General features: G+C 41.4%; 19 protein-coding genes and 1 long non-coding RNA gene across 27 annotated transcripts in view; 7 read left to right on the top strand and 13 right to left on the bottom strand.

Annotated features, from left to right (window-relative positions):
* The window catches only part of dab1a (DAB adaptor protein 1a), a 283,501-nt gene extending 268,925 nt beyond the window's left edge, over positions 1–14,576 (bottom strand). The window contains exon 1 of the mRNA XM_072439262.1: positions 14,260–14,576. The gene's annotated coding sequence lies outside the window, so the exon portion shown is untranslated. The remainder of the gene's footprint in view (positions 1–14,259) is intronic.
* Positions 14,577–59,553: 44,977 nt separating this feature from the next.
* Positions 59,554–72,233, bottom strand: oma1 (OMA1 zinc metallopeptidase). The gene is made up of 8 exons (XM_072438085.1): positions 71,593–72,233; positions 65,223–65,451; positions 64,554–64,727; positions 64,367–64,474; positions 62,745–62,873; positions 62,491–62,565; positions 62,205–62,354; positions 59,554–59,985 (listed from the first exon to the last, which is right to left on the bottom strand). Exons 1-8 carry the CDS (start codon positions 72,231–72,233, stop codon positions 59,677–59,679), a joined length of 1,815 nt encoding a protein of 604 aa, XP_072294186.1. The 3' UTR covers positions 59,554–59,676.
* A 620-nt stretch (positions 72,234–72,853) lies between these two features.
* On the bottom strand, positions 72,854–79,062 carry mysm1 (Myb-like, SWIRM and MPN domains 1). Its single transcript, XM_072439272.1, has 20 exons — positions 78,954–79,062; positions 78,715–78,787; positions 78,552–78,622; positions 78,051–78,122; positions 77,640–77,718; positions 77,463–77,561; positions 76,762–77,263; positions 76,054–76,252; positions 75,837–75,967; positions 75,499–75,602; positions 75,341–75,418; positions 75,190–75,272; positions 75,059–75,113; positions 74,916–74,966; positions 74,770–74,844; positions 74,465–74,653; positions 74,103–74,235; positions 73,894–73,999; positions 73,402–73,459; positions 72,854–73,319 (listed from the first exon to the last, which is right to left on the bottom strand). Exons 1-20 carry the CDS (start codon positions 79,007–79,009, stop codon positions 73,020–73,022), a joined length of 2,514 nt encoding a protein of 837 aa, XP_072295373.1. The 5' UTR covers positions 79,010–79,062; the 3' UTR covers positions 72,854–73,019.
* A 784-nt stretch (positions 79,063–79,846) lies between these two features.
* Positions 79,847–109,844, bottom strand: suco (SUN domain containing ossification factor). Of its 2 annotated transcripts, XM_072439253.1 has the most exons (24): positions 109,560–109,844; positions 95,197–95,332; positions 93,832–93,927; positions 93,175–93,515; positions 92,388–92,528; positions 92,033–92,186; positions 91,424–91,535; positions 91,205–91,329; positions 91,030–91,097; positions 90,847–90,954; positions 90,588–90,693; positions 89,890–89,910; positions 88,990–89,045; positions 88,752–88,834; positions 88,257–88,322; positions 87,589–87,669; positions 86,117–86,201; positions 84,777–86,024; positions 84,618–84,705; positions 84,419–84,523; positions 84,179–84,333; positions 83,215–83,306; positions 82,637–82,692; positions 79,847–82,399 (listed from the first exon to the last, which is right to left on the bottom strand). In XM_072439253.1, the coding sequence occupies exons 1-24, from the start codon at positions 109,610–109,612 to the stop codon at positions 81,854–81,856; spliced, it is 4,122 nt and encodes a 1,373-aa protein (XP_072295354.1). In that variant the 5' UTR covers positions 109,613–109,844; the 3' UTR covers positions 79,847–81,853. The 2 variants fall into 2 exon arrangements, with proteins under 2 accessions (XP_072295354.1, XP_072295353.1); XM_072439252.1 differs by lacking the exons at positions 89,890–89,910; positions 93,175–93,515; positions 93,832–93,927; positions 95,197–95,332; positions 109,560–109,844 and having other exon boundaries at positions 92,388–92,635.
* Positions 109,845–110,667: 823 nt separating this feature from the next.
* tmed5 (transmembrane p24 trafficking protein 5) lies at positions 110,668–114,073 on the top strand. Its single transcript, XM_072439034.1, has 4 exons — positions 110,668–110,976; positions 111,396–111,493; positions 111,858–112,032; positions 113,221–114,073. The coding sequence occupies exons 1-4, from the start codon at positions 110,788–110,790 to the stop codon at positions 113,437–113,439; spliced, it is 681 nt and encodes a 226-aa protein (XP_072295135.1). The 5' UTR covers positions 110,668–110,787; the 3' UTR covers positions 113,440–114,073.
* A 1,598-nt stretch (positions 114,074–115,671) lies between these two features.
* On the top strand, positions 115,672–116,715 carry pigc (phosphatidylinositol glycan anchor biosynthesis, class C). Its single transcript, XM_072438351.1, has 2 exons — positions 115,672–115,959; positions 116,031–116,715. The coding sequence occupies exons 1-2, from the start codon at positions 115,732–115,734 to the stop codon at positions 116,685–116,687; spliced, it is 885 nt and encodes a 294-aa protein (XP_072294452.1). The 5' UTR covers positions 115,672–115,731; the 3' UTR covers positions 116,688–116,715.
* Positions 116,716–117,683: 968 nt separating this feature from the next.
* On the bottom strand, positions 117,684–134,789 carry dnm3a (dynamin 3a). Of its 3 annotated transcripts, XM_072438267.1 has the most exons (21): positions 134,486–134,789; positions 133,814–134,029; positions 132,942–133,015; positions 132,598–132,747; positions 132,301–132,504; positions 132,068–132,166; positions 130,570–130,730; positions 130,355–130,497; positions 130,139–130,274; positions 129,867–130,073; positions 129,710–129,796; positions 129,558–129,628; positions 129,421–129,478; positions 129,050–129,076; positions 128,648–128,761; positions 123,004–123,113; positions 120,439–120,550; positions 119,576–119,725; positions 118,965–119,188; positions 118,562–118,714; positions 117,684–117,932 (listed from the first exon to the last, which is right to left on the bottom strand). In XM_072438267.1, the coding sequence occupies exons 2-21, from the start codon at positions 133,981–133,983 to the stop codon at positions 117,902–117,904; spliced, it is 2,481 nt and encodes an 826-aa protein (XP_072294368.1). In that variant the 5' UTR covers positions 133,984–134,029; positions 134,486–134,789; the 3' UTR covers positions 117,684–117,901. The 3 variants fall into 3 exon arrangements, with proteins under 3 accessions (XP_072294368.1, XP_072294367.1, XP_072294369.1); XM_072438266.1 differs by lacking the exon at positions 134,486–134,789 and having other exon boundaries at positions 133,814–134,060; XM_072438268.1 differs by lacking the exons at positions 129,050–129,076; positions 134,486–134,789 and having other exon boundaries at positions 133,814–134,060.
* A 1,929-nt stretch (positions 134,790–136,718) lies between these two features.
* On the bottom strand, positions 136,719–141,032 carry mettl13 (methyltransferase 13, eEF1A lysine and N-terminal methyltransferase). Of its 2 annotated transcripts, none has more exons than XM_072439256.1 (9): positions 140,781–141,032; positions 140,351–140,623; positions 139,672–140,140; positions 139,399–139,598; positions 139,056–139,245; positions 138,797–138,883; positions 138,483–138,695; positions 138,267–138,395; positions 136,719–137,043 (listed from the first exon to the last, which is right to left on the bottom strand). In XM_072439256.1, exons 1-9 carry the CDS (start codon positions 140,931–140,933, stop codon positions 136,751–136,753), a joined length of 2,007 nt encoding a protein of 668 aa, XP_072295357.1. In that variant the 5' UTR covers positions 140,934–141,032; the 3' UTR covers positions 136,719–136,750. The 2 variants fall into 2 exon arrangements, with proteins under 2 accessions (XP_072295357.1, XP_072295356.1); XM_072439255.1 differs by having other exon boundaries at positions 136,720–137,043; positions 138,797–138,955.
* Positions 141,033–141,061: 29 nt separating this feature from the next.
* Positions 141,062–142,654, top strand: itpa (inosine triphosphatase (nucleoside triphosphate pyrophosphatase)). Its single transcript, XM_072439271.1, has 9 exons — positions 141,062–141,153; positions 141,226–141,363; positions 141,533–141,590; positions 141,677–141,741; positions 141,825–141,898; positions 141,979–142,010; positions 142,080–142,192; positions 142,271–142,347; positions 142,482–142,654. The coding sequence occupies exons 2-9, from the start codon at positions 141,301–141,303 to the stop codon at positions 142,612–142,614; spliced, it is 615 nt and encodes a 204-aa protein (XP_072295372.1). The 5' UTR covers positions 141,062–141,153; positions 141,226–141,300; the 3' UTR covers positions 142,615–142,654.
* A 2,172-nt stretch (positions 142,655–144,826) lies between these two features.
* rangrf (RAN guanine nucleotide release factor) lies at positions 144,827–145,754 on the bottom strand. The gene is made up of 2 exons (XM_072438401.1): positions 145,698–145,754; positions 144,827–145,504 (listed from the first exon to the last, which is right to left on the bottom strand). Exon 2 carries the CDS (start codon positions 145,470–145,472, stop codon positions 144,888–144,890), a length of 585 nt encoding a protein of 194 aa, XP_072294502.1. The 5' UTR covers positions 145,473–145,504; positions 145,698–145,754; the 3' UTR covers positions 144,827–144,887.
* Positions 145,755–145,979: 225 nt separating this feature from the next.
* On the top strand, positions 145,980–158,127 carry vamp4 (vesicle-associated membrane protein 4). The gene is made up of 8 exons (XM_072438840.1): positions 145,980–146,163; positions 147,416–147,517; positions 150,958–151,004; positions 151,459–151,509; positions 152,712–152,812; positions 157,573–157,652; positions 157,744–157,795; positions 157,869–158,127. The coding sequence occupies exons 2-8, from the start codon at positions 147,452–147,454 to the stop codon at positions 157,892–157,894; spliced, it is 423 nt and encodes a 140-aa protein (XP_072294941.1). The 5' UTR covers positions 145,980–146,163; positions 147,416–147,451; the 3' UTR covers positions 157,895–158,127.
* Positions 158,128–163,844: 5,717 nt separating this feature from the next.
* myoc (myocilin) lies at positions 163,845–171,003 on the top strand. The gene is made up of 5 exons (XM_072438314.1): positions 163,845–164,415; positions 167,937–168,005; positions 168,207–168,299; positions 168,965–169,176; positions 170,027–171,003. The coding sequence occupies exons 1-5, from the start codon at positions 163,932–163,934 to the stop codon at positions 170,606–170,608; spliced, it is 1,440 nt and encodes a 479-aa protein (XP_072294415.1). The 5' UTR covers positions 163,845–163,931; the 3' UTR covers positions 170,609–171,003.
* An 8-nt stretch (positions 171,004–171,011) lies between these two features.
* Positions 171,012–190,181, bottom strand: prrc2c (proline-rich coiled-coil 2C). 2 transcript variants are annotated; one of them, XM_072438311.1, is made up of 34 exons: positions 189,793–190,181; positions 186,723–186,891; positions 186,247–186,421; positions 186,025–186,122; positions 185,822–185,944; positions 185,456–185,730; positions 185,304–185,386; positions 183,768–183,907; positions 183,603–183,687; positions 183,349–183,526; positions 182,629–183,232; positions 182,366–182,538; positions 181,980–182,226; positions 181,686–181,896; positions 179,148–181,610; positions 178,210–178,364; positions 177,717–177,871; positions 177,249–177,645; positions 177,072–177,157; positions 176,805–176,999; positions 176,470–176,727; positions 176,261–176,353; positions 176,084–176,185; positions 175,820–175,991; positions 175,477–175,665; positions 175,277–175,398; positions 175,024–175,202; positions 174,420–174,651; positions 174,047–174,157; positions 173,763–173,957; positions 173,586–173,686; positions 173,354–173,480; positions 172,772–173,254; positions 171,012–172,611 (listed from the first exon to the last, which is right to left on the bottom strand). In XM_072438311.1, the coding sequence occupies exons 2-34, from the start codon at positions 186,835–186,837 to the stop codon at positions 172,357–172,359; spliced, it is 8,577 nt and encodes a 2,858-aa protein (XP_072294412.1). In that variant the 5' UTR covers positions 186,838–186,891; positions 189,793–190,181; the 3' UTR covers positions 171,012–172,356. The 2 variants fall into 2 exon arrangements, with proteins under 2 accessions (XP_072294412.1, XP_072294413.1); XM_072438312.1 differs by having other exon boundaries at positions 182,366–182,535.
* A 1,413-nt stretch (positions 190,182–191,594) lies between these two features.
* On the bottom strand, positions 191,595–196,820 carry LOC140353323 (flavin-containing monooxygenase 5-like). Its single transcript, XM_072437823.1, has 9 exons — positions 196,635–196,820; positions 194,815–195,003; positions 194,500–194,665; positions 193,793–193,935; positions 193,318–193,514; positions 192,968–193,115; positions 192,671–192,878; positions 192,524–192,596; positions 191,595–192,021 (listed from the first exon to the last, which is right to left on the bottom strand). Exons 1-9 carry the CDS (start codon positions 196,764–196,766, stop codon positions 191,610–191,612), a joined length of 1,668 nt encoding a protein of 555 aa, XP_072293924.1. The 5' UTR covers positions 196,767–196,820; the 3' UTR covers positions 191,595–191,609.
* Positions 196,821–199,691: 2,871 nt separating this feature from the next.
* On the bottom strand, positions 199,692–205,398 carry LOC140354125 (flavin-containing monooxygenase 5-like). Its single transcript, XM_072439022.1, has 10 exons — positions 205,344–205,398; positions 204,679–204,811; positions 203,811–203,999; positions 203,576–203,741; positions 203,358–203,500; positions 202,940–203,136; positions 202,723–202,858; positions 201,321–201,537; positions 201,141–201,210; positions 199,692–200,134 (listed from the first exon to the last, which is right to left on the bottom strand). Exons 2-10 carry the CDS (start codon positions 204,808–204,810, stop codon positions 199,759–199,761), a joined length of 1,626 nt encoding a protein of 541 aa, XP_072295123.1. The 5' UTR covers position 204,811; positions 205,344–205,398; the 3' UTR covers positions 199,692–199,758.
* Positions 205,399–208,887: 3,489 nt separating this feature from the next.
* Positions 208,888–213,783, bottom strand: LOC140353324 (flavin-containing monooxygenase 5-like). Of its 2 annotated transcripts, XM_072437824.1 has the most exons (11): positions 213,765–213,783; positions 212,456–212,590; positions 212,186–212,374; positions 211,659–211,821; positions 211,134–211,276; positions 210,590–210,789; positions 210,229–210,459; positions 210,041–210,162; positions 209,882–209,954; positions 209,369–209,438; positions 208,888–209,185 (listed from the first exon to the last, which is right to left on the bottom strand). In XM_072437824.1, exons 2-11 carry the CDS (start codon positions 212,588–212,590, stop codon positions 208,892–208,894), a joined length of 1,620 nt encoding a protein of 539 aa, XP_072293925.1. In that variant the 5' UTR covers positions 213,765–213,783; the 3' UTR covers positions 208,888–208,891. The 2 variants fall into 2 exon arrangements, with proteins under 2 accessions (XP_072293925.1, XP_072293926.1); XM_072437825.1 differs by lacking the exon at positions 213,765–213,783 and having other exon boundaries at positions 212,456–212,632.
* Positions 213,784–215,850: 2,067 nt separating this feature from the next.
* Positions 215,851–219,203, bottom strand: LOC140353691 (flavin-containing monooxygenase 5-like). 2 transcript variants are annotated; one of them, XM_072438365.1, is made up of 9 exons: positions 218,801–219,180; positions 218,546–218,711; positions 218,038–218,180; positions 217,765–217,964; positions 217,372–217,507; positions 216,864–217,083; positions 216,724–216,796; positions 216,100–216,352; positions 215,851–216,012 (listed from the first exon to the last, which is right to left on the bottom strand). In XM_072438365.1, the coding sequence occupies exons 1-9, from the start codon at positions 219,050–219,052 to the stop codon at positions 215,866–215,868; spliced, it is 1,590 nt and encodes a 529-aa protein (XP_072294466.1). In that variant the 5' UTR covers positions 219,053–219,180; the 3' UTR covers positions 215,851–215,865. The 2 variants fall into 2 exon arrangements, with proteins under 2 accessions (XP_072294466.1, XP_072294467.1); XM_072438366.1 differs by lacking the exons at positions 215,851–216,012; positions 216,100–216,352; positions 216,724–216,796; positions 216,864–217,083; positions 217,372–217,507 and having other exon boundaries at positions 217,761–217,964; positions 218,801–218,989; positions 219,064–219,203.
* Positions 219,204–222,359: 3,156 nt separating this feature from the next.
* Positions 222,360–223,866, bottom strand: plpp6 (phospholipid phosphatase 6). Its single transcript, XM_072437826.1, has 2 exons — positions 223,254–223,866; positions 222,360–222,798 (listed from the first exon to the last, which is right to left on the bottom strand). Exons 1-2 carry the CDS (start codon positions 223,717–223,719, stop codon positions 222,431–222,433), a joined length of 834 nt encoding a protein of 277 aa, XP_072293927.1. The 5' UTR covers positions 223,720–223,866; the 3' UTR covers positions 222,360–222,430.
* A 551-nt stretch (positions 223,867–224,417) lies between these two features.
* LOC140353527 (uncharacterized) lies at positions 224,418–225,975 on the top strand. Its single transcript, XR_011925925.1, has 3 exons — positions 224,418–224,469; positions 225,170–225,294; positions 225,588–225,975. It is a non-coding gene; the product is annotated as an uncharacterized lncRNA (long non-coding RNA).
* A 3,319-nt stretch (positions 225,976–229,294) lies between these two features.
* prdx6 (peroxiredoxin 6) lies at positions 229,295–232,697 on the top strand. The gene is made up of 5 exons (XM_072439036.1): positions 229,295–229,476; positions 230,746–230,902; positions 231,587–231,730; positions 232,031–232,177; positions 232,512–232,697. The coding sequence occupies exons 1-5, from the start codon at positions 229,385–229,387 to the stop codon at positions 232,635–232,637; spliced, it is 666 nt and encodes a 221-aa protein (XP_072295137.1). The 5' UTR covers positions 229,295–229,384; the 3' UTR covers positions 232,638–232,697.
* The last annotated feature ends 52,770 nt before the right edge of the window (positions 232,698–285,467 follow it).

Raw genomic sequence — 285,467 nt, 5'->3', positions numbered from 1 at the left:
TGCTCAAGCTTCTGCATCAACCAATAACATGCACAAAAGTCTAATCCTATTGTCCTTAATACACCTAGCTCAAGATTTGGAGATGGTTCCCTGACTGCGGTCACCCTCTGCTCCTGAAAGTTTGCCCCAGCGGCATTGGAGGACCGGTCAAACGCAGAGGACACATTTTCCCCACAGGGACAATAAAGTACATATAACTTCACCTGCCCTAATGTTATTTCTGGTTTATTAATTAACATTGGACATAAGAGTATGACATTTGGTGAGCCACAATGGGGACAATGTTATTTACACAGTGTTTTCATGTAGCACCGATGAAGAGTGAGTGTGTCCAGGTGTGTTTGTGCATGAGTTACATAAACACAGCGGCAGTTCAAACGGACCAAGAGGAGGCACAGAGGAGAGTCCTTGCTGCAGGGAACAGTTCTCAACAAAAGCTCTGTCCAGCACATCAACACAGGCCACCTCCCAGGGCAAAACACACATAAATATATAAAGCGCGTTATTGTGGGAGCACATACACTGGGCAGTAACTGACAGCAATACAAATGACTAATACTGTTGATACACTTAGAAGTAAAAGTGTCATAATAATCTGTAATACAACGATTTTCTGACTTACCCGACTACATCAAAGTATTTTGAAATGTGTATGCAAACCAATTACAGACTGGAAAAGACAAATAGGTACAAAAAACAGTGTGGTAGTAGTTGAAGTAGTAGAATTAGTAGAAGAGGTATTGATGAGGTGTGTAGGTCCTGTGATGTTTAAAAAAACCTAATGAAAACGGGTGTATCCATTGGTTCGCAGTTGCTTCAATGGCTCCAACAGTAAAACGATTAATTTCTGCTTTACTAATATCTCTTATTTTTGGCATTTCGTAAAACTGCTGACTTACTACTGACCTTTTCAAAGTCTTAAAATAGGCAAACTAACCAGTTCATGTCATCACGACACCTGCTCATGTGTAGGAAACTATGAACGTGCACCCCACTTATTGCAATGAATCTACTTTGTTTTGACTGCTATATTGTGAGACAGTCTACACATCATAACCCATGCACAATTCCTGGACTTTCGCCAGTCCCACCATCCTAACTGGGTCAATCCACCATCTATTCTACTGGGGGAAGAGGAAAGGCGCACGTTTTTGCTGAAAATGGAGGAAGCCAAGACCATAAAAAAGCTAGCTCACTGGGAACAACTCTACAACTGACGAATCTAGGACAAATGCTACGAGGAACGGAGGAGGCATCACAAGAGCATAGGAGACGGTGAAAGGATAAAAAGCCCGAGCGTAGCGAATGATCTGAGGGAACGAGGTTGAGAGGAGATGGCGGTGGAGAGGACAGTGCTTTCATTAGCGAGATTGATTAGATGAACGGAGAAGCTAACAGCCTCTCTGCTCTTTAGCTAAATGCCATCTCTGGGCCTATCAGCACCCACTCCAACAACAACAAAAAATAAGGACAAAGGCAAGAGGAGCAAGGCAACAAACATAAGACTGCTTTTATAATTATGCAGTCACTTTAATATGGCGTGTATACATCTGAAAAAATACAGAGGTAGAAGTACCAATTTTCAAACACTTATAAACTGTTGGATGAGCACAGACTGTTGTTGCTGTTGTTGTTGTTGTTGTTGTTGTTGTTGTTGTTGTTGTTGTTGTTGTTGTTGTTGTTTTCAGAGGGCTCGAGCCTCAAATTGAGGATTACTCAAACATACATGAATCAATCAAAATACAACTTTGAGAAAACTAATGATGAGGAACCACTGCTGTAACAAAGTGAATATGTCCCCTTTAATTCCATAGAAAGATGAGGTGTTTTTCATAATCAGTATCGGTCCTATAGGTCCATTCAGGGCACATTGATCTTGATGAGAGGATTAGCTTACTGTGGATGCTCTAAAATAATGGAAATATCAGAAGCATCAGATGGAAAAACTGCAAGTAGTTAGTTAGTTAGTAAGACCTGTATTAAAAAACTGTCATAATAACTGATGTATAGGGCATTTGACCTGACCCAGAGTCATGTGCACGATACTAATTTCGACTGACTCTAGAACATGTACTTGCATTTCCCCCCTTCTTTACCTCAGCAGAAGCAACTATATAGTGTAATGGTTATTGATGGGTTAAAAAGGCCGTGGTAAAAGTGAAACCTGCCCTCAATTTCCTCTGAATTATAATAAAAACGCTGTGAAAGCGCACACAGCCGCTAATGACATTCACCCATCCGGAGGGCTTCTTCCTAAAATGTTGCCTTTTACATGGAAACTTAACAAGTGTGAAATTAGAAAGGTTACAAAATCATCCACACAGACGCACGCGCTAATAAAATGTGTGTCCCGGCTCAGATGTAGGAGGGAGGGAGAGCGCGGGGTCCTAATTGAAAAAGACTCAGTGGTGCGTTCCTTCCAGGAGTTTGAGTGGAGACAGCACAATAAGGTAATTAAAAAGTGCAGTGCGATATGCCGGCTTTTATCTGCACACTGTCGCATGCTGACTGATAGACATTTTACATAAACAAATCATATTTCAAGGCTTATTAACTAGATGCCAGCATGTGTTCTTGTTTGGGTTCAGTTTGAGAGAGAAAAACAAAGAAGTAAAATGTCACTAAACCGCTGCGACTGTTTGGTGGCCCCTGCATAAGTATTCTTTAATAACACTCACTCACTACAGCGTCTCTATTCATTCCAAAAGATTAAAAAGCATTCATTGTCCGTCATGTGTCTACTCATGCCTTATCTTTTGGCGTGCTGTCTGACAAAACCGTACACCGGCTTCCTGCGGGCCTTTTTCACCCATTTTGATGTGACAGGAAGAAAATGCATTTTCACAGCTGGCTGCTACGAAATAAAATCCGAAAGTGGTATATAACGCTAATGGAAATGTAATTAGGATTAGGCAATATGTATTCTGGACCCTGTAGTGTTTCCCTGTTCAATTAAACCACTTCTTTAGTGTTCACAGTGAAAGGCAAACAAACAGTAACAGTGTATAGGATAAATAGCCCTACGTGTACTCAGAGTTACTTTGGGTGCTCAAGTGTTCTTAGACCTAATTATACAACATTGATGTTTATCTCGTTTTAGCTACTGATAAAGGGATAAGGACAATTGCAGCAAACAGAGCTGTTACAATGGAGTGGACAAGGCCGGGAATCGCCCGGCTAAATGGCCCGAAAGACAGAACAGTCCTATTTCATTTCAATTGTCAAATGTTGATAAAAGCATCATGTCGACCACAACAAAAGCCAGACAACTCACTTATGCAACTCACTTATGAAATGCTAACATTATACTGGCTGAGGCTATAGATTTTGTGTTCCCTCCATACATAGGTGTTAATGTTCCGTTTGTAAGCGACATTGAGGACTTAACCATTCAAACATATTTATTTTGAATTGTTTAATGTTATGGTAACTGTGCTAGATTCATTCATGCTGAAACCCATGAATAGGGCCCTTCAAGCTCACACCGTTCCTGTTAGAATAGAAATGTATTTATCTTACTAAAACTAAATTTGTCTTCAACACGGCATATTCAGACAAACACAACCACTCCAGACAACACACACCATAAAACCAACAATATAAAATCTGATAAAACTGTGCTACTTGTACTATTTAGAACAGTTATTGCAGTGGAATGAATTACTTTTTGTAGATGTTCCTACTGGGCAGTGTGTTTCTGTATCGTTTAACTTTCCCTGATGTCAACAGAGAGAAGGAGTGATGCCGGAGGCATCCTTGGTGAGGAGGGGGTCTTTCCTCAGCGCTGAACACCTGTGCAGTTCAGAGAGGAGATTCTGAGGCCAACAGGGCCAATGGGCCAAGCAGACACAGGCTGCAGTTTTGAAGCTACTTTTACCCATCTCGCTCTTGAGACTCCTTATGCCACTTAATAGTGTATGCTCACCTGCAGAATTCTAAGTATTAAATTCTACTGCCAATGGTCATGTCATTCCGCATAAGTGTGCACCATACACAATATAAGACACCAGTGTCTCCATAATAGCATTTCCTAGTAATTATCTGTATTTCCAGCAATATTTTACACGTGTGTGGCCCCTATTTTGCAGGACACAGTTAATTATGAACCAGGTTTGACTCAGAGGGCATCTCATGTGCCAGAAGGTAGACACTGTCGAGACCAGCACTCACCTTTCCTCTCTCCCGCAATCTTCTTCACTTGGGGGAGTGCACAGTTTGCTCTATTAAATCTGTAATGAGATGCAAATGAGATGCAAATCCCTCCCAGAAGAGCGGACTGCTAGAGGGAAGCTATATCTGATCTCAGTGCCGGAGAATACCATAGTCCCGCAGAACACGACGAGGAGAGAATGTGCCTATGAGTAAGAGAGGGAAAGGCCTGGCCATTGATTGCGGCGTAGAAAAATGTTTTTGATTTATCCTGGACACAGGAGCAGAATGGGACCTTCAGTATCAGTGCATAGCAGAAAAACGCAGGGTAGAAAAAATAATACCCTCAATCTGTCCCTAGTACAGCTTCAGATAGGAGGCAGAGAGAGAGAGAAAGAGAGGGAAGAGAAAGGAGAGAGGGGAGGAGGTGAGGCGAGGAGCAAATGTAAGGAAAAAGATGGAAAAAGGCATGGAGGGGGAGCGCTGGAGTGTGATGCAGCCATGCCTGTTGACAAGAGAAAAATACACCTTTCACAGAGAAATAAAGCCTCACCTCCCTCACTGCAGCATGGGCTCTGACAGAGACTCATCGGAGACTGCTTCTCCACTGCAGCAGCAACTCCACACACTTCAGGAGATTCAAACACGACTGGCACGGTGACATATTAACAAATACAAAAAACAATGGAGAATCTGAGGGGGAAACAGTCATAGGGAGGGAAAAGTAATGCAAGCCCAAGGCAAAGTCAAGAGGATAGATTGTACCCCATGTGTTAAACTGTACACGTTTAAAAAATAGCATGTGCACTTTATTTAGTTTAATTTAGTTTATTTACCATTTGCAGTAAAAACCACAATGGAAAGTGGGGGGTTTGCAAGTTTATAATGATCTTGTGAAATGTGTACATTTGGCTCAGAAAAAAGGTTAAGCGCTGGTGATTTGACCTCTTAGTCCCAATCAGACAGCCACTAAAAACTGTGATCTGCATTTTCTCCTACAACGCCTTGTTTTTCATATTTATTGGCCTAGTTTTGAACTGATATAGCTCTGACTCCTGCTATCTGGGTATAGGATTAGATCTGGAGTAGATTACAGTATTTAGGGGCATTTTGAGAAATGATCTAAAACACTGTATTCAGCCATAGGAACTCGCTCCAAGCCTGAATAAATGAATCACAAAACACACTGGACCAAAATACCAATTACAGCAAATACAGCATACGATGACTATCTGTCCTTCACCTGGTTGTACTGCACCAGGCCACTGTCTCCCAAGAGAATGTCCTACTTTCATTACTTCTCTCGTCTATAAAAACATGACAGGAAACAAACAAAAAAATTCTGTGCATAAAACATTTAGTTTTTACTGACTTTCTGTGTTGTACAATGTTGTGACCTATGGCTATCTCTCTTTGTGTGTGCTCTTGGGGGATATAAACTGGCAATCATATAGTGCTATCTAAATCTTTAACTGGGCTTAACTTCATCATGCTTATTCCACCATAATGCACAACTTGACCCAGTTTCAAGTGTTTTTTGAAGCGTTCATCCCGATACGTGATGATCAAGTTTGCAGTAGCAATTTAAAAGTATCGATACAAACTGACCGAGACAATGGCTTGTACTGACCGGAACAGAATTAACAACACTGTGAGCTTATGATCCTGGCATTTGCTTCTAATGTCTGATGTCTGTCCAACTGTTTTCCTCAGGGCCAGTTTAAACCAAGCTGTGGTTTACAGATAAGTCCTATACATTATTTGTCTATAGACCAAGGCCATACATTGGACATCAACAGCTATACATAAACATGCCAAGACCAATTCAGCAAAATGGTGGTTTGCATGGTGGTCTTTATATCATAGTAGTCCTCTAATTTTTGATATCCTCTATACAGCATTCCTTCTGTATTTTGTAACTATTTATTTGAATATTTGTTTTGCGATAGCATAAATATGTTGTGAATGCGCACCTGTATTTCAGCACTGGCCTACTTTCCAGATGATTTACTATTATGCATCTAATGTGCTGCATTTATAATGGCCTGCTGCGCTCGGACAAATGTTGATGTGCTCGGTATGTACGGCCCGTCGCCCGCTGTGCACTGAGCCGCGGCCCAGGTTAAGTGACTTTCTCAAGGGTACAGCTCTGGGTTTGGGGGGTGCAGACACAGGGACCACTAGATCAATCGCCTCCTGACCCAAACTCACAAAGAAACCATGAACATTCGGGCCAACCACTATTAGTTTAACAAAACTTCAGCATATAAATATTTTTTTCTATCAAAGTTTCTCAGGAAAGGCGTTATTTGCACCTTATAGCTTATAAATACAATGCAATAATACATTACATTACAATAGTTATGAGTAGTTATTGTAATGTTATGGGGAGATAATGAGGACGCCTATCCGCGCCATCAATCCTTCCCACCACCACAAATTATTCACACACAGCAGATTTGTACTCGGCAAGGTCTTGCCTAAAAACACAACAACAGTTTGCTCTAGAGCCTTTGCTGCCCCACTGTGGCTCCTGCTGTTCACAGCGGGCTCCCATCCAAGTACTAATCAACTTGCTTAGCTTCAGAGATCTGAGAGCTTGGACGTTAAAGGAAGTTATGGCCACATGTAGGATGCCAACCAATGGATAAAAAGAGAGCTGGAATTATTGGTCAGAATTAAGGCAAACAAGGATAGAGAGGAGCAGAGGACTACGGAAGAGTTGCCAAAAGAAAAGGTCTACCAGGAGAAGGAAAATCAGAGGATAAAGAGAGCTGGAGTCACCCAAAGAAAATGCCTGTTTCAGGAAAGAATGAAGCTGGAAATTAAGGCATACCAAGAGAGAGTAGCAGAGAAATGCAGAGGATAGGCCAAGGAGAAAGTCTCCAGAAAGAGAGGAGGAGTAGCAAGACAAACAAAATTCCTGGTTGGAAGTAAGAAAAGGCCCAGAGAAAAGAGAAGTGACAAAAAAATAAGGCCTGTGAAGAGATAAAAGAGCAGGACATTAATGCAGAGTCTTACCAACAGAACGAGTTGTAATGGCACACCAAAGAACAAACCACTCATAAGGAGAGGACTGACATTTTTAGCAGAAAAAGCAGAAGAAAGAAAGAAAGAAAGGCTGGCTCCTACAGAAAGATGAGTTGTTTAAGAAGCTTGAGGCCACACACAAGGTTTTTGGATGAAGGTTCTAAGCTGAGCACATGAGTCTGCACAGTCCAGTCTGGCTCGGACTGTGCAAATGTGAGCCCTGTTTACGTAACATTGGACTGTATTCATTGTTCTATCATTTATAATTTGTGTTATTTATTCCCACGAAGGTTGTTTTAGTATGATTATCTCGTCCATAAGGTGATAGTAATAGTGTGTGTGTATATATATATATATATATATATATATATATATATATACACACACTTGCAGTTTAAATCTGATGTAAAACTAAACCTGGACTAGAACAGAACCAAACCAAGTCACTTGATACTTGTTGCCTTATTATGTGTTGCTAATAGTGCAATGATGAATAGAAAATTGCAGAATCAGAATCAGAAAGGGTTTGAAGCCATTGTCAATGAACAAAATTCACAAATAGGAACTTGTCTTGGTGATTCAGTGCAACATGGTACAGATGGACAGTAGCCTCCTGCCTGAGGGGAGTGGCCTCCTGCCTGAGGGGAGTGGCCTCCTGCCTGAGGGGAGTGGCTCAAATAGTCCATGTCCAGATGAGAAGGGTTGGCTGTGATCCAACCTGTTCGTCCCAGAGTCCAGGAGTTCTGGAGACGTACAGGTCCTGATCACCTTCTCAGCGCACAATGCGCTGTAGTCTCTGTACATCCTCTGCGGGGCCTTCTTGATGAGGGAGCTGATGGTGGGCTCCCACTTGAGGTCCTGGGTGATGGTGGAGCTGAGAAAGAGGAGGGAGTCCATTGTGGTGATGGGGGAGTCTGGGAGTCTGAACATTTGTCTTTTTTTATTCAATTGGTGTCATAATGTTGTGGCTGTTTAGTGATGTATATAATGAACAGTTCATAAGCAGAAAAAAAACTTTATAGATTTTATATTAAAGATGGCATTAATCTTATAGGTTATTCTGTTGGACCTTCCACACCTCCAGCTCTTCATCTTAGTTTTAATTAAAAGTATTACCATGCTAGAAGAGGGAGGTCTGCAGGGTCCACTTTGTCACTTGGCCGATCACAGACCCCCCTTTCTCACTTTCTCTTTCTCTCTCTCTGGTCCGAGGGGAGTTGCCTGGGCCCTCGGTCCTCTTTCTGCTTGAGTGAGCCTCTCTCAGACACCTGCTCTTCATTAACCACTACAGGAAAAGGTGACCACTTCAATCAGCATAGTGAGGCAGGAAATGAGCTGGATGGGCGAGAAAAGAGGGGTCCGCCACAGAGTGTCCCTGGAAGAGGCTAATGTTTGGCGACGTGCCCAGACACGGTGTTGTGTCCCTCACCTTGGCTTAAGTGAAAATCCTTCCAGGAGCATGTGTTTCCTTGCTCCTTCCACTCGACATCTCTTAACAGTAATGCAATCTGCCTTATCAATATGTTATGGATCAGGGACTTTATTATTGATCCATCAGCTCAGCCAGATTGTTACCTCTGGCACAATCCCTGGACTGCTCTTCCTTACCTCCACCTTATGACCCTACTGCCTATTTCAGCAGGATAAAGTTTACTTATACATTGAATAAGACCCATTCACAGAATAATTTGTATATTATCCATAACATACTGTAGGAGTAATATTTGTTGTCCTTTCTTTATTTGCATGTAGTTTCATCTTTTCTTCTTGATGAATAAACCAGTCATAGCTTTATACACACCTGTGTTACTGCAGAGTATAGTTTTCAGCCAGAGAAGTGCTCAGAGTTCAGGCTAGAACATTGCAACTGTAGCAGTCTGCAGCCTATAGGTTATGCAATATAGATCAGTCTCCACAAAAACAAGAAAAAGTCAGAAAAGTGTGCACAGATCAGCCAAAATATTATGACCACTGACAAGAGGACTCGGAATTATAATTTCACCTATCTTCATGAACTTATTCTGGTTGGTGAAGATATTTTAGGGCATCAAGTAATAAGTTAAATTTGGTTAAAAAATAAATTAAAGAAATTCATGCATAAAGATTTGAGCCATTTTTAGGTCAAAACACCTGAGCCTGAGCATCTTAAGTCCAGCAACCCTTCTCTTCCTAATCTACAATAATGTATGGGGGGATATGCAATCATTAAAGCTATGCTAAATTGACGTTGATGAGCTTTTAACATTGTTGCAATGATGTTTCCTCATCATTAGTTTTTTCAAAGTTGTATTTTGATTTGTTCATTCATGTTTGAGTAGTCCTGTATTGTCCTGCAATCCAAAACATGCATAATACATCAAATCGTCCAGTTATGGTCCTGACCATGTCTAGCACAAGATCTGGAGATGGGTGACCGTTCACTGTACGCTCCCGTTTTCACCTACACCGATCCTCGCCCACATCCTTGTACTTAGTTACATTTTTGTGAAATATCAAGGCTCCAAGTGATAAATGGACCCCCTGCCCCTGATGACCCCTGACGGACCACCTACCCTCACTGATGGACCCCCTGCAGTTCGACAATATGACAATGTGTTGCCACTATCATTTCTGTAGGTTTGATCAAGATGTCCATGGAAACATTTCTATTAATAACATGCTTTAAATCAATATTGTGGTTTATAATGAGCAAAATGTAACATGCTGATCTACTTATGTTGAAGTTCAATTCTAATTCCTGTAATAATTTATGGTGAGCCAATAAATGCCTTGAATGAGGTTCGATGTTCATTTGCATATCTTCCAGGCAAATGTGATATGTAATGATACAGTATATCGCCCACCTCTACAATACATAATTTACAGGTGGTCAGAATGTTATGGCTAATCACTCCAATACAAAATAATGGATAGGCAATACGCCTATCCATTAAAGCCGTATTGCCTGAACTGTAGATTTCACCTCTCCTCAGGAGAAAGTTCATCGACACGACCAAACAGCCTCACGCTCCATCACAGTAATTGATGTCCAGGTTTGTGCTGTGCTGCATATCACTTTCAGTCCTCTGGATGCCGCACGTAAAAACAGTGACTGTGCACTTTGGGGCTCGCATTATTTCTAAACTTATCTTTAGCCCAAACTTTTGTGCCACTGAGACAGGCTGTTAGTGTTTACTATAGACTGGCACAATAACAGTTAGTCAACTGAGGACTCCAGACTGCAGTTTCACAATGTACATGACCTAAAAGCTTTCTGTGGTTTACAGAAAAGGGAAAAAATTAAGTCTGCAGCAAATGTTCCTATCCACTGAATCCTGTTGACAAGTATACATTTTCATTTCTCTATTCCAGTACTGTAAAATGGGTTTGAAGTTTAATTTAGACACCCAAAAAGATCCATTTAATATAATGGAGTGATGTGTTAAAAAATACATAAACTCCATAGGAGCAAATGGAAGTGAGCACTCCAGCCGCAGACACAACAGTGACTGTGGAGAAAATGTGATTACTTCAAGTCTCTCTCTCAGGGCAACACCAAGTTATTACAGTCTTATTATTACCAAACTAATATCTTTCTCACCCTCCGTTACTTACAAAGCACTTCATACAATGCAAGTCAAGTCAGGTCAAATAAAACAGTATCACACATAAATAAGGTAAGGTAAAATAAGGTAGCTTGTAAAGAGTAGATATTAAAACGATTAGATATATTCAAACACATACTTTCTGAGGGGCGAATGAGAATAAACCTGTCCTGGAGTGGAGAGGCGGCCCATTGACCAGATTAGATTCCACCGCTTCCCTGACCAATTTAAGCATCAATCTGCAGCACCAGATCCTGATTGGCTGTGACCTTGGCCTATCACAGCGCAGCGTCTGGGAACGCTTATTCAGTGGCTCTTAATCAGACCTGGAAGATAGGGACAATATGATGGCATTAGTGAGACTTTATCTGCCTGTATCTCTGTGTTAGCGTCTTCCTCCTTGTTCCCCAATGCTGCAGGGACAAACAATGTCACTAAAGCTCAAATCTGTGCTTACTTAACCTTACCTTTGCATACACTGATCTTATTCAGCCAAAACCCATTCAAATCGGCTGTGATTTCACTGCTGATAGGGACATTTAAAAACACCAGAATAACAGATTTGTGCATATAATTTGACACCCCAAAAACTGACATTTAAGATGTTATTTAACTGAACTGTTCCACAGTATTGCAAGAAAATGGCTTGTGTCTTTCTTTTTTTAATATATATATATATAACATATGTAATACCAAACATGATGCAGGGAGTGAGATAACTACTTAACTATAGGCAAGATATCCATAGAAGAAAATAAACGTCACTGCGCAATAAGTAGCAGTCCCATTTTGTCTGTCAAATGAGGCAATTTTCACATTAAGTCCAAAGGTAATTCTTTCCATTTTACGAATGCCAATTATCATGTCGGCCCAGTCTTTGATTGCTGGTTCAGTTTGTGCCATCCAGTTTTTTGTAATGGAAATAGCCGTCTTCCCTCCGGCCAAAAGTTTCCTCCAAAGATATTCATTTAATGTGTCCATGGCAGGAGTTTTGAGGCCCAAATACCTTAATGTACAATTTATATCTTAACCCTAAGTGCCAATTTAATGTTACACAAGAAAAAAATATATAATTTGGCACATTTGGCAAGTCAACAAAACGTTCTATGATTAACAAGGTATATCAATTAAATTTGCTGTGATTTCAATATCGGTACGTTGTATGAACCATAGTAGTCCAGTCATTTTGGCCCCATTCTATACATAAATATCCCAGCGTCCCAAAGCTCGTGCCAATGATGCAGATTCCTGTTCTATGCCAGGCCGGTGTGACTGATGAGCCTGTGGTGTGATAGAGATAAATGAGGCTTCATTACAGCCATGATGGTAGCAGGAGGCAGCGCCGGCCCTTTTATTTTCTTTATTCCACATTATACTGTTTAAAGCCCAACTGTAGAAACGACAGGCCAGGCATCGATGAAATATGTGCATTTCTATGACGGGCACTGCAGAGTTTACACAAACACACTATGGCCATGTTTAAAGAAATATGTGCATTTATATTGCTCATTCACACGCACAGAGAAGCTCTCCAGACCAAACTCAATCCATACAGCGACATCCACCAGCTCCAAAGATAATGGAATTCTCTGTCAGCATCCATCAAGGAAAAGCTTTTATTCCTACGTGGATAACACACAGATAGGAGCTCACACATGTAGTACCTTCCTCTGCCCCGTGTTAGCAAACCAGGGCTACACAGATTTAAAGACGGTTACACATGAATGTCTCAATATTTGTTTGTATCCCAATAACGATATTCAGACGATATAATGTCAATCCAACAGAAATGTGTCAAAACATGTCTTTAAACAAATTCGCTGAGGTTTAACTATCAGACAAATGTGAAATGTCCGTAAAATGAATCACAAAAGTGCAGAAATATAACCTCATACCGTTAGTTGAAAGTTTTTTATTTTTAATTAAACTGTTTTTGTAGCAGTTTTAGAATAAATGTACTCTCTATAAAAAGTTTGCATATCTTCAAAGCAACATTCAACACATTGCATCACTATAATTAATACAAATATAATTAAAACAAGACAATTCTATGGCAATAATTGACAATAATACAATAGTAAATACATTTATTTGCCTAGTATCCATGTCAGTTTGAGACAAAGCTTAGGAGGAGATCAAAAAAGGATCTACTCCACACCAGTGCAGCATGTAATAAATGTAAATAACACATAAAAGCATGTTGTTTAGGTGCATTTGGCCTATTAGATGATAAAATGATTTGTACAGTCATGAATACAAAAAGCCTGTGTTCCGCTGTGCCACTGACAGCGGAGCATGTGAGGACAATGTAATTGGATTTCTCAGCTCTTGGTCTAACAGATGATATTGCGTTGTACTGTGGAGAGTACAAACTTATGAGCATTGCCACGGCACCTGTACACATTCAGATTACTCCAAACAACGAAAATCCACCACAACAAACAACCAGTTATTACAACTGCCTCTAAAACAGTGGAAGTCCTGGTTATTTCCAAACACAGCAATAACACCGCTCATATTCAGTTCATACCAGGGCCAATATTCACAGTCAATAGTCTGTGCTGTAGTGAGACTGAGGCAGGAGTAGAATTTTAACAACCACAGGCTCGGCGTCTATGGGTTGCTGAGTCACGAACTGTCCGGGATGAATTAACCCGGTGGGCTTCATTCTGAGGTTAGGGATATGTAGAAGCTCATCATGATGGACACCACACACTGAGAAGCAAACATGAAATCAATATAAAGACACACATCCTTCGGGTGCTTGAAAGAATCCAATATTTGATTTTGTTTTAGTGCAAAATTAGTTAGCGGGAACATTCCGGGCATTTGCGAGTCACACGATCTGCCAAAAATCTAGCCTGTGCAGTTAAAACAAATGTGATAGGCAGAGGAAACGTGTTAAAGACTCAAGGCCAGGAAGAGCTTGTATTGACTCCTGTTGTTGGTTTAGTCACACTGTTGGACGAGCGTGATGTACAAGTGAAAAACAATGACACCATGGATCCATTTACAGTATGATATAATAGATTACAGATGTCCCCACTCATTCCACTGACAGCTCACCTACACACACACACACACACACACACACACTCAAACCCATAAAAAACTGATGCTCCTCAAGGCTGAAGAGGCTGCAGCCTTGAGGCATCGCTCAGCCCACAGTGATTGATATTCGGATTCCAGCGCCAAACAGAGAAACACACAAACACTTCTATCATTTCATGCAGCTACTTTTAAGTTCATCCGTCACACTTTTCCTTTATCAGCATCTCTCTATCTGGCCTCCGTCAGGATGTATCCATCTAAAATGTGTCCTACTAAACTATATCTCTGGCTCATCATCTCTTTCTGTTACAGCTCAAACTATGAGCTGTATACTATATGAATTCACTAGTCAGAAGAATATCATAAGCACACCGTGTCATCTGTAGATCATTGAGAAAGTCCCACAGTGGTCCTCACAGTAACTCCTGAGTGAGAGAGTGCTGACACACACCTGATGGCTCCTGTGTCCCGCTGTGTCTCTGCGTTTTCCACAGAGGCTCGAAGGTCACTGCCGGCTCTTCCTCTTCCTCTCCTGGTCCCTCTTCCTCTCCTGTGCGCCGGGTTGTGAAGATGAGAGAATCCGTGCCCGGGCAGGAAATCCTCCGCTGCTGCCAGACACTTCAAAGTGCAGAGGGAGCAGAGCGCTGCTGGCTGACTAAGCGCTGGGCGAGGAGGAGGGAGGCTAACGTGGCTAGGCTAGGGTCTGCAGCAGCCACAGACTCACACAGTGGAGACTCAGAGATGCTAGCTCAACGCTCACCGCAGCAGAGCACGAGTCAGCAACCAGATCCCCTCCTCCTCCTGCTCTCTAACTCTGCTCGTCTCTACCTCTCCTCAGTTACCACATTATACCTTATCGCACAGCATGAGTCAACAACACTCAGCACTCACTTAGAGCATCACAGACTTAAACTTCTTCATCCAAATAATGCAAAGGGCACAGGGAAATCTTGAAAGGGAAAAGCCATAATATATTCATGAATAAATAAGTACATGAATATACCAATAACTAGTTGCACACTTAAATGAAAAATCATCGATCGTTCAATAATTTATTCACGTAAATATGATGGAGTCTTACAAATACTGTAGATTTAAAATGGTGTGCTTCTTCATATTTGCACATTTCGTAGTGGAGCTTGCTTGAATGGAAACCCTGCTCCTTGTGTTATTTTAGGCATTTATCCTCTCTAAACGTAATGCTTTGACAAAGACAGCCCCGTTCAGCCCGCCCTAACACACGGATTAGACTCTGCATAAGAGAGAGGAGAGAAATCACTGCAAAGGTAACAGTAAGAAGGGGAACGAGAAGAGCGCCACTCACTGGGAAGAAGACAACAAAGTGATTTTCAGAGCTTGTCTACATAATTTGTTGCGTCACAACCAGAGAGAGAGAAAGAAAGAAAGAGAGACATGCACTGACAGATTAGTGTGTGTTTTGTAAAATATCTTTATAATATATTTAAATAGTCCTCAGCTCTTCTCCCTGTGTAATTCTTTACTCTCTGACTTCTCTTCTCTGAACAAGGGCATTCAGTCCATCACCACTGAAAAAAATGTCATCTCCATCTCCACTCATGGCTGTTGCTATGGCCACGGCAATAAACCTCACAGAGCTACACTCTGCACTAAATGAGCCCGTTCAGATGTAGGCTCAAGTCCTCCCCATTCAAATATATGTTAAAAACAACATGAAGGTCTCAAAGTACTCTGACAAGTAGGATGTGCCATCAGACGAGGTGTGAATATGAAAAGTGCTCCGATTGTTTTAGTGCTCAAACTTATGACATGCTTTGTTAATTACAGTGTCAAAATAAATAAAGAAAAAGCAAGAAATTGAGAAGATGTTTTTTTCTATAATACAAAAATACTTAATTCTAATTGCAGTTCATACTTTTTAAGTAAATTGGCTACTTTATCACCTATAAAGATGAATCTAATTACTCACTATGTTCCACCTCTGCACATTTGAACTGCAGTCCACCACAAAATGGCTTGTTTATCTATTGGGGGCTTCAGCATTATTAAATTGAGGAAATTGATTGGTTGTGAATCTGTTTTGAGTGATATCCTGCAGATGAACTTCTCATAAAAAGCCATTTGAAGCTTATATTGAGGCCGCTGAGAATGGTCAGGGGGCCGACTGATGAGCTAACAGTGAATATAGCTATATTTTAATCCTGATTGGCCCTTCAGATACTGTTCAGTCTGCTGCTGCTGCTGTCACATGCTCATTAAGACCATCAGAGCATGTCATTGACATACACACGTATGTTCACCAAACCATATCATTAAATAGATTTAATTATATGACTTTTGTGGCTGTGAATGAAAACATGAAGTGCAAGGTGCGTCCAACTTTCAAACAAATGACTCTCGTCCCCACTTTTCTAATTAGTGCAGAGAGAGAGAGAGAGAGAGAGAGAGCGGAAAAGATTGGTATTAACCTGGGCTTAGTGCACAGTGTGTCTCAATGTGCATGTTCTCTTTCAAGTAATTATATTTCCAGGCTGCGCTGCACAGACAGGGCCAGGCCTATGTGTGTATATTGCATTGGGCTTATCAGACGTGTCCAATCCGGAGGCAGATCAGATCCAACTGTAAAAGCTCATTAATTACGGGTGGTAGCTGTGCGACTGAGAAATATGGAGAGGCAAAGGGCTGAGGGTAGAAGAGACAGAAAATCAGGGGCGCTATAGAGGAAGTCTTGCTTCAGGAATTTGACCTTGGATTGAGTGTTTTGCAGATGGTTAAGTAACATTTATCACATATCTGTAAAAAGCTGAGAGGATGGTGAGAAGACAAATTTGTCCTGAATGATAGAAAGAATGAATACTCAATTAAATTCATTGTACGCGGCCAGTTTAAGAATATTTTATAAATACTTTAAATATATAAAGATTTGGATTGTCAACAGAAGCTGGTGAATAGTGGGTCATCATAGACCATTCAACATATGAGTGAACCGATTCAATATTATTCACTATTCAAGTATCAATACTATCGATACTAGTTATTCTAGGCAAGGCAAGGCAAGGCAAGTTTATTTGTAGAGCACATTTCATACACAAGGCAATTCAAAGTGCTTCACAGCAGGAAAAATGCATTCAAATCACAAAGAAATTACAGAAATACAATAAAATTAACTAAATTAAAAATTATCAATCCAACTGATTTTCTAAACTAATAAAATCACAAACAAAAGAGAAGAGTGCAAAGAAAAAATCCTTTTAGTCATATGCGCAGCTAAACAAAACAGTTTTTAGCTTAGATTTGAACATTGTCAGAGTAGAAGCCTGTCTCACATCTTCAGGAAGACTGTTCCAGATTTTAGCTGCATAAAACTGAAACGCAGATTCCCCATGTTTTGTCCTGACTCTGGGCACCAGCAGGAGGCCGGTCCCTGAGGTCCTCAGAGTCCGAGATGGTTCATATGGCACTAACATATCCAAGATGTACTTTGGTGCTAGGCCATGGAGAGACTTGTACACAAGCAGAGCTGCTTTAAAGTCTATTCTCTGAGCCACAGGGAGCCAGTGCAGAGACCTGAGAACAGGACTAATGTGATCATACTTCCTGGTTCTAGTCAGGACCCGAGCAGCAGCGTTCTGGATGTACTGCAGCTGTTTTACAGCTCGTTTGGAGAGACCAGTGAGCAGGCCGTTACAGTAGTCTAATCTACTGGAGACAAACGCGTGGATAAGTCTCTCTAAATCTGGTTTTGACACTATATTTTTGATTTTGGCAATGTTTTTTAGATGGTAAAAAGCTGCTGATGTTATTGATTTGACGTGGCTATTAAAGTTCAAGTCTGAGTCCATTATTACCCCCAGATTTCTAATTTGGTTTGTAGGTTTTAGAGCGAGACTCTGGAGGTGACCGCTAACACTTTCTCTTTGTTTCTGTGGGCCAAAAACGATTATTTCAGTCTTGTCTGAGTTCAGCTGGAGAAAGTTGTTTTGCATCCACAAACTGATCTGTTGGATGCAGTGACAGAGTGAATCTACTGGTCCATAGTCACCTGCCGATAGTGAAACATAGATCTGAGTGTCGTCTGCATAATTGTGATAGGACACATTTTCACTGCGTATCAACTGACCCAACGGCAGCATGTAGAGGTTGAACAGAAGGGGACCCAGGACTGACCCTTGGGGCACTCCACAGGTCAGGGTCATGTGGTCTGAGACACAGCTACCAATTTCAACAAAGTACTTCCTGTCTTCCAGATAGGACCTTAACCAGTTTAGGGCAGTGCCAGTGATGCCCACCCAGTCCTCTAGTCTCTGTAAGAGGATCCCATGATCGACAGTGTCAAAAGCAGCACTCAGATCTAACAGAATTAAGACTGAGGCTTTGCCCGTGTCAGTGTTCAGGCGGATGTCATTTGTCACCTTGACAAGAGCAGTCTCAGTGCTGTGATGAGGTCTAAAACCTGACTGAAAAACATCAAATGAGTTGTTTATTAAGAGGAAATCTGTGAGCTGTTGGTAAACAACCTTTTCAAGGACTTTGCCCCAAAATGGCAGATTAGAGATGGGCCGGTAATGACTCAGTACTGCGGCATCAAGACTGCTCTTCTTTAGGAGAGGCTTTATGACCGCAGTTTTCAAAGACATTGGGAATGTTCCAGATTGAAGCGACATGTTAACTATGTGAGTGAGTGGTGCTAACAAACTGTTCAGCACAGACTTTAGAAATTTGGTGGGTAACACATCAAGGCAGCATGTAGATGAACTCAGACTGGTGATGATCTCATGGACAGTTTTGTCAGTTACTGGTGCAAAGTGAGTCAGCTCTAAGTGTCTTGGTGGTTTTAGGGTAATTCTTTGCATTGTGGGATTTATAGCATTTTTAATGCCCTGAACTTTGTCATTAAAGAATAATGCAAACTCATTACACTTGGATGTGGAAATGAGTTCTAACGGCAGCTGAGCTGGAGGGTTTGTTAATCTGTTTACTGTGGCAAACAGGACACGCGAGTTGTTACTGCAGCTTCCAATTATTTCAGAAAAATATCTTTCCCTAGTTCTACATAAGATTAGGTTGTACATATTCAGCTTTTCTTTGTAAATCTCTTTTTGAACCTGGAGCTTTGACTTGCGCCATTTCCGTTCGGCCCTGCGGCACTCCCTTTTCTGTGCCCTGACCGAATCATCATTTCTCCACGGCGCCTTCTGCTTATTTTTAACCATTTTAGCCTTTATAGGGGCGATGGTGTCCAGAACATTCAAAACACTAGATGTAACAGAGTTCAACAAATCATTTACATTAGAACATGAGACATTTTCGAAGTTTATCATTTCCATAAACAGTGCACCTGTGCCATCACTTATGTGTCTCCTCTGAACAACTGCAGGACCAACCGGAGGTTTGGGAGAAAAAGACAGGTCAAAGAAGACACAGAAATGATCAGACAGAGCAACATCGATCACATTAACATTTGAAATATTTACCCCCTTTGTAATTATGAGATCTAGAGTGTGTCCTTTGCTGTGGGTGGGGCCTCTCACATGCTGAGTAAGACTGAAGGTTTCAAGGACAGCATCAAGTTCTTTAGCGTTTCTGTCACAAATATTATCAACATGCACATTGAAATCACCTGTAATGACCAAACCATCAAAGTCTGTGCATATGACTGAAAGCATCTCAGTAAAATCATCAATAAAACTTTGGCAGTGCTGGGGAGGCTTGTATAAAACAATGAAGAGAATGGATGGAGACCGTTTTAGCTCCATTTTAAAGGATACATACTCAAATGATGAAAACACCCCAAAAGACAACCTGCGGGTAATTATTTCATCTCTAAAGACAGCACAGACTCCACCCCCTTTTTTGTTTTCTCGTGTTTCAGATTCAAACTTAAAGTTGGGTGGAGCAGATTCTATCAGAACTACATTTCCTGTGTTTTTGTCAAGCCATGTTTCAGTTAAAAACATAAAATCAAGATTATAAGAAGAAATAAAATTATTAATTAAGAGAGATTTGTTACATAAGGATCTGACATTTAGCACAGCAAGTTTCAGACTAGTTTCAGTGAGACTGGGCTTTATCTTTTCACAGGGAATATGAATCACATTTCTCAGATTGGGCCTGACTCGCATTTTGTTTTTCCATCTCTGTGATGATGTGACTACAGAAATAGCACTAGGGGGGGCTCTTTTTACATAGGGCCCCGGGTTGGTTTGATTTTTAATATGACAATAAGTCCCGGCAACGCTGAGACCCAGTGCATCCTAGCTATGGGAGATACCAGGTGAGAGACGAGGGGGGATGGGTGGTGGGGCTTTTGTTGGTGTAGTCGGCTTGTGCAGGGAAGAGTTGATAAGTATTGACATAGCCCTTGCTATATTGGGCGTGAGTGGAGCCATCTTAATGCCTGATTTGATCAGACTTTCAAAATGGCTGGGAAGGCCCATGGGTGAGAGTGGAGATGAGAAGGAGAATGAAGAATCTTTAGTGGGAGTAGATGTTGCAGGGGGAACCCAGGGCTGGTGTGAAGGCAGGGGCGATGACAGGGATGTTGTTGGGCTTGTCACAGATGGGTCCAAGGCCTTTGAAGATTGTTCCTTTGCTGGAGGCGGTGGAGGTGAATGTGGAGCAGCTGGAGCTGAATCCTTTGCTGGTGGTGGTGGAGCAGCTGCTGATGAATCCTTTGGTGGAGGCTGAGGTTGTGGTGCTTTTGATGTTGAAACATTGGCTCGGTCTCTGGCTGATGGAGCAGGAATTCTTCTCTCATTCCTCTCTTCTCTAACTATCTGCTCAGGACCCTGTCCAGGCCCAGTCCAATGCCTCAGAGCGTGGAGCAGGTTCTCTGTCAGCACCCTCACTCCACCTCTGCATAGGTGGGGGCCATTTCTCTTAAACAGGTCCTCTCGTTTCCAGAATAGATAGAAGTTCTCAATGTAGTGTAGTCCTCTCGGGGGACACTCTTTGGACAGCCATGTGTTCAGCTGAAGAAGCCGGCTAAACTTGTTTATCCTCCTGTCGATGTTTGGAAGAGGTCCACTTATGAATGGTTTGATTTCCATTTTATCAAGCACGTCGAATAACTTCAAGAAGTCTTTTTTCAAAACTTCAGTCTGTTCCCGCCGCATGTCCACTGCACCCACGTGCACAATCAGCTGTTTAGCTCCTCCATGCTTAGCCATGATATTTGGAAGGAGTGACGTTATCTCAGAAACAGTGGCGCTTGGAAAAGAATGTGTGTTTATCTTTTCATGCGTCACGTGACTTATCGCGCCGACCCCAACTAAAACAATGACCTTGGCTTGTGGCACAGATCCTTCTCGCTGTATTTTAGCCACGTCATCTTTCCTTTTTTCATTTAATTCCATCTCTGAAAGTGGTGAAAATCTGTTTGTGAGCTGTATTTTAGGTGACTTCACCTTATCTTTGTATCGTTTAGGCTTTGCTCCAAGTTTGTTCCAAGAAACAGCCTGGTCTTTCTGGTTTTTAGACAGTTTTGGAAACGACACAGAGTCACTGCGGTTTAGGTTGAAAGTAGCAGTTTTTCTTGTAAAAAGTGTGCTCTTCTTACCGTCGGTTGACACAGGAATGGTATCGTGAAGAACTTTTTCAGATTCCAAAACAAATATCCGTGTTTTCAGCTCATTAATTTCTTGTTGATATTTCCGACAGCGTTCACAGTCTTTCTCACTTCTTCTCCCGGACATGTCGCTGGCGTCAGATATGTCGTTAAAACTGGAAAAATGTTCTTAAAATCCTTGGTTTACTTGAAAAAGTCTAAAGCAAAAATGTTTGGAAGACAAAAACTGATTAAAAAGCAAAATAAATAAGGAAAGCAGCGATAGCAAGCGGAGCGAGCGAAAAAGCGTGTGCACTCTTCGGAAGCAGGGTTGTAATTTATAGTGCTTATACTGTTCTAAAAGAACAAATACTTTTTAAATCTGCATCATTAAATTAACAAACACATATCAAATCTCAGCCAAAGTACTGTTTTGGTCAACTTTTATGAACATATTTGTTGTTGTCAATAATTAGCCTATTGTAGCCTTAGTAAGTTATAATGTGTGTAAAAATAACACCCTGTAGATAGGAAATGACATACACACATAAATATCATTTATATTTGGAATCAGAATCGGTATTGGCATTGTTGGAATCAAATCAAAAGAGAAAAAGCTGGTATTGCACATTCCTACAACAAACTAAATAAAAAGCTGGTAAAGGAAACCATCATTAATTTGCAAACATATAACATAAAGCATACTTTGTGTGTCATTTTAACCCCCATAAACAAACACATTTGACTTGCCTATAGCATATTGGTATTTGAAAATGCTATGTGCAGCACATTTAGTAGCCCTTAGCAATATAAGTGTATAAATGAGCAACACTGGCCCCTCCCCCTTCTGTCCCAGCGCTTCTGCAGGGTTCGTCTGGCTGTCATTAATCTGATGGTGCTGGAGTGTACCATTACAGTGGCACACCTAAATCAATGCCTGATATGTGCTGCCCGCTCTCTCCTTCTCTTTAACTCTCTCTCCCCTTTCCACTCTCTAATTCCCCCTCTCCCATAATGCCTCAGTGCTGATCATCCACACTAGCGGAAGCCCTAATGAGCCAACAGGACTTCATAAAGGCGAGACACATATCAACATATGAGCACAAATTACTAGGACTTTCTGTCTGAACTGTGATAAATGACAAATACAAGTTGAAGTAAATATTTGCATGTGCTAATTGGTCTCATTAATGGCAGTGATGTGAGTGGGAGGAGCCACGACTTACGACTGGCCAGTCTAATTGCAGCTTTGTGATGCCCATGCACGGCCTCTCAGTGCATTGCGCTGTGGGGAATGATAAATACTTTCTTAAACACACAACACACACTTACACACAAGCACTCTTGAGTCTCCAAAGAGGCTTTCAGCTAAATTGAGTTTGGGTTTAGGGTCCTGTTTATATTAATGAGTGCACTGGCGGCTGAGGTGGGCCCAGTGCTCTGTTATTACCTGCCTGATAATGAAAGCAGTGTGACTGGAGGCTCTCACTGTAGACACAGCAGAGACGGGTCCTGGAGAGAAACAAGGGATACACGCAGCATCAAATCACCAAATTATGCAATGTGAATGCCACTTGTGAGCTTTAATGGCGAGGTTGTTTACAGGCCACATAATAGATACATGGTTTATATGAATATATTTCTAATAAGAGTTTACTAACTAAAATAAGAGCACCGTCGTAAGCTGTGGTGTCTGGTATTTTAGCTTAATTAATCAGATTCTGTTCACTGGATCAACGGTATTTGTTGTGAACCGGCACAAAGTGTCAGTGGACAAAACACAGGTTAATGCTGCATTGTAACTTGAGAGTCTGAACAGAAATAAGAAATAAGAAATAAGACTTCAAAAGAATGTGTGTCCTGCAGTATGCAGTCTTTTGTGGTGTATTGTGGTCATAACTGCCAATAGCTGACTGTTTGAAAGCCTCCGACTGCAGCAGCAGCTTTGCTCAGCATGAGCAGTGCACACTGTTGATGTGTAGTGGCTGAGCTTGTGCCCTGAGGGTATTACACAGGCCTGACCTCTCCAAGCATGTGTGCCGTCTCAGTGGTGAGCCGTTCTCTACGACTGGAGCCTCAACAAGCTTTAATAATTCAGCACTTCTTTAGCTCCAAGACAAACCCAGCTCCTCCAGCAGGGATTCAGGAGAAAGCGCTCACGTAGCTTTGATTTGAATCCAGTTTCTCACACTCCAAACGCAACACAACAGCAACACTTTTTGTGCTGGCAACTGACAACTCTGACAACTCATCATTTCACCTTCATTGAGTTTAGGGTGGTAGAAAAAACCTATTGACCTTATTCCGCCCTTTTCGCAGTTCCGGTCCAGCGGGAATTGCGTTGGTTTAAATGAAGAACGAGGGGAAAGTCTTGCCGCTAAAATATGCTATCAAGTAGATTGATTTGTATAAAATATGTAATGTTTCATGTGACCAACAAGTCAATGCACCAATTCCCTGGGCGGCCCGAAAATAGCTTTTTAGTCTGTGTAGAACTTATTTTCTCTCGAGGCCGGCAGCCCTGTTTGAACTAATACAACCAGAAGAAGGATTACGTCATATGGCTGCGCCCGGACAGGCTTTCAGAATAAGGTGAATATAGTGAGAAGAAGAAGTATTGGAACACCCTGCGATTTTGCAAGATCTTTGAACACCTGCCAATCAACAATAATCCCTGCTGTAAAAGGCCTGTTAGTCTGCCTTTAAAAAGTCCACCTCTACTCCACTTATTAATCACCTGTTTAATAAGTGTCCACCTCTTGTTCACAGCTCATGGACAAGGCCAAAGAGCTGTCAAGAGACACCAGGGACTACATTGTAGATCTCCACAAAGCTAGAAAGAGCTAAAGGAGCTGATAGTCTTTGTTGAGAAGATCTGTGTGGAGGAGTGGGCCAAAATCCCTGTTGCAGTGTGAGAAAAATATTCTTAAAAAGCATTATAGAATAATATGACAACTGAATTTGTTTTAGTTTTATTTCCTGTAACTTCTCTAATAACATGTTCTTTGAGGATTCGCAAAATAGGCCAGAAATTGATTAAATCTAAAAACGAACAACTGCAGCCCTTGTTCAGGAGTTGTTAATAGAAAATGCACATGCAGAATCTTAAGTTTGTAAGTGCTTGTGACAGTGATCAGTGCTGAAAGGCCAACAGTGTAAAACCATGTCTAATTTCACAGATGCTGAACAAATTGTCCTCAACCTAAAGTAGCCCGTGTTCGACTGTGTGTTCATCTAGAGTTCAGACAATGAGAGAAAGTCAGGGAGGCATGACCAGAGCAGCAGATGCAAGGGGAATATCTACAGTTCGCTTGTATATATCTACACACACAAATAAGAAGATACAGGGCTACACTTCACTGGGGCAGTAGAGCTCACCATTGGCAGCAGCTGTCATGTCTGATGCAAGATGACAGTTTCCATTTCAAGACATTTCCAGTCAGAGCCAAACAGAGCAGCTCGAGACAAATGAGGGTTGAACATTCAACTGGAAGAGCCAGTCACAAAGTGCCATCCCTCGCATTGTACTTCATTACAATCGTATGTGCTGTTTAGCTGTCAACATCTGAAAGAGAATTCTTGTTGTTAGACCAGTTAGCTCAGGAAAGAAACTAAATGTAAAAGACAGAAATGTAAACATTGGGGTCAAATAGCAAAAAATGTATTTAAAAAAATTCAAATTAAGAAATTAAGGCTGCACTATATTTTAAACTATCGCAATATAATTTTTGACGCAACAATTTCAGTTATGGCTAATTTAAACTGAACAAAGGAAAACCATGAATAAAATAGTTTTCCTTTTAAAAACAGTACAATACATTTCAGTCAGATGAATGACATGGTATGGAATGTATTGGTATTTATATGCAATGGTCAATATTGCATTAGCCAACATTATTTATATTATTAATCCATCAATTTCTGTTAATTATTTAATGTATATTGGATTGGGAAGAAAGCACTGACTTGCACTAGCTGGATTGGACATTTATCAATGAAATAGATACACTTCATAATATGATTTACTTTGTTATAATCAGTAAACAGCTACTATGTCTTGAGGTTGTGACAGCTGCTGCAGGTAAAAGAGGACGATGAACTACCCTTAATCACCAGACATTTGGGAGTGGCCGTTATTGGCATTGATTTGTAAATGAAATATTTCTGTGAAGAAACATAAAATATGTGAGTTCTTATTGCTTTCCACATCAGAAGAGCACACATTCAGAGCCGCTGATAAAATAAAAGTGGTGTGAAGCGTGCCCCTGTGAGCTCAAGCGAGGCAGGCTTTAACCTTATTACAAATAACAGCTCTCTGGTGGCACTGCCCGGAACCAGCACTGAGGCTCTGCTCTTTTCTGTGGGCCTTTGAAACACTGAAACAGAACTGCTCTCACTTAGATATGATTAACTAAATGGAAAACATGAAAGACTAGAGCTGTCCTGCCCGGTGTCGAGTGGTTAAGGTGTAGGTTCCACATGCAGCCGGCCGCAGTGGCGTGAGTTCGAACCCTGATTCTGACAATTTGATGCATGTCCTATGTATATCTCTAATGCCTATTCCACGCTAAGCTGTTCTGTTCTCTAATAAAGCCTTCGGGCCAAAAAAACAAGACTAGAATAAAGTTTAAAGTACAGTGAGGAGATGGAGATGAATGGAGACAGAAATATTTGAAGGGAAATTGGTGAATAGTGTTCATGATACTAACATTTCAAACTTGAATGGTAAAAATATAATGTAATGCACAATACCAATTTTGGTTATTTTTTAAATTCTATTTTATTAGGTCATGGTCCAGGTTTTGGACAATAATAGCACTTTTTTTATGATAATCTGTGCTCTTATACTAGTTATGATAAAGCCCAAGTTCAGGAAAGGTCACATTTGTGTCGTGTTAATGGGAGTTTTTCGTATGTGAACTAACACGCTAGTTTTGATACTAGTTTTAGTATCGATTAGTATGTGTGTAGGTGTCCTTCTGGAGCCAGGAGCCATTCAGAAATCGAATGGTTATTTTGGAAATAAATGGTTATTCTGATTCAAGGTGCTAAACTTTATTTTGACATGTTTATCTGTTAAAATCAGAGCAAAACAAATTTTACTCAACTATGTGGAAAAAAACTGGGTACAACTTCTTTAAGTGATATATACATATATCAATGACAAGTTATAGCATACCCATCATTGCATTTGAACATTATTTTGACTCCTACAGATTATTCTCATTGCAGCTGCAAGGTGTAAACCTTGCTTTCTTGTTATCCTCATGCGAATAGCCTTTAAAAGCAGTGGTGCATTGTCTCTCTTCGCTCCTCACTGTACAATAACAAACAGGGAGTGACAGACTGATCTTTGGAGCCTGTATCCATCGCTCCCACACCATCCATCTGCAGAGAGCAGGAACAGCCAATGAACGCTACAGTCAGATGACATTTATGGCATGAGCCGCTCGGAGTTCCTCTGCGGCTGTGCAGTGTTTAAGTGTTGAAGAAGCATCTGTAGGAGCTGAACAGAAGTGCGTGGGGGGTGAGCTTGTGTCTACTTAGATGTGACATTTTTGTGGACATGGGCGCCTCATTAAAGGTCATCTGTTAATTATCAAGGACAACTTCAGGTTGTGGGGGGGTGACAGGTCGCTGCTTGCAAAACACAAACTTTACGGAGAGGAAATTAGAGTACAGCATGATAAATGAGGATACAAGTCCCAGAGTAGAGTGGCATTTGCAACAGCACTATAGTTTAACACATAGCTGGATGTATAAAACAGATCTGCAGCTAAAGGCCACAATCAGATTGTGCACATAGGGCTAAGAGATAAAAACAGTAATATAATTTATCATAGACATTTTCACTGCTGCAGCTCATTCCACTCAGTGTCATCCAAGGTTTTATACATGATACTGATGCAATCTTTAGTTCATCCTATAGGCACTAATGTAGGAACAACTGTGTTATATTTACAATGTGAAAGTCAAGTAAAGAATGAGACCATAAATTCTTGTGTGTTTTCCTAATTCGGAAGTATTCCCACAAGAAGAATTGTTCATCCCGTTTTGTACATGGATTCCAACCTTTATCTTCTCATGGGTTTTCCGAGCTGTGGAACGTCAATACTGGCGCTGTTTAGCCTGTGTCCAATTTTGCAAACTGTATTTTAAAGTGGAGAGGACACTCAGAGTGGAACGGAACTGAAATTTCTGGGCGCCACTGGCTCTACTTTCTGATGCTAATGTAATCATATTACCACACTGCAAAGCTATTGTCATTTGCTTTTGTCAAAAGAAAAATGGAAACGCTAGCAGGCCCTAAATAATCAAACAGAAGAACAGAGTCTTAGAGGAGAATAAAAAACCTCATACGACAAAGCTAATTTCATGCAATCAACAAAGCCACTTTGTGTCAAACCTTTCCTCCTTTAAATCCTTCTTTATAACAGCTGCAGGCCACAGTCTCAGTCGCACAAACAGCCTTCACAATTTAATTTCACACTGAAGGAATTAGACAATGGACCAAAGCAACACAGAGACTTTAAAGATTTAGCTCCTCCACAAAACTATTACAGCTTGAGCTAGGACATCTACAGGGTCAATGCATCACAAAACAAATTCAGCAGTAAGCTATTTTTGGTTTGATACTCCAGAAGATGTGCTCAGTCAGGAAGTACACAACATTTAGAGTCCAGACTGGACTTGATTGACTGACAGAATTAGTAGTTAAGAGAGGAGCAGAACAGTGAAAACTGGGGTCCAGATGAAGTAACTCTCTCTCTGTTACTTGTGTTGGGTCTCCCACCCCCCAAGCGCCTCTGTGATCCATGTGCTGCAGAACGCTGAGGCAGCACAAACACAATATTTACAGATGACTCAGAAGGACCTAAGCCTGCTGCATATTTGCAGCTCCTCGTCAATCATCAGCACCACAACAGTCAGGCACATGCACACAACCATTCCAGAAAACCAAAACGCCAGACGATACCTCGCTCACATTCAAAAAGTATGAAGAAGCACATAAACACACAAATCATCTGCTCCTCTGTTCGATATCCAGTTTAACACCAAGTATCAGGCAGTGACTGTGGTTTTAAGGCTACTCTCTCATGTGGTTTGTGCATTATTCCTGCGCTGGAGGATATGTAGACACATTTCAGTCCCACTGGAATTTACCCAACAGAATTACACAAACACTGTGCAGTTAGTCCAGGTGTTAGTCCATCAAACCTTCAAGGTCAACATGCGTGTGCGAGTACAGAGGGCGACCCGCTTGGTCCTGTTTATGAGCTGCTGTTACCTGTGATATCCTGTCGTCACCTTGTCAGTCAGCCGAGGCCTCCTCACTCAACCCTTAACCTCCGCCTGCTCAAGGTTCATCAGGGTTTTTTTCTGTAACACTGTTAGGCAATAACAAATGTGATGTATTACCTTATACCTAAAGTATATTCCTGATTTAAGTAATGCATAACATTAAAATAGAAACTTCATTCAAGAGTAATCAAGGTATACTAAACTAACTAAAGGTGTAGAAAAGTGCCTGTGTAGAGGCACTTGTTTGCAAAGGCAGTGAGAAAAAGGCCCCAAAAGTTGAGCCAACTCTGGGACATTAATAATGGAGGGTGGCAGCAGGGGATAGAATGGCTCCTGCAATATTCATATGTCATATTGACTTGACTGCCAGCCACTGGGCCGTACAGCCAGCACTTATGAAGGCTCACAGATGAGTGAGGATGCATTGCTTCTCTTTATTCTGCACATCCTCATATCCTCTCATACGCCGCTGTCCTCCTACAGCCCCTCCTCACTACAGTGCCGTTGCTCTTCTTGTACCCTTTGTTTTTTTCTTAGTCCTTTCTTATCTGCTGCCATCTCTCACAAGAATTTAGCAAACCCATGGGCCAAGTTCAATTATGGACTAAATTAAAGAGATGCTTCTCAATTCCCTCCCCAGACACAAGAACACACACTGGAGGCTCATAACCACCCACAGTGAACGTGCACAAGTGAATGTAATATGTAATCAGAAAATAAAACATAACTGACAAGTATGAAACAGACTCATTAAAAAGGACATCATTCAGTCCTCTCCAGCAGCATTAACATCTGATCATTCAATCACAGTCAGATCAACATTTCTCTCATAATGGCATATGGGACCAGTTTATTTATTCATTTAGCTTTGTTTGACAGGGACAAGTATATTTCATGAGCTCATGTCACACACTTTACTTTTACATAAAAAGACACAACAACATAATACAATACAAAAGGACCAGTTTATCTCACCATTCAGTTCTACAGGATAAGAGTTCCATTGTTTGGCACATTATACAGTAAAAGCTGATTGTCCAAAAGCAAGTATTTGTAGACAACTGTGCAAATTGGATGTTAATTTCAAAAGTTAACATATTTAGATTATTCAAACTAACACAATTGTGTGACCTAATTGGTTTCTTATTCAGAATTGGTATGGCTCTATTATAAATCATTTGATGAGGCTTGACAGACGTGGTAGTGGCCTGTGACCAGGAGCAGCAGCAGAACCTTAAGTGTGAAAAGATCGTAGAGTGCATGGAACTATGAGCAGCGTGAAACTGCAGATAGTTCCTGATCAGTCTGAATATGTAGAAGTTGGCTTTGGCAACTCTTTTTTAATTGACTGTCAAATTTTAGTTGTGATTAGAGACCCAGGTATTTGATCTCTGAGACCTGCTCAATATTGTATCCATTATCTTTAGATTGAGTTGTTCACATACGGAGCTCCTAAAGGCAAATGTTGTACTTATAGAAGAAGAGGAGGAAACTTTTATAGATTTCAGTGCTTTTCCATTTATTATCTGGAAATATAGACAAGCAACTGCATGTTACATATTTCCATCCTCTCTCTCACTCACAGAGCTCACCTTCACTCAAAACATGCGAACACCTCGTGGTGGCACCAGCACAATACAGCATGTATTTTAACTTATTGTTATTATGACGTTATGAGACGATTTATGTACATAAAGTACAGTGCAAATGAATAAACAAAAAATTCTATTTCCCCACACAAAGCTGCTTTATCTGGTGGTCTAGACACAGACCTGGTTTAGTTCTGGTTTCATTCTAATTCTAGACCTGGTTTAACATGGTTTAATCCTGACATACAAATAGTGTCTGTTTCGTGTCCTGAGGAAGCTATATTTTTAAAGACAAATATTTGATCATTATAGTCAAGAGGACTACAGCCAATCTTCAGTCAATAAAAGCAGTGTTGGGATTCAGACTTTGGAAGATCTGTCTAGTTTATGTTCAAGGACGTAATACTGAAAGCCATTTTACTTGTTAATAAGGCAAAATAATAAAATTAATCAATATGAATGTGTAATCGATCAATATGAGGATAAAATTAATGTCATATTGCAAATCTCTCCCTAACACTCAGTGTTATTAATAGTAATAAGTCTAATAGTAATAAGTCCACAGAAGTGTTCCAAACAGGAGAGGACCGCCTGATGAATTAGGAGCAGAATCATCATTAGCTCCATCCATCGTTATTTTAGAGAATGTAAAACATCAAACTCGGATAAAGACTTGAAGAGTATCTAGGGTCAACTCATTACGGTGCACTGCGAGCTGCACGGCTGCCATTCAACATGATTAGGTCTGAACCCACAAGAGGACGTCCAGTCCCTTTGTTCCTCCACAGAAATCTTAGATTAGAAAGCACAGTATTAAATAAAAAGTATTTTGTATTCTCTATTTGAATGTCTGTGGCACTTGAAAGCAGGGAGAGGAGGGAGAGTCCCTGCATCTCTGAAAACAGCCTCAGGCAAATGGTAGCGAGGTGGAGATATCTTCAAAAATACAAATTATGTTTCAAATTCAATATAAGTTTCTTAAATGTCACTTCCTCTGCCCCAAAAATCCAGCAATGTTTTTTTGGGATGAAACTTATTTATTATATAAGACTTAATAACCTGTTTACCTCAGAGGTGCCTTCAAAACAGACCAATAACTACTGAACTAAACAAACGTTTTGTATATACTGTAAATCTTCTCATTAAACAAATCAAGGGGATCTCTTTGTGTATCCAGTGTGAATAACACCATCCTTTAATAAATGAAGTTCAAACCAAAATGTCAAAGTGGTGACGATGACCTCGACATCAAGTTTATTTTCACCTCACGCTCTCCTAGCTCATATCCTCTGCTTTCCCCCCTGACTCCCCCCCCTCTTCCCCCGACGACTATGCTGTCATGCTCAACACCACCCTCTCCGACTCCCTTGACTCCCTAGCCCCCTGGAAAACCTCCTCCGTCTCATACATCAACCCCGCCCCCTGGTACACCCCTGAACTCCGCACCATGAAGCAGACTGGCCGCCAACTCGAACGACTCCTCAAAAGAACCCCCCTCACCGTCCACGCCGAAGCTTTCAAATTACACATCTCCTCCTACCGTGACGCTCTCCAAGCCGCCAAATCTGCCCACCTCTCCACCCTCATCAACAGCTCCCACCGGAGCCCTCGCACCCTGTTCTCCACCGTCAACAAGCTGCTCCAGCCACCGGACATCACTCCACCCTCCTCCCCTGACCTCTGCAACTCTTTCCTCCTTGCCTTCAATGACAAAATTTCCAAAATCAACAGCTCCATGACTGCCGTCTCCATTAACTCCATCACCACCCCCACCCCTGCCCCCCCCCCCTCCCTGACCACCCACCCTTCCCTCCCCTCACCACCTTCTCCTCTGTTAACTCCTCTCATATCATAGACCTCATCACCGCTTCCAAAACCACCACCTGCTCTCTCGACCCCCTCCCAACGACTCTAACCAAGGCCTGCCTCCCTGCTCTCATCCCCCATCTCACCACCCTCTTCAACCAGTCTTTATCCCTCGGCCATGTTCCTTCCATCTACAAACTGGCCTCCATCACCCCCATCCTCAAAAAACCCACCCTAGACTCCGCCAACCTCTCCAACTACCACCCCATCTCCAACCTGCCGTTCCTCTCAAAAACGCTGGAACGCATCGTCGCCGCCCAACTTCACACCCACCTCCAGTCAAACAACCTCTATGAACCCCTCCAATCTGGCTTCTGCCCACTTCACAGCACTGAAACAGCCCTGGTCAAAGTACTCAACGATCTCCTCACCTCTGCAGACTCCGGGGCCCTCAACATCCTGTTACTACTAGACCTCAGCGCAGCCTTTGACACTATAAACCATTCCATCCTCCTACAAAGGCTGCGCCAACTGGGTGTTGAGGGCTCTGCACTCGACTGGCTCACATCCTACCTCACCAACAGGCAAGAGTTAATTTCCCTCTCCGGTCACTCATCCACCCTCTCCACAGTAACGCAGGGGGTCCCCCAGGGCTCAGTCCTCAGCCCCCTCCTCTTCATCTGCTACATCTTCCCCCTTGGTCACATCCTCCGCCAACTCAACCTGGACTTTCACTGCTACGCTGACGACACCCAGATATACCTCACCACCAAATCCACCCAAAACCCTCCCCTCAGCCACATCGAAACCTGCATCTCTACAATAAAATCATGGCTCACTCTCAACTTCCTCAAACTGAACAGTGACAAAACAGAGCTCCTCCTCATTGGCACCAAATCCACTCTCAATAAAACTGGTCCCTTTTCACTCAGCATCGACACCTCGACCATCACCCCCTCTACCCTGGTACGCAATCTCGGTGTCATCATGGACCCCACCCTCTCCTTCACTCCCCATGTCAGCCACATCGTCAAGACCTCATACTTTTACCTCCGCCGCATCGCCAAAATCCGACACTGCCTCACCCTCCCCGCTGCTGAATCCCTCATCCATGCCTTCATCTCCTCCCGCCTTGACTACTGCAACTCCCTCCTCACTGGCATCTCCTCCCATTCCCTCCACAGACTCCAAATGGTCCAAAACTCCGCTGCCCGCCTCCTCACCCACACCCGGTCCCGTGAACACATCACTCCCGTTCTCCGCTCTCTCCACTGGCTCCCCATCAAGCAGCGCATAAACTTTAAAATACTCCTCCTCACCTTCAAAGCTCTTCACCACCTTGCCCCCCCCTACCTGTCTGACCTCCTCATCTCCCACCGCCCCTCCCGAGCTCTCCGATCCTCCTCCTCTCTCACCCTGACTGCACCAACATCCCGACTCAAAACTTTTGGCGACAGAGCATTCTCCCGAACAGCACCCCGACTCTGGAACTCCCTCCCCCAACCTGTCCCACTCTCCCTCACTCACAACATTCAAATCCCGCCTAAAAACATACCTCTTCACCCAAGCCTATGACCTCCCCTACCCCTAGCCTCCTCTACCCCATTGCCTACTCTTCTACCCCCTGTTACATCCCCATCTTTTTCTCTCTACTTCTTCTGTCTTGTTCATTTTATCTGTATATTAATGTGTATTGTACGTGTTGTCCCCCCTGTCTGTAAATACCCCCCCTTTTTTTTATTATGTTCAGCGTCTTTGGGTCACTGAAAAGCGCTATATAAATAAAAGTTATTATTATTATTATTATATTCATCACAACAATAAATCAATCAGATCATGTTTGCAATCCATTTGAAGTACTCTTTTCTTTGTAGAGACATTACACTCAAAAAGTTTAAACTATTTCAATATTATATAGGCAATAAATCGGACACATTTGCATCTCAGTGAAGGGGGTTTCAGACGTTCTATTGAAAAGCGTGCTCGTGGTGATACAGTGGCGATTCAAAACAGTAGCAGTGTGACGGAGAGGGGGGTCTGTGCCATTGTGATGTAAAGGAATCTCACAACTGATGCTGGTGACTTTTCCACACGCTTTAATCCATTATCAGTGGGTTAAGTGTGCCTTTGTGTCGGCAGACATTCAAAACATTGTGGGGACTAAAATCTGTCTGCACACAATCATGGGGACCTGCCTCTCGTATGAGGACATATATCAGGTCCACATGACAAAAACCCTTTAAAAGATGTTGTTGATCTGATGTTAAAGTTACGATATGGGTTAAAATAGGTTAAGGTTATGGTTTTCGTTAAGGTTAGGCAAGTAGTAATTATGGTTATGGTCAGTATGTCTCCAGGAAATTAGTGCAAGTCAATGTTAAGTCCCCAAAAAGCATGGAAACACAACATGGTGTGTGTATGGGGGAGCGAGCCTGCTGTTGCTGTTGATAAGAGCGGAGGGCTTAGTCCCCACAGTCACGGGACACGCTCAGAGCATTAATGAACCACAGCACAGAGAGGAGCTGTTGCCAAAAAGGTCTTCATCACACCAATAGGACGACACTAGAGTGTTAGGCTGCTCAGGGATCCGTCTACATAATGTGGAAAAAGTGGGCCTTGAGCAATCTTAACAATGTGCCTGTAAATTCTATTTTGCATAATTTCAGAATAACAATCAGAAAAGTTTTATTGCCATTGCCAATGAACAGAATTCACAAAGGATCTTGCTTTGGTGATTCGGTGCAACATAAAACAATGAATGATGATAAAACAACCTATATAAAGTAAAATAAAAAGTGGCATGCATTACAGAAAAACAATTTAAATCTACTATAGGTTGGACATAAAAATAGGCTTACTATGTACACAAAATGTACAGTTAAATTTACAGATGTAGTGCAGGAAGTGAACAGTGCAGTGAGTGATTGATTGATTAAATTAGACTAAGATAAGATAGGTGTTTAAGAAGTGTTCATGAGTCCAACGGCAGAGGGAAAGAAACTGTTCTTGTGGAGGGAGGTTCTGGTCCGGATGGACCGTAGCCTCCTGCCTGAGGGGAGTGGCCTCCTGCCTGAGGGGAGTGGCCTCCTGCCCGAGGGGAGTGGCTCAAATAGTCCATGTCCAGGGTGAGATGTTTGCGTTGCACTGAACTGCCAGGACAAGTTCCTATGTCCGTGAGTTATGTTCATTGGCAAATGGCAATAAACTTTATTCTGATTCTGGACTCATGTCTCACTGTGATCCGACCTGCTCGTCCCAGAGCCCTGGAGATGTACAGGTCCTGCAGAGCGCACAATGTGCTGTAGTCTCTGTTTGTCCCTGGCTGTGGCTCCAGCGTACCACACGGTGATGGAGGAGGTGAGGATGGACTCAATCATGGTCGTGTAGAACTGCACCGCTGGCAGCTTGGCTTTCCTCAGCTGCCACAGGAAGCACATCGTCTGCGGGGCCTTCTTGATGAGGGAGCTGATGGTGGGCCCCCACTTGAGGTCCTGGGTGATGGTGGTGCAGAGGAAGCAGGATTCGTCGGTGGTGATGGGGGAGTCTGAGATGGTGAGGGGGGGCTATGGCTTTCCTGAAGTCCACAATCATCTCCACTGTCTTCTGGGTGTTGAACTCCAGGTTGTTACCGTTGCACCAGGACACCAGCCGGTCCACCTCCCTCCTGTAGATAGACTCATCCCAGAGATGAGCCCAATGAGGGTGGTGTCATCCGCAAAGTTGATCAGTTTTACGGAATCGTGGCTGGAGGTGCAGCAGTTTGTGTAGCAGCAGTTTGAAATTCCCTTGTACTTGTAAATGCTATTGCAAAGGACAATTAGAGTCTTGCCCTTAGTGGGTGTAGTAGTGCGTATGGGAGTGTCTAGAAGGTGGCTATATAACTACACTGTAATAATGTACTGTTTTAAAGTATCTCGGGGTCTAGTTCACGAGTGAAGTAAGAATGTGAGATCAATAGTTGGATGGTGCAGTGTCTGCCGTTATGTGGCTGCTGTATCGGACTTTTGTGGTGAAGAAGGAGTCGAAAGGCAAAGGTCTTGAGTTACCAGTCAATCCATGTTTCTACTCTCTCCTTTAGTCATGAGCTTTGGGTAATGACCGAAAGGACATCACGGATCACGGATAAAAGCGGGGGAAATGAGTTTCCTCCACAGGGTGGCTGAGTGCACGCTTAGAGATGAGCTCTCAGTCACATGGGAGGAGCTCAGAGTATGGTCGCTGCTCCTCTGAGCTGAGGTGGTTTGGCCGTACATTAGGGGAAGATTCATGACACGTTGGAGGGACTATATCTCTCAACTTAGAGCAGGAGGCTTAGATTGCTGCCTCTGTGCCCCAGCCCAAGTAAATGGATGGGATGGATGATTGTATAACATTTTTACACACAAACTTTTGCGAAGATTCAAAAGCTCCTCCTCTAAACTTATGGTGCGCTCGGAGCCTGAAGGTGAGTCTGGAGGAGGAGGCAACGCAGCACTTCTGTTTGGGAGGACACATCGATCACACAGACACCTCTACCTCACTGTCAGCGCACACCAAACAAAACACACTATTCCACCAAGTTTGAACCAAGAGCACATTTTACTCAAGAACCAAGGACTAGATAAGAAAGTATAATATAGTCAACACAACTGAGAGAATGTTACAACCAACATGATTTTAGGCAGGCAAAACATTAAGAACAAATTCTTAATTTCAATGATGGCCTATTTCCAGTATTTATTAATTCCAAATTCAATACAAATTACTTTAGTCCTACTTTAGAGCTTCATTCATTGCGTTGCGACATCCTGTGAGATAGAGGCCAAAAGCTTGGAGAGCTTCTCCATCGTCAGACTTGATGGTGGGCCAGTCCAGAGCTTTGTTGATGTATGCCACTGAAATCCTGTAGGCATTTCCAAAGTGCTCTTCCAAGAGTCTTTTTGCTTTGTTATACCCGCGTGTGGGTTCCATGTGTAAACAACTCCTAATCAACTCCCTTGGTTGTCCACTTGTATACTGCTCCATGTAGTACAGTCTCTAAAGAATTGGCCTTGGGTTCGAACCAGGACTCTTGATCTCTGTTCATATCGTCCTCCGATATTTGTTGAAGTTGTCCTTTAACATTGATGTTCAGGTCACAAAACTCTCCAAACAGTCTATTAAAATCTTCCATCAACTGTTTAGTTTTCTCCAAGCAAGAATCCTCTTCACTTTCCATTAATTGGCGCACCTGGTTCATTGTGCCTGTTAGCTTAGCTAACTTAGCTCTCCTGAGGCTAATAGCACGGCTAATAGCAAGATGCAGCCTTTCCTCCTGTGCTTTAGGTGTAACCTTTACAGTCCTGACACCCACCACAGAGTCTGTGTCTTCTTCTCTGCTTAACTCCGTTGTATTGTTAGCAGAGTAGCAACAGAAAAGTCTTTTATTCCTTGAGTTAGCTTGACCAGTAGCCCACTTAGCACAATGACAATGCGCTTTTTGTATTAACAAGTTCTACTTTACTCACGTTCATCACAACTTGAATTATTTCCTTTGTTCTTCCAAATGTGTCCACAAACGTCCAAGGTCCACAATGAGCTGGTTTTCTTACAAATGTGGGTGCTAAGGTCCTGAATTGCCAATGGTGTTACTCGTGCACTTGTAGATGAGCAATAACCCCACGTACTCCGGTGTAATCGTTCTGAGCATTTATTCCACAAGTTGAACAAAAATTACAGGAGAAATCCAAAGCTGGCTATTCTCAAAAACAAAACGCTACGGTAAGAAAACCATATGGCTCCTCCGTCTCTGTGTCCTTGGTTTGCGTGTGTACCTGGCCACGCCCCCTGAGCGCTGTCCCTCTTAAAGCGTCGGGAACCCAACCACACTGGCGCCGCTTATTTTGTGCCTGACCTGGGGCTAGCGGTCAAGAAGAGGTTGACAGATCGCCTTTCTGTTTTCACGTCGGAACTTATAGCGATACGGTTGGCGTTGGAATGGGCGGAATCTGCTTTGCAGTGTTGCGGCATTGTGGTGGCCTCTGACAGCCTTTCTGCATTGCAAAGCATTAAATCTGGGAAATCGGATTGCAGACAGGATGTGTTGAATGGCATCTTCTGTCTGATGCTCTCCCTGTCCAGGAAGGATGTGAGGGTTTCCTTCATTTGGGTCCCTGCGCATGTGGGGGTGGATGGTAACGAAATGGCTGATGCACTGGCTAAACGTTCCCTTCGGCGGCCATCAATTGATGTGGCGGTTGAGTTGGGCAAGTCTGAAATCAAGCCCGTTATCAAGAGTCATGTGGTCGGCCTTTGGCAGGAATTTTGGAGCCACTGTGTTACTGGACGGCATCTCTATCACATACAGGGTAGTGTGGGTCCTTGCGGGTCTATGGACAGGAACGCGTGGGAGGAAAGGGCCTTCGCCCGCATGAGGATTGGCCATACTGGACTCAATTGGTCACTGAGTAGGATAGGCAAACATCCGACCGGTCTGTGTGGTCACTGTCGGGTGCCAGAGACTGTCGAGCATGTGCTGATTTGCTGTGAGGTTTCGGAATAATGGGCGGGAGTTCAATCTGCGGAACGTTCTGGCGATCCAGTCACAGGGTTTGTGTCAGGCTGTGGTTGCTTACTTATGTAGCACAGGGCTGGGTAAACGTTTATAGAGGTGGGGGGTGTTGGAGACTGAGCCGAGGATGAGGAGCAAGAGGATGTTCTAACGCGCTTGGACTTCATGGGCCTAGAAACGCCAAAGTGATGGAAGAAGGACTTCTAAAGGATAAAACGACAAAGACGTCCCATGACCTCATGGGCTTTGTAAAACAACAAAGACGTCCCATGATCTCATGGGCTTTGTACTTCCAAAGCACCGAACGTCAAAGAGGGCGAGGAAGGTGAAGAAGAGTCTCCCTGGAATAAAGCCGGTTGGTCTCTGACACAACAACTACTCTAGTCACAAAAACACATCATGACCTCATGGGCTTTGTAACGCCAAAGCAATGGGAGGAGTACTTTTACGGACTACGACAGAGTCTGAGGACTACGAAACGTCTGAGGAATAAAGTCTGGCGGTAATGCAACACTCGGATGCCAACCGCCATAAAACAACAACAACAACAACAACAACCACACCAGGGCAGGCAAATTACCACTAATAAATGTCACAAATATAACAAATGTAATCGAATAATCTAGCCTTTCCAAACAACCAAAAATATTCATTAGTAAAACTTACACAATTTACACATCTATAACGAAATATCAAGTTTTCCAAATTAACATAAATATATAACTAAACTTGGCTCCCACAGTCGGAGTCAGGATTCGAACTCACGACACTGTGGCCGGCTGCACTTGGAGCTGTGCCTTAACCACTCATAATATTCATCATGGCACCTGCCATTGTTCACGTAAAAAGAGCATTTGAAATCAAGAGAAGCAAGTATTTTCCTTAGTATCGAAATTGATTGATATTATCGAGTTTTAAATTGTAGTATTGTGACTTGACTTTCCGCCTGAATGAAAAAGTCACCGCACGCCACTGATAATTAGTCAATTGTTTCCACCCCAGAAAGTGTACGGTAAAAGCAGAACTTTGTGGAGGGAAAAACAGACCTCTACATGCTGTCCTATTCTAATTATTAAACATCTTACCTTTTCAAACTTGTAAGAATGAGTCACGCGAGTCACTATATGACGCTTTTGGGATGAAGCTTCACCTTTGTGTGTGAAAAGTTTCTTCACTTTAGCCTCTGTGTCTTCGCCCCATCATCGCAGACTTTCTGTTTCGTTATCGCGGTCCTTGTGCTCTTTCACACAACAAAACTGCATTTCCCAGTCACATTTGTAAGTTAAAATACGTGCTCTCTCCTCTGTTGTGGTTTAGTTGCTGCAGGTTCGCTCGGAACAAGCTCCGTGTGAAACAAAAGCGCCACAGATTCATACGGATTTAATGTGTAAAATAAACGAATCACAGAGGTAATCTGCTTTTTATAATTGAATTACTTGATTTGCTTAATTAATCTTTTCAGTTCTAGTTGTACTGATCATGATAAAATGACTGAAAGAAAGGAGATTATTTATGAACTTAAAAACACTGAGCCACGTCAGAGCTACGTCAGTTATCGACATTGTTCCCTCATGTTTTTGATGAGGGAACAATGTAGTTGCTCAAAAAATGCAATTTTGCTTTATATGAGCTAGTGGTGCACCTGGACCATGGAAATTTTAGGCCGATACCAAAACCGATGTTATGGGAAAAGCTTTGGCCAATAACCGATATTAGGCCGAAATGTGTGAATATCGGACGATACCAATACTGGGCTGATATATCAGTGCACCCCTTTAAAGCGCATTAGTCCTAAACCATCTGCTGCCTGTCTGTCCGTGGTACTGGGATCTCTCCTTCACTGTGGTTCTCCTCGAGGCGGAGAAGGAGGATCAAGGACAGAGGATGCTCTGGAACATTATCCATTTGCTTAATTCTTGTCAATGTTGTTAATCTGCGAATTACTGTTTCATTTTACTTTCTGTTTGTTCTCTGGCTTTGTTAAATCAACAATTCTGGGAGGCCCATCAAAGCAACTGTCGTTGTGATGTTGGGCGCAACAAAAAAAAGTTGAATTGAATTCAAGTCAGTTGATCTAAAGCTGTGCTAGTGGCAAAAACATGTGCCAAAGAATTTGTGAGAGCTAGGAATGAGTTTGAATAATACCTACTTCCAGATTTCATTCATTCATTTTCTACCCCTTTTCCCGTTAGGGGTCGCGGGTGACTGGAGCCTATCCCAGTGACTTTGGGCCTTACTTCCTTATTTCACTGTTTGAAAAGTAGGTACCTCAGCTTTAATGTTTTCAATTTACAATTTCTACTAATTATTCCACTAATTTAGTTCAGGTTTAGGAATATTTTAGTATCGAAATTTCTTTCGACCTTAGTCCTGGGGATAGGAAGGTACATATTTTATGAGGGGGGGAAATTAAGAGATTGAGAACCACTGGTTTAGTTCAAAAACATTACTTTACATTACTTTATGTTGATAATGGCCCTCTTAACGTCAAACTTATGAAACCACTTGTGGTCCCTCACATGGTTATTGCTAAACTATATGTATTTTAATAATTGGGCAGTGAAGCCTACTTGAATCAAAATGCTTCTGTCCACAAAGGCGGTTGGAAGTTACACAAGAGATAGCAAAGGTACAGTTCCCAAATCACAGTACAGGAGCAGAAGAGTGACATCTGGTTGGAAGTGTGAGCTGTGAGCAGAAAGGAGCTGTCAGTCTGGAAGCGACACGGCACAAAACTCAGCTGTCGACTCCAGCGTTTGATAAATAGCTTCTCTTTTTCCTCTGGTTTGTCATTTTTAAAAAGGAGCAATGCTTTCAGAGAAAAAAGACAAAATGTAAAATTTTGTTTGGGGAATAATTGTATTTTATGGAATTACTGAATTGGACAAATGAGATGTCAGTAAATTGTATTTGAGACACATGAAATTTGGATGGAGATTGAGATTCACTCATTTCTGAAAGTAAATGATAAGCTCGAGTCTCCGTCAGTTAAAGAATGTGGTTGGAGTTTAGACTTTGGAGGACGAAATGTCACTTGTTTTTTGTGTTAAATGGCACTGATTAAAAGTTGGTATTCTTTATGTTCAGGAAATTAATGTTGAAAGCCACTTTTTTTTTTTTTAAATAATACAAATACAATTTAATCAATAAAGAGTTAGTTTGACAGACAGAGGGAATATATTGGACTTGTATGGGTTGTATTCTCACTACATAAATCACATAATTACGCTCAGTTCTGGATGGCAGAACTTTTGTTTTTGTTTGTTGTTGGTCCGTGGCGAGCATGTCCATGTTATACCATTTGATTAAGAGTAAAAGCCTATTTTGATTTCAGAAGAAACAAAAGGTATGTTTTTGCACTTTGAGCTGTAACATGTTTGAGGCCATAAGAACAAACTTCTTATGGCCTCAGACATGTTATACTGGACCGACTCCTGCTGCTGCTGTGTGTATCCTGCCTGTTCTCATCCATGACCCGCAGGACGTTGTCTCTTCGTTGTGGCGTTATGTGCAAAATGCTCTAAAACTCTCTTAAACTAACTCTGCTGTATCCATGCAGCGGACAGGGGAGTGTGGGCTTATTGTCCTCATTAAGTTTGTCCTGGAGCTAATCGCGTGACGCAATGCTAACATACAGCTGATGTGCTGCTGTTATTGTTTCATCTGCTTTAAACTTGTCACTATCACATTTAAAACAAAAATAAAACCCTCCTAAAATCCTTATATCTGTCATCAGACAAATTTACACCGACTTGCTTCCTAACAGTGTCTTCCAGTCCCTCATCCTGAAGACAATACAGGAAACAAACATTCTCATACCGGGACAGTTCTGTTTCTACTGGTGCACACCTGCAATAAATCAACTTCTTTGAATCAGACATTCCACTGGTCCCTGTATTGGTTAGTCAGAGGAAGCAGGCACCTTATTCCGGAGGTTGGCCTGAGCGCCTCCATCATCCTTCCGGTTGTATTAGGAAACATAGGGCTGCCGACTGCAAGAGAAAATAAGTTCTACAAAAACTAAAACCACGTTTTCAGACAGCCAAGGGAATCTGTGAAATGTTGACAGGTTGGTCACGTGAACATTGAATATTTTACACAATCAATCTACTTAATAGCATATTTTAAAGGCGACACTTTCCCCACTTAAGTGAACAGACTTCCTGCTCAACTGGAAGTGCCATTATAACGGAAGTGCCAATCTGTGGCAAAAAGCGGCAGAAGTGAATAGGGTGCTCTATGGCCCCCTGCATTCATTGGAGACCCCAACATGGATCTATTAAATTAACTGGAAAGGATATTGCCATTTTAGATGAATAAATCACCAGCAAATATGCTCATTTAAACTTGTTTAAATATACAATTGTGTAATGCAATTTTCAAATAAAGTTTCCTACTAATGCAGTTTAGGTGAGATGTGCATGAATAATACAATATACTGTAAGTAATATGTAGTATGTATTATTAGTGAGCCCTTATAATATAAAGAAAATAATTAGTAATTTTATATCTTGAATGTATCAGATTCATTGCTCGTAACAATGGCACATCTACATTATTGAGGAAAAAACAACTACCAACCCCAGAAATTCAAAATGAATAGCTTTTTTTTGGATAAAAAAGAAACAAAAGATTTTTGATATTCGGCCATCAATAAGATCTCATAACATAAGAAATCTAAAATGGACAATATTTACATAAAACCATTGTTGATTTTATAATAATTACCATAATTTTGCTGTAAAGTATTTGTTCCAAGTAGTAATTTAACTGGAAACAGTTATTATGAACTCCTTCAATCCCTGTATGAAAAATGTAGGACTCCTGTGTCGGCCAAAATATAATTTCTTCAAAGGTCTGAGGTAATAATAATGCCTTTACAGCTTGTCCAGTAGGTACATCATCTACTGTAGCTCCTCGCCCTGCCTCAGCACCGCTCAATTATTCAGCTGGGCTCAGGAACAGCTCTGTGTGCTACTTACAACACACCGAACTAGGCCAAAGAGACTCCCACTCCGCTGTGAGCTAAAAACCCCATGTATTTGGGTCTTGATCAAGGAATTTCATAAAGGCCTACAGTACAAACATGGCTGCAACAAATTGCTCATTCGCTCACCTCCTAGAGAACAAATCAATAAAGAGTTTGAATAAAACTTAAACTACATTTACTTTTCATTGGGAAATATGAATTATACCAAACAGTATTATAATTACAGTATTATAATTACAGTGTAGCGCTTTTCAATTCATTTCAATACAATTCATTTTTGTAACGCCCAAAGTCAGCAGTTGCCTTGAAGGGCGACACCACCTTCAAGGCGCTCAAAGGGCTTTACAATGCTTTGTGGGTGAAGTGTCTTGCCAAAGGACAGTATACCTGCAATACCTATTACAAATGTGAATGAATAAATTACTGTTTATTGCATCGACTTCAGATAATGAGATTTGTAAATCTGTTTTTGGTTACAAAACCAAACCCTGCTTCCTTTGCAGTTATGAAATATGTTAATAACAATAACATTTCCTTGCATTTATGCTGTGGAAGAGTAGAGATAAAGAAAAGGAAATATCAAATCAACTATAAATATTTTAACCGTTGGATGGTTGACTTTCACCAACGGTGTGTCTGGTCTCACCACAACAAAAACTCCTTGGCCACAAATAGAATAGAATCTGTCCTGCACAGATTTCTAAAGTCGATGCTAAGCGGTTTGTTAGCTCCGCTCACTCATAGTTAACATGTCGCTTCGAACTGGAAACATTGCCATGATGCCACAGCACTGAAAAATGACCAACCCATCTCTAATCTGCCATTTTTGGGCAAAGTACTTGAAAATTTGTTTTTGGTTTTGTTTCCCAGCTGCTTACTGACTTCCTCTTAATAAACAACTAATGTGATGTTTTAGACCCTAACATCAGCACTGAGACTGCTCTTGTCAAGGTGACAAGTGACATACGCCTGAACACAGACACGGGCAAAGCCTCGGACTTGATTCTGTTAGATCTGAGAGCTGCTTTGGACACTGTCGATCATGGGATCCTCTTACAGAGACTAGAGGACTGGGTGGGCATCACTGGCACTGCCCTAGATTGGTTAAAGTACTATCTGGAAGACAGGAAGTACTTTGTTGAAATTGGTATATGTGTCTCAGACCCGATAATATAATACATCCATGCTCAGACCACATGCCCCTGACCTGTGGGGTGCCCCAAGGGTCAATCCTGGGACCCCTTCTGTTCAACCTCTACATGCTGCCGTTAGGTTATCTGATACGCAGTGAAAATGTGTCCTATCACAATGATGCAGACGACACTCAGATCTATGTTTCACTATCGGCAGGTGACTATGGACCAGTAGATTCACTCTGTCACTGCATCCAACAGATCAGTTTGTGGATGCAAAACAACTTTCTCCAGCTGAACTCAGACAAGACTGAAATCATCGTTTTTGGCACAGAAAGAGAAAGTGTTAGTGTCATCTCCAGAGTCTCGCTCTAAAACCTACAAATCAAGTTAGAAATCTGGGGGTAATAATAGACTCACATTTTAATTTTAACAGCTACGTCAAATCAATAACATCAGCAGCTTTTTACCATCTAAAAACATTGCCAAAATCAAAAATATAGTGTCTAAACCAGATTTGGAGAGACTTATCCATGCGTTTGTCTCCAGTAGATTAGACTACTGTAACGGCCGCTCACTGGCCTCTCCAAACGAGTTGTAAAACAGCTGCAGTACATCCAGAACGCTGCTGCTCGGGTCCTGACTAGAACCAGGAAGTATGATCACATTAGTCCTGTTCTCAGGTCTCTGCACTGCCCCCTGTGGCTCAGAGAAGAGACTTTAAAGCAGCTCTGCTTGTGTATAAGTCTCTCCATGGCCTAGCACCAAAGTACATCTTGGATATGTTAGTGCCATATGAACCATCTCGGACTCTGAGGACCTCAGGGACCGGCCTCCTGCTGGTGCCAGAGTCAGGACTAAACATGGACCGGCCTCCTGCTGGTGCCAGAGTCAGGACTAAACATGGACCGGCCTCCTGCTGGTGCCAGAGTCAGGACTAAACATGGACCGGCCTCCTGCTGGTGCCAGAGTCAGAACTAAACATAGACCGGCCTCCTGCTGGTGCCAGAGTCAGGACTAAACATGGACCGGCCTCCTGCTGGTGCCAGAGTCAGAACTAAACATGGACCGGCCTCCTGCTGGTGCCAGAGTCAGAACTAAACATGGACCGGCCTCCTGCTGGTGCCAGAGTCAGGACTAAACATGGACCGGCCTCCTGCTGGTGCCAGAGTCAGGACTAAACATGGACCGGCCTCCTGCTGGTGCCAGAGTCAGGACTAAACATGGACCGGCCTCCTGCTGGTGCCAGAGTCAGAACTAAACATAGACCGGCCTCCTGCTGGTGTCAGAGTCAGAACTAAACATGGACCAGCCTCCTGCTGGTGCCAGAGTCAGAACTAAACATGGACCGGCCTCCTGCTGGTGCCAGAGTCAGGACTAAACATGGACCGGCCTCCTGCTGGTGCCAGAGTCAGGACTAAACATGGACCGGCCTCCTGCTGGTGCCAGAGTCAGGACTAAACATGGACCGGCCTCCTGCTGGTGCCAGAGTCAGAACTAAACATGGACCGGCCTCCTGCTGGTGCCAGAGTCAGGACTAAACATGGACCGGCCTCCTGCTGGTGCCAGAGTCAGGACTAAACATGGACCGGCCTCCTGCTGGTGCCAGAGTCAGGACTAAACATGGACCGGCCTCCTGCTGGTGCCAGAGTCAGGACTAAACATGGACCGGCCTCCTGCTGGTGCCAGAGTCAGGACTAAACATGGACCGGCCTCCTGCTGGTGCCAGAGTCAGAACTAAACATGGACCGGCCTCCTGCTGGTGCCAGAGTCAGGACTAAACATGGACCGGCCTCCTGCTGGTGCCAGAGTCAGGACTAAACATGGACCGGCCTCCTGCTGGTGCCAGAGTCAGGACTAAACATGGACCGGCCTCCTGCTGGTGCCAGAGTCAGAACTAAACATGGACCGGCCTCTTGCTGGTGCCAGAGTCAGGACTAAACATGGACCGGCCTCCTGCTGGTGCCAGAGTCAGGACTAAACATGGACCGGCCTCCTGCTGGTGCCAGAGTCAGGACTAAACATGGGGTAACAGCGTTTTAGTTTTCTGCAGCTAAAATCTGGGACAGTGTTCCTGAAGATGTGGAACAGGCCTCTACTCTTCTCTACAATCTACACAACTGATGATATTCAAATCCAGGCTAAATTGTTTATCAGTGCATATGACTGAAAAAACAGATAAAGGCGTAAAAGAGAAGAGTACAAATGAATACTCTTCTCTTTTATGCCTTCATCTGTTTTGTGATTTTAATGCATTTTTCCTGTTGTGGGAAGCACTTTGAATTGTGTTTGTGTGAAAGGTGTATAAATTGTGCTGTACAAATAAACTTGCCTTTGTGCAATGGCAGCCCAGGTTGAAAGAGTAGCTTTAGTGTATTTGCTGTACAAAGCCTAACAACAGAGACAATTGGCTCGGCGGCTTGTCAGGGTCCACGAGATACAGGCGATCCCAGTTTGTTACATTTCATAATATGTTCTCATAACAGGGTTTGTTTTGGTCCTTCTTTCAGATAACTTCCGCCAAAAGTTCACCTTTGTTCAACTCCTGCTTCAAACGAATATTTGCGGACGCATTAACGCGCCGCACTGGACACCCTGGACTTTACATGTAAACTGGATATTTGGACGCTGCAGTATGAACACAGCATTAGAGTTATGATTTTTCTTCTCCATCTTGCTTAAATTTCAACAACTAGATTAGCATACATAGTGTATATCGTTGATTGTTATTTAGGCAAACTCCCAAACTAGGGCTGGGCAAAACTAACAAAAATGACCACGTGTTTTTACATATTTCAATAACAAGATGTGTGTGTTGAGGTCTTGTTTTTGCCCATGGTATTACTCTTGGACTTTAATTGATGAGAAATAACTCCCACGGGACTCCGATGTAGTTAACAAAGTTTAATCCACAGTTTTGTAACACTTCTTATAGGAGTAATCAAAACAGCTATTCTCAAAAAATAGAAAACTACGGTAAGAAAACCATTTGGCTCTTGAATTCTGCGCTGTCTCCTGCGCCCCTTGCTTTGCTGTTCCTTGTACCCCCCTGTTCCTTGTACCCCCTGAGCCTTGTACCCCCCTGTTCCTTGTACCCCCTGAGCGCTGTCTCTCTTAAAGTGACAGTAACATATTTACATCAGTAGGCAAAAGACTACAAATACATTCTACAAATAAAACAAATGTAGTAAAATTAATTTATCTTATTCAAACAACCACATTATTTATCCGTGAAACATAAAATTACATATTTATAACAAAATATCAACATAACCTCAAGATAAATCGATGAATCGATAATTGTGATATTCAGGTCAAAATGGTGCTTTTTATGTGGTTTATATTACAATAGCATTACTTTTGCATTCAGAGAGTTTGATTTCATAACGCGGGTCACAAGCTATAGTAACATTAATGTATTAGAATGAAACGAGCGTGACGTTTCTTCTCATAATAACACTAAAATTGTATAGTGTCGTGAAATTAACCTTTAAATATTGAGCTTAAGAGTCAACATTGTATACAATATCAAAATTAAATGAACTGTAAAACCAGCCACAAAGTTTAGTGGCAATTTTAGTAGATAATGTACACATTTGCATATCTTCAAAAAAACTATTTTATATATTGAAAACCTCAACTCCAGACAACATGGACAGACTGAACATGATTTTTACTATAGAAGTCGCTGAGGCTGAGCTCAGGGAGGCAGTGCAGTTCCTCCTGCAATTGATCACTGTAAAGATAGGACTCACTGGAGCTAAACGGTTAAAGCGAAGGGGATGCGGCTGTAAAATTGCTTGTCTGTATGTCCTTTGGGGATGCAGATCGAACTGGTGTGTGTGTGTGTGTGTGTGTTTTAGAAGGAGATGGTACACCACAAAACTAAAAAACAGCAAAGCCTGTGATCATAAGCCTAATATCAACTATTTCTGTAAAAGTAACAATGATGCTATTTTAACTAGACATTTTTTTCTGCATTTTGAGTCGGATTAGCCACTTGACAGTCAATAAAATATTTGGTCTTTGTCCACTCACAGGTTTTTCTCCCAATAAGCTCAAACCAGTGTCAATACATCGCCAGTGCTTGACCTGTGATAGATATATTATGTGTTTGAAATGTTTTTGTTTATTTAATTGATCGGCTCATGTTAATGAACATACATGAAATACATGCTGTAAACAGGGAGAATTGTAGGCATGGGCTTATTTCAGTATTCACTCCCACAACACACACCAGCATATTATTGCACATGTTTTTAATGCTAAGGGAATCGTTCCGAGAACCTTCTTGCTGTGAAGCGAGAGCACTAAGCACTGGGCTAAAAGTCAACTTTGAAAACAAATATTATTGGCAGACATGCTTAAGTGTGGTCTACGTGATGTTAAGGGTTTTTAATGATAAATAACACAAGTTTACTGCATGACAAATGAGACCACCAGACAGTGGCAGTTGTTCGACTGACAATGTTTGGGTCTGTTGTTCGTGTCTTTCCTGCTGTTTTGATCAGAATCAGAATCAGAAAAGGTTTATTAATGAACATTTCGAGTGTTTTTTGAAGCTTTCTTTTACTTCTGTACGTACTTGCATTGCAACGCCAAGATTTCCCCATTGTGTGGACAAATAAAGGCTTATCTTATCTTATCTGAAATAAAAATAGGCTTACTATTTACTCTAAATCTACAGTTAAATTTACAGATGTAGTGAAGAGAGTGAACAGTGTAATAATGAGTGATTGATTCACATGGATCAATCCACACACAACCAGTCTACAGGTTATAGTAATGAAGTATACACTCATGTATAAAAACATAGGTTACTCTAAGCAGGGGCTAGGCTGGCTCTTTATGAATGTAAGAAATGTCATCTATTGAAGCCGAGTGGAGTTAAATATTCATGGTTCCTGTTAAATTTAATAGTATTCATTATAATTTTGAAACACAAAACCCATGGATATTTTGTTTATTTTGCATAATGCTGGACCTTAAATGTAAAAATGTTGTTGAGTGAAATAAATGTATGTTTAGAAAATGTTTGTTTTTTTCTCCATGAATGTGAAGAGTAAATTATGGGACCCCACAAATCGGAACCAGAGAATGAAAGGGGTTCTTTTGAGCTTTGCACATAAAAGACTGGATTTTGGTATAGGAACTGAAAATGTATTGTTTATTTATTTAAAATAAGTGTTAGGTTGACTGCACAGAATCTGCCCTTTGACCACACTCAGAAAAACTGACTAACCATTTCATCCTCATAGTTTCCTCTGCCTCAGGTCGCTCTCTCCCTTCCTCGCTCCCTTCATTAGAACGTACCCGGTGCTTGTTGAACGACAGAGAAGAAAGGCTGGTTATTCAAATTTAAATCAACACTGACACAGAAGCAGATGTAAGAAGAGAGAAGAAAGAGAGAGGAGGATGAAGGCAGCTACAACACTGTTCCAGACGTTGTTAGTATTAATGTGATTCCACTGCCAGGGATGGATCGATGCAGGCAGATGAGGGAATGTGTTAACATCCTAATCTCTAATGGCATCAGAGCAGCAGACTATAAAAGCTGAACCACTTCTTAAAGCACAATTGCACACAAGTTAAGATACATATAGATGATAAGGAAGACTGACGGACACAAGGAACTAATTGTGTGTTGAGAAGCAGATGCAGATGGCCCCGATGGCCCCGATGGCCCCGATGGCCCCGTGGACTGAGTCGTACTGGTGTTACTGGAATACTGACCGGTTCCATTTTCATTGTGAGAGCTTTTTGTGTGTAGTTTGGATAATCTCAGGTGTCTTGAGTTGGTTTTAGCTCAGCAACAGCAGGATTAAATCTTTTAGATACAAAGCGTGTATATGGCGTTTTGTGGGATTATTTTGGTTTGGGTAAAGATGTTGAAAAAATAAATTGTGGAGCCGGAAAAACAGTGAAACCCAGTAATTAAGCAATTGAGATTAGTTTTGACAGAGTTATCATACGCCAACAGCCAAGAACGCAAAGGTGCTTCATTTTCTGGAACGGGGTCCACACACTGTTTGTCTCGATTGAGATGTTATGGCTTTAATGTTCCAAAAGTATGGCCTTCTACTTATCTACGGTATTACAAGTGCTTTTGGGGGTCACCTATCCACAGATTTGACTTGTAACTGGGCCTAGTTGCATCACCTGCTTGTCTCTATGGCGATAAAAGTTTAATGCTGTAAGTACTGCATAAGTAAAAAATACCTTGATACCAGATGCTGTGGTCGTTGATGAGGACATTATCTTGACTTTCCGTGGATATTACTCTGAAACAAAAACATTTTATTAGTGCCTGTGGTAGCTATAATGATTGCACTCAGGACTTCTAAAACCACAGACAGCATTGGGTGTGCTCACATTTAAATTAAGGTGCTAATGGAAAACAGAGCTGAAGACAGTAGTAATAAATCACTGAGCGGCTGGACAGGCTGTCGTGATTGGACCTCATCTCCATTCCCATTAAAACTCTTTGGTATGCAGCGTGACAATCCTATTTCTTTTACCTATCATCCTTAAACAAAAAATAATGAGGAATCTTAATTTTACCATGAGCTCAATTTCTTTAAATTTAATCTGGACTCATTAGTAAGCCTGTAGAGCGGTCTTGTGGTGAAGACAACCTCAGAGACTTGCTTGTGTGCATGTGAGAGACAGTATCTTTAATTACCCAGGTAACACAGCCAGATGCTCCATCACTCTGGCAAAAGCAGTGATTAAAAGTAGTAAAATATTCATTTCAATCAGACACCCACATGCCACATGTATAATTAATACACAGCGGAAGGACACATAACTTCTAGCACCAGGTATTTCCGTGGATTCTCTCTATAGGCTTCAACCAGCTGCTGTTTGTGGATATTAGTCTCGTCTGTGTGACTGAAAAAGAAAGGAATTGAAAAACAGTGCGCGGGGTGGTCATAGGTCATGCAGACTGCATTCTGGGACACCCACATAGCAGATGCGCCAGGCTGCTCCGTCTCTGCCCCGACGCGCAGTGGGAGTGTTTTGTTTGGGGGATTCAGCATATCCTCCTTGTCACGTACCTTGGAGTCTACTTTTCATTTGATGTGGGAGGGATGCCTCTTTAAAGCACCTTCTTCTACTTCTCTTGAGCTTGTCAATACTCAGGAATACCTAGTCAGAGGTCTGTGCGGCAATGTGGAGTCTCTGGTGGGCGTCACGATAAACAAACTCAAAACAATGGGTGACCTAAAGGTGAATTCACAGACACAAAGTAGACGTTATATTTCTTTCGCCCAAGGCTGTTGAAAGCAAAGTAACAGACAGACAGACGCCATATCTCTATCTTTGAATAAAAAACACCCCAGGAGCGCTCTTTAAGTCTTTCTCCTTCTCTGGTCATATCCCTTGGTTCCACTTTGTCGACTCTGTATTTTTGTCACACCATTGTTTACAGAAGGCGGCTAGGAATCACACTAATGTCCAATTAAATGACTAATATATCTAAAACATGACTTTGGAAAGCTGTGATTGTAGTATAAAGTGTGCATCTCATTTATCTTCCTAGGTTCCTGTTCATTTGATTCCTCAGTTGCAAATCCCACCCACAAAGGAGAGAGGACACCAGAGGGATGTTTCCAATTGGCTCTCTTTTCTCAGTAAGCGAGATTGACAGCAGAGGAATTGAGTAATCAAGGAGGCAAGTGAACAGAAATGGGACACGACCCTGGATTAAGCTCACAGTCCCAAGTCAGGAGCGTACACTTCACCTAGTTTGTTTTATGGTTGATTTGAATAATGGTCAATAAACAACATCTAGAAAAATCCCTGGAGTATTTTTGCTCTTAAGAACATACAATGAATAGGATGTGCTCATATGTTATTTGTCACTTATATTTTTTGGTTTTCTTGTTGCTTTCTTCTGTCACAGGATCTATTGTATCACGCTCTTTACAATTACCTGTTGATGTTCATATCTCCATGGAGAAAAGGTCAAGTTACAGGTCAGATCTGCGAACAGGGGACCTCGCTCAAAGCAAGAATGCATGTTTTTGTGGACATTTTAAGAGCTAGGAATGAAATAAATGCTTGATAACTTTGATACTGTGGAACATTCAGGTCAAAGGATCAACATGACAACCATCAACAAAAGTGACATGTATATTGCACCTTTACAAACCAGTGTAGACCAATAATAACGTTTTATCACGCTCTCTTATTCATCTTTTGCACTATATTTTCACTTTCCCCTCCTCTTGTATATATAACACCTTTAACTAGTATACATTACAATATTTATATTGCATAATGGAAGTTTTTTTTCTTTTCTGAAAGCTTACAATTTACACTCTTACTTTACCTAAACTACATTGTTATTAATGTGTAGATTCTAAAAAGAAAACCAAAATTAAAAAAAAAAAAAAAAAAAAAAAGAGATCCTTTTTGGAAATACATTTATACCTTGTTACTTTAAAAATAAATACTCATATTGTATTACAATTAGAATTATTTTCTGTTATTTGGGTGTTTTCAGCTTACTGCTTGGAGGTTGAAGCTGTTAAACCATCATAATTTGGCCCTTGGAAAAACTCGCTCAAATCTCTTTTCATGTCTATTTTTAGGCTTTGGGGAAAATGTGCACCGTCCAGTTTATTCTACTCACTAACAAGAGCCAACATGAAAAGACTGTTCAACGTCAGTAGCATTAATGTCATAACTGATTTTTTATTTTCAACACATCTTATATTTTTAAACGGCATAAGTGTGAAACAAGTGATAACAGTTGGCAGCATTATATAAGCTTTATGACTGTGAATGCAGCAGGGATTCCCCGCTTTGATTTGAATATGACTACATTGGTTTAATCTCTGCTCGTACAAAATCTTAAACTTTACATCTCTCTGATCGGCTTGAAGTGACACACAAAAGTAATTCTCTCGAGTTTGACATCAGTGACTGGTTCCTAAAGCTGTTCCTGGCAGTTTAATTGGTTCGAGACGCAGTATTACACTATTATATAATGTACGTTCCTTTTGATTCTTCCTCACACGTGTCGAAAAATCTACATCTGTGTGTATATAATCCTCTTTTCTGACTCAACATTAATCTGTATACACGATCCACGTTTCTCGCAACCATTTTATCTGCTTGGCTAACACATTAAAACCATTTTTTTTGATACGCTAATGTCTTGTGTTCTCTTGAAGCTGCGCACTAGAAAAAACAACGGAACCAAGATCAACGGATTACTAATTATTCTCTTGCACAAGCTTCTTGTTCCTCCTTTTATGAATGTTGATAAGTGCTTGTGGTTTATAGGGCTTGTGTTACGGCAGTTTCCTGTAAACAATGATCAAGTAAAGAGTAACCAGGCAATAATTTGAAGCAGAAACAGAGTCTCTCGGTCTCTCTCAAAAGGTGGAAGTTTATTCACGTGCACAGTGGATAAACACCCTCTCTCTCCCTAAGACAAGTTCGTTCTGTCCCTACCTAACTTTACAATTTACAAAGTACACCTTTTATAGGTGGTAACAAACATAACATAATCACAACCCAAATCAGCTCAAAAAGAGATAGACCAGACTATCACGTCTGTGACGGTTCCAGCCATCTCTTCAGAGGTTTAATCAAAGACCATTTCCACATCGAATCTGGTCCTGACGCATTAATTGATGATTAAGAGGCGCCGGACAGTAGATATTCAGTATAATCAGGACCTCATATTCTTATCCCATCTGCACACAGGAGAACAACAAAGATATTAATTCCGTGACATGTCATGGCCTAAAACAACATTAGAATGACATGACATGACCCATTTTCTGCCATTACAATACCACTCTTTTGATTATCTTAAACCCCTGTTTAATATCATATCATCAATCAATTACCAATCAGAGAAAATATTAATCAATAATTAATAACACAACAAAAAATGAATAATAACAATAAATATAGCCGCAAGCGGCAATGATCGGCCCTCGCCACGCCGCCGCCACACCGCCGCCACGCCGCAAGAGGAGGGGGCGCTAACGCGCCCCAATTGTCCTTTTATCACGCCTACTGCTGAATCTGTGACGCTGTCACATGTTCTCCCCTTTGTTTTACCATCAAAAAGCAATTTTATTTTGAATTCTTGGCAAAATGTGCGGCTTTGCCGCACAGACACCGTGACTCTTTGAATGAAAATGTGGATAACTTTTGATGGTCCTGAAGATGAGTCTCACCAAATTTCAGGTTAATAGGGCTGACGCCCTGGGAGGAGTTTGTGAAAGTCTAAAGTGTAAACATGTTCTGGCCCCATTGGAATAACATGGGAGGTTTCGGTCATCGTTACGGCAACGCCATAACAATTATGACATGGGTCTCATTGACTTTTTTGATGGGGATGCTAAAATTGAGTTGTGTGTCAAATTTCATATAATTTCGCAAAACTAAACATTTAACCTCCATATAAAATCTGTAGGGGGCGCTGTGGCGCCAAATGAATTTATTTCACTTCAAGTAGGTTTAGGGCAAAGAGTTTAACAACTGATTCTAATTTGACGCAATTCGGACTTTATCTGCGCAAACGGCAGAAATTTTAAATATGGGAGATTTCTGAAATTTTAGTTACAGTTTGCGGCTTCGCCGCACAGAGACCGTGAGAGGTATCAATGTAATTTGGATAACTTTTGATGTCCCACTCCTCAGTAGCATTTTCACCAAATTTCAGCTTTTTAGGGCCAACGCCCTGGGAGGAGTTCGTAAAAGTACGACGTTTGGAAAAACTCCGAAGTCATGTTTAGCCATTTTTGAAGCAATATGGCCGACATTTGGTTCGGGGGACGGCGTTGCCGTAATAATATTTTTTACTTCTCTTGTCACCATCTACCTCTGCGCCAAATTTCATGATTCTACGATCAGATTTTTTTTGGGTCATTTCCCATCTCTCAATGCATTTTTGGTACATTTGGTGGCGCTGACGCGCCAATTTTTTTTATTTTAGAAAAGGGAAATAGCCAGAATGTAGAGAGGCACGATTTTTAGAGGTGTGCAAATTTTTGTGACTTTTCGTCAATGTTCACTGGGTGAAAAATAGGGGGGTTGGTCCCGAGAAGAAGAAGAAAGAAAGAAAGAAAGAATAATATTCCGATGCGAAAACAATGTTTCCCATTTTTCAAATATCATAAACTATACATTTTCGGAAAGCGCTCGCGCTTTCCTACCTCATGGTGTGGGTCCCTGGTCACTGACGGGTACTTTCGATAATTTTGAGTGGGCTCCGCCCACTTTGTGTTTTTGGCCCTCTATACAGTAATAATGTTCAATTTTTGCATTACATGCTTATATGCACGGAACATGCAAGAGATGGGGAACGTATTCGTGAGCTACTTAGCGCAAATGAGTGCTTTATATGGGGATGACGACCGCGAAGCGGTCGTCATCCCAATGTAAAGTGCTCGTTTAGTGCGAACTTTTGCACGGGCTTCGCCCGTTTACAACGGTAATGTTCCATTTTCCTACAACTAATTAGTATGCACGGGGCGTGCATGAGTGGAGGAGTGCGTTAGTGAGTGTTTGGAAGTGGGCGAGCGCTTCGCGCTCGATTTCGTGCGCACTACGTGCGCACTTTCGCAGCCGTGCTTCGCACGGCCTTACGAGATTAATAGGCCTCTCGCCAGCTTGTGGCGCTCGGGCCTAATTAGATAAATTATCAAAAAATATATATATTAATAAAAATGACCAATTTAATGATTAAAAACACTAATTAATAAAATTGAACTCTTGAAATTAGAAATAAAATAACAATCAAAATAATAATAATGATAATAATAATAAAAAATAGATAAAATTATTAATAGATAGTCTGGTCTATCTCTTTTTGAGCTGATTTGGGTTGTGATTATGTTATGTTTGTTACCACCTATAAAAGGTGTACTTTGTAAATTGTAAAGTTAGGTAGGGACAGAACGAACTTGTCTTAGGGAGAGAGAGGGTGTTTATCCACTGTGCACGTGAATAAACTTCCACCTTTTGAGAGAGACCGAGAGACTCTGTTTCTGCTTCAAGTTATTGCCTGGTTACTCTTTACTTGATCATTGTTTACAGGAAACTGCCGTAACAATTTGGCGTCACGAACAGGATATTCAGTATAATCAGGACCTCATATTCTTATCCCATCTGCACACAGGAGAACAACAAAGATATTAATTCCGTGACATGTCATGGCCTAAAACAACATTAGAATGACATGACATGACCCATTTTCTGCCATTACACTTGCTAATTGCAAAACCAGCCACGTGAAATCAAAGCAATACTTAAAACATCTGACTGTTTTTTGGAACTCTATTTCCAAATGTAAATGTATGGTAGTTGTAGAGAGTAACAGAATGTGCATGAAAGTAGAAGGATTTGCCTATAAAAGGAAGATTAAAACTTTCATCCATCAGGCACAAAATTGGGTAAACCAAAAATAAAGACAGCATTTCCAATAAACAGTGAACAAGTGAAACTAGGGATGTCATTGTTATTTGGTTCATTGATAATGGTGATAATTCTGGTCACAATAGAATAATCATAAGCACGAAAAAATGATAATTGTGATGAAAAGTCACACTACATGTAAAGTACTTTTTTATCTGGCTGTTTACGTGACAAATGAAGCCTGGGTAAATTCAGCCTGGAAGACCTAACTCCACCCATCTACGTCAAGGACACCATGGAAGGACCCCTCTCCCCAGCGCCATCATCGCACTCAAGCGGGCGCCCGCCTGTCCGTCTGTGAGAGTCAGATCCCTCACTTCACCATGGACTCTCCCAGGTTTCTGCGCTTATCCCAAAGAGGTTATGCAGTTTTTCCTGGCCAAGAAGTAGGGTGAAAGGTCAGGGGGCGTCTGCACCATGGCCCTCGCACCTGCTCCTCATCCCCAATCAACGCTCTCAAGTCACTCCTCCCCGCTCCCAATCAGCACCAGGCGGTCACATTTAAGCCCTCAGGCAGATGGCTCGGCCGCTCAAACCGTACTGCGACCCACCACCTCCCCAGCTCCTCCTCTACATTCCCCTCATCCCCTACCTTCTCTTCACATCTACCACCACCAGTCTCCAGGCTCCGGGGGGAGACATCTAATACAAATAGATCATGGAGTGCCCATGATTTCAACGTCTTCCGCCGGGGTCTGAGCGCCAAATAACTTACGAATAAAGCTTGCTAAACAGTCCATTCTCGTGGTCTCTTTGTCTCTCCAGGGTGAAATATCTTACATTTTTCATTCAGGAATCGCCACACATTAGTAAATGAAAGTGAATTAAGGATTTCACAGGTTGTTTGGTCAGAGTGTCGACAATCAAGAAGATCAATGATATCAAGTGTGAGAAGTTTCTTCTCACACTTGATATTAAGACATCTCAAGTACAAACTATACGTCCTAAGTTTCAAGGACGAGGTATATACAAACGTGGCCTTGTATAGCGTCATTTGAATACAGAGACATAAACCATCACTCCATTAGAAGTCATTACCAGACTCCTCCCTCAGGCTGTAAATACAAATGTTTTCTTAACACTTCCCGATTCTCCCTTGAAAAATTTGGCAAGCTCTAATGATGGCTATTGGCATTCCTCGCGTCGAAGGCCGTTTTGGAACCTGTAAACAACTCTGACAGCATAAACTTATATATCATCAAGTACCGTAGGCGAATACATACTGTGCTATAAGTGTGCGTCTGTGTTGCACGTAAAGGCGGTTTATCCCTCATGCGATCACAAAGAAGTTCTCTCCCCTGTTGCCGTACAACCATGAATAATGCACACTTTAATATTGCAATGTATGGAGTCGTTGCTAATTAATTCAGCATTTCCCACTTAGGTTATCTCATTAATGCGATGTCTTTGTAGTCGGTGCAGCATAACATTCTTGTGGCCTTGAATGATAAAGCTGTCTATTCCAAATATTTTCCCTGAATGCATTCTATTGCATTTTTTCTTGTTTTGAAGTTGAATATGAACAGGGTGGGTTACGACACGAGCCCCGCCAGCCATCCTTCCTTTTCCATTAAGTACAAAAGATCAGTCTAATACAAATCTGTCCCAAACTAACTAGTATCATCCCAAGTCAAACTTCACACACACATTTGAATAAAAAGGCTTCATACTTTTGATCTTTGTTGCTAAAATGGAATGTAACTTCTGATAAAGAACAATATCATTCTTACACTATTTTGTCCTATTTTTGTGTATTATTTATTTTCAGAATCTGTTGGAGAAAAAAAAGCATCTCTTCCCTGTGCCAGTCAAACACTCAGCTCTTTTTAGTTTGGTCATCAGAGGCACATTACTCCTAAAACATATGCACATACAATCGCAATGTCTTAGGGTTCATGTCTCCAGGACTCGAGTACCGTACTGATGCAAATAAATGCATCTGATCTCCTGCGATAGAACTCCGGCCTCGTGCTTCTTCTTTCAGCTTTCTGGCTTCTTCAATTGATTTATACAACAATACCAATACTTTAGATGCTTATTCAATTCATTAGGTATTCAGGTGTAAATTTTCTTTTTTAGAACCCAAACCCAAGCTTTGGACAAGTTTGGAAATGCCCCTCAATAGATTAATCACTGCTCAAAAACAAGCAACGCTCTCACTCACAAAAAGGAGACACAATGGCTATATTTTAAAGTGATAAAAACAGATGAACATTTGCCTGTGCGTACCACAAAATATCAGATGTAAGATGTATTTAAGCATTTATAGATTGTTTATTTATGGTTAGATCACTGTAGTACTTATGTGATGTACAAGTAGTCAGAGACATTTGATGAAAACACTGAAAACATTTTTAGTTTAGTTTCTTTATTTAGGCTTTTTTTCTTCTCCTTCTGAATGGAACCGGCTCCAGATCAGAAAAGGAAAAACAAAAATCTCAAAAGTCAATACAATGCATCAAAAATATTCAAAAATTCATACTATTTAAGCAGTCTTTGTGGTTCAGTAGTTCTGCAGTCAGCCAGTCCTACTTCTAAGTCTTTTCAACTGGGACACCATGATTTCCGGTGAGCACTTTCCATCTCTGCGGGAGTGAGCACTAAAGACGCAGTTGTATTGTCTACAGTTGGCCCCTTGTTTTCCTGATCAGAAGTTAAAGACGTTGTCAGTGGCGTCAGGGGCAAGAGTGTGGAAACGGGACTGTGAGACCGCCGCTTTGGCGTCACATCTGGATGGACTTTGGTTTGTTTTTTGGCATTTTCCAGCAAAAGGTGAACACTTTTGGAGAAGACCACCCGAGGGTCTGTTCCAGGTAGAATAGGACACTCACAGCTCGCCCTCAACTCAAGAGCCTAAAGAGAGTGGGAGAGACAGAGAGTACCGTAAGAGAGCAAATCTAAAAAACAACAACTTTGGAGTCTACTGCAATTAACAAGCTTAGTCCTCCAACTTTTTCAAGGAACTGTAGTAATCATGTTTTTCTTTTTCTACTTTTAGAGAATTGGTGCATCATCCATGATCTTTGATGGCATTTAAAAGCAGTGGGTGTTGAACGAGATGACGTTTACAGATGGAAAGATGAGGAGGTGGAGTGCCGTCACAGGAAGCTTGAAGCTGTGACCTTTTCCTCTGAGGTTAAAAACATCACATTATGCATCATGTCTCTATTTAGTCCCTCTCCTGTGGTGCTATGGCAGTGTGATGAGGAGACGGGAGGAAAAACAAAGTGTTTATCTGAGATTTTCAGGACACTGTGGCTGTGGCTACAACCTGCTCGGTGCAAATGCTTCAACTGCAGGTCAATACAACTCACAGGGATTGGACATAACACAGTCAACGACACGACACCTGATGGACAATTAGAGCCAGCCCCATCTGCTCGCTTTTTATGATTGGAGCCTCTGATCGCGCCGCAACAGGACAAGTCATGCTGAAGGTTATGTTTGACACTCAAATATAAGTACATTCACTCTTGGGACAGTTAGCTAGTTTAACCCTTTGGTAACATTCAAAATTAGTTACCGTTTGTCACTTCTGGGCCCTCAAGGGTCCCCACATTTAAACTGCCATAAAATTGACAGAGATGAATATCTTTACAACTGCTATACTTTTAAAACTCTGATCTATTCAGCTACTTCTACTCTATTCATACATTCATAAACTTTGTATATGTGATGCTTGATTTTTAGATTATAAGGAATTATACCATAAAAGGGTGTATCTATCTATAAAAATGTATCTATTTCTTCACTGTACTTTTATGGTAATAGCCTTGTTATGTAAAAAATATGGATTATCTACATAAAGTCTGAGTAGAGTAGAAGTAGATGAAGAGATCGGAGTTAAAAATGGGCCTTTTTTGTAGTATTCTATATTATAAAACACTTGATATTCAAATTTAGTATATCAACCTTCACAATAACATTTCTATACACTGTATTGTATACCGTTGTCCCAATACTTAAAATGTAATCTTGATTTTTATAGTAAGGAAAATACCGTACTCGATTCTTGATACTAAATTCAATACCACAATGATAAGCCACTACTACTCGCGAGATGGTTCTAAAACTGTTCAGGAAAGGTAAAATATTGTCCTGTTTATGTGATATATTTTTGTATTGATACTTCCTCAAATGAGTATCTAGATTTAGTATAGAGTAGTATCTATGTAGTATCTATACAACCTTACTTTGTAGAGTCATTTAAATTGGAATTTTTAAACATTATGCCATTGATTGTTACTGTGAAGTTTTTCAATGAATAACAATTACAAATTCATACATAAACAAGTAAAATGTTGCAAAACTGCAATACATTTGTCTCTATTTGGTAATGTGAGTCATCAAAAGATATAAAACCTTGGTTACTTCACAACTCACCTGTGTGTGTCCTCTCTCTCTCATTACTGGTGAGGAGCTTGCCCTTTATTTGGATGTCTGTCTTTAACTGTGTCTTAATTTCCTTATAGCCTAAAGACACCATTGATTTGTCTTACTACAGCAAGAGCAGAACTTCTTACATCGAGCTGCTTTTTCTCTGGTCCCAAACGCAAAGCCTTGAGGTAAATTCATTAATTCAAGCATTTGAGACCCAGTGCAGCAAAAAAATCCCTAAACTGTGCATCTTCTTTTTCCTTCCTACCCAGTGTCTTCTTCCTTTGTGCCCGCTTCCCCGTGTCTGCAGGTGCAAGCAAGTCTCTCCAGATGCTTCATTAGCTCCATTAAGATCCTTCCAACAGTTCCTACGGCTACACTCTTCCTCCTGTATAGGTACTCGGCCCACTCGGATTAAACACTATTTTCAATGACACAAGCTGAGCTGCAACGGGGTTTGATTCAATAAACATGGATAAAAATGTATTGCCATAAAATCACGCAGTCAGTGGATGGTGTAGGCTGACCAATCGGAAGAGGGATAGGTGGGAAACGTGTCTTAAATATTAAACATTAAAACGAGAGATACTGGATCACAATATGAAGATAGCCCCACAACAGCTTATTGTCACATGGATCGCAACACGATTTGCCCTACTGCCACGCCGCCCACAGTGTTAATGATCTGCCTGTACCTGGGGTATGAGACGGTCCAACTGAGTGTATCTGTTCTTGTGGGACGGGTGTGTGGACAGCCACTCGGGCAGCTCCGGTTCTCCCTGCAGCCGATCCCTCATTTCCATCTGTTGCCAAAACACTGGGCCAGCCCGCACATCTGCACATGCCTACATGGGACAGGACAAGAATGCAACAATCAGTGTAAAGACACTTTTAGGACTGTTCCTTGTATTTTATATGGCAACAACTCCACCTAGTGGCTACAAGAAAAAGGACAGCTGAGAGCTTTAATTTTAAAGATACCTTAGCAGCCAACTGAAGTCCCACTTCATCAGCTTCTGCTTCTAGTTTCCTGCTGTAGGGACGACTGAACATCAACTAAAAAACAGCAAACATATTGAAACATTACTGTATAGGGATTTGTTAATGCCTGGAATTATTGTACATCAACTCAACAAATAATACTGTTAATTAATGAATACTGAATGAATTGTTTATTCATATTTACAGCCTGAATCTCTGTGTAATACCATAGCAGCAGCCTTTGTTAACCTTACCTGTGTGAGCTTCCCCTGGGCCCAATGCCCCAACAGCGCGAGGCTATCTCTGGGACAAATGGCCCATATGGCCGTCAGTAGAATCATAGACAAGAGGTCCACCACATGTGACAGACTGGCTTGTTCTGCCTGAGCACAAAATGAAAGATGTACAATGTTTAAAAGAAAAATAACACAAAAGGTCAAGGAAGAAAGACTGACTGAAGCGTAACTACAAAAATATATGAAAAAATAAAACAGAAGTAAAAGGTTTGGGGAGGTGTGGAAAGTTTATTGATTGTTCCCATCTATTTTAGTAGAAGTTATTCTCCGTAGCAGATTTAAAGGTTTTAACGGGCAATCCAATAGAGCACACCTACTGGGTAATACACAGCACATCGATGCTCATTCACTTCTTCTAATTAAAATCTCCTTCAAGCGTTTCCTCTGAGAACATTTAAAGTCTGGATACCCACAACTTCATTTAACAGTTTTTGGAGAACAAGAAAGACTGGAGTTTCATGGCCGGGGTAAAAACAGTTCGTCTGTAGAGGATTTATAAAGAACAGAGGTGCCGTGGGCCGACCACGCCATAGGGCCACTCAGGCAAAGAATCAGTGTGTCTTTGGAGGTTGACGTGAGAGATACTTGAGCTCCGACTGATGCAACTCCACAGCAACTAATGCCACCAGACGCTCTGACAGGCTAAAGCACAGTTGATGTGCAGGTTTAGAGAGCAGATACTTCACATTTTGTTCACAAGAATATTTCAATAACTCACTATAAGTTGAAATTGGTACTGAATACTATTGCTAGAGGAAAACAACAATAAAGATAGTACAGCAGTTAGAGCTCTCATTATTTTATTTTGCACCACACGATCTGAGATGCAAACCTTTGTTCAGACTGTGAGAGAAAAATGTCATGTCTTAGCCTGATGCCATAAAGATATGGTCAACATGTGTGTAACTTCCGGGGCATGTCGATGTCTCACATGTAGGTTTGTGTGTACGTGTAGTGCCTTGAAAAGCGGGACTCATTTTTTAATTCTGGAGTCAGATCAGGAAAGGAGAGACAACTCTGTCAGGGACAATATTTTGGCTGTGCACGGCTGAAATGAAGAGTCACTTCTGAACAAGACAGCTTCGTTTTGGTTTGCCTTATTTCTCTGTCACTGTTTACAGTCATTTCCACAACAAGACAGAGTCACATGTGGTAAAGGGGGCTCTAACTGCTGTGCAGATCCTTATATTTCTGTTCTAACTTTAATTCAAATGTATGATGAAATGCAGGTTTGAGAAGTTTTTGGATGTGTGTCTTTTTCAACATTGCTACTAAATATTATTGAACACATTTTTTGAGTTTCATCTTATTCACTCATGAATATTTTAAAGAAATAAATGGTTCAACAGGGTAATTATTGTATTACACATTTTCTTACAGAATGTATATAAAAAAAACACGCCTTGGAAGGTAGATTACTGGCAGCTATTGGAGCTCATTTTAAGATGATAATGATATCAAAGACAAGTCTTTATCTATAATGCATAGTTATAAAATATAATGTATGCAAATGCTGTACTTAAGAGTTTCTAATTTGCATTGTTGCCTTCAAGCTGTAAAGTGCTTTGTGTTTGACTTACCGAGTGTCCCAGTAAAGCATGGGCCATCTCGTGTCCTAGAACAATGGTGAGCTGATGAACATCTGAAACAACGTCTAACATCCCTGTGAAGACAAACACCTTCCCATTCTGCACACACAAAAACAAAACTAAATGTGAGCTGATTATGCAAAGCCTTTGTGGTGTCAGTGCTTCTTGTTGCACTCACCGGGAGCACAAAAGCGTTGACTTTGGGGTCCTGCACCACATGGACAGTCCAGTCGACTTCAGAGACCTCGCGAATGTCCTTGTTTCTTTGTGCAATGTGCTGAATGACCCGCTCCACCACCTGGTGGTGCGGGTCAGACGCCGGCAGCATCCCATCTGCAAACTCTTCCATGTACTGACAAAGTGCATTCAGATTTAGGAGAGGTGAAAGGGTTTGGTGAATTGTAATAAAACCCAAATATCCAGATTAAACATGTCTTATGACTAATATCATTCTATTTTGTTTTCTGTAAAATTGTACAAAAAGGAACATGAAAAGTATTAATTTGTGTGTGGTGGTATAAGGTGGCAAATTAGTTAGTGCTTTGGTTTGATATCCCAACATGAAATCTGGCCATAAATTGAGCCTAAGTCAGTCTATGTAAGTGTCGCCAATCCAGGGGCAAATTCTGGACAGTGCTGAACATCGAAAATAATGGGGTTATCATCCTTATTAGACCTGTCAAAGTTGATGGTGATCACAGAATATCAAATAAAACAAATAAACATCTGATATATGGGTTTTTAGGAAACCGCTTCACTGTAGCTGTACCTCACTGTTAACTGCACTTCTTTCATCCACCCTGCTGTGTAAAACTATTTGTCCCCCGCTATCTCCTCTGTCTCTCACCTCCTGCGACAGGAAAGCTGCCAGCTCCATGTAATTCTCTTTGCTGAACACCAGGAGGCGTGTCCGTCCAGTCAGAGGTGACTCGTCCAGGTGCGTGAAGAGGAGTATGGCTATAATCACCAGAGACAGCCCGGCCCCAGCTGCCAGTCTCCAGCGCTGGCACCACATCCATTCACGCAGGAGCTGTCGCCGGTTGCCTGGAAGTGCCACCCACCATTTCCTTAAACTCCTGCACACACAGTCAGATCTATGAATATTATAACATAAAAATGCATGTCATAATTGTCAGGACTTGCTCGGAGTAAATGTTCATAGGCCATTCTATGTATCTTCTTTTTTTTTTTTTTTAAATACAAAGCATAAAATACAAAACATATCATAGAGAGGGAACAACAAAACAGGAGCATAGCCATTTGGCATAATATATAAAATTTCAAATTAACTAAGACAAATGTCTGTTGTTATTTTAGGCAAGGCAAGGCAAGGCAAGTTTATTTGTAGAGCACATTTCATACACAAGGCAATTCAAAGTGCTTCACACAGCAGGAAAAATGCATTAAAATCACAAAAAAATTACAGAAACAGAAATACAATAAAATTAACTAAATTCAAAATTATCAATCCAACTGATTGTTTAAACTAATAAAATCACAAACAAAAGAGAAGAGTGCAAAGAAAAAATCCTTTCAGTCATATGCGCAGCTAAACAAAACTGTTTTTAGCTTAGATTTGAACATTGTCAGAGTAGAAGCCTGTCTCACATCTTCAGGAAGACTGTTCCAGATTTTAGCTGCATAAAACTGAAACGCAGATTCCCCATGTTTTGTCCTGACTCTGGGCACCAGCAGGAGGCCGGTCCCTGAGGTCCTCAGAGTCCGAGATGGTTCATATGGCACTAACATATCCAAGATGTACTTTGGTGCTAGGCCATGGAGAGACTTGTACACAAGCAGAGCTGCTTTAAAGTCTATTCTCTGAGCCACAGGGAGCCAGTGCAGAGACCTGAGAACAGGACTAATGTGATCATACTTCCTGGTTCTAGTCAGAACCCGAGCAGCAGCGTTCTGGATGTACTGCAGCTGTTTTACAACTCGTTTGGAGAGGCCAGTGAGCAGGCCGTTACAGTAGTCTAATCTACTGGAGACAAACGCATGGATAAGTCTCTCTAAATCTGGTTTTGACACCATATTTTTGATTTTGGCAATGTTTTTTAGATGGTAAAAAGCTGCTGATGTTATTGATTTGACGTGGCTATTAAAGTTCAAGTCTGAGTCCATTATTACCCCCAGATTTCTAATTTGGTTTGTAGGTTTTAGAGCGAGACTCTGGAGGTGACCGCTAACACTTTCTCTTTGTTTCTGTGGGCCAAAAACGATTATTTCAGTCTTGTCTGAGTTCAGCTGGAGAAAGTTGTTTTGCATCCACAAACTGATCTGTTGGATGCAGTGACAGAGTGAATCTACTGGTCCATAGTCACCTGCCGATAGTGAAACATAGATCTGAGTGTCGTCTGCATAATTGTGATAGGACACATTTTCACTGCGTATCAACTGACCCAACGGCAGCATGTAGAGGTTGAACAGAAGGGGACCCAGGACTGACCCTTGGGGCACTCCACAGGTCAGGGTCATGTGGTCTGAGACACAGCTACCAATTTCAACAAAGTACTTCCTGTCTTCCAGATAGGACCTTAACCAGTTTAGGGCAGTGCCAGTGATGCCCACCCAGTCCTCTAGTCTCTGTAAGAGGATCCCATGATCGACAGTGTCAAAAGCAGCACTCAGATCTAACAGAATTAAGACTGAGGCTTTGCCCGTGTCAGTGTTCAGGCGGATGTCATTTGTCACCTTGACAAGAGCAGTCTCAGTGCTGTGATGAGGTCTAAAACCTGACTGAAAAACATCAAATGAGTTGTTTATTAAGAGGAAATCTGTGAGCTGTTGGTAAAAAACCTTTTCAAGGACTTTGCCCCAAAATGGCAGATTGGAGATGGGCCGGTAATGACTCAGTACTGCGGCATCAAGACTGCTCTTCTTTAGGAGAGGCTTTATGACCGCAGTTTTCAAAGACAATGGGAATGTTCCAGATTGAAGCGAAATGTTAACTATGTGAGTGAATGGTGCTAACAAACTGTTCAGCACAGACTTTAGAAATCTGGTGGGTAACACATCAAGGCAGCATGTAGATGAACTCAGACTGGTGATGATCTCATGGACAGTTTTGTCAGTTACTGGTGCAAAGTGAGTCAGCTCTAAGTGTCTTGGTGGTTTTAGGGTAATTTTTTGCATTGTGGGATTTATAGCATTTTTAATGCCCTGAACTTTGTCATTAAAGAATAATGCAAACTCATTACACTTGGATGTGGAAATGAGTTCTAACGGCAGCTGAGATGAAGGGTTTGTTAATCTGTTTACTCTGGCAAACAGGACACACGAGTTGTTACTGCAGCTTCCAATAATTTCAGAGAAATATCTTTCCCTAGTTCTACATAAGATTAGGTTGTACATGTTCAGCTTCTCTTTGTAAATCTCTTTTTGAACCTGGAGCTTTGACTTGCGCCATTTCCGTTTGGCCCTGCGGCACTCCCTTTTCTGTGCCCTGACCGAATCATTTCTCCACGGCGCCTTCTGCTTATTTTTAACCATTTTAGCCTTTATAGGGGCAATGGTGTCCAGAACGTTCAAAACACTAGATGTAACAGAGTTCAACAAATCATTTACATTAGAACATGAGACATTTTCAAAGTTTATCATTTCCATAAACAGTGCACCTGTGCCATCACTTATGTGTCTCCTCTGAACAACTGCAGGACCAACCGGAGGTTTGGGAGAAACAGACAGGTCAAAGAAGACACAGAAACGATCAGACAGAGCAACATCGATCACATTAACATTTGAAATATTTACCCCTTTTGTAATTATGAGATCTAGAGTGTGTCCTTTGCTGTGGGTGGGGCCTTTCACATGCTGAGTAAGACTGAAGGTTTCAAGGACAGCATCAAGCTCTTTAGCGTTTCTGTCACAAATATTATCAACATGCACATTGAAATCACCTGTAATGACCAAACCATCAAAGTCTGTGCATACGACTGAAAGCATCTCATTAAAATCATCAATAAAACTTTGGCAGTGCTGGGGAGGCTTGTATAAAACAATGAAGAGAATGGATGGAGACCGTTTTAGCTCCATTTTAAAGGATACATACTCAAATGATGAAAACACCCCAAAAGACAAGCTGCGGGTAATTATTTCATCTCTAAAGACAGCACAGACTCCACCCCCTTTTTTGTTTCAGATTCAAACTTAAAGTTGGGTGGAGCAGATTCTATCAGAACTACATTTCCTGTGTTTTTGTCAAGCCATGTTTCAGTTAAAAACATAAAATCAAGATTATGAGAATAAATAAAATTATTAATTAAGAGAGATTTGTTACATAAGGATCTGACATTTAGCACAGCAAGTTTCAGACTAGTTTCAGTGAGACTGGGCTTTATCTTTTCACAGGGAATATGAATCACATTTCTCAGATTGGGCCTGACTCGCATTTTGTTTTTCCATCTGTGTGTGATGATGTGACTACAGAAATAGCACTAGGGGGGGGCTCTTTTTACATAGGGCCCCGGGTTGGTTTGATTTTTAATGTGACAATAAGACCCGGCAACGCTGAGACCCAGTGCATCCTAGCTATGGGAGATACCAGGTGAAAGGCGAGGTTGGATGGGTGGTGGGGCTTTTGTAGCCAAGGAGAGTTTGGGACCAGGTGAGAGGCGAGGGGGGATGGTTGGTGGGGCTTTTGTTGGTGTAGTCGGCTTGTGCAGGGAAGAGTTGATAAGTATTGACATAGCCCTTGCTATATTGGGCGTGAGTGGAGCCATCTTAATGCCTGATTTGATCAGACTTTCAAAATGGCTGGGAAGGCCCATGGGTGAGAGTGGAGATGAGAAGGAGAATGATGAATCTTTAGTGGGAGTAGATGTTGCAGGGAGAACCCAGGGCTGGTGTGAAAGCAGGGGCGATGACAGGGATGTTGTTGGGCTTGTCACAGATGGGTCCAAGGCCTTTGAAGATTGTTCCTTTGCTGGAGGCGGTGGAGGTGAATGTGGAGCAGCTGGAGCTGAATCCTTTGCTGGTGGTGGTGGAGCAGCTGCTGATGAATCCTTTGGTGGAGGCTGAGGTTGTGGTGCTTTTGATGTTGAAACATTGGCTCGGTCTCTGGCTGATGGAGCAGGAATTCTTCTCTCATTCCTCTCTGCTCTAACTATCTGCTCAGGACCCTGTCCAGGCCCAGTCCAATGCCTCAGAGCGTGGAGCAGGTTCTCTGTCAGCACCCTCACTCCACCTCTGCATAGGTGGGGGCCATTTCTCTTAAACAGGTCCTCTCGTTTCCAGAATAGATAGAAGTTCTCAATGTAGTGTAGTCCTCTCGGGGAACACTCTTTGGACAGCCATGTGTTCAGCTGAAGAAGCCGGCTAAACTTGTTTATCCTCCTGTCGATGTTTGGAAGAGGTCCACTTATGAATGTTTTGATTTCCATTTTATCAAGCACATTGAATAACTTCAAGAAGTCTTTTTTAAAAACTTCAGTCTGTTCCCGCCGCATGTCCACTGCACCCACGTGCACAATCAGCTGTTTAGCTCCTCCATGCTTAGCCATAATATTTGGAAGGAGTGACGTTATCTCAGAGCTTATTTTAGCCCAGTTAGTGACAGTTAGTTTATTCTGTGTCATCCATTTCTTTATTATAGTTTTTCCTCAGCTGCAAAAATGACATTCCAACGGTTTCCATCAATTGATTTCATTGCAGGAGTTTTATATCCCAGATATATAGTTTCAAAGACAAATGGAATATCAATGTTGAAGATCATTTGCAGTGATTTAAACATGATGACACACTATATACAGTATAATATGCCTTATTTGTACGTACCTATAAATGTCCTGTTTCTCTAAGTTTTCCTGAAAATGCAAGGTATCGAAACTTCCCATCTTTTAGTATTTTGGTAAAACCCTTAAAACCGTTGGCAATCCAGACATTAAATCTCAGCACTGTTTGGTACAATGTTTTTTTTAGTTTGTATGTTTTGATTAGTTCTTCTAGATAAGAGACGATTTTATTCATGGATTCTGCTTCCACATGACCTAACCGTTTATGGCTGGTACGCGCACCACAGTCTGAGAAGCACTGTCACGGGTGTTTGTTTGGACCTTCAGGATGTGTTGTGTGTACTTACATGTGTGTGTACTTCCATGTGTGTGTGTGTGTGTGTGTGTGTGTGTGTATTTCCGTGTGTGTGTGTGTGTACTTCTGTGTGTGTGTGTGTACTTCTGTGTGTGTGTGTGTGTGTGTGTACGTACTTCTGTGTGTGTGTGTACTTCTGTGTGTGTGTGTGTGTACTTCTGTGTGTGTGTGTGTGTGTGTGTGTGTGTACTTCTGTGTGTGTGTGTGTGTGTGTGTGTGTGTGTGTGTACTTCTGTGTGTGTGTGTGTGTGTACTTCTGTGTGTGTGTGTGTGTACTTCCATGTGTGTGTACTTCCATGTGCGCGTACTTCCACGTGCGTGTGTACTTCCACATGTGTGTGTGTGTGTGTGTGTGTGCGTGTGTGTGTGTGTGTGTACTTCCGTGTGTGTGTGTGTGTGTGTGCACTTCCGTGTGAGTGTGTGTGTGTGTGTGTATGTGTGTGTGTACTTCCTTGTGTGTGTGTGTACTTCTGTGTGTGTGTGTGTGTGTGTGTACTTCTGTGTGTGTGTGTGTGTGTACTTCTGTGTGTGTGTGTACTTCTGTGTGTGTGTGTACTTCTGTGTGTGTGTGTGTGTGTGTGTGTGTGTGTGTACTTCCATGTGTGTGTACTTCCATGTGCGCGTACCTCCACGTGCACGTACTTCCACGTGCGCGTACTTCCACGTGCGTGTGTACTTCCATATGTGTGTGTGTGTGTGTGTGTGTGTGTACTTCTGTGTGTGTGTGTGTGTGTACTTCCATATGTGAGTGTACTTCCACGTGCGTGTGTACTTCCATATGTGTGTGTGTGTGTACTTCCATGTGTGTGTGTGTGTGTACTTCCATGTGTGTGTGTACTTCCGTGTGTGTGTGTGTGTGTACTTCCGTGTGTATGTGTGTGTGTGTGTGTGTACTTCCGTGTGTATGTGTGTGTGTGTGTGTGTGTGTACTTCCGTGTGTGTGTGTGTGTGTACTTCCGTGTGTATGTGTGTGTGTGTGTGTACTTCCGTGTGTATGTGTGTGTGTGTGTGTGTGTGTGTGTGTACTTCCGTGTGTATGTGTGTGTGTGTGTGTGTGTGTGTGTGTGTGTGTACTTCCGTGTGTATGTGTGTGTGTGTGTGTGTGGTGTGTGTGTGTGTTTGTGTGTTACCTTCCAAGTATAATGGTCAGGAGTTTCTGGAGGGGCTTGAGCACCATCCACACCAGCGGCGCGGGAAGAGCCCGATGTGGAGCCGAGCTGTGGAAGTGTCCACACCGGGACAGAGGAGCCGAGCTGTGGAAGTGTCCACACCGGGACAGAGGAGCCGAGCTGTGGAAGTGTCCACACCGGGACAGAGGAGCCGAGCTGTGGAAGTGTCCACACCGGGGAGCCGAGCTGTGGAAGTGTCCACACCGGGACAGAGGAGCCGAGCTGTGGAAGTGTCCACACCGGGACAGAGGAGCCGAGCTGTGGAAGTGTCCACACCGGGACAGAGGAGCCGAGCTGTGGAAGTGTCCACACCGGGACAGAGGAGCCGAGCTGTGGAAGTGTCCACACCGGGGAGCCGAGCTGTGGAAGTGTCCACACCGGGACAGAGGAGCCGAGCTGTGGAAGACACGGGCTGGAGGAGTCCTTCTGACAGCAGAGCTGAAGCAAACAGATCTGACATTGGTCCTTGTTGCAGTCAGTCTGTGACAGACAAGACTGTGTTGTCTCGGTAAATGGGGTTTGGAGATCTGAAAGGTTCGCTTCAGGGAAGAAGACCAAACAATACGATTGTTCTTTAGAAAAGTGCCAAGAAGCAAAGCCATTATCACGATTCACGAAACGTTTGGTAGCGGTGTAAAAAAAAACAAATTCTGGTTAAGATTTCTAAGGAAAGTCACATCATAATGTTCTTCTTCTTCTTCTTGTTGGTGTTTTATGGCGGTTGGTATCCAAGTTTTACATTACCGCCACCACTGCAGTTAGACTTTATTCTCCAGACCTGACTCTGGGTAATTCGTCTCCCCGTCCGAGTTTATTCTTGAGGCTTTCGTTGTTCCGACCACATCATGTTGTTACTACCAGCTGTCAATGTCATTGGCTCACGCAATAACGCACCGGTGTCAGGATATCCTCATAAAGACGTCATAAAAACGTCATAATTACGTCATATTCTTAAAGATCCACGCTCTCGATACATTTAGTGTTAAATGTATGAGTGTATGTCCTTTCATAATATAGTAGATCCATGAGTTCTTTAAGTTGATGTCCCGCCTCTATTAAGCTCCCCCTGGAAACACGTCTTCACTGATGGTTCCCACTTAATCTGGCAATATTATTTTCTTATGCATTATATTATTATTATTTATTACATAATTTAGTCCTTCACATGATTTACATATTTTGACAAACCTTTCACACACGTTACACAGAAGAAACACAGAAATAAATACAAAAATATTTTATTGATGTTTCGAAATAAACAATAAAATGGCAATGAACACTGCCTTGTCTAAAAACACTAGCATTGTGCTTCAAACAATACTTGAATAGTACTAGACAACAAAAACTCCGAATGCATACATTAATAAAAGTGAATAAACATGTCATTTTCACAGTAAATAGTCATGTTCGGTGGGCAGCACAGAGCCCAGGTGCAGCACTACATTCTCTTCAGCCTGGAAGTGATCTGTTTTAGCGTCCTGACTCTTGTCTTCTGACTGAGACATCTGGTCAAAGTCATCGGAGTCCAATGATTCAGATGGGACATTCAACGTTTCTCCTGCCTCTCTGTCAAATGTCTGTTGATTGGGAACAAACTCTGTCTGGAAAAGGGCCTGGATTTGCTCAAGAAAGGAGTCTCCTTCATCATCTGGCAGGGGCTCCAGGTACTTGGCCAAAGAGGACAACATCTAAAGAGAGACAATGAAACGGGAAAATAAGTGAAGCAAAAATTGAGAAGAAAGTACTTTTGTGTCACTAATTCTAACACACCTTCTCTAGACAAGTAAGATGAGAGTCTCTCCTGAAAAAGCGATTCATTTGCACGCTCCTAGAAAATAAATACAAATCTTTAAACAAAATCAGTCCACAATCAAAACAGGCCATTATTCTATTTCTGCCAGTTCCAAGCCGATATTAACGAACATCCACCTCAAAACCTTTTCAAAATGATTTGGGAAAACGACTAACATTAGAACATACTCGGTTCTCGTTCGCGACCCCCACAGCAAAATTCAATTGACACCGGTAATAATTAAAACAAGGAAAACGTGTCAAATCAGGCTCCATATTGTTTTTATAAATAGGTAATTGTAGTATTGGACCTATCATACAGTTTCAGTTAAAAAATAGATTAAATAAAGTGTCAAAAACTTCTAAATATATCTTGAGATGTGAACCACTGCATTAACATGATTTCCTGCAGTGTTCACAAGAAGAAACATAAGAACAATGCAACTGCAAAGTATACAGTGCACACTGTACCCTGGTGTTTGGGAATATTTCTGGATAATCCACTGTGCCCTTCGTAAAGTCTGATCCCAGTCTGGAATGTCTTGTGACGGTAAAAAGTCAAATTTGTAGGGCAGGTCTGAAAAAAACAACAACAACAAATGAACAGTATGGTTGGAATACACATTTACCAGTTTTGTTTTGATTTATTTGAAGTGTTGTGAATTCTGTGAAGGACATACTCTGTAAACCAGATTCATCATGAGTCGCTCTCACCAACAGGCAGGTGGTCTGAGAGTGAGGGGATGGATTTGCAGGGTCGTACGGACTTACAATCATTCCAATAAATGGAGCACCACCCCTTGAGAAATAACTCTAAAATCATAGAGAAACAGACAATATTGTACTGTAAAAACATTTGCCAACATCCTAGCTTTGTCACACCCAAAAACATTCTAACTCATTACTTTATTCTATTTCTCAGTTAGAAAATCAGGTCCATATCATAAAACTGTAGATAATTGCTTAACACTATTTACACAGTTTGTAAAATGTATGTAACTTTGTAATTTGGACAAGTTGCAACCACCGTCTATGGCTTTACCTGGAACTGGTCCTGTGTGTGTATGTCGCGCACAGAGGGGTTGGGGTGGAAGGAGGGGTGTGAGTGGTACCAGCCCACGACACTATAGCCCAGCGAAGACAAAGAGTCACAGGCCAAAGTCTGAGAGACGGGGTCCATCTCACACTGCAGGCCGGTGCTCACGCTGTTACAAGGTTCAGCCACGCAAACCTAAGAACCACCACAACCATCACACATTTAATAAACCGCATACACAAGTTAAACTGTACCAGAGTTTAGAAAGCCATATTGTTGCCATAATGCTAGTTGAGCTATTTCCCTCATACCTTTAATATCTTCTCTTCCTTGTAGTACGTTCCACCAAGAAGGCCAATGACTTCCCCTTGAGACACATGAGCGTGCTAAGAAGAACACAACCAATACTTTGAGCTTTAAAAAGAAAATATACAAATGATAAAAAGTAAAACCATACCATGTCCATAATCAGAAGTGTCTCTGCACAAACTATGATCTGGAATGGTTCCTGTAATAAAGAACAATGAAGGCACACGTTAAGTAGCCTCACTTTCTCACTATCATTACACTGGTTTAAGTGAAATATTAAAAGATACTGACCTGTACATCATCTCCAAATGATCTGCAGGGGATTAACTTGAAGGGATCAAATGGCCTGTAAAAGAATAATTTATGTACTTCAACAAAATGTACACAATTTTGAATCTGAGATAAAGGACAAGCAGACTCACCCTTTGTGTCTGGACATCTTGGGCGGTTTGGGCATGTTTTTCATCTCCTCTCTCCTCTTGGCGAGTTCCTCTGCACTTAAATGCTGATTCGACCGAAAACAAAAATGACAGTCAGTGTGAACCGAGACTTGATTTGTATTTGACAACAAACCTCATATGTCTGTCCCTCCAAGTCTTTTGCATTACACCAGTTTCCCCAAATGTCTCTCACTCGGCGTTTCCTCGTCCGCTTCATTATTAAAACAAATAAAATGTGAGTGATGAATATAGAGTACATTTGAGTCGTGTTTTGGAGCTTGAGCAGCGCACCATGTTCTGCAGCCTCTGAGCCAGCTGATAGGCCTCCAGCACGTCCTTGCCTTCTTTCTGCTTCGTCCGGTCCACAACTCGAGGACGATTATACACGGCTTGCTCTGAAAGTAGAAAGTAGGCTAGTTTATGGTTAATCAGTTAAACAGTTCGTTGCATTGATCAATTCATGAAATACACAAAAACAATAATGGTAAAATAAAGTCACAATGCAATTTGAGAACATGTACAAGGGCAAATAAACATAAACGTGTCTCTCAATTGAAAAAAGCTATATTTTCCTATAAAAGCAGCTGGTTAATGACATAAATTGTAACAGTATTAAAAAATGTACATGCCACAGTGGAAGTTAATGGCTCCTATAAGCTCCAGATACGTGTGAATTCTCCCAATGCAGTTTACATCCCCACAGTTTTTCAGCCCTGGTCGGACGGACGTCTTATTGAGATATTTGGGTTTGCTCTTGGACCTGTTACAGTATGTTAAATATGAATTATTATTATTAAGACCGGTTCAATGTAAAATTAAATGTAGAAAATAAAAGCTAGAACAAACCATTGATCCAGGATATAGTTCCTGATCTTTAAATATCGCTCTGGGGTTTTGGAAGGACGTCCCTCAAAGAACTCTGAGATAGCTTGTTTTTCATCTTCAGTGATGACCTCGGGGTCCATCTCGATTTCCTGTTCTGGAGGTTTCAGCTCTTCCTCTTCATCATCCTCTTCTTGGTTGTCTTCAAGTCCCATGTTTTTCTCTTTTGACAGAAACATTTTAATAATTCGGATATGGGCAACATAATTCAGCAAAGGTTTAAACATCTGTATAGTTTATGCACCTTTATGCCATTCAAGCCATTTTCCATATAGCAAAAAATGAAGAAATTTGATGACCAAAAATTACATAAATAGAAATACCGAGTGGAAAAAGAAAAACATAAATAAATAAATGGGGAAATACATAAATGTAAAAAATAAATACATGTGGAGATAAATTGATGTGAAAATAAATAAATGTACAAATGTAAAAACAAGCTTAATTTTGCTTTTCAATGGCCAGTATGTAGGCATAAATAAATAGATGCATGTATATAGTCACACATTTTTCTTTTTCTTTCTTTGTTTATTAATTTATTTCCAATGATGTCATTTTTTGTCCATACAGATGGTGTTAGTTATTTCAACACCTTATTTATAACACATAGTTTCTGGACATTCACAAACCTCTCTCCTTATCTACACGTATTATTTTAATAGTTGTTCTTACCTGCGTCTTCATCATATTCCTCGACCGGTGGCTCCATTCCAGAGCCAACTGACTGGTAGCATTGGTCCTCCTCATTTATTTGCCTCTCTGCCTCTGAGATTTTGGCCAACATTGGTTCATTCTGTTCACTAACATCAGGCAGATTTGTAGAAACGAAGGAGGAGCTGAATGTGGGGGCATCTGAAAACATGAGGCTACAAACAGGCTTATCTTCAGTCTCAGTTAATCTCTCAGTTATGAGGAAACCTAAATCTGCCTGGTCCAGTCTTGCATCATCTATTTGAGTTTCTGTGCTTTCCGATTTGACTGGGATGTCACTTGGTTTGTCTTCTGCAGGTTCACAGTCATCGTCTGTAATGTCTATTTCCTCGTCTTCATCTTCATAAAGCTTCTCTATCCGCACTGCATTGACCAGTGTGAATGGATGACTGGAGCTGGACTGAGGAGCCATTGGCAGCACTGGGCCAGTAGAGGGAGCTGCTGGTTTGACTTTGGATTTGGCCTAAAATGCATAAGATAAGAGTTTAATATTACAATACTTTTGCTCTGACGTTTGGTTAGAACATGGAAGCTAAAACAACAAAATGTTTCAGAACCACAAAGAATACAGGTTTAAAATGTCCCTGCAGCATTCTGTACTCATTTAAACTACTACAAACATGCAAAAGACAGAGTAAATAAAGTATAAGCAGACACATTACCTCTTGCTTCAAGTACTGACGAGCGTAACTTTTGACCTGGAGAACAGAACGGCTTCCCATGAGCTTGGCAATTTTAGTCCACTGTCGACCGTATTGAGCCTGGAGGAAAAAAGTGATAAAACATCCACAGAAAAAATGTGCTTTTATAAAGATCAGCTAAACAGTTTAAACTCATACCAGTCCTTCATCAAATAGTTTCTTTTCCTCAGCTGACCAACGAGAGGAGGACGAGACAGAGGACGCTTTGGTTGGAGACCTGAACAAGAAAAGGGAACTTAAATACTGTATTTTCCAGACTATAAGTCGCACCTTTTTTCACAGTTTTGGCCGGGATGCGACTTATATTTATACTTATACTCCGGAGCGACTTATATGTGATATTATTTGTTATTTTCACACTTGCAACCGCATTTCATACTCCAGTGCAACTTATATATGTTTTTTCTTCTCCATTATGCATTTTTTTGGCTGGTGCAACTTATACTTCGGTGCGACTTATAGTCCGGAAAATACGGGTAACCATAAGTAACAAAACTTATCAAACTTATTATTAAATCATAAAAGCTGCTTGAACATGTAATTGCTTACTTTTTTACTTTTGGCTTGTTAGACTCATTTTGCCAGAGGTTTTTAGGAATTTCCTGACCGGTCAAGTAGTATCTATGCAAGATTAAGGTTTTCCAACAGTTACATTGCTGCATCCTTAAAACGAGTAGAAATATGATCACAAATAAAGTATACAACAACAAATTAACAAACATTTGTATTATTATGTTATGTTAGGTATTTACAAAAAGTAATCTCTATCTCAATATACAGATATATTTTCAGTCAATCAGGAATATGTTAAAATGTGCCTTTAAATGTCTTGGTTTAGGTTCAAATATCAGGCAAAACAAACAAAAAAAGTGCAAAAATATCAATAACACTCAATATCAATTCATCACCAAAACAACAATTGCGAAATTATCCACGATAGAAACATCTCGTACTTCCAGTTTAGACTCTACAACATAACATTTCAAACTTTAGACTTAAATAGAAGCTGATTTAGTGCTGCAGTTGATGAAGCAGTGAGTTAAAGGATACTGTTCTTCCAGGAGCATTTTCTCTATGACTTCTCTGTTTTCTGCACTGATGGAGTTGTCCAGTTCCCAGGGCTGAAGGTGGAGGAACCAAAACACACAGTATCAGACTAAAGCTCCACCCCGCCGTCTGAGGGTAATTACAGTTTAATAACCCGATCCTTTACCAGTATCCCTGCACTGCTTTTCCATGTAGACTGCAAAAACTGCTCCTGGATGAGTCCAGCCCCGTCCATCTCACTGAAACACAGGCAAAAGCAGCTAACAAACACATCCAGGGCCAAAGAGAGTAAGAAAGACGACATCAGCTAACGCAACTTTGAACCGGAAAACTATGCACTACTGGCAGAACGAAATGTACAAGCCTAATGGGTGATATGTGCACCAGATTAAGCGTAAAATGAACCTAATGCTGCTGTCAAATGCATCTCCTTCGATGTCAACATCCGCCTCGTCCTCCATGTTGTTCTTCTGATGCTTCTACGGATGATGACTGATCACTCAACGTGGTGCTGCCCCCTACAGGCCTGAGCCGGCAGGACCGATATCAGGTTTATAGTGAACACTTTAACCTGGTATGCATGGGTTAACCTGGTATGCATAGGTTAACCTGGTATGTATAGGTGATATGCATAGGTTAACCTGGTATGCATTTATAATCTAATGGGAAGAATAAAATATATCATATAGCTCCGATGTCTTCATGTTTTCCTGTGTCCACTCTGTAATGAGTGCACTTCTCTATCATAATCTTCACATACACTGAAATTATGACTTTATTATTAGTCTAGGCTGCATTTGACAGTATGTACAAAGATGGTATTGACATAGTCACTTATTGGACATAAGTGTTGTAGACTTACATTTCTTCTGTACTTGTAGTGTTGTCTTTGATTATCTTTACAACCTTTTGTATCTTAACTCTTAATGTTCTAGTTAGATTGGTAAGATATAAACATATTTGCATATATTTTATACCTCCAACGCTAACCCATTTGTTCCTTCTTGATTTTTGATTGATATTCTAGGTTTTCATTGCAGCACTGGAATTTCCCCATTATGGCACAAATAACGATTATCTTATCTTAATTTATACTATAATACTTATAATTTATTTGATTGCTTTGACAGGAACAGCTACAAAACTAATCTAATTATAACTGTCATTCTAAACAGGCATATTAGCTTACAAACATTCACTTTCTGAATATTTAGAGGAATTGTTAAAATCATGCTTTATTACTTTGTAAATTAGAACATGGCAGGAGAAGTTACAAAGAATGAATACAAAAAACAATGTGAAAGACAACAAAAAAAGTTTTATTTAGAAATTCACAGTTTCTAATGGCACTACAGTTTATGTAGTAACTCAATCATGCTTCAAAATACTGTGCAGCTCTTGAGACTAGACAGAAATAAAAACACATACAGAAGACAGAAATCGCACTGAAAGAAATAATAGCACTTAAGTCTTTTAAAACTAAACAAAAGGCATAGGGAGTCATACAAAGTGTCAAAGAACTCCTAAAATCCATCTCCAAAAGTCTTTCAGGATGAGAATATTTTAAAGTTGTCCTTCGCTTGAACAGAAACACACGGACATACAACCACTTCTCACACATACGACTGGAGCAAACATACAAATACAAGATCATTAACATTCAAAACAAGTAAAACATTTGTATTTGTAGAACATAAAACCATGTTAATAGTGTTCCATCCCAATTAAGCTCAATCTTTCCCTTTATGTAAGAACATTAAATTTGAGGTGGGGCAGACGCATGAGTGAAAGAGAAATGGATGATAAAATCTTTTGATAAGAGTCTATGAAAAAAATGAGCCAATCCGAGAGGCTAAAAGTGTTTTTTAAAAGCACATTGGTTAAAATGTTTCAGTTACAGTAAAGTCATGCAATGGGCCTTAGCTATCACGTATAGATAATATGTTGAAGAAAAATAGAAATCCGATATAAATTGATAGGAGGCAGTCTATCAATGTATATCAATAGACTGCCTTCTATCGATAGGAAAGAAAAAGAAAATCTAGGAAGATTTTCTTTCTAAATCTAGGAAGTTCTACATTTAGAAAGAAAAAGTCGGGAACTTGGATCACATCCAACCAAACAGAGCAATCAGAAATTCCACTTTACAAAGAAAATACATTTAAAGTTATTATTTAAAGGAGTATTCCTTCTATGGCCACCTTACTGTTTAAATGAATGTTGTTGTAAGATTGCCATGAACTGGTTTGAAGACTTAAATGAGACACACGCACAGAAGAGATGCTAGCTCTAGCCCTTTCCAGACAACAAGCAGATGCACACGTACACAGCTGCAGCAGGACGATCGACTTGAACAGACTTTCACATTGTTTGAGTACCATATATTTTATACTTGCTTGAACTACTGTGGCTCTGTAGATTTAGGAGACTGGCAAGCTAGCGCCTAATTAATAGAATCTGTATTTTAAATAAATAAATAAATAACTGGTCTCTTTAAATCATCTGCAGGGTCCCAGTAGCTTTTCTGTGTAAAAAGTAAAGTGTAAACATGAAGTTATTTTGTAAGTGCAGCTATAGTGTGCAATCAAACAATCCACCCAAGCAACAATAAGAAAGTTAAAACAAAAAAGGTTTATAAATTAACCTCGTCTTCTTTCAAAGTGTTCTCAACTATACAACCTCAAAACCACTGCTGCCTCTGTATTTACAACACTGGGCTAAAGCTAAACAAGAAGTGCTAAGACATTTACACAAAGGTTGTTTTCATCATTCAGCTCTGAGAGTTGGTTTGGACAAGACTGACAGGACAGAGAGATAAGACGTGACACTGTGGTCCCATAGAACCCTGGAGCAGAGCGGTCCTGGCAACACCAAAGTGAGAGCAAGAAGAAAAAAAAGTCAGAAACACAGAAGAGTTGTTGTTATTGTTAAGCTGCATGCAACTGGTATGACACATTTAATCTAAAAAGAGCAGCCCATCACTTCTAAACCCCCATGTATGAAGGAATGACACTCCGAGCTTCTGTGGATGTCTATGTAAATGTTGCCCCACCACAGTTTCATTTCAATTCACCTTATTGTCACTGTTCCAGCTTTAAAAAGGACTAGGTAGATTAAAAGGCACATAACCAAAATGAACTGTTTGACATGTGTTGGCCAAAATTATGTTGCGCTACTACAGCCACATCCCCAGTTTGTCGAGGCAACTGTGGGAGCTGTGGGTCTTTGGTGGCAGCCAGACCTTTATCTCCCGTCTGCCAACGTACAGTGTTCATGTTTTCATCTAAAGAATGTGTTAAAAGGTCTCAGACATGTCCAGTGACAGCGGTTACTCCAATGGTCCCAACACTAATGTCCTTGTTTCCTTTCATGAGCGTCTGCAGACTGGGCAGGGAGTTGACGCCACCTGTTGGCAGTGATGGAAACGGCAGCTGTGTCTGCTTGAATTTTCGCCTTTTCAATGAGCGCTTCTCCTGTCGGGTTTTAGGGGGCTGGTGCAGAGCAAAGGGGAGGCTGTGACCATTACAGAGGCCATTAGGGGGTAGCACAGGTGAGGAAGGGGGTAGGCGGCTTATGTAGGACTCCTCTGAGTGGGTCGAGCAGCAGCTGCTGCTCTCTGACGGGCTCTCTGTAGTGGAACAGGGGGGCAGTAACAGTTCCTCCACTGAGGAGGGGGGCAGGGGCAGTGCCAGGGGAGGTGGAGGCGGAGCAGGAAGAGCAGGAGGCACCACAGGGGCAGGTAGAGCTGGGTAAAAGCCATTAGACTTGAGAACTCCATTAGTCAGAGGCGCAGGAGGATCAGTAATCAGTGTCTCCACTTTGTCCAAAGACTTGGTCTTGGCGCGCTTTTTCTGTGGAAAATTTCAATATTGAAATTAATGAAGATGTGGAAAAATATACAGAAGGGGTTCAAAATAAAAGATATGTCAAGACAGGGAATGAAGATGACGCGGCTGTTCTCTGCATCAGCAAATCTTATCAAACATTTAAACTACGTTTAGCCTTTTCTTTTTCATAGAAGTGTTAAAACACAAGGCTACACATAAAACACCAGGTAATGTTGAACAGCAGCAGTAAGAGCACTGTACCTTTTTCTCTGGAGAAAACCTTAGAGGTTCTACAATGTACAAGTCATCTGGACCTACTGGGGAGGGGAGAGAGTGGCAGGTTAATGATGAAATGGAGAACAGAATAGCGCACATGCATGAAGGGACCTTGCGAGCAGTACACTTACAGTATTTATACACGAGACAATAACAATCCACTTTTCTTTGATTACTACTTGCAAAATGTCTACTATGAGCCTGTAAAGCTGAGCTCTATTATTATGCTCCTTAGGCCCGCATGTGGTCACAAGCTGGCAATGACAGCCATTCAGTTTGAAGGACAATCTCACACACACATGCCATGCTGAGGAATAATAGACAGCAGAAGCAGGGACCTTTTTTGTGGGGGGGGTTTCCCCATAACTCTAGTGTTATTACATTAATATCACTTAAGTGTTATTATAGACATTATAGACATCCTTAAAAAACAATTAGCTAGCAAAAAGACTTAACCGGACAACTGCCACAATAAATAGAACAAACAAGTGAGCCTTAAATTATACAAAGGGTAAATACAGAAGGAAAAGTTACTGTGTAAAGGCACTGATTCAAGTTTGTACCTTCTGTTGAAGACAAGTGAAATGACTTGGAGCGGACAAGTGGACAGGCCACTCTCCGTTTTATACTCATGTCATCATATGAGGAAAAACACCTGGTTAGAAAGAACACGTATTCAGAATTTCAAACAGGTTAACAATGGAATCATATTCATATACACTATATGCCCGCCCTGTATCTGACTTTTACATCTTCTAATTTGCCTTTCACACCATGCAGTGTGTTGTTACAAAAAAAAGATACTGTATATCGCCTATGCAATCCGAGGGATTTTTAAAAAAATTGAAGTCATCAACCATCATGATAGCATAGGGTGTTTTCACCAGCGTGTATTAGATTAATATCGGTTTACTTCACTTTCAATTCACATGCACTGCACTCGCCTCAAACGCCACACCATGAGCTACGTGAGAGGCATCAGCTGACCAAAGAACTTATTTCTATGACAACCGGCCTCAAACTAAATGAGCCGCGTGGATACACAGGCACACTACCCTCAGTGCTCTACGCAGTGGACTTTTAATAAATGCATCGCGAGAAAGATGCTTGATGGTGATGGCAGAGAAAAAGGTGTTTGAGTGTTACACAGAGGTTCACCTGCTGCAAAAGGTGAGTGTCACGGTGATAGAAATATTGCCTCGTCCGACATACACTACATGAGCCAAGCACTTTTTTAATCAAATTTTCGGCTTTTGTTCTCACTGCATACTGCTCAAGGTCTGAAGCTTTCACACCACTCGGTCCATGACCACCTGCTTTATGCGCTCTTTAATAAATTGCAGACTGAGTCTGTCATGTCCACACTGTCCACTAATGGCAGTGCTATTAGTTCAAAACAACCAAAGTGAGCGGAGCTAACAGTTTAAATCTCAAAATCCGGTAATTTAAAAAGAGGATTTGATTTAAAAACATGCCACTATACTCGTTTACATGACTAGATACTTTGGCCCCTGGGGGAAAGCTCACCTCTTGGGGCTGGGGTAGTTGTTGCTCTTGGGGACGGCCACAGTGCTGGTGTTGGGACTCTGAGAGGGCGTCCTGCAGCAGTGCATACACAACAGCAGTCCCAGAAACAAACACAAAACCAGAGACACCACCAGGTAACTCTGTCGGTCTGAAACCTGAGGGCAAACACGTACATTTATTTTCGAAATAGTTCTATGAACCCACAATAGAAAACCGTTATAGCTTGTGTGTTTCCATTACCTCTCTCTGTAACTGACCGACTGTGGCGGTCAGATTGAGCATGAGTTTAGTGACATTCTCCAGTTGGCTCTGCAGAATCTGGATGGACTCCGTCTGCTTCTGGTCCTGTGGACAAAAAGCAACATGTAAGTACAAAAATATACTAGATTATGACCAAACAAATCAATGATTCAGTTTGAGGTCCGTATAAAGTACTGACCTGCTCCTCTGCGATACGAGAAGTGTTTTGCAGTTTGATGATGGTCTTATTGAAAGCTCTTTGCATTTCTTCCATCTGTTTGCGATATCTTTAAAAAAACATGAATATTAGTGAATTCATTACCCAGTAGTGGTATCTATCATATACCACAGGAGTTACCTTTGGCTAAGCTCCTCCAAGTATCTGCTGGATAAACTCATGTTCATCTCCAGAGCTTTGATCCGGTTGTTCAGCCTCATGAAGACGCTTTCTTTTTGACTGGAGCCGTGGACCGCTCCTCCATTACCACCATTATAATCTCCACCGTTCTGCAAATCTGCATAGAAGTCTGTTCCAGTCCGGTGGCCGTTCCCATTGCCCATACTGTTTAAAAGGTCATCCTCAATGGTGTGTTCGCTGTGATGCGCCTCTCCATTTTGAGTGATGGAGTCTCCATGTTCCCCGTGGCTTTGAGAAGATTGGTCTGCCTTGTCTGCAGCTGTGTTCAGGTCAGTTTGGGTTACAGGAGCTGGTAGTTCTGTGGGTGGTGATATCAGGTCCTCAGGTCGGGTGGCAGTGGGCAAAGGTTGGATTGGCTGCTCTTTCACCGAAGGAACAAAAGCCGATGAAGGTGCCTCGGACGCTATTGACTGAGGCGTAGAGTTAAGAACGGGAGTTGGGGTGACTCTGCTGGCCTGCTGCGTCTCTGGGATGGACACGGCCTGGAAGGAAGGGGTGGGGAGAGGGTCCAGGGCCGAGTCTTTGACCGGCGGCAGCACCTTGTCTTCATTGGTGGGCGTAGGGCGCGTGAGGGAGCTGTGACTGTCCGAAAAGCTCTGTGCCGGGATGGACGAGGCCCGACTCGGTTCGAGGATGAGGCTGAAATCTGTAGTGTGCGTGTTGTTGATCTCCGCTGCGAGCCCATCGTTCGTAACTTTGCTCTCTTGTGTCTCAGGCTCTGGGACAATTTCTGTGATGGGGAGGACCTCTTGTGAAGGGCTCAGGACAGGGGCGAGGACAGGGGTGTGCAGGGGAGAAGGAGAGCTTTGAGTGTGGTTTCGCCGGCGTATGCTGCGGAGTCTTTCCTTGGCCAGTCGGGACGAACACCAGCGATGCAGCAGCTCGGGCAGCGTGGCCATACAGGACAGGGAGAGGGAGGTGAACGAGGAGAAGGGGCAGTAGGCCTGGCTCTCCCACTGGTTTCGATCGGCCTCTTTCCGGCCCTCCTCCTCCCTCGTCTCCTCCTCTTCCTCAGTCTCTTCTTCCATGAGAGTCACTGTGGATCGCTGAGGCTCTTCCTCTTCTTCATCCTCAACTAGAGTCACGATCTGCCTCTCCTCCACAGGCTCCGGAGGGGTCAGTGGAGGCGTGGAGGCCTGGGTTGAATTGATCTGCTCGACGGGAGGCGCAGATTGCCCTGGCTCCAGGCTAGAAGTAAAAAAAAGATATTCAATTTTTGTTGTGAGAAAGATATTCAAGATATTCATAGTATAAACATTTAGTTGACAATTTGCACTTACATTGTAGGATGGATGCTTTCAGAAGTTTGAGAGGAAACTTCTTTACTTCCATCAGCTTCATTCTGGGCTTCTGTTGAAGCGTTAACTGAAAAATATTTTTTTCTATGTAATTATTTTTGCCACTTACACATAAAAAAACAAATGCATTTTAGATAGAGAGACCACTGTACATTTCAAATCTTGAGTAGTTGTGGGAGGTAGGTTGTAACATGATACAGAACACGCTTTCCCCGTTTTGGGATATGACCCATGTTTAGATAAGGAAAAAACTGAACCCGGTCTGATCCAGTTTGAACTGAATTATTTCCTTTAGTTTACCCCCCCTGTTCCTCTACAGTGCCTGTGAGGGAAAGAGTTTTTTTGCATCACCACCAACCACAAGACTGACTGCGCCTGCCAAGATACATAAACATGGGAGTTACATGGGAGTTTTTACATGGAACATATACATGGGATACAATACATGGGAGTTTTTATTTATTTATAGGAGATCTTCTTATACATGGGAGTTTTTATTTATTTATTTATAGATCTTCTACTGGAAGTGTTTTTCAGACTTCCTATAAGTATAACTTTGAAGGAACTACGTAGGGAATACGTATGGAGATATTGTCTTTCTAATCCCTCAGTTGTCCAGGTAGGGTCCTTGGCAAAAGAAGGTTGGATTTGGTCAACTGGTGGTGTGAAGCAGTCCCATTAAAACACTCTAAACTAACTCTTAATACTTTGGTTCAGTTGACAGAATTACGCATTCTTTTACTATGTCTCAAAATTTGAATTGAAATTCAAATACAGCAATAATCGTATTCATATTATCCTTTCCTCCGTGGAGTGACAGAACGGTTAACATCCAATCAGAAGTCATATATTGGTATTAACAAATTATGACAAATCAATCTAAATATGAGATCTGGTTGTATATTATATTGTTATTATATTATCATATCATGATACAAACTTTTCAAACTTAATTTTGATACCAAGGAAAGACCTGAGGACTTGATAACTATTTCAATACCACAAGATAGATAAAAACATAATAAAATGCTATTTTCAATGTTATCATGCGATCTTATAACCATTCAGTTAATGCCTTTCCGTTTCTTTGCGTGGCTTTTTTCAGGACAGATACCTGTTCAATTGAGTATCTAGTTCTGATACAAGTTTTAATATCGATTAAAATTATAAGTATAGACACTTTTGACACCAGAAATATTAGACATTTTTAACCTAGAATCTGCTCCTGATTTTTACTACCGTTATTTTCATGTTAGACCGATACAGGCCAGTGTTTCGCTCATGCCTTAAGGTGTGAATGTTCTATTACATTACAACAAAACCTTAGAATGTCTCACCTTGGAAAAGCGTGGATTAAAATAGATTCATAGTCATTAATTGGTTCCATCCCACAGTATACTCATTAAATAAATCATTATCACAAGAGGTTACATAAATTCACATGAAATGCATACCCTTCTCTGATCCAGCCTCAATCTCTGGCCCTCCACCAAGAACATTAGCAGCGATGTTGTTCACCATGTTTAGAATGGCATCTGTAAGACACAGAAACTCATTGACGTTGGTTTTGGCATAAATTCAGAGTTGCATGCAAATCTTTTACACGCTGCAATTAAGACTGATTTCATTTGACTGTGTGTAAAAGGATGCAGGCTGAATGCACCACAGTTCTGTTAGTTACATGGATAAAGTTCAGTTATTGTTATTTTTGTGCATGTTTGGACATTGGGGCGCAAAACAAGATGGACAATAAGTTATGTTGGTGAAATCCTGCTCTCTTTTGTTGGAGAATTCAATAGCAGAGGGAATATGTTTCTGTGTTATTATTTTAATGATCTGAGGATGATCAGTTTTGCTTTGATAAAAAAAATAAAAACAAAGTTGATGAGAAATGTGAAAGCATTTAAAAGTGACACCAATTAGGTAATAAAATAAGTCATTTTAAACCGCAAGTTACAACCAAAGGGAGCTAGAAACAACAACTGTTGTTTTGCCATATTTGTTTAAATACAAGACGAGTGTTCACAATCATCACTTTGTTGTATCATTCTTTCTATTATGCAAGGCCAAAGCAAATGATAAAGTTGTGTAAAGTGTACTCGTAACTTGCATGTGTACATACTGGTGGCTGAGCCCAAGATGTTTTTAGAAGCTTGGTCTTCTGATGGTTGATAGCCTAGAGGATAATCTGGTAAAACAAAATACACAAGGGGAAATTATGTCATTATTACTTATGCATAAAAACAACTTAATTAATTTGGAAGCATGGGGCAAAACAAAAGCACAATGTGTCGGAAATGAGGTAGAAAGAGGAAATGGCTGAGCTGGTATTTATAGTCAACCCTGGCCTCAGGCATGTGGTTACAGCAACTGTAACATGACTCCACTGGATCTGCAGGGATCTGCTTCACATGCATTGTTCTTCCAAAGACCAACGGGGGTCATTTTGGCTTTACAGTATCAGACGTTAAAACTATTTAGAATACAACTAAACCTTAAAACAAAGCCTTTAGCTAAAAACGCTTTTAAAAAGGAGATTAATATTTGTGTTCATGTATCTAGGTACAACTTCTCAACGCATGTTTACTGTGCAAAACATTGTTTCAAAGCATCTTACCATAGTCTTCATCAAGAAAATCCACCCTTTCTGAGGGATCCTGGGAATCCTCATACTCCTCCACCATGCTGGTACCAAACACGCTGAGAAAACAACAACAAAATACTATGTTACTGCTTTAAAACCAACTTGAAATGCCAATTGCAGGTAAATTAACTGAAATGACAGTGACTGTATATGAGATGATACAAAAAAATTACTTGAATAAAAAAAAAATAAAAAAAAGTCTTGAAATTACCGAAAGAGACTGAGAGGACAGAAGTGTTCAGATCCGAAATGAGAGAGAAGTTCCACCTGCAAAAAGGACAAATAATAAGTACAACATACAGTAGAATATAGGCATACATTAATTGAGAAAGTGGAAAATGCATAGAAAGACTTAGCACACACACCAAAATGCAGATGTAACATTTACATTATGTTAAACAATATTGAAAGCACCAATATTACCCCTCAAAATATTTAACCATGTGTGTACTAAATCCATGTATACAATTCAACTATGAAGAGTTTTAATTCTGTCCCAAAATAGTGTTTCCCAAAGCACAACCCACAATCCACCACATGTGAAAAAGTAGAGCCACAGATGCGAGTTTTCCCTTGGTTAATAAATTATGCATTAAATTAAGGTTCCGTAGGTCTTTCCTTCCTGCTGCTGTCAGACTTTATAACAAAAACTGTTAGTACTGAACACTCGCAATACTGACCTAACCTAATACTGATGTGCAATTCTGTCATATGTGCAATTGCTGTTGGAATTCATGTGCAATTCATGTGCAATTACTGTGAAATTCATGTGCAATCTATGTGCTGTCGTGACACATATTCATGTGCAATTACTGTGAAATTCATGTGCAATCTATGTGCTGTCGTGACACATATTCATGTGCAATTACTGTCGGGATCACATGCAATGGTATTTATTTATTTATTTATAGGAGATCTTCTACTGAAAGTGTTTTTCAGACTTCCTATAAGTGATCTGTTCTTCTGTATCTACCTCTGTATCTACCTGCGTTGCACCAATGAAATTTCCCCATGTGGGACAATAAAGGAATATCTTATCTTATCTTATCTTATCAATAAACCTTTCATTTAGATTGAGAAGAAGCCCTTTGACAGAAAGAAGAATGCTAACCTTTATGTACTTGATGAACATCTGAGTCAAGAGGAAGACAGGAGAGGGACAGGAGGCAAGAGAAAACAGAAATCAGTGAAGATCAATCATAAATGCCGTTTCGCATTTGCTTGCAGCTACAACAAAAGCTGTTATTTAAATTCTCAATTAAGGTTCAACAGTGGACTATGAAATGGAGAGATCAAAACTGGAAGACGCCAAAGACACTTAAGATGTGACTATGTATGTAGCAATTCCATAATTACACAATATATCCACACTGACTATTAATGATCGATCATTTCTAATATGATAAAAGCACAAGTGAGCAAGTCTGAAATGAATAGTGTAGAAAAGGGCAGTAACATACGAGTTCAATACATAAAGGTGAATCCACAAGGAGGACCAGAAAAGGATCTAATCTAAACAGATTAAGATATATATTGCCTGTTTTTCAAAAGAGGGCTTTGGAAATATACTTTAAATCAATGCATCGTCACAGATATAAAAAACAGATATCAAGTCACATCCATAAACGGAGTGGTTCGAGGCAGAGCTGATGTGTAACTCACCATGAAGTCATAAGTGGGTACCCATGGGCCTATAACGCCCTTAACACTGTGTTTATGAAGTGTGACGCATTAATACAAATAAAGAGCACTGTTGTTTTGAGGTCATGTCATTCCCTCTGGCCGTGTCAGTTAAAAATGAATTATTACCTTGACATATTTTGCATAAAGTTGCTCATCCAAAGGGAAACTCTGGACTGTGCGCTTGTCATGAGCGTGGAAAGTGCCGAGCTTCACCCATTTATTGGTTGGATATCTGCAAAAAGAAGAATACCGTAAACATGTTTGTTACAAAGATCTGCAGTGAAATTAAATTACTCTGTACTCATGGTTAGTGAAAGTCTTATAAAATCTTGTCTTATTTTTGCATACCAGTACATTAGATTATCCTGGTGAAGCAGTGTTTTACCTGTCACTGAGGGAAACTAGGAAATCTTTAGGGGTCGATGAGAAGAGCTCAAAGTTGGCAATGTCCAGCTGTTTGACTTGAATGGGCTCACAGAGCTCAATCACAAACCTGTAACAGTGAAGCAAAACTACATTTAAATTCTGCTCTTCAGGCCAATTCCACAGGTAATAAAGATGCACTTGCCATATTTTGGTGCTGCAGGGGTTAAGCATATACAGATCCATATTCTCTTTGAGAATAGCTGAAGTGCTCTGGAACAAAGGCATTTCAATCAGTCAAAAGCATCCTCATGAGTTCATTAACACCCTGGCATTGTATAATTACCACATTACAATCATCTCAATTAGAACTAAATTACCTTGGCCTCATTGTTGGCAGAAAGAATCTTGGCACCACACTCCACAGAGGCGTAATTATTCTTAAATTTGCTCTGGACTTTCTTCACTGGAGGACTGCTACTGGTCGAGGTGTGAAGAGACTGACCTGCAGCGAGAAGATTCAAATATATTTAAAAACATTATGGTTTCAGGTAACTGATGATTATAAAATAAAATATGTGTATCCAAACAGTGCTTACTCTTTTCCTTCTCTACCTCCATAACCTGTTTCTTCCACTCATCGAAGGTTGGGATGTCTTCTTTGGTGGGCACAGATGGATCCGTTTCCCTGGTAGTGCTGGCATCTGCAGCCTAAAACACACATGCTAAAATAGTCAGAACTGCTCAAACAAATATATGACTTTGATTAATAAAGGAATACAGTGAACCCTCGTTTATCGCGTGGGTTACGTTCCAAAACGAACGCGCGATAGGCGAAATCCGCGTAGAAAGTAGAAACCTTTATTTTTTTACAGTTATTATACAATGAAATACTCCATAAAACATTGAAGCTCATACGCGCGCTCTCACCGGCCTCTCCCGCAGCTCACACGCGCGCTCACCGGCCTCGCAAACTTCAATTTGGCAAGCGGTTTTACGTACGTGTACATATTAATCCATAACATTATTGACACACAGGTAGAGAAGACGCTGAGAGACTGTTTAGCCAATCAGAATGCAGAACACAATGCATGATGCAAATGCGCGAAGCAGCGAGACGGCGAAAAGTGAACCGCGTTATAGCGAGGGATCACTGTAGTACATTTGGCATAAATTTGCCATTTTGTAGAATGATGTAAAATGTTGACCTCCTGTTCTGTAGAGGTTTGTGAGGAGTTGGCCTCCGGGTGGTGGTCCGAGAGCTCAGTGTTGGACTCCTGCTGCTGCTGGGGCTCTGGTTCCTCTGGGCCTGGAGCAGGCTGGGCCTCCGACTCCTCATCTTCTAATCCAGATTCATCCACACTATGTACAGAAAAGGAGAGTAACTCCAGTGCAATATTACCTGATGAGCTTGCATACAAACAACAAAATTATGAAAACAAAAATTAAAAATGACAAATAATAAACAAGGCTGGTGGATGCAGTGTGAGAATAGCTGCTGCTCGGATTTACCTTTCATTTACCTCTGTACTTTGATTGACTTTTCCCGAGTTAGACACTCACCCGAGGACAGGGCTGCCAAAAGGGAGGTTTTCACAAGTTGCCAGTTCAGGGGCAATGACCCTGCACTGTGAATCAGAGAGCTCTGCAAACACAAAGCTGTCTACTGGGAGATCATCTCCTTCACTGGCAACCCGCTCTGCACTGAGGGAAAGAAAGGACATGGCATTTACCACATCTCTGTACATGGCGAAAGGCAGAGAGGGCGGGCGAGTGAGGGAGGTGAGGGAGATTGTAGATGAGAAAGAAGGAATGCGGTAAAGAGAGAAAGCCAGAGAAAGAGGGACACAGGATAGAAGGAAAAGATGAAGAAGCTTTCATTCTAGGCAAAGCTAAATGTGTCCTTTAATGTTGATTGGCATGTCCATAAATTATCAACGTCTTCTTAGTAACTGGACAAATCTTCTGGCAATCGAAAATGAAAGTCCTTGGATGATCTTCAAGGTGTTGAAATGGTCCATTGTTTCCAGGATTTGAGGTGTAAAAAGTATTCTGAATTTCCCAGTGAAACTTAGCAGGGCAAACCACCAGTTCAATGAATCCATGAAAAAATTACAAAATGTTCCATAAAACATAACAAAAATAAGCAACAAACACAGAATGAAACAAAACGATGAAAACAATTGAAAAACAGAAATGAATGGTGCAGTAATGGAAGTTGAATTGGCTTTAACCACAGGAAATGGAAAAAGTGAATTTATTTAATTTAATTTAATTTAGTTTAATGTCTGTTGGTTAAAGCCAACCTAATCACAAAACCTGCACCTGCTGATGGATTCTGAGGCCTTACCTGGGGGGTGGAGGCGGGCTGTCGGTCTCTGAGGTAGGTGGGTTTTCAGCTTCATGTGGGGGTGTGCTTTGGGCTGGGTCCGGGCCGGGGGGATCTGTGGGATCGCCGTCACTGGGACTCTCTGCAGTTGCTGGAGGTTCTAAGGGCACATGGACTGGAGCCAGGACTGGATCTGGGAAGGGGGCCTCGGGGACTTCCTGGGGCTCGTCCTGGGACACGGGCTGTGGAGCTACGTCATTCTGGAGGTCTGGGAGGGGCTCTTGCTCCGCAGCAACAGGGTGAGGGTCCAACTCCGGTTCAGGCTTGGCCTCCTCTGCCTCGGTATATATACTATTCACATTCTGGAAAGGAACCAATACCCACAAAATGTAATGAGTAATACATTGTAGCCATAATACTTTTTTGAAATGGTGCGTAACGACAGCAGTTTACTTTACTTGTGAGTTACACACCACGCGCTTACAAAAAGACACATAATCAACACCTAGAATTGTTTTAATCAGCAACTTCTGTGCACATACGAATTTTACTTTACGGAAATTATTTTAGTTACAGACATGCATTCCAGATCAGAAGAAATAAAGATAAAACCATAATAACTAGATCGATATTAAGTCAGATGGTATTCTTTGACACAGCTCTATGTTCTGCGCTCACCTCGCCTGGGGTTTCATCGTGTGCGGATGGCTCCTCTAATGCTGCTCTCTCCGTCTCCAGTCCCACTTCGTATGTTGTGTGTATTGTCCTTTCATTCTACAAATATAAAATCAGGTATAACATAATGCACTTAGGTCACATAATAGAAAAAGCTTCAGTTGTAGTTTTTTTCTACTATGGAACACGCCTGGACGAATGAGGGATTACACCGACATACTTAGGTCACATAAGATCATCATTTAACATAAATGTCACACACAAATGTATGTGAAAATGTTGGCAGCATAAAGTTTCTTGTGAGTTTGTGAGAGCCTTTTGTTTGTGGACAAAGAGTGTGTTATACACTGGTGACAGATTGCCAGGCTGGTTGAACTGCTCTGGCCGGCCTGTTTGTAGCACAAAGATTTTCCTTCTTTGGACACAAATCTCATTCATTTGTTGTTCCCCTCACATTTTTGCAAACTTAAGAGATTTCAAGCTCATTCATAAAACACCATTGACATTTTATCCAGAGCCAGTTTTATGTCTGTAGAAGCATAGTGCAATCATGCTCAATGATTTTTTTTCCCCAACGCGAGATGAGTGCAGACAAACATTGGATTTCAACCAACAGGGGAAGATAGTAATTGTCTCCACTGCAGTGGTGAGCTGGAGCCTGTTTGGATGCACTTTACCCCGTTTATCAGCAGCTGCTGTATGAATCATGGCAGTAGGTCTGTGTTTGCAGTTATCACATGAAGCGTTCACACTTATCTTACGAATGACAACAATATAATCAAATATTCTTTGTAATGGTTCTGGTGACTCATTATTTAAATACTGTGTTGAACCTCCTGCACGTCACTGACCATTCATCTTACTTTGTATGTGCTCCATGTGCAATGCCCCTCTCCATGACACTGAGGCCAAAAGTGCACCACCCATTACTCACCACTATCCTATTATAGATCTAACTCCCATGGTTCACCACGGGCAGCACGACTAATAATATTCACCAATCACCAGTAGACTGAAGCAGCAAAATTTTATATGCAAAGTGTAATATGGAAAGATTTCCACAGAACCTTATCTAGTTTTAACAAGAATGCGTGTATGTGTTATGTGTCAGTTTATTAAAATTGCAAATGGTAAAGGAGTATTCTTGCAAATAAAGTTGACTGATGGTTTCATGTGTTTTCTATATCTGCTATATCTTCTTAATTTGGAAGAAAGATGAACCATTAAAAGGCATAAAAACAACTGCAGGATTTCATGTTGGGTGCTTTTATTTATGGTGGGCTACCGTAGCCTTAATTATTGAGAACCAATATACAACCCACTTAAACTGCCATGAATAAATAACTGTATTGTATTTAGTTTGGGTACTGTGCTTGTGCTCACCTTCTGTTGTGCGAGTTCCTGCCCGTGATCCTCCTCGCGGCCGTCCGGGTCTGTGTTCCCAGCAGACTGACCCGGGTCAGACAGGCTCTGCTCCGAACAATACACATGATGACTGGGGTTCCTGCAATACAAAACCAAGGCAAGATCAGGATCATTGTCAAAAAAACATTTTTTTTAAAAATAGGCCAGGCATCTAAATTTAGTCTACACGGGATGAATGTAGAAGCAGTTATGTAATGAATAAAACAAAGAAATAGCCTATATGCATTCGATGGTGTAATAAAAGTGATGCAATGGAGTGTAGATAATGCTTAAGTTAACTATTCAACTGCTGCAAACGGACCCTCCAGCCAAGGACTAAAGGCACAAGCTTTAGAGGAGCAGTAAAAGCCCTATTATTATATGGTTAATATCAGGATGCAAAAAAGAACTGAAGCACATAGTCTTATCCAAGGTTTTATACAGGCAGAGACATTGAAAAGTGTTATTAACAGACCTACAGCAATATGAAGCAGATTTAACTGGCAACTTGTCCCAAAAAAACAACTCAAAAAACAGCAGAGTCAATGGAAACGGCAAGAGGCAGACCATCTGAATACATTTGAATTATTTATATGTGGTCCTTAAATTGTACTGTAGCTATGAATAATGCATGGTACAATGAGAAAAGGTTAAGACTCGCCCAGATAACACGCAGTTGTCTAAGTGATTATTGTCTGCAATGGAGACAGAACACCAGAAAAGAAGAGATAGCTTGATTTGGATGCGTTTTTAATCGGTTCAGGGAAAATTGAAACTAGAGCGTGGGAAGTAATCCTGAAGAACAGCAAATTTACTGAACGTGTAGTGAAATTACTTAGACATAGAAGCTCAAAAAATATATACACCGGTACACAAACATAAAGATCAAACATGGCAGTGACAGATGTGTAACAATTATGTTTTATCAAAGTCTAATGGAAGTGATTATGATTAATTTATTATATGCCAGGGGTCTGAATTAAGTCCTTATTTTAGTTTCACTCTAATTAAATGGTCAAAAATGTGTTAATTGAACATCAACAAAGGAATATTATATTTAGGAACTCACTCATATTGGGTCTGATCCAGGAACTTTTACCGGATTTTCAGAATATTGATTCAGGTAAGTCAAGGCCAACACACTGATGTCACAGGACTTTACTGGATGTTGTTGGCCCAGAATGTCTCGATATGGTCAACAATTAATTGTATAGGATAGGATATTTTTGCATTGGGAAATTAAGCACATGTATATGTTGATATGTATTGAACTGAAGAAGCTGGGTTGGTGTCTAATTGTTAATCATTATCGGCGGCAAGTTTTCAGAAGATAAATATCTGCCTCATTAAAAAACACTTGGGGTTTAAGAGCATGTTCCAACAGTTAACAAAGCCCCATTCACTCAGTGTCCCTCTTTGGCAGGACACAGAGGCCTACACTCTACTGTAGATGAAAGAGCGTAGTAAGTGTTTCCTTAAGGCCACAAAAGCAAGGACACAAGGAGCTCACATGGAGCCGGTTACTGGAAAACCCCACACTGAGGACGCTGAGGACGCTGAGGACATCACATCCCACATCTCAGCGTCCTTTAGGTGCAAAGACTCTGCAGAGATGGGTGTCATGTGATTGTGAAACCGGAGGTGTGCTTGGGCAGGACACATGGAGAGGCGTGTTGGCGCGCCGTCAGAGGAAGACACATACTCAGCATCACACTGTGCCACCATCTGTGCATGTCACCCAGCTGTCAATCAAACCTGCATTTTCAAACCACTTCAGATTGTTAGCAGCAATCCCCTATAATTCTATTTTTAGGTATATTATACATGCAAGATCATTTACTATTTTGGTATCATTAATAAAAAAAAAGAAAAAAATATTATAATGGCTGGTCATTGCAACAATAATTTCTATGTCCAAAGAGAGTTTTTGTAAGAATATTTATAAAGTTAAGAATGCCTATAGAAGAGTGTTGTTTAGACTGTTGCCGTGGACACTGACACTATATATACGCCCCTATGGTGTTAACACACTGGGATATATGCATGTTTGAGGGTGAGCAGAAGAGGACCTCTGCTAAACTTAGAGCCACAGCTTCATAGTATGTCGTGCTTCTTAAGTCTTATACGTCTCCTTTTCCATTCCAGGGCACGAGGAGCAGGTCTTGGTCATAAATCACTCAGCATTGACAAGTATCGTCACAACCCGACTAAGGTACACAAAGTGACGCAGAAGAAACATATAGGGAGCCAATTTGTGTGTGGACTGATGGCATTTTGGTTAACCGAAGAAAGATATGTGGAGGTGCTGTTACCAGTGCAATACCCGATACATTTGAGCCAAGTATAGGTCGAGCACAAACCATCGTGCCAAATGATTAACCAGGTCAATGTATAAGACAGAGTAAACACCACTAAAATCCTAACCCATTTAAACTGTAAATCATTGTCTACAAGATTTACAAGGTCTGCCATAGTGAACGATGAGTCAATTTTTGTAAAGCAAAATATATATTAAATAAGTAAAAATATGATGCAAAAGGTAAAAGAAAGCAAACGCTAAACAGATAAAAACATGTGTGGTGCAACAAACAAGTGAGGGAAAATGCAAATGTCATTTACTTCCACCCAGAGGCTTAAATACAGGTTAATGCCTTGTTCAAGCAGCAGTATGTGACTTTCACCAACATGATTCCATGACTATAGAAAGTGAATCCCATACTTATGAACATTCTCCATCTATACGTTTTATGCCTTAATGTGAATACTATAGCCTAAATAAATTTGTTTAAAGATTTAATCCGGTAAACATTTTATATCTCGATAAATGTGTTTAAATGGCAACGCTAACACGTTTAAAGTCGTCTTTCAGAAGCTCCTTAATGTTGCAACTGTGTAAAGCAGAAACTCGAGGAAATTCAGAGGAAAAAAAGGAAGAAAGCTGGAGAGCCAATCTGAGAGGAGCAGCAGAGGGGTGTGGGTTTTGACCCACATTTAAGACTCAAGTCATTACTCAACAAAAGTGATAAACACTGGCAGTACTAGGAAAAATAAGAAAAAGTTCATATGGACTAGATAAGATAAAGGTATTACATGTTTCAAAGCCAAGGCAAAGCAATAAGCATAAAGCCTGGAGTGAAATGAAGTTAGCGTGTACATCTGCTTTGCACTAAACAAGCTTTCCACCTCAGTTTAAAGCCAAGTGCAAGATGCCAAGAGAAATGTGGACAACTAGAAGTCAATTACAAAAACAAAGGGTCAAAGGAGAGAAATGTACATTGTGTTATAATTTACAAACAGACTAATTTGGTCAACAACACAGAAATAGCTGCTCAAACAAGAGGTTGAGATAACAATTTCAGATGCAAGGAGATGATCGCTATCATAGATTCAGTTTTTAAAAATACATTTTAAAAACTTATGGTCCACAACTGTTGAACCATATCATAATTTATTTGGGATTGGCTCCACAAACAACAATTATGTCTTTGATGTTGGCAGCACTTTCTGGAGCCATTTTGAAAAAAATATTTCACTTTTGTTTATGTTTACTGAGAGAGAAGACAGAACTTTGTGGCAGTGTTTATTTGATGTGAATAGGCCCAGAAATGAGAGCTATTAACCATAAACCAGTTCAAAAAACAGCCAATTCTACTTGAGAATTCTGAGCTCAGTTTAAACTATAGGCACACATGAATCTGGTGACGAAAGACATTAAGCACGTGAAAAAGAGGACTTAAATGTAAAACAGCTGAAAATAGGAAACACTTTGACGTGAAATGTATTTTGTCACGTTTTAATATCAAAAACAGGAAAGGTGGCATGCAGCGTAGTGTTGAGACTGGCACCAGGACGGATCACGCACTGTAGGCACTGAGAAATCAAAAGCTCAACAGCGGTGCCCAGAGAACACAATGAGCTGCCAGTGCACCCCGGTATGTCCTGTTGGCTTTAGCTCTGTTCAGGATCACTGGGCAACACATAAACCAGACTGCACTGTTATCACTGTACTGTAAGTGGAATATTTGTACAATGTTACCAAGCATTTTTGACCTGCTTGACCATCCCATGACGGAGCATATAACTCTACTTGGCCTAAATCAGCTCGTTAGCGTTAGTTACTACACTCCCTCACGTGCAGCTTTGGATTACTAAAGCTGCATGTGAGGAACGCTAAAGGCCTTAATCATCTTTAAGTGTGCCACTGTGTCAGACTGACTGGCCAGAGGAAAGTGGAACGCAAGTGAAGGATGCGATAAAGTAGAGCAGTCATTTTCTCATAAAATTGTCCCTGAAAATGTTCTGAGCATTTGACCCGTCCTTCATCTGGGTCAACCCGTCGTCAGAAGCAGTGCGGCCTAGATCCAGATCCTGAGCCAGGCTTGGTAAGGACTACATTAGATACTGTTTAGGTCCTAGCAGCAGATTAAAGTACATGGATTAAAGTACATTTAAAAGTAAATTATAGTTTACTTCAGCGTGGCTTCAATTTAAAACTTTAATAATAATAATTTGAAGCAGTACTTTTCTTTCTCTAGATTGTTTTTAATAATTGTAACGACATTATGAAAGTTTAGCACATTTGACTACCCTTTTTTTTAGGCAAACAGAAATGACACGGCATTATTTATGTTTACTTTACTAGCCCAAACTGCAAACACAGTGACGTCCGAGTATTTACTTTCACAGCAGTGTTAAATGGAGATAGCAGGGTTTATCTTGATTACTTTATATGTCAACAGGAAACAATTCATGTTTGATCGCTACTATGCTTGCCCTACTATGTAACTACGATTATATTACGCTATTAAAATGACCCACGTGTGGATGAGGTGGAAGTTGTGTCATTCAACACCCTCAATGTAAAATTAGGACGCAGATTGAGTGACTTCTGATGAAAAGTCGAACCAGAAGTCCAGAAGACTACAACTGAATCTTTTTCTACGATGGAACCCTCCTGGATGAATGCTGATGAAAAGTCGAACCAGAAGTCCAGAAGACTACAACTGAATCTTTTTCTACGATGGAACCCTCCTGGATGAATGAGGGATTACACCGATTTGAAACTATTGCGTTATAGTTTACACCACATTTAGGGCCTAGTACCGATTATTGCCAAGTACCTTGGTAACCTTGATACATGGATATCTGTTAAAAACCATTGTTAAAAAGTTTACAAAATTGATGTTATGTAGAGTAACAAAATGCATTGGAATTTCCTATTCACACTGTTCTCTTAAGAATATAACTGTCCTTTGAATGTGCAGCAGTCACAAATGGTTTAACTTAGCAATTTATCATGAATTGCACGTCTGTATCGATATGTGTATTGCCAAGAAGTGTGTCACGATATTGATATTTTGAAGCAAGAGTTTAAACCAAGTCACATGGAGTCGTCATCAACCTTTATGTAGAAAAAGATTCAGTTGTAGTCATCTGGACTCTGTTTTTTTCTTCTTTTTTTTTGAAAAAAAACAAAACATTTCGTCATCCGAGGGTCATTCTCAATCTGCGAATCAAGCCAACCCTAAAGTTTCCAGATGACTACAACTGAATATTTTTCTACAATGGAACACTCCGGACGAATGAGGGATTACACCAACATTAAACTTTATGAAATTTAAACAAAATATACAATGAACTGAATATCGTGGACGTAATTGAAATGTCCTTTAAAGCCTGTAGTTATGTCCGGTAAATAAACATGCATTGAACAGTTGTGGAAGTTGTGAGGCCGAGTGTGCAGACGGAGCAGCAGGAGGTGACGAGTATCTGAGCAGAGGAGCTCCACGTGGCCCGGGCCAGGGAGATGTGCCAGGACTCGTCTGTGAAACTAGGCCACTGCATCTGCCTCACACAAACACTGAAGAACACGTCAGCCTGTGAGCTGAGGGCAAGCGAGCGACGAGTTAAGAGAACGTCATGATGCATCACGTTATTTGCAACTTTTAAGCCGTACAGTAATATCATTTAGTGTTCAAACGATGGCGAAAGTAGAACTAGAGGAACGTCCGATCAAACCCACTTTCTTCAGTTTCTTTAAGAGTTCCAGGTCTTATTAGTACGTTTGTGTTTGGGTTGTTAAAAGTATCAAAATGGAGATGCTATCGAGGCCAAGACTAGTATTGAAACTCTTTCCTGTACTAATACTAAATATATAAAACAAAATGCAATAACAGGACAAAATTTGACCTTTCCTGAACAGTTTTAGAATGATCTTGAGCCTCGTTTGTTTGAAAAAAGGATTTTTAATACTATTGTTTGATATAAACTGGTATTGAGTATCGAGTCCATTCTTTAATTTCAAAATAGGGTTTGAAGTGTTAGTATTGCGACAAAATTATCTTTGCGCATGGTAAAAACACAAAAATGTCTCCCCCTGCCAGTGTTGACTTAAATCTTCAAATTTGGAGCACTGAGTGAGTGATTGACTAAACTAGACAAATATTTAACTCCTAGGAATGAAGATCAAACCAATTACCGCAGTCATGTCAGCAACAAAGTACAAAAATGTAATAAAATGTAACTCAGCAAATAACTAAAAAAGGTATTTTTGAGTTTAAAAAAAAAAAAAAAAAAAAACACAAACCTAGCACCAAAACATTTCGAAAGTGTTGATGGGGAAACTTGCTATATTTGAGTGTGCTTCCAATATCTTTCTGATCACCTGCTTACATTCAAACAGATATGATGGAAGTAGTCACAAATATAATAGAAATGTTATCCTTCTGTTCCTCTGAATCTTCCTGGTGCATCTTCAGGCCAGAACGGACCGATTCTACACACCCTAAAACCTGCACAAACACATATACTATAGTAAACAGCTTTTAAGTCACCACACAATGTTGTAAAGCCAGTTGCTGTTTGTGAAGTTGCCTCCAAGCGTGACTATAGGTTGCTTAGTGATAAGTCGAGGTTCCTGCCCCCCCCCCACACGCCTTCAAGGCTAGAGGCATTTTGAAATTGGTGACTCACGCTTTCCTTCTCTTCTGTAAACTAAAGCTGTAGAAAAATGTATGTAAACTCAGTTATAGTTCCTATACATCAGGCGTAGCTTCCAGCTTCAGGCAACTGAAATTATTCAAATAACCAAACAGGTGCTGTCAACACTTCACTGCCTTTAGCTTCTTTTTTTACAAGGTTCAAAGATTCAACTTTTATAAGCTTTCAACCACGTTATGGTTAACTGACTCAAAGTTGTATTTTGATGATTCGTGCGCGTTCGTTTGTGTAATTGTCACGACTCCTGCATTTGAGGCTCGACAACCACCATGTCCTTTCTCCATTTAGTGACTGCTGTTTTCTATTGCTGCTTGAGTTTTAGTTCTTAACTCGACAATAAAGTATATTCTCTGAAAATGTTGGTTTTCACCTGCTCTTATCCCACGTCCACTCCAATGTACTACTTACTTGCAATTATTCCAAAAATGATGGGCCATACAAAGTGTAGTTTTGAAGAGGAAGTTAATGGTTCCATTTTTATTATCAAGTTGTTTATGATCAAATAATTATGTTTGCAATGAACAAAATGTAAAATAATAAGATACAGATGTTATAATTTAATACTAGGCAACAGAAAAGCATAATAGGACACTGAGCTTTATTGTCCGTAATTCAACTAAAATGACAACACCACGGCTTAGCACACATAGAAAAGTACATCCTGGTTCTTCTGAAATGGATTAAATACCACCCGTTTGTGTTTTAAATGAGCATAAAAGTCAGTGTAGACATAACACTCCTACTCTAAATATTTAAACACACTATTTGTTCACCTATTTAGGGATGTGACGTAAGTTGTGCGTTTACAAAGCGGGCCTTCTCTCAGATATTGAAGGAACAGACACGCCTCCATTTGAAAACAGGTCACTCTCCAAACCGAGTCACCAAGAAACACTGCGGCGCCTGTGAACGCCAGTCAAGGAGAACATAACCATTTAAACTTCCAAAAGTATTCTACTGGAAAATGCTTTGGCCAAGTGGCAGGTAACTAAATGCATGTGGTTCATTTGACAATCTCCAACTTTCACCATTAAAAACACACAAGATAAATATGTTAGTCCATTTGTGGCTTTGTTTCACGGAAGTGATGTAATGTGATTGACAACCTTTATTATCACTTACAGTAACTAATCGATTTTTTTCATCCAAGTGTTGTGTCTTAAGTAGATTGTCAAATAATACCAACTAAGTAGTGATACAATGTGGTGTGACAGAGTCCTGATGTAAATTTACTTTCACACTGTGAAACAAAGATTAATAAAAGTGGTGACAACATTTGTAGAATTATTTTAAGAAATGTACGCGTGTTCCCGAATGACCAAGTGGTTTGTAGCGCACAATTCATACAGTATACAATCTGGTATCAATATGGAAACCAAAAGTTTCTATTTAGAGAATATTCTATAAAAAATAAAATAAATGTAATATATATATATATATATATATATATATATATATATATATATATATATATATGTAATATATATATATATATATATATGTAATATATATATATATATATATATATATATATATATATATATATATATATATATATATATATATATATATATATATATATATATATATATATATATATATATATATATATATATATATATATATATATATATATATTTTATATTTTTTATTAAATAATCCCACTGTTTTTGTTATATAGGGTAATTTCTGGCATGTTTTAGAGTCTGTTTAGTCTGGTCATATTTTGATAGTTGTAATAGTTAACCAGTGACGATTAGTTAATGTTCATACAATACCGTTTACTTGAGAAAAAAAATTAAAGAGCATTGATAATATTACCATGTGATATAGACCATTCAGTACTGCTACTTTCTCAAATCAGTATATAGTTTCAATTATAATTTTAATATCTGGGTATAGCCAACAATAGACACATTACATCAAAAGCAGCGCCAGTGTACAGCGTTACCCGAGTCCGACCGGGATCAAACAGGCTTTGGGTAAATGACATCATAAACAGCAGCGGGGACAATGGGTCGGACAAAAGGGGGCAAAGGACGCAGCCATCTGATATAATGTACTTTGAGAAGGGACTTGCCACTTTCTAGGTAAAGTGGGAGTGGGAGTCCATACTACAACACACGCGCACTCCTCATTGGTCAAACTACTCCTCAGGACACCATGTTCCCATGTGCTGCGAGGCGGGGAAACGTTGACTTTTACTAGAGATCGTACAGTGTAAACAGTGACGTGCTTCAACCTATAAAGACAAGGCAACAGTGACCATCAAAAAATACACTATCCAAGTTATGCTGTCATTTTTTTACCCTTTTATGTAGAAGATTCAATTAGTTAGAACATAAACAACGTAGCTATAATACAACTAATGTGGTTCAGAGTGTGTCAGAAACGAGCCCATGTAGCAACAGTACACAATGTTCTTTAGGATGTCTGTGTCGGCTATCAACAAGCTCCTGTGCATTGCCCGGCGTATGCATTTCAAAACATGAACACTGTTGCTTAGAAGTCAAACTTAATTATAACAGAGAAATACCGCCAATGTATAGATGCATGGAGCCGTTATTCGCACAAAGCAAGAAGCAGTAAGAGTGTCTGCAAAAGCTCAAGCGGAGCAGCGAAGGGGGAGGGGAGCAACATTTTCAGGAAAGCGAAATAGTGTCTTTTCTGTGCGACCGGGACAATGCAAGCAACTTTTGGATCAGCTAACATGTGCTACAACTAGTGTAACCAACAGTGATTCAAGACAAAGATGTTTTACATAATAACACCCACTGTATTTTCATATCAAGAGCTTAGCAGCGCATGAAAGCAAAAATTAAAAAAACAAAAAGTATCAAGAGCTTAGCAGCACATGAAAGCAAAAATTCAAAAACAAAAGTCAATCAACAGCATTAGAATTAACCGACACAGCTCCACACCTAGGTTAGTCATAACGATGACAATCAGCAACTGCTCCTGAGGCATTCTGGACACTTTTCAACTATCGATACAGGCCAACCACTTCCCAGAACCACATTATATAAGTGCTGCTCATGCTGTCATCACTGTCAGTAACATGGAAAATCAAAGAGGAACCAGATCCGAAACAAGTCCTACACATTGCATCCATCCATCCATCCATTTTCTACCGCTTGTTCCCTTTCGGGGTCACGGGTGACTGAAGCCTATCCCAGTGACTTCGGGCCTTAGGCGGGGTACACCCTGGACAGTGGCCAACACAGAGACATAGACATTACAGACAGTTCACGCTCACATTCATTCACTAGGGCCAATTTAGAGTCACCAATTTTGCCTGACACATGCATGTCTTTGGACGGTGGGAGGAAGCCGGAGAACCCGGAGAGAACCCACGGTAACACGGGGAGAACATGCAGACTCCACCCAGAGAGAGTTGTGATGTTGAACATCATGTGATGTTGGTCTGGTCCGGGAATCGAACCCACAATCTGGGAGGCAAGAGCGCTAACCGCCTTTGCCACCGTGCACCCCTACACATTGCAACGCTCAGGAATTTAAATCATGCTATAAGCTGCTGGAGGCAGAAGAGCAGAGTTCATACTGGGATATCCTTAATTCATATGAGAGACTGACTGAACATGCAGCAAAACAAGCAGGGAAAAATCCTGTGTGACTTTATTAAAAAGTGCAGCGTATTAAACGAGTATTCATGCAGAAAAACAACACAGCAAGTAGGTGTTTGTGTAGTATTTTGTCCGTGCGCAGAGGGCAGAAACAATGTTCTTTTGGAAGGGCTGGTCATCTCAAAGCTCACAGAAAACAAGAGCAGTCTGGAGTGATATTTTTCAGAGAACCAGGTAATAGAACTCAACAGATGACGAATGATGTAAAAAAACAAAAAATACTCACACATTTACACTTTTAAAACAGACACACAATGTCAGTCAATCTAAATCGAAGAAGCACATCTGTCGTAGGTTTGTCAAAAGCATTGAAAACCAGATACTAAAACTAGTATTGAGACAAGATTGGTCCAAAGTTGGATTGGAATTTTTAAAATGTTTATTATCATTGTGGTGTCGAATTGGGATATCAAGCATTTGCCTCAAATGTTTGAAATGTTACTATCCTGAGACCTATGGGTTAACTGAAAGAAACAGTGAATGTACACATTTTTACAAGAAGGTCAAAAGCTATGTTTATTTTATTCAGACTATGTGAAGACGCAAGTAAAATCATTTGAAAAACGACTCCAATTCTAAATACTTCTCTTCTGTACATTATGTGCTACACAGGCAACCTTTACCCTGGGTGGTACTGTGTGTCAATCAATGTATAAGTAAATATGAAGGTAAAGACATCTGTAAATCATTCACCCACTTCTATATCCATTTATCAACGTGTAGAAGTTACACGCTGGAGCCTACAACAGCTGGCACTGGGTGAGAAGTGGGCGCAGCTTCAATATATTTACTGTGTGTTGTGTTCACCCAAGGTGCACCGTGGACAGGGCGCCAGGTCAGCACAGGGCTAATGCACGGAAAAACAACCAGTGACACAGATCTGATCAAAAACATGAGAGGGGTCATAATGAGGATCTATAGAGCCCAAGGGAAAATATGTTTTGGTTGTTAAAGAGGTGGGCAGAGTGCTGTCTTCTACACAATGTAGAGACAAAATAAGATGGGTAAAAAAAATAGGACTTGAAAGAAAAGTATAAAACTTGCAGTGTAAGTTTTTGAAAAGTGCCACATGTGATTACACTTCCTCTGGGTTGCAAAAAACATCTGACTGTTACATCAATATCACCCAGCCCTACATTAAAGACGTCCAAACAGGATGGATTAATAAAATATTGCATTTAGTTAATAAGAACCATTGCACCACAAAGAAGCCTGAGCAAACCTCTGTCACATTAGCAAAACTAGGAGGAAGACTCCTCTAAAGCTGGGTCTGTAGATCTGTCGGTATCTTGAAGTGCTTGGTAAAGGTGCCAAAGAGAGTGCTCGGGATATTTAGTAGGGGAATGTTAGTAAGGCCAATGTAAACTGATGCAGAGATGGGAACAAGGAGGAAGTTCTTATGTAACAAGCCCAACATAAAGGGGACCTTTACGACATGGGCTGGACACGTACTTCTTTAAGAGTATGTGGATCCTATAGCAACTGGTCTATTAGCTGTGTGCAAAGAACAACTTTCTCATGTCTCCCATGACTTGCAGTACAGACCGATTACAAATTACCTTCTACTTGTCCGAGCAAAGCAATGTTGCACGAAAACAACTCATTACACAAAGATCAAATATACCACTGCAGCCTAAAGCAGGTCTATTCACGTCACCATCCGTTAATTAAATAATGATGACTGAGAGGTGAAAATGCCTGACTCAGCGGGCAGCAGTGAGCAACCTGCACCCGAACAGAAACATTATTGAGTTAATACGGTTTGAAGACGGTCTGCAACATAATAGAGTTGGAATTCAAAAGCTCTAGCAGGTCCATGGACAGCAGAGAAATCTTACACGTGCTAATCGGGTTACATAATAATACTAAGCTTGAGTATCAAACTAATAGGACTATAAACAAAGACATGACGAAATGCCCTTTAGTTCCTCTAAAAAGGTTGATTCAATTCTTCTGAAGATGTCACATACCAAATACTCAAACTTTTCATGATGGAATATTTTTGTCAATGAACGTAAGCCATATTTGGTTTTGATTTAATCATCTTCACAATGACTTGATTTGGATTTTCAGCATGGTTTGATGGTTTGGATTGGGATTTTTCTTTATATTTTAGAAAATCAACATCATGTAGACCAGGGGAGTCAGAACTTTTTTCACCAAGGGCCGCATTTTGACACTTAAACGGGGCAGAGGGCCACAAACAACCTGACAACGTCGAATTTGTTGAATGACAAAGTGAATCATTCAAAATTTTGCATTTGACGTAATTGCGATGAGCAATTAATTTATAGCATTAATATTAGGTTTGTATAACATCAATATGCCTGAATGTTCCCAATTTCACAGTAAAAAATACTACTTTTTGTTGTTTGGGCCAACATAGCAGGAAGCTGGAGGGCCAACAAAATTGGTCTGAGGGCCGCATTTGGCCCCCGGGCCCTAGTTTGGACATGCCTGATGTAGACCCACCACACACTCCATGAATGAATGTTTAACATGACACAAACTGAATGCAAGTTTGACGCTAACAGGATCTGGGAATGACGGGGAAAACGACAGTAATAAATAGGTTGAATATTGCTAAGATGACAATGTCACTGCATGTAAGCAAATGTAATGAGGAAAACTGAAACGCTGCTTACAATGTTTTTTAATAGTTAACACGCTCATATCTATTCCCACTGGGATGTGAAAGAGTTGGCACGAGGCAGTGAGAAGCTGACAGTAGCATACTAAAATGGCCTTGCATTTGTAATGAACTTGTTGGTGTTCCTGCATGGTCATTGTGCCTACCAAGGTTTTTAAATGCCAGAAACACACCTCTCTGCAGCCGTTACCATGGAGCAAAGCCCACTGCACCTGGCAGTTTAAAATGCAAAAAGCACAACTCATGCTGTGTTAGCAGCACTATTATTGTTAAATATTTATGGATGTTTTGGATAACACAAGAAACACTACAAATACACATTTCTATGAAACTAATATATGTTTTTACAAACGTGTACACTTTGACTTCTAGCTAGATGAAAGCAAATGCTAATAGATTTAAAATAGATATTTAAATAGACCAACAAGACTTGATATTGATTTTAAAAATATGTCTTCAAAAGGACTTTGATATTTTATCTATAATCATCAGTATAATTTAACAGCTGTTCAAGTTGTCTGAAAAGCCTCAGGAGAAGTGATGGGCTACAAACTACAACAACGTTTTCAATTAGACCCCTTTCTCTCTTGTGTTTTGTGAACAAAATGTAACACAAGATTATAAATAAATAAATAAATGAAACCCACAGCTTATGTGTAGTCAACAGCAATGTACTTGTGCCACCCACACACTGGTTAGCTTCCTTCTTCTCAACAGCTGGTTATCTTAATCAATTAGTGACTAACCAAAAGGTGGGCTCTTTAGTCCATTCAGGTTTGTACCACAAAACAATACATCAAATCGTATCTTAACCGTAAGGAACACCTCAACATGCGTGTGAATGCATTGTCTGAACCTGTTAGCTCTAGCATGCTGCTACACTGGTGAATACTGATGAGGGATGGAGGCGCGCACACGATGAGGGTTGCCTTGGTGCCATCTGAAAACGCCATTCGTTTTCTGTGTTTTAACAGCAGTGACAGGTCTGACACATCACGAGTAATCATGTCAAAGTGAAAATGTGTCACTCTTACCAGCACAGGAGAGCTACAATGAGGCACACCAGCACAACACGCAGCCTCTTCATTATCTTCCCGCGGGGACAAACATCCTCGCTCTTTGGTGATGTTCTTCTTTTCACCCCGTCACAAAACACCAGTACAGCAGTTCAGTTAGCGGAGCAGCGAGTTTGTTACAAATGTGCGAAACTCTTTTTTTGGGGGGGTAAAGCGTACACTTAAAATGTGTCAGTGTTCATTGTACGGACCCGTTGTCCGCGTCTTCCTGCTGCTTCGGTTGCTACTGCTGTTGACGGGAAGCTGGCTCTCAGTACGTTCAACCCCTGCTCACATCCGACCAATCAAATTGCGGTTTTCAGGTGAGTAAGCCAATCAGAGAAGACTTTACCGAAAGGTCTTAAAGAAAGTTCCGCCCCCTGAGGTCAAAGATGAGTTGATGACGTTCGAACGAGACGCGTCAGCTCTTTTATGACAAGTTAATGCTCAAATAACGCAATACTAGATATTAATGCGAAACCATGTGATCCTGGCGTCTGAATACAAATGTTTTGCGGAAGTATAACGTTTAAGTGGAGTAGAACAGTCTATGAGTAGCAAGAAGAATCAGAACACTGTGTACTTTTTGCCAAGGACACTAACTAACTAAAATGACCATTGGTTATTATTACCTTTATGTAGTAAAAACAAAACTATAGGTGATATGTTAAAATCCTACATGGGTAGTTAGCTTTTATATGAGTAATGAGAATAGCAAACTATTTTATGTTTATGATTCGACTTTTATGAATGAATAACTGGCGTTTTATCTACATAAATAACATGTATAAAAGGTTTTATACAGAGCGTTTTGATTAAAAACGTTCTGTAGCTCCCCCCAATATTTTCTGTTTCTCTTTACTGGCACGTTCAAAACTACATCTCCCACAAGGCATTTAGAAAAGGTCGTTTTTAAATGCCTGTACAATAATATTGAAATATTTGTTTCACCTACATTGCAATATATGCCAATAATATTATCAATACCTTACTGAACAAATAATCGTGTTTAATCAGAATATTCTTTGCTTCTGGTTTATTTACGACAGGCGGGGTCCTCCGTCCTCTGACGGTCGCTTCTGTAGTTCAATGTGAGAAGAACATTTTAGAAGAGAAGTTTGTCAAATGTGATCTGTCTGTGAATCTTTTTAGTTATTTTTTGCAGTATTTTCGGACTTTTATATACTTTTGGTCACACGTATTTACAATGGAGACATCAAGGGGCAGTTTTCATGTTTTGCTCGTGCTGTTTGTTTTAGTGTTGGAGAAGTTTGCGGCGTTGGCTGCCTTCTCACAGTCCATGGACAGTGACTTCACGATCACTCTTCCCCCTGGTCAAAAAGAGTGTTTCTTCCAGACCATGAAGAATGAAGCTTCTCTGGAAATTGAATACCAGGTGATTAATCGGTTAATTGTCAGATATGATTGAAGGGTAAAAAAAACCCACAACTTACTAGATTGTGTATGTACATTTGCATAATTATTCACATATAATAACCATTTTTCAGATGATTTTGACAAACCCTTCCTTCGATCAAAATGATGGTTTCATAGCCACAGAAATATGAATCTCTGACAGTAATATCAGTATTGAAGCTAATGCACAATAGGGAACCTGTTTAGTGAGTTATAAGTCAGGAGTATTGGATGAGTAGTACTTATAGAAAACTCACAACGCAGCTGGTATGCGTTCATCCTTTTAGAAATGTGTCATGTGTGAGAGTATTGTCTTTCAGAAGAAACATTTACAGAAATAAAAACACTTGTACAAAATACAGGGTTGACCACACCGACTTGTTCACCCACTTCTCTCAGGTGTTGGATGGGGCAGGTCTGGATGTGGATTTCTACATCACCTCACCTACAGGTCAAGTATTGTTCAACGATTACCACAAATCGGATGGAGTGCACACGTAAGTAAGTTTGATGGTGTGCTGTCCTTCTTCTTCTTCTTCTTTGGTGTTTTGTGGTGGTTGGTATCCAAGTGTTACATTACTGCCACCTACTGTATTTAGACTTTATTCTTCAGACTTCATTCTTTACACTTCACTCTTTAAGACTTCATTAGTTTTTTCCAATAATATAATAGTAATCCTTCTCCTTCTCCTGTGTTTTATGGCGGTTGGTATCCAAGTGTTACATTACCGCTGCAGTTGTACGTATTAGACGGAGGACATCGCCGTCTAATACAGAAGACTGAGGTCTAGATACTTTATTCTCTAGACCTCAATCTTCTGCTTTTAAATTGAGTCCTCCTTCTTTATGGTGTTTCTTTAGTGTTGAGACTGAGGATGGAGACTACATGTTCTGCTTTGACAACACATTCAGTGCAGTCTCTGAGAAGACTGTCTTCTTTGAACTAATCCTCGACAACATGGACAATGATGAAGATGACTGGAAGGAGTACGTCCACGGAACAGACATGCTGGACATGAAGCTGGAGGACATCATGGTGAGCTTTGCTTTTGTAGATTTACTTATTTAAAAGTATGTTTATTCATACAAATTACCCACTCTAAATACTACGAAACAGTATAATGATGCTTGACGTGACTATTTTGAAAAGTGCTTTGTCAGTGAAGTATTTCTGGGTGTGTCCACAATACAACCCATGTATTTTCAGTTTGCAATTGTTAAATCAGCCAATATCTTTCACCATTGATCAAAGACCACTGTATCGGGCTTTATGCCAATTAGAGTTGCAAAGATTAATTGTTGACCATAAAATGATACCACCAATTGTATTTTGACATCATAATCTGGACAATACCAGCAAAGACATTATTCAATAAAAATGTCAAAAAATAATATATATACGATTTCAGATTTCCTCAGTAAAACACAATATTTGTGAATATTACTCTAGATAGAAACCTTCAGAAACAATATAAATAATTGTTTGACTAGTCGACTACTGAAATAACGTTAGCTGCAGCCCTTATGTTAATCATAAATATATTTTAAAAAGGACATGCATACAAATTTTGAATTTACAACTAAAATAAAAACAAACTGTTTTGAATATATAAAAGTTACAGTTGGTCAGAGTAGTGCAAAAGTGAACCGTGCAATGAATGGTTCTTGGTTTGAATAATAGTTAAAATGGCAGGTGCTAAGTTCATAAGTCCAATGTTAGAGGGAAAGAAACTGTTCTGGTGCGGTTCTGGTGCGGATGGACCGTAGCTTCCTGCCTGAGGGGAGTGGCCTCCTGCCTGAGGGGAGTGGCCTCCTGCCTGAGGGGAGTGGCCTCCTGCCTGAGGGGAGTGGCCTCCTGCCTGAGGGGAGTGGCCTTCTGCCCTCAGGCAGGGGCTCAAATCTATCTATCAACTATATCTAATATCGCCAAACAGTGTATCATGGTTCATATGAATCAATACTATATTATTATTATTATTATTATTATTATTATTATTATTATTATTATTATTATTATTATTATTATTATTATTATTATCTATAATTATATATATACTATAATAATTATATTTTTTCAAATTGTGATCAATCCTTGTTTTTTGCCATGTTGCCCTGCCCCTCATAAACTATAATACTGCTTATTTCCTGATAATACACACATATAAAGTTGGTGGAGAGTGCTTTAAGCCTCGTTTCTTTCATAGCCTTTCCTTTTCTGTTTCAGGACACAATCAACAACGTGAAGGCTCGATTGTCCAAAAGTGTTCATATTCAGACTGTGCTGAAGGCCTTTGAGGCCCGTGACAGGAACCTCCAAGAAAGTAACTTTGAGCGAGTGAACTTTTGGTCTACAACCAATCTCATTATCATGATGATTGTATCAGCGATTCAAGTGTACCTTGTGCGCTCACTGTTTGAAGACAAAAGAAAAATTCGCACATAACGTCTTTCTTACTAGATTGCAAAAAACATACTTTGCCTCTAATATATTTAGCCTGTCATGGTTGAAAAAAGCACAAATAAGAAAAAAAAAATAGCCTATTGAACAATATTGTTGGGGATAGGGATATGCAATTCGTTTTGATGGACTGTTACAGTTGGTAAAACTGACACAAAGTTTATTATACTATTTTCAAATAACTAACTGCTGGCCAAATATTTAAATAACAGAGTTAGGTAGTCTATGGCAGGTGTAATTGTTTTCTCTCTTGTGAAGATGCCTTCAGGGTTACATCTGGAGTAGCTTCATGTCCATTAGGACTGAAGTATGAAATGAAGATGATGCCAAGTCCTGTTATGAGCCATTTTTACATTACAGCCGCCAAATTAATTAATGTAATGGCGATTGCTCTAATTTCTTTGGCTAAACTTGAGTGGACTTTGCTACTCTCATGGCTGCTAACAGGTGTCTGGTTACAGCCACCTACTATGTGAAGATGTCTGCCATACTCTCTGGTGACAACATGCTATTTCTATCATATGGATACCTGGGAGGTCATTATCACTATTACACATGTGCACTGTTCAGTTTATTACAATATGCACATGCCATTCATTGCCTTAGTATGGTTTAGTTTTTTTTATGTAATTTAAAGTGTCTTGGTCTCTCTGTTATGCCAATAATACAAAATGGTCTGCACTGCCTATCAAACAACATGAAATTTGTATTTGTATATAAAGTTGGGTGTATTTCGTGTAGTTGCTTGGTTTCATACAGACTGCTATTGACGTTTACTGGGTTTCCCGTTTGATCCCTTTTAGTCCTGGCTGAGGGCCCCTGCTGTCATTCTTTTGGACATTCTCTATTGAAATGTCACATGAGTTTGTGCATGTACTATGCAAAAGAGCATTTTTGACTGTGGTAAAGTGCAGTATTTTTGTTTAAGCCTGTTTGATCAAGAACTTTGTTGTTTTTCTAAAATTGCAGGTTTTTTTTACTACCATCTGTCATTCTGAATCATCTGCTATACTAATGTCTTTTATGAGGTCATATTTCACGAGGAAGAAAGACAGTGACCACATATTTATTCAGCTCATGTCTTGTCATGATAAATTGTGTAAATTAAATGATTAAGACTTTTCCTAAATGTGTGTAATTGAATTAACTTGTTTGTACTTGTGAACCAGGGCTTTCCTTGTTTTGAATTGAAAGGGGCTTTATAATCTTTATAACGACACACTCAAGGCCAGTCTTCTGAAGCAGAGGACGGAGGACGGGGATCTTAAGATTTTCACTATATAATCAATATTGTAATACTTACTGGCTTATTACAGGATGAGATGAACGTTTGCTGTCATTGATAACATGTGGTCTTATTTGCACTTTGCACTGTACCGTTGGTTCAGTCAGATGAATGGCCTTGGATAAGTGAAGGCAATGCTTATGTCACAGCCACAGGTGAACAATGAGTTGTAAGATGGAGGAAGAAAAGACACATTAGTGATTTCACATAAATCTTAATTTTATTTATATAATTAGAAAAGCTCTAAGGCTCCATTTATTAGATTGAAACTGATTTATTTTATCAAAATATGCCGCCAGAGGGTGCTGTGGACCAGAAAACGTGAATTCCCATTGCTCTGCTGAGGTGTACTTCCGGTATAATGTTATGATCGTGGCATTCGCGTGAATAACGAGCATGGATCTATTATATGATCGACAAAGAGCGAAACGTCCCTCCTAAGTAAGTTAAATTGCTCTGTTTTAGTGGATTGTAAATCAAACGGCATCGCTGCGTATAACATTCATTGTGTTTTCAATGAAATGGGAACATAATTTAGAAACCCGGATGTGCAACAGGCATTTTCCTACAATAGCGCTTATCTTTGATTTATTAGTTATAACCAAACCAAAATTATACAATACTAGGTAATATCAGGCCTGTTCGTAGATTTCTGCGTCCTGTTTCTTTGGGACATTTTGAGGATTTGCCAGTTACAGTAATTGATTTAACATGATCAAACTCCTTATCTTTCTCATTAGTCATTTCCTTAATACATCACGTCACAAAATCCGGGTCACTTCCGGGGGGGAAACCCACGGAGGAGACCCTGGGGAAGGCCCCTGGAATAACTGAAGGGAGGAAGTGTCTGGGGTGGGGGAAGTCTGGGAGCCCCTGCACCCGCAACCCAGTCCAGAATAAACGGGAGAAAATGGATGGTGTATGGATTGTCAGAGGAACCAGGGTGTCCTTTTAAAAGTAAATGTAAATGAGCAAACCTTCATTTTCAGGGTATGGGTCCTGACAGTGAGGCTGACCCCGCTGTGCCCTGGAGGAAGGTGCTGTGGCAGCGCCAGCCTTTTCCTGATAACTACGTGGGCCAGCGCTTTCTGGAGGAGTTACGCCGGAATGAGGGTCTGCATCAGTACCACTACTGGACTGTGGTGAAGGAGGCCAGCATCGTGGGACAGCAGCTGTCTTGTGTTGCCATTTTTATAACTCTATGGCTCTACATGGAGCAGGTAAAATTGACTGAATGTAACTGTGAAGTTAATATCAAATGTTTATTTAATGCTCCACCTGTTTACTCCAGAGTTTACTACCACCTGAGACACTCTTGTGGACAAGCCTTCTGACTGCACTGCTGGGCTATGGACTTCATCAGCTTTTAAGCACTAAACAGGAGTTGGACTGCAAGCCACGGACACATCTGGCAAATTTACAAAGTGCTACTATTTTCTTGTCTTTTACGTTTGGTTTCTCTCCAGTTCTGAAGACACTGACAGAGTCTGTAAGCACAGATACAGTCTATGCCATGTCTGCTATGATGCTATTGGCCCATCTGATGTCATTCCCCTACACCCAGCCCTCTCCTCCGGGCAGCCTCTCTCTCAATGCAGCTCTGTTTGCCTCAGTGTGTTTGGCATCCAGGCTGCCTGGAGCGCTGCATACTTTTGCCATGCTGAGCTGTGCGCTCCTGGTCTTTGCACTGTGGCCCTGTCTGTTACAGAAGATGAGGGAAAGGTCTCCTTATCACTTCACTGTGGTTTGTGTTGGAGTGTGTATAGGAGGAGTAGCAGGGTTAGGATCCCAATCCTCCTTTGGAGCAGTGCTTCTGACCATGGCCTTATCCAGTGTAACTCTGCTCTGCCCCCTTTTGCTTGTCAGACTACAGCAGCAAAAGGACAACATTACAGGACCGTGGGATGAAGCTGAAATCCATGAAGATATAAGTCAGTTTGCTCACTGACTGGATGAAGGTGTCTTTAATCTCGCTTGCATAAACAAACTGTTTTTTAACCCAAAATGTCACATACTACAGTAACGTTACTTACACTGGTTTCGTTTGTTGTTGTTTTTTTCTAAGCTGCTGATGTGCACTGCTGGGACACACGGGTATTTTGAATGTTGAATGCTAAATTATTGCGCAGTGTTTTGCATGTGAATACCAATGTGGTCTCCATTGGACCCCAGGGGATGTAAGCAGAGACATTCTCTAAATTAAATGTTTAATTTCAAATTAATTTGAATAGAATATAAGCCCCTTGTGATGAACCGTCTTATTTTCAAGGGTGTCCTCTATCATCCACCAATGATGTGTGCAGTTCAGGCCAGGGACGATGATCTCAAATCCTTACAAACCTTGGGATTGAGTAAGATTATATTTGTTTTCGTTTTTGTGACTTCAGATCAAGCAGGTTTCAGCTGTAATAAGGCCTAGCAACATTAGCAAAAATAATTATTTTGGCCAAAATTATTGCCGCTTACCATTTTTAACTATTTAGTGGTATTAATTGTTTTCTATTTCCGGTCAAGTAAAATGTTTGGAGTCTATTGTCCTAAAGTTTGAGGCACGTTTCAATGTCAATTTTGGGTCAGACGGTGGCGCCGTTTACACAACATTTACCAACAAACTAAACAAAATCTCAATTCTTAAGTTCAGTAACGCCTCAGCGCCTTTTAATAAGCTCCTAATTTTACCTCTCCATTACAGAACATACACTAACATTTTGGAGCTAAAACGTAAACGGGAACGTCATACACGTGACAACGGCTCACTTCATTCACCTCAGAATTCTTCATGATTTACTGACAAATCAGTCACAATTAACATGAACAAAGTTTATTGAACAATACATTTGTGCTCACATAAAAGGTTCCGCATATATTTACTAAGCAAGGCCTCTTACACATTAAAAAAAACAAAAAAACAACTGCAGATCTGGCATGAAAATGTAGCGCTAAATACCAGATGTTCAATATAGTAAAATATCTGTATCATAGAAACAAATTAAATTGCATATACAGACAAGTGCATCCCAACATTTATGGCTATTGATGGTAAATAAAAAAACAAAAACTTGCAGGCAGCAACTCCCACAGGACACAGAACGTGTCATGCTTCAGCTGCTTTGGACATCACAGGCCATAGGTGTCTTTGGATTTCAGCAGCAGCTCAGTGCATTAGATCTTTGGGACAGCAGGGGGTTGCCTCCTACAAAGATATCAAGATAACATATTTATTGTCACCACTAAGTAACCTAAGTACAATCTGCCACAAATGTTCCTAGTATATATTGTTATTAAGCCAACACAGGCCCGTTTGGAGTGTTTCCATAGGGTACAAATCAGTATACGGTAGATGTGGGTGGAAATGCTCAGGAATGGGGAATAATATTTGGGAAAGAACCTAAAGAACCATTGGAGAGCACAAAGGAAATGAGGCAAGGAGAGAGGGAGACACGGGCCAAAAACTGGAGACGGACCAGTGAAAGAAAGAAACATAGGGGGAGAGGGGGAAATAAAACAAACTGATGCTTGGAACAGGAGACAAGGTAGAGAGAAAAAGAGAGGGTGTAAGGGACAGAGACCGATGAAAACTTGACAGAGTGCTCAGTATGTTGTCTCTGGCTCCAAACGAAAGCTGCACAGAGAGAAAACCTCTGACTACTGAGGCTGATGGGAACGAAAGTCTATGAGAAACACATTTTCCAGCAGACCCCCACCCATCTCGAATAACTGCTCATTCTACTCTTTGTTTTGTGCAATGCGTGACTGTAGGAGATTGCATACATTGTTCCGAAGCATTTTTTAAGAGAGATTATTGGGTTATTTCAAACATACCTTGGGACACAGAAGGTAGTATGATGCAGTTGACTGAGATGGTGGTTAATTCCTTCATTCATGTGTGCTGGTGGCAGTGTTTCAGGGGCAGAAGGGAGGTGAGTACGGGAAGCAGACCTGTTCCTGCTACTTTTCTTTCTATGATGATTTGGACTGAGACAAGAAGATAACAATGAATACAATGAATGCGGCGGAGCAAACATGAAATTTAATAAAAAGTTGTATTTCAGAACATCACAAGCAAAAAATAACTATTGCAAAAAGGAATGGGGCCCTTCATGATCAATGCTGATTTACGTAATCGTCAAAATCTTACAACCAGATACCACCAGACACCACCTATTTTGTCTGCTAATAAAGGAGGCAAGTCGTGTTTAAAATGCAGAGTACTTTTTCTAGTTACCTGCTTGGAAGTGCCCAGGATGAGTTCACAGGTGGGGGCAGTGCAGTGGTGCAGGTAGCCGTGGATATCTCTCCGATCACAGACAGCGCCTCCTTCAGGGCGGTGTGTTTCTGCAGCACGTCCTCACGATGCTGCTGTTGCTCCGGTGACTCATCCATCAGAGAGGAGCTTTCTCCCAGAGCATAGAGCTGGGCCAGGAGCTCTGAGCTGATGAACCCCTTAACCTGCAGAGAGGGGGATTATAAACAGATGTGACAATTTGAACATCTTTCTTTTGATTTGGGACCACGGCTAAACTCTTGAGTGATAAATAATCTAAGAGTCAAACAAGTTATCCTGTGGACAAATGATAGGGATTTCATCAATAATAGTGTAGTAATTATAGCAAAATCAAACCATAGTAAAATGTTTAGTTTTAGAAATGAATAATGCATGAAATTACAGTTGTGAATGTAACTATGGTTCTATGAGTATAGGACCAATTTTCAATAAATTGAAAATTTATCACATTTATTGAAAATTACCGGGTTAGAGGTAATTTGGCTGTGGTAAGTCCAGAAGGACAAAAGAAATAAGGATTTTTAGCTGTTAAAAAGCCAGGAATGTCTTACTCTGTTGATTATGAAGTGCATAACAGTCTTTGGCATTAGATCCCTGATGCTTTTGTAGATGATGCTCATGTAGGAGTCAACAAGGGCAAGAATGGTTTCCACCTGGCGCTCCAACTGGGGGTCTGTGAAGTCTTCTGGTGTCCCATTCCCCTGTACGAGACAGAACGAGTTTAATACATCATGATCATCTCCATTTAGATTTAGATTAGTTCTATATTATGCATTTATGTAGGCCTTTTAAACCAGTTTTTGTATTTCATGATAGCATAGTACAGTATAACATAGTATACAACAAAGCTATTAAGTAATGATACAATCTTTGTGCTAGTGCTAAGCCCAGATAAATGAAAAGTGGCGCATGAGCAGGGCCAAACAATTGTGTGTGAATAATTGATTGAAAACGAATGGATATGTCATTGTTTTTATGATCTTGTCCTCTACTAGTGACAAAGACTAAAGTAGGGGAGCATTGCAGACATACAGGAGAGCAGAGGGAACTCAAGGGAGGCGAGGAGGAGTGGGCAAAAGAAAGAAAAGGAGGGAATGGGTGAGGGACAAGGAACTGCTGATTAGAAACAGACTACACATACACACACACATACACATATTGTAGTGACATCATGTGTGCGGAATGCAGTGCTGAAGAGCCAACGACAGCGCAAGATGCAAGGGGTGGGACTAACTTTTTACCCGGACTGGGGAAGAAAAAGGGGAAATGTGTAAAAAAAAGAAAGAACAGGTTGTGGCCTGGGTTTAGGGTTAACAAAAGTCAATAGGAGTGTACTACAAGAAGACACTGTGTAAGCTGATGTCGCTGCACATAGAGAGGTTAATCGGGTTATAATAAGGCTCAGGAAACGCACAGTGGTGATCTCCGGGTAGACTCCGGCCCGTAACAGAGAAGTCCTCCAGCTGTCCAGCTCCTCCTGAGAAACACACGCCAGCTCGAGGTGTCTGTAGTCCTTATATACATTCCTGCAACAACAGTAACATCCTTAAAAACACGGCTGGCGGTTAAGTACGGGTGATAAAGCAGAATCACACTATATTCTGGTATCTAGGAGTAAATTTAATCAGAAGAACAATAGTCAGTCAAGTCAGATTTTTGTCTTTCATTTAGCTAAATCGTAAAAATATAGATAAGCGCTTTTCCAAACGCTCTAAGTTTTACACTTTTGAGCATATTTATTCCCTTCCCATTTTCAAGTCAAACCAAAAAAAAGTATTTTGAGCTAGCCATGCCGTAGCATTGTTAAAGATGCTCATATACTGTAGATATAATGCTAAATTGTTAAACAAAGTAGAAGGATATCTGAAAAATGAAAAAAGTGAAATCTGCATTTTTATTGTCGTTTCTAAACAAATGTGTGAAGCGGTCAAATGTTAAGTCCATTTGTCCAACTTGATAAAGAACAAGACTATTATAATAGCTGTATAGAAATGTACAGCTCATAAAAAACATCCTCCAAAGAAGTTTATTTGGTCTTCTTTTGATTACATCTACATGTAATTATTCTATCAGACCAGTGTTTGTTTGTTTGTTTGTTTGTTTGTTATCATACCTTGACATGCTTTGACCGCTGGCCAGCTGTCATCATCATCATTAGAGTCACTCGATGTTGCAGTGACGTGTCTGACCTATTCTTTTGATTTCACTATTAACTAGTATACCATTTGTGGCGTGCAATGTAAAACACAGGCGAAGGCTTTGGATCAAGCTGGGGCCCATCTGTTAAACATTTTTCTTTAATCACTCCGATGTTTCGTTCCTACTTTTGTTGTTCACTTCTCACATTCATAACACGTAGCAATTAGCCTCAAATATATGTGGGGATGAGAGACACAACCGCAGTGGCCATAGGTACAACATTTCACGAGATACAATACACTTGGTAAGAGAGTTTTTTGGTTAGTATGCTTGGCTACAGTGGATGAAGCTAATGAGTTAGGGTGTGGCGGCTAACAGAGAGACTGGCCAACGATGACAATACTGCAGCGCTATTACAGGCAAATCATAGCCTATTATTTGGATATACACAAGCGGTTATAAAACACATACACTTGATTTACGACTCACATCCATTCGTCCCTCAATCTCTTTTTTAACGCCGTTTTCTGTTCTTGGCTAGATTTTAGTTTTTTTTACCCCTCCAACTCACAATGGGGGAATTTCTACACAACCCCAACTGCTTTGTATTTGAAGAGTTTCCTGAGGTTTTTGTTTACTGTCAGACAGGGACAAAACCACTGCACCGTACACACACACAGACACACACAGACACACACAGACACACACAGACACACACAGACACACACAGACACACACAGACACACACACGCACACGCACACGCACACGCACACGCACACACACGCACGCACACACACACACACACGCACGCACACACACACACACACACACACACACGCACGCACACACGCACACACACACACACGCGCACACACACACACACACACAAATACAGAAAGAGAAACAGAGAGGAAAGAGTCAGGGTGCAGGGAAAAGGGGGGACAGACTTTTGACACATTCCTGGCCAATGGCTCTGATACTTGCGCTCGTATTGCTTACTTTCTCCTCACAACCCCTCTCACTCTCCCCCCTCTTTTTGTGGTGAGTCGAGCCATTCTTTCCAAACAAGACCAGCCTCATCTCTGATCCAAGCGCTCTGGCTTTGATTAGCTGCTTAATGAGCCTGCCGTCGGTATGCTGCGGTCTATATTCAAAGACACACACGTTTTGGCCAGGAACATACATGCTCACACACATACTGCACATGTGAGTGTTTCGGAAAGGCCAAGCGGCGTGAAATGTAAAGGTTTTGCTGGTATTAGTGTTCTTTGTGTGCATCGCTCTCTCTTTTTATGTCTCTCTCTCTCTTCGTCTCTTTCTCTCTCTTCCTCTATCTCTCTCTCTCTCACACTTTCACACTCGTAAACCTTGCAAAACGAGTTCAGCACAGACCAAGCTGGAAACCAATCAACCATAGCTCCATTCCCAGGACCATCGTCGTATATTTCACCTCTTAGTGAGCAGCTATTAACATTCTGAGCTATTAACATTCTGACTAGAGCTTTCAGTTTTAGATTGAATTACTTTGACACTTAATGTGGCTGGTTTAATAGTAATAGTAGTAAAGGTAATAGTTGGGACAGTAGAATTGGAGTTGGATTAGTAATAATGGTCAAGTGCAGACAATACGGATGTACGTACTGGAAAAATGATTAACTAATATTGTATTTCTCATGTCAGTCAAAACATTTGTGATCCTTGTTTTACGGGTGGCGCAGTTAACGAAGGTCAAAACCAGGATAAATTTGAAAAAAAAAAGTTTCCTCCCATTTTCCAGCATGAGAATAATTTCAATGCCCAAGTGGCCAAACACCACTCCTTTTTCTGAGTCACACAAACCTTAGCTCTGAATTGAAGAGGGCAAAGCTGAATTTGTTCGACATGAAGCTCTTCTCAATGTTCCTGTATTTCAAATTGTCCAACGGCAGCATGTACTTTTTCTCCTTCTCCTGGAAACAAAGAAAAAGATAAAAATAAACGTTTACAGGGATACTCTTTATAAATGATGTGATCACTGAAGGCCAATACAGGTGTTTATAGGACAAAGAAACGCTGTAGGAACATTCTCACGACGGCTCTACATCTGGAGCTATATTTTGAAGCATCTGACTCAAAAAGTGAATAGCCGGCGGGAAACTACGGCACTCGAGAGAAGTGTCGAAACACTGGGGTGCACTGAAGGTCTGGAACAGTACACTTCACTTACTGGAAAAGTTCAAATACAAGTTACCTAGTATAAGACATTCTAGAAAGTATACTGAAACAGTTATTTGCACCCCATTTTTGTCCCCATTACCAGTTTTTGTAGCAGTAGATATTTGTCTTTCCAGGGTCACATTAGCCAATCATCTTTCTTCAAAAAAGAAAGTAATCCAAGGGTTACTGTTTTAGTATAATTGTACTTCTTTGAGTAGTTTTAAGACACCATACATCTGATTTGAGTAAAACAATTACAGTGTGCCAATACTTACTTGCCACTGGGAGTAAGTCTTACAAATAAGAACTTTATATTGACAATATTAAATTATTTGTGGTACGTATGTGTTTTTGTACCGTTCCTTCAAATATTATTTTGTTTGTTATGTCATTTTTGTATGATTCATGTCAGCAAAACTGTTAAATTGAATGAATAGAAATGAAGGTTTTGTGATTTATGTCATGTCTGAATGATTTTAATGCATATTTTTCTTGTTGTGAGAAGCACTTTGAATTGCCTTGTGTTCGAATTGTGCTCTTCAAATAAATTTGCCCTGCGTTCATTTTTGTGGGCTAGCCACTTTTTTTTTTTATCCACACATTTTTACAGTTACTCTACAGTTACTCTACAGTTACTCTACAGTTACTCTACCAGTTACTCTTCATTTAGCCATGTTAGAGAGAAATGCAGCCCGGATTGGTAATAGAGTAGATTTATTAGTAATACTGTCATAATGATAATGCAACTAATGCATTGGATTTATAAAGCGGTTTACAGTGCATCGGTGGTGGTAAGCTGTTATTGTAGCCACAGCTGCTCTGGGGCAGACTGATGGACGTGAGGGAATCAATCTGCGCCCTCTTACAAGACGTGTCGAGTTTTACAAACATGTTTCAGAAATGCATGTGATTTTTGTATCTAATAGTGGATTAGCTCATTAGTTCATATTTCAATTTTCTCTCAACATTAATGATCCTAAAATAAATGTGCACTGCAAAATGAATCCTGATTTAAAACATAAATCTCAAATCTATGCTCTTGATTGCCATACTACAGAAAAATCCTAATTACGTACATTTCTTTCCTATAACTATGCAGCTGCACTGCCTGTTAATGCCTGGTGATATTTTCTATGTATGTTTAATGTTTTTTTTACTCCACTCAAGTTTACATTTGGATAAATCCGTCAGTTTGGCTTATTAAACTCCCGCTAACTAGAGGGGCCAAGGCTTGTAGTCTGTCGTCACCATGGAGACTTATGAATGACAGAGAACAGTTGGACAGGGTTTGCACGGACGCAGCGCGGGCTGAAGCAGACAGCGTGGAGCTGGAAGGGAGGGAACGAGGAGGACAAAATGGAGAAAGGCCGGGCGCACATGTGAAAGTCATTACTCAGATTCTTGCCCTAACACAACATTTCTCTCAAAGTACGCTGGCCCTTCCCCCTTCATTCTTATATGTGCGTGATTTTTTCACTATAGGGCACATCAGAAGTCGGTTATGGTTCAAATGTGGAATAATCTCAGATGGAAGTCACTCATGAGGAAGAAACAATGAATTTGAAGACTATAGCATCCCCAATTTCAAGATGCATGTCGGTATTTATGGATGCTGAACGGTGTCACGCTTTGGTCTTCCCCCTACTCCCTGAACCCTACGACTCTCTGCCTTCATTCCTCTTTCCTTCTTTCCAAAGGGGCCCACTTCCTGTAATGGAGGCTGAAAAAAATGACAAACCAGGACTGGCGCTCACGCAGCAACATCTGGGATCACTTTAGACAGAAGGGGAGGAGACTCGAGAGTGTAGGGTGCCATGATGATGTAGAAATAGAAATAGAGATGGGTTAGTTAAGACAAGGAGGGAGAAGAGGGTAGAAGGAGGTGTTTTTTGATGATGGGTGAAGGTATGAAGAACATGAAGACCAGGAGACAGTGTGGAGCAGAAGAGAGGAAAAGTTGCAGACCACTCTAAAGTCGATTCCCCAAGGGTCCCATCAACCCATATATGGCTGCTAAGTTCCTCCCAAACTCTCTCTCCTTCTCTCACTCCCCTTATTTCCCTATGCCTTCCCAGAGCGAACAGTCAGAACCCTAGCTTGACCAAATGCGTAAATATGCCACGTCAAGACTGGATACTGCCTGGACAAAACCGCCATGGAGCAAACCAAGAACCGAGAAGCAGCGCTGACCTCTTCGGAAAAGACCAGAGAAATGGACGCCTGACGTGAGACCCCTGTGACACAGCCTTGTGACAGGATAGACCAAAATAACTGAGGAAAAACCTTTGCTCAACTTTCCTATCTGCTGTGATAAGAAGATCAGCTCTAAGCATCCAGAGTTGAGAAAAAGGCAAGGCGCTATCAGAAGTCCTGCTCCGTCATCCCAGTGTTCAGACTACCTGTTCAGGATCTTATTGGTGTACAGTAGTCTGCACATTGGTTAGACTGTGCACGGAAATGCTTCAATTACTTACAATAACACTAATGCTAAGGAAACTATGAAAATGTGCATGTATTGCAGGCCTTAGCTTGTTTTTGATCTGTATTATTTGCATGGCATGCATAAATGTTACCAACACTAATGTTGTCAATTAATAGAATTACATTGCATTCAGAAGTGTAGATGTGACTAGGTAACAGGACATGTACTTAATACTAAACTAATTTATACGCAAAACTAAACGACCTAAACATTTTTTTTTTTTCATGTCACATAGGCAGGTTATTTCAGCTTAGTCATAACAAGCAAACGTGTAGCTCTCTAAGACAAAGGTTTAGGATCTGGGTGTGAATCTATATAAGTATGAGATATTGTATTGTTCCAACGGTGCCAGGGTGGTCGAGGCGTATAATACATCATAGCTTGTGTAACTAAAGTGGTGTCTTCTCTTCCCGCCGGCTAATGGATTTAAGATACCTCACAGCTCACACATGCAAAGGGAGCATGTAGATTAAGCGTATAAGCAGAGGCCGTCTGTTTTTCTTCAGGGCTTTCTGGTGGAGTCATGACAGCTCAGGGGTGTAGGAATGCATGTCTGTTCAGTGTGTTAGATAGATTAAACTCTATATCTTGATATTGCTGTGTAAATGAATGAGAAATGTCATAATATGATTTGTGTTGTGGAGCTAAATATGTGTTTTCTGTTAGCAGTTAAGATGGCTGACAAAGTGATGGAGAGTGGAGTCAATGGGGGTGAGCAGAGTAGAAGGGTATGTGTGAGACTGTGGAGGAGGCAAGGGTGGGGGGGTCAAGAGGGGAGAGAGGGGGGAGGTCTGCACTGCAGAAACAGCCATGTGGGATTTCTCTGGGCAGATCTTGGAAGCTGGTGTTTGGACAAAGCCTCAGATTTTCCAGCCAGGAATGTGCACGGTCCCAGGGAGACTGCCAACCACAGAAAGGTAGAGAGAGGAGAGACGAGGAGGGGGAGGAGAGAAAGAATAGGGCAAGGCAGGAAAGATGCTACACAAAGAGTTCAAATGTCTATGGATGCCGTTTGGGTGACAACTGATGAAGGAGCCAAACCTTGGCCAGTATAAGTTTGTGGCAACGTCAATTCACCATAACCATTGAAGTACAACATGTGTGTATAATTGCAGTGATTCTTTGATGTGGTCGGAGGATATTTGCCGGTCTCCCTTTGTCTATTATTTATCACAGATGTGCTAAGTGTGTGTATATGTGTAAGCCGAATGGTAGAAACAAGGAGACAGCCATAGGAAACCTCAGTAACAGTATATGTACAGTACACATGCCTCGGGGCTGTGTCTGGGAACAGGGTGATCAAGGCGTCCAGGAGTTTATCCAAGAAGTGACCGTGTGCCTGATTGAGCGTATATTTTTCTGCACTATTTGCGGCAGTTTTGTTTACATCAGACTTCTTGTGTGTATCGCACTCTGTATACACAACGCTGTCCACTGTGTATTTCTATGCGTTTGTGCGTGAGTGTGTGTCTGTGTTTGGCTTGGGGCGACTCCAGCTGTGTCAGGGTGAGCTGCTCCAAATGCCTGAACTCCCAGTAGAGGAAGAAAAAGGGGGAGTCTGGAGCGAGGCGAATGCGAGAGAGGAGGAGAGGGGGGTGAATGGGGATACAAGGGCTCAGTTGCAAATCCAGGTGGCGGTCAAGAAAAGCAGAGAAAACACATGGCTGGCAGAAATTCAAGGTTTAAAGATGAACGTAGTGTCACATTACAACTACTTGGTATAGGTAGACAACTAACTTGCGAAATGTCTACACTACACTATATCTTAATGTTATTTTTTTTCAAAGCACACAAGTAACGTCTGCGCATGTCTTTTAGCAAACTTGAATATGTTGTTTACATTTTGAACTATGGTCATTTGAACAGTGTAATTTGTATACAGTGATTTATGTGCTTGACTTTTGTGAGCTCACTTCCTGCGCCGCGCTGTTCCCATGACATCAGAAAGACTGTTGTGGTGTGTCTGCCTGTCTACACTTGCTGTGCAGACCTTCTGCTCCTGTACAGCAGGCACAGACAGGCAGACACATGGCAGCCCCACTGACGTCACGCTACAACCACCACCACAGAACCATCAAATCACTGATCCATTTAGAACTGTACGGTCATTCATTTGTGAGTGTTTTTGTTGTTGTGTTGTAGCTTTTTTTTTTTTTTTTAATAAAGTAATCTGTTGTTTTATATTGAAAATCAAACACTTTTGCACACTATTATTGAACAAATAAAAATGAACTTTTATGAATGGAAACATGGAGACTTTATTTTAGATGTTTAACTGTATAAAAAAAATGAATAAAATGAATAAAGTTATCACTGCTATACAATTTAATAACTTAGATTTATAACTGTATGGAGTTTTTATTTAAGTTGTTTTATACTAATGCAAAATAAAACCCTTTTGTAAACATCTGCAACTGCATTTTAATGTTCTGTTATTAGGGGCTTGAACAAATAAAAATGAACTTTTATGAATGGAAACATGGATACTTTATTTTAGATGTTTAACTGTATACAAAAATTTAATAACATGAATAAAGTTATCACCGCTATACAATTTAATAACTTAGATTTATAAATGTATAGAGTTTTTATTTAAGTTGTTTTATACTAATGCAAAATAAAACCCTTTTGTAAACATCTCCAATTTAATGAAAACTTTACTGTAGATGTTTAACTGTATAAAAAATGAATATGCAAAGAATAAAGTTTTCATATTATGAGTGGTTGTCTGTGTTTTGCTGTTTACTGGTCGTTTTATTTCACCACCTTAAGTAAGATACTGTAATAAAAATGTACTTGGCTTACCTGATCATCCTTGAACCAGGACAGGCTCTCTGGAGTGAGGATGAACCAGTATTCTCTTGCACCACCTTTCATGATGCCAATGTTGTTGATGGTCATCCAACCCCTGCGAATCACCTGCAGAGGAGTCGAGGTTAGAAGGAAGGCAAGAAAACTGGCAAGAAATGCAGAGAGAAAGAGTGCAAAAAGGTTTGATAAAAAGTGTATGTAAAAGAGGATAAAGCAGCAGGAATATAGTGGTTAATGGGGTTATAGGATGAGGTGGGGAAGTAGTAGTAGTAGTAAAAGCTGGTTTTAATATTAACATCCAACAAAGAGCCATTTAGCTCGAGTGTTGCACAAAGATACAGCATGTCCAGATAAAGTGGAAGATAGGCAGAAGACTTTAAGAGATTTTTCTCCTACTATTAGACTTGAGATGGGAGTCAGAACCTGGGGAGGTAAAAGATGGATGGGAAAATGACATTTAAATATACATGGTAGTCATAATTAGTTTTTAAATTAGTCATGTTTGTATAAGTAGCAAATTTCCTATTTCATATGTTGAGTTTTATTGCTGTGTGCACATCTACGGTACTTGTATTGAGATCATGAAAAAGCATAATATAGTAAATGTAATGCATTATAGTAGATATAGTATACCAATCATATTTCTAGTTGATCATTACAAAGCAAATTAGCGAAGCATTAAACAATACATACAGATTTAAAGCATGCTTCACTCAAGACAATCAATCGCACTGTGGATGGATGGGAAGTACAACAATCAGTCCTACCTGGTTTCCTAAATTTGCAGCACTTTTATGATTCTCTTGGTTTATCATTTGTTGTGTACTGACAGAAGGGAAAAGTACATTATTAACTTTAACTGTAGTTTAACTGTAGTATTTAAGTTAAAAGCAGTTTAACCTACTAAGAAAAACCAACAAAATCTTCATGATTGGTGTTTATGTAGGAAAGTTGTGCGTCAATAAGCAGCAAAATCTGAAAAGGTAATAAAGAACATTACACAAAGTATTTCATATTAAATTACCTAAAACAAATTTGACAAGAATCGTCTGTAACCTGATCTCTGCATTTACTTTCTTGCTCCCGTATCTCAGTGTTGACAATAAACTCCGTCTCATCTCGCAGTTTAGGAAAAGAGGCAAGCTTAGGAAAAAAAGAAATTATGAGAGTGACACACAACAAAAAGACTGATGACATGTGTGTTTTAGTTTACCTTATTGATACATTGGTGTACATTGGTGATGAGCTCTTGACTGACCATATCAACAAGCTTCATACATGGCTCGTTCAGTCTGGAGATCTTCTTTTTGACAATCGCTTCAAAAGCCAGGTCAGGAGTGAACAGCCCTGTCCTGACTCCGTGGATATTTCTGATGGCGTACATGACCTCCTGACGAAGATCCCTCTCCTCAGACTCTAACTGCGAATGTGAAGAACGCTGGTAAATCTCTGAAGTGAACGTGTTGTGAAAATACAAAATCATACCTTGATCAGTTCACGTGGAAACTGTTCATGGAAGATTCTGTTAATCTTGGCCCCTCCTGATAGATATTCTGTGTTAACTTGATCACCTGAGCCCTCAATTACCTCCTCAAAGTCAACAGTCAAATGTTGAACAAGCCTGTTAATGTAGTAGCCATAGTAACTGCATAATATATTTGTAAAAAATATAACAGTACGTGTAAACAAACGCAGACTAACTGTAGCAGTGTCTTGGTCCTCTGGGTGGGGTCGTCAGGGGGATATTTCCTGTACTCTTCTGCTTCTCTGTTCAAGGACAAAAGCTGGCTATGTAAATGAGAACGGAAGGCTGGTAGTTTCTCCCGGATATGACATGTCAGTTGCTGTATTAAAAAAAATGATATTAGGCAAAATTGAATGTGCTATATATTTCAATCTCTAAAAAAAAACTCAACCTGATTGAGCGTTTTTTGCAAATACGTTGTCCCCATTCTATCAGCCATGTGACTGTAGGCCGGATGAGACTGGAAAAAGTTCTGCTCTGCCTGCAGAGCCGCCTTAATATCCTTTTTCCCATCAATGTCCTTTTGACTGCGGTTCACCACCCCAACATAACCTGAGGAGGAAGAGACAGAAGAGGAAATAAAGACATGTGCCCACAGCAATACTATGAACAACGGAAACAACTAACTTAGATAGTGCTTACCGTAGTTTTGTATGAAATTACTAATTTGTATAATTATCAACTGAGATCATAATTTGAATTTGAGTAAATTAAGTATCATCTCATTCTCAAATGTAACAGCAGCAGTATACTGTTTGTACTGTATGTATGTCTGTGCAAAACTGCAAAGCTCATGTTTCAGTGCAAGTCCCCAACTCAGAGGTATTTCAGTGGGTTTCCATGGCAAATGCATTAGCACTGTGAAGAAACACCTGGTGGACTTTACTAAGCCTGTATAAAACCAAATCTGGTTGCCAGCTTTTTTCCATTCACACATACAAAACTATGTATTTATATCATTTCTATGTTACACATTTTATTTCCAGATTAGACATGGGCAGCAAATGTCACATAAGTAGAGGTCATTCCAAAATAATCAACTTGAAACTACACTGTTTACAAAGGCTTACGTTCACAGAATTTACCCAAAAGTACATATTATTTCACAAATATAAATACATGATAACTTGATTTTTGGTAAATTCCACTTTAAACTGTCAGAAAAATGTATTCCTTCCATGAAATTTTCCCCCGACTTGGAATTCTGTTCAGTTTGGTCAGCCTCTATGTGCACAGTCAATATGTTTTAGAAAAGCGCTCAGCGCTAACTCCTAATCTAATTTGTGCAAACAAATATTTCAAGTTTTTTATAACCCCATGTCAAAGTGCCCAGGACTCACAGGGAAATACTAGATGCTTATGAAACTGTGGTTGCCAAGTGGCCCATTATCATGTGTTTTAGGTCCTATTAATCAGAAATATTGCAACAAAGATGAACAAAGCACAAACTATTTATTTGAGCCTCAAAACACGTGCCATGGACACAATATGAGGGTTTATTTGGAGCATACTTTTGGGGAAGAGGGCCATCACAAAAAAACAACAAGGAACCAACTATCAAGTATGGGATGGCATTATAATTGACATATGTAAGATGGCACAAATCAAATTCGGACGATAAATTGGACAGACTTTGGACTATATGTGCCTTAATTTTTTCTCTGGTTGTGCTCTGTTTGTTGTATTGTTATGTTCTGTTAAATTAAATAATAAAATGTTAATAAAATATGAAAAAATTTGAGTAAATTATGCATATACGGTACCTTTTTTCAAAAATTGCCACTTAACTGGAGTAAAACAATTAAAGCAACAAACCAGTATTTTTTACCAATATTACAGGTCACATCACTTCAAGAAAAGGACGTGTAAGATGTAACATTTGTACTCACCTCTGCGTAAAGGAAGCAGTCTGTTCTCTAGTATTTGCCGAGCATCTGTTCCTTTATCCATGAGGTCTAACTTTGTGATAACTCCTATTGTGCGTTGGCCTAAGAAAAGACAGAATGAGACAGAAATGGCATCACGTCTTCCCAGTTCCTGTACATTTCTGAATAAGAACATTTGGCAAGCTATTTCAATAATATACTAAATTATCACATGCTACTGGTCAAATCAGTCATACCTTTTGGGTCAACGTCTTTCGCTAGTTTCATTGCATCAGAGTTGGCCAGGTCTGTGTTGGCTGGAGTAACGGCCAGAATGAGACAGTTCTCCTTACAGATGTACTGCATGATCATGTCTCGTACTTGGTACTCAACATCTACAGGCTGGTCACCCACAGGCACCTTTGTGATGCCAGGTAGATCCACAAGGGTTAAATCCAGTACTGCAAAGCCACATGAGTTAGATGAGTTTATATGGCAATAAACGAGTTATTTCAAGTACACAATACTGTCCATTTCAGATGTATCTTGCATACCATGAGGAGAGTGGATTTGTAGTTGAATGGGTACATGAGAAATTTTCTTTTTGGTCCCAGTGATTCTCTCGGTCTCTGATTCAATCTCAGCTCGAATCTCATCAAAGTCAGTAAACCGTTTTTCTCTACAATGAAAGAATTCTCCATACTCTGAGAAAAAACAATATCAACAATATCAGTGTGTTTTATTTGTCATTATACCAATAAATATCAATCATTTTAATGGAGTTTCAAGCCACAGTTTAAGTGGAAACAGATTATGGTACTAGACAGATATGGATACATGAACATGACACTGCCATCTGGTGGCCGCTGGGGCAGATTTTACAACGTGTGGCACAAACCTGTTTCAGAGTTCAGAAGTTGTAAAACTAAAGGTCTTCGAGTGACAATTCCACATCCTCTTGGAAGAAAGTCTCTGGAAGTAGAAGCAAATGTGGCCAAATCTGTTAATATCAGAGGCAGGATCTTTGAGATCTTGGTCAATAAGTGTGACCTCATGATGAGTCACAACTTCATGGCTTCATCAGCCTTGTGTCATACATTTCCTGGGTTCATCTAGAAATTGCATGGCATCACACATACAGTCATCTTAATGCTTTGTTGATTGATCCCCTTAGGAGGAAAAAAAACAATCTCAGGAAGTTTGTTTAAGCACATCCTACTCTTACTCAAGGAGTGGGCCTCATTCTCTCCAACGAGTTACAAACACACACAGAAGAGAGGAGTTGACCAAAAATACCAAAAAGATAACTGTTGTGGCCAAAAGGCCTTGCTTCTCATCAGCTCCTCTGGTCTAATGATTACAGAGTCTCACTGTGGGCAAATGGAGACAGTGATGTCTTTACCAGCATTCTTTAAACACAGGATGAAAGTCCTTCAGGGCTGTACATACATTCAGCAAGACACACTAACATGTAATAAGGATGACAAGCAAAGGAACAATACACTCCACAATCTACAGTAGTTACATTACAAATATGTACTATGTGTGCAGGACCTTGACAACCTTCAGCAGCACCGCCTCCTGTCAGCGGCTTGTTGAGATAGTTTGTGCCCTGGGCTCTGTCACTTTCAGAAGACCATGTCATGACATGCTTGTGCAACAATCAACAATATGCTCATTTGGGACGTTTGTTCTTTTGGTTTCAATTTGACATAACCGAAAAAAAAACATGGGAATTTTTTTATTCTCTTTTGGCACGTCTCCTCTTACCTGCCCACGAGGTTCTCCAGGACTGAGCTCTTCCCCGCACTTTGCGCCCCGACCACGGCGATCTGCGGCAGATGGAGGCTGAAGTCCTGCCCCGCGCTGCCCACGGAGCTCAGGGCGCGCTGCAGCCGGTTCACCAGCGGGATGAGCTCCTCCATCCCCCGGGTTCCCATCACAACAAAGCCACCTGGGCTACACCGCTGGAGCCCGCCACCTCAGCTGAAACACATAGCAACGTCACTGGCGACTTACTACGGCGTTTGGGGGGCGAAAACACCGGCAATCCGCGTGTAGATCCATTGCAGGTCAGCGCGACATAAACTTAAGTGTCAATCAGCCGTTGTAACTGCGCCAACTGCGCTGTTCTCGTGTTTGCCCAAGTTTTGTCTTGTTTTTTTTCATTCGGAGATAAGCCGCCGACGGAAAACGCGCATAAAAAGATGTTGTAGTTGTATTGAAATAATAAATAATGCTCCTCAATTTTGACCTGAATGCATTATTTGGCTGCTGTCCTCAAACGTTTTGTCAAAGAAGAAAAGGAAAGTTTACATTGACAGCTAACGGAATGAATTTGATCGCGCATGCGCATTGGCCATCGTTAAAACCAGGGAGGGCCACTCCTCTCTCCCTTCCTGCAGAAGTAAAGACAAAGTTACAACCCAATTATAAATGTACCTTGTGTATCACACATGCAGGCAGCCCCTCCTCTGTTGCAGAAAGCTATTTAAACTGACACACATCTTGTATGGGTAGGGCCAAGCAGCAGACCTATAAACAAACGCTGCAACTGAAACTAGTCTACGATTCAACTACTGTAAATAACACTCCAGCATTCTTAAGCGGTGAGGAATAGGCACTGTGTATTCCAGGGAAGGCCAAAACAAGTGAAATAAAAGAACATCCAAGTAGTGACATCATCAACACGAAACATCAAATATGAATTAATAAATCTGCAGCATTGAGGCGGGTAAAATTGTTTTTACTTATGACTTTGTACATTACAGACAGAAAACCAATGTATCCTAAATCCTCCAAACATTTATTATTGAGTGACTGTGTTGTTGTTGTTGTTGTTGTTGTTGTTGTAGTAGTGGCGGCTGGCAGCCAACTGCAAAGCTGCATTTACCACCATCTAATTTTTTCTTTAGACTTGGTTATTTCCTGTAATTAGTCTTCTTCTTTTGTGTTTTATGACTAATAGTTAGATCTTTATTAATCTGTTTTATAACAAGTTTGTTTGTTTTCTCTTGAGTTTTTTTTTTTTAGAGATTGGCTGCCAACTGCCATTAAAAGCAACAACATTTTTATACCAACCAGTTTTTCAGCACATCTCACAGGTCGTATCTCTTGTCATATTTTCGTAATTCAAAATTCTTCTTTGGTGTTTTATGGCAATTGGTATCCAAGTGTTACCGCCACCCACTACAGTTCTAAGTCTAGACTCTCTAGACTTTCAACTTTATTCTTCTTCTGTAGTTGTTGTTCTTGTTGTTGTTGTTTTATGGTGGTTGGTATCCAAGTGTTGCATTACCGCCAGACTTTATTCCTCAGACTTGTTTTATGGTGGTTGGTATCCAAGCGTTACATTACCGCCAGCCTTTATTCCTTCGACTTTATTCCAGCTTGCCTTCTCCCACGCCACAGTATTCTTTAGACTTTACCCTATAGACTCGATTCTTCAGTTCTACTACGTTGGTGTTTCAAAGCCCACGAGTTCAAAGCACAGGAGTGTTGTTGTTCTTCTTGTAGATACTTACGGTATCCATGACTTTTTTTCCTGATCCGTCATCAAAGTTGCAATTTTCCCCCATCTCTTAAGAGTTGCGGAATGTTGGTGATTGGTGACATCATCGTGAAAGGCATGACATCATCGTCAAAGGGGAAGTCTAAAGAATCTCTATATTTCTTTATTTTTTTCAGGGTGTGGAGTGGAGCACATGCTTTGAAGACATACAACTAAAGACGTACAACTACAGTAGGCCGGTAATGAAGCACTTGGATACCAACCGCCATAAAACACCGAAGAGGAAAAAGAAAAATAAAGAAAAAAGTATAAAGTCTCAAAACTTGAAATAATAAAGTCTAAAGAATAAAGTAGATGGCGGTGAATGCACCTCTGCAGGTGGCTGCCAACCGCCATTAAAAGTTGGCAGCCAACTGAAAAGGTGCATTTACCACCACCTATTGTAGTTGCATGTCTTCAAAGTATGTGCTATACCGTTAAAAAAAAGGAAAAAAACAAGAAGGTTAGATTTGTTTTTGCTTTTAATTGCTGTTGGCAGCCAAATGAAAAGGTGCATTCACTGCCACCTACTGAAGTTGTACATCTGTACTTAAAAAAGAGAGGGAGAGAAAGTGAGAGGAGAGAGAGGAGGAGGGAGGGAAAGAGAGGGCTTCTTGCCATTGCACAGCGGCATCTGTATCAGATACAAAGTAGTGTTGGTCCATGCAGATCCATGGGCAGGAACAGGGGGAAGAGAGCCTTTGCTCGCATGAGAATGGGACACACTGGACTCTATAGGTCGCCGAGCAGGACAGGCAAACGTCCTACGGGTTTATGTAATCACTGTCAAGAACCAGAAACTGTTGAGCATGTGCTGATTTGCTGTACAGCTTATGAAAGAACTGAAATGGTTTTATGGTTTCAAAATAATAAACAGGAATTCAATCTGCTGAATCTTCTTACAATCCAGTCATGAGGATCATGTAAGGCTATGGTTGCTTACTTATAGTATATAAAAGGAAGATTATAGAGTTAGGAGTGTCTTTTTTAGTGCTACACTACAATCTTTGCCCTTTTTGTATTATGGTATCCGTTGATCTGTCCACACTCAATCCAGTAGATGATGGTTGCACCTTTGCAGTTGGCTGCCAGTCGCCATTAAAAGCAACAACAACAACATCTAGTTAATGAAGTATTTTAATTTTGATCAAATGTCTTCATACAATTGTCATCTCTTTTATTAGCTCTGAAATGTCTATATGTGGACTGCGATTGCTGCCAGTCTTGTCAGAGCCCAGTGACCTCTGCAGACTTTTACCTGCTTGGCCCATGGACTGCAGGACGTTTGCAGTGTCCGGTGACTGATTGTCCCCTTTAGAACACAGTAATACTTGATTGACTTCTCCCTCAACATCACCGGATATAATAGTGGGAAATATGCTCTTCAATCGCTCCAGTAGACTTTTCTTCAGGAGGGAGTCTCGACAAACAAGATTCAGAATAAAGACCCCTGTAAGTAAATAAGTAATCAGTCATTTGTTTTGCATTAGATAAATCATTCTTGGTGAATATAACATGCATCAATATATTAGTTTACATAGAAAATATTTAGTCACATCCCATTTTGATGTCAAGTGTGTATAAGTTTTATGGAGTATTAGGGCCACTTAGAGATAAAGGAAATTAATACATGAGGCCATTTTGAAAGGGGCACGCGATATACTAGCAACCGTTGACAGCACATTATTGTACTACGACGACTGCATCCTTTTCTACGGCATAATGAGCTACGAATACTTTGGTTCTTTAGACGACAACGGCAAACTAAGGTAAACGACAAAGCTATCACTCATTGGCCTGACAATATAATAGATCCATGTGTCTAACAACAGAGCAATGTCCTTACAGAATGCCACATAGTTTATGGAAGGATAGCCCGACTGACTGGCCTGATTTGGAATGGCCAGCGATCTACGAGTACTTGATTGAAAGCCCTGGCGTTTTCACTCGTATGTAGTAGACGTGCGGTTGTCAATTACTAGCGTGCCCCTTTCAAAATGGCGGACTCTGTTGCTACGGTACAGGTTCCCGGATGTACTGGTAATTGCCCGGATGTGCGAACGCATGTATAGGAAAGCATTTATCAGACTTTAAACAAGTAGAGAAGATGCTAAAACAAGTATCAAATTCACTTTTTATTTGCTTTCTTTCAGATCGTAGGCTGGCTAAATATGATTATGGTTGATCTGAGGAGTGCTCGTAGCATGAGGCTCAGTGTTTATATCCGCACAGCATCTACTAACCGTGTACCTACAAACTTCTCGTCACAGTCAATAGAATAGTACAATTTTCATAAACCATCTCCTTATTCATGGGTTTCAGCTTTCTGTTATAAGCAACATTTTAAGGACTACTCTGCATTTTAAAGATATTTCGTTTTAACTTGCTAGTCGCTATTGAAGGTCAAAATTCCTCATTCTGAAACCCATGCATTATACAAGGCTAAGGTCACCCACAGCTTGATCTATGCAGCCATAAATCATTCCTCCTGTAAGTATCAAAAATGAATCAATCAAACATGTGTATAAACTAAAAGATCTACTCTTTCCTTCCCTTCATGGCCCAAGTGGCTCTAATACTCGCTTTATAGATGGCAAATACACTTTTTGAAACAGATTTAATTCACATTAATTCTTTTTTTAAATGTATGATAGTGTTATAACAATACTATACCTGTTGGAGTCAGCAGGCGGCAAACCTTCTGCAGAATTGAGACCTCAACAAATGAAGCAGGAGGACAGCTAATGCCAACTGTATTGTCCTTATTATCAACATCAAACATTATGGTATCAAACAAGCGGCCTGCGGGGAAAAAAACAGTCAGTCTCTTGTCCCTTTGTTACTTGCTTGGAGACCCGATGAAAAGCTTTGTAACACTTCCCATCTCACCTTCTTTTTCGTAGGCTGTGATGCGTTCAAGGCCATCTCCAAGAGTTACAGTCAGGCGCTCGTCTGGTCTGAATCCAAACCATTCCTTTGCTACATTTAATACAGCAGGATCTAGTTCTACGACTTCAATCATGACACCGGGAACAAAGTCTCGGAGAAACTGTGGCAAGCCTCCTCCTCCAAGTCCCACCAGGAGCATTGACACCGCAGCAACTGAAAACAACACAAATGATGGACAAAAAAGTTAATAATAAACAAAACTACCATTCATGTGATACGATCTACTAATTCTGAGCGTAATAATGTTATTATACCATTTGTCTGACACGTATCAATCCCAAGCATGGAAAGACCAGCGACCATTAGTTTATGATGTTCACAGCAGAGAAAGCCTGTGTCTACTGAAAGTGAAGACGAGGGCACTGTTGAAGGAGTTGATGGCTTTACTTTCTTTTTGCCCTTTTTCTTGTTCCCTGTTGTCAAGTAAAAAAATAAATATTAAAGCTAAGTAAAGGAAATACCATGAGCTGTAATTGCATTAGAGTATAATTAAAATTGTTTGATGCAACGTACCTGCATTTGGTGATACAAGCTTGCTCTCTGACTGGATGAGGGCAGAATTGGACAAAAACACTAGCCTTCGATACAGTTCTCCATCTTCTCCTCTGACGTTCTCCACACAGAACTCTCCACTCAGCTCACTGATCCCTGTGCTGAGCACCTCACGCCAACCCAGGTCACCAGTGGCTGACAAAAACGGCACCTGAAAAGGGAAATGTATTTATAATGTTTTATTTTCTTTGGTTGAAAGAATAACACATACACATTGTGTTAACATATAGGTAACACACAGATATTGTGATAAAATATAGATAACACACACATATAAATCCTGTTAACATATAGATGCACCTACCTGATGGTTGGGGGGCATAGCAGGAGGAGCCAAGTCCATAACCATGGGTGAAAGCTCGGCCTGAACTGCCTCCATATTGGCATACTCTTGATTTCGGTGCATTGCAACAATTACCAATCGTCTGAAATTTGCACTGGCTGCCAACTGTTTATGGCCTTCTGCAGAACTATAAAGCCAAGCCGCCTCACTTCCCTGTGGTACTGAGAAAATATGAAGAGAAAGATACAGAATACATGGAGGATAGAAGTGTTAATCTAATTAATGAGAACTTACCAATAAAAATGGCAAAGTGATTGGCTTTGGGTACTCTGGCACCAGGAGCAGAGTCTTGAACAGTAAGGGTATATCTGGGAAGGCCTGTCTTAACGTGGTAAAGAGTTAGTGAGACGGCTGAACTGACATCTGTGCCTGTACGCAGCCTTTTCCTTAGTACAGAATAGGCCTGATGCGCTCTCACGGTTGACAGCAGCTCTGAAATCTGAGTGAACCGAGTCGGTGTGCCATCCTCCCCAAGACACAGCTCCAGAATGGGTACAGGCATTGGCTGACGAAACTTGGTGCAGATCAGGACGAAAACAGGCAAAGCAAAAGAGTCCTCCTCGCTCTCAGTGTCATTCTGAAGACAGTGGAGCCTTGCTGCCCAGCCGAGAGAAACAAAGTGCTCCACAGCTAACTTAATGACACTCTCCTGGGCCAGTGTGATACAGACATATCTGCCCCCAACACTCAGAACTCGGCTCATCTGTGGAAAAAAACAAGTGCCTTTATCAATTTCAAGTTAGTTAGTTGTTTAATCAACAAAGAAAATAAGAGAATATGAGAAATATTATAACGTCTCAGATAATTGCCTTGTCCTCCAAGACATTTCTCACGGATCCTTTGTATTGAAACATTTTAAAGATAATGAAATGTGGGATACAAGCTCAGCCCTGCATCTACATAAATGTTTTACCTCTGTGAGCATACTTGAAGCCAGTGCTCCCTCTTCCTCAGACGCCATGGCATCCAGGGTACCCTTGTCCAAAATAGCCTGAAAACTGCCATCCTCAAAGGGTGTTTTGGTGGCATCGATCTGCTGGAAGCTCAGGTCAGGTCTGCGCTCAGCATTTCTTTGGTTCATATGGTTTACTACTGTCTCGCTGATGTCAATGTTGATCAGGTGTTTGTAACCAACATCATACATCTGTTCACTCAGCTCCGAATTACCACATCCCACCACCAGAACCTGCACACAGATACAAAGAGGTCAATAACAAGAGTAATGCTTTGTTGACATCTGGACACATCATCTTCACAGATCATTCAAAAGAGTCTATATGACAGAGTGTAAATAGCGTTTGAAATATATGCGTGCACAAAAACAAAACAAAATAACACCCAACCTTGTCTTTCACTCTGATGTATTTGTGCAGCACGCCGCAGAGCTTGTTGTAGTCTCCATACCACTCAAACGCCTTCTCTCCTCGTTTCTTGAAAAACCTTTCCCAATATTCCGCTGAACTGAACTCGTCCGCGGTGCGAGGAAGCAGGCTCATTTTTCTTTTCCGATGTTAAAACTCAAATTATTTATAACCCTACTGAATACCACTTTCCCACATGGACCTTTCACGTTGGCTCGTCACCATGCACGTAAACCCGGATATAATTTCGGACTGTTCCGTGGGTTGGATGGATGACTTCTCTCGGGCAGGCGGGGCATCGAATTCCTGTGTTTTGTGACAATTTACGTGTACTGTTCAATCATCTGCATAGCAAGTAAGACTTTGTTTAAACGACTTCTGTCTGATTAAGTTGCACTTTAAACTTTTATCACTTTGAATACTGCAGACGGAGGCGTGCCGTGGGGTGTGCACGTGTTTTGGTCCGTCCCCGTAAATCGTCCGGGTTCGCGCAGTCTGCATCATGGCGGTCCCGGCTGGAAGGTCTGTGGTCTTCGTGACTGGAAATGCCAAGAAACTCGAGGAGGTAACGATCAAAAATATGAGTATGAAATAAATCAGCACTTTAGCCTTCGTGTCTTTTTTTCTCAAACTACATTTGTTTTAATTGAAAAGAGTGTTCTTAAGAATTGTGCTTTTTCAATGGGCTTCTTGAATGGGATTACATTTTTTCTTGTTGTTTGTATATATTTTAGGTTATTCAGATCCTCGGAAATACATTTCCTTACAAGATTATCTCAAAGAAGATTGATTGTAAGTATAAAAACCTATTACGCTCCATTCATTTAACTGTTTTAAATGTAATTTATGTCATTAACTCAATGTACAATGTCATCAAGTACCCGAATATCAAGGAGAACCAGATGAAATTTCTATTCAAAAGTGTAAGGAAGCAGCACAACAGGTAACAACTGTGCTATAACAACAGCTGACCAATACATTATTTGCCTGTATGTTTTTCATTTGATAATTGTATTTTCTCTTCAGGTTGATGGACCTGTCATAGTGGAGGACACTTGTCTGTGTTTCCGAGCTCTGGGAGGACTTCCAGGCCCTTACATGTCAGTGTGATTCAGTTTATGCATGTTTTAAGAGTATGACATTATTGTGACTATATACTAATCGTCTTATCTGCTTCCAGAAAATGGTTTCTGGATAAGCTTAAGCCTGAAGGTAATTTATTATCATCATAATGTACATAATCAAACATGACTATTCATTTTGTGTTGTGTTTTATGTTAGGCCTGTACAAACTTCTGGCTGGGTTTGAGGATAAGTCTGCATGGGCTCTTTGCACATTTGCTTTCTCTGCTGGAAAGGGCAAAGAGGTGCAGCTCTTCAGAGGAATCACAGAGGTGACTGTCTGCCTTTCTATGAATAGTATTGTCATAATGATTTTGTCTGTACATCCCATTTATTTTTCATCCATCAAGGGGCACATTGTGGAACCCAGAGGTTCCAGAGACTTTGGATGGGATCCTTGTTTCCAGCCAGAAGGATATGAGAAAACGTAAGCATTTGCATCTTGTTACATTATAACCACTAGAGGTCACCATAATATAACACATTTCTACAGTATGAAGTCTGTGCAGTTTTGATACAAATGTCCCAACATTATTTTCTGATAAATACTGACTATTGCAGATATGCCGAATTACCCAAAGCAGTCAAGAATACAATTTCCCACCGCTACAGAGCACTGGCTGCCATGTCGGACCATTTTACCCAAGTGAACAATAGCTCTCCAGAGTCTAAGAAGAAAAAGGAGGATGCTTAAACTTTTTAATAAAATATTTTTGTTTATTTACATTAATTGATTTTGTGAACTGTCGTTTTCTTTAGTATGAAACCGCATTTACAATCATTTTATGTATCCCAACTTGTTTTCCTGACACTAAAGTTGGATGTTAAATATGCCACCTAGAAAAAACATACACATTGTTTTTATCCTCAGGAGGGAAATTCTTAGCCTCATCCTTTAAAGATTTGGCTTCCCAGAGTTGACAAAGATAGAATGGAAAAATACCATAAAATTAAGAAGGTTCTGATGAGAGCAGCAGATGACTTGTGCCTTGGACATGGGATAAAGGATCTGGCAGTAGAAGAGAGGCAGTGGTCCAAAGAGAGAGGGGGAGGTTTAGGATGTTCAGCACTACACATCAGTGACAACAGGGAAGTGTGGGTAATAAATGAACCGGGAGCTGGAAGTCTCCAAGCAGGAACTATGCATACACCTGTGACGGATGGCTCCCAGATGGACTGAAAACGTTGCATCTGACACCACTGAAAGAACAGGACTTTGCTTTGACTTGCATTGAGCACTTTTGGTGTATTTTATAGAGCTTTAGTCAACAAAAGAGTCTTGGTCGACTAAAGACATGCTCTGTGCATCAATTTAGAGACTGAAAAGGGGTGTGACTAAAAAACAAAATAACTACAGCTCTAGAGCAAGATTTAAAAAAAGAAGTGTTTTTGAGTTATTCCGGCGACAGGCAAAGTGAAGTAGCTTACTTAAGGACACAGAAATAGTTTAGGACATATTTGTAATATACCCGTTGCTGCTATCACTTCTACCGCTAATACTGCCACTATTACAAATATATAACCCCATAACATGCTACAACTGCAACTCAAACTATACAGCTTCGTTTGCGTAAGTCCTGTTTCCCCATTACATGAGATTCTATACCTGTGATATTGGGTTTCATTAGCAAAAACATTTACAAAGCCATCTATTTGTTTGGTTTGTCTTCAAGAAATGGTAAGACGTGCGAAGACCGGGATTGTCATTAATCCGAACTTTTAAAGTTAACAGCATCGTTGATTGCTATGAACTTTTTTTTTACCTCTGTGTCTCTCACCCTGACTGCACCAACATCCCGACTCAAAACTTTTGGCGACAGAGCATTCTCCCGAACAGCACCCCGACTCTGGAACTCCCTCCCCCAACCTGTCCGCCACTCTCCCTCACTCACAACATTCAAATCCCGCCTCAAAACATACCTCTTCACCCAAGCCTATGACCTCCCCTACCCCTAGCCTCCTCTACCCCATTGCCTACTCTTCTACCCCCTGTTACATCCCCATCTTTTTCTCTCTACTTCTTCTGTCTTGTTCATTTTATCTGTATATTAATGTGTATTGTACGTGTTTTAATGTGGAAAACATAATCTGACAGGATGCAATGTTTTTATGGTAAACAGAAGCAATAGTATTTCTCTATTGAGTTGCTGTTATTGTTGTTTGTTTTGGGTGGATAGCGTGTTCGAAAGGCATTAAATCACAAACAGGAAAAGATATCTAACTTTATGAGATCCTAAACCAGTGTGATTACACCATAAGAAGAGGGTTTGATGTGGCTCACAGCAGACATATTATTTCCTCTAATTTGTTGAGCAAGACCTACCTGTGTTTCAAGTCTTATTACAGCCTGGAAAATCATGACAAAGTACCAGTGGCAGCATGTATTTAGAGTTAATCGTCCATTTTGTCATTTTTAACTTCAAAGTAAAAGGCATAAGGGTCATTTTCCATCGTATAAAATGGTCGCTTTAAGGAAAAGATTGAATTATGCTCAAGGCTTATAGACATTGCCTTTATACTTTAAATGAAAGCACAGATATTTTCCAGATGAGACTAATGACCTGTTATTACAAAACGTTTAACAGACACACAAAGCTGTTTTCCATTTTGAGAGGTAACACTGTCTGAAGTAATTTGACTTTTTATTCTATTTTTATTCTTTTCACTAAGTACGTATCCATTGAAAACATTACTTGAATTATAACGAGGATGTCCTAAAAATCAAAGCCTGACAAAAGCATATGATTGTTGGTTTTTCAAATATAGATCAACTTAAATCATAGGCCAAATCCCACAAAATAATTAAACTTAATTCCACATTTAATTTATAATATTTATTTGAAAATAGTCTGGGTTAACATCTTTCAATGTGTGTTTTGACTCACACTGTTGAAAATACTTTTGGCAGAATAGAATTCACCAATTGAAAACTGCCAGTGCTCTTTGATGGATAAAGTAGAGAAGGGTTCACCCAAACAGTCCCGGATCATGCAGAGTGAGTGACTGTAGCAGTGTCTGAAAGTCCTGGACAGTCCATGGCTCCGTGTGCGTCCCGGACACTGAACTGGCACTGCTGCTCTCCACGTCTATACTCTGCGGATCGTTGAACGTCACCAAAATATCTGTGGAGAACTGAGGCAGCCGGAAAAGCCCAAGGTGAATGGTCACAGTATTCCTGGCCTCTTCGTTGAATTTGGACACAGACTGGGCTCCTGTTAGCATCCAACCAGAAATGCACTGTGACAGGGACAGCTCAGATTTAGGAAGAGGGATAATGTTTGTCACTTGAAAAGCACCCGGCTCCAGAGCTTTGTTACTCCCTGCAATGTCCTCAAAGTGATACCTGGCAGCATCCTGGTCTGCCACTTGGGCCTGATACTCGAGCAGCTCCACGATGATGCTCTGGTCGGTGTGTGCGTGGGCAAACACCTCCTGGTTGTCTGGGATGTCCCTCAAGGTGCTGATGTCTGTGGAGCTGGAGGGGATGACAGTGGACAGGGCTCCTCCAAAGAGTGGATGAGGCCGAGGAGGGTTGTCTCCCACAGTCTGCATGTCCCTCAAATCAAGGAGCAAACGTGCAGTGTCTGGAAAAGACCAAAACAAAGTGCTAGCTAAGTTAGAGACATTGTTTGATATTTGACATACGATCAGCAGAAATGTAACCCTTTGTGGTATGATTGGTATGTTTGCGGAAAGTTCTGAGGATTTATTTAGTTCTTTGTCTTTAAACACACCACATAAACAGGTTGTAGTTGATAAAAAAAAAAAAAGACTTACTGTCGTATTCGGTCTTTCACGTTACAAGTTGAAACGGCGGAAGTTGTTCTTCTTCTGGTGGTTCACCCAAAACCAACCGAGGATAATAGCGCCCTCTGCAGGAGAAACAGGTTGGAACGGTTCTGAATACGCAACAATAAATACAACACGTGTATTAATAAAGCTAAAGATTTATTAACCAGTTGTTTATTTTGCATGTATTTATTGTCTGCCTTGTATACATCCTTGTCCTGTTTCTTCTTAGTAGCTGCGCCTCTCCTCCTCCAGCTGCTGTTGTGTTCATTTCCTGCTCAGCTGATCCACGGAGGAAAGAGCGCAACTACATCAGGATGTCCATCGCTTCTCAAGAGCCACACAGACATTAAACATGTCTTTTTCACCATTCACCAACTAAAACACGAAGAAAATCGGATTCAGATCCGTCTTTGTGGAGAACTACTGTAATCGGAGCATCGAGAAACAAGAGGTAGAACCATGTTAGCATCTATGCTAATTGGCAATGGATTTAGCCAATGCGAAACCTCAATGTTAGCTTCTCAGTCTTGGCCAGATTTAAACCAAGCGGCCTAATTTAACCAGCTTTGTCTTGATCTTGTCATTTTAAGTCTCAATTTGTCTTTCTTTTGTTGTGACAAATGCACTCATATGCAGTACACAATGTGGTAATAGCACCTACAATAATATCAAAGCATTCTTCAATAGACTGATCAAATTAAACAAAATTCACTAGAATGTACTTTTATTATTAAGGGTTGGTCGACGTTGAAACAGAAGAATAAAAAAAAAAAAATCGTTAGTTTGTAGAATAATGGCCTATGTCTATTAATAATATATATTCTATCTATGGGTTTCCGATTCCCGATTGAGCTGATATTAGAGAACCTTTGCCCTTTCAAAATATATCATATTTTGTATTCGTTTATTGCTATGGTAACGTTGCTAGATTTTCATCACTCTGAAACACATAGATAGATTATATATTGACTACATAAATAAAACAAACATTTAAAGAAGAATATAGTTTTTGAAATGCTAAGTCACTATATTTTTTCTTGTTGTTATTTCATTCATCCAAATCTTTTAGCTAAATCCTAAACCTTTCTTTTGTTCTTTTGCATGACACTTTGAATACATTATTACTATCATTTTTTTTTTCAAATGTATCAGTTTCTTTCTTTCTTTCTATTTCAACCTTTTTGTCCCTGCAGTTAACGAAGCCCCCAGTTTCTTGCTTGTTCCCCTTGTTTTCTGGAAGCTTCCTGACATCCGCTGGCCCCTCAAAGGCCTTTTCAGAAGCAGTGCCATTACAGGACGCTCAACTAGTGCCTGGCTCAGACCTGAACTGGACTCAATGGTATTAATTATTTCCTTTGAGCTGGACTAAACTAAATGACTCCTTATGCATAAACAGTAACATATTTTACATAATGGGCATGTTGTAATGTAATGGTTTCTTTCTCTTTTTTAATGTAATTTGGCCACACAGACTATATTACACATGGGTGTTAATTGTAAACAGAATGACTGTTGTGGAAATCTCATTGTTTTCGCGTTCCTGGCCTGGTTCTGCTTAAATCCTAATTATCCACTTCCAGCTTCTCCAATTTTAGAAATGTCAAGCTAAAAACTACCCACTCGTGCAATGTTTACTCTCAATTGTTCCATTATTCCTACCTGGCTTCAATTTTAACTCTGTTTTGTTTGTTTTTTATCTACAGAGGGAGCCAGACCGGGAGGAACAGCTCAACGAAAACATGCCCCCTAAATTTAAACGACATCTGAATGATGATGAAGTCACAGGATCGATTCGTAGTGAAAGGGTAAGACTGAATCCACTGCAAGTTCAATGTTTGCCTAAAGAGAAGTGATTGACCCAAATGATTATCTAGAATATTTTTACATTTTATATTTTCACAATATATTGTGAATGTGCTAAAATGTGTCTGTAAATGTCTTGGCAGAAATATCGCTTTATTTGGGAGATTACGCAAACTTTTATTTTTTAGCCACTATTGAGGATAAAGTCAATAATTATACGTTTTAATTTATCTCCCACCTCTACTGGAAAGCAATGTTTTCTGTTGTATAATATTAGCCTCTGCGATTCACAAGACGAGGCCCGTCAGGATTGCTTCTAAAGGGATGATGTGCTAAATCAATGTGCGATTACTGCACACTAGGAAGTGGACTTTAATGACTCGCAGTTGCTTCAGCAGAAGGTAATTTAAAGACATTAAATATTTATTATCATTTATTTAACCAAAAAAGTCCCACTGACATTTGGAAACTCATTTTCAGTCCTGGCCCAAGAGGTACCCCACTCAGACACAGGGAGAACATGCAAACTAGAGAATCCCTATCCCATTTGGGAATTGAATCCAGGATCTTTATTATGTGCTGGTATTTGTATCCATCCTCCTGAGCTGTATCCATCCACCTGAGCCGTATCCATCCACCTGAGCCGTATCCATCCACCTGAGCCGTATCCATCCACCTGAGCCGTATCCATCCACCTGAGCCGTATCCATCCTCCGGAGCCGTATCCATCCTCCTGAGCCGTATACATCCACCTGAGCCGTATCCATCCTCCTGAGCCGTATCCATCCACCTGAGCCGTATCCATCCACCTGAGCCGTATCCATCCTCCGGAGCCGTATCCATCCCCCGGAGCCGTATCCATCCCCCGGAGCCGTATCCATCCTCCGCAGTCGTATCCATCCTCCGCAGCCGTATCCGTCCTCCGCAGCCGTATCATCCTCCTGAGCGAGCCGTATCCATCCTCCTGAGCGAGCCGTATCCATCCTCCTGAGCGAGCCGTATCCATCCTCCTGAGCCGTATCCATCCTCCTGAGCCGTATCATCCTCCGGAGCTGTATCCATCTACCTGAGCCGTATCCATCCACCTGAGCCGTATCCATCCACCTGAGCCGTATCCATCCTCCTGAGCCGTATCCATCCTCCTGAGCCGTATCCATCCTCCTGAGCCGTATCCATCCGTATCCATCCTCCTGAGCCGTATCCATCCTCCTGAGCCGTATCCATCCTCCTGAGCCGTATCCATCCTCCTGTGCCGTATCCATCCTCCTGAGCCGTATCCATCCTCCTGAGCCGTATCCATCCACCTGAGCCGTATCCATCCTCCTGAGCGAGCCATATCCATCCTCCTGAGCGAGCCGTATCCATCCTCCTGAGCGAGCCGTATCCATCCTCCTGAGCCGTATCCATCCTCCTGAGCCGTATCCATCCACCTGAGCCGTATCCATCTACCTGAGCCGTATCCATCCTCCTGAGCCGTATCCATCCTCCTGAGCCGTATCCATCCACCTGAGCCGTATCCATCCCCCTTGAGCCGTATCCATCCTCCTGAGCCGTATCCATCCTCCTGAGCCGTATCCATCCGTATCCATCCTCCTGAGCCGTATCCATCCTCCTGAGCCGTATCCATCCTCCTGAGCCGTATCCATCCTCCGGAGCCGTATCCGTATCCATCCTCCTGAGCCGTATCCATCCTCCGGAGCCGTATCCATCCTCCGGAGCCGTATCCATCCTCCTGAGCCGTATCCATCCTCCTGAGTGAGCCGTATCCATCCTCCTGAGCTGTATCCATCCCCCGGAGCCGTATCCATCCCCCTGAGCCGTATCCATCCTCCTGAGCCGTATCCATCCTCCTGAGTCGTATCCATCCTCCTGAGCGAGCCGTATCCATCCTCCTGAGCGAGCCATATCCATCCTCCTGAGCCGTATCCATCCTCCTGAGCCGTATCCATCCTCCTGAGCCGTATCATCCTCCGGAGCCGTATCCATCTACCTGAGCCGTATCCATCCACCTGAGCCGTATCCATCCACCTGAGCCGTATCCATCCTCCTGAGCCGTATCCATCCTCCTGAGCCGTATCCATCCTCCTGAGCCGTATCCATCCGTATCCATCCTCCTGAGTGAGCCGTATCCATCCTCCTGAGCCGTATCCATCCTCCGGAGCCGTATCCGTATCCATCCTCCTGAGCCGTATCCGTATCCATCCTCCTGAGCCGTATCCGAATCCATCCTCCGGAGCCGTATCCATCCTCCGGAGCCGTATCCATCCTCCGGAGCCGTATCCATCCTCCTGAGCCGTATCCATCCTCCTGAGCCGTATCCATCCTCCTGAGCCGTTTCCATCCTCCTGAGCCGTATCCGTATACATCCTCCTGAGCCGTATACATCCTCCTGAGCCGTATACATCCTCCTGAGCCGTATACATCCTCCTGAGCCGTATCCTACATCTAACCATGTGTTTCCATCGTGGGCTTCTGATTGCTGTTTGTTGAATTGGGATCAAAGTGTAGCTCACGGGGAACGTTCTTAACAACCTGCACATTCTATGCCTTCAGCTTGTCCTCTCGTAATAGCTAACAGCTTTTCCCCTGTTATTGTTAAAAAGAGAGGGCCGGTAAACCACACTATATGAGGCCTTTATCATCATATGGAGACCATTCACTCTGTATCTCTGAACATGACATTTACTGAGTAGAGTGCTAACCTTATACCTGCCAGTTCAAATGCATATATAAACATACACAATATACAACATATTTTTGTGTGATCTTGTGGTGTTAAATGTTCATTAATAAGTGTTTTTAAATGGGAGAATGATACATTACTTTGGGATTTTACATTCCTGTTATTTAGAGGAAAAGAATGGTAATATCATATTCATATTACAAAAATTAACACAAACTACTGGATTAATTGGAATCATTTCTCAAACACTGGAATCATCTTTTAGCATGTGTGTCTTATCCATCATCTCTCTGGTCTCTTGGAGGTCTTGTTTAATAGTATAGGAACAGGAAAATAGTTTAAACTGCAAAATATTGGCTTAGAAACCTGTTGTTTGTTAACCAAAGCACAACACTCCAAGGACTAAACTTCCTCTGTGATTTCTGTTAAACCTTTTATGGTTAAACCAGTCTGTGACCAAAACCAGCATAAACGAGTCCAGTCTTAACTGAAAAGTCACACAAGTGGTTTTATGGCTTTTAAAGCATTTATTGGACTCATAAATGTGTTAAACTGTGGAGTTATTTGTGTTTACTGCAAATATGTCAGTGCGTTGTCCTCTCTGCGTATGTGTTGTTCAGTGTCCCGTGTTACAGCCCCATGAGCCCAGTCCAGTGGCTGCTCTGACAGTTTTCTGATGAACTGTCACTAATGTCAGTTTGTCGTGATGGAAACTTGGCCTTGTTTTTACAACTCAACCTACTCTTCGATCTTTTACAGAGGAACCTGCTTGAGGAGGACTCGGATGAGGAGGAAGATTTCTTTTTGTGAGTTTTTTTTTGTAATGTATACATAAAAAACGTACACTAAGGCTGGGCAATATAACAAACCGTGACCTAGACATATTGTGCTTATGATTTTCTGCCTTGCTGGAAACCCCTATTTACACCATTTACACTTAATTTTATTTGTGGGAATGACCTTGCAATCAGTATAAAACTCATAACTTGTATCAGTCAAACTCTAAATTGTTCTGTTTTCCCATGACTATTTTGATATATACTTTTCATAACCCACAAAATCATAATTATTTGACCCTTATTATTTTTCCTGCTTGAACCACTTGAACAAATGCCACGACGAAGACAAATCCGTCATTCCTTCTCCCGTCAATGGTCACAATGTTACTCCTAATTCATATATAAGAACAAATACTGCATATCTGTGGTGTCAGACGTAAACCGGAGTGGTTTGTTGACTCCAGTGAGATCTTTTTTCCAGGAGAGGGCCGAGCGCTCCCAGATTCGGGGCTCAAACGGACAAGTTTAAACAGTGAGTTCACACACACATTCCTCAGAAAGCTCAAAGTGGGCGGTGTGAGCCGAGAGGCTGTGTTTTGGTGGTGTTGTTATGCAATTGTGCCGTGTCGTGTTTACCAAAAGCGAGTCATTTTTGAAACTTTCTCAGGAAATCCCAAAAGCGTCTGCATGTTTTTTCCAAATTAACCTAAAGTCTGAACCGGTCAGGGAACAGAGAGGGCTGTTGTTGAAGGAAGTCTGGCAGCTCTGGCCCTTTCCACAAACAGTGTTGATTTTATTATTGTTTTTGTGAGCACATGTGACTTTTGAAGCCAGGAACAGAAGGTTCAGAGGTAAAGTATTAATCCAGTCTGGGTAACACTTAACCTCCAGTCATAAAACATTATAGGTATGCAAAAAGGAATTGGTCATGAATGAAAAAAATACTACTATAATATTGCTGACAGTGCTATATGTAGAGCTGTATTTACATGACCAGCAAAGCAACTTCAAACAAAACATAAAAACTAAACATTTATGAAACTTTATGATTGGTGTCAATTATTGTAAGTAATGCTCTGTAAGTAATGTATAACTAATGTTCAACTAAGTCTTATTAGAAAGAGGATTATTAATTTGGAGCTTGAACTAATATGAACATTATGTTTTGTTTTTCAAAATACAAAACATTAAACAACAAAAACAAGAAACAGAACAAGACAAGAGAGAATAAATTAAATATTAAAAAAATAGAAGACATAAGTCAGTTTAACTCAGCCTTTCTGATTACATTTATTTAAAGTGTCAGTTTGTGGTAGCCCTCTTCCATCCCGCTGTATTGGACAGATTTATTTAATCAATTTGATCTGAACTAAATGTTATAATGATTATTTATGTTTTTGTCCGTCTTTATTGTCATTTTAACGCATTTTGTTCTCGTCATGTATAGCACTTTGAATTACTTTGTGTATGAATTGTGTTCTACAAAGAAACTCGCCTCTCAAAACAATAGTATTACATTTCAAGACCTAATTCCTCCCATTATTCAGCCATGTGAAACAATCAATATCGTGTTGCTGGAAAATCTGACAGAAACATTCCCTTTCCTGTCGTCTGAGCCGTACTTTGGCAAAAAATACCGTATCGTAATTTTATCTGATGTGAGTTTTGTCGGACAGACCCGGGGAGGGGGCAGTCTGGGATTTATGATCATGACTGTTGATCTGGTGTCCTCAGGGTGCAGTCTCAAGTGGATGAGGTCATCGATGTGATGCAAGAGAACATCTCCAAGGTGATCGAGCGGGGCGAGCGGCTGGACGACCTGCAGGACAAATCAGGTGGGCCACAGCGGTCTTCACATGTGCCCGACACGTGTCCGTCTCTGTGCATCACAATCAAATACACAGCAGGCCACGCCACGAGCGCCATCCATCACCTGCGTTTGTCACACACACACATGGGCGGGTTTACATTTGGGGTCTGGGAAAAATGTTGATGCCCACGGTGGTTCCAAGTTCCAAGAATCTGGTCGGTCATCTTGATTGATTTTCCATTGTGTAAAAATGGTACAAAACATTGGACTCAAACAAGGACATATGAATTACTAGAAGAGTTCCCTGTATATTTTTTTTACGTTCAATTAAAACAGGAATAAAAACCTGTTCTGTGATGATTTTGATTATATAAGTCTTTTTTTTCTTTTTAGTCTTTTCTATTTCTGTTAATGTTCTCACTTTTCCGATTATGATTTATGATTCTTCTTTGTATCAAATCTAATGTACAAGCCGGTCATTTGACAGCGCAATAAATTAATTGATTGAAGAAAATGAACAGAATTTCCCTAGTTAAGATGAATTACCGGTAATGCTGTATTTGTAATTGTTTTTAAAATTGTGAATTAGCATTTATTTATTTATTTACTTACAGTTTTACATTTACAAATTTGACAGTTAAATTATATTGTGTGGCATATTTTGGAAGCTGTAACGTTTAGCTTTCTCACGACAATCTTATGTTTATGTTTTCTGTGCGTAGCAAGTGCAAATGTTTCTCACGGGACGACCAAGCATTTAAACAGAGGTGCCCACCAGTGAAGGGCCGCTCATGTCAATACTCCTGTGTCCTTTAAAGGTGTAAATGTCAAGTCCAGGTTTAGTGCTTCACCAGGTGCCTGTCTCAAACCTTTGACAGCGCTCAGACTTTTTATACCGGACAGGTGCTTAGAACATGTTCTACTTAAACTTCACACAAACCTTAAGCACATATAAGCACCTTAAGCATTTGTCTTTTAGAAGCCATAAGCGCCAGTCCTGCCTCTTGACTGTTACATAACTCTCCTCCTTATGTCCAGTCCAACCAAAGCTAATATTGGACATCTTGAATGCATCAATGTGCATGTCGGTGTATGTTTAAATCCAATACAGGTCCGTAGGATTTCAAACTTTCTCTTTCATGTGTGTGGCCGTATAAAGCTGTGATTGACGCGAGCAGTGGAGCGCCGAGCTGTTAAAGTCCTCACGCTTAACAAGCATTTTTTCATCAGCCCGCGAGCCCCTCTCTGTGTAGTAGTAGCTTTAGGTTGTTAACTGGGCACACGGGCATGAGAATAGCCACAGAAAGTCAGGCGATTAGAGGAGGAGATACAGTAGTAGCATTGTACAGGCCTAAAACTATGAGGAAAATATGTTGATTTTCACACATTCTTTTGTGTAATTTAGACTTAGCAACTTGTATTTAAAGAATATATTATTGTTTCACCATCAGGGGGAAAAAACGTCATTATTGGTTTTGAAAGTTTTGAAAATCAGATACTAATCAATACTAAAACTAGTATCAAAACTAGATACTAATTTGAACAAGTATCGATACTAACAACAACAACAACAAAAAAGCATTTTAAGAACACATACAAATATTACTGTTATTGTCTGTAGTTTTTATTTATTTATAGGAGATCTTCTACTGAAAGTGTTTTTCAGACTTCCTATAAGTGATCTGTTCTTCTGTATCTACCTCTGTATCTACCTGCGTTGCACCAATGAAATTTCCCCATGTGGGACAATAAAGGAATATCTTATCTTATCTTGTATCGAGGATATTCTTAGGATCGAAATTGAGTTTGAAATCTTAGTATCGTGACACTAATCCAGATTTACCTTTCTTTAATTCGCTTAACTTGATTGAGAGGGTCGTGATTAAAACCACACCCAAAGTAAAATCAACCCAAAGTCAGACTGAAGACTTGAGATATGGACAATTGTATTTATTTATTTGATAGAAACAGTGCATTTTAATGGCCAGACATGACACAACATGAATGTAAACACAGCAGACTGTCGCTGAAGGCTCATTTCCATCCATGCACAAGGGGGCCAACAACAAAACAAATACTTTTCTTATATCCCAAAAATACATTACACAGTCTACATCAGTGCATCAGACACATTATTGCTCAAACCATTCATTGTACAATCCTCACATTTCCCAATCCCCGTAATTGGACAGTCCACATTATTGCACACACTATTATTGCACACACTATTATTGCACACATCGGCCACATATTCAAATAATGCACTCTGTGGGGAATCACCAGGTCAGCTTTTCTGATCTTTCCTCTCTGATCATGCGTTTTCACAAAACCCATGTGCGGTCTTAGTGCCATCCATGTAAACAGAGCCTCGACAACAGTTCCCAAGCAACACCAGAAAGAAACAGTTGGGCCCGTGGGCGAGCTGTTTGGAAATGGAGACGGTGAAAGTTTTTTTCTGTTTTAAAAAAAATGCCCTTTATTCTTTATTCCCTCTTTTTGGCAACGCGCGCCGTCTGGTCATTCTCCGCCAGGAAGAGTGATCTCACCCGCAGACCGCTCAGGCCTTACATAACTCCACACATAATAATAACAACAGCACATGAGCAGCAGCGAGAACCAGTAAAAACACCAGACTAAAGCCAATCATCAGGCTATTCCTAGACCCTGTCATGAAACGTTATGGACACTCATTAACAGAGGTGTCTCTACCTTCCACTGACCGACTGGGACTGAATGGTTTTTGGAAAATGCTCTTGTGAGTTTCTTGAAGAATTACAATTGCATTTTATATTTCTAAGGTGATATACATTATGCAAACTCAATCTTAACACGCTTTTAAACTTGTTTCAACTGTGTTTCCTCATCATTAGTTTATTTTGATTGAATCGTGCATGTTTGAGTAATTTCCTGCAACTGAGGATCGAGTGCTCAGAAATAAGTACAAATATAGCCGCAAGCGGCAATGATCGGCCCTCGCCACGCCGCCGCCACACCGCCGCCACGCCGCAAGAGGAGGGGGCGCTAACGCGCCCCAATTGTCCTTTTATTACGCTAAACATAACTAAACATTTAACCTCCATATAAAATCTGTAGGGGGCGCTGTGGCGCCAAATGAATTTATTTCACTTCAAGTAGGTTTAGGGCAAAGAGTTTAACAACTGATTCTAATTTGACGCAATTCGGACTTTATCTGCGCAAACGGCAGAAATTTTAAATATGGGAGATTTCTGAAATTCTAGCTACAGTTTGCGGCTTCGCCGCTCAGAGACCGTGAGAGGTATCAATGTAATTTGGATAACTTTTCATGTCCCACTCCTCAGTAGCATTTTCACCAAATTTCAGCTTTTTAGGGCCAACGCCCTTGGAGGAGTTCGTAAAAGTACGACGTTTGGAAAAACTCCGAAGTCATGTTTAGCCATTTTTGAAGCAATATGGCCGACATTTGGTTGGGCTAACGGCGTTGCCGTAATAATATTTTTTACTTCTCTTGTCACCATCTACCTCTGCGCCAAATTTCATGATTCTACGATCATATTTTTTTTGGGTCATTTCCCATCTCTCAATGCATTTTTGGTACATTTGGTGGCGCTGACGCGCCAATTTTTTTTATTTTAGAAAAGGGAAATAGCCAGAATGTAGAGAGGCACGATTTTTAGAGGCGTGCAAATTTTTGTGACTTTTCGTCAATGTTCACTGGGTGAAAAATAGGGGGGTTGGTCCCGAGAAGAAGAAGAAAGAAAGAAAGAAAGAATAATATTCCGATGCGAAAACAATGTTTCCCATTTTTCAAATATCATAAACTATACATTTTCGGAAAGCGCTCGCGCTTTCCTACCTCATGGTGTGGGTCCCTGGTCACTGACGGGTACTTTCGATAATTTTGAGTGGGCTCCGCCCACTTTGTGTTTTTGGCCCTCTATACAGTAATAATGTTCAATTTTTGCATTACATGCTTATATGCACGGAACATGCAAGAGATGGGGAACGTATTCGTGAGCTACTTAGCGCAAATGAGTGCTTTATATGGGGATGACGACCGCTTCGCGGTCGTCATCCCAATGTAAAGTGCTCGTTTAGTGCGAACTTTTGCACGGGCTTCGCCCGTTTACAACGGTAATGTTCCATTTTCCTACAACTAATTAGTATGCACGGGGCGTGCATGAGTGGAGGAGTGCGTTAGTGAGTGTTTGGAAGTGGGCGAGCGCTTCGCGCTCGATTTCGTGCGCACTACGTGCGCACTTTCGCAGCCGTGCTTCGCACGGCCTTACGAGATTAATAGGCCTCTCGCCAGCTTGTGGCGCTCGGGCCTAATTATTAAGCTTATTTCAAGAATTCGTGAGTAAAATTCACTCAATGCACTGGCAGATGATTTCACTTATTGCAAGGACATTTTGGCCTAAAACAAGTCTATTTTTCTAGTTTTAAGATGGTGTAATTCTGCAGTGTTTCAGTTCTGCAGTTTTGAACAATGAGCCCTTTTCTTATATTAAGCTGTTTAGATCCATTTTGCTGTTTACAATGATCAAAATGTAAAAATACAGTCTCATTCATATTTCAGTTCATATTTTAAACACACCTGCTAAACTAATACAAGAATCACATGCGTCTCAGAACATTCGTGCAGAGGTATAAAATACAGCCTTAGCAGGTTTTGTTGATCATTTATTGTGCATATTTTGCTGTTTGACATTATATTAACCCGTAACTTTTGAGTTGAAATTAGACGATGCCGGTAATTTCATCTCCTTGTTTTTCTCCCCGCTCCGTGACCTGATGACGATCCAGAGAGCCTTTCAGACAACGCATCCGCTTTCAGTAGCCGAGCCAAACACCTGCACCGGAGGATGTGGTGGAGAGACACAAAGGTAGGCTGCGTGTCTGTTCAGGGGTCTAATGCCTAAACCATTCATCCAGCACGAAACAAAAGACCAATCCGATGTCCTTTTGTGTCCACAGATGAAACTTATTATTGCTTTGGTAGTGATCGGTCTGCTGTTAATCATCATAGGTGAGTATCAGGAATCAAAATCACCACGTTCTGCCAAGATTGTGACTTGTGACGTTCACCGTGTGTCTCTCAGTTCCAGTGATCCTGCGATATCGCTAGTGTCTTGTGCTAGAGGGCGCCAGCGAGCCAGTCCCCTGCCTGTGTGTCCTGAACGGGGATTACCTGAACCTTTTCTTCATTCAGATCTTACTTTTGACATTTTTGGGAGGAATGCTCTGTGGGATCCGCACTAAGGTTTTGTTTGGTTTAATATTGAGCTGCAGCCGGGGACAAAAGGGAGATTGTGGAGATTGAACACACCTCTAAGTCAAAATGAAGGAGGATTTCATTCCGTGACACAGATCGCGTGTAGGGACCTGAATGCTTTGATAAAACTAAAATGGTATCTTAATTCCTACATTAAACCCGTAAACCACTTTGCAAGCTCTGAAATAGTGTGTAAATATGTGCGCAGATTTCTGTCACACTTCATTACAACCAATTGTCCGTAGATTGATTGCAGAAGTAGCAGCAACACGCTCCAAAGGGTTTAAACAGATGAAAGAAAAAGCTGACAATCTAAACTGAACTATACCAAGTAAACAACTACACTTTTTTAACTGAACAATGAGCCAATAACATACCCAGGTATACAAGTAGCATTTTAGAAGGAATTTAAGACGCGTATTATAATGGAAACTATGTTAGGAGGTTTAGAAATCATTATATTCAGTTCTTCTTCACATTTTACAAAGTTCTCCAACTCCAGCCAACAGTTAAAACACTATTCTCATTGTCTTTACATCCTCTGCAGCCTCTCCATACTGTGAAAGGGAATTTTGTCAAGAAATGGACATTTTCCTACAAACATCTGTGTTTTTTTTTGTAAAGTTAATTTATATACCGAGGCAAGGCTACACCAAATGAGTTGTATAGATTTAGGTAACTTATTATGAGCTTCAAAATGAACTGTAATACACGATTCGTAGGCTTTGAATGTCTTTGCTGGTTTTTACTAGTTGCACTTCTCACCTTCCTCCTGTCCTTTGGCCCGGTTTGGTCACGGCTCTCGTACCTCCATGGAGTCTCCACCAAGTCGCATTACACTGTCTTCGTGCTGCATACGGTGTTCTGTTCGGGCCTTCCAGAAGCCTTTATTTTCCCGTTTAGTTTGCTTCCACGCTTCGTCCGGTCGTAGCGCCCAAGCGCGTCACCGTAGAAAAGGGTGAACTGTCCGTTGTCTGTATTAAGTTGTATGATACATGAAACATCCTCTCTTCTTTATTCTTTTAATTTATTTCAGCTGTAAATATTGATTCTGTATTATACTCTGGCATTGCATCTGAATTAAAGTGGTTTTAAAGGGCTTTGCTGTGATCTGTTTCCACTGGCTTCTGACTTGAGGGAAAGAATAGACACAACCGACAGGCAAGAAGGGGAAAGGAAGGAAAGTCACATATGGAAAATAATAATAGTTACCATGCCACCCGGGCTAAATCCTTTTATCTCAGCTTACCAGAGTGTTTTAATAGCCTTTTATTGGCACAGGTGGAGTCCCAAGTTGCCACTAAACTTGAAGGGACTGGAGTGTATGAAGTCTTACAGTTTGGACAGGCCACTCCTTTTGTCTTCACTAGATTTGAACTCACTTTGACAACCTCGCCGCGTTTTGCCTGTAGCCTCCAGTAAATTGTTCCAGACGCGGAGTTATAAATCCTCTGATCTTCTGCAGATACTGGCACAAACGGCTTTGATGATAAAGTGATGGAGGACAGTGTGGTCAGGTGAAGCATCTGTCTTATCACTTTTGATGAAAATGCTGATAACGATTGTAAAAGCCAGAAATGCTTTGGGGACGACTGAAATTCTTGGAGTGAATAAAAGTAGGAAAGTCTTAAATTAGTGGTTGTAAAAAGTCACAAATCTATCAAGAGCTTGACAGACGACATGCCTGGGTCCAGGAAGTCTGTCTACGAAAGGTATTAAGGGGAATTAACCCTTCACAATAATCACTTTATCGACTTTCAATAAATGAAGCTGCTGGATCAATATTTGTGGGGTTCAATATTCATCATGTGTACATTTTTGCACTTCTATGTTGTACAAGAAGATGACATGACATGATAATGACAAAAGTGTTTTATTCAGCTTTAGATTTGTTGAAGGTCATGTTTTTCAAGTAAATTGTGCATTTAGAAAACGGTTTACTGGGATTCTAATGCTTTAGTGTTATTGTAAAGTCATATTTCGATCTACAGGCCTAGTGCGATTGACTGACTTTCCAGAAATGCCAGCGTTCAAACTATAAACTTTTGCTGAGACACAAAGCTCTAAAACTCAGATATACATTTTAAAATTGTATTTCTAGTACACGATTAAAGAATATTAATCATTTTTTTCTCATGAGGGGAGTTCATATCTAGTACAAATGCTTCAGGATTTCTATCTTAAACCACAGAAAATAGTATTATTTGGATCAATTACTTACAATTCCTGAAATGTTCCTGATAAAACATAAAGAATGTTCCTCAGGTTAACAGCATACTTTCACACCTATTTAAAACCATTGCCCAGGTTGGCTTATTACATATTTCTCCACTTAGATCCTTTCCTTTCTGGCAGCAGAGTATGTTTTGGTCCTCCACAGACCCATGCTGCATGATTTCAGATTCCGGGCATAGCAGCTGTTATAAGAGTCACATAAAAGTGAATTCAAGCTGAAATAAAAGGAGTGGACAAGGTGGCGGCCAGCAAAAGTCCGTCTCCCTGTCTCACACACACACACAAGCGCCACACTGACCAATGACCTGTTTGGTTGATGTAACTATGGGACATCGAGAGTAGGTTTCCAGAAAATAATGGCTTTCATCATTTTGTTTACCTCCTGTAACTTTCCCAGGAGCTTAGTCTTTCCTTTCCCTCCCAGTTTTGTATGATTTAAACCTGTTTCTGCCTCACAAGCTTTATTTATTTCATGTGTTTTGCAGCCCTCTGCTCATCCTCCTCTCATCTGTAAGATATTTCAGCTCAAAGGATATGCCCAAACTACAAATATGGCAAATCAAACACATATTGGGCAATTCATCAGGCTGAGAGCCTTGTTTCCCGTAAGTGTCATGTTTTAAGGATTTTTTAGGCTACACTTGTTGATCCCCATAGGAGCTGTCAGCACAGCCCCTCTGCCCTTGGCTCTTCCTGGGGTAATGATCATGGGTCAGATGGTGTTTTAGGGGTGAGAGGAGGCTGACCTAAGAGAGAGGAGCCCAACAACAAACACAGAATACAAGAAAAACTGAAGAATGTTTAGTTTGGAAGGCACAACTCTCCTCTGTGTACTTTTGACATTTGACCATGTCTTAAAATAAGATATCCAATTTCACTTGTGTAAGACAAAACAAGGCAGGACAAGCAGCAGACTGTAATAGGTTATCATTGAGGAATTACATTTTATTTATTTTATTTTATCAGGTAGAAATAGTTTTTAAATCAGATTATTATTACAATCATAATATTGAAATAATCCAATTTGCTTGTCTCCATAAATATGTTACTGCTTTGCCTGGCAACCTGCTGCATGGGATGAAAACATGTCTTTCTCTTTGGAGGGAACAACAGAGCAAGTTACAAGTCTTATCTGCAGAAAGGCGACTCCACTCGGTGGGTTTTTCCACACTGTAACATTCCAGGAGAAGAAACAAAGGGTTTCACAGTTTTACAGCCACCGACTCACACAACCAAACAACCCACCCACAGACACAGTCACATGCACATGCACCCACATGAGTACAGATGAACCACTTGAGGAAGCACCATCAGAGGAGCAGTCTGCACCAGGACACTCAGGGGCCCAGAGGAGAGATGAGACACCAAACTTCCACCAGGGGCCCAGAGGAGAGATGAGACACCAAACTTCCAACAGGGGCCCAGAGGAGAGATGAGACACCAAACTTCCACCAGGGGCCCAGAGGAGAGATGAGACACCAAACTTCCACCAGGGGCCCAGAGGAGAGATGAGACACCAAACTTCCACCAGGGGCCCAAAGGAGAGATGAGACACCAAACCTCCACCAGGGGCCCAGAGGAGAGATGAGACACCAAACCTCCACCAGGGGCCCAGAGGAGAGATGAGACACCAAACCTCCACCAGGGGCCCAGAGGAGAGATGAGACACCAAACCTCCACCAGGGGCCCAGAGGAGAGATGAGACACCAAACTTCCACCAGGGGCCCAAAGGAGAGATGAGACACCAAACCTCCACCAGGGGCCCAGAGGAGAGATGAGACACCAAACCTCCACCAGGGGCCCAGAGGAGAGATGAGACACCAAACCTCCACCAGGGGCCCAGAGGAGAGATGAGACACCAAACCTCCACCAGGGGCCCAGAGGAGAGATGAGACACCAAACCTCCACCAGGGGCCCAGAGGAGAGATGAGACAGCAAACTTCCACCAGGGGCCCAGAGGAGAGATGAGACAGCAAACTTCCATCAGGGGCCCAGAGGAGAGATGAGACACCAAACCTCCACCAGGGGCCCAGAGGAGAGATGAGACACCAAACTTCCACCAGGGGCCCAGAGGAGAGACGAGACACCAAACCTCCACCAGGGGCCCAGAGGAGAGATGAGACACCAAACTTCCACCAGGGGCCCAGAGGAGAGACGAGACACCAAACCTCCACCAGGGGCCCATGAGCCACACCCGACCACCGCTCCTGTTACAGAGGGCTCCTCAGAGGAAACACTGAAGATCCCAACAGTGATAATGTATAAGAATTAGAATATTGATAAATAATCAAAACGTTGGGGTAGAATAAACTAGAACATAAATAAAGTAAATAAAAATGGTTACAAATTGTTCATTGTTTTATGTTGCACCGAATCACCAAGACAAGTTCCTATGTTTGTGAATTTTGTTCATTGACAATGGCAATAAACCCTTTCTGATTCTGAAAACAAATCATTTTAAATAGAATGAATAGGTTTTTAAAACGTGGTGGCAATAAAGGAATAAAGACAAAGTTTAATTAGTTTAAAATCATTATTATTATTTTAAAATTCTGGGTGATAATTAGCCCTCTTTCAGGGGTAACTGTCATCCTGAATCGTTACCCCTGAAAGAATGTATAAGTAGGTCAAATTAAATGTATGCTTGTATGCAATCAATTACAATGGAACAAATACTAAAGTGATGTGTACAATTTTCACACTTTCTGGTTCAAAGACACTTTCTATGTTGTGGTCAGCATCAAGTATCGAGACGCCCTTTGCCTTTCGTGACCTTGCGGCCTCATAAAAACCCTCTTTATCATCTGCTTGCGTCATGTTTTGGCCCCCTACCAATATGAAAGTCGATATTGGTCCTCAAGATGTAAACATATCCAACTCGAGCTTGCTTGGCCCGTCACTGCTTGCATAGCTAAACCAAAGGCCGCAATACCAGAGCATTTTTGACAGCAATGATACTAAATCAAAATTAACAATCAAGATGGAAAGGATTGTGTACGTACATCTTTCCTCTACTGATTCAAATGTGTAGTTTGCATAAAGATTTTGTTAATTCTGTGACACAGTACAACATACAATAATTGACAACATTTTTTTTTAAACACTAAGGAAGCTAATAGAATGGAAGATGGTGGATATAATGCTGTGAGAGGAGCGCTGACATGAATGATCTAAGGTTATCTTTGACATCTTTTTTAAGCCCATTATGACATAGCCTTGTATATCTTCTCCTGCTTTGGGCTGACACATTGAGGACACTGTTTGTAACATGCCTAATAAGTCAATAATACAGTGTAAACCTTTGCCAAACAAGTTATTTCTTATTATAGGAAGCGGGTGACTTGACCCCGCATGAGAATGAAAAGAAAAATGCAGCAGGTTTTTAGCTCTGCAGAAAAACCCAAAGGGACATTGAATGTTTTTGTCCTAACATGCAACAAGTCTCATCACTTTTTTCACAGTGGGACCCTCCCCGCCCACTTCCTCCCTCCTTTTCACCTCAGCCCCCTCCAGATTGTATAAATATCTGTGAGCTGGTTGGGAGAGCTCAGAGTTACAGACTTGAAGAAGTAGATGCCCAGAACATTAAAATAAAAATAATCAATAAAAAATAAGGCTAGACAGACTTTGAGAGATTTCATTTTGGCTTTGCAAGATGTTCCTTCTTGTTGTGCTGTGCGTTTGTGGTCTCTTGATGCAAAGCGAGGCGCAGGACAGAGCTGCAATGTGGAGGGGGAATGACCAAAATGGAAGATGCCAGTACACCTTCAACGTCCCGAGCCCATCCGAGACCGGATGCCCACAGAACGGAGGTCCAGAGGTGGAGGGATTAAAGGCAAGACTCAGCCTGTTGGAAGTCCTGGTAGCCCGGCTGAGCGGAGGGGAGATAGGTACCCCACCAGTGTCTCCATCCAAAGCCCAAACTGACCTTCAAGACTCTCTTAACAGGGCACTAGGTGAGAGGAACCTGCTCCGAGCCGAAAAGGAGCGCTTAGAGAGAGAACTGGAGGGACTTCAGCGCAGAGTGGAGGAGATGAGACGTGAGACGGAGAGGCTGAGGAACAAACCATGTCCTGGCCAGACCCCCGCGGTGCCACCCAGCTCCCCTGTGCAGGACAGCACCCCGAGGAGACCCGCAGGTGAAGTAACACTACCGCACCCATCGACAGCTATCACACAACAAATCTCAATGACATTTAGAGAGAATAACATTTGGGCGCCTGTCAGAATGTTGCCTGTTTTAGATGCACATGAGACCTTGGCACAGTTTATATCTTTTTAAAGGTGGAAGAGATTGAGACTTGGGAAATGCTGCTCGAAAATACACACCCAACTCGCACCCACTTGCATGGATAATTAAGGCATTAAGATACAAAAAATATATATTAAGAAATGTTACTACTTTATAATACATTAATTGACCTTAATAAACCACCAACAAGGACTTAATTCATAATGAACAAAGAATAGTTCTGGCTTAATAAGTACTTTATTAAGGCGTTAGAAGAAGAATCGTTCTTAAACTGCTTATTCTTTACAAATGAAGTATTTGTTAAGGTTTTTAAAAGAGTAGTTCCATGTACTTTACTGCACTGCCTTCCTTGTTTTTTGGCTCGTTGTTTGTCATTGTAGATTCTTGCAGACAGATTGTTGTTGCCTTTACTGAATGAGAGATTAAGGGTTAATAGGAGCATAGAAGTGATGACACAACAGACGTGCCATATGTGAAACACCATGCTGCATATACATTACTCTGCAGTGCAATTGCCCGCAAAGCATCCACGTGCAGTGTATTTCCCCTGGTGCAATTTCAAGGGGATTACTGTGTATATGTGTTGAGCTTAAGCCCATCTGTGTGTGGCTAAGGATCTGTTTTGATGGCCCCATAAGTCTGCGGTGACACACGTTTCATGTTACAGAGCTTGCTTCCTGCCTGCTTTTAGTCCTGAGAGGTCCTGCTACAGTATTTATGTGCTGGACCCTGGTTTTATTATGAGCAGTGGTTCCCTGCTGCATGGCGAGGAGGGCGCGAATACTCCGAGGAGGGTTTGAAATGCGAGCGTTCTGGAAGTGGAGGTTCCGTGCACCAGGGGATCTTTCGATGACGCCAAGCTCGGGCCACAGAAACCCCCGGGTGGGTCAGCGTTGGTCGGATTTGGGGCGGGGGCTGGAGCGGCCAAGAACACTATCCCTCCAGAGGTTAGAAGGCCAGGCAGAGTGAGAGGAGTTATGGCCCCTTAGGAGGAACTCTGGTATTCTGTTTGCAGTGGCCAAACACCCTCTGAATTAGACTGTCGACTCACAAGCCGTCCATCTCGATTACTTGTAAATCATTGAGCACTTTTTTTTCCTTTTCCAGTCTGGGGTCAGCTAATCATCTGCTTCCTGGCCTGCAATGTTTTATTCATTTGGAATATTTTATTTTGATTCATGTCTGAACAGTGACAGTTCTCAAAAGTCAGTCATTTCCTCTGTACTGTAAAGTATTATCTCCAAAGGAAAGACAAAGAGGAAAATGTCCTCACAAAAGAGCATGACTTAAGCTTTTAAATTGATGCTATGCAGCTGCTTCTCCATGTCGGTTTGGCTTGAATGATCCACAGTATGGCATTAATCCAGTCTATTTCCATGGAGACAAGTTACGGGTCAGATCTTTGGAAAGGCGAGCCCACACGCAATAAGAATGCATGTTTTTAGCAGGAAAAAAACATATGTAATTGAATAAAAATGCAAGATGAAAACGTTTAATGCCATACTGCGGAACATTCCAGGCAAAGCAATCACATCTTCATGGAGACAAGTACTAAATGTTATAGTAAAAAGTAAAATTAACAGCAAAACATTGATTGTAATGGTAGTAACCAGACTACTGATTATTAAATGTAAGAATAACGCTGCGTTCGCTCTTGAAACTTTCCGGTTGCGTTGTAAATCACACAAACAGCAACAGACATAAGGCACCTTTCCAAAATGTGGCCGGTATTCTTATATTAGAAAAACATTTTAGCGGATGCTTCCCAGATCTCTAATTTGCAAAACCGAACCAGCAATAAAAACAAAGTGAAAGCCATGTAGAGCCAGACTATAAAACTACTACAAGTTTGGCCCGAGACTGTGGAACATAACTGAGCTTAAAGAAGACGTCCTCTGCACGATTAGCCTGCTGTCGTCTGGGGAAATGATGGTCTGTCTTGTCGACTCCTGCTCGTTGGTGTTCCAGACAGAAAACCAGAACACATGCACTTTAAGAATGTGCCTGTTGTTTACCTGCAATAATGATGAATGGGTGTTTCCCACGGGAGCGAACAGAGTTAAGGTTAAGGCATTAAAAAGGTTGTAAAAACACTTTGAAAAGACTGACGTGATTTACAATGTAACAAGCAACAATAGAGGAACTATTTACTGTTGCAACCCACTTCCGACTTTTTCTTTCTCCACTTTGGCAACAAACTTCCAGCTGCAAGCATTTTGTGTTTTCTCCATCATTAGAAGTCATTATGCTCCCGTGCAGACTTCACGTGAGGCAACAAGAAGCACAATGCATGTACTGTATAGTATTGAGACACTTGTTTATGTAGCTAGTGGTAACGCTGGAAAGTTAATCAAACAACTACAGGCTTGCAAAATTTGTAATAGCAATATATGGAAATTCATTTATAACATATTAAAGGTTTAATCTGCATTCTTCCTACAAAAGTAGCAGCAACAGTATTTGAAGTAGTAGTAGTAATAGTATGATACTAACATTTTCCAACTTGTTTTCGAAGGAATAAGCTTGATAGTTGCTATGATACCGATTTATACTATGATATCAAGAAAAAAAACAAATTGTTTGTACATTCTTTGTGTCAGCAAAGGTCAAATTTGTTCTTGTTTTGTCTTTTTTTTATCGATATTTGTTCAAATCTAGTTTCAATACAAGTTTTAGTTTTAGTTAGTTTAGTTAGTGTCTTATAGATATACTTACTTATACTGTTTATACTTCAGACAACCGTAGTATTAGTAGTAGTTGTTGTAGTAATATACTATTGATCAATACTTTAATCTTTCCAATATAGATTTAAACAAAGTTTTAGAGTGTGTCATCTCAGCACCACTTTTGTCCATGTTAAGTGAACAAAAGTGTCATGAAATGTCCTCTTCATCACTTGTGTTTGACCCTAAATGTTCTATATGAGAAACTGTGGGCACTTTGCGTGACAAAGTAGAAGGAGCACTGAAGGATTTATGAAAGTGCCTTGTGAGATTCAGGGGGTTTGTGAGGGCCGGGTTGAGCCTGTGAAGAACCGAGTGGGACGGGGGTCAAATAAGTCGTGCGCGCTTCTCTTCGACCGATGCAGCGCCTCTCGGACTCTGGGGCAGCAAGGAGAAGTTTATTTCAGCCACATTCCCCTTTGTCAAGTGCCACTGTCATTAATACTGCCTGGACTCTTACAATGTCAACACGTATTCACTGAAATCCACTGTGTGCCAGACAAAATTCTTATTACAAATATTAAAAGTATACAATTTTGTGATGTTATCAGTTAAATGTAGCAGGAGATTGTTTCTAATAGTATTAACGGTTCAACAATTTATAGATTCACATTGTTCTCCATGACTATTTCAATGTGTCATTTCACAAACGAATGAATACTAATACTGTGTTATTATTTCATAGGCTTTGGCTCCATGTCCCATCTGATGACGAGGCCCAACAGACAACAGGGAGACAGCAGCAGTTTGAGAGGTGAGAAAACCACTGACAAATTGGCCTATTTTATTAAACAGCTATTATACAACAACATCTATGTCATTTGTACATTAGCAGAGTGAAAAATACAGTTACTTCACCCAAACTCCACCCTCCTCCAGATGCACCTGGAGTCACGAAGCCCAAAACTGTTCTCTAATCTGAATTTACGTAATGTTTTTTGTTGCTTTCTTCTAGATTCTGCATGGCAATATGGATCCCCCGATTTTCAAGAGCTCCAGGCCATAGTGACCGAGGTCCCTGTTCCCGGTGGCACCCAGGACGGCACTGGTCGGTAGAATTGATAGCAACCGCCTGTAAACACACGTAGTTAGAAGCAATAGATACACCATTCAAAAGAGCGGCACACATTTTTTTAAATCTGAATGACAGCCAACTCTGCTCAAGTTATGTCCATCTGCAAAGTTAGACCTCAAGACAAATACTGCTTTTAATAACGAAACATTGAAGCTACAAACTGTAAAACCAACCATTTGCATTTAACATGAACGGCTATTTATGATGCCACGTCAATATATGTCAGTTCTTTTTATTGAGGTTCTAAATCTAGTGCTACATCCTAAACGTTCAGCGAGGATGTATTTTAGGAAGTGATAAATATAAAGTGTGTCTTATCAAGTATCCTGTTAAAACAGCCTGGGATGAGTGCAGTGGCACAGCTGAGGTTTTGACAGTATTGACTTGATGCTAAGAGAGTTGTCAGGCAGAATAAAGTGATCTCCTTGTCATCAGCTTCTTCAACTGGACACGAATATCTCTATTAGAGTTATAACGAAGTAAAATCAGTGAAATGTCTGTGAACACTGAGTGACTTTGTAAATTAAATAACCTTCATGGCCTTTCATTCAGTATTTATTTAACAAAACCAAATCAAAAGTTTCATCTAATAATTGGCATCATCATCCAAAATCAATGATCTCTTCCATCATCTGCAGGTTGTGGTGACCTCGTGTCAGTGGCGGATCCTGTCACCCACAGAAAGGCCGACAACATCGCAGGGAAATATGGGGTGTGGATGCAGGACCCAGAGGCGTCGTCTCCCTACGGCCCCAACATGGTCTGGAGGATCGACACTGTGGGGTCAGAGGTCAGACAGCTCTTTGGATACGACGACATGGAGCAGCTCTCTAAAGGGTTCCCCTCAAAAGTACGTTTCACACCTGGACCTATTATTATCATGTTGCAACAATCTATAAAGGCCTTGCATCCATATTGTTCTATCTTCTGCATCATCTTTTCTCAAATCATCCATCTAATGTAATGTTCTCCTTCACAACATCAGTAAATCTCTTTTGCGCTTCTACAGCCCCTCACTCTGATATGAAGTTGGACAAAATGGCACTTTTCAAACTTTATTGGACACTCAATAAACAACTCACATTCACCAAAATACATACAATTATACTAGTGTACAAACTAGAGAGTGCACATCTCTACTTACTTACTTACTTACTATGTCACTGAATCAGGGAGATGAATGGGTTTGTTTTCCACCGAGGATCAGTTTTTTGTATCTTCCTTATGCTGTCCAAAAGATACAATATGCTTATTAGCGTAGGTGTTGTTGTCTCAAGAATTAATCTTTTACTATCCCCGTCCAAAGCCCTTAATTGTCTAAAATCCCCCAGAAGTAAGGCTTAAACTATTCTCTTTAAGGAAAAAAATTGGGGATTGTAGGCTGATTACCCGCAATGCTTAGTCTAGACACCCACGCCCACTTTGCCTATAAATAAGTGTTTCCCAAGCAGAGGTACGCAAACACTTACCAGGGAGGACAGACAGGGGATTCCCTTTGGATTTGAAAAGAACGATGCATAAAAATGTGCTAAGTAGTCATAATATAAGATAAGATAATCTTTTATTGTCCACACATAGGGAAATGTCATTGTTGCAACGCATATCAAAATACGTATAAAAAAAACAAGAAAATATACTGCAATACATTGACAATATTGGCCTACAACATAAACGTAATGCATGTTCTGTGGCTGCTGCAGGTGCTGCTGCTGCCCGACCCGGTGGAGGGGACCGGGGCCACCATGTACCGCGGCTCCCTCTATTACCAGAGGCGCAGGAGCAGGACCTTGATCCGCTACGAGCTGTCGTCGGAGAGCATCGCGGCCCGCCGTGAGCTGCCCCACGCCGGCTTCCACGGACAGTTCCCGTACTCCTGGGGCGGGTACACGGACATCGACCTGGCCGTGGACGAGCAGGGTCTGTGGGCCATCTACTCCACCAGCAAGGTCAAGGGGGCCATCGTGATCGCGCAGCTCGACCCCAACAGTCTGGAGGTGAGGAGAACCTGGGAGACCAACATCAGGAAGAACTCCGTGGCCAATGCGTTCATGATTTGCGGCAAGCTGTACACCGTGGGCAGCTACACGTCGCCGGACACCAGGGTCAACTACGTGTACGACACCGCGACCAGCCAGGGCCGAGCGGTGTCCGTCCCGTTCAAGAATAAGTATCGCTACAACAGCATGATCGACTATAATCCGGCGGAGAAGAAACTTTTGGGGTGGGACAATTTCCACCTAGTGTCGTACGACCTCAGGCTGGGGCGCGCGCCGGCCAAGTGATGGAGAAGTGGCAGTTTTGACTCTTCAAAGAGACTCTTGGGTGATTGTGGGTAGGCGCAGAAGCTGTAAATCAGGTTGAAATCGTAAATGCAAAAAGGTTCATATCTTTTCTTTCAATAGTTTGCTGTGGCAAGGTCCACACAAGTATTTGCAGAGTAATTATTTTTATACTGCCTGTGTGTGTGTGTGTGTGTTTTGCGTCCCTTTGATAAGCTACATGCTCAAATATTTAATGTTTGCCATTATGATACGATGAGTGTCTGCTGCAATGTATGCTTTTGCTGAACATGGTAAAGCGGCATTTGTGACGGGGCTATGATGTCTTTTTTGGAGTGTTTTGTACCACCTAGTGTTCACTTGTAGCACTGCTGTATAGCTTAAAAATAAACACCACAAAACTCAGTCTCAGTCGTATATCATTATTGTTTTTTTTTTATTAGTTTCTGTAACCAAACCAAGAGAATGTAAATAAGACCGTACATATTTAATACAGCGATGAAACCCCTGTACAAAGAGAAAAAAAAAATAAAGTCTCCCCTTTCCTCATCCCATCGTGGGAGGCCTCAGGGTGCATTATGTCTGCACATATCTGAAGAACCACGACCCTGACATGAGCGTTGTGGTCGGGACAGCCAGCGGAGGTGAGGCAGAGACAAAACAGCACTGATTGCTCTCATCAGCAAAACAACAAAATGCAAGTGTCCTTTAGCTTGAACGCTTCAAAAATGGAGGCTTTGCATTTCATCTTTTGTCAGCATTCTATCAGATTTGTACGCACCTCCAGGACAAGGACAGAGGAACGCACTTTACTTTTACCGTTTGAAACAATCATCTGACCGTTTTAGTCCTCTAAATAGCCCTAACTTTAGCGACGGGCACTGAAATCAGATGATAGCAGCAGTTCTGGTGCTGTACAGTTACGTGTGTGTCTGTGGCAGCAAAAATGGGTGAAAGCAGTGACACGTGTGGGATCGTAGCCCTTAAAACGGCTTGATTTAATGATCAAATCTGAAAATGCTTCAATTTAAATCTTCCAAAACGTCATCAAAAGGCTGTGGCGCCATCTCTGCGCTGCGTTAACCTTTGGCTAAATATTCAGGAGAGAGGGCTACAAGCTTTCCTGTTCATCTCAAAACACACATTATCAGGCAAGGACAAGAAAAGGCAAACGCTCGCAGGCAGACTCATCACATCCAATCACTACTGCCATTTCACAGTTCCATTCAGGTAAAACAAAAACAACTGAAAGTGATTTGATGTCTCTATCGAGTGTGCGAATAATTAAACCGTTACATGAGGCGAGTGTGGGATCGCTAAATTATGCTTCTTTAAACATTGTTCAGCTATGGAAAAACAAAACAAAAACAGTCCCATTCTTGTTAACAAAACAGGTCTATCCTAAAATATGCATGATCCTATTGTTGGGGAAAATAAAAAAAGAACAGAAATTTGAGAGCTATAAAATGTCAAACTCAGCAGCAAATCTCAAATTCTCCGTTTCCAACACTCTCCTGATCTACTCACAGTAGACTGCATAAAAAACAGCTGGAGCAGCCGTTTTAGTCTAAATATGATGGAAGTCCAATTCAATGTCCCTCCAACACTGGGTAGATTTAGGGGAAAGACAGAAGAGGAAGAGGGTTACTGATGTGCAGATGGATGCAGTTCCCCTGCTCTGCACCCCTCTCCTGGACTGATGGTAGTGTTCTCCCCTGCGCTCATGTCTTCTCCAGAGGCTGCACAGAGCTCTATTTGCCCTCCTCTGGTTTGATGGCCTGTGGTTTGATGGGCCCAGTCCGTATGGGTTTGGTGGTGGAGATGGGAGGCTTGTCTGGTTCAGGACGCTCGATCACCTGATGGTTCGGTGCAGGGACATCGACTGTGGGCTTTACCCCCTGGTCCAGGCGAGGAGGCTTGTTCACTGGAGGAGCCTTGAGCTGCTGCTGCTGCTGCTCCGAGAAGAACTTATGAGTGGACTGCAGAACCTCTGCCCTCTGCTTTGCCTGAGAGGGGACATGGAGAGAAACTTTAATTATAGAACAGGGAGAAGGCCTTTATTTCTAATAAACCTAAATGTATTGCAGATATTCAAACGTCAACAAATGAAACCTGACATTTCAGATAAGAGATCTCGAGTTCTAATTGCACGCAGAATCCGCTCACCTTTAGGTCCTGCTCAGCCTTCATTGCAGCCTGGTTTCCTCTCGGTGCCAGTGGAGGACCAAGTGGGACTCTGGGTGGGTGCTGGCTGTGCTGCGGATGCTGTTGGTGTTGTTGGTGTTGGAGATGTTGGTGCTGTTGTTGTTGGTGTTGTTGGAGCTGTGGGTGCTGTTGATGTTGGAGCTGTGGGTGCTGTTGATGTTGGAGCTGTTGGTGTTGTTGGTGCTGTGGGTGTTGTTGGTGCTGTGGGTGTTGTTGGTGCTGTGGGTGTTGATGGTGCTGTGGGTGTTGTTGGTGCTGTGGGTGTTGTTGGTGCTGTGGGTGTTGGAGCTGCGAGTGCTGAGCTCGAGGGTGAGGCATAAGACCTCCGCCAACATTTGGGGAGCCCATAGGGGGACCCATGGGAGAGCGCTGAACTCCACCCGTAAACGAGTTGGCGTGAGGAGGGCGAACAAGAGGAGAGACGATGTTCGGCTGAGACATAATCTGAAATTGGACAAGCAAATTTGAAGAACTGAAAGACTGTCCAAGAAGTGCAAACCCTGCAGTAGTGAGTCTTTTTTAAATTCAGTTCATCCGTGTTACCTGTGGATTGAACTGTCCGGGGAAGTGCGGTGTCATTCTCATTCCAGCGGAGCTCGGCTGAAACTGCTTCTGGTAGAGCATACTGTTAATCTTACTGGACTGGCTACTAGGAGACGTCGAGCTAGCCCTGCAACGTTAGATATTGAATCATGTCAAGAGCACTACCGGTATACATGAACTGCATTAATTCTCTAAGTTGCAGATTGTTTTGTTGCTAGATTTTGTCTTGTACCTGTATGGGCTGGAGGTGGGGGTCGTACTCCTGGCACTAACAGGAGGAGTCCCAGGTTTCACATCCATCCCAGTGCCAAACAGCTTGAGATCCATGTCCATCTACACCAGAAACATTGAATATTAATATGGCAGCAGATACAGGACTTTGGCCATGTGAGCAGTAGTGTGGTGGTACCTTGCTCGTCGGCGGCTGCATCATGCTGTGGTTTTGGCCCATGAGGTTCCTGTACTGCTGGGACACTGTGGGTTGTCTGTTCATGTTTGGAGGCTGAGCCTGAGGAGGAGTAGGTGGCAGCGCTAGCAGAGGCTGACCACCACCAGAACCAAAGTTTGATAAAGACAACTGAGAACCAGGCAGAGGAACAGTCACCTGCAAGAGGTGGAAGAAAGTAACTTTAAAGTAAAATGATGTGTGATGCTAACTGTTTATTAAGAGCTGAAGAACAGAAATGCACATACCTGTTGCATGGCTGAACTAGGTGACTGAGTGTTACTGTAGTAACTACTTTGGCCATGCTGCTGTACCTGCCCTGAATAAATGTTTGAATGCTGATTCAACCCTTGTCGAGCCTGAACAAAGGAATTGTATTAAGAGTTAGTCTGTATCAATGTTAAACCAATGGCTCTCAACAGGTGGCATCGGGTCCCATCTTGAAGCAACAAGTCCAAATTAAAATTTAAATCTTAATTTTTATAGTGTAGCATTTCCTCAGTTACTTTTATTCAAGCATATGAGACTATAAAGACTATATATTTAAAAAAAATACCCATTTTTTGGTTCCAACACCAGTTGAGAACCATAGTCCTAAAACAGAAGAATCCAAGCACTCACCTGCAGCAAGTGTGTGTCAATGAGCTGGGAGCCCCCCATGCCAGAGGGCTGGTTAAGCTGAGGCTCAAATAAGATGGGAATGTGTTGTGTGGAGGAGGGCTGCTGATAGGCCAAACTGGACTGAGGTTTGCCTAGGTCCTGAGCCTGTACACCGGCGTAACTGTGGAGCGAAGGCCCCGACAGCATCATGGAGGGCTGGGAGAGGCTGCTTTGCATGAACGCTTGCTGGGACCTGAGGGGGAAAACATTTGAAGTGGGCATCAGCCTACCATGTGCTGCATTCCTGTATTGATGACATGGCATTAGTGATCTGCAATAACAACAGATGTTTCTACAGATTTCCAATGTAAAATCAAAGAAGCTTTAGGTGTGGCTATGTGTTTACACACCTTTTAATAATTCAAAACAGAAATGAATTACAACGACAATATCGGTCATTATTGGACACAAAATACAATATTAGTGACTATTGAAGAAAAATAAATAAAAACATTCACACTGGACCATTTCTACGTGTTATGAGAATATATATATAAAAATAAAAATGTTGACCATCCGAAAACACAAATCATATTCACATGTCAAAGAAAAGCTGGTGTATTACCTGTACGGCTGCAGGGAGGAGCTGAACAGGTCTTGTGGCTGAGAGACCGGAGGCCCCGTGTTCAGACCGAGCTGGGCCTGGTGTGTGTGTTGGTGTGTGTGTTGATGTGTGTGTTGGTGCTGAGGTTGGCCCTGCAGCGGGGCGTAAATTGGGATGGGGATCTGCTGAACAGCTGTCGGCTACAGAACAAAGAGACCATTTTTAATATTTGAAGAGAAACGATGCAAGAATTAAAGTGACTCTGGAAAGTCACCTGTGAGAGACCGGGCTGAAACCCTTGCTGCTGCGCCAGAGACTGAGGCGCCAGCCGAGGGTGAGGCGCGCTGAACAGGTGGCTCGTGTCCATGTAAAAGGCTGGAATCTGAGCTGCAGAACCTACCAATATAGAAATATTTGACTTTATATCCATTTACCACAATTCCTGGGTTACAATACGTCCTGACATGTGCTTACCGGCTGCAGACTGGGAGACGTACACCTGTGGGGTCTGCTGCTGTTGGGGCAAAAGCGGCGGGACACAACCAAGCTGAGAGAAGCTGCTGCTTGACTGCAGCTGCTGAGGCTTCACTTTACAGATGTTGGGAGGGTCTGACGCTGTGGTGGTCTTAGTGCTCAGGGAGGAGGTGGTGTAGGTACTAGAGCCTGGAAGAGACATGAACAAGTGTCAAGATTACTTAAACTCAACATGATTTCCAGAAATGGGTATTATTTGATAGACTCCAAGTTTGTTATTTTGATTTAATCCACAGCATTGCAAGATGAGATGATATTGTGTGAATCCTGACTAAAGAATTACCTGACAATGAGGTGCTGGGTGTAACCGAAGCCACAGGAATCTGAGGGATTGAGGCTGAAGAGAAAGAAGAGTACGAGGATGCACAAGACGTAATTGGAGAGGCAGAGGAAGTGACCGGCGAGTTCTTCTCCAGACTAGGAGAGTTTTCCCAAGCTTTGCGAGCTGATTCCATCTGAGAATAAAACGGATGGTCAACGATTAAAAAGAGAAAGTAAAATTGTTTTACCAAGCAACCCAAAATAATGAAAATGCCTGTATATGTACCTTTAGTGTTAGATCAACAGTCGCAGGTGAAACTGTGCTGAGGCTTGAGCTCTGCTGCAGAGACTCTCGTCGGGGAAGAGGCAAAGAGTGAGGCAAGGCAACCTAAAAATAATAAAGACGATAAAAATCAATGGTGGTTGAGCAAAGACTAACATTAAAAGTGCAGCGATTACTTACATTAGCAACCAAACTCTCTTCCATTTTGTTTCCTCCTGTTGGAACACTGTCTGCCAACGAGGACGATGGGGTTGTGTAGTCTGTTACAGACTCCTGAAGACAAAAATTAGAGAAAGGTGAACGTTTCCTATATACACACACACCATACTAAAACAGCAATGACACTATACAAGTTAAATTGCTCTGAGGAGGCTCTTTGAACTATGTACCTTTGAATTGCTGGTGTAGTCTGCAGAGGGCACTGTGATCATGCCCTCGATGTCTCCTCCGAGCTCAGTGACAGTGGAGTCGCTGGTAGGAGGGCTGGGGTCTGTGGCTCTGCTAACTCCAGGCCCTGGAACAACCCCCTCCATCACATCCCCCTCTCCTCCACGAGCATCTTTGGCTTTTCTGTTTTTCAGGGAGCGCTCTTTACCAATGGGGCCTGGTTTGTACTCCTTGGTTTCCACAAGTTCCATTTCAGGAAGCTACAAGGAAGAACGCATCATATATTTAAGTGTTGAAAACAGGGCGCATCATCACACTATATTTTCTGCAGCAGTACCTTCTGTGTCTTGATTGGACCAGCACGAGGTTGTTTCTGTCTTTGTTCTTTGGGCGGAGGAAGCTTGTTCTCGGATCCAGACTCTAGTAAGACGGGGATGCCATCGCTGTCTGTGCTGCCCGCAGATGAAGGTGCGCCAAACTGAATGCTGTCTATTCCCAATTCAACACTAGCCTCTGCACCAGATTTCACGCCCTAAAAAATAATAATAAAAAATCGTCAATGTGTGCATCAGACCAACAACCCAATCAAGAAAAAAAACCTTACCTCTGACGCTACAGTGCCTGTGAAGGAGGTCAGGGGTTTGTTCCAGGCACTCACAGATGGGGGCTGAGGAGGGCTAATCGGACCAACTGTAACAGAACCAGCTTTTTATTAGAACAAACTCTAAATGTAATGTAATTTAAATGAATGAAATTACAAATGTTTGAATTGCACGCTTACGCTTCTTGACATCGGGGAGGACCGTAGAACCAGCTACCTTGTTCTCCCACAGTTCAGTCCCCAGAGCACTGCGAGTCTGTGCCGGGGCAGGGGGGAGGCTTTTGGAGCTGAAGTCCACATTATTCGGGGTAATGGAGGGTATAGAGGCCACAGCAGCTTCCAGGGACTGAGGTGAGGCTGCTGGTTGGGAGGGGGGCAGGAGAGGGGGAAGCTGGGGAGCCGTGATAGGCGGCTGAGGTTGGGGCTGTGTCGGAGGAGGCGCAGAGGGCTGAGAGATTTGTGGCGGTTGCTGCTGTTGCTGCTGCTGCTGTTGGGACGATTGCTTTTTGGCAAATCTGGGCGGCAGCTTGCCTCCACTTCCTCTGTTTTTCTCCCCCGAGCCTTTTTTACCCCAGTTCTGCAAACATACAGTTCTATATAAAGTCTATTTTTCAACCAACAAACCATGGCAGTTATTAATTTTCTCACCTGAGGGGTCTGCTCTTCCTTCTTCCGCTTCTCTTCGTCTTGGAGTCTTTTCTGTTGCTTGCGAGAGACTACCTCTGTAAAGCCATCATCATTTGTGCTGGACTGAAGGTCGTCTGTGGTGGTGACCTCTGGGTGGTCATCAATGATTACTACACCTGAAACATAATGCCGTTTAAGACACTGGATTCAAGACATAATTACGCTTGGTATTTAGTTATATATATTTAGTTATAACTATCACATACATTGACACTTCTGTTCATTGTAAATTGCAATATTTATCACAGTTTTTAAATTTAAAATGGCTGCAACATTTGTGAATAATCCGGAGTCTGTATTCTTCAAATAAATCCAAGTATAAGAGTTTACAACGAACAAAATGTAAAATAATGATGATTATTTATATCATGATGTCTTAATACCAGAAATAAAAATGTCTTCTTTAAGTTTAATACAGTTGCAGAAAGTGTCCCATGAGTACACGAGTACTTACTAGCATAATTGTTCAGATCAAACTGAGAAAGAGCATTCTCTTTAGGCTTCTTAGCCGCCTGTTTGGCCTCATCTTTGCGACGAGCCGACTGTTCTTTGGTGGGCCTTTGTGTCGGCCCTCCAGCCGCAGGTGCACCGCCCTCAAGGTTCTGAGGACTAAAATTAAAACACATCAGGTTTCAGAGTAATTAAAAGCACCGTGTGTGTGTGTGTGTGTGTGTGTGTGTGTGTGTGTATGTATATATACATACATATACACACACACACACATACACGCCATTGTTCAGTATTAAAAAACATGTTGAATATTTTTCCATTCATTCCTCCATTCAAGCAGATGTATTTAAAAAGCTTTTTAGGAGACACCGCCACATAAAATAAAAAAAGACTTGCGCATTGACAACACACTACATATACATAATTATATTATATTAATGATTATAAATCATTGTTTCAAGTCATCACCGCCTGTGGAAAGAAACTCCTGCAGTGGCGGGATGTCATGCTTATATAATAGCACTTCCCAGAGTTCAAATATGTCACTGGTGAGATGATCAGACGGGTCATTCATTATTGATAACGCCGGGGAAAGTCTCCATTTATAAATGCCCTCCAGGACAGCTCCACAACAACTGTTCTGGAGGTCGAGTGGACCAGTTTGTGTATAGCTCTTTTTTAATTTGACTGTGGCGTTTCCAAACAACACTGTTATGCGCACTTATGAGGACACTTTCAATAGCATAACAACGAAAATTTAAAAATCTTTTTGCCAAGAGTAAAATCTGTCAACCTACGTAAAAGGGAAACCCATAGTCGTGATTTTTTAACAATTAGGCCATTCAAGAGTTAAAACAAAAATGTACAGTTTTCAACAATTATTTATCATATCTACAGGCAGCTGTACAAAACCATGAATTCCACTGTTCTGGTAAAACTTACCCTTTTCGCCCAGGTTTGGCCCCTCCCCTCCGCTCTCCTTTAGCCCCTGGGTAACTTCGTCCGGGTTTTGCTGCCGTGTTTCCACGACGACTTGGTCGTTCAGTTGGTCTTTGACTTGAGAAGCTCCGTTTAGCAGCAGGATTAATGTCCCGCTTGGGAGTCAGTCCTCCATCATAAGAGCTTTTACTGGGAGTCATAGAGCCCTGAGGAGGTGCAGGCACTGGGGAACAGGCAGCTGTGGCTTCATTAGCAGCCTCCACAGTTCCTTTACGCTCCTCTCGCTCTCTTCTTTCGTTGAAGTCACTGCTCTCGGAGGCCGTTTCCCACTCCTCATTGGCTTGGTCGGAGGAGTTTTGGTTGGATAAGTCAGGAGATTTTGTGCCGACAGCTGTGACAGTGGAGCTGCTAATATCAGGTAAAGAGGCCTCCACAGAAGAGGGCAGATCCGTCGCTAGGCCAGCAGACGACACATCTGCATGTAGAGTGATTGGAGTCCCAGGGGCTCGGGACAGCGTTGGGGAGAGGGAGGCAGGGGCACTGCTCAGAGCATTCCCAGCAGTAGACCCTGGGGGTAAAGATACTGGAGGACTTGGGAGTGTGTCTCCGCTGCCCAAACCCCCCGCCTCCCGCTCCTTTAACCTCCGGAAGCGAGGCGGCTTGTCCTGCCTTGGGGGTCGGGCAGGCCTTGATCTGCGGGGTCTCTCTCTGCTGCTCTGAAGAACTCCATCCACATATTTCTTCCCCTCAGATTTTGGGGGGCGCCTGTCTCCTGCAGGATGGTCATATCTTGAGGAGACCTCAGCATCCTCAGGCCTGAAGGTCTCCATTGGTTTAGAGGGCCACTGAGAGGACGACTCTCGTGGGGGTCTTCGAAGAGGGGCAGAGCGAGGACCTCCACGATCTCTGGTCCCGCCCCTTCGGCTGTACAACCCCCCTCTTCCACGACGAGATGGCTCTCCTTTGGGAAGGAACCCTGGCTTAGGCCTGCCATCATCCTCCCCTCTGATCCCTCTGTCTCCCATGTGCGGGGGGCCAAAGCCAGGTTTGTGGGGCCCTGTTCGGTTGTCTCCAGGGAGGTCTCGTCTGAGGGGGCGGTTGGGTTTGGTGCTGGGCTCTCTGTCGGAGGGTCCTGTGTCACTGGCAGACTCTCGTCCTCCTTCACTTTCAGAGTCTGTGTCTGAACCTCGGCGTCGTCTGCGTTTGGGCATGACTTCCAAGTCTGAGCTTTCACTCCGTGTTTCACTCTCTTCTCTGTTACGAAAAGCAGCAGCACCTCCAACTGAGGGCAGGTCAGAGCGGACTCTGGGCTCTCTGTAAGGATATTCAGGGCGGCTCCGACCACGGCCACCTCTGTTTCGACCACTGTACGTGCCCCGATAGCTCCTGCCTCTGGCATAATACTCGCCCCGACCGCGCCCTTTAAAGTCAGGGGGAAACTCCCTGTCTCTGTCCATTTCTTTGTCTCTCTCTCTGTCCCTATCGCGATCTCTCTCACGATCTCTGTCTCGATCTCGCTCTCGCTCTTCTCGCCGATAGGAACGAGGGGGAAGATTAGACTCTTTTCTGGATGGTAATTTTGGTTCAGGATGTTTGTCATGGCTGGGTGGTTTGTCAACCTTGTCTTCCTGTGAAGAGGAGGTTGGGAGACCTGGTGAAGGCTGGGACTCTCTGCTCCTCTGAATTACAGGAATGGGCTCTTCCGCCTCAGCCGCTTCTCTCTTCACCTCGCCCTGAGTTCTGCATCCTTCTGAGACAGCGGCAGCTAAAGTAGGGGCTTTGACTGGCAGCTCTTTTTTGGACCGGTCACCTCTGTCTCCTCGGTCCCCTCTCTCATGCCGCTTCTCCCTCTCCTCCCTCTGCTCCCTCTCCTCTTTCATATCCCTCAGTACAGGTTTCTTTATAGGTCCAGATCTGCGGAGGGGCCTCTCAGTGCCTGGGCCGTCCCTGCGGCCAGGACCACTGCGCCCACCCCAGCGGAGCTCTGCCTTCTGTTTGTTCGGGGCTGGTAGAGGAAGTTTCTCTGGTTTGTGCAGTCCATCTACAGGTGGTGTCAACCTGCTGCTGGCCACTGCCTGAGGGTAGACGTCATTCTGAGGCATTTCCTCAGCCCTTTCCCCAGAGTCTTGCAGCTCCAATGATTTAGCTCCAAGAGGTAACCCTTCAAATCGGGGCTCTTCTACCTTCAGCGAATGACTAGAGCCTTGAGAAATGCTTCTCTGCAGCATAGCCTGCCCTAAAGCCTCCACCTCCTCCCCACTGGGCAATCCTGACTCTTCAAGGTTGAAGCCTGATTCCACAGGGATACCATCTAAAGGTATAGGTGCATCATCAGGACTCTGGCTGAATGCAGACAAGGCCTCGGTAGAGTCCCGGAAGAAGTTACTTTTACGAGAGTCCAAAGCACTATGGTCCTGGGGGTACAAAGTCTGCAGACCTCGATCTATATCCACACCAGAGTCCAATCTGGACAGAAAGTAACATCCAAAATCAGCAGTTTGTTCACATTTCTATGAAAATCACAATTGTTTGTGGGCTTACCTTGACTCCTTGGTGTCATCACGTCCCTTTGGAGGTGTTACAGAAGGCAGAGGCTCTGGTTGTGGATAAGGGTCAGACCCCCACACCATCCTAGAGTCTGAAGGCAAACCATGTTCACGCATGGGTCGGGACAAAGGGTCAAACGAGTCCGAGCTTGAGCTGGAATTGTCACCAGGATCTCTACGGACAATCTGTTTTGGGGCCAATCTCCCTATAAAATCAATTTAAAAAAGGTTTTAATCCAAGCTTTTCCCTCAATCAGTACAACATGTCATATCAACACCGTCTTACTACCTGCGTGAATGTTAGTTGGCATGTCCATGGGAGGGCGTCCTGACATCAGCCGAGGGTCCATGTATGACTGCATCATTAACCAACGAGGGTCAAAGCCCATAGAGGCCAGGTGCTGATGGTGAGGACCCATGGGCTGGTACATGGAGCGGTGCTGCTGCTGCTGTTGCTGTGAGGGGACACTAGAGGGAGACACTGAACCCCCACTCTGCTGCTGCTGTTGCTGCCACTGCTGCTGCTTCATCTGCTCCTTTGAGGACATTAACATAGCATTGTATACGATTTAGAGTATATTTCATTATCAATTTTTTTATTTGTTGGTGTAAAAAGCAACATTTGATATATAGCACAAAACTGAAATTAGATGAAAACATCCAGATAATATTTACCTGTTGTCTAAGGAAGCGTGGTGGTAAAGACTTCTGAAATTGTTTGGAGTAGCCTGAAGTTAGAGATGGCCTCATCGCGGCTGCAGCTTCTCCCTCCAGCTGTGGAGGTGGCACCGAGACTTCATCTGCACAAGGAGTGTCCATGTGAGGAAGAGACAGAGGAGGCTCATCTACTGGCAGACATAAAGGGAGAAATTCAGGTTAACTAAAAAGGTGCATAACATGTTAATGCCACATCAAACAAAGAATGCTGAGCTGTTCACCTCTGCTATCCTCAATACTGAAATAGTCTTGGATAGGCCCTGGTGTCTCGTCTGCTGGCATCTCCTCCACAATTGGGCCAACCTCAGTCACGATGTCTTCAGCCTCATCCTCAGGTTCCACGTCAGCAGGTCTTTGGACTGGAGAGGCAGCCAGTCGGACCAAGTGAACCTCCTCTGCATTTGGGTCGGCCCCGAGCTCAGGTTCAGTTCTCTCACGCTCCACTCTCTCTGGTATAGACGGCTGCACTGGGGTCTGAGATTGTGAATTTGGGATTGCAGGTATAGAATTAGACACAGCAGATGTTGCACTGTCCTCAAATGAGACTCCAGTGTCATCACTGGTGGACTGTGCAGGCTTGCCATCAGACTGACGCTGCTTCTCATTGAGGCGTTTTAGTTTTTCAGCACAGGCAGCAAGCCGCTGCTCTTCCATGCGTCTCTCCTCTTCCTCTCTCCTGCGCCGCGCTCGCTCCACAGCTTCAGAAACCTCCGGCTTTTTCCGTTTCTGACGCCAGGCCTCAGAGTCTTCATCCGCAACAGGTGCTGCTGCCATACCAGCTTTAATTGTACGCACAGGGGCTCCTCCAACTGAACGGCCACCCCCCTGGAGAAGAGATCAGGTCATGTTACAAAATCACTTTATTTAGGCAGTTGAGGTTCATTGTCCAAGTACAGATACACAATTAACTACATCAAAGTAGAAGCAGACATTTGTCTTACCTGGTATTCCTGTGGAGCTCCAGATTTATTGAATGAAGCCACACTGCCAGGAGCGCTGGGATCCCCACCATCAGCACAGGGGCCTTTGATGCCAGCACGTCCATCAGAGACATCCTTCCAACCCTCCTGTGAGTCTGGGTGTCGTGACCTTAGACGCTCAACCTTCCCCATCCACTCCCTAAAAGAACCACAACGGTTAGTGGAGGTTTTCATTTTTAAGAGCAGATACACAATATATGAAGAAAACAACTAACCAGTTTTCGCCTTTTTCCTTTGCTTGGTTTTCATCATCATCACTAAAGTTTAGCTTTTCGGTGTAGTCAACTTCCATTTGAGCACCTATACACCAGAAAAGGAATTGCAGACTGAGATGCTGACTGAGTTCAAATCAATGACAAATTGCATCTCCATTTAATGACCTGCCCAGCCTTCGTCAGCATCTGTATCCAAGTTGTCCAACTCCTTCAGTTCTGTGGCACTGATGATAGAAGGCCGGTCTGCTTCCTGAAGCCAGGTCTGAGTAGGCGGCGGCGGCGGGGCTCGTCCTGAACGCGATCCCCTGAAAGTTGATTTTTATTAAGATGCTCAGAATTTTTTTTATCAATTTTTTAAAATGAAAACACTGTTGTTTAGATTAGGGCTGCACAATTGGGAAAAAGTGCAATTGGAAAAAGTGCAATATGGGGGGAAGGTACGGCGACATCTATATTATTGCGATATTTTGCGCTCACTCAAAGTTATTGGGAATTTGAAAATCTGATTGTTATGTAGGCTATGCACTTATTAGCATTTGGTATAAGCTAGACTTCTATTATAATTAGTATTACCATTCATGCTTTTACGGGCTGTGCATATTATAAGCTTAAAAATTAATTTGATATGTCCACGTTGAACTGTGTTCATCTTTGTCCTTAACATTACTGGGACGGAGGATGTGCCGTAATGACATTATTGTACTTACTTACTGTACAGACAGCAATGTTTTGACATCGCTGATCTTCAAGCATTGCCTGCACTTTTTTCAGCACAAACACAGTGAAGGGAAAAGCACATCACTATGTCTAAAACTTTTGTCCCTGTGATTATTATGGCCATTCTGACATTTCTTGCATTGACGTTGCAGTGAGTGCACTGTACTTGCGTCCCTCTCTGGAAACAGTTTGTTTCTGTGGCATTTGATCCGCGTTTGCAGTGGGCTACGATCAGGCTTTTAGATAGGATTTGAAAACATGGGGTATGGGGGCCGACTAGGCGAAAAAACGAGTAGCTTCGGCATTCTCCGGACAAATAAAAAGTACTTAAAAATGTGCGGAAAGCCAATATGATCACACTCCGCCACTTGGAGCGGCGTATCGCTGCGTATTTTGAGCGCTGTGCGCCGTAATTTACGCCAGACGGCGCTCGCCGTTAAAAAGCGCAGCTTTATTTTGTAAAAGCGCCGTAAAATACGCCACAATACGCCGTTTCTAAGTGGCGGAGTGTGATCATATTGGCTTTCCATAATGTTTTGGGTAGCGGGCCGTAGCGGCCGTCCCTGCAATGCCCGTGCTCATTTTAAAATACCCCGTCCAAAATACAGGAAGACGGCCCTCTATCTAAAAGCCTGGCTACGATAACACTTGATTAGCGTGTCTTTTACAGTATTTTCTTTTGTCAAACACGCCCTCTTCTAAAGCCGTAGCATTAGTCCCATATTTCAGACATGCCATGCTTGCGGAGCAATGCGGGTCCCAAATTGTCTGCCTCGCGCTTCAAAAGTGTTGTGTTGAGTGTGTATTTGATGGCTGCAAGTTAAGGGTGCATTTGATTGATCCATAGTAAAAACAAGCCAATGCATGAAACAAATGCATGATTAATACATGAAATAATTGCAAGGTGCATATTACACACTCCAATATCGCAATGACAATCTTTTTTCAATATATTCTGCAGCCCTAGTTTCAATCGTAATTTACTTTGAGCCATCTTGAGGTGCAGAGAATCTGATGTTTCCTTGTGGAGCTCCAAACAACATCTGAGGAGGATAGGCCTGGACCATCTGACACACAAAGTGAAAATGTAATTACAGCAAAACATGAAAACAGTGAAACACTGCTCTAGGACTTACATAAGGTGGCATCATGCTTCTGAAAGCAGGGTCAAAGTGCGTTGGCATCCCAGAGGGAGGAGGCTGTCCCCCATTGAGTTTCGGCTGAGGAGGGCCCGGTGGTACTCTATCCCTTTTGTCCGATGACACATTCCGAGTAAGCTCATCAGCTTCCACAGAAGGTGTTGAGGAATCTTGGACCGCACTGCCCTCCTCTGGAGACCTGCTTTCCATCTCAGAGGGGCTGGGAGCAGTGTTCAGATTCCTCCCTCCGCCCTCACGCCAACTACCGACATCTACAGAAATATTTTAATCAAACTTTTAATTCTGAACGTTGACAAGTTTCTCTTCCACACACATTTCCTATAATACAAAAACAGTCCATACTTTGAGGTCTGAGACTGGGTCCAGGTCCATAAGGCTCTTCCTCTGAACCCTCTTTCTCAGAGTCCCCAGCAGCCTGTAAGCTCGGAAACTCCTGGTGAAAATGGCTGCTCACACGAGGAGCTCCTGTATTACAGTGAACTACATTAAAAGACAGCATTTTGTGACAATATTGCATAAACACAGCAGGCAAGATAACGACCTACCGTCTACACTCTGCTTGCTGTTAGCCCAAGAACGACTCCCCCCTGTTGGAACCTCTTGCACTGCTGGCTTGGGCGGAGGTGGAGGTGGTTCTTCTGGTCTGGAAAAGGTAAAAACAATATAAGATATATATTATGTAATATATTATGACAATATGAAATACTAGTTCTTTATCCCATTCAACTGCTCATGGTAAATGATTACAGAACTAGAGATTATTTTACCTTTCTTCGCCTGCCTCGTTTCGGGATGCCCAGCCGCTGCCGTCCTTGGGAACGATGTTGATGTTGGGGTCGTTTCCCTTGTTCTCTGCCTTCAGGCTGGGCAGGTTGGCTGGCGGGGGCATGCGCCGGCTGCTAGCAACTTTGCCCAAACTCTGGAGCCCATGTCTGGCTGCAACTAATACCAAAGAGAATAAAACGCTTAAGATATGCATGCATAAACAACATGTTTTTAATAGTGTAATATAGAAGTGCTACAGGACTTATTTTATGTATTATTTATTTTGATTCAGTGAATGATTAGTGAACTAACAACATTCAGATGCCCATTTCTTGTAAATTGATTTGCCTTTATGAGCTTAATTTATAAATTGGTGTGAAAGTAGTGGGGCACTTTGAGTAGGTAATTGACTTTTCCGAATTGTTAACAGCAAAATATTCTATAGATTTTGCACCTCTACTTGATCATTTAAACTTACCAGCAGTTTTCTGGGTTTCCAGAGATTTGCCTTTATAGGTGTTGAAGAGGCTAAGGGTTGCATACTTGGTTTTGCCATCCTTTGCCTTGGTGCTCTGCCCTGACTTCTCTGTCATGTCGCTGGAAACTCATTGAGTCTGGTCCTTTGGCCGCGCCTCCAGAACCAGCCTCTTTTGTGACACGGGAAAAACAAAAATAAGTATCATTAGTTTTTGTTAGACTAACCTGCAATTCAAATACTGCCAGACATTTAAGATTATTTCAATAACATGCAAAACACAAAATCTGGGGTGAATAATAATCAGAGACCATGGTCATAAATAAATCAGATTAGATTTAACATGTCCGTTTAATTCAACCGGAAGTAAGGGATGTCGTCAGACTGAAGAAGGAGGCCTATCAGGCCACTCTGGCTTGTAGGTCTCCTGAGGTCATTGACAGGTATCGGCAGGTCAAGCGGGCCGCAGCTCGTGCTGTCGCAGAGGCAAAAACTCGGGCCTGGGTTCGGGAGGCTATGGAGGAGGACTATCGGTCGGCCCCAAAGAAATTCTGGCAGGAGGGGGAAGCAGTGCTTCACCAACACCGTTTACGGTGCGGGTGGAGACCTGCTGACCTCGACTGGGGATGTCGTCAGACGGTGGAAGGAATACTTTGAGGACCTCCTTAATCCCACCGTCATGTCTTCCGAAGAAGAAGCAGAGACCGGGGACTCAGAGGCTCGTCCATCACCCAAGCTGAAGTCACAGAGGTTGTTCGCAAACTCCTCGTGGCAGGGCTCCGGGGTTGGATGAGAGCCGCCCTGAGTACCTTAAGTCTCTGGATGTTGTAGGACTGCCTTGGCTGACACGTCCCTGCAAACATCGCGTGGCGGTCGGGGACAGTGCCTCTGGACTGGCAGAGCGGGGTGGTGGTCCTTCTGTTAAGGGCGACCGGAGGGTGTGTTCCAACTACAGAGGGATCACACTCCTCAGCCAGCCCAGAAAGGTCTATTCCAGGTCCTGGAGAGGAGAATCCGACCGATAGTCGAACCTCGGATTCAGGAGGAGCAGAGTGGTTTTCGTCCCGGTCATGGAACACTGGACCAGCTCTATACCCTCCATCGGGTGCTCGAGGGTTCATGGGAGTTTGCCCAACCCAGTCCACATGTGCTTTGTGGATCTGGAGAAGGCTTTCGACCGTGTCCTTCGGGGCCCTCCTTTGCTCAGGGCTGTCCGGTCCCTGTATGACCGGAGCAGGAGCTGTGTTCGCATTGCCGGCAGTAAGTCAGACCTGTTTCCCAGTGCATGTTGGACTCCGCCAGGGCTGCCCTTTGTCACCAGTTCTGTTCATAGTTTTTATGGACAGAATTTCTAGGTGCAGTCAAGGTTTGGAGGGTGTCCGGTTTGGGGACCACAGGATCTCATCTTTGCTGTTTGCAGACGATGTTGTCCTGATGGCTCCATCAAATCCGGACCTGCAACATGCACTGGGATGGTTTACAGCCGAGTGTGAAGCGGCTGGGATAAGAATCAGCACCTCCTAATCTGTGGCCATGGTTCTCGACCGGAAATAGGTGGCTTGCCCTCTCCAGGTGGGTGGGGAGTCCTTGCCCCAAGTGGAGGAGTTCAAGTATCCCTGGGTCTTGTTCACGAGTGAGGGAAGGATGGAGCGTGAGATCGACAGGCGGATCGGTGCAGCGGCTGCAGTCGCTACATCGGACTGTTGCGGTAAAGGAGCCGAGTCGAAAGGCAAAGCTCTCGATTTACCGGTCGGGCTACGTTCCTACCCTCACCTATGGTCATGAGCTTTGGGTAATGACCGAAAGGACAAGCATCTGCAGTGCACAGACAATTATATTGCAATATTCTTAATTTCATATTGGCCCATAAGCAAATTACGAGATCTCATGAAGGATTTGATATGACCCAGCCCAGTAGTCATGACTTCAAGAACAAGCGCTGCTGACTATTATAACAGAGGTTTTTGAGGGGAAAATAACTTAATTACATAGAACAAAAATAGCACATGTGCAACTAAGGATGAGAAGCATATCTCTGTTTTATAACATTATATTTCAATATGAGCATCAATTGTGTGAATTAATATTTTACAAATCATTGTGAAGGTAGGCACAAGCAGGGATTCTTTACTCCGAGTCATGAGAATCAAACAAAAATGAATGAAGCTGAGCATAGTGTCCATTAAGTCACAGATACAGGGGGCAGCAGAGGTGGTCAGTCTGAGCCAGACAGATGCAGAGACTTGAGATAATTGATCAAGTATTGATCTTAGAGGGGGTCAAAGGGAGGGGCCAGATGTGACTTAAATCTTCAACAATGCATTAGTCCACTGAGCCTGACCTCAGTCATCAAACACAAATATATGACAGTTCTTTTCAATTAATTATGACAAACAAAGTAATATACCATCAGATCACAGTGTGACACAATGCAAAAAAAACAAGATGTTACAGTGAATAAACATTAAAGATTACCTATGCAACCTATGATTATGAAGACAGACTGACAGATGTTTCATGAGGAGCACAAAATGTGTCTTTTCATGCTAGATCTTTCATAGAAAGACGTTTGCAGAGTAAAAGTGAGGATATCACTTTTACTCGGCAAACCTTACACCACCAAACCACATGAACCATAGAAACACATTTTCAGCAAGTAAAGCCAAATGAGGGGCCCTTAGCACAGACACAGCGGCAGTGAATGAGCTCCGGGAGTCCGCAGACAGGCCGTCCCACTGCATGAATCAGAGCCGGCGGACTGGGAGGCTCACGCCGGCAGCGCCACAGGCCCAGCAGCTCCGAACTGTCCCAGACCGAACACAAAGCCCCGCAAAGACTAGCACAGACTACGTGACCGCTCAGCAGCCCGGTCACAAACACGTGTAAGGAACAAAACACGGGAGCATAAACGCCAGCAGATTCTGGCCGTCTGGCGCTAACAGTTTCATTTCTGTGCGGTCGCCATCATCACACTCTCAGCCCGTCAGTGGTCAGAGCGTGCTAATGCTAACGCTGCAGGGACACAACACCTGCAACAGTGAACAACTTCCATCCAGCGGCCCGGTGCACTCACCTGCCACCGCCGGGACTCTCCGTGCGCTTGTGCCGGGGCTGTGGTCCGACTTCAGTCCGTTTTGGGCCCGGTTAGCACAGAATGACTGCGTCTGGCCGGCGGATTACAAAAAGCTCGCTAGCCCGCTGTGTTAACCCAGTGCGGCTAGCGATGGTTAGCCACTTAACTCGCTACAGTGAACTACCCTTCGCGTGCACGGGTTTTGTTTAAGCCGAGCAAAGGTTGAAGCCGACGGTCTCTCTTCACCTGCACGGGGGGTGTGTGTGTGTGCGGGGCCCGGTCTGCTCTCTTCCCGGGGGTCACTGTGTCTTCGTTAGCTCGTGCCGGACCGCTTCAGTTCAGTGAGGCCCGCTCGCGCCGCGGCCTGTCGCACAATCAAAGATGGAGACTGTGTTGCCAGATATGTTCCAGATCCCCCTCAACAGCGGCCAGAGGAAGAGAGGAGACTCCAGCAGCCCCTTGTGTTTAGAAAAGTACATTACTGTGATGGTCCGCCGCCTGATTGTATCATCGCTTTGTTTGAAATGTTCCATAGTACCGCATTAAATCTTTCTTACATTTAAGCCTATATATACAAGTGTTATCATCAAATATCATTAAAAACGTGAATTCTCTGACTGGGGTCAGCTCTCCACAGATCTGAACTGTAACTTGGCCATTTGTTTTCACATGTTGTTCATAGAGAAAGATAAGTTTAATGCCATACTCTAGAACATTCTGAGGAAATCTATATGCAGAAAAGCAGGTAGCAGCATTTTCACCCAATGTCGGTGTAATCCCTCATTCGTCCAGGCGTGTTCCATAGTAGAAAAAGCTTCAGTTGTAGTCATCTGGACTCAGTTTGAAAAAATAGACGTTTCGAAAAGTCGAAACGTCTATTTTTTCAAACTGAGTCCAGATGACTACAACTGAAGCTTTTTCTACTATTGTCACCCAATAAAAATAATGGGCCTTTAATTATCATACTGGATCAGATGCCTATTTGAAACAATGTACTGATTAAAAGTTCAGCTGAATGAATAAAAAACACCTTAACATTAGCTGTTTGTGTGGTAGGTTTGGTTACAAATATTAGTAATAGTAGACTGTGTTTTGCCAACACTAACTAGCTATAATCACACTGTACATGGTGAATCTGGCAACCGTCATGATAAACAAGACATGCGTGATCAATTCTTGTTCCGGCCGTGGTCCACCGTGACTTCCGATCTGTTTCTTTGAAGTCCAAACATGTAGCGGAGCCTTTATTTGAATAATTAAGAAATCATGGCGCACACAAGTCCAATTGGCTAAAGACAGCTCCTAATTGTTTTTACTCTCTAAATTGAATTTAAACAGTCAGTGCCCATATAGATCAGGGCATATGATGCACATGATACAAAAGCCAATTGTGTGGACATTGACCTGGATTTAATTACCCTAATAAAACTTGTGTTATTTTGACTAAGATTGTTGCAATTCTGACAAAGTTCATATAATGTCATAGGCAGTAAAGGTAAAAAAAATAAGACCGTTTTGTTCAATTAAGTGTTTATTTCAGACAAGGTTTGAAAATAGTTTTACAAACTAAATCAAAGTTAATACAGCACACATGATGATGGCATTTGAAGCAAAATGCATCAGGACCGTTGACTGTAGGTAGGCTATATAGTTTGATAATATGAAAGCTTGTATCATATATGATTTGATCAGTACTTGATATATTGTAGCATGTTAGTCAGCAAAACTAGTGAATGCCTTTCTAAATGAGTTATGTATATGTTAGGGTAGACTATGCCTATGCGCTAAAACTGTGGTATGGATCAATGTCAAACACTTTATTGTCTTAATAGGAAACTTTTTATCTTGTCAGACAGTGCACTGGGATCTTGCAGCAGAGGTAACATGCTGCTCCAGTTCATATACACAGCCCATCCCAAACCACCAGCGGTCAAAATGAGGGGCCACCATGCCCTCTGTGACTCGGGGTCATTGCACGGCCTGGTCTGCATGGGCTGAATGACTCTATCCATTTGGGTCAGGATGGCTTCCCGTGCCCCTGCCCATTTCCCTGGTCCTCTCAGGCGGTACTGGTATGGAGTAACAGGACCAAACACTACTTGAGACCAGAGCCTGGGGTCAGTCAGCACCAACTTTAAGAAGTTTGGCATCGCACCAAACTGACTTGCAATTTCATCCATGTAGTCGATGTAGTCAACCTGGATCGTGTGCCGCTGACTGGCAACATACCTGCAAAATACATTTCCCACAAGCTGTAGATTTTATCACAATATTAAAAGGTGCACTGCATAACGTTTCTGGTGGGGGATCTTCTAGGTACAGGTCTCCATGGAGACCTGTAACATGGCCTGGTAGCATCGCCGGCAGGTGTCGAATCCCCACCAGAAAGGTTACACAATACCCCCTACTTAAGATTGATGTAGCCGATTTCATTTGGAATAAAGCATTGACGTGGTAAAATATGATTATTGTGAAACAGTTGACAGAATTATACACAGATACAAATTAAATTAAAATATTTTCAAAATGTTTCTAAGTTTTGTATAGTTTACTCTTAAGTATACCAATAAGTTGGTATCAGCTTAACTGCAAGTGTCACCACCAATTAGAAGGCTGTGGTTAAATCCCAGTACCAGCCGGTGCGTAAAGTGTACACTTTAAGAAACAGGCCTCATCTCTTTTAAAATCTCTTTTTGTACTTTTGTGTGTTTAGAAAAACAAAAACAAAAACCTTTTGCACATTGTATCCTCCTTGCATTTGATATCTCTTTGCATGGCAGATGTTGAAGGCAGCTTGACTAGACCTGAAGCATAATAGAACAGCTTGTAAATGTAACAGTAAACCACAATTAAAATAAACTATATAACATGATGTCACCTTTGAAAACCCGTGTGGCCCATCTGGCCTGTATCTCAGAGATGGGCATGATGGCCCCCAGCGGCTGCACTAGTCCAATGATGGCAAGCGTGGGTTTGTCCACGTTAGGTGGAAACACATACTTGAACAGAGACGCTTTATTATCAGACACTGAAACAACCTGGGACGCCAGGAATGGATAGGAGAATGTATAGCCTGTAGCAAAAACCTACAGTAGAAGAATGAGATATTTATTTGTATGAGAATACCATTAACTGTTGAATAACCACATGAGGATAAACATAAATGTGTATCTACCACAAGATCAATATTTTCCACAACACTGCCATTGTCAAACTCAACGCTGGAGCCGTGAAACCTGCGGATGTTGGGTTTGACCTGGACCATCCCCGAGAGGATGCGATTGGGCAGGTCATCATTCAAAGTGGGGTGCTGACTGAACAGCCTGAAATAGGTAATAATGTAAAGGCTAAGCATTTCACAATAAAAGCCCTTTGTTTTTGTTAGAAATGTAGACATGTTCATCAAAAACGTCCTCATCTAGGGTTATTGTTATGTTTACATCTAAGTCAAAAGGGAGGGGAGAGTGGAATCCACAATAGGATCTGAGGTTATATTAATAGAAGTGAGGAAAAAGAAGTCTCCACCTGTGTTTGGGTTTGAGGTTGTACAGACTGTGGTCAAATCTGTGGTTCAATTGTTTTTCACCCAGAGAGCAGAAAAATCCATGAGGAAGCAAGTTCCGGATAAAATTAATGACTCTGTTGAACTTCACATCTAGAGGCATGCCGTATTCTCCAACTCGATTCAAAATCCAAGCTCCCCTTCGAGTGCTCAGGTAAACCTTTCAAAACAGAGAATACGCAGCAATGTTATTTGACCTTTTAAAATAACAGCTACACAGGCATAGTTTATACACGTGTGACATTTTTAGAGTTTCACTGGTATCTGTTTCCTACAGCTGATTAGAAATGTTTTATCCAAATTAATACAATAAAACAAATATTTTATATTGAACATTTAGACATTTTACTCAGTAAACTGTAAAGAACCCTGTAATAAATAGTATTAACATCTTATGTGGCTTATATACTGTCATAATAAGTCTACAGTAATGTGTACCTGCTTTGCAAATCGGCTCAACTCTACTGCAATGTCTCCTCCAGAGTTTCCGATCCCAATCACCACAACCCTCTTATTCCTCCAATCCTCAGGGGTCTTGTAGTCTCGACTGTGGAAGTACTTTCCGGTAAAAGTCTCAACCCCTGAAAAATTAGGAGAGCAAAATATTGTAAGACACTGACGTTACACAAGGCAATAGGGGGTAAGTTACTGTACCCGTGGTGGGACATGTAGTTCTACTCATACTGGTTCTAATTCTGGATCTTTTCATTGCTCACCTCTAGCTTGAGTGATGGTCTTTACTTTTTGGATAGCCCCTTGAGACGAGTCATATAGTTTCATAAGAGGTCCAGTTCCGTTTTAGCACGTTCTAGCCAAGTTAAGCCCAGTTTTGTTTGGGCCAAGTTTGATTATTCAGATTCTACATCTGCTCTGATGAGATATTTTGTATTTTCTCTATTTTAGCCTCTACTTTGTGTTCAACTAGCTTTGCAGCAGATCCAAATATGGGTCCAAAATCATACTTGCACAATGTATTTTTGGCCAATGATTAATTGAAGTCTACATAACATTGTCCTTAAAACGGCATTAACTGTGCCAAAAGTAGTTTTAATCAAACATTATTAGCTATAATCTGAATATCTTTATGTTACTGCCATTGCTCGCTACCTTTAGGCAACAAAGACTTATTTATAGATTGATTTTACCTGGGAAGTCATGAAGAGGCAAATGGGGTTGGCAATGGTGTCCAATGCAGATCATCACGGCATCAAAAATGTGTCTCTCCTTTTTGCCTTCTTTGTTTTCAGTCTCAACATCCCATTGGCCCGAGCGAGAGAAGTCTGACCTCTGTTTTATGTGTAGCACTTTGGTCTGAATAAAGACAAGCCATTCCATATTCAATGAATTAGGCTAATGATATTGCAATACACAAAGGCATTTTGTATGATGGTGTCATTTTGTAATGCTAGAAAAGAGAAAACATTTTTTTCTTGCTTTTAAATAAAGATACTGTGCAAAACCTGGAGGCGGATGTATTTGAGCAGGTTGAAGTGGTCTGCATATTTCCGGAAGTAGTCCATGATAAGAGAGTTGTGCATGAAGTTGGGATAGTCCCCGGGAATGGGAAAGTCACTGAAACACATCATCTCTTTGGATGTGTTGATGATAACAGAGTGGTAGATGCTTGCCCTGTCCGGCTCCGGATTGTCCTGTAGTAACATGGGAAAATAAATAAATAAATACATAGATACATACATTGTTAAAAAAGAAAGACCTTCTTTAAACAGAAATGGAGGGCTAAGGTTTAATCTTCCTGTTATTTATAATGGGTTACTGAACCCCTGGAAAGGTAGAGGACATTCAGATGCTAATCAGGTACTCAGGGTGGTTGAGCCAGGGTCTCACAAAGACAAAGAGGTTTCTAATAGCCCATTAAGATTCTGAATAGGCTAGCTCGGTAGATACAAGGGGGGAGTTTCTGTTGAAACAAACAACTCTTTCTACTTCAGGAAGGCTCCTCCCAATGGGTGGGTCTTACCACAGAACAGTATTAATATCGGAGTTCTCGACCTAAATTCTGTTATTGACAATGACTCTTGGATGAGAGTCGAAACGTCTATTTTTTCAAACTGAGTCCAGATGACTACAACTGAAGCTTTTTCTACTATGGAACACGCCTGGACGAATGAGGGATTACACCGACATAGATACATACATACAAACATAATAATGCACTGGACAATAGTGACGAATAGTGCAAGAATTGGGACTTGAACCAGTGTCCTTAGAATTCAAAGGCGTGTGGTGTATCCGCTTACACAGAACATCGAGGACTGTTCTTTCTGTCACACAATCAAGTTTAACTCGTGTCATCAGCTGCAAAGTACCACATGACATACTGGGAAATAAAACCTGCAAAAGTGAAAGGCATGTTCCAAGCAGGACTTGAACCCCAGGCTTCAGTGTGCCAGGCTGCCAGCCCAATGCTCATCTCCCAGCTAGTGAAAGGCATACCAGTCGTATTCATATTCCCGGTCTAAGTTCGCAGATTGAGAATGACTCTTGGAGTCGAAACGTTTTGAAAAAATTGAGTCCAGATGACTACAACTGAATCTTTTTCTACATAAACAGCAAGCTGAAACCCATTGATAGGTTGAGATTGAGAAAACCTAAAATGGTCCAAAAACAGGTCAGAATGTGATGGGGGAATGTGCTGTTTAACTTAGATTATAGATCTGTTGACCTGATTTATTATTTTAATAGTAAAAAAGACCTATACGCATTACAGACGTGTAATGGCACTGCTTCTGGAGTACAGTGCATTGTGGTTAATGCAGTAGAAAGTAATTTTCTGTAGCTTACCAGAAATGTTGTGTAGGATATTATACGTTTGGAAGTCATACAACCTGCAAAAACCTCAACATCTCTTAAGCAATAAGATTTTTTAAAACAGTATAGTGATTTAGGCGTATTAAAAGACAATCTTCGTTTACATTGACTGACTGACACTGACACCAACAACTCAAAACTCAAATTTGGTCTTTACTTTTACAACCTGAATCTTAATCAAGTGTTTATGGTCATTTGTGAAGATGTATTGATAGGACTATTCAATGGACACCAAAAAAATTAAGATTAATCATGATACCCCCAAAATCAGTGCGGGCCTCTGATTGCGCTGGCCTCTGATTGCGCTGGCCTCTGATTGCGCTGGCCTCTGATTGCGCGGGCCTCTGATTGCGCGGGCCTCTGATTGCGCGGGCCTCTGAGCGCGGGCCTCTCAGTGCTGGCCATCTGCACCGCTCTTGCCAAAACTGTCCAAAGCTTGTGCAGAGCTCACCTTGAACCTCCACAGACCCCCGATGTCATCGCTGCTCTCGTAGCAGACCGGCTCAAGACCCTCGTCCAGGCAGCTCTTGATCGAGGCCAGTCCCGAAGCGCCCGCTCCAACGATCGCGACACGGCGTGGCATGTTTACTTCCCGTTTCCCAGTGTTTTCCAAAAGGCTGCGGGACACAGACCGCAGGAGCCCCCCTCAGCGAGGTTTAGCCTACGGTAAACAGGCTTGATTATCAGTCAGATAATAAGACAAAACTCTCTTTATGCTGTAAATGTTGCGTTTCACAAAACTTACCAGTGGCTCTGTCAAAGTGCGGCTTCGCTGCTAAAAAGTTTCCTGAGTTTCAAAGACGATGGGCGGAGTGGAACGACCCAGCGCTGATATAGTCAGGATTGAACGTTGACCCTTTGAGATATGGTGACCAGATTTTCCATTTTAAAAACTGGAACCCGGGTTGGGATAGGGGTAATGATTCAATTGTAAAATGCAAGGGTAGTTAAGGTAAGTACATTTTTGCATCAATTCACAATTCTTTCAGGGTTTATATATAAACTGAGACTAAGAATCAGTGGAACCTCTTTACTGGTAGCGGGTCTAAAAGTGCTGCAAAACAGGACAACTTGGGTTTGAATACATCTGCTGGGACATTTACCTATTTACCCGTCTATTTTCCCGGCCTTGAATCCACTGAACAGAGGAAAAGCAAACTGCAGTGTTTACGCAGTGACGTGCATTCAGGGGAGACGGTGTTTAACACATTCGCGTTTGTAAATCTGACTTTGAAAGAGTCTGTGCCTCACCTGTCCTGAACCTCACCTGTCCTGAACCTCACCTGCACTGAACCTCAGCGCGTCACGTGACCAACTGTTATTGACCTGGAAGGACCTGCACTAGAACCATGCGGGTGAGCGCGTGCGCCACATTTATGACATAAGCAATAGGAACGATGGTCAGGGAATTGACAAATCACAGTCTCGCCATTTTGCTCCGATGGTCAAAGTACATTTCACTACATGAGTAAAAGTACACACCCGGTCAAATATTACTCCAATACAACTAGCCTAAAGTAGCTCAGTCCAATTATCTCGTTAGAACAGCAGATATTGTTATTTGACCCTTCAACGCCTTGTTCCACACTAACAAATGAACAACATGGAGCCCCAGCCTATACTGTGGTACAGGGGTACAGTACAGGGGTACAGTACAGTACAGGGGGGTACAGTACAGGGGGGTACAGTACAGTACAGTACAGGGGTACAGTACAGGGGTACGGTACAGGGGTACGGTACAGGGGTACAGTACAGAACAGGGGTACGGTACAGAACAGGGGTACGGTACAGGGGTACAGTACAGTACAGGGGTACGGTACAGGGGTACAGTACAGTACAGTACAATACAGGGGTACAGTACAGGGGTACAGTACAGTACAGGGGTACGGTACAGGGGTACGGTACAGGGGTACGGTACAGGGGTACGGTACAGGGGTACAGTACGTTACAGGGGTACGGTACAGAACAGGGGTACGGTACAGGGGTACGGTACAGTACAGGCAGGGGTACAGTACGGTACAGGGGGACAGTACGGTACAGGGGTACAGTACGGTACAGGGGTACAGTATGGTACAGGGGTACGGTACAGTACAGGCAGGGGTACAGTACGGTACAGGGGGACAGTACGGTACAGGGGGACAGTACGGTACAGGGGTACAGTACGGTACAGGGGTACGGTACAGGGGTACGGTACAGTACAGGCAGGGGTACAGTACGGTACAGGGGGACAGTACGGTACAGGGGTACAGTACGGTACAGTACAGGCAGGGGTACAGTACGGTACAGGGGGACAGTACGGTACAGGGGTACGGTACAGGGGTACAGTACAGTACAGGGGTACGGTACAGGGGTACGGTACAGTACAGGCAGGGGTACAGTACGGTACAGGGGGACAGTACGGTACAGGGGTACAGTACGGTACAGGGGTACGGTACAGTACAGGGGTACAGTACGGTACAGGGGTACGGTACAGTACAGGCAGGGGTACAGTACGGTACAGGGGGACAGTACGGTACAGGGGGACAGTACGGTACAGGGGTACAGTACGGTACAGGGGTACGGTACAGGGGTACGGTACAGTACAGGCAGGGGTACAGTACGGTACAGGGGGACAGTACGGTACAGGGGTACAGTACGGTACAGGGGTACGGTACAGGGGTACGGTACAGTACAGGCAGGGGTACAGTACGGTACAGGGGGACAGTACGGTACAGGGGTACGGTACAGGGGTACAGTACAGTACAGGGGTACAGTACAAGGTTACAGCTGCATACATTTCTGAAGTGAGCATCATTAGGCTTGTATTTGGCACCGAGGTGAAACATGAAAAAATCCACAGTGGTAATGTTGCTTTTCATAAGCTGTGATGTTTCAATGCTGTTTGTTTGTTTGTTTGTTTGTTTGTTTGTTGTAACTGTTGAACTTTGCTGCCTCTTGGCCAGGATCCCTGGAAAAGAGTTTTTTTTTTAATATCAATGGGACTCTACTTGTTGAATAAAATTAAAAAGAAAAGAAAAAACGTGTACCTTTTTAGAAAGTATTATATTTATCTTTCAAAGGCAAAATCAAGTCAAAATAATAAGTACTCAACTAAAATATGACCTAAGTAAAGTATAAATCCCAATCAAGTACAGTGGGACTACTGAAGTCAATTCAATACATTTAGTTACAGAGAACCTCTGATCCTCTGTCTAATGTCTTCGCTTTATTGTTTGCTCATTTTTTAAAATATTGTATTATGGTCTGGGCAGCATAGCATCATAGACCTGACAGAGAACATGCCAGTTGATTTAGTTTTTATTTATTAATAACTGTTTATTAATCAACCCCTGTATATTGTTCCATTATTGGAGTTAAATCGCCATCTACAGGAGCTTAAGTGTAAGTGCTATCTTTACAAATACTTGGTGTTTTGTTTCTGGATTTTAAAATCTCATTTGCTGACTTTCTGATAGTTTACACTACATACTATTAGAAATGATTTAAATAGTAGCTGGAAGAGACAAAATATGAATTAAAAAAACTTTATTAAAGCATTTAGACTTTCTAGAAAGTATTGAAAAAAATAATAATAATTACACCAATGAAACGTCTGTCCAAAGTTGGGGTTTGTACAGTAAGACCCCCATTAGCACAGTTCCTGACACTATGACAGAGAACTTTATTTTGGACCAGGGTTTTCTCCCCGGCTCTGGTGCCACTCTGGTTTTGAAGGGACGCAACACGCGTTCCCATTGAGAGAGGATGGCCTGGCGTGCTCCACTCCACCGCCCTGGCCCAGTCAGGCGGTACTGGTACGAGGTGCAAGGGCCAAAGAAAACCTGCAGAGCCAGCCAGGGGTCAGTGAGGAGGAGCCTCAGGAGGTTAGGACGAGCCCCCACCTGCTCAGCCAGAGAGTCCATGTACGGGATAAAGATCACCTTCAGAGGATTGTACTGCGAGCAGGGAGACCTAGAGACAAACAGGTTACTTTATTCATTATTATCAGTTTTGATTGATTAGCTTAAAAAAAAACATGTTGCAATGTTTGAAAAGAAGGAGTTCTACCCCTAGTTCATTTTAATAAAACATTATTCTACTTACAAATCATGACCATTATCAGACAAGTATATATATATATATATATATATATATATATATATATATATATATATATATATATATATATATATATATATATATTAAATATTATAATATTATATATATATATATAATATTATAATATTATATATATATATTATAATATTATATATATATATATATAATATTATAATATTATATATATATATATATATAATATTATAATATCATGGTGGCAAAGACGGTTAGCACTCTTGCCTCCCAAGAAGGAGATCATGGGTTTGATTCTGTGACGAGTTGGCCACTGTCCAGGGTGTACCGCCTAAGGCCCAAAGTCACTGGGATAGGCTCCAGTCACCCGCGACCCCGAAAGGGAACAAGCGGTAGAAAATGAATGAACGAATAATATTGAGTTTGTTGCTATATTGATTGATCTATATATCCACATACTTTTACCACACTGCTTCTTTGTATTTATAAGCAAATAGTGGCCTCATGCCTGAGGGGAGTGGCTCAAAACGTCCATGTCGGGTCAGCTGTGATCCGACCTGCACGTCCCCTGTACTGTACCCCTGTACGGTACCCCTTTACTGTACCCCAGTACCTCTGTACTGTACCCCTGTACCCCTGTACTGCACCCCTGTACTGTACCCCTGTACTGTACCCCAGGACCCCTGTACTGTACCCCTTTACTGTACACCAGTACCTCTGTACTGTACTGTACCCCTTTACAGGCTGGGGCTCAATGTTGTTAATTTGTTAGTGTGGAGGTCCATTGAATCAACTGTGTGAGGAATGTGCTTTGTATTTTTTAAAACAAGTAACAAACTTAATACTGATTTTCAACTTTAAATTAAGAATAAATATTTGTTCTTACCTGGGCTTGATTTCTTTGTCTTTCTCAATTTGTCTTTTCATGTTTTCCTCTGAAGGTAGCTTTATGATGCCTGTAAAACACAAAGAGAATCACAATAAGGACACGAAGGGGACCATTTCTATTTATTGGCATGGTTCATAGCCGATACAGACAATATAGAAGCATTGTTATTCATCCAACCTTTGAAGACCCTTGTGGCCCAGCGCCCCTGCATCTCCGCCACGGGATTGACGGCTCCTAATGAGTTAATGAAGCCGACCACTGCCAGAGTGGGATTAGCCAGTGATGGAGGGATGATGTGCTTGTAGAGACTCCTGTCACCACTTTGATTCTGCAACTCCGGAGGCAGAAAGGGAAAGCTGAAGATGTACCCAGTGGCAAAGATGACCACATCCACCTGGAAGTACAGGCCACAGCATAAAGACTCACATTCACTCCTCAATCCGTTTAACTGTCAGTGCCAAGAGGTGAAGACCTGAGCTACAGTGAGGCTACGTGTTCATTTTGACAAGAAATGTTAATCAAATCATTCTTTTTACTTTTAGACTTAGATATAGTTTTAGTTAATGAATATGTTATGTTAATTTAGTCCACTAAATCCTTGATAATCGAACAAATGGGCCGTTTAAACACTTGCTCCTTGGACACTGAGTTTGTGTATGGTCTGGTTTGAAGCTCTGATTCAACTTGTTCCTTTCATTCATCCCTGTTTTGTTTAGTCATAGTTTTATTCATTATGATGACTTTTAGCTTTCACAGGTGTCTATTAGAATTGATTTTAAGATGTACCGATCACTTTTAGAGCACATTTTAAGTCTATTTCTAAGTAGATATAATCAGTATCATCCTTTAAATCCCCCCTTAAAACTCACTTTTATCAAATAGCCTTACTTTAACTGTTTTGAATCTAATTTGATGCATTTATTACTGCTTTCTCCCTTGCTGTGTTTTCCATATTTTGATTGTACTCTGACTGTCAATACAGAGATGTGTATCATGATCATTTTAAACAATATAATGTCACTAGAAATAGCAGAGTCTGAGGAGCTTAAAATGACTTCATCATACGACAGTTGTATTCTGACATTAAGGACACTGTGAACATGAAATTCTAACGCATTTTGTTATCGTACTTCATCAAAACTTTTAACACGGGTCTGTAGTGATATCCATGAATCAGGACGCGTATCGTATCAAGTTCCGTGTGTCGGGATTCGTATTGTTTGGTGAGCCCTACTTGACTGCATCATGTCTTTCTCTCTCATCACTTTGTAAACCTGTTTTTTTAAAAGTGCCTTATAAATAAAGATTTATTGTTACTTATTATTTTGAATTTAGTTTTACTTTGCAAAAATATGATACTGGCGAAAAACCATGCCAACATATTTCACAGGCCATGAAATTAAAAAGGAGAATAATTCAACTCTTGACTGTATTTGATACTGTTTGTACAAGGTCCACTTTATGCAGACCTGACCCATTGACACAGACAAATTAATTTATCTAAACATGGCTTTGACACACAGACATTCAGTTTATATACCTCAAGAAATGAATACACAACGTCCTAAAGCTAAACTACCTCGTGAATGATGGTGCCATCATCAAAGACGACACTAGAGCCAGAAAACTCCTTGACATTTGGTTTGATCTGAACACGTCCCGAAAGGATACGCACTGGGAGCTCGTCATTCACCACAGGGATCTGTGTGAAAAAACTTAAGACACAACATTGTTGGCATCATTTAATGAAAAGACTGCATGTAAGTGGTTGATATATGGATTAGAAAATGACTTACTTATGTTTTGGCTGGAGACCATATAAAGTGTGATCAAACTGCTGATTCAGCATCTTCTCTGTCTTCTTATTGGCCCGCGATGGAAAGACGGTCTCATAAAGCTGGTCCATACGTGAAATGGTAATGATGTCTGAGGGAATCCCCCGCGGTCCCACTCTACTCGTGATCCACGCGCCACTCCTGGTACTCAGATACACCTGTACACCCAGACAAAGTTATTCATTCATTATGTCCTCTGCCCTAAAAATATATGACAATTCATACAATCTTGTGAATAGGTGGTTAGTTTATTCATTATTATTATATATTTATGTCACTCGTTCTTACATTTTTAAAGCTTCTTTTATCGAGAAATACTAGATATGAGTGCATCCAGATATCATTTTTTGTTTGAGTAACATTATTAGCAAATTGTCACCTTTTCCGCAACCCTACTGACGTCCACGGCAATGTCACCTCCGGAATTCCCAATCCCGATCACAACAACTCTTTTCCCCTGCAAACCCTCTGCATGGCGGTATTCCCGGCTGTGGAAATATCTGCCCCCAAAATTCTCAATACCTAAAATTAAACAGACTCATTTTACTGCAGATGCCATGGCTTTGTTCAAAATGATCATTATAAAACGTCTCATACCCGGGAAGTCTTTAAGTGGAAGATGTGGCTCTGTAAAGCGCCCAGTGCAAACAATAACTGCATCAAAAACATGGGTCTCCTTCTCTCCATTTTGTTTCTCTGTGTCCACAGCCCATTGGCCCGTCAGAGCTGAATCTGGGGTCGGTCTCACTTTTTGCACCGTGGTCTGGCAAAGCAGGTAGAAAAGCATTAGAGATTGATAGTTTAACAAACAAAAATACAATAAATTCCAAACCTTGAATTGAATGTGAGGCAGGAGTTTGAAGTGGTTGGCGTACAGGCGGAGGTAGTCCAGGACCTCAGAGTGATGCATGTTATTGGGCAGTTCAGACGGAGGAGGGTAGTCACTAAAGGCCATCATCTCTTTGGAGCTGTTTATGACCACGGACTGGTAGATGTTGGCCCGGCCCGGCTCAGGCTCCTCCTGGAAATGGACAAAATTATGAATTCAGAGTCAAGAGCGGAGAAATTCTTCTATACTACCACTTCAAAAAAGCACAGAGGACGCAGAATATCATAGGAGCCCTATAGAGTTGAACAACGTTTTGAACAGCAACATTACAAGTGCTTTCAATACAGCAATACTGTATTTGATTTGAACATATTTACTTGAAATGAGAACAGTGATTGGTAATGTTTATGACATATGAATTCAATCCTATTGCCTTGTCAATGCTAGAATCTTCATTCTCACTTTGGCAATCACTAATTATTACTATACTAATAATACTTATACTATGTATTTGAAGCTTTTCAAAGAAACCTTACACACTATAAAATGTATAAAACTTTGCCACAAATGAAGAATACAAGACTGGTTAAGAAATGGGCCTATACAAAACTAAGATATAAAGATGATTATAGGATTTTTGTGACTAAATCTTGTACCTCTAGAACTCCAAACATGGGCATTAGGAGGTACACTTGAAGGACTTGAACACAAAATGACCCAAAATATAGGGGAAATCCTCAAAGTAAATATATAACAATAGTTCTGACCAAGCCAAGCACAAAGATCTGGAGATCTGCCCCCTGGCATGCAGCGACCACCACTCCTGGTGGTTTTCTTCAAACATGAACTGAAACAAACATGTACTTCTCACCTTATATCTCCAGAGCCCCCCAATGTCATGGCTGCTCTCAAAGCACGTGGGCTGCAGTCCCTCCTCCAGACAGGTTTTGACACAGCTTAGACCTGAGAGACCAGCTCCGATCACTGCCACACGCTGAACCATTCTGGACAGGAACAAGAGGACAATGCACTGAGATGGACAAAGAAGCTGCTCACTTGCTCCAAAGTAAAAGCATCCTCCTGTTTGATTAAATATGTATTTCTTCTCAACTTTTTTCTCTTAAATTAACTGGTTCTATTGCCCTTAAATAAATTACTTAATTAAAATATATTGTAAACAATGCAAGAGTTGAACAGTACATTACCACACCCACCATCCCTACTTGAATTTGCACTGGTTTAAATGCAGCATAACTGCATTAGAGATTCCTTTAAAACAAAATCAAATCAAATACTTCATACCACTGAAATAGTGTGATAGAGTCCTAATAATGAACCTAACTAAACCTGGTCATCACTTCAAGGCAAGTTTATTTGTAGAGCACATTTCATACACAAGGCAATTCAAAGTGCTTCACACAACAGGAAAAATGCATTCAAATTACAAAGAAATTACAGAAATCACAAAACAGTTTAAGAAATAAAAGAGAAACTTCATCATCACTTTCATCAGCCAGTTTTACAAAGTTTACTCACGTATATCTCAGAGCACCTTATCCTAGGTCAGAGACCCCAATAGTGAGAGCAGCAGACTCTCCACCAAATTTAATGTCTCTTGTCAAAGAGCCAGAGGCGTTTCTGGGGAGTGGCCAAGGGTGGCCCTAAAATGTGATTGGCCACCCCTAGTTCCACCCCACTTAGACACTTAGAGGGGCTGAGGCAGTATATTGAGGTATATTGAGGGTTAATAACCATTTGTTTAATTTTTACCCATGATGATGCACCAACTAAATCATTTTTTAACAAATAGCAGCTGGAGGAGAGAGAAGGGAGAACTGCATGTTCTGGGGAGTGTTGTGGCGTGACTGAGTGGGCTGGACTAACTGTATGAGGGAGGAGCACATGAGAGGAGTGTCCACCAACATTCAGTCCTTTGAAGGTTAGGAAAAATACAGATACGATTGTAACAGTCACAATAGTGGATTTAATTCTAGCTCTTTTTTTTTTTATTAATCAATCCTCACAAAATGTTTATTTGAATGATTTTGTAGAGCTACACATGCTTACACTTCATAATAAAAAAGTATGTTCATGCCTTTTTCATGCTATTGTTTTCATAAATATCAATACTGTTACAATACAATTTTATATATTATTAAATATTGTCATTGTGTGACCAAAAAAAATAATAATCTCAGTGTGTGAACCACTGGCACAAAGTCAGAAAGGTCATCTAACTCTGCTCATTCATTGTCACCTTTGCCTCATATTTTGTCATTATCGGATTCAAAGTCCGAGCACAGAACTGATTAAAAGACCTTAGCAAACCTGCTTGTGTGTAAATTTATTTTCAGATGCAAATGCAATCACCCACAGGAATGGATTTATTAGCAGATTAGCAGAAGATCCATTTGCAGCTACAAAACACAATTGCATCATACAATCATTAGATTAGAATTCTTCAATTTCTTGGTTTAAAAAAATATACAAATTTCTCATATTTTGTATCCAGTTTAAAAAAAAAAGCCTGTCTTATCAGCAGACACCACTTAAAGTGTCCAAGGAATGTGTCAAATGTCAACATTCTGCTTTTTGAGTACCGGTAGATAAATAAATAACCTGGTTTAAGCATTGCAATGCACCTTTATTCATTGTTTTATTCTATTATCATTATTTTATTATTATTATTATTATTTTTATCTTTTTATTTTTATTTATCTATTTTATTTTATTCCCCCCCATCCATTCCCTGTTAAGATAGGAGAAGAGTTTTTGTTAAGAAGAGTTTTTTTGTTTTTGTTCATAAGAGTTCTATTAAGAGTGTGTTTTTGAAACTTCCTATAATCTGTCCTTTCCTCCTGTTTCTACTGCAGTGTAACAACAAAATTTCCCCTTGTGTGGATATTAAAGGATTATCTTATCTTATTTTAGGCAGCTTTTCTGTCTTCTTTCAGAAACACATATGCTTCGTTAGCTTTTAAGGTTATTGCTGTGTTTTAAATGACATTGCAACATCCACAGGCCTAAAGCATTTCATTGAAATAGGGATTGGCAAAATGATTTAGATTTTACGTTTTTACATGCAAATGAACACAATCCAGTGAGTTTAAATGATTTTAATGCATCTTTTTAAAGCACTTTGAATTACTTTGTGTACAAATTATGCACAAATAAAATTGCCCTGCCTTACACAACTTATGTGAACTGTTTTGTGTTTTATGTTGCACCTTAACGCTGAGACAAGTTCTATGTTGGCAAACTGTATTCAATGACAATGGCAACAAACCTTCTCTGATTCTGAAACACAGCCAACACTAAGAATATAGACAAATGGTTTTATTATCTCTATCCATCTGTTTGACTGAGAATCATAGCCTCATGAAAAGGCTGCATGATTAAAATAAGGCTGATAAATACTTATACTTACTTAATACTTATAAACCTCTAAAAACAATTAAAAATTAAAGCCGCCCTAGCGGCGCGCGATGATGGCTCTCGCCACCCACGCAATTGCCTCCCTGTGACGCCTGCGCGACCGCCTTCCCGCACGACCGCCTTCCCGCACGACCGCCTTCCCGCACGACCACCTTCCCGCCCGTCCATGTTTTCTGTTGCGTTTTGTGGCATACCAAACGAAGCTCAGTAACTCACCGTTGATGATTGCATAGTGTGCGTTTCAAATAGTTGTTTGTCCTGACAAATTGCAAGATCGTGCTGCACGCAGACATGAGCAGGGAGAAAGAGCCTCGGTGACCAGGCTGCACCTCCTCCTCCCTGTACCGCTGTCATCTGTTCAGGGAGTCAAAAATGCCAGAGTTGTGGCAGAAAGAATAAAGTCGAAATAATAAAGTCTAAAGAATAAAGGCTAAAGAATAAAGTCTAAAGACTTTATACTTTATCCCCCTCCTCCCTGTACCTCCAGGAACAGAGACACGCCACTAATGCTAATGCTGATGCTAATGCTAAGACCGCGGCACAAGAGGAAATGTCCAATCAAAATAAAAGAGGAAGAGGAAGTGAAGGCATTAATTGCGCCCCTGCTGGCCAATAGTGAAAAATACACAATATCTGCGATGCACTTTTTTTCATGGCGTCTTGAGTAGAATATAACCCAATAGTTTCAAACAAATCAGACAATTTTGAGATTTTCACACAATGGGTAGGGGGCGCTATAGAGTAAATTTGTTACATGGGTATTTATTATTTCCAATCAGACCATAAAACGCATTAGTGAGTGAAATATGAGCTCCGTAGATCAAATCCATTAGGCGTGACTTGACCTTGAAAAAACAGGCTATGAAGCCTTTTGAGGGCGTTTTAATAATATCAATATCAAATTTTAAAAAAAAATCTTTATTACATTTCAATGTCTCTAGATGCAAAAAGTGTTGTTTTGAGCTCGATCGGACAAAAAACCTAGGACAAGTACGACACGAAATTTCGATTCAACATGGCTGACTTCCTGTTTATCATAGCGCGATGCTGCCAGGTGTGTTTTACTCGTCACAGGTCAGAGGTCAAAGGTCGCTCTATCACTGTCCCAAGTTTCATGTGCCTAGGCCAAAGATTAAAAAAGAAACAGTTTAAGAAACAAAGATTTTTTAAAATTTTCAAAAAATTTAAATTTTGATTAAAGTTCACCATGACCACACCCGAAGGTGTATCAACTTCAAATGTATAACATTACATTGCTCGTGGGTTTTGTGTCGTGTGGCCAAATTTGTGTGTTTTCAATGAAAATTGTACGACGAGGTGCAACAGTCAGCTCCGTGTTTGATCCAATATGGCCGACTTCCTGTACGACTTAGGGCAGGGTCATAATATATTTTTTTACATGTCCTCACATTAACTATTTTTTGGAGTGAGCGTCATATTTTTTACTGCTACTTTTTTCCCCCATTGGCCCCATGTTTTTCACGGAACCTTCACTCAAAAGCATATCTGTCTTTGTTTACTACTCAATTTTTAATTTTTTCCAGCCCCCGGATACAAATTTAATAAGTCGAATGATAATAAGAAACCAGGGGAAAACAATGACTCCTCGCATTTTATGGACTTCCATTCCATGGCACGAGCCAATTAAATCATAGCGAGGCATCTTTAATCTTGTTGTGCACAAAAGCAGCCATTAGCACACTACTTCCCATTGCTAACAGCCAGACAGGAGCCCACACTGGGGCATTAGTGTGTGGGACTGCTCTAGTGTTAAAGGGCCGGTCCACGCGCTCCCACTGTGAGAGGATAGCTTGGCGTGCCCCTGACCACTGTCCCGGACCATTCAGGCGAAACTGGTATGGAGTACAGGGACCAAAGAAGACCTTCACCCACAGGACAGGGTCTCTTAGGAGTAGACCAGCAAAGTGAGGCTTCACTCCAACCTGTTGGTGGGGACATAAATGATTGTCATGGATTTGAATTGCACTGTTTCAATTCAAATCTATAAAAAAATATTTGTATTTCTTATTCTCATCACAAATAAAAAATATTTAAATGTACATATATCACCATACAGCACTGTACCATAAGTTAAGACATTACAAGTTCAGCTGAACTGTATTCACCTTATCTGCCATAAAATCCAGATAAGGAATATAATCCACCTGTAAGTCGGCCTGGAGTGGACAAGGGTAACTGCGTCAACACAAAGCATATAGGGAGCAACACATCAGCAGATCTCATACTTATTTAATGACCTTTCATTAATTCGGAAAGTCCCACTGAGATTCAGAATGTATTTATTTATCCATCTATTCATCTATTTCTATCTATGGATCTAGAGCCTCTTGTATATGTTTTTAGTGGTAGAGGAAACCTACACAGACACAGAGAGAACATGCAAACTCCACACCCCGCCATGGAGTCGAACCCACTGTGCGGCCCAATATCATAGTAAATGAACAGAGAATAGTATTTTACGATCATGTTTTGGAAGTGGAGAAAGTACTTTAAAAATGTTCCTTGCGTAGCTGCCTAGTTACATCAAAACAAATTCAACACAACACAAATGATTTCTTTACAATGTTCACACATCAAAAGGGTTAGGGCTATATCGATTCCACACGTTAGATATTCACCTTTTCATGCTCCTCTTTCTTTCTGCCTTGATGACACTTAACATTTTGTCTTTAGGAGGAAGGTGGCCCAAACCTACAGAAACATTATAATTTATATAATTTATTTATGATATTCTATAATGTACTGTGTGTGTTATATGTGCAATATTTCCTTTTTACCTTGAAAAACTGCCGTAGCCCAGCGAGCTTGCATCTCCACCACAGGCATGATCGGCCCTTTTGTTTGGAAAAGGCCCATAACCACCAGAGTAGGTTGTTGTAAAGACGGAGGAAACAGTCTCCTGAATGCAAAAGGGTTCATTATGTTGACCATAATGGACAGGCCAACAGTTTGGCTTTGTGCTTACTTATACAGAGTCAGCGCTCCTTTGGGTCCCTGTGATAGAGACTGGGGCAAGAAGGGAAATGTTGTAATGTACCCAGTGCAAAAGATCACAATGTCAGTTTCCTCCTCTGTGTCATCCTCAAATACAGCTCTAGACTTGTTAAATCCTTTAATATTTGGCTTCATCACCACTTCCCCGAGCAGGATTCGGTAAGGGAGTTCGTCGTTAATCACTGGTCTTCTGTCAAATGCTCTAAAACAAAATATGAATGTCAAAGGGTTTAATTTAAAACAATTAGAGCTACATCCATTACTTCAAATTATGATCTTACGTGGGCCTAAACCGGGGTCTTAATAGTAATAACTTCACTCAAAGAGCTCACCTGTGTTTTGGCCTGAGCCGGTACAGGCTGTGGTCGTACTTGTGGTTCAGGGCCCGCTCCGTGATCCAGTTGAGGAGACGAGCGGGGAGCAGGCTCAATAGAGTGCTGTAAAACCTGTTAATGCCTGTCATGTCTAAAGGAAGGCCGCTGTTTGACATCCTCCCTATCACCCAGGCCCCTTTACGTGTGCTGAGGAAAGTCTGGAAAAGCCACCAGAAAGATCGTTGGCAATTACCATTAAATATCAGATCAGTGAGGCATACGACTGCGACAACCTGAGATAATATGAATCACGGATATCATTCATATAGTGCCTCAAATTCCATTTTACATACATAGAAATGGCTGCTATTGACCTTTTGCTTGAATAACAGTTGTATTCCCACCCCCAAAACGATGCTGAATATGTGTTTTTTCCATCAGGACTTTACCACTTTTCAGTTTGAATGACTTTTCTTCCTCACTCAATAGATAAAGTTGTGTTGTTGTAGCCTTTATAATGTCTGATTTGTGTATGTTTCAGTTCTACTCCATTTCATTTCACCTTTTCTGCAAATCTGCTGATCTCTGCAGCGATGTCGCCTCCCGAGTTTCCAATGCCCATCACCAGGACCCTCTTCCCTCTGAACCTCTCTGCGTCTTTGTACTCCCAGCTGTGGTAGTGCCGGCCGGTGAAGGTCTCAGAGCCTAAACAGGTCATAGTCGGTGACAGTGATGTGTTTGGACCAGACGTGGGGAGAAAATACCCCAAAACTGTGCCTGTGGAGCTGACCTGTACTGCAACTCCAAAATAAATCTACTAGTGGTGTTATACGCTAGCCTTTTTCACTCTAGTGTTCTTAAATTAAAATTGTTCAATGTGATCTCAGGCCTCCACAGACGGCGGAAGCTTTTAAAAAACAACTTCAAACATTGTTCACATACATTATTTGAATGCGGTTTAAATTCTTCTTGTAGTTCTTTTATTATTTTTGTAAACTTTAATTCATTTCATTGTCATTATTATGTGTCGTTCCACAGCCTAGATATATAGCAAAAGAGATTTACTAGGAGGACATTGTAGTTTTACCTGTAAACTCAGACATGGGCAGGTATGGCTGGGTGTAATGGCCTGAGCACACCATCACTGCATCAAAGACATGGTACTCCTCTCCGTGCTGGTTCACAGTCTCCACCTCCCACTGACCACTGACTGCAAAGTCTAGTCTCTGCACCACACGCTTCACTGTGGTCTTAAAAAACAATGTATTTACTTTGGGGAAAGTAACATGACAGATGTAATATACCACAAATTTAACATTTAAGCAAAGCTAATTTATGCAAATTTACAATAGAGCTAGATCATGGGTGTCTATGGCCAGGGGCCAAATACAATGTTTGGGCAAACAAACAATAATCTGAATAACATTGTGCATTCAAACAGAAAGTAATGTCCAAAGCCTTATTGAAAGCCAGTGTAATTTGAAATGCACCTGTCTGAATGCATTACACCACAAGTCTGTGGCCCTCTGATTCAAATATCTATTCATTCATTTTGGACACTCTTGTTCTCCAGATGTTTGCAGTCAGTTCCAGCGACAGCAGATGTGGTCCTACCTTGAAGTGTATGTATTTGAGCAGGTTGAAGTGCTGTGCGTACAGTCTGAAGTACTGCAGGAGCAGGGAGTGGTGCATGTAGTTGGGATAATGATCAGGCATGGGGAAATCACTGAAACACATCATTTCTTTGGACGTGTTCACCACCAGCGAGCGATAGATACTGGAGCGCTCAGCCTGTGGAGACTCCTGGGGGATGAACAAAAGCTCTGTTACAGTCTAGTGTTATCCCTATAATATATGCACATGTGGCAGATATGTAGCTCTAACCTTGAAGTTCCACAGCCCTCCGATGTCATCACTGCTCTCAAAGCAGACCGGCTCCAGTCCCTCCTCAACACAAATCTTGGTGCAGACCAAACCAGAGCTGCCCGCTCCAATTACCGCCACCCGCCGGACCATCATCTACCTTTTAGGACACCAGAACACACGGAATATTTTTTGTCAGTAAAACAACATGTCTTGTCTCTCTGTTGGACCTATGACCCTCTCTATGCCCTGAATCCAACTGTGGACCCGGATCCTCACTTCATCAAAATGATATTATTGCATTTGTTGTTTCTGAGAGTATGCAAAATAAACCAAAGTTATATTCTAAAGGCTGAAAAAAGAGCTGGCTAAATGTAAAAATAACAAACTCCTAAAAGGCGTTCAAAGAAATATCTCTGCACTTCTAGTTATTTTACCCGTTACTTTTGTTCCATACTTGAACCCCAACTAAGACATCTACAGGTGTGTTTAGCACATTTCTGATGGACATTGTACACAGATGGCAGAGGCATTTTGTCTGTAATCTTTTGCAGCTGTTACATCATTACATAACTTCATAACTTCATAACTTTCCTCACTGACTTTTGGATTTATAGGGTTTGTAGTTTTGTTGCTTAGCCTAATCCATAGACTTACCTTTATCAGTTTCAGTTGGTTCCAATCCCTACACTGAGGTGTTTGGTCAGACGTTATCTATTCTATGCACACAAGAGTCACATGACCCTTAAAGGAATGTGCTACAAGTTAAAGAGGTAGTAGTATCTTTTTGGGAGAAATTGTACTTTCAGAGTAGTTTTCTGATACCAAATCTTCTTCTTGAGTAACATTTTGTTTTAAGTGACAATAAGCATGTTACTTGAGTAATAGTTTTGGTAACTCCTGTGAGTAACTCCTTATCTTCAGTCATTGTTTTTTTTTTTTTTTGTGTCTATTCTTCTGGAAAATAACAGAATCTGTGCATTGTTTGTCGGATTCCATTAACTAATAAATCATATATTAAATAATGTATGTCCAGAGTGTTGCTCCATAGGCTAAAGTAGTAGTTTCTCCAAATACTTTTGTTCTCCTACTTGAGTAATCATTATGCACACTTTATTGTGAAGTAACGTTACTCTTACTTGTGCACCCGCCTAACACAGTTGGGGTCATCTTTGAGACAGAATCTACTTCAGCTGAGGAGCATTGGCTCTAAACAGGGTCACGTTGCGTCACGTTGTCGTGATGTAACCTCGTCTCAAACGCTTTGGAGACAATGGCCAAGTTGTTTTCTAATCTTCACTTTCGCAGCAGTGATTGGATTCTTAGAAACACTCTCCTGAACCAGGAAGTTGATTTGTGTGAGATGGACTTCAGCCTGTGCCTGGGCTCGAGCTCATCCTGTCTGTCACTTATGGGTCAGAGGCCGCCTAATCTATTAACGAAGCCAACATCAAAGTATTTCAAGATGACAAACCAAGAGAACTGCACACAAGGCAAAGTGGACATTTTTGGAAGTCCATTAGTATCACAAATACAGTTTTACCATAAATAAATACATTTAATTGATTACACACACTGTAAGCATTTTCTATTTTCTATTACCAGTGTGCAGACTATAAACACAATTCATTTCCATTAATTTAATAATAATCTGCTAGAAAACAAATGTATGTCTCTTAGGCTACATTTTCCCCACTTTAAGATTTTTACATGGTTAATTAAAAACAGTAGAGTTGGTCAGGTTTGATGATCAGACAAGCCAACTTATCTATATCTTCTATTTACTCAATTCAATTGGAGGTGTGTTCTTGTGTGTGCTCAGGAACGTTGAAAACGAGGTTTGTTAGAGATGGCTAAACCTGATCTGACTGTTCAAAGTTCTCCTCTGGTGAAGTGTTTGGCATAATGATGTTTTTTCTAAACCCTCTGTCGACACTTCTCACTGATTATCCATGTTCATCCAGACCAGACCAGACCAGGCCTCTCCACCTCCTGCTGGTTACATCAAACATCTCCATGGAGACGAGCAGGTGGACGCAGACCCTCCACCAGAAAAGTAACATGTTACATAGAAGTTTACAAGAGGCAGAAAGTAATAGTTCACAGGATGGAAAGTTAAGTAATTCAACAATTATTTAAACTCCATTACATTGTAACCATGCTGTTAGTGAGTTAGTGCAGCTGAACATTAGATCAATAATTGACATGACAACATCACTGCTTAATTCAAAGCTTTAGTTAAAATTTATTTAATTATGTGGACATTGACTTTGTGCTGCAAAAAATTGACTACACATGATGTTTCAAAGTGATTATTTGAGTTATGTTTAGACTTCATTTTGCTCACATGTTTATTTCTTCAAGCTTACACTGCAAGAGTTCTATAGAGATTCTCAGACATGCATTTGCAAAAATAAAGATGATTATTTGTATCAATTCCATCCAAGGACATTGCAAATACTGAAAGTTTTCTACACTTGAGTGATATCACACTCATCACAGCCCAACGGCCTGAATAACTTGATCAATTATTTTGTATGTGCCTGTCCTGTGCTGAGTACGATGAGTGAATGAGCACAGTATGAAAAAGGTTAGACTTAAATAACAGATACAGGCTGACCAGCAGAGAGCAGACTTTGCCCGCCTCAGTGGAAATTTCCATCATTCCTCCAGAGCAGTGGATTCTTCCACTGTTGTCACAAGGGTTATGTCCTTGTGGCTATATTATAAGTTGATATTTTAAGCTAAAAGATAAATCAAACTTTTTACTAAATTGTCTCACAACAGCCATAATTAACCAAACAGCTGAATAATAATATTGATTATTATTAGTCATATATGAATAATTGATCAAAATATCACTTCCCTTAATTGTAGCATGGTTTCTGTACAAACATACAATTCTTTTTTCTAAGCTATGAACTTCAACAGATACATCTAAGTTTATTGAGCTCAACGAAATACTGTAACTTCAGATTGATTTGATTCAACTTGACTCTTAGCCCAGATACTACTGAAGATGACTGTGAAATTCACGCCTGAAATAAAATGTGTTATCACCAGGGGGCGCACTCAGACAACTGTTCAAATGCACTGCAGTAAATGGAGTTACAATTGTTTTATTGCTCTAAAAATCCACAAACAAATGTATGGTTTATTATTGACATTTTCCACAGTACGAGGTCTTTCGTGCCATTAATGCTCAGAATCCTGTTAATGACATCATTCGAGTCAATAATGATAAGAAAAGATGACAAGTAATGACAAGAAGCATATTTAAAAAGCTTTAACTTGCATAAAAGTCCAAAGATTAGAGCAAGATAAACATATACAGGATGAAGATCAGTCGAGAGTTAAAATCTTTGCATATAAAACATCAACATTGTAAATCAAAGCCTACAAAACAAATGAGGCCCTTTCACAATTGTGTTTCAAAAGGTTATCGGGCGGATCTTTGAAATCAGACTGGGAATGGTGTCTGGCTTGTGGTTATGAACATAAAACACATACGCTCCCACAGCCATCGTAGCCATAGTCAGCTTCATCAGTCGCCCAGTGTAGGACACGTCCTCTTCAACCTGGATAAATAAGTACAAATGTAAGTAATGCTCGGTCAGAAATGACATGGTAACACTGGAGAAGTCTATTTAGTTGGTATTCTGGACCTGTCTTGTTTTGAGCGCTTGGTACATGCGATCAAACTGGGTGAAGATTGCCCTGCGTGCGCCGTCCCACTTCCCCGGTCCTACGAGGCGGTACTGATAGGCAGTGACAGGACCCCACAGGACACGCTTGAACAGGGCATAGTCTGTGAAGAAGAGCCACAGCAAACTAGGCCTCGCTCCGATCTCCCCGGCGAGATTGTCCATGTAGGAGACGAAATCCACGTGCAGCGGGGACAGCTTGGACACTATGTAACTGGGAAGAGGAATCATACACAACTGAAAAAAAGAGTTGGGTCTGAAGTCACAGCTCAGATGCCTCAGTTGTTGCTTGGTCTAGTGGTTCAAAAGGTCTAAAGTCTTACAATGCGTCTCTAAAATAGGCTACTTTAAGCCTCTAGACTGCATACCTGCCTCAGAGCAAGGTCTTCTTAGGTCAGATTCCTTACATTTCTGTGGGGAATCTGCATGCCCCCCCCCTCAACCTAAAAAAATCTGCATTCATTATGAATCGTCACTAGTGGCATTTATTGCTTTAGACATATATCTCAGTGATTTTGTCCATATTGTTCTACATAGAAGTCTGACCAATGTCTTTGCAATATTAGTCAAGCAAGTAGAGCTTACTTATTTTCGATGTCCTTAGTGTCTTTCTCCACAGCTCTTACCATAGCCGGGGTTGGAGGAAGCTTTTTAAGTCCTGTAAAAGCGTGAAGCATCACAGTTAGATCGATAGACACATAACTATTAAGTTCTGAGGTTTCTACCTTTAAACACTTGCGTAACCCAGCGTGCCTGCATTTCTGCCTGGGGCATGATGGCTCCCAGGGCGTGGATGAATCCGACCACAGCCAAAGTGTGGTGCTCGAGGGTCGGGGGAAACACATGCTTGTACAGACCAATGCGATGGCCGGTTCTGTACATCACTTCTCTGGGCAAATATGGGAAATCATAGTTGTAGCCCGTGGCAAAAACAATGACGTCAACCTGCAGATAAGACCACATGATTTGCTTTACTGTCTGCTAAACACACATAGTAAACAACTCATATTTTAACTTCTTATTGTAGATATTTTATCCATGGAGTAGATTACTTATGGTATTTGTGTTTAATATGGATTGTTTTAATGGTAATACTTGATTCATCACATTCACAGTTCTGCTTTATTTTAATGTTTTGTTATAATATATCAACTTTTTTGTTTCCATTTTGTGTGCTACTGTGTACATTTGATCTGTGGATTGATGCAGAAGTTTGTGTCGATCTGTAAGAACCTTTTCGACAACAGAGCCATCGCTGAATATGACGTTGGATCCAGAGATTTCTTTGACATTTGGTTTAACGACGACGGAGCCAGACAGAATCTTCAGAGGCAGGTCGTCGTTTATCACAGGAATCTGACTGAAAAGTCTAGTGGAGAGACATGGGAACAACAATAAGCTAATAAATCATAGTGACCCAAGAAGAATATGCATTTTGTGGTTAAAAGAAAGTTACTTAAGAGGTCTTCAGTGCATATTTTAATATTAATCTGGTTAAATTTGTATAAAAATTGAAAACAAATGTATGCAGTTGTCAACTAATTAGAAAAAAATATGAATGACTAGTTAACTACTAAAAATAGCTCAAAATGCATTATTTGTACTTTGACACGCAGAGAGACTCACCGATGCTTGGGTTTCAGAGCGTACATGGTGTGGTCGTACATGGCATTGAGTTTGCCCTCGCCAAGATAATTCAAGACACTCATGGGCAGCAGCTGGAAAAGGATGTGGACGAATCGAGTGTTGTATTTCATGTCGACTGGGAGTCCATTGTCCGACACCTGCCGAATGACCCATGCCCCTCGACGAGTGCTCATATACACCTGAGGAGGACGAGAAAAGGGGAATGATTTCACAATAAAATGAGTAACTTTGATTGAAAATAGACGATCGAACCTGCTTGGCAAATCTGCTCGACTCGACTGAAATATCTCCTCCAGAGTTCCCGATGCCGATCACCACCACTGTCTTCCCCGCCACGCCCTCAGGGCCTTTGTAGTCCCAGCTGTGGAAGTACTTCCCCTCAAATGTCTCAATTCCTGTTGAGTCACAATCTAATGTTTTGAATAATAATTCATGCAGTTGTTAATTCGAATGAGAATTACATTCATTCATCCCCGAGGCAAAATTATTTTCATTACAGACATGGAACCGAGCAGCAGAATAAATACATTTATCAAAATAAAAAGCTTATATCAAATATTAGAATCACAGTAAGAATATAATAAATTGGTCCTTTTAACAGATAAACCCCCACAACATAATTACACATTTCTTTTGTTGCTGTACAGTTTCTGATGAGACTGTGGTATGGAAAAAATCAATTCAAATATTTGTTGTCTATATTTTTATCATACATTATGTTCACAAATACACAACTCTATGTGGGCACTGACAGTGTTACCTGGGAAGTCTTTCAGTGGGAGATTGGGGTAAGTGTAGTGACCAGAGCAACAGATGACTGCATCCAAGACATGTCTCTCCTCTTGTCCATCTTTGGTCTCCGTGACAACTTCCCACTGTCCCGTCCTGGTGAAGTCTGATCTCTTCTTCACACTTTTCACGGTGGTCTATGATATATAACAGATCATTAATGAGTGCACTATGCAACATTAATGGCTTTTCCTTCGTTCAATAATCCTGTCGATTGCAAACTCACTTGGAATTGGACATACTGCAGTAGTTTAAAATGTTCGGCGTACATCCGGAAATAATTAAAGATCTTGGAATGGTGCATGTAGTTTGGGTAGTCAGCAGGAATTGGGAAGTCACTGTAGCACATCATTTCTTTGGAGGTATTAATGGTAAGAGAGCGGTAGATGCTGGCCCTGTTTGGCTCGGACACCTCCTGTAGACAAATATGATACACAACATACTCCAAATGCGCAGTGAAGTGGACCATGAAACTCATTCTCCACTTGCCCTGAACTTCCAGAGTCCCCCCATGTCGTCACTGCTCTCGAAACAAGTGGGCTCCAGGCCTTCGTCCAGACATTCCTTCACACTGGTCAGGCCAGACGGTCCAGCCCCGATCACCGCCACGCGCTGCACCATCATGGACCTGTAGTAGATAAACATATAATATACACACACACTTTTGTAAATGAACCCGAACAGCACCTTTGTCAGCAGAGAATCACTTGAGTAAAGCATCCCCCCCGATAGAAGTACAATAAGTAGTACATCTGTGTCTTACCTTGTTCTCTCAGTTTGAGGCTGCACAGGGAAGGCCGGGTCAGGACAGGTTTTTATAGGTCCAACCTGGAGCAATAAGGGGTGTGTATGGAAGTAATGTGACCTGAGCTCAAACAGCAGGTCACATCTTCAGGGCAGATGCATTTTGGCTTTGGTTCACTTTATATCGATCCAAACAAACTTTTGTTAGTAGTTTAATCTGTAACTCAGATTAATGTGTTATCAGATTGGATAACCTGAAAAAGCAATACGTTAACATCCAGTAGAAAAGATCCGACGTTACACAAAGCTTCTGTGAAGCATTTGAACATCATACTCTTATTTCATCCAATATTGGAGACAGATTCACTGCTGTGAGTGCAAATCTAACATCAGCCCAGATCAAGCACTGTAACTATCTAAACAAAAAGGCAGAACCACATTAGATTTAAGTAATTCCCCATTTAATGAAAAAACTACAACTACTTTCAGAACACAGCTGAATACACAGTGAACACAGTGCAATAAACTTACCAAGACAATACAACTTACATCGACAGCAGGCAGAAATAAAAACCTTTTGGTATTGAAAAATAATGCCAAAATAGGAATGTAGGAATGTCTTGATTTGAAACATTTTGGTCAAGCACAGTGATTTTTTGTCAAGCAGCTACACCCGCTCCTTCAGGTCTCAAGTGGAACGGTCAGACAGTGGCCTGGACGTTACAAACTGGGAGGCGTGGACACAAAATGACCAATTTGAGATGGACCCTTGAAATTGTAAAGCAATATGGGGAATGTGGCACAGAGTCCTAGTCAAATAAAATGGACTACTACTACAGAAAAAAAAGTTAATTTGATGGATTGTAAATTTAATATGATGGATAAATATATGGATAATATAATATATGGATAAAAGCAGTTTCTTGTAAACATATTTGTAACTCCTGTGATCGTCTGTTCTTGTCAGTGCACTTAGAGACACGGTCAGATTGTAGAGATAGACTTGAGAGATTTTAGTCGGCTAATCACTTCACAGAGCATGAGTTTAGTTGATCAACATTTTGTTTTGTGGACAACCGACCCTAAACTAAACACTGGCTCTGAAAATTATATTATATTTGAGAAGAAAAATGTAAATAATACAAAATAAATAAAATGTCCAAATAGGGAGTCACAAACTTCATCACAAACTTGGGAAAAAGTATTGACAAAATATAAACACATTGACCCACGAAAGTGACCAAACATTAGCCAAACCAGCCCTTATGACGGTTTAAAGTTCAATCTGTGAGAAATGTGTAAAGAAAAATCACCATAAAACTACAAGAGGTAAACTACTAACAGTATGTGGAGTATATTTTATACAAGGCACTCTTTATCTTACCTTGTATTTATCAAGTAAAGCAGCCATGCAAAATTAAACTGTCCACTTCCACTGCAGCTGTTTCAAACGTCATGACAGAATGAGTCAAACCAGTGCCATTTTTACAGTAGAATCAGGCTGATAAACCATATAAAATGTGTAAAAACATATTTTATCATTCTTAATTCACACCTATTCATTAAATAATTATTGTAGAATGTCCATACATGGAATCAACTTCAATTAAAAAAACTAAATTCAAAAAATAAATACAATCTTCCATCCATTCACACCACCACAATACATTAAATCATAAACTGTTAGTTTCCCATCATTCCCACATTGTAGCGTTACATGTTCTAGTTGTGTCACTGTTTGGCCTTGTAATTGTTATTTTTGCGTCAGAAACCAGTGCTGTTCCCATCAACATCCAAGATTAAAAGTGACTGGCAATCAAACAGAAAACAGGCATTAAAGTCATGTTAGGACGGATGGCACACTTAAAACTGTGGTCCAGAACAAAGGCAGAGGCTCAACTGCTAATCATCCAGTCCATGCTAAATATGCTCTGAGAACTAAGTCTTCATTTTGAAACATATATCACAACTAGAGGCGGGCAATAGTTGGAAATTTAGATATCATGAATACGGTTTCGAAGCCAAATTTGAATATTGAGTATGTAAGTTTAAATAAAGGCTTCAACCTGTCGGAGTGCCTTGGTTTTTGTGTGTGCCCTGTTTAAATCCTTGGCAGGGAAAAATAAGTTTAGATGGAGATATTTGCGTTCTATTGAAATATATTTTCCAGACGTTTCACATTTGTCTGATAATTCAACCTAAACTAATTTAAATACATGTTTTAAGATATTTGACTTATTGTCTAAATATTGTTATCGGAATAAGCCCCCCCCCCAAAAAGGAAAAAAAAAAATCATTTTTATCAATATTGCCCAGTCCTAATCACAAGTGATACTATCACATATATTCCCAGAATGATTAAACCATAAGGCCAGCTTTCTGCAGCTTCTTACGTTGAGTACATGTAGAAAACCTTGTTTTTCTACCATCGGTTTGACTTTTTGTACCGTATTTATATTTCCATTTTAAAAATGTCTTCCCTAAGCAGTGAGAGCAGCTTGTGACTGAATGATTCAGTGCAAGTTCCTTATAACTAAATATTTGATATGATTGAAAAAGTATCAAAAATGAAGTGGATTATATTGTTATTGCTAAATGCACTGAGTGTAGAAAAGATTCACAGTTTGTACTTATAACTATACAAATATTAAAATGATAGGAATGCTAATGTGTAAGTGAGTATAAAAGTGTGTGAGATGCAAGATGTTGAATCCATAACGCGCTCCATTTCTAACATTTTGCCTCATTTAGGTTTGGGTCCAAGTGAATTCTGAACACATTTAAATCCGTTTAGTGTTCATATAAAACATTTGCTGCATGCATCAGTGTTCACTATGCTCATAACAGTTACACAAGGGTTGGTCGATGTGGCAAAAACTATTTTCTTAACGCCTTGGTCATAATTAAGCTTTTATCATTCACAAAGTTCACCCTTCTCCAGAGAGTTTAGAGTTTAGGTTAGAAATCACCACAAGGCAAAGATCACAAGCTAATTTTGAATTGTGATTTTGCCCAACCCTAAATCACCACACTCCTCTTCCCCTTACTTCTTTAAACTGTTACAATCATAATTTAACCTTCCAATTGATTATACTTCCCCTCGGTGCCAATGTCAAACTATATATCCCAGCAGCCCTTGCAGCATTAGTGGTGAGAGCCACAACATTTCAATCAGGTTGTATTGGCAGTATCCCATCCAGAAGCCAAAGATCACGTCAGTCACATTATGTCTCCCCAGCATCACCCGGCTCAGACCCACAGTCCCGACCCAGAGCTGAACCAGGACCCTCAGAGGAGCGGCCAGAACTAGGTGGGCCAACAGGAACCGCCCGCACATCGCAGCTCGAGTGGCGTGGCCCGAAGGAAACGAATATCGGTCCACGGAAAATGTGGCAAACATGTCCATCCGGTTATGAGAAGGGCGACGCCGACGCACAACGGCCTTAACGATGCCCACCAAAACCAGGTCCAACAGCAAGCCTACGGAGGAACACACACCACAGAATTACAAAATCAGTCTTAATATAAAGGTTGTTTTGTTTATGCTTTTGACACACAAGAGATGGAAAACCGGTTCAAAATTGTATACTACAAAGCTCATGGAAACATGGAAGACAGTGTTAATAATGATGACAGTGTTTATGTCAAGCAGCAACAAGATTAGATCGTGGGTTTCAGTTATTTATTGTAACGTTACTGCTAAAGATGTACATTTATTTACATAGTGTGTTGTTGACTGTTGTGATGTGAGTGATGTGTGGCAGAGTTAGGAGACAGTTGTAAAGTGATGAGAGGCTGTAGAGAGCGCCCTCTAGCGGCACAGGTGTGAACCATACACTTTGCACTGGGTTGACTGTAAAAAGCCTTAAATAAGAAAACCCAATATGTTCAAAGGACAATCAAATCAAGGCTGTCCGTCTGCACAAATACTGTACCCATGAAGAGGTTGAGCATCACTTCTTGTCCCGCAGCGCTGTCGCTCTTGTACATGCAGTACACGGTACCGGCCAGCCACGGGATCCCGTGTCCAGAGATCTCGATCAGCTTCATCAGGGGCCGCGCACTGCCACAGGACGAGTCCTCACAGGCGCAGACCCCGAGCCGCTTGGACATCCACAGGTCGATGGCCAAGAGCGAGCTGAGCGCGACCCGGAGGAAGGACGGGTTCAGCCGTAAGCCGTCCTCCTCGGCCTGGCCGCTGGCGGAGCCCGTGGAGGAGCTGGAGCCCCGGCGCCGTGTGGGGCTCTCCGAGGCCCGCAGCCGGGCAGTGGTGGGGTCCGAGCCCTGCCGCTGGTGCAGACTCTTGTTCAGAGACACGAACTCAAAGCGGTCATTGGAGCCGCCGACCACCACCGGGCTGCCCCCGCTGCGACCCGGGGCTTTGCTTTTGGGAGACGGCATGGCACAGTCCCTCTGAAGCCGCTGGATATGACGCGGTGTTTCGCCTGTGATGCTCTGCGCCCTGCTGTTTCTTTACTTATATCCTGAACGTTTCACCATTCGTATCACGTCTGACTGTTCCGTAGTGAATCGCCATCTTTGCTATTCTATTCGCAAAGGATCATGGGACATTGAGTTTTATTGTTATTGACATAATAATGAGATGTAATGTATGTATTCTCTTGTGTTTATTCTAATAAACATAAGTTCTTTACAGTTTTTGTTTTGCTCAAGCAAAAATAATGTTGAAATAAAAAACGCAACATGAACTTCTTTGTTTCTGATTGGTCGTTGGAGCAGGGCGGCTCGCGCGTGGCCCCGCCTCTTTCCGGGTCCATTCATACAAATGATTTTATGGGTTTTTCTCCATGGATCTATTATATTATCTGGATAGGCTACGCCCCCTCTGCCTCTGGCTCCAAATTGAGTAGTGGCCACTTCGCAGAATGCAGCCTTTTGGTCGGACCATTTCAGGAGTTCGGCCTCTAAAATGACCAAACATGCTAAATTGTTTTTAGTCTAAAAATAAAATAGAAGGAATTTCACTCTTTAACTGTTTCTAAAATACTTAAAAAATACATTTTTAACCTTCCGGTGAACGGTGTACGCGCACCGAGCGCGCACGTGACCCTCATGAACGAGCCTCGGAAGAACATGTGACGGAAACTAAACACAAGCAGAAGAAAGTGACGAGACGAGACCACGATACACGTAAGTTGTGTTTGTATGTCATTCCTCACGTTTCACACATCGTTCCATATGAAGTGTAAATCAACGATTACACAGTTAACACAAGTTAACACGAGCTAACGTAAGCTAAAGTTTAGCTACACAAAGATGCAACAACACGTCGTGATGGCTCGTGCTTCTGCAAATAAATAACTAATTATTTATCCTACTAAATGTTCTAAGAGACAAAAGGTTAAGCACAGATCAAGGAAAACTAGAGAAAGAAGGGGAAATAAAGTGATGTTTGTATTATGTGCTATAAAAAAACTACCAATAATTCAAATATAACCTGCTGAAATGGGTCATATCTTACACATATAAATGTAAACGTATGTAAAAGTGACAGTGCTGAGACGACATTTAAGGTTTTATTACTCATTTAATAATGAAGTGTGCTGTGTTTAAACAGCAAAGCACACGCTTGTTTTCTATAGGAATATCATGGATTTACTTTCATGGAATATGTAGAGATTTAGCAAACATGTCAGCTATGTTCTAACTTCTAAGGTTTAAACTTATGCATAAGTAGATTACTTTTGGTTCCAGCTTTAAAAAATAATGTGAAAAGAGGAACTTTTGTGTTACAGAGCGAAATGTAAATCTGTCAATAACATATTCCATTTAACTCCGTTAAATATGCATAATATATCAATGTTCTAATGCGTATCTTTCTCATCTTCAGAGTGCTGACCAGTGAGTTTAGTCTGTCTGTGCTGTCCAGAGCTCTACAGGTCACTACAGGTCACTACAGGTCACTGCAGACACAGAGTGATCTCAAGTAAACTCCTGACGACTCCAAAGCAAAAGGTATTTTGATAATAACTTGTGCCTCGAATCAGTACTTTGAATTTATAAAATGTCTGTTTTGTTATGACCAAAAAAAACTAAATGATAATTGTTCTTCAAAAGAGACACTCCTGTGTCACATGTGTCTGTAAAGCAGCTTCAGGACAAACATGTGAAGTGTATGTTATGTGAATTGTATAATCTAAAACATATGAAGTGTATGTTATATGACTTGTATAAATCTAAAACATATGAAGTGTGTGTTATGTGACTTGTATAATCTAAAGCCGTGACATGTTCTGTTTGTCTCTCAGTCATACGATGGAGCTGAACGGAGGAGTTTACTGAAGTACAGAAGACTGCGTAGCCATGGAAACAAAGTCTTGTTAAATACTGAGATATTCAGTATTTAACGCAATAATGTCACATTCATGTGCATATAACTGATGTAAAAAGAGTGTTTATTTTACCATTATTATTAGTATTATTTTGTCTTACGCTAGCTGTTTTTATTTTATCTTTATCTTTATTTTCCCCCTCCATTCCTTATTAAGGTGTGAGAGGTTCTGTCTATAGGAGTTTTTGTTTATAAGAGTTCTTCTATTAAGATCGATCTATTAAGAGTGTTTTTTAAACTTCCTATAAGTTTTCTGTCCTTTTCCTCTGTATCTACTGTGTTGCAACAACAAAATTTCCTCATGTGTGGACAATAAAGGAATATTTTATCTTATTCAGTATGTTCTTTTTGACTTATACAGGTTGTTTTATCATTGTTAATATTTTTATGTTGCACTGAATCACTAAAGCAAGTTCCACTGTTTGTGAATTCTGTTCTTTGACAATTGCAATAAACCTTTTCTGATTCTATTAATGATGATGATAATAATGAACAGTACACAGACTCAAACTCCTTAATAAGGGACTCCCACATTGTAGCTTTAAAACTCATTGGAGCTTTAAAACTCAACTAAAACTGGCTAAAATCAATTTATCATTAGGCCCGAGCGCCACAAGCTGGCGAGAGGCCTATTACTATTAGTCTCGTAAGGCCGTGCAAAGCACGGCTGCGAAAGTGCGCACGTAGTGCGCACGAAATCGAGCGCGAAGCGCTCGCCCACTTCCAAACACTCACTAATGCACTCCTCCACTCATGCACGCCCTGTGCATACTAATTAGTTGTAGGAAAATGGAACATTACCGTTGTAAACGGGCGAAGCCCGTGCAAAAGTTCGCACTAAACGAGCACTTTACATTGGGATGACGACCATCCCCATATAAAGCACTCATTTGCGCTAAGTAGCTCACGAATACGTTCCCCATCTCTTGCATGTTCCGTGCATATAAGCATGTAATGCAAAAATTGAACATTATTACTGTATAGAGGGCCAAAAACACAAAGTGGGCGGAGCCCATTCAAAATTATCGAAAGTACCCGTCAGTGACCAGGGACCCACACCATGAGGTAGGAAAGCGCGAGCTGGCAAGTACAGTGAACTAGCCCATGCCGAAGGCATGGATCATGCATACTTACTCCTGCTATGACAGAAATAGTCAACAATTAGTGAATGGGCGTAGCCCATTCACTAATTGTTGATAACAGCAGCGCGAAGCGCTGCATTCCTCCAAAAACCCTCCTGGCATCGTCCCATACGCGAGAGTCCATGCCGCAGGCATGGGCCATGCTTGTATCTGCTCAAATCAATGGAAGTCTATGGGGAGTGGGCGGGGCATCCCGACGGAATAGGGAGTGACGAGCGCGTAAGCGCTCGTAATGATGATTCCACCCCATGGCGGCATCGGGAAGGCTTAGAGCTTTCAAACGATGTATCATTTGTTGTTATAGTGGAAACGGCTATATTGTTTTTGCTAAAAATATTATTATTAGGCCCGAGCGCCACAAGCTGGCGAGAGGCCTATTAATCTCATAAGGCCGTGCTTCGCGGTCGTCATCCCAATATAAAGCACTCATTTGCCCTAAGTAGCTCACAAATACGTTCCCCATCTCTTGCATGTTCCGTGCATATAAGCATGTAATGCAAAAATTGAACATTATTACTGTATAGAGGGCCAAAAACACAAAGTGGGCGGAGCCCACTCAAAATTAACGAAAGTACCCGTCAGTGACCAGGGACCCACACCATGAGGTAGGAAAGCGCGAGCGCTTTCCGAAAATGTATAGTTTATGATATTTGAAAAATGGGAAACATTGTTTTCGCATCGGAATATTATTCTTTCTTTCTTCTTCTTCTTCTCGGGACCAACCCCCCTATTTTTCACCCAGTGAACATTGACGAAAAGTCACAAAAATGTTCACACCTCTAAAAATCGTGCCTCTCTACATTCTGGCTATTTCCCTTTTCTAAAATAAAAAAAATTGGCGCGTCAGCGCCCCCAAATGTACCAAAAATGCATTGAGAGATGGGAAATGACCCAAAAAAAATCTGATCGTAGAATCATGAAATTTGGCGCAGAGGTAGATGGTGACAAGAGAAGTAAAAAATATTATTACGGCAACGCCGTCCGCCCAACCAAATGTCGGCCATATTGCTTCAAAAATGGCTAAACATGACTTCGGAGTTTTTCCAAACGTCGTACTTTTACGAACTCCTCCAAGGGCGTTGGCCCTAAAAAGCTGAAATTTGGTGAAAATGCTACTGAGGAGTGGGACATCAAAAGTTATCCAAATTACATTGATACCTCTCACGGTCTGTAGCTAGAATTTCAGAAATCTCCCATATTTAACATTTCTGCCGTTTGCGCAGATAAAGTCCGAATTGCGTCAAATTAGAATCAGTTGTTAAACTCTTTGCCCTAAACCTACTTGAAGTGAAATAAATTAATTTGGCGCCACAGCGCCCCCTACAGATTTTATATGGAGGTTAAATGTTTAGTTTTGCGAAATTATATGAAATTTGACACACAACTCAATTTTAGCATCCCCATCAAAAAAGTCAATGAGGCCCATGTCATAATTGTTATGGCGTTGCCGTAACAATGACCGAAACCTTCCATGTTATTCCAATGGGGAAATCGCCAGAACATGTTTACACTTTAGACTTTCACAAACTCCTCTTAGGGCGTCAGCCCTATTAACCTGAAATTTGGTGAGACTCATCTTCAGGGGTGGACCATCAAAAGTTATCCACATTTTTATTCTAAGAGTCACGGTTGCCAAGAATTCAAAATAAAATTGCTTTTTGATGGTAAAACAAAGGGGAGAAGATGTGACAGCGTCACAGATTCAGCAGTAGGCGTAATAAAAGGACAATTGGGGCGCGTTAGCGCCCCCTCCTCTTGCGGCGTGGCGGCGGCGTAGAGAGGGCCGATCATTGCCGCTTGCGGCTATATTTTGTAGTTATAATCAGATTTGCATTTATTGAACAAGTTCATTCATGTTCATTATTCTTATTAAATACATTAATAAACAAATGTGTTTTGTATTTATTAAAGATTGACATGATACAAAAATGACAAAAGGAAACTGAATATAATTAAATACTGCTTAACTCAATTATGTAACAGAATCGATGATTATTTTTTATATTTCTTCTCATCTGATTAAAAAAAATGCATATTGGCCAAATTATGTTATGTAAATTAATAACTGAAAAGTTAATAACAAAATTAATACCCAAACCAAAAATTACAGAAAATGATGAGGACGTTATTACACCTCTAAATTGTCATTAAACCGGACTTTTTATCTTAACACTTCTTTATAATTCTCTTAAATATCAGAGCTTTACAACATGATACATGTATATTTATAGATGGATATAACAATCCATCATTATACGTTACGTAAACAGACTCTTTCAAGCCGAATTATTCCAAAAGTCCGTGTTGACTGTTCAGTCTTTCACGCTGCTGTGACGTGCGCGCTCCCGACGCCAAAGCCTTATGGCGATGACGTCACAAAAGTGGGCGTAAATGAGACAGTGTTCAGGAAGTAATGCGGAACTAAAAAACTTTTTTGGAACCATGCGCCAATGAGCGGCTCCATAGGTTTCAATGGCGGCCATCTTGGCTTCCGGGGGCTTGGTTTTTCTCTCACGTTTTCCCTGTGAACAAGTCGCGTTGTTGCGGGTTTGTGTGCATCAGTGGAGCCAACATGCCTGGCATTCTGCTCGGAGATGTGTTTCCGAATTTTGAGGCCGACACCACCATCGGCAGAATCAAGTTCCACGACTTTCTCGGTGATTCGTAAGTGTCCACTGAAATATTACGCTTTATTAGACTTGAATGTGTTGTTATCAAATGTTTAGGGAAACAGTTGACCACAGACATATTTGCCTTAATCACATTATGCAACTGCGATATCGAGGAGCTAAAGTCTCAATATGATCAATTACCACCTGCTGTGTTCATGCACTTTTGACACTGTTACACAAGCATGACTGTAGGAGTCTGATATAGTGACATACCGAGGTATCAATTCATGTATTACACAACTTAATAAATCCCTCACACAATACACGATCATTCTTGCATATTCAGTATTGCATAGGTGATCTCAATGATATTATTTGTTAAAATGTTCAATATTGTTAAACTGTTCAAAAAAGTAACTTTTGACATCATTGGACATAACATATGCTACATCTGCTACTGGTCAAGGGTCATCTCTGCAGTGCAGGGACTCTAGCCAAAAATGACAACTGGTGTGAACAAAGTTGAATCCTGCTGAATGGGATCATTTCATTTCTTTAGAAGGCTTTTTGCATGTGGCATTTAACCTGATTTAATTTGTGTGAATAAAAAAAAACAGTAGAACTGTAAAATCTTGTGAACATTCCTCAAACTTTTGTTTTCGCTCCGTCACGGTTGCTTTCTAATCTGCAGCACAAGTGAGTCAGGCCTTCATCAGATGACACTGACTGTGGGCAGAGCTCTTTGAGAGGAGAAAATAACAACAGCAACATGAAAAAGCAGAATAACATTTATATGATCATAACAACACGGTAATATTAAAAGTGACCTATTGAACTTTTCAGGTGGAGGGCATTGTCTCCATGGAGATGCTATTGCTTTGCCTGGAATGTTCCACACTAGGGCATTAAGTGTGTCTATTTCCATGTTGTCAAGCAGGTGATGACACCTGGCCAAGTTACTGGTCAGATCTGTGGAGTTTTGTGTGTAGATATTTTGTTTTTTTGTGTGGAAAATGTAAATTCCATACTGTGGAAATCCCCAGCGATCTCAACATCTCTATGGAGAGTGAAATATAGCAACTTTATACATTAGTAATACGAGAACGGCTTCACCTCATTCCTTTTTTATTGTCTTATTTCCCCCAAGAGCACAGCTGGGTTCTCAATCTTAGTTTTGCTAAGGAGAAGTATGAACAGGATTTTCTCCCAGAAAGTAACTTTTGCATCAGAAAAGAAGTGGCAATCAGTCCAAATGAGCAACTGTTTCCTGAAATATTGAAGTTTCTATGTTTCTAATGTCTTTGATACATAACTTGTTTAGGTGGGGCGTCTTGTTCTCTCACCCGAGAGACTTCACCCCTGTGTGCACCACCGAGCTGGCCTGTGCTGCCAAAGTCTCTGATGAGTTTAAGAAACGTGGTGTCAAGATGATCGCACTCTCTCTGGACTCTGTGGAGGACCATCACAAATGGAGCAAGGTATGAGAAGAAAAAACTCTATATTTTAAATTTAAATGGACTTGTACATCATGTTTACGTAACTTCACACTGGCGTGAAGCCCACATCACAATGAGCATGAGAAGTGAAATGAGAGAGAGGCCAGGTCAAGTATTCACAGGAGATTCACTGAGAGTTACTGTAGGATCTTTGTCTGCTCTGAGCTAGTCCACTGTTTTATGGATAGAATTTTTGTCCCAGTCGAGCTGCTCGTCGACTCACACAAGATAAATCATTAGCATTCAGCAGCTGCACTCCCTGTAGCCTCTCAAAAAAAAAAAGCACAAGAACGTTGCATTTCTTTAACACTTCTACAGACTTTCTATTGGGTCAACTAATGTCTTTATGTGGAGCAACATTTATAACACCTTTTATTGCTGTACTTAACTTTAATTTGAGCTAAGGACAGGCCTTTGAACCTGCTTTAAATGTGGTTGTACTATTCTACTGGTTTGATTTGCCCTTTTGTCCTGATTTATTTGTATCGTGTTGTCTGTCCTGTTTTTCTGTTTAGATTTGATTCCTGTTTCATCTTTGTTCTCATTGGGTTAGGGCTATTTCTATGGATAGTAATGTGTTATGTTAGTGAACTGACCCCTGAAGGTAAAATGTAAAGGAGAAAAAAAACAAGTTTGACCGTGTATTCACCATGTTGTTTTCTGAAGGACGTGATGGCTTTTCACAATGGGTCAGGAAGTTCTCTGCCGTTCCCGATCATCGCTGACGACAAGAGGGAGCTGTCTGTGCTGTTGGGTATGTTGGACCCCGACGAGAGAGACGCCGACGGCATGCCTTTAACCGCTCGCTGTGTAAGCGAAAATAAAATAATAATAATATGCTTAAGTTTTACTGCCCTCAATTTTTTGAAATGGAAGATCTGAAAAAGGATACCCTAATACCACGATCAAAATGTAATAAAAAGTGTGACGTAAAACAACCCAAATAGTAATAAACTGGATGAATGATGGATCCGAAGTGCAGACAATATATTGGTACAAATGCCTGGCAGTATACAATCTAAATAAAATAAATATGATCATACACTAGTAAAATGTTTAATGTGATCTATCAAACATAGATTTATTAGACTCTAAATTTCTTCCCTCCAGGTTTTTGTCATTGGTCCTGATAAGAAGATGAAGCTGTCCATCCTTTACCCGGCCACTACAGGGAGGAACTTCGACGAGCTCCTCCGAGCGATCGACTCCCTGCAGCTCACGGCACAGAAGAAGGTGGCCACGCCCGTGGACTGGAAGGTACAGTTGAACATTATTATACATTACAAGACAATATGGTCGGGTGAATTATGGCAGCAGCAGTTTCTTATTATCACAACGATCTCAAGCTATTCAAAATAGAAGGCACACATACATATTTCAGTCATTTGCACATTGTATACTGATTCATTATATACATTTTTTATTTTATTTAATATTTTATTTGTCCTCAGTAAATCTTTGAGGTGGTGAAATGCCCAATGTTACATACTCATTTTTAATCACAGTAAAAAAAATCAATCCACCACAATCAAAGTCTGACATATTATTAAGGGCATACGTAACCTTAACCTAACAGACGTTTTCCTTTCAGCCTGGCGATAAAGTTATGGTCATTCCCACGCTCTCAGATGCCGAGGCTGCATCTCTCTTCCCCAAAGGTGTGACCACAAAGGATCTGCCCTCTGGAAAGAAATATCTGCGTTACACACAGATCTAAAAGACGGGGGAAAACTCCATCAAGAACCGTTTCATCTGCATCTGCATTATGTTTAATGTTAAACAATGATTTAACAAAAAACTAAATTGGCAAAACAAATGTCATAATTTTTCTGTACCTTGTCTTTCGAAATAAAGACACTTTTCACTTTAAATTGTGAAACTCTACTTTTATTTGTTGAGTTTTTAATTAAAGCTGTCCAGTTAAAGTGTAATCATTTCAGTTCACCGCTAGATGGCGCTGCAATGCTGTCAATGCTGACTATTGTGCTATCTATGTACTACTACTTATTACCACTAGAGGGCGCGACATGCACACAGTATACGGTACTTTATAAGTTTAGTGTCTTCTTGTGACGTGTAGGTTAAACTCATGGATGTTTGATGTTCTGTCTCTTTAGTTCCAAGTATATTCCGGCAGATTGTTTTCTGTAATCATCAATGACATGAGAGTAAGCAAACATAAAAGCATGTTCCTTCTTTAAAACATTCAAATTGGTTACCTTTTTAAAATTAGACTATATTTAGTATTATCAGTGTATGAATGTCCTTTTAAATCATGTATATCTAATAACAACTTTGAGTATTGTTCATAGAGTAGATTTGGTAATTGAAGACTTAATAAATAAATATAAAATAGTGGTCGTGACCGGCTGTTGGAGATGCAGCTTTGGGCCTCTGTGAGCAGCACGTCTCACCTGTGGACAGGGCAGAGGTGTAGGTTTGCTCTTAGAGTTATTCAAGCCCCAGAGCGGCGTGTCTGAGCTCAGTATTCGTTACACTGAGCACTGATCTCTCGCTGTGGCCTTGTGTTCACACAGGAATGTTGAGGTCAAACCCAAGAGATGGGGAATCCCTCCGACTGCAGCGCTACAAGTATGAACTCAGGCATGATTTGTATGATAAAATGAAAACCTATGCAGGGGATAATATTTCTTCAGTATTTCTCCAGTAAAACCAAAAAATCTAGATTTAGTTTTCAGTGTCACTATCTATTAAATAAATAAACAAACAAACAAACAAACAAACACGTGATGTGTTTAGACCAAGCTCTGAAATCACTCACATGTGTCTGAGCGGTTTTGTTAATGTTTCATATTTTGTGATATTCTGATCATCATGTTCACCTTCAGCTTTTCCGCCATTTGCCTCGTTCCAGAATTTGTCTTTTTTACAAACTTTTAAAATTATGAATGTGACTGATTAGACCTGCTGGTTTCTGCTCTGTTATGAGAATTATTCCTCAAAATATTACCAAAACTATAACTGATTCACACTACATCATTATAACATTTCCCTGTCACGTTTCTCTATAATCTTCATCGTGAACTGGTTGAACTTGTCCCCCACTCCCTGAAAAGCCCATACTTTTACTACATGTTTATATATTTTACGTCAAGTGTTATCCTTGTTCTCGGAGACAGAACCTCCTTTATTTTTACAGACATGCTAAACTCTGGCTTCTCTTCAAATGTGGGATGAAAATGATGTATTCAGTGGGTCACCCTTCGCCCCCCTCTCTCTTCGCTCACTCTTTCTCTCTCACCCTTCTCTGGTGCCTTTTTTGTCCTCAGGAGTCGTCCAAAATAATACAGCGTAGACACAGAAAACTGATCAAATGCATTTCTCGGATTCCACACCACAATGGGCCGTGCCACAGCATAGCATGCGACGCGCTTTGGGTGTCAGGCTCCGGCTTATTAATTGTGCTGTACTAGCCCTCCCTTCCTCCTCATCTGTCACCCATGGGTGCGCGGTTATCCAGCTCGTCCTGTCACCCTTGCCTCGCCAACACTTCAGCCGGTAATACAACACGGGGCCAGCCCAGGTCTCACGGGGAACAACACCATTATAACAGCAGCTGGGTATGAGGGCAACACAGACCACGGCGATGGGCCTATACAGCAAGAAAATGTATACTTTCTTTTATCAATGTACGCTTTTTACGAGTCATATCTTTTAGACAAGGCAGAGCAATCATTTCCCAACAGCTTATCTCCAAAATACATACAGTGCAATCTTACAAACCCCATTAAAGTACCATTAAACTATCATCAAACTACCATGCAATTATGGTACTTTACAAAGTCCACTACAGTTTTCAAGTACGGCAATATAATCTTTTCCACGTATTATATGAATAGAAACTAACTGAGCTGTTGACTTGAATTGATAAAATGGACTAAAACCTGGGACTCCACTTGGACTTCAGTGCCAGTCACTCTGGACTTGGATAATGACTTGAAAGAACTTGAAACTCAGAGGACTTGGACTTGACTGAACATGTGACACTGACTTGGGACTTGACTTGGTCCCGCCGCTATTTTAAACTACAGATTAGATTCATTGACATTACAAAACAGAACGTTACTATTCCAAAGCTACAGTATCTTGCTTTAACCATAACAGTCGTATCAAAGAAGATACGCCTCACCACATCCTCTGCAAACAAAATCAACAGAGCTCTTTATAGACTATCTCACAGGTCATCCCAGGACAAGACAATATTTATTTACTACGATTATACAAATGTAACTAGGTACTTTTCCTTGCAAACTTTTAATACATTTACAATGACATTTTGAACTTTGAGCTCAAGTTTACTTACAATTGTGTAGAAATGAAGGACGTTGATAACCTTGTAGTTAGCAGGGAAAGTGATGGTCATTGAAGTGTGTTATTTTGTCTTAAATCAACATTCTGTTAAAATATTTGTGTAACGATTACAATGAACCAGTCAAAGTGACAATTTGACTGGATATTCCTTATTTGTATGTATGTTATTCCCATAATGCGTGTCTGGTATTGACTTCATTACCTGCAGCTGCCCGTGACCCACAGGTTAACAAGCCAGAGAGCAGCACAGCCATAGCACGCACCCACACACGCACCCCCACACGCACCCGCACCCACCCACACACGCACCCACACCCGCACCCACACCCGCACACGCACCCACACACGCACCCACACCCGCACCCACACCCGCACCCACACACGCACCCGCACACGCACCCACACCCGCACCCACACCCGCACACGCACCCCCACACGCACCCGCACCCACCCACACACGCACCCACACCCGCACCCACACCCGCACACGCACCCACACACGCACCCACACCCGCACCCACACCCGCACCCACACACGCACCCGCACACGCACCCACACCCGCACCCACACCCGCACACGCACCCACACACGCACCCGCACCCACACCCACACCCAGTCCCACACACGCACCCCCACACGCACCCGCACCCACCCACACACGCACCCGCACCCGCACCCACACCCGCACCTGCACCCACACCCGCACCCACACACGCACCCACACCCGCACACGCACCCACACCCGCACCCACACCCGCACACGCACCCGCACACACACCCACACCCGCACAGGCACCCACACCCGCACCCACACCCAGTCCCACGCGGAGCAGCCACTTTGATGCTTTCCAGACGTCTCCCTTCACCCTCTCTCTCCCACACCGCCTGGCACACACGTCCAGCACAACTGCACCTCCCCCAGCTTCAGGCCAATCCTTATCTTGTTCCCATGCACAAAGAGGCAGAACACTGCATTATTTGTTTAAACTTGACTGAAGTTCCCTGTAAGATAGAAAATGCAAAGTTGCAGAGTTAGATTAGTGAAAGCAGAAATATGCATTAAACTTTGTGAGATGTTTTGTCTTGAAGTATTACTTACAATCAGTTTAAATCAGTTAAAAACACCTCTCCAGATGTTGGCATTCTCTATTTCTTTGATGTGTATCCACGTATAATCTTTAAAAAATATTTTTTAAACTGATTTATTTTTCTCTACAAAACGTTGGCTATAACTGTACCTCTACAAACCAGGGCTGTCCAATTAATCAGATTTAATTGTTCTTGCTCCAATCGATTACAAAAATGGTGTCATAAAACGATGAATAATTGCTCTAGCTCCAAAACTTGGACCAAAGTCACAGCATTGTTTGTTTTTCCCGAACGTCCCATTTTAAATTCAACAAACATTAACATTAACATTACACTTTACACATTCTAATGCCAAGGTTTGGATAAACTTGGTGCATTAAACTCGTGTTGTATCGTCTGTGTTTGAATCCCTGTTCGTGGCTGTAGAACCGCAGAATAAGTCAGTGGAGCCTTCGAGCTTCTCTAACATAACCCACACTCACCTCCATTCACATCAGGGACATAACGACACCGGCAATGATCCCGGTGCACAGATAAATGCCATTGTTTTGATGGCACCTCATAAATACAGCGTGCAGACAGGCCATTATAGCACAGCACGTCCCAGCCAGTTATTGCACTAAGAACAGGGTGATGAATGAGAAGGTAAAAGTGTTATTACTCTCTGGACTTATCTGTATCTTTCACTATTAAACCTGCCCACCACCCTGGCTTTTTACCCCTCCCCTCTCTCCCTCTCCCTCTCTCTATTAGCCACACATTGATCACGCACATGTTGGCATATCACCTGAGTAATGGCTAAGGGTGTCTGGGCTTTTAAAACAACCCTGAGCTTCATCAAGACGGCAGGGAAAATGGCTGCCAACATAATAAAGTGTCCTGGATGTGTGTGCTATTAGGAGAAGGACCTTTTTAACACATGTCAATAAGACTTGTAAAGATTAGATTGAAGCTTTTGTGAATCCTGTTTTGGTTTCTGCAGTTTGCATACATCATATTATCCTTACAAGAGCAATCACGGCATGGATTTCACAAGATTGCAAAATGTTATGATGGTGAATGCGCTTGATACGTGTGAGAATGAACATGTAGGAAAGCGACAGATGGAGTTCAACAGTTCTGCACACTTTGAAGTTCATCCTGGTTCCTGGAAATACATTTTTGGGGAAAAAAAGTAATATTTAAATAGGAGTTTAAAGGCACGATGAAGGCAAATCAGCTATGTCAGAATCAGAAAAAGGTTTATTGCCGTTGTCAGGGAACACAATTCACAAACACTGGCACTTGTTTTGGCATTAAGGTGCGGCATGCAAGCAATGAATAATAATGTGGTAACTAATGTGCATAATGTGGTTGATTTCAGTCCAAAAAAATGGGCAAAACCTTTAAATTACCCCATGGCTTTCAAAAATTATACACTGTATGTATTTTTTTTACCTATGGGTATCCCTTTGTCTAAAGATAAAACATGTTGCTTGTTTGTAAAATGTAAGCAGTCTCTGAACCTGTCGAAAGTTTTAGGCAAAAGCATAAATTTAAACCTGTACTTCTAGTCATCACAGTGTGGGAGGCGAATGTAAAAGAGGGAAAGTATCTGGACAACATAGAGCAGCGAGAAAAGCAAAGAGAATCTTGGTCTGTTGCTGTGTTTTATGTTGTGTGTCCGTTTCCACAGTTTATTTGTCTTTGGGTCGAGGGCAACTGGTGTAAAGGGGCAGAACTGAGGTGGTTAAACTCTGCCCCACACAGAGGACACAGAGACATGTCTGAGTGTGTGGCAGCTTGGACTATCAGAATGTAAAATCAACAAAGTGCTCATTATTCACAGGGAAACGCTTCATGTTGGAGATCATTACCATGTGTTCTGGGCGTGTCCTGTTGCACAACGATATTGGAAAGAAATGAACAAGGCACTGCAGACTGTTTTTGACACCAACGTCACACTCAGTTTCAGAACGATGTATTTGGGCCTCAAAACCCCTGCCATGGACAACACAGATGGATAGATTTGGAACATACTGGGGGAAAAATATGTATGATAAGCACTGGACCGACACCGTAACTGACATACAGAAAAAAACAACAACACATCTGGACTCAACTTCAAAATGGTCAAACTTTAAAGAAACTGGACTAAAAACTTGTATTTTTTAACTGTATGTGCCTTAACTTTTCTTTGGATGCCACACTGTTCTAATTTCTTATTTTATTTTCAATTTGACCTCATTTCTTTCTGGTCTTATCTTTAAAAATGAAAACAATAATATGAAAATAATATTAAATTTTAAAAAAGCTTTCCATTCTACAAACGTCAATTATTATTTTATTTTATACAGTATTCACCTTTCTTTGCTTTTATGTTGCCGTAGAACATTCCCAGTTGGTTAATTTTGCTCTCTGACAATGGCAATAGAAGTGTTTCTGCTTTCTGTTCACTGCAAAAGGAGGACGGCTGAGTGAAGGGTGTGGGCTGTGGCGCTGGGGAGTGGGTGAGTGGGGAGGCCTGTTGAGAAAATCCAAACAGAGACAAAGATGACATGCCGTCGTTATAGCAACTGTTTAGGGCTTGGGCCGATTCTCCCCAAAAACATAATGGACTACTTTGGACCATAATGAGTCCAGTCTGGCTCTTCCTGGCTCCAGCAGCGAGGGTCGTGTGCAGATGTGGAAACGCCGAGTGGAGAGAGCAACATGTGTTCTGGTTTAAGACTTGTTTATGTTCATCTAACAGTGGGAGAGTAGAGCCACGGTTAACTAGCAATTAAAGTCATGATCATAAAACCAGCCCCATTGTAAATAAACACTGCAATGCAAGGGACGAGTCCATTCATATAAAAGAGTTAACTAAAACATGACTTAAATGAGCATTAAATAAAACAAATATAAAATACTTAAGTGTTGCACAAGTCATGTAATCAACCATAGCTTAAAGGCACATGATTCCATAAACATGCAAGAGCCAAATAAACACCTAAAAAACCCACCCAAAAACCCAACAAAAAACACCCAAAATGAATATGCTTTTATTTTTATAATCTTTTGGCTAAAAAGTTACATACTGGGGCATTAAGAGGAAGAATCGTATTTAAAAAGGATTATGAGAAAATAATAATAAATATAGCCGCAAGCGGAGATGATCGGCCCTTGCCACGCCCCAATCTTCCTCCTTTTATTACACCTACTGCCAAATCCGTGGCTCTAACCTTCTCCTCCTTTGAGGGCATTGAACTGAAATTGTTAATATTTTGAGCAAGACAATAGTAAATAAACATTTGGATAACTTTTGATGCCCCATTCCTCAAGATGATTTTCACTTAATTTAAACTTGGGAGGGCTAATGCCCGAGTGTAAAAAGGTTCAAATATTTCCCATACAAACATTAATTTCAGTCTGTAGGGGGCACTATCACACCAAAATATTGAGCAAATTTTGATCCAATATGGCGACAGTTGGTGTGGCCAAATGCATTTTTTGTACATTGGGTGCCAATTGTTTTGATTTTAGAAAAAGGAGAGGGCCAGAATGTAGAGAGGCACAATTTTTCTTACTTTTGGTCAATGTTCACTTGACGCACTTTACCATGTCATGGTGTGGGTCCCTGATCACTGACGGGCATTTTTGAGTGTGTGTTATTGGCCTTCAATACAGTAATAATGTTCAAAATCTGCATTACACGGAACATGCAAACGGGCGCTTTACATGGGGATGAAGGCCGCGAAACACAACGATAATGATGAATTTTCCCACTGGTGACTAGTCTGCACGGACGAGTGTGTTAGGGAGTGTCTGGAAGCGGGCGAGTGCTTCGCGCTTGATTTCGTGCTTCACGCGGCCTTACGGAACAACTTGTGGCGCTTTGTGCTTGATTAAAAAAACAACTGTTGACCCTAAAGAAGCTCACACAGCTTAAATCATATACCAAATGACTATGGTACTTTCAGCACACAAGGACGCAGGTGGCAGGTCAAGAAAGAAACAAATGCTTTCTGAAATGCATTCACATAAATATGTAACACAATGCATTTTTTCAGGCCCCTTTATCCAACAGCAGTCCTCTCAGTTTAATATGGGGAAAGCAAACTCTTTTGTCTTGTTAGCTCGTAGCTCGCGGGGCTGTCCTCACCGGGATCCAGTGAATTTTCAGACCTTTAAAAACAAGCTCTTATGAAAGTTATTATGTTAATGGAGCTTTAAGCTGCGTGTGCTACGGTGTAATAAGTCTCTATGTGTGCGTTAAAGAGCTGGAGGTGTGTACAGTGCTTTTAAATGTCCGCACGTATAATGAGCTCCCATGGGACGCCCTCACCTTGCAACCCTGCCATGCCTTCACTCTACCCTTTCTCCTCCCCTGCCCTGTTCCCTAAACATGGCCTTATTAACCTTAAACTTCCCCCCTGTGTTTATTTAGGTACAAAGAGGAAAGGTAAGCTGGTATGCCGTGTTTATTTATACGGCCGTGTCAAAGTAAGGACAATAATGAAAGTAGAATGTCTTACTTTTTGTTCTCCAATGTTGTCCACCTTGCTTTGACCCTGTGGACATTGCACCATAGAGGACAATATTCTCAACTTGTTTAACATCAGGCAGCTCAGCACCTCCAGCCCACTACAAAGCTTTATGGGGTCAAAGTTCAGGCTCTGCCCTTTACGGTGGTCTGTGGAGGTGTGTGCTGCGGCACCGGAGGGAGAAGACAAACAAGGACTCATCTGTCAATCAAAAAGGTCTTGCAGAAATTTCATCCAACATGAATATATCTGTGTTCTGCTTCCTTTGGTTTTTGAGCTCAATACTGAACATTGGGGCAAGGTAAGTGTCTTGCCCAAGGACAAAGTGACAGCAGAATTGAGCAACTTGATTTATTTTCACTTTGCACTCAAGAATTACTTGAGGACTGAGTAACAGTTTAAACCTCAAATGTATTTAATGTAATGTAATTGGAAAGACAAGACATTAAATAATGTACAAAATCTGTAATTTTCAAAAAAAATATTTCATACCACTGTACGCCATAACTCAAGTAGGAGTAAAAGTATGGCGTCTAGAAACTACTCACTATGTCAGTGTCACTCCGACTTCTCCAATCTGAACCTATTTGTGGCTGAAAGTCAAATATTTGCTCAAATCAGAGATAAGCCCACCTGCTTTAGACTAAACCGGCTCAAAAAATGTTCCTGAAACGTGACTTGCTTGAGCAACACTGGATAATTATAGTTCTATGTCTGTTTTGTTCCATTGTTTGCATACGTCTTTGGGACAGTAAGGCTGCGGTCTCTGGCCTGGATATGCAGTGATTAGAATGTGGCTCAGTACAAGACATTTTTGGCCCTGTGCTTTAATGTTGATTTACCAAACTGAAATTGTATATGCCCCGCTGTCCCAAATGCCACCAGTATCTCACACTCCATAAAGGAGGTTTAGTAGAAAACCACTGTGACAAAGGCCTCTACAGTTTCATCGCTAGTCTGTTCTTTATAAGTGGACTAAGTTGCATGTTGTTGAATAGGAATTTGACCTCACAGGGATTTCCCCGCTGCTGTGTTTACTCACCACATCCCTCTGTTATCGCCCTGGACTAATGCTTTATTTCTATGTTCTCTGTCTATTTAGCCATTGCCTTTTGGACCTTCAATAAAAGGATTACACTGAGGCTTTACCTGATCTGGGTCCAGCTGTTTCAGAATCATGATGTCGCACACTTAGCAACAATAAAATCAGCCCGGCTCTATCTGCTTAAGCCCTTGAATAAATAATGCTGCTGGTGGATTAGAGCGCAAAAGGCCACTCTATTTTGGAGGCGACAATCCTCCTGAAGAATCTACTCTGTTGTGGCAGCCATGAGGAATGAATATACAGTATCGGCCCTAAAGGTGAGAGAGATACAGAGAGAGACAGAGAGAGAGACAGGGAGACAGACAGACATACACACAGAGATAGAGACAGAGGGAGAGACAGAGAGCGAGAGAGAGAAAGACAGACAGAAAGAGAGAGAGAGAGACAAAGAGTGAGAGAGACAGACAGGCAGCCATACACACAGAGATAGAGACAGAGAGAAAGAGAGAGAGACAGAAAGAGAGAGCAATAGAGGGAGAGACAGACAGAGAGACAGAGAGAGTGAGAGAGAGAGACAGACAGGCAGACGTACACACAGAGATAGAGAGACAGAGAAAGAGAGAGAGAGACAGAGACAGACAGACAGAGAGAAAAAAGTATAACTGTGGATTTTTATATCTATATTTATTTCAATCTGGTTTGGAAATGAGTACAGTTTGTCTTTTTCCAACAAATCTTGTAAAAGGAGCACTGTGTACTTTGTGTATTAATTAGACGACTGCGCATCGTTTACGACTAAGATAATCAACCCGGAGGTGCGGCAGAAAGCAGCGCTCTGATTGGCTGTACTTGGGTTTCACTTTAAAATGAGTGAATATTGACATTGCACCAAAGGGTTTGTGAAAGCATCATCTCCACAGACTTTAGCATCCACTTCCTGTTTAGTTGTGGGTTTGAATCTGAGTCTCTTCCACATTTCACAATAAAGTGTCTGATAAAGCGCACAGGCCCAAAAAAGAGAAAGTCAGACATAATCCCAGCTTTAACGTGTTTAACATGAACACACACTTTCCTTTACATTATTGAATACAGCACTATATTATTTGTGCGTCTCCAGTGGCCAATAAACAACATACTTTTATATAATTAGCACGTCTTCATTTACTGTGGGAACGACAGGTCTTGCGACGTGATTGACAGGTGGACGGACAGACGCAGACCAAATAAGACCAAAGCTAAGACGGTTTGACGCCAGCAGAAATAGAGGGAGGTGGACGGAGGTGAAGGGCAAACAGCTCTTTAAAGCGGTGCCCAGCTCTCAGAGGAGGTGCCAGGCCGACGCTCCCGGTGCCACCCAAACACTGAGCCTTTGTGTGGGTGCTGCGGCGTGAGCCTCCCAGGACAGGTTGTCTCATACCACACAATAACATGCAACAACATAGTGGAGATGTATTTGTGTTTAATGTCATCTGTACACACATGTTATACCTTATTTAACTAGGATTTGGAATCGCATTTTCATTTCCTGAAGCTTATTACTTGTTTTTAGTGGGACAGGGAGAAAATGCAAACTCTGCCCAGGACCTTCTCACTGCAGCAGCACGGGCCACTTTTCAAGTTATAGACTACATACAAATAATATTAACGTACATTTCTGCTTGAATTATCCAAAGCACTCACTGTGAAAAATAGCATAAATAGCCTGTGTCTCTGATTACAGGTTACTTGGTCTTGTCAATGCGTATTGTCCCTTGAATAAATAATTACTAACATTGCGCCACTGGTCCTCCAAAATGTGCTCGAGTATAAAAACGTTAATTAGTAAAGTTCCATTTTAATAACAAACTGGGAAATGTCTGCTAATCCAGAGTTTAGCAGCGAACCGCATGGATTTAAACAGAAGTCTTTGTTTTATTGCATTCACAGTTACAGCTCTTCTGGGGCTGTTGAACACAACAGAAACAATGCGTTACTGTACCATGCAGACAGGCCCTGGATGGAGAGCCTCCTCATTGGTCGGCTGCTCAAGTGCTGAACACTATAGACATTGGTTCTGAATTTAACAAAAGCTTTTTGTTAGACATTTTATGACTACTACACTAATATGTTCCTTTTTAGGACAAATAGACACACATTATATTCATTTCCATGTGATGGTGGCCTATCATTCTAATAATAATACAACACACATTTAAGGGATTTTAGCCATTATACAAACATGTGCATGTATTTAAAATTCATGGTTTATTATTTTTAAATGATAAAGTAGACACATTTACTTCTATTACAGTACAGAGGACTGGCGCAGGACTTTGTGGACTGGTGTCAGCGGAACCACCTCCTCATCAACGCGGGGAAGACCAAGGAGATGGTGGTGGATTTCCGCAGACGCCACCCCACTGCCCCCTGACCAGTGAACATCCAGGGACGGGACATTGAGAGAGTGGACTCATACAAGTACCTGGGTGTTCATCTGAACCACAAACTGGACTGCACTCATAACACAGACGCACTGTACAGGAAGAGCCAGAGTCGGCTCTACCTCCTGAGGAGACTCAGGTCTTTTGGAGTGACAGGGCCACTCCTGAAGACCTTCTACGACTCTGTGGTGGCATCGGCCCTCCTGTACGGTGTGGTCTGCTGGAGCAGCAGCATCACAGAGAGGGAGAGGAAGAGGCTGGACAGAGTCATCAAGAAGTCCAGCTCCGTCCTGGGCTGTGCTCTGGACTCGGTGCAGGAGGTGGGGGACAGGAGGGTCCTGGCTAGATTCACATCTATGCTGGACCATGAGTGTCGCCCCCTGCAGGACACTCTGTCCCCTGCAGGACACTCTGTCCGCTCTGGAGAGCAACTTCAGTGAGAGACTGATCCACCCTCGCTGTGTGAAGGAAAGGTTTCGCAGGTCTTTCCTTCCTGCTGCTGTCAGACTTTATAACAAACACTGTTAGTACTGAACACTCGCAATACTGACCTAACCTAATACTGATGTGCAATTCTGTCATATGTGCAATTGCTGTTGGAATTCATGTGCAATTCATGTGCAATTACTGTGAAATTAATGTGCAATCTATGTGCTGTCGTGACACATATTCATGTGCAATTACTCGTCGTGATCACATGCAATGGTATTTATATATTTATTTATTTGTTTGTCTATGGGAGTTTTTTATTTATTTATAGGAGATCTTCTACTGAAAGTGTTTTTCAGACTTCCTATAAGTGATCTGTTCTTCTGTATCTACCTCTGGATCTACCTGCGTTGCACCAATGAAATTTCCCCATGTGGGACAATAAAGGAATATCTTATCTTATCTTATATTATCTTATTGTGCTCTTTTCTACATCACCACAAGGGGCCACTGCTCTAATTTTCTTTGAAGAGTTTGTACAGGTCCTGCCCTGTATGATAATGAGGGATCAGCCCTCAAAGTGTGGCCCTTCACCTCCTGTGAACTCATACTCTGGTGGAGAATCTGCCTGACGATTAATAGATCGCGTATCAACTGTCTCCAGAAGAGTGAAACCTGCGATCTTCTGATCCACAGGCAGATTCTCTATCACTGAACCGGGCAGTACCAGGCAGTACCAGGCTGTGCCAGGCTGTGCCAGGCAGCACAGGCTCCAGGCACAGTTCACAGGGAGGTGGAAGGACCTGAAAAGGGCCACAGACACAGCACACGGCTCAGGACCACAGAGGAAACGCCTTTTCACTGAAGCTCACAGTTCCTGGTTTGGACCAAAGTGTTCCCATTGGCTGCCAGACACACCACATAACCTGGATTCAAAGGCTGCAGGTCCAGAACAAAAACATTTACATAGTTATATTGTTTACGAGCATGATAATTATTAGGTTTCATAGTTTTGACAGGGGTGCGACTTATACTTATATTTATACTTATATACTTATACTCCGGAGCGACTTATATGTGATATTGTTTGTTATTTTCACACTTGCAACCGCATTTCATACTCCAGTGCAACTTACATATTTTTTTCTTCTCTATTATGCATTTTTTGGCTGGTGCGACTTATAGTCCAGAAAACACGGTGTATATATAGCTTAGATTTCCCTCAATATTACACAGTGCCCCGCCCCCTTTCGTTACGCCCTATTTGGTGCCATCCATCCACAAAGCCTTCTTTATTGCATTGTTTTCTGTCGGTAAGTGAAGAGAGGAGCATAAATCACAGTTTGAAGGCACTCGAGGTTTGGCCCGGCCCTGGTCCTCCTCTGCTCTTCCTCTGCTGAAGATGCACCGATAAGACCAGACAATGCTCCTCTTTGAACACTGACAGAGCCGAGCGGTTTGACGGATGAGCGTGCTGCAGCAGTTTGAGACACGAGCTCCGGCAGCAGCCTGTTATCGGCGCTTTATGACAGGAAGTTAAGCCATGCACACGTCTCCGCTCCTGTCTCACACTCAGCCTTTTTACTGTCCAAACATGTTATCACAGGTAAACACAGACAACGGGGGGGGGATTAGCCGGATACTTTTACTCGGGGGCTTTAGCAGCGCATTGTAACGTAAAGTATTGCACGTACTGGAAGGAATATGATATCATTTAGATTCACCACGACACAAAATCCACGCACACATAAGGAAAGGCGTGTACTACATTGAGTGTGACGTTCCCATACATTTTCCCATAAAGCAGGCGATTCATTTTGAGTACTAGTGTTTCTATTTCTGCGCGTTTCCATGTGCACTTGAAGTAAGAGTTGAGTATGGATTTCTCCCCCCTTTGTTCACTTATAAACTTACTCACACAAATGCAGTAAAAGCGTATCGTCGGAGGGAGATGGAGGAGCTGAGAGGGCACTTTGCCATTTGGCACGCAGCCACTTTCCATTTAACGTCCTGCATTTCTCCTTTATTTCACCCTGTGTGCATCAACTTTGTTTAGTATCTGACTTACCATGCGTTCAGATCAGGCGAGACATCATAGCAAGGCTTTTTTTCTCTATAGATGTCTCCTGATGTTTGTGTGTGGCCGTTTTTTTAAGTCTTCACTTGATGAGTTGGATTTGAAACGGGGACAGATGCGGAGGAGAGCAGTGGGAACGACCAACAGCTGCAAAGAGCACGGCTTGGATTACAATAGTTTGGCACAAGTTCAGATTTCAACTCCCACCCGCCATTACTACGCCACGGCTTTGTTCCTTTTTGTGGGAGATGAATATTTTAGTACTCCTGTGTATGACTTTTGAAGGCGTATGTCGCCCATTTTCAACCCACACATTCCCATTGACACCTTCCAAAAAACACACGGTTCAAGCGAGTCCGTGGTCACGTTTTTGAAGGTCAAAGTTGACATGACAGTGGGAGGATTGATGTATCTCTACAACACCAGAAAGAAAGAAAATGAATACAGGATAAAGGAAATGGTTAAGCTTATTGTGCGTTTGACGGTTCACTATTGTTTATTGGGACTGATAGTTAAAAACAATGAAAAAGAAGAGAATATTTTAAATATAAATAGCACTTGTCATAGCTCACATGGATCATTATGGGTTGAAATATCTGGCAGCACATCATTATCAGCCAAACAAGCTATAGTAACGGCTTTTTTACTTTATATATAGACATAAAAGATCAGAAATGACATTTACATCTAGTCCAGATACTATTGATGACTGGAAAACAACATTTGTGTAAGCAATCCAGACACACGGACCTCAAATAAAGCGTGACCGTCTCTCGGTGTGGTTCTGTTCATGATAGACTTGCACAGAAGCTCAAAACACCATTAAGCGCTCTCTCTCACACTCCTCTTTTAGCTATCCCCCTGGTAGAAACCTGATCCTGTTCTTAGACCCAGTTCAAACGCAAAGAGAAATGTCTGAGAAACGCAATTTGCTCCTGAGGCTTGGCAAGTCAAACAAAACGTCCAAGCACAAGCAGAACCTAATGAAGTCGGTGGGAATTGGGATGAAAAGAAATTAGCAGTTTGGCGGATATGAAATATGTATGCGAGAGCGAGCACGGGCAGGTTCCCATAGAAAGAGTGGTCCACTATATACAATGAACTGTGCCTCTGCAGGGAGAGTGGGAAGATGAAGGTCTTAGCAGGGATGTGTCTGGAAAAGCAGCTATTTGTTATAAGGAAAGGAAAAATGACTTTACAAGATATTTATCACACGCAAAAGAAAACAAACAGTATTTTCTGATCACAAATAAAAGGTGCCGTCTGTAACTGGTGAAGGGTGTTCCACAGTCTGACATTAAACGTATTTATTATGGAGACGACGCTACCAAGTTACAGGTCATATCTGTGAAGCGGCAACCGTGCACACAGTTTTTCAATGTAAGAATGAAAACACAATGGAAGATACTGGTATATACATCAAATGCCATACTGTGGAAACACATTTATATCATTTTGATATTTTTCCCCTTGAAAATTTAGATTTATTATTCCTTTAAAACATATTTCAGAGGGTTATAATGGGTATCGTGTTGTTTTATTTCCTGATTACTTCCCTATTTGTAAAAACCTATAAAATTATTGTTTTTCCAAGCCAAAGAATTCCTTCAACATATCAATTATCATATCATTTGATGTGCTTAAGGATGCAATTATATGGGTGTAGGGCGTCTAGAAAATAATAATAATGATAATGGAATAGGTATCGGTTCCAGGATGTTAGTTCAAGGTTAGAAAAATCAATTGATGTATAATGTTTTCGGATCAGTTTAGTTTTTAGTAATTTATGCTGCTTGAGGGAAAAAAACTCCTCTGTTTTCTTTCTCTGATCTATGGTGGGTATTGGGTATCAGCAGATGCTACAAGCCAGTATATCGCTATCAATATCGTAACTGAAAACCAGGAACAGTGCATCCCATTCTCTGGCAATATGTTTTTGCTATAGGTTTTTGCTCATACACAGCCGTTTTAATCACTAAAATGCCGCATGAAGTTGAGGACGTTGTTCCCATTTAGCCCTTCATCCTCCGGGAGGCTGCGCACTGGCAGGTAGGCACTCTTTCATTGAGCCAGAGTGCTTGCCAAGCCATAAAAGTGGCTGTAAAACTCAAGCCAGAACCGGCTCAGATGCTGTCCATATGGCTGTGAGTTTTAACAAGGACACACTGCTCCGCTCGCAGCTGCCTCCTCTCTGGGGCTCAATCATGTCCATCCATTTTTATATTCACATCCCGTTTTTAGTCTACACTTTTGTGAGAGCAACAGCTTCGTCTCAGCGTGTAAGTGAGCTGGCCGTGAGCTGGACAAACCTTTCTGCGATGTATACATATATACAGTACAGGCCAATCCTCCCTTACTGCTATAAAACAAAGTGTTTGTTTGCAATTTGTGAACAGTAAATACATTTTAGACTTGTCATTGAAAAGAGATTAGAAAATTTGCCTCCAAATAATTGCCAATCAACGTTTAGTGTATTTACAGTGCACGACTGAGCGTCCAGTGAAAAAAACAATAATACAAATTTAGTTTTAAGGCATCCTAAAAATTGCATCATGAGGCAGAGGATGTGCTGGACAGTAACTTTGAAAACAGAAAATAGTCCGGAGTTAGACTATTTCTTCCAATCCTGTTGACTCTTAATGAAATCACTAACATTAATAGTTCTAACTCGATATTACCACTTATGTTATGCCTCACTAGAAAAGCTTAAAACCTTCCTCATTTTAGTTGTTTTAACTTATCAACCTAAATTGTGCACCATATTAACTTGTTGTTACTATAAGTTACTGTCTTCTCCTATGATAACTTATCACGATAACGTATTATGTACATATGTTTGGACTCATTGTTCAAAGATAAGTTCATCTTTTGAAGACATTGTTAGTGTGTTCATATTTTTTGCCATCAGGTAAATAATAAGCATCTTATTTCTTCCCCTTTTTATAAATCAAAACCAAACTGATGAAGACCAGCCCACATTTGACCATAATAGAATAAGACTGAGGATTTCTGCCACGGCTAATGTCAAACAGAAATGCCCTTTGAAGTCCATCTCTCCAGCCCTGATTAGTCGTTAGTCAACAGCTCTATGTAGTCTTTGTTGTAGCCCGTGCCCCCCACGCTCTCGAGCGGGTCCCAGGTCTGCACGCCGCCCTGTCATTATCCCGGAGCTCTAATTAACTACACACCTGTCACCAGCAAACCGGGTCAGAGCAGGGACACTGGGGAATTCCCTCCAAACACCAAGAGCCTTCTGGATCCGGACCCAAGAGCAGAGAAACATTTAGTAATGAGCTTTTGTATTATCAGTCAAATCATCATGAGAATTCTACCAATAACGCTATAGAATTAGAAGCCGAAGTTGTGCTCAAGTGTGTTATGGTGAACCTTGCGATGTATTTATTTGTTCAGGATGTAAAAGGATGTAACAGACCCTCCTCCTGTAATGCTGTGGCGGAGGTGGAAGGCGTGAGTTCAGCTGTGTTGGTTCTTGGTCCAGGTGTGTTGTCAGAGTGGTGTGTTTGTGTACATGAGCAGGTACAGGGTTATGGAGTGTTTTGGGTGGATCAGTGTGAACTAACGGGGGATTTGTGGTGGGACGCACGGCCATTTTAAACATACAGTACAGAGATAAAGTACTAACTCTAACCCTGCATAGCTAAAAACACTGGGAACATCATAGACAAATAATACAAATATATTAAAAAAGAAGAGAAAATAATTTAAACTTGATATTTTATGTTTTACTCCTCACAGTTTTTTTATTATCCTATTTTGTTATTCTTGCTATGTTCTGTTTTGTTAAGATTTACTTAAAAAAAACTTGACTTAACCCCACTGTCTTTCATTAATATCATCTAATATGTGACCACTGCTAAAGTATTTGATCAGCTTTACGAATGTTAAAGTAATGTAGAGTTAATGTGACACAAACAGACAGATTCTTGTGTATTTATTCTAAACTATTAAGCTTTGGATTTATATTATGACCTAACCTAAAATCCCAATTACTGATAAACCAGATCATTTTGACATCCTACATCTCAATCAGAATACACTACACAATCAATATATTCTGCAACTGGTCAATATGTATTATTTATCACACACGGTACGACAAACGTGAACAGACTTCTGCTGTGTAAATTTGCAGTAGTCGAAAACACATTTTCCAATTTGCAGATACCGTATCTATTTCCATTTGCACTGGGGTTTATAATGAGATGTGTGCTGGCTAAACAGAGGGAACAAAGTCTGCTGGTTGTCTGCCATGATTATAAAGGCAGGGTTAAAAGCCCGCAGTGACAGCCCTATTAGGCACTAATGGAGGCAGAGACAGCTGGGACCCCGACACACACACACACACGCACGCACGCACGCACACACACACACACACATTAAAAGTACCACGCCCCTGAAGTAGCCCGTCCCCTGAGCTTTGCCTCCACTGTCCCTGTAGTTAAAGATCTTTATGGGGGGAGAGGGGTGATTGGATGGGTTCCTGTCCTATCTGTCGTCCCGAGAGGTGTGAGCAAAGGTCAAGGACTGCCATTCTTCATCCCAGACAATCACCAGCCATTCTAAGCAGGACACTTAGCGATTCGTTCTTAATCCAACCTCTGGACCGCCGGGACAATTATTTATCGCGTTTATTTCAAACCCGTCTTCTCCAAAAGTAAAATAAAAAGAAGCGTGTAAACCTATAAGCAGGACAGACTCTCAGCTCGAGGTGACAAAAGTATCGAAAATCACATACTAATCGATTGAGCAAGTATTGATACTAACAAAAATGACTTTTCTTGAACATTTTAGATTGATCTTGATCTTTAGCAGAACTAGACGAAGACCACATGTTAACTGGTAGGCTCTTCTATTTTTGTGTTGAAAACATGCTATTGTCTATCTAAAAAATACAGTTTTTATTATGATTGTGGTATCGAAAGCAGTATTGAGCAACTAACCTATTGCTTAGTATCAAAATCAAGTTAGAAACATTACTCTCTAAACAGTTATAAAAATACACATTCTCATCCCTCCATCTTTTTACCATTTAAGCTAAGCAATAAGCTAAGTATCCTTCCTTGCTATGTGTCCTGCATCCTTCCTCGACCTCATCTCCACCGCAACAGCAGCACCACCAGCCTCCTCATCTGTTCCATCTGTTTCATCCTCTTCTCTTCCAGTCTCTGACAATTCTTAAACTTACTTCATTGCATCACTGACATCCGAGCTTCTCACAGCCAAAATGTGTCCATAGAAATAGTCAACATTTCAACACATCTCATCTGTTTGCGTCTGTTTAGGTTCTTCAGGGTTAATATGGTTGATTAGAAACAGGATTTATGAAAATGTCAGAATATCATATGATTTTCAGTTTAAAGGATAACTCTCTTCACTATATAACTTGTGCCCACATTTGAACAATAATACTAGTACCAAACATTCCACTTTAAAATGAGCATTCCTCTTCCTCCAGCCATTTTTTCCATATAGTTCATATATATAGGTTTGCTGCCATGTCTGAGATTTGGCAGTCCAATGGTGCAGGGCCATGTAAAGTCCCTAAAGGGTTAGAGAGCTGAATACTGTGTGACCTTGTGGTGGTATCTGGTATGCTAAATATGTAGCGGGACACAAGCTAAATGTCTACTAAAAAGGGGGGGGGGGGGGGGGGGGGGGGGGTGTTAGCACCCCAGGCCAGGATATGAGTAGGACACTGGAGGACCCTTTATGTGTGTGTGTGTGTGTGTGTGTGTAAAATGGATGGGGCCGTGGTAGAGGCGTGGGTGATTTTGGCGATTAGTTCTAAGAGGGGCTACAATTAACCCTTAGCTTTGCCGCGACCTTCTCATTCCCATACTTAACCCCTCTGGAGGTCAGGAGTCAACAGCATCTAAGTGGCCTGTGGGTCTCTAACGGGGCCATTTGCAAATGATTCTGTAATAGTGAGAGGAAAACACAGGCACGCACTGAATATGCCGCGATACAAGCAGCGTGGATCATCACGGGACTTTAAACAAACTGAAATTAGCTTTAACTATAAGTTGTTGTGTCCTTTTTTCATTCTAGGACAAAACAGTTATTGATGAATCTATGAAAATTAAGCCAATGCTAATGTGCACTTGCTTTTTTTTCGCTAAGTCTGTTCAATACATAAAGTTTCATCAATGAAAATGAAGGATCAAGTCAGTGTTTGGTGAGATACATAATAAATAAATGTATATCTCCTTTTTGCCATTTTGTTCTCACCTAAATCTGCATTCTCTCTTCCAATCAACTCATGGCAACATGTGTAATATACAAAATTGGACATCTTTATAAAGCGCTAATGATTGGAATGATAGCAATATTTTGGAAAGCTCATGTGAAAAACAAATTGAATTGAAGTGTTGTTTTATCAGCAGAAAACCATGCCCTGTCTTCGTGGGTGAGAGAAAAGTCTTTCCCAAAAGGACGTGCTATAGTTTATACACATTTTCTTTTGCCAACATCCTGGATTTATTATGAATCATTTGATGAAATGTTGTGTTTGTGACCTGAGGAGACCTTTCTACTCCTCTGCCATTCCTCTGAGTTTAGTGTAACTGCCCCAGGAGAGGATGCAGGCCTGGTACTTTCCTCAGTGGAGACCCAGCGAGTGGAAAGCAGGAGCCAGAGTTCCCCCCTGGACAGACCACTGGGGGTGCTTAGAGACCTCCTGGATTTAGAGTGGGATGTGTCAGAGAAGAGAGCAGCAGATTATGACTCTATATGGGCCAGTATTTTTCACACAAAACATACTTTTCACTGTGCGTATGGAAAATGAACCAGCCCAAATCATTAAATGCAGCAATATGGACCTTGAGTACAATATAAAACCTACTCTGACGTCCATAGATTCACCCATGGCATCGCCTTATTATTATTATCGCTGTATTTTGGTAAATTGGTCGCAAGCCAATGTTTAGGCTCTTAACCCTGTAATCATTTGAGTACAGAGCAGAGAGCGATGTTGGTATTGCATTGTCTGCTAAAAGGCTTTGGCTGGCCACCTCAAAGTGAAACACTGCTCTAAAAGTCCCACTAAAGAGACAGGACGAAAATGTTTGAAGGTTTCTGTCAGCACCTATTCTAAAATCAAAAGAAAGTCTGCAATATGAGGCTAAAACAACCAAAACACAGCTGGAGAGTGGGATGAGAGCAACGACATCAGGGTTGTTTAGCTAAGAACCCAGAGATGAGCAGCTCTGCCAAGGCACTAGTCGGTTCTTGCAAACTCTATTATCTAAAATTGTGTTAAAAAACAGAGACACACGCCCAAAGCCAGATATCTTAAAATGAAGAAAAACCTAGAGAAAATACAATTATTTTCTTACAGTGAGAATGTTACTGACTGTATTTGATTTTAAAAACGTGGCGGTTGTTACCTTTACAATACATTCTGCAGGAGGCGAAAAAAACACCTTTAACAATATTGTCCCTCAGTGAAATGTTCTAAACACAAATGCAACGTAAACTAGTGCATCTTGTGGAGTAATGCAGAGTTTGTGTCTTCTTCGCGTGTCTCTGTGGCCGGCTGTTTGTAATGAGCCTCCTCTAAAGCTGCATGTGCAGTAAATGAGAGGCCTGTCGGCTAAAGGCTGCTCTTATGGGTGTGTAATTCAAACAGTAATCAGCTGTGGACTCGCTGATGTAGCCAAAAACAGGAATCATCTCTGTAATCACAACCTGCAGAGCAATAATTCAGGACAATACCAGGACCTGGCGGCGAGAGGCGGTTAAGGCGTGGCCACCGGCATCAAAAGAGATCATCAAGAAACAGAACGCTTTGGGCATGTAACGTTTTTAATCCTTGTTGACTATTTGATGTGAACTGGATTGGCTTTGCTGGTTTGATAACTCCAGTAATAATGTGTAAATTTGATGCCAAAACCACTGTTTATTGTGGAGCAAAGACATAAAGATGTATCTTACATATATCTGTATATGCCATCCAACACAAGTATGATTTTTGTACCCGCAGTAGATCAAACTGTTAACATTACAGTCCAGGAAACATTCGACCTGACCACAGAGCTTGTTATGATTTGAACTGGCACAGAAAGCTATATGGAAAACATTTTGTATTAGATATAAACCTGTTATGCAAGAACTGGAGATTGAAAAGTGGAAAAAACAAATGAAAGGTCAAGAGCAGACATGTCAAGTGAAGCCAAATACTCAGTAAAGTCCAGTTGATATCTATGGAAGTGCAGTTGTCTCTGAAATGTTCCACTCAAGTCCAACCATCTGCGCAGTGTCGTCCTGATGTGTGTGGTCCTTTCTCCAACCATTATACTTAGCCATTATGGTCACCATTTTACCAACCAAGTCTTTTCCGTGCCGCTGTAATCTCCTGCCAGACCATAGGCAACAGGCAAATCCATAGGAACTCAAGAACAGGTCAATAACAAAGTGTAAGGTTCATATAGACTTTACTGTCCTTGCACTCTGCGTTTGCCCCATCCTTCCCATCCAAGCTGGCCAATTGTGCATGTTTCTTGTTTTGTTTTCCACTACCTTAAAGGCACTGTACCTCATTTTTACTATCTTAAAAAGGTGAAAAACAGAACTAGTTCATTTTGCAGCAAGTCCAAAGTTGTTCCTCACTTTCTCATGTACTCCGAGCCTCCAAATTAGTCGATGTAATGAGTTTATAAGCTCTTTCATAAGCCCGAGCGAGTTTTGCAGTCACGGTAAAGCCAACAACAGCATGCTAACTGCGCACAACGCTCTGTAATCACATGCTTTGTGGTCAACATGTCTGCACTGGAACAAAACAAATTGTGCACAACTTAAAAAAACACAACTTAAAAAAGAGAACTGAAGAGCATGAAATTGAATATATTTTACTGTATCCTTGAAAAGGCTATGTTGTTTTTCAAGATTTTATGGCATTTGTTTTTCTTTGATTCCAGTTTGTATAGGTATGTATTGGTGTGGCGTAAATTGAGACATTAAAAAAGACTCACAGATTAAAAGCAATGTGCAGTGTCTTAAACTAGTCTTCCTGCAGTGTCTCTTTTAACCTGCCCTGAGAGCCGCCTGGCCCCTATCCAGTTTCATAGGTTTAAATTAAATCATGAAAATCAACGTGCTCCTCATCCTCATCTTTAACGAAGGGATTTCCAAAGTGTTTTCTCTGCCCTGTTTTCTTTAAACAGGTCTCGCTGTTCTGGGAAGGAAGCCTGGAGAAGTGGATTAAGCCCATAGGAAGGAAGAAACAGATATGTATTGGACGAGCTGAGGTTGGACACACACACACACACACATACACACACACGCACACACACACACACACACGCACACACACGCACACAAACACGCACACACGCTGGCTGGATACAGAGGTGTTATGAGACCTCTAAGGAGGGTGAAAATCAGAGAGGAGAGGATTTAAATCCAAACCACATTTTCACCCTTGGCCCGACATGTGGAACCTGTCCCACGCCTGTTTTCTTTTCATCTGCCTCAAAATGGAGCTCAGGGATTTTGACCCACATCTCAGGAGGTCCCAGCCACGACCCACTTAACCACTATGTCACTGGAGCCAATGAGACGTTTAGTTGAACCATGTTTCCTCATCCCGAAATGTTAGGAAGACATGCTTTTTTCTTGTGTATAATTATTATCGTGACACACACAGATTATTATTTAACTTTTTTTCACGATATTGATCTAAAATGACGTAATATCCGTAAAAGTCACAGTAAACGCCATCGTAACTAAGCGCAGCGGTGCCAGACCTAATAGCTACTGTGGATTTCATTTTAAATTTGTGCCAAAATGCTAAAACAGAAGAATAACACTGTAAGAACCTTTATAACATGGTCAAAAGCTCTTAAAAGTCAATTCTTTATAGTACATTTCATAGTAGAACAATAAGAGTGTGCTTATGGCTCATAGTATTCCACTCATCATGGAGGAAGAAGAGGAATATTATAGATGCTACATATTTTAAAAGAATACACATATGGTAGAATAGAGAAATGTTATCACAGAAAGTTGTGTTTTTTGTGTCGAATAAAAGTGAGTGATAAAACCAGCTTCTTCTGCTCCAGTCCCACTTCCCTGACCTGCTCTGACTGTGCTCAACTCTGTGGTAAACGTGGCGCCGGAATTATAAAAGGGGCTTAAGGATAATACAGACTTTGCTATAAACTGGAAAAGTATGAAGATTTGATATAGGAAAGTTAAAGAACGTTTTAATATGTTGCTGAAAAAATACCAATAATTGCCAATTACCCAATTACCATTGCTAAACTTTAATCAAATCCAGCTGCATAATCCCTGTTAAGTTACACATTTTATGTCATGTTTCTAGTTTGAAGTGATTGGAAGCAGTTTTTATTTTCAATATTGCTTTAATTTCAAGTTGAAGAGGCAAAATGCAACAGAACAGGTGGTAAAAAGAGTGATGAGGACTTATTTTACTTGATTAGATTGGAATTTGTAAAGGATCGTTTCTCAAAGACAAATGAGTGTCCGTTTCAAAAATATAGTGTGGCTTCCAAAAAACGATTTACATAACGTGGAAGAGTACGTGTAGATGTGAAGCCCAGTGTCTGCACGTGCCATGCAAAGTGCTCAGAGTAGCTGCCAACACATGCATACATTTTGCAACATGGACTTGTTTTCCCCCTGTAATTTCTGCCCCGCGGTGTGGTTAAGGTGACAAACCAGCAAGCACCCTTACTCACGATATGCAGACAGGAGGCGTTCTAGTGTCTCCAGTGTGAACCCCTCACTCACCTCACATACAGTCAAACGAGGACCAGTCTGAACTGTCACCGTCCAGTCCATTGGTCCAAATGTGGTTACCGTTTATTGGCAGAATGCTTTCATTTCAATGTAGTTTACAGCAGAGCCTAATGAAGCAGAACATTGTCATAAACCCTGCGAATAGAACAAAGTGAAGCCTCCAAGCAAGAGAGAGGCACAGGTTACTTACTGAACTGAAACTGAAATACACTCGTGTGATATCGACAACATCCATCTATGTTTTGTATCAGTGTCAAATATGATTCAAAGAAAGAAAAAGTGGAGAAGCAGTAAAAGTCACTGCATTTACACAGAGAATGCAGAGGGCGCTAAATAACCAAACTCAAAGCGTCAGACCACTTTTGTCCCAGTCTACAGGGGCCTAGAGACATTCAGGGGTGTCTGGTAATTTAGCATTAGCACTAAAACATTTGAGCTATAATTGCTTATGAAAACCGCTGTCATACATATAATATAACAATACTTTAGGCTAACTCTTTTACAGTGAGCATTGCTGGGAGATGTTATGGCAAAGTTATTTGCTCTCGGCCTCGCAAACTAGAACTTTTAAACTTTTTACTTTAGCTTTTAACGCAGCAGAAACCAAGCAACACAAGCTAATCCGCTGTGGCAGTTTGTCATCTGCACTGATCTGAAACGAATAAGTAAATGTCCATCTTGAAGGTGTTTAAGAAGAATGAATACGGACTTCCCCAGATGTGTTATTTGGATGTTTAAATTATTGTTACGCTATCTTCACCGCTTTTTGTGTCCTCTTTACTTACTTTGTTCAGCAATTCTATTCTCTTAAACAGTGACACGCATAGGATTCAGCAGCCATTTTGTCACAAATGTAAAACAATTCCTCTGTTCGCTGTCGTGAACTGCAGCTCTCTAAAGACGACGTAATGTAGAGGTTTGCAACACTTGATATGACAGGGTGAAATGGGGGATAAGGGAGAGTTGAGGACATGCAGGAAATTCGTACCCACTCGACCACTGGGCAGCCCTCAACGCTTATCATTTAATAAGATAAATATTGAGATTAAAGATGTTCATAATACAACACAATTATCCATGGGTGTCGTAGATTACAACAATAGAAGTAGGTTTAAAATAGACAAAGCCACTGATCTGGTTTTCCTGGCACGCCCGTAAACGTTTGAGAGCACTTACATGTGGTGAGATTGCACTGGGCTGATATTCACGCCAATTCTGATATTATTGTTGGGTGTGGCGCAATCATGTTTGAATAAGTAAGTATTGGATTAACTGAATTTATACAGTAGTCCATGTAATATATTGAAATCAACCGTCCAGACTAGAGCAACCTTTTTTTTTTGTTATTCCTCTTCAAAACCACATATGAACTTCCTGCTGTTAAGCGACCGTAGAGACACGACTTTTAAACTCGCAAAATGTCAAACGCAAAAGGCAAACAGCTCTTTCTGGCTTGGTTTCACTTCTGCATGTCTTACAAAGGTGCGTGTGCGCTACAATGGCCCATATGTGGTCAGGACCGGATCATCACGGGGGGCTCCTTTCACATGGGGGATACAACCGCAGCAGGTTTGAACCATAGTACGATAAAGTGACTCATTATACTGACAGGTTCACCAGCGTGTAGGCAGATCGCACCGCAGGGAGCCCACGAAGGTGCTGGGAATCCCTCCGACGGGCTGATCAGAAGAGGTGAAGTGCAGCGGGACCCAGGGGGACGGAGGCGGCGGTTCAGGGCGAGATCTGAACACAGCTGCAGCAGAGGCAGGAGAGAAAGAGCCCAGGGAAAGGTCAAAGGTGAACGCAAAGGTTTACACTCGTGCTCGTGTAAACTACAGCAAAAATCCCTCACGCCGGTGTGCGTTATGAAGACAAATACTTCTGGTAAACAGACAGCTAACCATAACTTACTCTGGGATTTTTATTGCTATTGACAGTTGCTCCACCACAATCCCACACTCGAATGGTGCGCATATTTCGACATTCTTTAGACTCTGTAGTAAAGCCTCCTGTTGTTATGGAAGTATAACAAACTCAATAGAAATGGTCAACTCTGCGACACATGTTTAATCACGCCAGCCACTTTATTTGTACCATTTGTAGTCAATAATACTATTTTGACAAGCAAAATCCTGGAGAAGATGCCTTTTTATGTGTCTAGAAAGGCAAGGCAAGTTTATTTGTAGAGCACATTTCATACACAAGGCAATTCAAAGTGCTTCACACAACAGGAAAAATGCATTAAAATCACAAAGAAATGACAGAAATACAATAAAATAACTAAATAAAAATAAAAAACACCGAGCCAAATCCAAATTTAACGGACCACATTGGCAGAAAGAGAAACGTTCACTTGAAACTGGCACTTTCAGTTTGAAGATGCAAACTTTCTGGAACATGCTTGACCCACTTGACAACAGCCAGTAAACCGTATAACGTACTGGTTTGGGAAACTACAGAGCCGTAGCATGTGTGGGCAGCAATGTGTTGCACCGATGGTTTGGAAGTGGCCCTGCTTCTTATAATCCAGACAGATATTTTAGCCTTAGCACCCGTCATAAAACTACATTTAAATATTGTTTTGCCCACGTTCAGGAGTGTGGCCTGTAGTCTTAACAGTGCAGGGTGAAAGGCAGGTGACTGGTGTTGAATGTCCCAGTGTTATGACCTGCGGTTACTCTGAAATGAGATGAAATGAGTTCGAGGCATTGTGGGGCAGCCCTTGTACTGCAGAGGTGAGCGGGGTTAGCCTTTAGCAGGGCTTTGAGCGCTAATGTGTTTGGGCAGATATACACATGCAGTTATCTGAAACCCGCCTTCTGCAAACAGAGCGCCGCACGTCAACATGTGAAACCAGTCTGGGTAAAATCAGGGAGACTTTGTCTGAAATCTCTGACATTTATATTCAATGGGTGTTTCTAGCATTAGTCACCATCCCTCTGACTATAAAATCATCCCAAGGCACTTATATATTATTGCCACAGCTGGGTGTATACATATTATTCTTACATATTATCAATCTGGGATGTCCCTCTCTGAAAGCAAACGTGAAAATGTAGAACGTTCCGACAGAAAGGAAAAAAGACATTAACCGTAATTAATATCACAAATGTTTATTAATCACAGTTCTACTCGTTTTGTAGCAGACATTTCCACACTAAAGTTTATTGCACAGTGTATGCAGATGAATCAAGCTCCCTCCTGATAAAGCTCGCTCAGACGTCTGGGTTTAGTGTTCCGATGGAAAACTCCTGAGGTCGAACGTTACAACCGCAGCCTTTCTTCCAGAATCGGGCCTAGTTCTCCTCCCTGACGCACTCCACCTGCCGACTTTTCCTAATCCCTCCGCCCCAGACCAAAGCACAAACACAGGCCGTAAAAGCTGGCAGGTGTACAGAGGCGAGAGGGGAGGGAAAAAACGCCGGACTGTGAAAAGAAAGAGAAGTTTGGTGCAGAAAATATAGCTGCTGCTGTTGTGGCTTGGAGGGAAAATGGAGCGAGGGGAACCCAGACACAAACATAAACACTACTCAGGACTTCAATAGGTTCTCTCTGTGCCTCTCCCATTACTCCCGTCCTGAACCAAACCCCCCCCTGTCCCAGAGACAGCCCCTCACAGCTCAAGCACAAACAAATACAGCCTGGAAACAAAATCAAGCAACCATACATCTCAGGCAAATGAAGGAAAATCATGAGGAGTTACGGCCCGAGGCAAACTGCATTAAACCAAGTATATCTTCTGAATGTAATTTGTATCATGTTTCCGTAAATTGAATGTAAATATACAAAAGTTAACGTGGTAGTGCTGGAAAATGCATGCTGTTAGAGCCATTTATTCAATGTAATTTTGTTCTTTATGTTAATACTTTGGTGATATCTACCACCCACACGCAATTATCCAGTCACCTTTAACCCTTAAGGTGCATATGACAGCGTAGATTACACATTTCTCAAAAATAATAGTAAACATGATTATATTTGGACTATTTTTCCCACAATTGTGGTGACAATGTGACTTCAGCAGATGTGACAGAGGTAGAGGTAATTCCTCGACTGTTCCCTAGCAACCGTGCCGTAAACAAGGGCCAAACTCTATATAAACTACATGATAGTTGTGATCTGACACATAACAAAACACTATAACACCTTTATTTTGTCATAACGCTTGTTTATACTGTTTTCAATCGTATTTCTTCACAAACTGACACTTGGCTGACGTAAAACTGTGATAAATATTTAGCAGAGGGATTATCTCACCCAATCAAAGTCATGGATAGAAAAACATACTTGTCATATTTTACAGACGTTGGACAAACCAGCACAGCATTTTTTTTGTAGCGTACAGAGGATGAAGAACCCGACTGGTCCACGACAGACCTTCTGCAGACGACAGACCAAAAATACCAGTGACTTTCTCTTCGCTTGTGTTGGGTCCAGTCTGCCTTTGCCTCCGCTCCAGCGTCCAGACACATTCAAATCATATCAGTCGTTAAAGTGAAGTGGCCACTCAGAAATGTCACCCAGCAGACGTCTGCCTCCCCCTGACCCCCGGCTCCTCTGTCTGTCTCTGTGTGTTTCACTTTAAAGTCATACTCCTGAAATAGGGAGAGCCGAGCACTCTCATCTGTCACCCCCAAACCAAAATAGACTCATAAATGTCCACAGCCTCAGCTACAAAAGATGGAAAAATTACATCAATTGCCTGCATTTTTTTCTTATTATCTTTACACCTTCAGCTTGCTGGACAAAGTGCGGCAATACTCAATCTATTATCCTATGATAACACGGTGGTCGGGACGATGGTACACCAAAGACAAGCTAAAGTTCACAAATAGCTGCTATTATTTTGATGAAGCAATGAGAAAGGTTCTGCTCAAAATTCTACTTCTGAACCAACTGAACCATCTATTACAGTATTACATTTAATCACTTTGGTTATAGAAACATTTGACTACAATTACTTTAACATCACTTAACATTACTTTTCATTGAGAGATTAGCACGTGCCTGGATCATTTTTGAGAAGGGGGAAACATCATGGATGCAGTAGCCTCCAGCCTCCATCATACAGGCCCTTAAGAGTCGTGTTCTGGCCCACACACTTCTCCTTGTGAGACACGATGAGAGCGGAGACTGCGGTTCGTGGTCCGACTGTGATGACATCATTCCTGAGTCGTGTCCAGAGAGAGCAGCCTCACTATTACTCACACACACACACACACACACGCACACACACACACACACACACACACACACGCACGCACGCTCGCTCGCACCCACGCACGCTCGCACGCACACACACACGCACACGCACACACACACACATGCACGCACACACACACACACGCACGCTCGCACGCACGCTCGCACGCACACACACACACATGCACGCACACACACACACACACACGCGCGCGCTCACTCGCACGCACGCACACACACACACTCACTCACGGACACGCACACACACACACACACTTGCTGAACTTGCTTTGATGATTCAGTGTAACATACAACTATGAGCAATAATAAAACAACATACCGTATATAAAATCAAGAAGGCCATGCATTAAAGTCCATGTCCAGGTGAGAAGGGTCGGCTGTGATGGAGTCGACAGGTGCATTAGAGCTGTGGGGACATAACTTAGACCTGCATTCTGTAACATGAACATTAATCAGTCTTATTACAGTCCTAACTATAACTTTATCCAGACCTAACACTAAACTTTATTACTATTGTCCCAACCTTACCCTGGATGAACCCCAATCCAACCTCTAAAACATGTGGTGGATCTCTGCACCCGCACAGACCTGCTGAAGGCGTCATGGCCCCACATGACTTGGCTCTTGAAAAAAGAAAACATATGTTTTATTAAGAAATGCTATGAACCAGGCAAGAACAAAATTATAATTTTTTAATGATTAAATCTGGCTCTACTACAGTTTCTTCAGAGCACAACTTGCCAGGACATTTAAAGTGACACACATCTCACTCGCCCATTCACCCAGTGACATGAGTGTAGTTTGAGTGTAATCAGAGATAAAACCCACAGCTTAAGCTCCAACTGATGTATTGTTTAGTGTTAATATTTCACCAAAAGCATTATGTAACCAAAATCAGTTGAGTTTTGTACAGTCCCCCAACTTCATAAGGTTTTAAAAATCCCTTAAATAGTAAAAAGCGTATTATCAGAATGTTTTCATGGGCTGTTGTCAGAACAAGAACTTTCAGTGGTAACTTTTCACATGTTTCTGTTTTGCTGTCAGGGCGCTGTTTAATGTACGGGTCCAGAGTCCTTAAAAGCACTATGGTTTCCACTGCCAAGACAAACCAGGGGGTTACGATGTGAATGCAAGCTGTCCACAAAAATCTGGCATCTGTGCCAGTTTTAACTGCTGCCGCCCAGAAACGTGCCCACCATAATGAGCTATAATCCTGGAGACATGCAACAAAACCAGTGCGGAAAATATATAGGACAGAACAGAAGAGTAAAGCAGGGTAATCAGGCTGTAGTGTTTGCTCAAGTTAACAAGCTCTGTACCTGCTCTTTGTCAAGTCACCACTTTTAAAAGGCTATTATTCTTAAGTTGTACAAAGTATTTAAGTGTGCAGTTTGGAGACAAACCCAATATAATTATTATTAGAATCATTCTATTATTCTATTATTATCATTATTATGATAATTATCATTATATATTTAGCAATGAGCAAACATAGTTATATACTCAATGTTGTAACTTATTGAAGAATAAAAGGTGTGTGTGAGAAATTCCACTGGACAAAAAGAGTCAGAGTTTAGACAGTAATGAGTGATTTGCTGATTCTGTTTGTTTAAATTTGTAATCAAATCAATGTTCATGCTTCAGTGCATCAGACTCCCACACAAATGAGGGCCACAAGGGCCTTTTTACCCACATAACCTGTCTGAACCTGAATGTGTGATTAGTTTAGTGTGGTGACTGTTGGCTGCGCCTGAAGCTGCAATGAGTGACTGTAAAAATAGTATGCAAGGTCAAACAATAGGTAAATCTAAACACCTTTATATGAACATAATAGTTGTAAAAATGGTTTACACCTGTAAATGCTGTATTTCTTGTTTTCCTATGACATAAAATGAAGTGTGTTTTCCTTGTGCATACTTCAGTGCCAGCCGTCATCACATTAATGCAGGTTACTGTGACACTGGACAAGCAGGTCTTTCATTGCTTCAAAAGAGCTGGAGCATTTCTTTTCAACTTGGCAATAAAACCTTCACTGGCAACAACATGTGACATGTTTGGGAGCATATTCTCTGTAGCATTATGAATGTAGTTTATGCATGAGTGCGTGTGGCGCGGCGCTGCTGCCAGTCAGACCAAACCGTGGGGTCGCCTTGGGCCAGCGACTGCAGAACAGACCAAAAACACCACCTAACCTTTACAGTCCAGCGAAAGGTCAATTTGATCTGAAGCTATAGCAAACCATCAACACGAGCCAGTCTTTTGTATTTTAGATCCCTGACATCAAGTAACATAATCCATGTACCTGAAAAAACAACAAAAACACACAGAAAAACGCTCTTACAGGCCTAAAGTAAAGAAATATCCTGTTTTTATTTGTGAACTCCAGTGCAAGCTTGTTTAAAGTTGTGTCAATATAGAAATAATGGCTGCTTAGGCTGAAAAAGTAATGGGTCATTTTACATTCATGTTAATACTATTTTGCGACGGGGCCATTTTCTGTTGTTGGATAAAATTAGCACCATCAATATTATCGGGACCAGTACCACCATTTGATGCAAGCAACTAATTATCATCAATAACAGAAACTTGAACAATGTAAATGTACTTAAATTACAACCTTTAGAAACTCAATGTCCCAAACCAGACCCGTCAATGTATAGCTAATCCAGAGCGTCCTATATTTGCACGTGTGGTTGTTTCTCCACATGTTTGTTTAATATGGCATTTCACCCAGAGCACAGTTTATCCTCGTCCCAGCTTTATAAGGGCAATGCAATAAGACCACACCCCTTCCCCCATTCATTTCAATTACACTTATACACTTAAACCAGCCGCTCTTGGCCCACAACACACATCTATTTCACTCCTCTTTCACTCTCTCTCTCGTTCCCTCTCTTTTTCCTTCCCTCTCTCTCTCGTTCCCTCTCTCCTTTGACTCTGGTCCAAAATGTCGGCATGTAGACACGACTGGCTCCAGGACGGGAATCCGGTCTGTCTGTGATGGGGAGACCACAGAGTTAAGCTGAAAGAACACATTTGGTGTTTTGAGTTTATGGCACAAGTGGGGCGCTGTTAAAAACAACTTTGAAACGAATGAATAGAATATGTTTTTAATTCAATGAAAATGTTCACTTTAAGGCTTTTACTACAATAGTATCCAGTTTAGAATTGGTTAAGTCCAACAATAATGTACTGAATAAATACTACTTTGCTGCTACTACTACTACTACTACCAGGGCCGGCCCAGCCTATAAGCGAACTAAGCAGCCGCGTAGGGCCCCGAGGCGTTAATAGGGCCCCCAATCTGGCAACCCGTCTTATGCGAAGTGCAAGCGCAGCGTGCGCCACTAGTGTAGTAGCGCTGCTGGCGCGGCAGCGCACACAGCTGTCACATATAACGCACAAACTGCATTTATTTGTAATGACAATCTGGCAACCAAGACACCAACCCTGCGCTGATTGGGCAACTTCATTGTGCACGAGGAGATCGAGAGCAAAACATAAACACAACACAACGTGGTCCCTGCGTGGTCATCATGTCCAGAGGAATATATCCCCCCGATGCCGAAAAACGAAAGAAGAAACTTCTTGACGATGTAAAGAAACTGCAAACTCAACAACACTCTCCAGGTATTGAACTTCTCTTACAAAGAGACGGTTAATGCTGCTGTTTGAAACAACACGATTCTGTCACGTTAGTTCGCTCAGGCTGGAGGCGACGAGAGCTCTGCACCGCGCACAGTAATATGTCTGAATGAAAGATAATAAGCTTCACATTTACACCAGCCCCGTGGTGTGAGCTGCAGGTGAGGCCGGCGAGGGGCGTCTATGCCCCGGGTCACTAAGAGGCGGAGATCCGGTCCGGACGAGCGCCGTCTCGTCCAGAACCTCTGACGTGAGACTTTGGAGTGAACATTGTGCGGCCCCTGCCCCGGGCCCCTGTCCCGGGCCCCTGTGCAGCCTCAGTCAGAGATGAGCGGTTTGAGTTTGCGTCCCTCTCTCTCACATCACCATGTGTGAGATCAATCGTGACTCGTGATGTCTGTTTTACTTTGACTTCTTAACGTGGAATGAGAGGAACGTAAAGGTGCAGGAGTCCAGTGTGTGGTGTTCTGATCAGAACAAACATTTATATTGTAATTCACTTTTAATAGAGCAATAAAACATTTCAATTTATTTAAAAAGCATCATTAGACTATTTGTTATAAATTATAATAAATTGATAGTGAAAAATAACCAGACATATTTTGATTACGTCTGTTATAGAATAATACTATATATTTTTATATAAAAGTGGCAAAGTTGCAGAAACGCAGTCTCTTCACTATAATGAGGTTTGGACTTTCACTTCTCGTTCTGTTCATTCTCTGGGAATAACATGTTTGCACTGTCTAGTTTTATGAGTGTTATCAAGCAATGCTTATGCCATTTGTTTAATTTAACATAACTTGTTTTGTCACTTTAGCAAGAAGGAACAGTTGGGAGCTGTAAAAGATAAATTAGTAAGGATAACTATTAATTTTACATTTTCAGTTAAAATGAATCAATTTGATCATAATTATTTTTCATAGCCAATATTGTATTGAGTAATTAAGTACACTAATGTATTAATAACTGGCTTTAATAATTTTTTCCTGGCACAGTTTCATCACGACATCATTTTATAGCATTACAACCTCAACATTTTACTCTTACTTTAGCCGGCTGGACCACATTAAAATGCAGCAGAAGACCCAAAAAAGGTCTGAAAATCTCTGGGGGAGGGCCCCCCAGACCCCCCTGTTCATTAATTTAAACTAATGTGCTAATGTGGCTGTAGACCCTTAACGCCCAAAAACATATCTGGGACATGTGTTATTTGTACAGGGAGTAGAGGTGATGTCAGCGGAATACCAAGTTGCATTGTGGGATTTAAGTTATCAATATTTGAGCTTGTGAGGTGCTGAGAATAAACTAACTGGCAAACAGATGCCCTGGAGTTTTGGTGCGCTTTGTTTGCGTTGAAGAAAGTTCCCATATGTGAATTGTTTACTGACAATGGCAATAAAACTGATTCTGATGACGTGGTGAGGGGCCCCCAAAAATGTTTTCGCTTAGGGCCCCCTGAAGGCTTGGGCCGGCCCTGACTACTACTGGCTGTACTGCTGCTGCTGCTGCTAAAATAATCCTTCTTTAAAATCTTCTCTTGTTTGTACGGGGGAAGATACCTAAATGTTACGCAAAGTTCAAAACTGTTTGGTAAAAGTTGAATCATTCATCTGCCATTTATCACATACTTAAGCCCATTTGTCACGGCTTAAATCGAAAGATCATTTTTCACAGACCCTTCGAAGCTACTTTTACACATTTACTTCATAAATAAAGGCTGATATTGATATTACAACTATATTAAACATGAAACTGGCAGTGGAAGTTATAGCAGTTATTTCTGGATGTCACGAGTTTGGCTAACTTTGACAAACACGCCGTTAAATGTAACTTAATCTGAAGTATGTTTCTCTTTGGCAGCAGTGACAGAGCTAAACAGACAGTTCTGCTGAAGCTGTAGATGCCATATGCCATATGCCATATATATATATATATATATATATATATATATATATATATAGGAATTACATGAGACACTTAATGATGACAGAAAGGTTTTTCTATGCTCTGTATCAAATGTGCTGATGTTTTGAGTCTTGTCTTACTAAACGTGTTATTATTATTAGTCCAAAGCGCCACAAGCTGGCGAGAGGCCTATTAGTTCTGTAAGGCTGAATCACGAATACGTTCCCCAACTCGTGCATGTTCCATGCATGTATAAGCATGTAATGTCAAAATGTAACATTGTATAACACAAAGTGGGCGGAACCCACTCAAAAATAATGAAAGTGCCCGTCAGTGCAGCAGAGGTGTGGCGGCGGTGTGGTGAGGGCCGATCATTGCCGCTTGCGGGTAAATTTATTATTATCATTATTATCATTATAAGTGATTATATAGACAACAACAAAAAGGAGAAGAATGACTTAAGATTAAGGCAGTGAATGATGAGTCTTTTACACATAAATGCACTATTTACTAGTGCTTTTCTGTATGAATAACGTGGTTGTATTTGAGTCAGATCATTGTGTTACTTCATAGATTTGAGAGCTTCCTTTGATATTGCCAAGCCACGCCTCAACCAAGAATTTATCTAGTCAACTATAGCCCTATATACATAGAAGAAGAAGTAGTAGTAGTAGTAGTAGTGGTGGTAGAAGTAGAAAAGGTCCATTTAAAGTGTCGTATTGCCATACCTGATTTTTAAACGTGAAAAAGCAGAACTAGTTCCTTTTGAACTGTTTGGTAAACCTGATGACAACAAAAAAGCATGCTAACAGCACACTTCCTTCTTCACGGTCATAGAAGTGCTCTATTAGTCACATTTTCACTCAAATAGCTACTTTAACTATGTCTGGGGAAAAAACAGACTTAACTATTATTTCATTAAAGAAATTGTGTACAGTCTCTTTAATAAGGTACTTTCCTGCGTTGACATATCACATTTATTCATTCAGATCTCCATATTTCCATGAACACCAGAGCCAAGGAAGTGACAAGTTAGATGGTATCATTTCTTTGACAATAAGACCGTGGGGATAAATGTGTTTTTTTTTTTCATAACACCTTGTCAAAGAGTCCATTATTCACAGAGAAATGTTTCACTGTTGGAGAAAGTGTGGCAGCACTGCAGACTGTTTTTGACTTTGCCATCACGCTTCCATTTTAGATCAATGTATCTGGGCCTCAAAACTCTAGCCATGGACACAATCAACGGACACATTTGAAAAGTACTTCTGGCACCAGGGGAAAAGGCCATTTCAGGCAGTGGATGACACAAACTGAACAAATGATCAAGGACTGGGCTGGACATTGAGACAGACATAGAGACATCAGAAAAATTGGAAAAATGACATTCAAAGTTAATTTGGAAGTGGACAAATTGGAGAGGCTTTGGACTAGATGGGACTTTTGCTTTGATTCGATTATGCTGTGATTTCATTTGTATTCGTGTCCAGTTGATGTTTGCTTCTTTTGATTTATACTCTCGGCTCGCTTGCTCTCTTTTGCTTTCTGAAGAAAAATAAGGCCTTTGATAAAGTGAGAAGAACTGTAAAGAGTGTGCTTGAATAACCTGGTGCTTTTACATAAAACAGAAGTTGTGAAGAAGGGAAAGCAAATGAGGGACTAGACAGAGACTCAATATCCACTGAAGCGTAGAGAAAGTGTAATCTCTGCTATTGCATGGCCCGTTTATGAGAAAAGGGCCTATGGGAATGTACCCACAACCTTACACAAGTAATAGTACTCTCGTTAAGTTCATTAGAGGGTAAATTTAGACACAGCAGACAGACACAGTAGGAGATAACAGCTCTTAAATGACAATGAATTCATTTCTTAGATCACCATTGGAGCCTGGAGGAACTGTAAACACTGCAGTGAATCCAGATAATCGCTCGTAACAATTAGATTTAAAAAAAAAAAAGGATTATTGCAGCACAACGTCTCAGTCCGTGTGAAACGCCAACTGGAAAAGGGCATCTGGCAATTTAGGGATTATCATAAACAATCTGCTTGGTGCAAACTAATGCTGCTTCTGGATATGGGACAACGGAGATGGACAATGCACAGAGCTAAGCCATGGCACTTTTCTCAAATATCTTAAGAAAATCTCATGCAAATTCTCACTGGCAGTGTGTTTACAGGACTCTTTTTTTTTTACCAGCGCCCATCTTTGTTTTTTTGTCTCAGTAAATAATCCCCCCTCTTTCCTCCAGGGCACTTTCTTGTGGTTAAACCTCTTTTGGTCGCAAATGGTAAGTCTCCCATTCAAACCGCTGGAACAGATTGCTCCAACAGCCACATCAATCTGACTATTTACTGCACATGATTCTCATTTAAAAGCAAATCAGGGCGGTTGCAAATGCTGCCAACAATACGTTTATTTGGAAAAAACAGAATAAAGATGTGATCTAAATATACATTTTTAACATCAAAATTACTGGAAAGAAGTATACTGTTTAAAAAAAACAATTAAAACATGCTAAATCCACCACAACCGCGTAATGCTGCATATAGTTCCCATTTGGAGTAAATTGAACCAAATTAATTTATCATAATATGTCTTCGTTAAAATAAAGTTATAGTTCAATTTAGGTTGAGTCTCCAGGAACGTAATGTAATGTCATGGAAACCCCCTGATTGTGTGTATTACAGTGTATACATAGTGCAGTATATAATGTGCATGGATAAACAGAGACACTGTATATCTCACATGGATTAGCTGTTGCATTTACATTATGTGATAATCCAATGATCCATTTCCAGATCTGTGCGGCTCCATTGCAGTTAGAGTCTCTGTGTCGTCTCCTCGCACCACAAACATGTGCTCTTCAGACTCCTTGGGCCCTGTTGTGTTTCTATAATCTCATTGTGATGTGTTCAGTCGACAGCCGGAGTGTGGATTTCTGTCTTTGGGGCAAAATGCAGTAATGTGTTTAGTTTTAATAAAGCCGTGTTATTCTTGGGTCACATTGTCGAGGAGAAAATTGCTTTCTGACCACATCACACATGGAAAGTCCAGCTGTATCTGTCACAGTGGACCAGGTTTTCAACATGTGGTCCCCGGTCCTGCTCTCTGCTCCTGTATTAACACAGCTATGTTTTCAGTGCAAAGCAAAACATGTCACTTCATTTGGCCCAGTTCAGCTCTAATCGCAGTGAATGTTGGAGACTGTGGGCTCCACAGCACCAATCATCTGGTGCAAATCCAACACTCACACATTACAACTAGTGCAATGTAAAGAAAGTATGTAAAGTGTAACACAGGGATTAGATCATGCCTATAGACACAGACAAGCACAGCTGTGGACAAAATGTCATTGGTTTCATCTTGTTAATAAGCAAGAGAACAAATGACTGCTCAAAAGTCTCCTCGGCCCTGGAGCTGCATCTGCAGCTTTGTTATTTCACTAAAATAGGCTGAAATATGTACCCGTAAGTTTATAATGAGCCACTTTTTTAAAACAATGCTCTAAAACCAGCTCAGGAAAGCTGTAGACAGTGAGGGGGTCTGTGTGACTGTTCAAACGTGTGGCGTTGGGCCCAGAACAGCGGCACTTTTCCATAACAGGAAAGGTCAGGGTTGTGAATAAACCAAAGGTCTATGGAGACTGGACCTGAGCCGATCTGTGAGCTGTGGGTTTCTATACCTGTTAAATGGATCTATATACAGAGCGTACTAAGTACTCTGAGATGGTGAAGCATTAGCATTTACACTATACAGCACTGCACTGGGGGTCTCCCTTTTCAAAACTACCATGTAAAAAGTTATTTTAAGGTTCGTGATGACTGAGCTGGTAAAACACAGATGAGCTCGGAATTCAAAACACACATTTTTGGTTTAATGCCGAGACAAATATAAAGCTGATCTTTGGAAGATGGTTCAACAGCTATGGATTACAAATGAATTGGGGTTGTACACATCTAGTGTTCAGTACTTTACTCAAGTCAACTTTACACTTACATTACATACTTTTTACTCTTACTTCACTTCACTACATCTGAGTGGCGCTGGGTTCAGCGTGGGCCCTTCATTAGTGGAGTTTGCTTGTTCTCCCTGTGTCTGCATGGGTTTCCTCCGGGTGCTTCTCTTTCCCCTACCAATAAAAACATGTACAATAGGCCCCTCCCCTCAGGGGCCAGGACATCTCAGTGGGACTTTCCTGATTAAATAAAGGTCAATACAATTTTTTTTAGCGCAGGCATCTGTACTTTCTATCCAGTATAGTAGTATATATAGTAAAGTATAGTTTATATAGTGTAGTATATATATATATATATAGTATAGTATATATGAAGCATTCTCTAAAAAATAGTTACTTCGATGCTTTTACTTTTTTACTTTTAGAGTTATTTTACTTTCATCGACCAAAATGGAGTCGTTCTTCCGCCACTTCTACTGTTTAGTTTGAAAGGTTTTCTTAGACTGCGTGCACCTGTGGAGTCCAGGGCGGGTGCAGTATTTTCCCATGGGGTCGCTGCACTCCCAGCTCCGATACAAGAACAATATTGACTTTAGAGCAGCAGAAAGACACAACATGGCTAATAGTTATAATTATCTGCTATAATGATCTGCAGTAATAACAGCGATAATTCCCCTGTGTCTGAGAGCCTGTTTGTCGTCCCGTCTGAGGATCCTCCCTGGAAAGACGGGCCGGGCCAGACCTCACCTTCAGTGGGCGTGGGAGTCAGGTTGCACCCTTAGCTCTGAGGTGAACCAAAAAAAAAAAAAAAGTCTGGAAAATATAATCCTTTTCCTGCACAATAAGCCCTCACAGCAAAAACCAAACACAAAACAGCAACCGTGGAGCGAGCGTCAGTAATTCCGCAAAATATGTAACGCATTAAGTTGGGCTACGGTTGTGACAGTGCTGAGTGATTTCTCTGTCTGGTGCAACAGACAAGAGTCCATTTAGCAAATTAAAAAAACAAACCGTCCTGCTCGGCGACTGTTTACTGCAGGACGCTGAGGGCACGAAGCAGTCGAAATACAAATGAAGTGTGACCACCAGAGGACGAGGACAGAGACGAAAGGACGAGATGCTACAATGAGCAGATGAACATTTTGTCGCAGTTACAACGACGCAATGTGATGATAACACGTTTTGAAGTGCGATACAGTACAATCAAATATCATGATAATATTAAAAAACTACTTTACAACAACCCAAAAGCCATGATGACCTACTCCTTTCTTACTGTATACTATTAAAACACATGAGCTGTGATAAATTGATTGCAGAATGAAACATTATAGTAGTGATTTCGTATCTAACCAGACAGAAATCACGCCTTTGAGTCTGTACTGCTCAAATTATGTCTTACTTCATAAAAATTCCCCACCTGCAAATAAAATGTACATCCGATAAACCCCAAAAAATAAAAGATATAGAGAAAAAAATATGTTCCAGCTCTTTTTATTGAACAATAAGTCGAAATGGTGACAGGCTTGAATGTATTAATGACAGGAAACTGCTTCACTGCATCAAGAACGACGATCAGTACAAAGAAGAACTAACTTAATTGAAGTATGAATGTGGCAGGTGAAATCCAAGTTCAATGTGGAACTAATCAGAGTGTTTCCTAAATGCCTCTATTGAAGCGAAAGGTTCAAATTCAGCAAATGATATGGAAAGGTTAAAAAAAATGAGCTATGAACATTATGTCTTCATTATTTAAGTCAATCCAAAATGTATTTTATTTCAGTTTCTCGTCTTCTCTTTTGGCAATTTTGGCCTAGTTTTGTGTTTGTGGATCATAAGACCAAGTAAGACTGAATCTGAAAACGCTGATCCCCTTTATTTTCAGATTTTACGGCTACACGAGGCTGCGTTTCCCCTGATCCAAATGATTTTCCAAGAATCATGGGATATCTTTGATCTTGCAGTTGTATAATCTGGCTCTGTCTGAAATAAATACTAACGATGAAAACAAATATCAGGACTTGGCCGGGCACAGGCAAATCAATAACAGGATTAAATAAATAATTAAGTGGAGATATAGGATGATCGAAGGAGTGATGTGAGCATGTTCCAGTAAAAAGAGTCCACCAGATGACTCACCTGTAGTAAGTATGACATCACCACTTACTCCGCACTACTGTCCTCTGCAGAATGCATTCTCATCACAGCGTCTCGAGGCGTTGAGATCAATAGTTAAGTGCATCAGCAGTTTACAAAAAATACCATACGATAAAAATCTCGCTGCGTGTGAAAACAGTTTGGACTCACACTGAGAAGCATCACAGGAAGGAAAACAAACTAAATATCCACATTTCCACTCAATATGGAACAATCTCAGGGACATTGGACTGACTATTTTGGGTTTGATGTGTCGGGATTTTGTTTTTGAGGACGTTTTGTCCTATTTGTGTTCTTTTTGTTTTGTCTGTTGCTCTCTGGTCTTGTTCTGTGTTTTATATGTTGTTGTTTTTTATATTGATTTAATGAGAATGACTCATACACACACAAAAACTAAACATTGTTAATCTCAAAGAGGATTTATAACTACAAGCTACATTTAAGGCAATAAACTGAATTATTGATTGAACAGGTGATGATCTGATTGAACACTGTAGAGACAGGGTGGGGCAGTACTTATGGTTTAATATAATTTTACATTGTGACACCTGCTTATAACACTTAAAGGGGACGTATTATCCAACTTAAAGGGGACGTATTATCCAACTTAAAGGGGCCTCTGTTTCATCATCATTAAAGCATTCAAAGTTGTATTTTGATTGATTCATGAGTAATCATGTGTTGTTCTTGAAGGCTCAGAAAAATCCTGTTTTCACCTATTCCCTAGCTCCACCCACATTCCTAAGCCTCTGAGTGATAGGGTTTTAAAATGTCATATATGTACGTAATCTGACTAAAAAGACATTCACTTGTTTCTACTAAGCCGTTTTAGATCAATATTATTACGATTTACAATGACCAAAATGTAAACTGATCTAGTTATAATGATCTACTAATGTTGTAGCACAATACTAAGAAGCTAAAATAAGGAATAGTCTTAAAGTGCTTTAGTGTCTGCACATTTTACTTGTACATTTGTTTGTGAAGCGCGATAAGTTCAGCTACAGGACCAGTCACTAATTAATCTGATCTTTTACACATCTCACAAGATCTGCAGCTTTGGAGATACTTTTCAATCGCACACGCTCTCAAATATTGAAGCCAATTTTATTTGCATTCAGGTTTTTTTTGGTCTTTGATAATATCAAAACTATGTCTTCAAAACTTGAACATGCTCAATTTGATCAAGTAAATAAAAGTACAGATACAGGAGCAAAAAACACTCGATGAACGTATCACATAAAAAGTGAAAAAGTGAAGACCTAACTTATTTTTGGTTAATAGAAGCGACTGATATAGTTCTTAATTTTTCTTAAACCCTGAGCCATTGTAGCAGGAGAGGAAAAAAACATTTAAGTTCAGAGTAGAAAGTACAGCTAATCTCAATTGTAGTAAGTAAAAGAATAAAGTATTTACTCAAAAATGTCAAGTACAGATACCTAAAAAAAACGACAGTACTTTTCCTTCATATTGTGGCTTTTGGAAGCTGATGATGCTGATGATGCTGATGATGCGGATGATGCTGATGATGCTGATGATGCTGATGATGCGGATGATGCTGATGATGCTGATGATGCGGATGATGCTGATGATGCTGATGATGCTGATGATGCTGATGATGCTGATGATGCTGATGATGATGCTGATGATGCTGATGATGCGGATGATGCTGATGATGCTGATGATGCTGATGATGCTGATGATGATGCTGATGATGCTGATGATGCTGATGATGCTGATGATGATGCTGATGATGCTGATGATGCTGATGATGCGGATGATGCTGATGATGCTGATGATGCTGATGATGCTGATGATGATGCTGATGATGCTGATGATGCTGATGATGCTGATGATGCTGATGATGCTGATGATGATGCGGATGATGCTGATGATGCTGATGATGCTGATGATGCTGATGATGATGCTGATGATGCTGATGATGCTGATGATGCTGATGATGATGCTGATGATGCTGATGATGCTGATGATGCGGATGATGCTGATGATGATGCTGATGATGCTGATGATGCTGATGATGCTGATGATGCTGATGATGCTGATGATGATGCTGATGATGCTGATGATGCTGATGATGATGCTGATGATGCTGATGATGCTGATGATGCTGATGATGATGCTGATGATGCTGATGATGCTGATGATGCGGATGATGCTGATGATGCTGATGATGCTGATGATGCGGATGATGCTGATGATGCTGATGATGCTGATGATGCTGATGATGCTGATGATGATGCTGATGATGCTGATGATGCTGATGATGCTGATGATGCTGATGATGCTGATGATGCTGATGATGCTGATGATGCTGATGATGCTGATGATGCTGATGAAGCTGAGGTTTAGAACAGGCTGTGTTTGTGTCTCTGATGCTCTGAAACAGCAGTGGGTGGTCTGAGCCGCGGACGAGTCGTAAACGTATCAAGATCAGTGTCGTCTTTGGACACAGAGGTTATTGGAATGACATGGACAATAAAAGCTGTCGACTATTGGATGGAGTTGTTGTAGTGAAGACCACACAGACCCAGACCCGGGTTTTAACCATGAAGGAGGAACGTGTTTCAGATTCATTGCGTCTCTTCTCTCACTCTGCTGTACATTGTACATATACATTGTCCATCATTGGCACGGTTCTAATCCAATAAAGTTTAAGAATGTTTTATCCAATTGGCTGCTTTTGTATGCAACAAAGTTGTTAAACCCAAAGTGTTGAACAAAATGTAATGACGACATTAAATGTAATTTTGGAAAAGTATTACACAAAATGAGAACGGACCATTAAAAATAACCACAAAAGGACAGAAATGGAACATTATACATTTGTTTGGGAGATAGCACAATGTTTCTCAAACTGTGGTAAGTTGGCGAGTTGTTCTGATGATACACAGCTTCTTCTTCTTGTGTTAATCTGGGTTAGTCCTGGTTTGAAACTTCAATGGTTTGTTTTAGCCCTAGGCCTGTATAGTCCTGTTTTAGCCCTAGTTTAGGCGTGTATAGTCCTGTTTTAGCCCTAGTTTAGGCCTGTATAGTCCTGTTTTAGCCCTAGTTTAGGCGTGTATAGTTCTGTTTTAGCCCTAGTTTAGGCCTGTATAGTCCTGTTTTAGCCCTAGTTTAGGCCTGTATAGTCCTGTTTTAGCCCTAGTTTAGGCCTGTATAGTCCTGTTTTAGCCCTAGTTTAGGCATGTATAGTCCTGTTTTAGCCCTAGTTTAGGCCTGTATAGTTCTGTTTTAGCCCTAGTTTAGGCCTGTATAGTCCTGTTTTAGCCCTAGTTTAGGCCTGTATAGTCCTGTTTTAGCCCTAGTTTAGGCCTGTATAGTCCTGTTTTAGCCCTAGTTTAGGTCTGTATAGTCCTGTTTTAGCCCTGGTTTTGGCCTGTATAGTCCTGTTTTAGCCCTAGTTTAGGCATGTATAGTCCTGTTTTAGACCTAGTTTAGGCCTGTATAGTTCTGTTTTAGCCCTAGTTTAGGCCTGTATAGTCCTGTTTTAGCCCTATTTTAGGCCTGTATAGTCCTGTTTTAGCCCTAGTTTAGGCCTGTATAGTCCTGTTTTAGCCCTATTTTAGGCCTGTATAGTCCTGTTTTAGCCCTAGTTTTGGCATGTATAGTCCTGTTTTAGCCCTAGTTTAGGCCTGTATAGTCCTGTTTTAGCCCTGGTTTTGGCCTGTATAGTCCTGTTTTAGCCCTATTTTAGGCCTGTATAGTCCTGTTTTAGCCCTATTTTAGGCGTGTATAGTCCTGTTTTAGCCCAAGTTTAGGCCTGTATAGTCCTGTTTTAGCCCAATTTTAGGCCTGTATAGTCCTGTTTTAGCCCTAGTTTTGGCCTGTATAGTCCTGTTTTAGCCCTGGTTTAGGCCTGTATAGTCCTGTTTTAGCCCTAGTTTAGGCCTGCATAGTCCTGTTTTAGACCTAGTTTAGGCCTGTATAGTCCTGTTTTAGCCCAAGTTTAGGCCTGTATAGTCCTGTTTTAGCCCTAGTTTTGGCCTGTATAGTCCTGTTTTAGCCCTAGTTTTGGCCTGTATAGTCCTGTTTTAGCCCTAGTTTTGGCCTGTATAGTCCTGTTTTAGCCCTAGTTTAGGCCTGTATAGTCCTGTTTTAGCCCTAGTTTAGGCCTGTATAGTCCTGTTTTAGACATAGTTTAGGCCTGTATAGTCCTGTTTTAGCCCTAGTTTAGGTCTGTATAGTCCTGTTTTAGCCCTAGTTTAGGCCTGTATAGTCCTGTTTTAGCCCTAGTTTAGGCCTGTATTGTCCTGTTTTAGCCCTAGTTTAGGCCTGTATAGTCCTGTTTTAGCCCTAGTTTAGGTCTGTATAGTTCTGTTTTAGACCTGACTGAGATCTGCCATTACACAAGGCTAAATATTTTCTTGGATGTTTAGGGTTGTTTGGTCTTTGGTTTTTGAGGTCATTTCTTAAAGGCGCAATGGACGATTTTTCGGCGATTTGAGAACGCAGGTGAAAGTGCGCATGCCACTCCCCCGTGCGGACTGATACAACACACACGTGCGTTTGTTTATTAGCGCAACGGAGCGCATCGCATCTCTCGTCTCCCGTAGATTTCTGTCCACTTTCTCCGTCTTCATTTTGCCCCGTACATTGAGGGAACTATATTATGATAGATCCATGCGCTTAGGCACGCGGAAACGTTGGGACGAACCGCACGCGGCTGCAGGTGAGCGATAGGTGCGTTTTATGATTGACACGTGGCAGGACAAATGATTTATCCACGCCACGAGGAAATATGATAAAAAATTTGCTGAAAAAAATCGTTCACTCCACCTTTAATCGTTTTAACTATAGACAATATGATCAATATTCTAGTTTAGCATATTTGCAAAACTACAAATGAGATATACGTTTTTCTGAATATATCTCCCACTTTTAATTCATAACAGTGTACAAACTACTAATTGTTTAGACAACCCGATCTTAGGTAAACTATTTTGAGAGGTTATGTACCAGCATAACCTCATTCCCCATGAAGTATTCCTCATGAAGAGGCTTGTTTCAACTCTCTGAGCAGGATGAGACATCGAGAAGGTAATATTCACATCACAGCACACAAGAGGGTGAAATCCAACATGATGAGACTCTAGTGGTTTGCTTTATTGCATTTGACCTGTAAGTCCAGTTCTGGTGCTACTGACCCAGATATCCCAGCATGCAACTCACCCTGAACCAAAGCAAACATACAGAGGCCGGCTGAACTCACACGCGCTCGTCCTCCAGGGAAACACAAACCAGGGACGGAGCACGGAAAGTATGTCACGTCGTTTCACGCCTGCTGCATTTTCATCCCTCTCCCTGTGCAAAGCCTGCTCATGTGGACAGGGTCGTAACTCCTCCGCTAAACAGTGCACTTATGGCTCCAGTGTGTTTGTTTCCTCACACTCCCACAATGCACTGGGGTCAGGCTGATGCAGCAGCGGTTTCATTTCATTACGTCATGCTACTTTTGGAATATTTCAACGATGCATTTATCTTTTTTATTTTTTTTTTTTTTTACTGAATCAGGGCTGCACAACTTTCCAAAATAATAATGAAAAAACAACAGATTCATAACTTCCTCCATGTGTGTCACTCTAGTGTATGACATAATGCGGCCTACATACCAATAGTGTTTACATTAAACACTCAGAGCAGGTACAGATCTGCAGTTAAGATAAGATAAGATATTCCTTTATTGTCCACACATGGGGAAATTCCATTGTTGCAACGCAGGTAGATACAGAGGAAAAAGACAGATAACATATAGGAATGTTATAGGAACACTCTTAATAGAATTTAATAGAAGTTCAGAGCGTAGATGGTGATAGATTTTGGAAAAATATAGTTCATTTGATATATGTAAAATTATTTGCAATTTTTTTTATTCACAATGTATACAAAAATACATTTATTATATTATTTTGACATTTGTAACATCAGTAATTCTCTGTAGATTTACTGTAAATGGTGTTCGGAGCCTGATTCCTCTTGGAAACAGATGGAAGCAGATTGTACTTCCCATCACAGCATCACGAGCACTTCCTGCTCCTGCTGCTGCGTCGTTCATCTTGGGAAGTAGAGAGCGAGAAGCCTCGGCAACAGCAACGTCATTTCTGGGAAGTGTTGTCAGGGGCGACGGGCTGCATTTCCAGTCAGTCAGCTGACCAGCTCAGGGATCTTCCGATGGTCATGTGATGCCGCTCTCCTCCTCCTTTCTCTTTCCCTTTCGATACAAACTAAAGCTGATTTAACGCCGTGGCCCACGAAGAGAAATCCCCCACGTCTGAGGTAAAATCCCTCTTCCCACTCGTTTATCCTTCAGCACCAGACTCACAGGAAGGACTTTATCTCTTCTATTTCTCATCTGATTCTTTCTGTTAGACTTTCTGGAATTAAGTTTACATTAAGAGCATCCATTGGTAAAATAAGCAAGGCTAACCATAACTGTGATGTTATACTTCAAACTAGGGCTGAACAATGTATCGCAATATTGACTAATGCAATAATCAATATCTCAGCAAAGTAAATATATCAAAATAACACAAAAGCCTCCATTTGACCTAAACTTGTTTTATTTTATTTTATTAAAGGGTTTTAGGCCTGATTACTCTTTGTTTTGTCTCTGTTAAGTTTTGTATTCATGCAAAAAGAGTCCCGATAGTTGAAATACAGTATGTCCAAATATACAGAATGCAGATTAAGATTGTGGACATAACTAACCCATTATCATAATGAATGATCTGCAGGATGGTTATAATGTTGAAACAGAGAAGGCTGCTCTGTCTCAACAGCCACAGACCTCCTCTAAGTCTGGACGTTCTGATCAAATAACCAGGCCATAACTTGCAGGTTGACTGGAAATAGACGGGATTCTCCACCGTGGTACCGACCCCATACAGCGAGGGGGGATCAGATGTCGCAGAGCAAATCTCCCCCTCACTTAAACCTCAGTGTGACCTGGACTTTACAGAAAACATCTCTGTTCAAATCAACATATTTACTGTAAGATCACGGGTAAGAAACAAAAAGGGGTTAAGTGGCGTTTTCGTTGGTAAATTGCTTGTTGAGCTGTGACATGGCCAGTAAAATCACAGAATACTCAGTTAACCCAATAATAAGATCTGATTTTTGTGAAATCTGATCATCCAAAACACATGTGGTAAGTCACTGTACAAAACGTTTAAAAATAACCCTTCCATTTTTGTCTTTGCCACATTTGCATAGTTAGGCCCGAGCCCCAGCAGGGCGGAGGGCCTATTGCTCCCGCAACGCTGCCTTCGGCAGCGTTGCAACTGTCTGACCAAACATGCGGGCGCAGCCCGCATGTTTGGTACCCCGTCGCCCCTGGCAATTACAGTGAACTAGCCCATGCCGAAGGCATGGATCATGCATACTTACTCCTGCTATGACAGAAATAGTCAACAATTAGTGAATGGGCGTAGCCCATTCACTAATTGTTGACAACAGCAGCGCGAAGCGCTGCATTCCTCCAAAAACCCTCCTGGCATCGTCCCGTACGCGAGAATCCATGCCGCAGGCATGGGCCATGCTTGTATCTGCTCAAATCAATGGAAGTCTATGGGGAGAGGGCGGGGCATCCCGACGGAATAGGGAGTGACGAGCGCGTAAGCGCTCGTAATGATGATTCCACCCCATGGCGGCATCGGGAAGGCTTAGAGCTTTCAAACGATGTATAATTTGTTGTTATAGTGAAAACGGCTATATTGTTTTTGCTAAAAATATTATTATTATTATTAGGCCCGAGCCCCAGCAGGGCGGAGGGCCTATTGCTCCCGCAACGCTGCCGAAGGCAGCGTTGCAACTGTCTGACCAAACATGCGGGCGCAGGCCGCATGTTTGGTGCCCCGTCGCCCCTGGCAAGTACAGTGAACTAGCCCATGCCGAAGGCATGGATCATGCATACTTACTCCTGCTATGACAGAAATAGTCAACAATTAGTGAATGGGCGTAGCCCATTCACTAATTGTTGACAACAGCAGCGCGAAGCGCTGCATTCCTTCAAAAACCCTCCTGGCATTGTCCCGTATGCGAGAATCCATGCCGCAGGCATGGGCCATGCTTGTATCTGCTCAAATCAATGGAAGTCTATGGGGAGTGGGCGGGGCATCCCGACGGAATAGGGAGTGACGAGCGCGTAAGCGCTCGTAATGATGATTCCACCCCATGGCGGCATCGGGAAGGCTTAGAGCTTTCAAACGATGTATAATTTGTTGTTATAGTGGAAACGGCTATATTGTTTTTGCTAAAAATATTATTATTTTTTTTCTTGTTCTTCTTCAGCGCTTTGATCTCTAATTTGACCCCCTGAACATGCTCAAAAACTCACCAAACTTTGCCCAAAATTCAGAATCGGCGAAAAATTTTGTTTTTTCTGGGCCATTTTTTTTTTCGTTAAAAAATGGCGCGACAGCGCCACCGACAAAAGTCAAAATACATTGCGCCTATGGGAGACGCCCCGAGGTCAACTTTGTCGTAAAGCTACGAAATTCGGGACACGCATTCCTCTCGTGAGGACAAAAAAAAAAAAACATTGTGGCCACGCCCCCAGACTTACCCTATGGCCGCCATCTTCCTTTGAAAATGAAAACACGCTGTGTTAGCCATTTTGTTCACGTCAAACTTTGACGAACTCCTCCTAGGGCGTTTTGCCCACCGACTTCAAAATCGGCGTACGTCCTCCGGACAAGTGGGGCATCTAAAGTTATACAATTTTTTGAGATACCTTTTACGGTCTGTGTGCGGCGCAGCCGCAAAGTTGGACAATTTATTTTGGGATATTTCAGATCTAAAAATTGTTCCCATTTGATCAAAACCAGTCCGATTAGGACCAAATTTGAATCAGTTGTTAAACTTTCTAGTTTGGACCAGTTTATGATGACAAAATTGAAATGGGCGTGATAGCGCCCCCTACAGAGTGACCTTTAAATTAACATTGAAGGTCAAAAATTTGTTTTACCAAAATGTTCTAAACTTTACCCAAAATTCAATTTTGCCGTCCCGATCACAAAAGCCAATCAGACAAATGCCTTAATTTTTACGGCGTAGTCGTAGCGATGACATAAACCTCCCATGTTATCCCTATGGGAAAACCGCTAAATCTCTCGAATATCCACATTTTTATGTTTTACACTTTTACGAAGTCCTCCTAGTGCGTTTTGCCCACCGACCTCAAAATCGGTGTACGTCCTCTAGACAAGTGGGGCATCTAAAGTTATCCAAATTTTAAGGATAACTTTTACGGTCTCTGTGCGACGGAGCCGCAAACGTTTCCCAGAATTCTGACTATTTGGCCTTCAGAGTGGCCTATAAACAATAGAGTTTTTCCAAATGACATGACATTTTGAACAAAATTCTAATTTGCCATCCTGATCACAAAAGTATGAGAGCCAAAGTCATATTTTGTACGGCGTAACCGTAACGATGACAGAAACATCCCATGTTATCCTTATGGGAAAATCATAGAATTGCTCAAATCACCACATTGTTACGCTTCATACTTTAACAAACTCCTCCTAGGGCGATTGTCCGATCAAGTTCATATTTGGAGAATATCATCTACACAAGCGGGGCATCAAAACTTATCCATATTTTGATTCTAAGTGCTACGGTCTCTGTGTGGCGGACCCGCAAATATATGTCAGAAATGGGAAAACAGCGAAATCTCTGAAATGTTCACATTTACGCTTCACACTTTAACAAACTCCTCCTAGGGCAATAGCTCGATCAAGCTTTACTTTGGGAAATATCATCTACACAAGCGGCATCAAAAGTTATCCATATTTTTATTCCAAGTGCTACGGTCTCTGTGCGGCGGCGCAGCAAATTTGACTGACACTTGTGTTGATTTGCACTGGATTGGCCATGTCAATTGTGTCGCCGTCTGTCAAGTTCTTTTTTTATTCAACACACAATAAGGGCGCCATCTTTATCAAGTCGAAAGCGCAGAGTCGGAAGGCCGGCGGCCCGCGAGGGCCGTTGGATGCCGCTTGCGGCTTTAATTAGGCCCGAGCCCCAGCAGGGCGGAGGGCCTATTGCTCCCGCAACGCTGCCGAAGGCAGCGTTGCAACTGTCTTACCAAACATGCGGGCGCAGCCCGCATGTTTGGTGCCCCGTCGCCCCTGGCAAGTACAGTGAACTAGCCCATGCCGAAGGCATGGATCATGCATACTTACTCCTGCTATGACAGAAATAGTCAACAATTAGTGAATGGGCGTAGCCCATTCACTAATTGTTGACAACAGCAGCGCGAAGCGCTGCATTCCTTCAAAAACCCTCCTGGCATCGTCCTGTACGCGAGAATCCATGCCGCAGGCATGGGCCATGCTTGTATCTGCTCAAATCAATGGAAGTCTATGGGGAGTGGGCGGGGCATCCCGACGGAATAGGGAGTGACGAGCGCGTAAGCGCTCGTAATGATGATTCCACCCCATGGCGGCATCGGGAAGGCTTAGAGCTTTCAAACGATGTATAATTTGTTGTTATAGTGGAAACGGCTATATTGTTTTTGCTAAAAATATTATTATTATTATTATTTTTCTTGTTCTTCTTCAGCGCTTTGATCTCTAATTTGACCCCCTGAACATGCTCAAAAACTCACCAAACTTTGCCCAAAATTCAGAATCGGCGAAAAATTTTATTTTTTCTGGGCCATTTTTTTTTTCGTTAAAAAATGGCGCGACAGCGCCACCGACAAAAGTCAAAATACATTGCGCCTATGGGAGACGCCCCGAGGTCAACTTTGGCGTAAAGCTACGAAATTCGGGACACGCATTCCTCTCGTGAGGACGAACAAAAAAAATCATTGTGGCCACGCCCCCAGACTTACCCTATGGCCGCCATCTTCCTTTGAAAATGAAAATACGCTGTGTTAGTCATTTTGTTCACGTCAAACTTTGACGAACTCCTCCTAGGGCGTTTTGCCCACCGACTTCAAAATCGGCGGACGTCCTCTGGA

Source organism: Eucyclogobius newberryi, unplaced genomic scaffold (genome assembly GCF_026437365.1).
Source record: "Eucyclogobius newberryi isolate DKJ021-1_F unplaced genomic scaffold, fEucNew1.0.hap1 SCAF_9, whole genome shotgun sequence".
In the NCBI taxonomy this organism is placed as follows: domain Eukaryota; kingdom Metazoa; phylum Chordata; class Actinopteri; order Gobiiformes; family Gobiidae; genus Eucyclogobius; species Eucyclogobius newberryi.
This window is presented reverse-complemented; position numbering and strand designations above follow the sequence as displayed.

What these genes read in the sequence shown, in the direction of transcription:
- LOC140353691 (XM_072438365.1), bottom strand. Translation starts at nt 219,052, where the DNA reads ATGAGTTTCATGGTCCACTTCACTGCGCATTTGGAGTATGTTGTGTAT. An exon ending in GCTCTGAAACCCAAGCATCG is followed by an intron (nt 217,508 to 217,764) that starts GTGAGTCTCTCT and finishes TCTCTCCACTAG; the next exon opens with ACTTTTCAGTCAGATTCCTG. An exon ending in ATGGCTCTGTTGTCGAAAAG is followed by an intron (nt 217,084 to 217,371) that starts GTTCTTACAGAT and finishes TCTTATCTGCAG; the next exon opens with GTTGACGTCATTGTTTTTGC.
- oma1 (XM_072438085.1), bottom strand. Translation starts at nt 72,233, where the DNA reads ATGGCTTTGCTTCTTGGCACTTTTCTAAAGAACAATCGTATTGTTTGG. An exon ending in TCAACGCTTTTGTGCTCCCG is followed by an intron (nt 64,475 to 64,553) that starts GTGAGTGCAACA and finishes TTGTGTGTGCAG; the next exon opens with AATGGGAAGGTGTTTGTCTT. An exon ending in TGGACCGTCTCATACCCCAG is followed by an intron (nt 59,986 to 62,204) that starts GTACAGGCAGAT and finishes CACTCTCTTTAG; the next exon opens with GCTCTTGAGTTGAGGGCGAG.
- myoc (XM_072438314.1), top strand. Translation starts at nt 163,932, where the DNA reads ATGTTCCTTCTTGTTGTGCTGTGCGTTTGTGGTCTCTTGATGCAAAGC. An exon ending in CACCCCGAGGAGACCCGCAG is followed by an intron (nt 164,416 to 167,936) that starts GTGAAGTAACAC and finishes ATTATTTCATAG; the next exon opens with GCTTTGGCTCCATGTCCCAT. An exon ending in AGACAGCAGCAGTTTGAGAG is followed by an intron (nt 168,006 to 168,206) that starts GTGAGAAAACCA and finishes GCTTTCTTCTAG; the next exon opens with ATTCTGCATGGCAATATGGA.
- mettl13 (XM_072439255.1), bottom strand. Translation starts at nt 140,933, where the DNA reads ATGAGCCTGCTTCCTCGCACCGCGGACGAGTTCAGTTCAGCGGAATAT. An exon ending in CTTCAAGTATGCTCACAGAG is followed by an intron (nt 140,141 to 140,350) that starts GTAAAACATTTA and finishes TTTTTTCCACAG; the next exon opens with ATGAGCCGAGTTCTGAGTGT. An exon ending in CTATGCCCCCCAACCATCAG is followed by an intron (nt 139,246 to 139,398) that starts GTAGGTGCATCT and finishes TTCCCTTTTCAG; the next exon opens with GTGCCGTTTTTGTCAGCCAC.
- dnm3a (XM_072438267.1), bottom strand. Translation starts at nt 133,983, where the DNA reads ATGGGAACCCGGGGGATGGAGGAGCTCATCCCGCTGGTGAACCGGCTG. An exon ending in CTGGAGAACCTCGTGGGCAG is followed by an intron (nt 133,016 to 133,813) that starts GTAAGAGGAGAC and finishes TTCTACTTCCAG; the next exon opens with AGACTTTCTTCCAAGAGGAT. An exon ending in AGGACCAAGACACTGCTACA is followed by an intron (nt 130,275 to 130,354) that starts GTTAGTCTGCGT and finishes CTACATTAACAG; the next exon opens with GCTTGTTCAACATTTGACTG.
- LOC140353324 (XM_072437824.1), bottom strand. Translation starts at nt 212,590, where the DNA reads ATGATGGTCCGGCGGGTGGCGGTAATTGGAGCGGGCAGCTCTGGTTTG. An exon ending in TCAAATACATACACTTCAAG is followed by an intron (nt 211,822 to 212,185) that starts GTAGGACCACAT and finishes TTGTTTTTTAAG; the next exon opens with ACCACAGTGAAGCGTGTGGT. An exon ending in GGCTACGGCAGTTTTTCAAG is followed by an intron (nt 209,955 to 210,040) that starts GTAAAAAGGAAA and finishes ATGTTTCTGTAG; the next exon opens with GTTTGGGCCACCTTCCTCCT.
- plpp6 (XM_072437826.1), bottom strand. Translation starts at nt 223,719, where the DNA reads ATGCCGTCTCCCAAAAGCAAAGCCCCGGGTCGCAGCGGGGGCAGCCCG. An exon ending in GATGCTCAACCTCTTCATGG is followed by an intron (nt 222,799 to 223,253) that starts GTACAGTATTTG and finishes GTTCCTCCGTAG; the next exon opens with GCTTGCTGTTGGACCTGGTT.
- prrc2c (XM_072438311.1), bottom strand. Translation starts at nt 186,837, where the DNA reads ATGACAGAGAAGTCAGGGCAGAGCACCAAGGCAAAGGATGGCAAAACC. An exon ending in AACGAGGCAGGCGAAGAAAG is followed by an intron (nt 186,123 to 186,246) that starts GTAAAATAATCT and finishes TACCTTTTCCAG; the next exon opens with ACCAGAAGAACCACCTCCAC. An exon ending in GAGCTCCACAGGAATACCAG is followed by an intron (nt 183,233 to 183,348) that starts GTAAGACAAATG and finishes TCTCTTCTCCAG; the next exon opens with GGGGGTGGCCGTTCAGTTGG.
- LOC140354125 (XM_072439022.1), bottom strand. Translation starts at nt 204,810, where the DNA reads ATGGTTCAGCGTGTGGCAGTGATCGGAGCTGGTCTCTCAGGTCTAAGC. An exon ending in TCAGTAGGGTTGCGGAAAAG is followed by an intron (nt 203,137 to 203,357) that starts GTGACAATTTGC and finishes CTGGGTGTACAG; the next exon opens with GTGTATCTGAGTACCAGGAG. An exon ending in GACAAAGAAATCAAGCCCAG is followed by an intron (nt 200,135 to 201,140) that starts GTAAGAACAAAT and finishes GTTTGTCTCTAG; the next exon opens with GTCTCCCTGCTCGCAGTACA.
- LOC140353323 (XM_072437823.1), bottom strand. Translation starts at nt 196,766, where the DNA reads ATGCCACGCCGTGTCGCGATCGTTGGAGCGGGCGCTTCGGGACTGGCC. An exon ending in TGAGCCGATTTGCAAAGCAG is followed by an intron (nt 193,515 to 193,792) that starts GTACACATTACT and finishes CTGTTTTGAAAG; the next exon opens with GTTTACCTGAGCACTCGAAG. An exon ending in AACCTCAAACCCAAACACAG is followed by an intron (nt 193,116 to 193,317) that starts GTGGAGACTTCT and finishes TACCTATTTCAG; the next exon opens with GCTGTTCAGTCAGCACCCCA.
- mysm1 (XM_072439272.1), bottom strand. Translation starts at nt 79,009, where the DNA reads ATGGAGGACGAGGCGGATGTTGACATCGAAGGAGATGCATTTGACAGC. An exon ending in AAAGCAGTGCAGGGATACTG is followed by an intron (nt 78,623 to 78,714) that starts GTAAAGGATCGG and finishes CTCCACCTTCAG; the next exon opens with CCCTGGGAACTGGACAACTC. An exon ending in AACAAGCCAAAAGTAAAAAA is followed by an intron (nt 77,719 to 78,050) that starts GTAAGCAATTAC and finishes TTTCTTGTTCAG; the next exon opens with GTCTCCAACCAAAGCGTCCT.
- pigc (XM_072438351.1), top strand. Translation starts at nt 115,732, where the DNA reads ATGGGTCCTGACAGTGAGGCTGACCCCGCTGTGCCCTGGAGGAAGGTG. An exon ending in TATGGCTCTACATGGAGCAG is followed by an intron (nt 115,960 to 116,030) that starts GTAAAATTGACT and finishes TGTTTACTCCAG; the next exon opens with AGTTTACTACCACCTGAGAC.
- rangrf (XM_072438401.1), bottom strand. Translation starts at nt 145,472, where the DNA reads ATGCAGACTGTGGGAGACAACCCTCCTCGGCCTCATCCACTCTTTGGA.
- tmed5 (XM_072439034.1), top strand. Translation starts at nt 110,788, where the DNA reads ATGGAGACATCAAGGGGCAGTTTTCATGTTTTGCTCGTGCTGTTTGTT. An exon ending in AAATCGGATGGAGTGCACAC is followed by an intron (nt 111,494 to 111,857) that starts GTAAGTAAGTTT and finishes GTGTTTCTTTAG; the next exon opens with TGTTGAGACTGAGGATGGAG. An exon ending in TGAAGCTGGAGGACATCATG is followed by an intron (nt 112,033 to 113,220) that starts GTGAGCTTTGCT and finishes TTTCTGTTTCAG; the next exon opens with GACACAATCAACAACGTGAA.
- itpa (XM_072439271.1), top strand. Translation starts at nt 141,301, where the DNA reads ATGGCGGTCCCGGCTGGAAGGTCTGTGGTCTTCGTGACTGGAAATGCC. An exon ending in TATCTCAAAGAAGATTGATT is followed by an intron (nt 141,591 to 141,676) that starts GTAAGTATAAAA and finishes AATGTCATCAAG; the next exon opens with TACCCGAATATCAAGGAGAA. An exon ending in GGATAAGCTTAAGCCTGAAG is followed by an intron (nt 142,011 to 142,079) that starts GTAATTTATTAT and finishes GTTTTATGTTAG; the next exon opens with GCCTGTACAAACTTCTGGCT.
- suco (XM_072439253.1), bottom strand. Translation starts at nt 109,612, where the DNA reads ATGAAGAGGCTGCGTGTTGTGCTGGTGTGCCTCATTGTAGCTCTCCTG. An exon ending in TTTTCTTGATGAAGACTATG is followed by an intron (nt 88,323 to 88,751) that starts GTAAGATGCTTT and finishes TTGTTTTACCAG; the next exon opens with ATTATCCTCTAGGCTATCAA. An exon ending in AACTACCCCAGCCCCAAGAG is followed by an intron (nt 83,307 to 84,178) that starts GTGAGCTTTCCC and finishes CTTTCTAACCAG; the next exon opens with GTGTTTTTCCTCATATGATG.
- vamp4 (XM_072438840.1), top strand. Translation starts at nt 147,452, where the DNA reads ATGCCCCCTAAATTTAAACGACATCTGAATGATGATGAAGTCACAGGA. An exon ending in GATCGATTCGTAGTGAAAGG is followed by an intron (nt 147,518 to 150,957) that starts GTAAGACTGAAT and finishes GATCTTTTACAG; the next exon opens with AGGAACCTGCTTGAGGAGGA. An exon ending in CGACCTGCAGGACAAATCAG is followed by an intron (nt 152,813 to 157,572) that starts GTGGGCCACAGC and finishes ATGACGATCCAG; the next exon opens with AGAGCCTTTCAGACAACGCA.
- prdx6 (XM_072439036.1), top strand. Translation starts at nt 229,385, where the DNA reads ATGCCTGGCATTCTGCTCGGAGATGTGTTTCCGAATTTTGAGGCCGAC. An exon ending in TGCCTTTAACCGCTCGCTGT is followed by an intron (nt 231,731 to 232,030) that starts GTAAGCGAAAAT and finishes TCTTCCCTCCAG; the next exon opens with GTTTTTGTCATTGGTCCTGA. An exon ending in CCACGCCCGTGGACTGGAAG is followed by an intron (nt 232,178 to 232,511) that starts GTACAGTTGAAC and finishes TTTTCCTTTCAG; the next exon opens with CCTGGCGATAAAGTTATGGT.